The 288,358-nt window shown below is 44.0% G+C and overlaps 1 protein-coding gene across 2 annotated transcripts; it reads right to left on the reverse strand.

The window, feature by feature from the left end:
* Positions 1–18,796: 18,796 nt before the first annotated feature.
* On the reverse strand, positions 18,797–227,648 carry KCNC1 (potassium voltage-gated channel subfamily C member 1). 2 transcript variants are annotated; one of them, XM_069768184.1, is made up of 4 exons: positions 227,011–227,648; positions 83,075–84,008; positions 22,894–23,082; positions 18,797–20,170 (listed from the first exon to the last, which is right to left on the reverse strand). In XM_069768184.1, exons 1-4 carry the CDS (start codon positions 227,554–227,556, stop codon positions 20,136–20,138), a joined length of 1,704 nt encoding a protein of 567 aa, XP_069624285.1. In that variant the 5' UTR covers positions 227,557–227,648; the 3' UTR covers positions 18,797–20,135. The 2 variants fall into 2 exon arrangements, with proteins under 2 accessions (XP_069624285.1, XP_069624284.1); XM_069768183.1 differs by having other exon boundaries at positions 18,797–20,918.
* Positions 227,649–288,358: the final 60,710 nt, after the last annotated feature.

Raw genomic sequence — 288,358 nt, forward strand, 5'->3', positions numbered from 1 at the left:
CAGCTCATCTCCTCCCTGCTCCATAATATTCTACAATGTGACTGCGGCCAGTGATTGTCATCAGCTCCACTCCTCCCTGCTCCATAATATTCTGCAATGTGACTGTGGCCAGTGATTGGCAGCAGCTCCTCTCCTGCCTGCTCCACAATATTCTGCAATGTGACTGTGGCCAGTGATTGTCAGCAGCTCCACTCCTGCCTGCTCCATAATATTCTACAATGTGACTGTGGCCAGTGATTGTCAGCAGCTCCACTCCTGCCTGCTCCATAATATTCTACAATGTGACTTCGGCCAGTGATTGTCAGCAGCTCCACTCCTGCCTGCTCCACAATATGCTGCAATGTGACTGTGGCCAGTGATTGTCAGCAGCTCCACTCCTGTCTGCTCCATAATATTCTACAATGTGACTGCGGCCAGTGATTGTCATCAGCTCCTCTCCTGCCTGCTCTATAATATTCTACAATGTGACTGGGGCCAGTGATTGCCATCAGCTCATCTCCTGCCTGCTCCATAATATTCTACAATGTGACTGTGGCCAGTGATTGTCAGCAGCTCCACTCCTGCCTGCTCCATAATATTCTACAATGTGACTGCGGCCAGTGATTGTCATCAGCTCCTCTCCTGCCTGCTCTATAATATTCTACAATGTGACTGGGGCCAGTGATTGTCATCAGCTCATCTCCTGCCTGCTCCATAATATTCTACAATGTGACTGCGGCCAGTGATTGTCAGCAGCTCCACTCCTGCCTGCTCCATAATATTCTACAATGTGACTGCGGCCAGTGATTGTCAGTGGAGCGCCTCCAGACGCAAGGCCGCGGGTTACTCTGTACCGGTCCTCTCTGGCTCAGTTCTGGGGATGTCACGGTGGCTGGACCCGGTCCGTGACCCTGCTAAGGGGCGTCCAATAAAAGGTGATACAAGTCTGTCAAGGTTTCGTGACGGCACCTGTGGTATTCGGTCAGGGTGACCGACGCTGCTTGGGGTCCACTGGGGTGATGTGATGGCAGCTAGATGGTATACCTTCCCACAGGTGAAGTATATCCCCAGGGCTTCCCAGAAGTGTAGATGTTGAAGTGGTGGGTAGTGCAAGGCACGGTGAATAACGAGGACACAATGGGTGCAGTCTCTTTACCTTTACTGAAGGCTTCAACATCCACACTCCAGGGTGCCGAATGACAGGGTAAGTAGAGTCTGGCCAGTCTGATGACAATTCCAGAGTCCCCTTATCCAGGTGGAAATCAGTAGCCTTCCCCTTGCGCACAGTAACGTAGTAGTTCCCTACGTGCATTAGCTCCCATAGGGTCCTCACTCTTGTTACCCGGCCCAGCGCGAGCCCTCAGTGGAGGGAGAAAATCCAGGCCCATCTGGCCCACTGTCGCAACGAGAGAGAACGAGAACAGAAGTTGTGAGGACTATCCCGAATGCTCAGCAGGGAAGCACTACAACACACAGGTGGATCGCCCCCAGACACAGGGCCACGCGTTTTCGGTACCGGGCCTCTCTGGTTCGGTTCCAAGGCTGTCACGGTGGCTATGCCCGGTCCGTGACCCTGCTAAGGGGCCTCCAATAAAGGTGGTACAGTCTGTCAAGGGTTTGTGACGCCACCTGTGGTATTCGGTCAGGGTGACCGACGCTGCTATGGGGTCCGCTGGGGTGATGGAATGGCAGCTGGATGGTATACTTTCCCACAGGTGAAGTATGTCCCCAGGGCTTCCCAGTGGCGATGGTGTGCAGCGCAGGCAATAACGAGGACACAAGGTTGCAGTCTCTTTACCTCTTTACTGATGACTTCAGGATCCTCAATCCAGAGCACGTTTAACAGGGCTGAGACCGGCCGGTCTGATGCGCACTTCCAGAGTTTCCGTCGCAGATGAAAATCGTTGCCCACCACTAGCGCCTGTGTGTTGTAGTCCTACCCGGCTGAGCATTCGGTATAGTCCTCACAACTGCTGTTCTCGTTCGTTCTCTACAGCTCTCTCTTTCTCTTTTGTTCCAGATGTTACTAGTTTCTCGTTCCCCAGTATGTTTTGGCTAGGACGCACCCGTATGACGGAAAGGCTTGGAGGTCTTCCGGGACCCTAGAGACGCCCCTCTCCCAATGTTGCCCCCTATGTCTTCTTAGGAAATTTAAGGTACACAGCCAACCTATAATTAACTGTCCTGCGGAGTTCGAAATAAGGCCTGAAGTCAGTTACTCCCGCGGTGTTCCGGCCACCGGCTACGCGCCTCAGTAAGATGTTGCCTCAGTCTCACGGCACGACTCTTACTGGTACTCCTTTTTGCTTGATCTCGTTTACACTGTTCCACAATATCCTTTCTTGTCTCTTTCTTAGGATGCCGCCGCAAGAGGTGCAGGCGCGGCTCCGTAATGTTCTGTTCTGTTCGCTAGGCTCCTGCCAGGTTCCCATGCCTGACAGGGACCCCCCTGTGTCTTCTCCCCGCAACACCCCCTGCCACGGGATGTTGCCTGAATCCAACCCAGACATCTTCTGACTAACTTCCTCCTCAACCCCTAGTTTTACCAGTGTGAGGAGTGGCCCAATAAATAAAGCCTTTTTCTCCCCCTAGTGGCCGGAGTGTGAAGTGTAATGTGTTCTGGTGATACCTGGTCAGGAGAATTCCTTCAGTGCCATCAGACGTACCATCACTCCCCTTAGTGGCAGAGTGTCATACTGCAACGACCAGATCTCTAGGGCGCTGCACAGGCGCTAGAATTGACTGTTCTGCCGGTCTCTGAAGTAAAGCGTAGAGTCTATTACTCCCTCAGTGTTCCGGCTACCGGATCTGCGCTCAGTGGGAGGCAGCCTGCTTCTAGCTGGTCTCCCACTGGTGTTTTACTCCTGTTGCTATGACTTATGTGCTCACTCAGTACGGCACACTTCCTTTCTTGTCCTTTCTTAGGAGTCTGCCGCATGGGTTGCGGGGGCGCAGCTCCGTGTCCTTCTTTCCTTCCTGGGCCGAGCCCAGTCTGCTCCTCTCCTACTGACTATCTCCTTCTCCCTCCAGTCAGCTTCTCCTCCAACTCCAACTGACCTCACTTCCTAACCAAACCCCCAGTTTTACCCAAGTGTGAGGAGTGGCCTAATAGAACCCTTAGCTCCCCCTGGTGGACGGCGTGTGAAGTGTGTATGTGTGTGGCTGTGATACCTAGCAGGGTGAACTCCTTTGGTGCCATCAGACGTAACATCGCTCCCCCTGGTGGAAGAACGACATTACTGTAACGACCAGGACTCTGGGGCGCTGCATTACCTTCCGCAATAAGCAGTATACTTGGACTGTCCTACCACAAGGAGCCCAGAATTCTCCTACTATCTTCTCACAGTGCATGGCACAAGTCCTACAAGGCTGGTATGTTAAAGGAGTAGTTCTCATTCAGTATGTTGATGACCTATTGCTGTGTGCTCCTTCTCGTTCTCTTTGTAAAATGGCCACGATCTCTTTACTCTTTTTCTTCATGAACAGGGGTGCAAGCTATCCAAACAAAAATTACAGTTTTGCTTAAGTACTGTTGTGTTTCTAGGACATTGTCTCTCTGCAGGGAAAAAGCACCTCACCGCTGAGCAAAAACAGGTTATTATGGACATGCAGCCCCCAAAGAATTTGCAGGGTGTTTCTAGGACTAACTTCCTACTGTCGTCCATGGATTCGTTCTGCCTCCATCTTAATGTTACCTCTATATGACTGTATGCAACCTGTCCCCTTCTGCCTAACGAGGCACTTGACTGTTTTTACTCTCTGAAATTATGCATTGTTTCCTCTCCAGCTTTGGGCATCCCCAATTATGCCCTTCCCTTTACCCTCTTTCTTCATGAAAATGCAGGACATGCTATGGGTGTGCTAACTCAGCTTCATGGAGACAAACAGAGACCTGTTGCTTATTACAGCGGCCGCCTGGATACAGTGGCAAGAGAAAGCCCCTCTTGTGTTCGGGCTGTGTTGTCTGTCCAGCTGTTGCTACACAAGTCTTCAGAGATTGTTTTGGGTCACCCACTGACGGTCCATACCCCACATGATGTACATAGTATCCTTAACCAAGTACAACCTAGCCACCTGTCCATGGCTAGACAGTTGCGACTTCAGTGTGCTATTCTCATGCCTACTAATGTGACTTTGATAAGGTGCACTGTCCTAAACCCTGCTACTCTTCTTCAAGTTCCTATGGATCCATATGGGGAAGGGGTAGGTGACATGGAAAAGGACACTCTTTTTCTTTCTAGAATGGATCCAGAGGAACATGATCAGGTTTCTAAACCACATGATTGTCTGGAATTGATGTCTCAAGAAACGGCTGGTCTCCCTACTGTCTCTAGTGTGCCCATACCTAATGCTGATTTTGAGCCTTTTGTAGATGGATCCCGTCACCAATATGACCAAGGACGTTTCTATACCAGATATGCTGTGGTCTCAGAACATGAGGTAATCAAGGCAGAGTCAATGCCAGCTCATATGTCTGCACAAGAAGCAGAGCTCAAGGTGCTCACAGAAGCGTGCAAACTAGCAGAAGGTAAGACTGTAAATATCTACACTGATTCCAGGTATGCTTTTGGCATTGCACACGATTATGGGCCTATCTGGAGAGCCAAGGCTTTCCTGACAGCAAATGGCCACCCCATTAAACATGCTGAGGCAGTCCAGCAACTTATGAATGCACTACAGCTTCTCACCCAAGCAGGCATCATAAAGGTAAAGGCACATACCAAAGGCACTGATGGACAGATGAAAGGTAACGCACTGTCAGACCAGGCTGCCAAGAAAGCCGCAAGCTCTCCTGTAGCCTCTAAAGTACATCACCTGGACACCCCACCATCTCCATTTGTGTCAAAAGACATCTTAGCCCAGTTACAAGAACTGGCTGTAACGGGGTCTACCAAGCTGGGGTAACTCTTTCAGTACCACCCCGTGTTTCAGGAGGTCCACTCTGCTTTTGCTGGATTCTGAATGAAGGACGCTGGCTGGAATTCCTTGATTACGTGAGAGCATATAAAAGATGACTGCTACTCCAGGTATTTCCAGTCTAAAAGAACGCACTTTATTTTCAGCACACAGAATATATAACACAGATACACAGGGCAGGCCAATAAAAAAAGCAGGCCAGACATACATTACAATAGCCGCAGGGGGCCGGAGCCTGCTGATATTTACTGTGGGAATTACAAAGGTGGGGGAGGACAAAGTGGGATATTGTGTCCCCTCTGCCCAGGGGCGCAGCCTGTGGACTGATGCATTTCACATGGAACCTATTATACATAATATATACTGCATAACATCGCATGGGACAGTCTGAATTCTCCAACATCCTTGAACAATAAGTTTGTGCAACATCACAGAAAATTGATAGATGACTTGTTGAGAAATTCCCAGCCCTTATCAGACTGTTGGATCTGTACGCATTCACCGATTTCAGCCACAAGTATCCCCTTCCTGGCTATCCCTGTGTCACCTGAGGAATTGTTTGCCTGGACTACTTGTTCTGACACACTTGCCAATAACGCCACAAACAATGTTAAGTTGTGGAACACTACCGTCGGTAAACCGATTGTAGGATGGGTAGGATACCCTTGATGGCAAGGTAATCTCTCAGGAAGTAGTACACATCTACAATATTTGGCCTATAAGGTTGGGGCCTGGGTACCTAGGGATAAATTGGTTAGGGCCACAGACTATCTAGATGACCAAATTTGGGATATATTTGGATATACTAAATACCACCATTGCTGTCCAAAATCAACTCATTATAGTAACCAACCAGCATACTATAGTACTAGACTATCTAACAGCAGCACAAGGTGGTATGTGTCTGGTTATTGGACCTGCTTGCTGCCATTATATAGATCAAAATAGTACTATAAGGATGAAGCTAAAGTTAGATGTGCAAAGACTCAGAGACCAATATGACAAAGATAATGATCGCACTAAGGACAGCTGGCGGTCAGATAATTTCTCTTTCCTCAACCCAGCCAATTGGTTTAAGGGGATCAGGGGCTGGGTAGCTGGGATTTTACAAAGCTTATTGCATATTGTTGCGATTGTCCTTATTGCATATATAGTGTTCAAGATACCGTATATACTCGAGTATAAGCCGACCCGAGTATAAGCCGACCCCCCTAATTTTGCTACAAAAAACTGGGAAAACTTATTGACTCGAGTATAAGCCTAGGGTGGAAATGCAGCATTTACCGGTGAATTTCAAAAATAAAAATAGATCATTATTTCCCCATAGCTGTGCCATATAGTGCTCTGCACTGTTCATTATTTCCCCATAGCTGTGCCATATAGTGCTCTGCACCGTTCATACTGCCCCATATGCTCTGCGCCGTTCATATTGCCCCATATCTGTGCCCTATATGCTCTGCACCGTTCATATTGCCCCATATCTGTGCCCTATATGCTCTGCACCGTTCATATTGCCCCATATCTGTGCCCCATATAGTGCTCTGCACCGTTCATATTGCCCCATATCTGTGCCCTATATGCTCTGCACCGTTCATATTGCCCCATATCTGTGCCCTATATGCTCTGCACCGTTCATATTGCCCCATATCTGTGCCCCATATAGTGCTCTGCACCGTTCATTTTTGTCCCATAGCTGTGCCCCATATAGTGCTCTGCACCGTTCATACTGCCCCATACAGTGCTCTGCACCGTTCATACTGCCCCATACAGTGCTCTGCACCGTTCATACTGCCCCATATAGTGCTCTGCACCGTTCATACTGCCCCATACAGTGCTCTGCACCGTTCATATTTCCCTATAGATGCTCCACATAAATCTGTGCCGCTGCTGCAATAAAAAAAAAAAAGCCATACTCACCTCTCTTGATTGCAGCTCCCAGCGTCCGGTCCCGGCGTCTCTCTCCACTCTGACTGATCAGGCAGAGGGCGCTGCGCACACTATATGCGTCATCGCACCCTCTGACCTGATCAGTCAGAGCGGAGATAGACGCCGGGAAGATGGAGCCGTGCCCGGCGGCTGGAACGGGGACAGGTAAGTATGACATACTTACCTAGTCCCAGTGATCCTGGCGCTCCCCGCCTGTCACACGGTCTTCCTTGCCGCAGCCTCTTCCTCTATCAGCGGTCACCGTTACCGCTGATTAGAGAAATGAATAGGCGGCTCCACCCCTATGGGAGGTAGAGCCGCCTATTCATTTCTTTAATGAGCGGTCCCACGTGACCGCTGATAGAGGGGAAGAAGCTGCAGCACAGAAGACCGTGGGACGGCAGGGGGAGCATCAGGATCGCTAGGACTAGGTAAGTATACCTCAGCGCCCTCTCACCCGCCGACCCCACCGCTACCGTTACTCGAGTATAAGCCGAGAAGGACACTTTCAGCCCAAAAATTTGGGCTGAAAATCTCGGATTATACTCGAGTATATACGGTAGTTTTTAAGTGTATCTCTGTATGTACTGGGAAATTCTGCACTCACACAGCTGATGATGATATATACTAACAAATCCTACGGCCAGTACAGTTTATTAAGAATAGTGAATATGGGGGAATTTGTTATAGCAGGATCCATTTTATCTTGCTTGCCTCCATTTCGTGTAAGTGTTACTAAAGGTCAGATAAACAAGTTGTTATTCACTATTCTTCATTTTAGCTGTTATTGCAGATTGTAGCAGAGCATGGGGGTTGAAATGTCCTTGGTAAGATAACGAATAATGTTGTGTAAAAATATGTTTGCAAAACCATAGGGAGACAAGGGAGTAAACTCTCCGACGCTTAGCCCATATATGGTGAATCCGCCTCCGAAATAAGTATGCATAAAAAGTGTGTGTAAGCTCAATAAACTAGAGATATTTCAGATACATGCCTGGTGTACTATCTCTTATCTCTCCGTCCGTGACGTTATCTCTAAGGTGGACTCATCAGAGAACAAGTCGAGACCTGTGATAACACTGTATACTATATACTACTGTGTGGGCTGTGCTGTATACTATATGCTACTGTGTGGGCTGTGCTGTATACTACTGTGTGGGCTGTGCTGTATACTACTGTGTGGGCTGTGCTGTATACTACTGTGTGGGCTGTGCTGTATACTACTGTGTGGGCTGTGCTGTATACTACTGTGTGGGCAGTGCTGTATACTACTGTGTGGGCTGTGCTGTATACTACTGTGTGGGCAGTGCTGTATACTACTGTGTGGGCTGTGCTGTATACTATATACTGCTGTGTGGGCAGTGCTGTATACTATATACTGCTGTGTGGGCAGTGCTGTATACTATATACTACTGTGTGGGCTGTGCTGTATACTATATACTACTGTGTGGGCTGTGCTGTATACTACTGTGTGGGCTGTGCTGTATACTACTGTGTGGGAAGTGCTGTATACTACTGTGTGGGCAGTGCTGTATACTACTGTGTGGGCAGTGCTATATACTACTGTGTGGGCTGTTCTATATACTATTGTGTGGGCTGTGCTATATACTAAGTGGCTGTGCTATATATTATGGATGTATATTATATTCTATGGGGGAGTGTTGTGAATTCCGTTCTTAGTCTCCCTCCGGTGGTTGTAAGTGGCACTTTTGTGAGTTCTGCTCTTGGGCTCCCTCTTGTGGTTTCAAGTGGTATGGCTGCTCCTTGGATTTAGCTGTCAGCAGCTGCTTCTACTGATTGTCTTTTCTGGTCGGCTATTTATGCCTGGCTCTTCCCTTCAGCCAGTGCCACTTGTAAATGGCTCCTGGTTGGATTCACATCTCTTTGGATTTCCCTGTTATCCTGACCAGTTCAACAAAGCTAGAAAGGACTAGAAATAGGAAAAACCCAATGTGGCTAAACAAAGAAGTAAGACAGGCAATTAACAGTAAAAAGAAAGCATTTGCACTATTAAAGCAGGATGGCACCATTGAAGCTCTAAAAAACTATAGGGAGAAAAATACTTTATCTAAAAAACTAATTAAAGCTGCCAAAAAGGAAACAGAGAAGCACATTGCTAAGGAGAGTAAAACTAATCCCAAACTGTTCTTCAACTATATCAATAGTAAAAGAATAAAAACTGAAAATGTAGGCCCCTTAAAAAATAGTGAGGAAAGAATGGTTGTAGATGACGAGGAAAAAGCTAACATATTAAACACCTTCTTCTCCACGGTATTCACGGTGGAAAATGAAATGCTAGGTGAAATCCCAAGAAACAATGAAAACCCTATATTAAGGGTCACCAATCTAACCCAAGAAGAGGTGCGAAACCGGCTAAATAAGATTAAAATAGATAAATCTCCGGGTCCGGATGGCATACACCCACGAGTACTAAGAGAACTAAGTAATGTAATAGATAAACCATTATTTCTTATTTTTAGGGACTCTATAGAGACAGGGTCTGTTCCGCAGGATTGGCGCATAGCAAATGTGGTGCCAATATTCAAAAAGGGCTCTAAAAGTGAACCTGGAAATTATAGGCCAGTAAGTCTAACCTCTATTGTTGGTAAAATATTTGAAGGGTTTCTGAGGGATGTTATTCTGGATTATCTCAATGAGAATAACTGTTTAACTCCATATCAGCATGGGTTTATGAGAAATCGCTCCTGTCAAACCAATCTAATCAGTTTTTATGAAGAGGTAAGCTATAGGCTGGACCACGGTGAGTCATTGGACGTGGTATATCTCGATTTTTCCAAAGCGTTTGATACCGTGCCGCACAAGAGGTTGGTACACAAAATGAGAATGCTTGGTCTGGGGGAAAATGTGTGTAAATGGGTTAGTAACTGGCTTAGTGATAGAAAGCAGAGGGTGGTTATAAATGGTATAGTCTCTAACTGGGTCGCTGTGACCAGTGGGGTACCGCAGGGGTCAGTATTGGGACCTGTTCTCTTCAACATATTCATTAATGATCTGGTAGAAGGTTTACACAGTAAAATATCGATATTTGCAGATGATACAAAACTATGTAAAGCAGTTAATACAAGAGAAGATAGTATTCTGCTACAGATGGATCTGGATAAGTTGGAAACTTGGGCTGAAAGGTGGCAGATGAGGTTTAACAATGATAAATGTAAGGTTATACACATGGGAAGAGGGAATCAATATCACCATTACACACTGAACGGGAAACCACTGGGTAAATCTGACAGGGAGAAGGACTTGGGGATCCTAGTTAATGATAAACTTACCTGGAGCAGCCAGTGCCAGGCAGCAGCTGCCAAGGCAAACAGGATCATGGGGTGCATTAAAAGAGGTCTGGATACACATGATGAGAGCATTATACTGCCTCTGTACAAATCCCTAGTTAGACCGCACATGGAGTACTGTGTCCAGTTTTGGGCACCGGTGCTCAGGAAGGATATAATGGAACTAGAGAGAGTACAAAGGAGGGCAACAAAATTAATAAAGGGGATGGGAGAACTACAATACCCAGATAGATTAGCGAAATTAGGATTATTTAGTCTAGAAAAAAGACGACTGAGGGGCGATCTAATAACCATGTATAAGTATATAAGGGGACAATACAAATATCTCGCTGAGGATCTGTTTATACCAAGGAAGGTGACGGGCACAAGGGGGCATTCTTTGCGTCTGGAGGAGAGAAGGTTTTTCCACCAACATAGAAGAGGATTCTTTACTGTTAGGGCAGTGAGAATCTGGAATTGCTTGCCTGAGGAGGTGGTGATGGCGAACTCAGTCGAGGGGTTCAAGAGAGGCCTGGATGTCTTCCTGGAGCAGAACAATATTGTATCATACAATTATTAGGTTCTGTAGAAGGACGTAGATCTGGGTATTTATTATGATGGAATATAGGCTGAACTGGATGGACAAATGTCTTTTTTCGGCCTTACTAACTATGTTACTATGTTACTATGTAAAGCTAAGTTCTTGCTTGCTCTTTTCTGTCCACAGATTGTGGACTTATCCGTTCTGTGCTTTCTATGTTTGTCCAGCTTATCAGTATGAATTATCTCTGTGTTGCTGGAAGCTCTGGGAAGCAGATTTACCCTCCACACCTTTAGGGTACCGTCACACAGTGCAATTTTCATCGCTACGACGGTACGATCCGTGACGCTCCAGCGTCGTAACAATATCGCTCCAGCGTCGTAGACTGCTGTCACACTTTGCAATCTACGACGCTGGAGCGATAATTTCATGACGTATGTGCGATGTAGAAGCCGTTGGTTACTATGCACACATCGTATACGATATATGTTACACCATGCAATCATGCCGCCACAGCGGGACACTAGACGACGAAAGAAAGTTTCAAACGATCTGCTACGACGTACGATTCTCAGCGGGGTCCCTGATCGCAGGAGCGTGTCAGACATTGCGATATCGCTCGAACGTCACAGATATATCGCTCGAACGTCACGAATCGTGCCGTCGTAGCGATCAAAATTTCACTGTGTGACGGTACCCTAAGTCAGGTGTGGAGATTTTTGTAATCTCTGCGTGGATTTTTGTAGTGTTTTATACTGCTAACTAACAAAGCATAAGTGGAAAAATTAAAACCTAACTTTTATTATGACTAAAGTCACACACAAAAAAAACTCAAACCAAACACCCAAGTGAATAAAAACCTTGTCGCAATCACGAATACCGTGTAGGTTTAACTGCTCCAAGAGTGAGATGGAAGCAATAAATCGTCTCGAACGTGATGACTCTGTTGCCATTAAGCCCTCAGATAAGGGTGGCAACATAGTCATCCTAGACACAACATATTATCAGCAGATGTGTGAAAATATTCTTCTGGACAGAAGTTCTTATGAGATCCTTCAAAATGATCCTGGTAGCACATTTAGAGAAGAACTTCGTCTTATCTTACAGGATGGCTTGGAGAGTGGTGTCATAAGTAAGACCGAGTTTGACTTTATTCTACCGGACCATCCCGTCATGGCTACTTTCTACTGCCTCCCCAAGGTACACAAGGGCCTTAATCCCTTGAAAGGCAGGCCAATTGTGTCCGGGGTAGGCAGTTTGTGTCAAAACGCGGGCATTTATTTGGACCGCGTGCTGTGTCCTTTTGTGTCTGCATTGCAATCCTTTGTTAAGGATACTCCAGATCTCCTCCGTCATTTAGAGGGCCTTACCATCGAGCCAGATGCCTTCTTGGCAAATATTGATGTGGAGGCCCTCTACTCTTCTATCCCGCATGAAAAGGGTTTAGAGGCTGTAAATTTCTTTCTGCAAACAAGAGGTTGTCAATTTCGGGAACACAACCACTTTATTCCAAGACTCCTGAGGTTTTGTTTAACACACAAAGTTTTCACGTTCAACCGCAGGATCTACCACCAGCTGAGGGGGACGGCAATGGGGAGCCCTTGTGCCCCTACCTACGCCAATCTCTTCCTCGGCTGGTGGGAGGAGACTGTGGTTTGGAGTGAGGAGCCAGGTAGTCCTTTCTCTATGTATCGTGTCCCTGAGATTTGGACACGATAGATAGATGACGTCTTTTTGATTTGGTCTGATTCCACTGATGATTTTGAGGCTTTTGTAAACAAACTCAATCATAATGATGTTGGACTGTTCTTCACGTCGGTAATTGAGCCCTCCTCTTTGCCATTTTTGGACATCCTGATCACCAAGGGGGCCAATGGCAATTTGGAGACGTCCAATTACAAGAAACCTACGGCCACAAATGCGCTCCTCCATTCGAACAGCCATCATCCAGTCCATCTCAAAAGAGGGATCCCTAAGGGTCAATACCTTAGGGTCCGGAGAAATTGCTCGGATGACACAAATTTTGAGACCCATGCAAGGGAATTGAGGAACAACTTTCTAGACAGAGGGTATCCCCCCACCATCTTGAAAAAGGCTTACCATGAAGCGAGGAGTAGAGACAGAACAACACTTTTGAATCCCACAAATAAGACGCAGGATAATGATGCAGTACGTTTTGTCACTACTTATGATAAACGGGGCTATACAGGTAAGGGAGATTATCAAAAAACATTGGTCCATTTTACAAATGGACTCTGATATCTCCAATTATCTTAGTGATACACCCGCTATCATCTACAGAAAGGCCGGCTCGCTTAACGATAGACTGGTTCACAGCCCTAGCAATGAGAGTTGGCTAAAAAGCAATGTAACGGGCTGTTATAAATGTGGTCATTGTGTAGCCTGCCAATATATCGGCACAGGTACCAAGTTTGAGAGTAATGTCACAGGTAAGAGCTATAAAATACACCAGTTCATGAATTGTAGTACTAAGGGGGTAGTCTATAAGATCTCTTGTTCCTGTGGTATTGAATACGTGGGAAAGACCATTAGGGAGTTCAAAAGAAGAGTTCTGGAACATATTGGTGATGTGGAACATGGGAGAGACACCTCTGTCTCTAGGCATGTTAATGCCATTCACAATGGCCAGACCAGTCATCTGAAATTTACAGCAATTGAGAAAGTTTTGAAACCGGTACGGGGAGGTAACTGGGACCAACTGTTGTTGCAACGTGAGGCCAAATGGATCTTCTATCTGAACACAGTGAGTCCACAAGGCCTGAACGATCAAATTAATTTTAGTTGCTTTATCTGATTTTTTCCTTTATGCCTTTGATTTTATGTCCTTCCTTAGGTGTTACACAGTCAGTGTTATCTTAGTATGCCTAAGTCCTATTTATTTCCACCCAATTTTGTTATGGGATTTTCATGATCAACAATGGTTTTACTCATTTATAATATACCGTAATTCATTCTCGGTATGGGTTTTCATATGGCAGTTATCATTCTTTTTGCTATCTGGTTAATCATACAAATTATATCCATTACTGTAGTATATCACACCCACTCCTACTCACGAGGCGCCCCTTTTCTCTGGATGATTATTCCATTGCTTTTGGCGCTCTGTCTGATTGTGGGTTATCTATACAGCGTGGTGGCCACTTTTTCCGTGGCCGTAGGTGCCTAGATATGTGTCTAGTTTGCGTTTTACATTATGCGACCGCTGTCTTGGGGTTTTTTTTTCACCCGGGCATGCGGTGTACATATATATTTGTTCACGCAAGGGCACACAGTACGTAGCGTTGCATTCCCTTTCTTTTTTCGTACACTGGGCATGTGGTTTTATGTGGGAGCTGCCCATCGCTCTTATATAGGGGTATATCGTCATAATCCTTGGTGTATTTTTAGCACCGTGATATAATCTTGTGAAGCTTTTAGGGTTTGCCTAAACTACACCTATTGCTGTCAGTCCCTTTTATTGGGATACTGCTACTTGGTGCTATTATTCCGCTTAGTGTCCATCTGTTGCTTAGCAATTTTATCTATAGCCCCTAATGTGCGCCCTTTTGTTGCTTAGTAACCCCTCCTTCCGATGCGCGCACGTCGGTTATAGGAGCTATTGTTTGCTCTTTCTGGTGCGTGCGTACTCGTGGGGGTGGGCTGTCAGTGTGGCGCCTGTTCCTCTATGTGCCGCCCAGTCATGCCGCTTCATTCCGGCTGATAGGGGCTACGGCTGGCGTCTTCGTTGCCCGGCAACGCCTACTTCCGGCGCTTGAACACGCAGGGATTATTGGCCTTAGTCAGCGGCCAATCCCTGCGTTTAGCGTCTTGTGGGTTGCCGGGTAATTTTAACATCCGGGGCGCCCGCTGCATTCCGACTTACAGGGGCTGCGGCTTGCGTCTCCGTTGCTCGGCAACGCCTACTTCCGGCCCTCGGATACGCTAGGTAGAATGGCCTGATTCCTGCGCCCAGCGTCCTGTGGGTTGCCCGGCAACCTTCATATCCGGGGCGTTCCTTGCCACAGGATGTACTGGCAGCGCCACATTGTTTATGATGGTGTCTTACTTTTGAATTTACAGCGCGGTATCAGGCTTGCAGCACAAGCAGGGGCCCTCATGTATACAATATAGGGGCGCATTGTTAGGTACTCTTGCCGCATTCTAATTACACTTTGGTGGTCTGCAATGTACGTTTTTGGCACATTATATGATAACATTTAGTGGGTTCCCCTATTTGGTTTACCCAGTCGTCATGGTTACCTTTAGCTGCCATATGATTCCCTATGGGAAGTGGTCATATTAACACATGATATCCGCCTCCCCTTTTTGCTATATAAGCATTAGCCCATTGCCGTGTTCACTCTCTGCAAGACAGCATTGAGGGTGGCAGGACTTAGTGTCCCTCCTTTTTAGCACTCTATCTCCATGCACAAGAAAGTCCCCTGAGGATTCTGCTTGGATGAAACGCGTCGGGACGGAATATACAGGGAGAGTGCAGGGCATGTTTGGACAGGGGTAGCTGTCGACTGCCCTTGTAAGGGCAGGAGCTTCGGGGATAGTCTATCGATAGCCCCATAGGGACTGACATAGGGACTGTCGTCTCCATCACTTTTCCGGACTTTCTTCTGACCAGAAAATTATCCGGTGCTCCTGGGCCCTCATCTTGGAACCGGTGAGATTGTTCCTTTTTTATATTAGTTATAGCCATCAGTGGCACTGTCTATAGGCGACTATTTGATGGTTTTTATTGCTTGTTCATGTAACTAGCTTGACGTTGTGTGCTGTTGACGTTATTTTACTCCAGCTCCATATGTCAATTTCTAGTTCTTATGATATCTCCAATATGCTGTGGAGGATATCATTTTGTCCTTTCTGGGGATAATCAGTCTCTGTGGGCACCACACCAATTGCCTGAGACTCTGCCCCAGTATTTTTATTCACTTGGGTGTTTGGTTTGAGTTTTTTTTGTGTGTGACTTTAGTCATAATAAAAGTTACGTTTTAATTTTTCCACTTATGCTTTGTTAGTTATATGATTTATAGTGGTATAGTCTATGTGACCTGCAGTCAATATATAGACTTCGCTTTGTTTCTAGTGTTTTATACTGACCGCACAGTATTCCATCCTGTCCTATCTATCTAGCTAGACTGGCCTCCTGTGCTCATCCTGGTTTCATTCTGTGTATGTCTTTTCCCTCTCCACTCACAGTCATTATTTGTGGGGGGCTAATCTATCCTTTGGGGATTTTCTCTGAGGCAAGATAGTTTTCCTGCTTCTATCTCTAGGGGTAGTTAGCTCTTAGGCTGTGACGAGGTACCTAGGGAGAGTTAGGAGCATCCCACAGCTACTTCTATTGTTGTGTTGAGCTTAGGGACTGCGGTCAGTACAGATACCACTTCCTTCAGAGCTCGTTCCATGTTGCTCCTAAACCACCAGATCATAACAGGGGAGGTCGTGTTATTCTATGTAGGATGCTGTGTTATATACTATGGGGGTCTGCATTATATTCTGTGGGGGGCTTTGTTAGATTTTATGAGGGATGATTGCTTAATACTCTTTGATGGGGCTACATTATATTCTATGGGGAAGTGGGCTGTATTATATTTATATTCTATGAGAAGTGATTGCATCATACTCTATGAGAGAGTTACATTATACTATATGGGGGGCTGCATTATATTCTTTGGGGAGGTTGCATTATACTCTATGGGGGGTTACATTATACTCTGTGGAGTGGCTGCATTATACTCTGTAGGGTTGCTGCATTGTACTCTGTGGGGTGGTGGCTGCATTATACTATATGTGGGCTGAATTTACTGTATCAAGGACTATGGGGAATACCGGAATACATTATACTATATGAAGAACCATGGGGTGCATTATACTATGGGAAGTGAATTGTACTACATGGATGACTATGGAGGTGCATTATACTATATGGAGCACTTTGAGGAGTGTATTATACTATATGGAAGACTATGGGGCACATTATATTATAAGGAGGACCCGTAGAAGCGCAGTTGCGCGAAATGGCCATCGTCCTTCTGTTCCGCGTTCTCCCTCCAGTCACCTGCATATGTTCTGATTAAAGGATTTTGAATTTTAGGACCGGTGAGTGCACTGCTATTTTTTTCTTCTTTGTTTGGATTATCATGGACTTTGATTGTGCACCCGAGTGTCCTTTCTAGGCTTATACGGCATAGCAGGGATAATATGTAAACATGGTGGCATGGGTAGACATTAGTAGCAGTGCTGTGTATCTTTTTCTACTTGTACGCATTGTATAACATGATATTGTATGGTGATCTGTTAGTGATCTATTAGTGATGGTTCTGTCCCCTTCATTCTTTCTCAGATGGTGGAAAGAGGCCGGGAAACAAGCGTCCAACGACTTCAGTATTGTCGATCGCACTCGTTTAGCGGCCTGAGATCAGCGCATGTAAATACAACTGAAATGCTTCTGTTTGATGTGCAATATGTTAGCATTTGATGCCCCATTTTAAACTTTGCCTAGGGCCCCACTTTGCCTAAAACAGGCCCTGATCCCAGCCCCCATGTGTATAATTCCTCCTCTGCAGTAAAATGGCCACTAACATAGCAGCAGGTAGTCTCCTGTCTCTTGAAGGTCTGTGAAACCTGATATCACAGTTGGATTTCAGAGCTTCAGGGGAGAGGATATTGCTGCACAGATCTCTCAGGCTCATTGTATGTGAATACGTCACATTCAGTAAGGTTGGTATTTTATGTTTTTATTCATCACAATAGTTTATTTAGCTTGTTTTATGAATGTACAGCACAAAATGTGAGGATATTTCATAGAAATAAGGGAGATTTTATAAAAGAAAGTGTGCTGCTCAGGCATATACAGTAGTTCCCTAACATATTCCTTCTCTTGCTTCAGATTATCTGCTGAAATGGAGAGAAAAATGTACAATTTATCCAAACAACTTGATGTTGAGGAAGTAACAAACATGCTGTTAGATGATAGCGACCTCACACTGAATGAGGATTTAGGAGAGGAAAGTGAGATTGATTCTCATGATGAGGTGGAAGAATGTGTCCTGGATTCTGAAACAGAGCAAGATGGTGACAGTGGTGAGGATGGAAAGGCTTTAGTTTCCTATGTACCACATGCCAAAAAAATTGTACTTCTTCTATCAACACTTCATGATGATGCTGCCATCGATCCTGGGACTGGGGCAGAAAAAAACCCACCAATGCCACCAAAGGGGGTGTGGATACAGCAGATCAGATGTGCTCCACTTTCAACGTCAGCAGAAACATCAAACGCTGGCCAATGGTCATATTTTTTGCTATGTTGAATTTGGGTGGTATAAATTCACAAGTAATTTATCTTGAAAACAAGCTTGAAACACTCCGTAGACGATTGTATCTGAAAAAATTGGCCCATGAACTAGTACTTGGAGAGCTACGCAGGAGAAGCGTGAAAACAATCGGTATCCCCTCTCGCCTTCAAGTTCAGCACAAAAGGTTCCGCCCAGAAGATGATGGTGAAAAGTCACCATCTGCACCACCTCACAAAAGAAGGAGATGCACCACCTGCCAAACGGAAAGCGGAACCAGAAGGCTTTCAAATTATGAATGTCTCAAATGTCATAAAGCAATTTGCCTGACACATGCAAAAATGGTGTGTAATTCTTGCTATTTGCTCTGCAAGTGTGACTTTTCTGGGGAAACCTCAGCATCTACTTCTGATTGAATATGTTTTTAATAGTACTTAAGGTACCTTAAAATTAAGTTTGTGTTCAAAAATTTTCTTTGTACATATTTTTTGAGAGAGTCGAACTGGTGACTATTTGGCAGGAGTTTTGAAAAGTTTGTATTTCATAGTTATTAGTTTTATGTTAAGTAAATGTTTTTTTTTGCAACTGATTATGTGTAGTCTCTTTTATTACATCCTTACGAAGGTCACTGATCACTTTTAGAGCACTGAAATTGCAAACATTAGATATTATAGGTATTTTTCCAGCAGGCGCCTGACAGGCACATTGTATGTGAACTCGTTAGTCCGAATATTGTATGTGACGGAGGGTTAAAGAGAAACAGAGCCAGAATTCTCGCTGGTTGGTTGGTGATCAAATACATACAAGAAAATGCAATTTAATTATGTAAAAATCATACAATATGATTTTCTTGATTTTATTTTTAGATTCTGTCTTTCACAGATAAAGTGTATCTACCATACAAATTACAGACCTCTACATTCTTTGTAGGTGGGAAAACATACAGTCAGTGTATGAAATATTTATATCCTCATTGTATCACAGACATCATAGAATGGTGGAGTGGGAAGGGACACCCTGGGTCATCTGCTCCAACCCCCTGCACACACAGTGCATTCCTTAGTGATGGTCAGCTTATTGTTCATATTATAAGCAGTGTACTCATGTAACTGTAGAGCCAAAATACATATCTTATAGACATTACATATAGGGCAAGAAAGGTTATTCTGTTGCTCTTGAGACATCATAGTCCTAATGACGAGTACACTTACCCATGTGGACAGTTGATGAACACATTCCAGCCTCATCTCATCAGTTTTGCTATAATTCTTCTCACTTTAGATAATTTCATAGAATGAAACCTACATGTAATATGATATTAAAAAAACCACCTTGCTATATTGGGAAATTGAACATCATTAGTGTCTGTCTCCAACACACTTTTCAATACAACAGGCAGGTGAAATTGCAATAGAAAATTTATTTCATGCAAGTTTGTTTTTGCATAACCCATGCATGCATCTTTGCTGAAAATGTAGAATTTTGCACACAATGCAGGTCAGTTCATACTTTGACAAATGTTTCCTGATTTCGTACTGCAAGTCCCAGCATTGAAATACTTCATTCTATGTTTGATATCTATTTTGATGATTTAGTAAAACAGATCTTTAGAGTTTACCACCACGTTAGATATATATTGATAACATACAAGAGATCTCGTATGCACAGTCATTATAGGCCACATGTTATCAGATCAGATACAGGCTCCATTGTCACAAGCATGCCAATATAAAGAGAATAATCCAATCCGACTATACACAAGTCAAAGTGGTAGCTGCCCATGGAGCGATGTTATACAGTGCGTGGATCTCGCCAATGTGACCGATGGCTGGCAGTGCGCACTTCTCGTTACAAACTGGAAGTCACAAAAAGTCATCCCCGAGCAATAAATGTACAGATTCAAATGTTCACATTTTGCTACATGTTTGTAAGACAGATAAATGTATTTACCTCTGAACAGAGTCCAACACGTCTTCACATTTTATACATCATGCAATTCATGCTACATAAGTATATAGTTTGCTTTAGAGTTTTAGGTTTTGGCAGCAGACACTGTGGAGAGGAACCGTCGACTGATGTTGGTGTTTGTCCATGGGCAGAGGTTCTGTCCGAGTGAGCACAATGAGGCGCTGCTTTCCTGAGGGTCAGTCCAAGCCACCATAGCTGCCTCTATTTGTATGTCTAGCAATGACACGATGCTCTTTGCAAAAATATGCCTGTAAAGAATACAATGAAGACTTAAGACTTCCCCATGGTCTTTTAAAATTCAAGCTTGTCGATCATTTTAGAAAGAGCTACATGCAGAGGCAGCCATTTTCTTCTCCAATGGAACTTAGTATTTCCATGCAGATGAACATTGCTTTCTGCTTTAATAGGTGGCCATGCATCAAATCATCTTACTTGCACAGACGCTTGAAGGAATCTTATGGCTCAAATTATATCCTGAGAAAAAACGATTCTTCCTTTGTCTCCATGTTTTTTCCATAAAATGACAGCAGCCAATGAAATCCAATTTCAGCCAAGAGAAAAGCATCAAGTAGCAAGACTATTCTATGTGGTTGTCCTATAGCGAGACCATGCAGCATAACACTGGCAGAATAGTTTGCTGCCCACTTTCCTTCATCTTTTGGCCTACCAGTGGCACCGTGGCGCTACTGCTGGGAGCGGGATAGTAAAGGAAATGATTACAAAGCTTAGACCATTCTGTGCTACTGATCCATGCTACAAGATGAATGGGAGAGGCAGTGAGCGGCGATGAGCCCACTGGAGGACAATTTTCGTAGGGATGACAGCCACTACTTTTACAACCTTCATTGGGAAGATGAAATGTAAAGTGCAGCAGTGGATCATAAAGTTGAATGGACTAAGAATGAGGTCAACAGTGTAGCCAATTCAGCGGGATTCCCATGCACTGTTACATGCTGAGAGTTGTATCACTTGGCAACAAAATCCAGCAAAGCCAAACTATGGAGAGATGACAAGATAAGAGATCACAGAGGATACTGAACCATTGCACACACTACATTGTCTGTTCCTAGTTTAAGTGCTTCCTTTTCAATCTTACAGCTGTTTTTTTTCCTATGCATGCATTGTTATAATTTCCAGCATTTTTTAGGGAAACTATAGTTGAGCTCTGAAGATGTACTGGCATTATACATGTAGCAGGCAGCCTTCATGCTCCACTGTCATCTGCACAGCTCACACCACAAGATAGTTTGCTAAGAATTGGAATAATTGACAAATGCAGCTGTTACCCGTGGTCTACATAGCATGAGATGCATCAGAAATGTAATTTAGGGATGGAGTGCAGGATTTGCACTCTCGCACCAATTCCTCCTGTTGCCATAGTGATACCACCCACTTCTTGCAGCTGCAGACATAGCATGCATCCATTTTCAGTCTTTTACGCATGCAGAAGGAACAAGTCAGCAGACAATGAATTCAGATTATGATAACAATAACTATAACTTTACATATGTCTAATGGGCCAATAAGTAGCAGAAATCTTTTTTTACCAAGCGCACTTCCACTTTTTGACTTGATATGCTTGTTCCTACACATTGCATGTAATGCAGCAGACTCCAGAGAGGAGTACTGATAATGTAATTATTGTGTGGATGCGTACATGTAAGGGCAGCAGAGCTCTAACCTGAATATTATAAGACCCAATTAATACTAAGGAACAGTGTGAGGAGACAAAAGCCATAGATGTCATATATAACACTCATATGTCTACACTGAACCAGCATTTGGATCAGTCAGAAGCTTTCCAGTCACTGGAACTATAGAACTGTGCACAATGAAGCCACTGGATCTATAGAACTGGCCGCTGGAACTATTGAACTGGGCACTTTGGGGCCACTGGGACTATTGAACTGGGCACTTTGGGGCCACTGGGACTATTGAACTGAGCACTTTGGGGCCACTGGGACTATTGAACTGGGCACTTTGGGGCCACTGGGACTATTGAACTGAGCACTTTGGGGCCACTGGAACTATTGGACTGGGCACTTTGGGGCCACTGGGACTATTGAACTGAGCACTTTCGGGCCACTGGGACTATTGAACTGGGCACTTTGGGGTCACTGGAACTATTGAACTGAGCACTTTGGGGCCACTGGGACTATTGAACTGAGCACTTTGGGGCCACTGGGACTATTGAACTGAGCACTTTGGGGCCACTGGGACTATTGAACTGAGCACTTTGGGGCCACTGGGACTATTGAACTGAGCACTTTGGGGCCACTGGGACTATTGAACTGGGCACTTTGGGGCCACTGGGACTATTGAACTGAGCACTTTGGGGCCACTGGAACTATTGGACTGGGCACATTGGGGCCACTTGCACTATTGAACTGAGCACTCTTGAACCACTGGAATTATTGGATGGGGCACTCTGTGGCCACTGGAACTATTGGACTGGGCACATTGGGGCCACTGGGACTATTGGACTGGGCACATTGGGGCCACTGGATCTATCGAACTGGACACATTGGAACTACATTAAGTATTAGACTGGGCACATTGGGGCCACATGAAGTATCAGACTGTGGACACTGAAACCACATGAACTATTGCACTGGGCACACAGGGGCCTAATGGACTTTCTGACTGGGCACATTGGGGCCACGTGAAATATCGGACTGAGGAGATACATTAAATATTACACTGGGCACATTGGAGCCACATGATCTATTGAACTGTGTACAATGGGGTCACATGATGTATCAGTCTGGGCACAGCCACGTAGTGGGCTAGTTCTGGGCATATGAGTGCATCATTTTCAAGTCAGTCATGCATTGCTCACTAACATTTGGACAATGGAAGACTTAAAGTGATAGTATACAACATGAAGTGTCTATACCCTTTGTCTCAACTGACCGCATAGTCACTTGCTACTTCTGAATGCAAGTTTCTTTTATAAAACTCATCTACATACCCTTTCTTACTCCTCCATCAGGTGGGCTTGGATACTCCTCGGGTGAAAGGAGAAAGTAGGGTCCACCTTTCTCCCGAGTGCTAGACTGTGTAAAGGACAAGCCCTCATCGGGCGTTATTGTCTGGTCTATGTGAGGACAGTCTTCATTTGCCAACGCTGCTTTGGCCACGTCTCCATTCAGTTTGGAATCTTCAAATATAATAAAGAGGCCATTGGAGACAATATTAGGGTGTGGCGTTCATTGTAGCATGCAAGTGTAAAAAAATCATTCATAATGAAAAAAGTTTAGATACCACCAAACAGACCATTAAAACACATAGTTGATTTTGCATATTATGCGGTTTTGCTTTTTTTTTCGAGAAATGTAACTAACTTTGATTATCTCCCAGATCATAGATTTCTACTACGATCATCAGGATGTAGAGTATGAATATTTTAATGGGTCTTTTTTCAACCATAGGAAAAAAAAAGAAGTCCAGCTCACCATAGTAGTAATCCCAGAAGGCTCGGAGCACGGAGACGCTGTGTCAGGCGTGAGGAAACCAGAAATAAAGGAAGAAATTCCAGCTCGACGAGACGTGAAAAGTAAAAACTTGATACTTTATTCACTTCATATCAGAAGCAGAGGATGAGACATCAGCACAATACAATAAAAACACTATCTACGCGTTTCAGGTGGCGAGGCACCCTTAATCATGATATCATGATTAAGGGTGCCTCGCCACCTGAAACGCGTAGATAGTGTTTTTATTGTATTGTGCGCAGAGGATGAGACATCAGCACAATACAATAAAAACACTACGCGTTTCAGGTGGCGAGGCACCCTTAATCATGATATCATGATTAAGGGTGCCTCGCCACCTGAAATGCGTAGATAGTGTTTTTATTGTATTGTGCTGATGTCTCATCCTCTGCTTCTGATATGAAGTGAATAAAGTATCAAGTTTTTACTTTTCACATCTCGTCGAGCTGGAATTTCTTCCTTTATTTCTCTTTTTTCAACACAACCTTTCAGTTATCCATTATAACCTGTAAAATTGCCTTGTCTATGGTGTTGGTGTTACATTATGCCATTCACTATAAAGTTGCACACTCTATTTCAGTACAGTCAAAGAAAACTTGATTTGCTGCAGCTAAAGATATATATGGTATTGTGCAAAGATTTTTGGTAGGTGTGGGACAAACTGTTGTAAAGAAAAAACAATTTAACCCCTTTACCCCCGAGGGTGGTTTGCATGTTAATGACCAGGCCAATTTTTAGAATTCTGACCACTGTCCCTTTATGAGGTTATAACTCTGGAACGCTAACATGGATCCCTGTGAATCTGACATTGTTTTCTTGTGACATATTGTACTTCATGATAGTGGTAAAATTTATTTGATATTACTTGCGTTTATTTGTGAAAAAAAGAAAATTTGGCGAAAATTTTACGAATTTTGCAATTTTCCAACTGTGATTTTTCATGCCCTTAAATTACAGAGATATGTCACACAAAATACTTAATAAGTAACATTTCCCACATGTCTACTTTCATGAGCACAGTTTTCAAAACATTTTTTTGGTTAGGAAGTAATAAGGGTTAAAAGTTGATCAACGATTTCTCATTTTTACAACACCATTTTTTTTAAGCACCACCTCACATTTGAAGTGAGTTTGAGGGGTCTATATGATAGAGAATACCCAAAAGTGACACCATTCTAAAAACTGCACCCCTCAAGGTGCTCAAAACCACATTCAAGAAGTGTATTAATCCTTCAGATGCTTCACAAGAGTTTTTGGAATGTTTAAAAAAAAAAGAACATTTATCTTTTTTCACAAACAATTTACTTCAGATCCAATTTTTCTTATTTTACCAAGGGTAACAGGAGAAATTGGACCCCAAAAGTTGTTGTGTAATTTCTCCTGAGTACACTGATACACCATTGTAGTGGAATACTACTGCTTGGGCGCATGGCAGAGCTCGGAAGGGAAGGAGCGCTGTTTGACTTTTTCAACGTAAAATTGGCTGGAATTAAGATCGAATGCCATGTTGCGTTTGGAGAGCCCCTGGTGTGCCTAAACAGTGGAAATCCCCACAAGTTACACTATTTTGGAAACTAAACCCCCTAAGGAACTTATCAAGATGTGTGGTGAGCACCTTGACCCCCCCAAGTGCTTCACAGATGTTTAGAACTTAGAGCCATAAAAATAAAAAATCATAAAAATGATATTTTTGCCACAATTTTTTAATTTCCCAAGGGTAACAGGAGAAATTGGACCACAACAGTTGTTGTGTAATTTGTCCTCAGTATGCTGATACCCCATATGTGCAGGTAAACCACTGTTTGGCTACATGGCAGAGCTTGGAAGGGAAGGAGTGCCGTTTGACTTTTTCAACACAAAATTGTCTGGAATTAAGATCAGCTGCCATGTCGCATTCGGAGAGCCCCTGATGTGCCTAAACAATGAAAACTATGTAAAAGTTAAACCATTTTGGAAACTTGACCCCCTAAGAAACTTATCTAGATGTGTAGTAGGCACGTTGAACCTCCAAGTGCTTCACAGAAATTTATAACGTAGAGCCGTAAAAATAAAAAAATCATAATTTTTTATCAAAAATTATCTTTTCACCCCCATTTTTTTATTTTTCCAAGGGTAACAGAAGAAATTGGACTACAAGAACTATTGTGCAATTTGTTCTGAGTACGCTGATACCCCATATGTGCGAGTAAACAACTATTTGGGCACATGGCAGAGCTCAGAAGGGATGGAGTGCCATATTTTACTGTTATGGTTTGCAGGTGCCATGAGCCACTGTAAGAGCCCATGAGATGCCGAAACAGCAAAACGTCCCATAAGTGACCCCATTTTATGAACTACACCTCTCAATGAATTCATCTAGGGGTGAAGTGATCATATTGACCCCATGGGTGTCACAGAATTTTATACCATTGGGCAGCCATGCTGAGAGACTCAGGAGGAACAGAGCGCTATGTGCCTATTCAAGTGAATGGGTCTATGCATATGTTGGTGTTTCCACGGACCATGCTGACATATCCATTTTTTATGTTAGCACGGGCCACAAAACATCCAGGACACATGCATATACATAACACACATGGATGTCATCCATGTGACACGCATCGGTGCCGGGAAAGAAGCATTACAGTCGGCGCTGTTCCCTGGCACCTGGTGCTGAACACAGCTATCATCATTCTCCCCTGCTTGTGCCGATCGCCGGCAGAGCAGGGGAGAATGATGAGAGCCGTGTGCCAGGAAACAGTGCTTACTGTAACGCTTCTTCCCTGGCTCCAGTCCTTGTGGTACTGATGTGGTACATGCATGCCACACATGTGCCGCAAGTACTACACACATAGACACTAACATCTCCAGTACCAGAAATATCAGGCCGTGGGAAAGAGACCTTATAGCGTGATTTTATGTTTGGCTGCTGTCACACACTAAAAGACGCTTTTTATTGCAAGAAATTGTTTTTGCATCACCATATTTTGAGAGCTATAATTTTTCCATATTTTGGCCCACAGAGTAATGTGACTTCTTGTTTTTTGCAGGACGAGTTGTCGTTTTTATTGGTACCATTTTTGGGCACTTGACATTTTTTTTATCGCTTTTTATTCCGATTTTTGGGAGGCAGAATGAACAAAATCCAGCAATTCATGAATTTCTTTGAGGGCGGTGGGCATTTATACCGTTCCACATGTGGTAAAATTGATAAGGCAGTTTTATTCTTTGGGTTAGTACGATTACCGAGATACCTCATTTATATAATTTTTTTATGTTTTGGCACTTTTGTACAATAAAAACTATTTTATATAAAAAATAATTATTTTTGCATGGCTTTATTCTGAGAGCTATAACTTTTTTATTTTTCCGATGAAGGAGCTGTAAGGGGGCTTGTTTTTTGCGGGACATTATGACGTTTTCAGCATAACAATGCTTATTTATATCTATCTTTTTGATTGCGTGTTATTCCACTTTTTGTTCAGCGGCATGATGATAATTGTTTTTTGCCTTTTTTTATAGTGTTCACTAAAGGGGTTAACTAGTGGCAGAGTTTTATAGGTCAGGTCATGACCGCGTATGGCAAATACGGGTTTCTTCCCTTAACACACACACCCCATTCCGCAACCAACACCTTAAAATATTATACCCCTTGAAATAAAAACAATATTCATCGAGTCTTTGGATAATATCGGCCACAGCGGCCAGTTTATTAACAAACAATAACATATAACAAATAGATATCAATAATTGATATAATCCCTAACATGAGGAGGGTTCCTGGAGCTAAAAATCTGGCTTATATTTGGCAATAACCAACGAACTTCAACCACAATGTTACCCTCAGCCGTAAACCAGCAGCTCAAGGGCACCAAACAACCCATTCAAGGAAGACTAACCACCAAAAGCTCCCAGGGTAATACCCCGTCCAGAGCCCATAGCTGAATGCCAGATCAAACCCACCTCATTTAAACTGTATGGAATTTTCTCACAATTCCTTCCCCGACGAATCAGCGTCAACTCCAAAAACCCCACCAAACACAAACAGCCCTGACCACCTCAGGCTCGTAAGTGCCTCAACACCGCGAATGCTCTCTCAACACTTTCCTGTATTGCAAGTGCCCACAAATCAATCCCTATGTTGTTCAAATGCACCCCATCTTCCCTCCAAAAATTACCACCCCCGATTCCAATTTAAAATGTCTCACACTTATGCCGCAATTCCTGGATATAAAACTTGATACGGCCTTATTCAATTTAACCCTTTCTCTATTGATCACCTTAAACAATCTGGCCGCCCTCCCCTTCTTCCTAGGAACAATATCCGACCAAACTATCAATACTACCGAAAAAGACGTCCACAATCTTAAAAAATCAAAACGAATATTCCTGATCCATTCTCTGACCGGCTTAGTTCCCAAGTCATTACCGCCCATATGCACGACCCAAATGTCAGGAGCTCTATCAAACAAAAAGCTCTTGAAAATTCAACTGAAACCCTGCCCCAAACCATGCCTCTAAAACCTAACCAACGAATGACCACTTGATCTCTTCCAAAGCCTAATTGCCTACCGTCCGGCCTCACGTCGGCCCGTATGGCCCTCCAATGCACGAACGAATGTCCGAAAATCCAGGCTAAGAAAGGCACGTGACCTGAAAAAGACACAAGTCACCAAGTCACATGAAAAAACAACCCTCACTGCCCCATCTCCCCACCATAAGTCAAATAACAGAGCCATCTACCGATCCGCCGAATTGCTTTGACCCCCAAACCTCTACTATGAGCCTCTGACACAGCCCCAATCCTAAAGAAATGAGAACCGTACGTCTCTGGGGGCACTCCCAACTCTTGCAACCCTTTATTCAAAATGGCAATAAATTGAAATCGGGACAGGATTTGCCCCCTCTGCATGACACAGCAGTGGGCCCGCCCTACTTGACCACAAGCACCAGTACGATTCAAGACATCTTAGAGGACACATTAGGGCCCCATCCACGTTTCCAAGCACCACACACCTACCCTTTCATGATTGATCGGTCTTTGAACGTCGGATCTAAAACACAATGCCCCCTGCTCGAATTTCAACATCTTCTGCAATCAGACCCCCCACCCTAAACCTGCTGTGCGACATGAGTTCACCTATACGCAACGCTCAAAAAAATGCCAAAGAGAAAGCCAGGCTAAACAACACGACCTCGAAGGTAGAAGCACAAATCTTTTCCAACACACCACCTAAACATTCAAGCATGCTGAATGAAATTGGTCTGCGCCTATCAAAATTCTTATTGCTCCTTCGCAAACCTTTTAAAGCCTGTCTAACCCAAAAAATTTTTGTCACATCTATAGACCCCTCCAACTTAAAACCAAATGCCAAACCCACCACAAATTTGTTAACTTTAGAAACCGACCAGCCACTGTTAGCCGCACAACCCACTAACCATAACAAAGCCTATACTTTATCCCCTTCAGACTCAACCGCTCCCCACTGCAACAGCCAACCTTGCCAAACACTCCACGATTCCTCGTAAGATGCCCAGGTCTGGCGCGCAACAGAGTCACAAATCAGTCGTCCTGCTCATCAGTAATCACTTGCCACAAGCATAAAGTGCATTCTTCTCCCGAAGCCTCCGCTTCTGGCGCCAATTCCCGGAAACTGTTCCATTGAAAACGAGATAAAGCATCCGCTATAGAGTTTTTAACACCTGGGACATGCACCGCATAAATCCAAGCATTCAGTTCAAGGCACAGTACAACTAATTCCCACTTAATCACTGGGGGGATGATGCCGACAAGCTATTAATTATCGACACCACGCTCATATTATCGCAATGAAAGCAAACTTTCCGATTCACGAACAATTCGCCCCAAATGAAAACTGCCACCACAATCGGAAACAACTCCAATAAAGCTAAATTTTTTTGTCAAACCCTTCCGCTGCCACTCCTCTGCCCATCTTCCGACACTCCACCTCCCTTTACTATAAGCTCCGTAACCGACACCACCTGCTGCGTCCGTGTAGATTTCACAATCAAAATTACTCAAAATCTCATGCAGAATCAACGACCGTCCATAATAATTTTCCAGAAAGCGTTGCCACACAATCAAATCATCCCTGTGCTCCTTTTTCAAATATCCAAATTTTGTGCTGCATGCATTCCAGCTGTCGCACTAGCCAGCCTCCGGCAAAAAATTCTACCCATGGGTATGATCCTGCACGCGAAATTTAACCGACCTAGCAACGACTGCAATCCTTCAATGTCAATTTGCGCCGTTTTCTAACCCTATTCAATTCCTGTTTCAATAACAAGAATTTATCGTCCGGTAGCCGACATTACATTTTCTCTGAATCAATCAAAATTCCAAGGAAGCTTAACACCATGCCGGGGCCCTCCGTTTTTTCTCTAGCCAAAGGCACACCAAAAAGTGCCACCACCCATTCCATGGTGACCAAAGTATTCCTACACAAAACCGAATCTGATGGACCTATAAGTAAATTGTCATACAAATAGTAAATAATGGACTGGACGTCAGCAACATCCCTAAACACCCACTCTAAAAAGGTACTGAACGTTTCAAAGACACATGAAATTGTGCAACCCATTGGCAAACATCTATCCAAATAGTACCCGCCCTTACAAAAACAACCTAACAATGGAATAATGTCCTGGTGAACAGGAAGTAACCTAAAAGCCGATTCAATATGGGTTTTTGACAACAAAGCACCAGTCCCGTATTTTCAAACCAATTGAACTGCCGTACCAAACGATGTGTATTCCACTGAACATAACTCCTGTGCGATGCCATCATTAACCGACCGACCCTTCGGATACTACAAATGTTGAATCAATCTAAACTTATTTGGTTCTTTCTTTGGCACAACCCCTAATGGAGAAAAAATCATCCCTGCAACAGGCAAAGATAAAAACGGACCTGCCATCCTACCCAATTCAACCTCCTTTTTCAATTTCACAGTAACAATCTCCGAATGCAAATCTGCCGACCTCAAATTTTTTACAGAAAAAGGAACCATGTGGTTAGGGGGAGCAATTCGAAAACCTTCCACAAAACCACTACAAATGACCCTTGCCTTCTCCTGGTCCGGATACCTATTTAGAAAGGGGACCATCTCTGGAAGCCTCACTGGTGTCACCCCCATGACCGGCACCCAGAGAGGGCTTACCCTTTGTTTTTTTTAAAACATTTTGCAGCTCCGTGGGAGATCCCATTGCAAAAGGAGCACACATGCTTGAACTTACAGTTACTACCGTACTTGCACTGGCCATCATTGAATTGCCAGCACGTTCTGGACTTTTCTTTTGATCCTTGTGCCCCTTGACCACCACTTCCATGCCCTGCTTGCTGGCTGCCGCTACCACCGCTCCCGTGAAAGGACTGCCCATATCGGACTGGAGCCATAACCTTCAGCCAAAGCCCAATATCCTTTTGATCCCACTTGATCTCGGGTCTTACTACCTTCCTCTGCCTAAATTGCTTGTCGTAACGCAGCCACGCCACACCACCGTACGTACGGTGTGCCTCTCCAATCGCATCCAGATAGCAGAACAGACCTGAACAATTTTCAGGAAATTTTTCTCCAATAACACTAGCCAAAATCGCAAAAGCCTGCAACCAACTAACAAATGTCTGTGGAATCAGCCGCCACCGCCGCTTTTCTTCCTCCTCTTTTTAACTATCATCCTTCTTTCCTTTGTCTAAATTAAACTTCTCCAATGGAAGAAGGGAGAATATTTCCACATATTCATCCCGACAAATTTTCTCCTTTACCTCTTTCTTCAAATGGGCTCCCAAGGGGCCCTCAAAGCACACATATACTTTACTTTGCCCTTTGCTCGATCGTCCAACTTAATCACCTCCCCTTTGTCTTTTTCAGTTTGTACAAATACCGATATGCCAGAAACAGAGGCCCACTCTCCTACATCCGATACTGGCGGCTCGCTTGTGACCTGCGACCCACAAGTTACCCCCAGCAACCATGCCCCTACTGGGGTCGTCCCCGCAGTACCCTGTGCCACACTCTTCAATCTTTGCAAAACCTGTGCCATACTAAGCAAAATCTCGCGAAGGCCCCGTCCCCGCTAGAGCCAGCTAACTGCCGTCCCTCCGACCCTGAGGCCTGACTACCTAGAACATGTAACATAGCCCCTGTGGGCGACAAATCACACATAAAATCATGCTCACCAAGCTGTACAGGTGCTGTGTCCCCGCCAGCCGTTAATCCGGATTCCAGACGCCTTGTATCTTCCCGGTGGTCGCTGCCCGACTCGGATTCCACTTCTCCTTGAGGCCCCAGGCTCGTGCTACATGCTGAATTGCCCTCCGGTTTGCTGATGTGCCCGAAGCTGCAAAACAGTAGTTCTTCCTCCGCCGCCATGTTGCTAGGACCCCGCCGCAGATCAACGCCTCTGCTGCCACCGCTGCGGTCCCATGACGCCATCTGTGCAGGCCGCCGAGAAGGTGCGGAATGATCTTGCTGCCTCAGCTGCACATCCATTGCGGCCTGAGGCTCCAAGGTGGGACGCACTTCCGGTCCGGTGTACACTCCTCTGCGACTCCTCTGCCCCACGCCAACAGGCCGGCTTGGTGGATTCCTGCCAGGGCAAGCACGGCGGGAGGAAGCTGCCAGACCACGCCCACTTTTTGCAGGGTCCCCGGAGGGGCTCCGGAGCCTGCGCCTGCTGTGAGCCACAATATCTGGTGACAGTCTCTCCGGGGCCTTGTCCTTCTGCAAATCCTGCTCCGCTCCCGCGACCTGGAGGCACCCAGAATAGAAGATAATTGCTCCTCCAGCCAACCTCCCCGTCTGTAGCTAGCCGCATCCCAGAACCTATCCATGATATCCTCCACAGACTCCATGAGGAAAATCTCGGTGTTTCCTCTCAGCTTGCTTCCTCTCAGATTTCTTCAATGGAAGTGAGAATATTCCCACACTTTTCCACCAACTACCCCTAAACGGGCCCCTATAAATGCCCCTTCCACATCTCCACCAATCCCTCTCAATCATTTCAAAAACCTTTCTAGAAATCCTCCCCTAGCCAACAGCAGTCATGGGGCTTACATTTAGCTGTGCCTATTCCAGCCCCCATCTTTACAGATGCGGGGATACCAAATATGTGTACTTTAATAGTTTATATGTTTTTAATTCAAAGATTTAATGATAGAATAAATATTGATTTATTATTATTTTCAATAATTTTAAAATTATTACATTTTTTTTAACTTCATTCTATCTTTTACACTTTGTCCCACTATGGGACAATCATTTTTTGCAAGCTGATCGCTTCTAAAGTATGCAGATGAAACAGCCTCTGCATGCTATAGTAGCTGTCAGCGGTGAAATCCATGCACAGTGACCTGAAAAACATCCTGACATGCATTGCGCATGACAGGAAGTTTCTCAGCTCTGGTAAACCGGATGTAATCATGACGACATCGGGTAACCATAGCAGCGATCGGGACCCGGTGTCAAGCCGCGGGGTCTCCGAACCAAAGGCAGAGGGGCTGTCAGCCCTCAGCCTGCTCCCGGAATGCTGCGATCATGCTCAATCACATTATTCCGGGGATTAAAGTGTCGTTAGTGATCTGTGTCAGCTGACACCCAGCCGCGATCGGCTTCAAACCACCCATGTGCGCGGCCGTTTGCTATAACATACTATTCCATCCATGGGAAGTAAGTCCCAGGTCACATGGATGGAATAGTACGTCTAATGTCAGAGAGGGGTTAAAAACAGAGGTGTTAATAGTTTAATTAGATCAATTAACAAAATACAAATTAAGTAAACAAATGACAAATCTAAATAAAAATCAATGTTTGGTGTGACCATTAGTGATGATACTGGTTACTCACCCGAGTATCACGGTACTCGTCACCCTAGCTGCAGTTTTCTTTTTTTTTCAAAAATTCACCAAAACCGCCCCCCAAAAAATGTATACAGTCTGTTATGTCAGACTGAGGCCTGGTGTATCTGTTTAAAAATCATAGATTTTCAGGCATACGTAGCATAGTTCTGTGTGCTAGCCTTGTTCAATTTTTTATTTATTTTTTTTTTTTTTTATAAATTCACCCAAAAGCCAAAAAAAATTAATACAGTCTGTTATGTCAGGCTGAGGGCTGGTGTTTCTGTTTTTGAAAAATCATATTTCCGCAGGCATACGTAGCATTGTTCTGTCTGCTAGCTTTGCTACACTCTGTTTTTTTTATTTAAAAAATTCTACAAAACCCTAAAAAAAAATTAATACAATCTTTTATGTCAGGCTGAAGCCTGGTGTTTGTGTTTGAAAAATTGTAGCTTTGCAGGCATAATGATTAGATATAATTTAGCTCCAAATAAATACATTTCTGCTGAGCTTTTGAAATAGTGCAGTATTCCATTTAAAATGGGCAAGGCAAGGGGCAAGGGATGGGGAAGTGGACATGATGCTGATGGTGCATGCAGTGGACGAGGCCGTGGCCAAGGTGAAAGTGGGCCACAACAAAGACCCACATCTTCTCGCTCAACCTTCCTGTCCCAGTTTCTATGGGACCGCTGTACACCACTATTGAAGCCAGAGCAGTGTGAAACGGTTGTTGGTTGGATAGCGGATAATGCTTCCAGTCACTTAGCCATCACCACCACCACCATGTCTTCCACATGGTCAAGTCTGAAAAACACCAAAAAAGGAAAAATTCAAGAAAACACACCAAAAACAGGCAGAGATGCTTACCTGTCTGAATAGGCCTCAATACAATTGCACAGACAGGGTGCAGCAGACCCAAGTAAAATGGCAAATGCACAGGTGCAATACCTAATGAAACAGCCAGCCTTCAATCAGGGATTGGCTGTGTGGTACACTAATGCACTAAGATATATACTCTGTATGTGGTATGTTCACACAAGGAATGCAGAGCATCTGGCTCCAGCCTATTAATAATGCCCTATGGCGGGCTGCCCAGTGATACAATGCATCCTGTGTGAACAGAGGCCACAGTGTACAGAACCATTTGGGCCCAACTGCACCCTGCAAAAAATACAACATGCAAAACAAAACATATAAATATATGTAAGGTATTGGTTGTTATTCTGGCCATAATATGTAAGCCGGAAACCCGCGTCAAGGGTCCTAAGGGTTTGCCAGTACTACTCTAATATAAAAAACACCAAAAAAGGAAAAATTCAAGAAAACACACCGAAAACAAGCAGAGATGCTTACCTGTCTAAATAGACCTCAATGCACATGGTCAAGTCTGAGTAGCTGTGAGTGTGGCCCGGATATTCCTCACCCTGATCCTCCTTCCTCCCACCATGCCGAGTGCCCTGAGACAACTGATCCCACACTTGGACACTCTGAAGAGCTGTTCAGTTTTCCATTTCAAGATTCCGGACTCTCGGCCGGTCAACTTGAAGTGGGGACAGATGAGATAGCATGTAGCAATGCCCAAAGCTTTGAACAGCCCCGGTCACACGAAGGCGATGGTGGGAAAGTGTCACAAGAGGTGGACGATGATGAGACACAATTGCCAGAAAGTCAGGAGGAGGAGCAGGGTGCAGATGTGGAAGACGAGGTGGTGGATGACATAGTGACTGACCCAACCTAGGAGGACATGCAGAGCGAGGACAGCAGCACACATGGGGAAGGAGGCATATCACCCCAACAGACAGGAAGAAGCAGTGTAGTGGCCACAGACAAAGCGTGCATTCGTTCCCCATAATGCCAACATGAGGAAAGTTGCTATTCCAACTGTTAGATCTTCCCGTGTTTGGTTATTTTTTAAAGACTCTGCCGATAACCCCAAACAGGCCATTTGAAGCAACCGCCATGCCCGCATCAGCAGGGGTAGAAAAACTACCAGCCTGACCACCACCAGCATAATCAGACACATGGCACTGAAGCACCCAACTTTGTGGGCCAAACCACAGGCTTCAGGAACACTGTCTGCAGGTGACACCACTGCTTCTTCCACTGTTTTGCATAGAAGCCAATCCCCAGTCCACCATGCATGTGAACATGCCTCTAGCCCTGCACCTGTTGTTGCTCACAATCAGCACCATGATCAAGCCCGTCCACGTCCTTGTCCCAGCACAGCCTTCAGTTGTCTATACCCCAGTCATTGGAACGCAAGCGTAAATACCCAGCCAACGCCCCACAGGACACAGTCCTAAATTCTAACATTTCTCTTCTGCTTGCGCTCGAAATGTTGCCTCTTAGGCTCATTGAGACGGAGGCTTTCCGCAACCTGATGGCAGTGGCCATCCCAAGGTACTCGGTCCCGAGTCGCCACTATTTCTCCCGGTGTGCTGTACCAACATTACACCAGCATGTATACCACATTACCCGTACCCTCAACAATGCTGTTACAGGGAAAGTCCACCTAACCACAGACACGTTGACAAGTGCTTGTGGCCAGGGATGGTACATCTCACTGATGGCACACTGGGTTAACATAGTGGAAGCCGGGACCCAGTCAGACCTTGGGATGGAACACATCCTCCCCACGCCGAGGATTGCCGGCCCTATGTCAGTCAGGGCTGCCCCCACAGTCTACAGCTCCTGCACCGCCTCCTCTTCAGCCTCCATCTCTGAAATCAACACATCAGTCAGAAGCTGGAAACACTGCAGCACTGCCTCAGCCAAGCGGCAACAGGCTGTGCTGAAGCTGATCTACATAGGTGACAAACCGCACAATGCTTAAGAGTTGTGGACAGCGCTGAAAGAGCAGTCAGATATTTGGATGACACCGCTGAACCTACAGCCAGGCATGGTCGTGTGTGACAATGGCTGGAACCTGGTGGCGGCTCTGAGGCAAGGTGAGCTCACACACGTACCTTGCTTGGCCCATGTGCTTAACCTCGTGGTTCAACATTTTCTGAAAAGCTACCCAGAGCTGCCGGATCTGCTAGTGAAAGTATGCCGTCTGTCTACCCATTTTAGAAAGTCAGCTACAGCTTCAGCCGCCCTTGCCGTGCTTCAGCAGCATTTGCAGCTTCCGGCTCACCGACTGGTGTGTGATGTCTCCATGCACTGGAACTCTACGCTGCATATGTTGGAAAGATTTGTGAGCAGAAGAGGGCAGTTGTTGATTATCAACATCAACAAGGCCAGCAATATTCAGTACAGACTCCTCAGGAGTGGACATGGATGTCAGACATACTGTATGTACCATCCTACAAAACTTTGAGGACTGCACCAAGATGGTGAGCAGCGATGATGCCATAATTAGCATCACCATCCCGCTTCTCAGCATTCTGAAAACCTCTCTGCTCACAATTAAAGAAGAAGCATTGCAGGCAGAGCACGAGGGCATGGATCAAGGAACCATACAGGGGGATTACACTCAGCCCAGTCTCATGTCTTCCTAACTTGGATTGGTAAGCAATGAGGAGGAGAAGGAGGAATAACAGGAGCTACTTTCATGCGCTATGGACGGTACTACAAGCACAGCTGTCAAACCGTCTGTTCAGCGGGGATGGCCTGAGGACAGGGAGGAGGAGGATGAGGAGGACAGCATGGTCAATCGTCCTGTTGGTGAGGACACGGAAATCTTGCCTGTTAGCAGTCTGGCACGTATGGCTGACTTTATGTTGCGCTGCATTTCACGTGACCCTCGCATTATAAAAAATTTTGGTGACACTCATTACTGATTGGTGACACTTCTAGACCCACACTACAAGGAGAACTTTCAGTATCTTTTTTTGCCAGAGGCAGAGAGGTGTACTAAAATGCACCAGAGGGCCTTTGTAGCAGATTTACTTAGAAAATTTCCATGTGAGAACGCTGGCAGCAGACGCCACAGTATGTTGTACAACCAAGGAGTCCAAGTGAGAGGGACAGAAGTACAATCCAGCTCAGGCAGAGCCCTAAGGCACAGAGGCAAGGGGTGCTGTCACAAGAAGTGCAATGTTTGGTAAGATGCTGAGGGAGTACCTTGCAGATCGTACAAACGTCCTCCGGGATTCCTCTGTGCCTTTTAATTATTGGGTATCCAAGCTGGACATGTGGCATGAACTGGCTTTCTACGCCTTGCAGGTCCTGGCCTGCGCTGCTGCTAGCGTTCTGTCAGAGCGGGTTTTTAGCGCTGCTGGTGGAATTATAACAGATAAGTGCATCCGCCTGTCAACTGAAAATGCTGACAGGCTGACTCTTATAAAAATGAACAAGGGCTGGATTGGGAAATACTTCTGTAGACCACCAAGTGAAAACAGCGAAACATAACCTCTAATAAATTCTCTTTTCTGGGGAGATGTATTCTAATGCACCTCTTCACAACCACACATGGGTATACGCTTCCAGATTTGGTCTGCTTGTTGTTATCCTCCTCCTTATCCTCATCATCCACAACCAGTAGAACACCAGGGTGAACGGATTCCAGGATGCCAAAGTCACAATTTTTTTGTGCAAGGGTGTATTTATGATGCCCATTACTAATTGGAAACCAAAACAATTCTTACTCCCACAGGGGGAAATGTCATAAAAAAGAGATGCACGTCTATTATTCCTATTTATTCTTATATCTTCCATTTTCCCTATATCTGGACAGTCCTCTAATGAGGTAGTGTATACCTCTGCAATACAAAATAATTCAAAGACTTTTATATTATATTTTAATTTATAGCCGTCTCTGAGCTGTTGCTAGGGACAAATATATCTCGTTGGACACTTTCTAGCTTCAAATCTATGAACCTGTGTTTGCCCCTCTCTTTTGTTATTTACTTTCATCATGGATTCAAATTTTCTATGTATTTGTTTTATTTCATTATTATTTATCTTTGTCTCCTCATTCTCCACCATTAGATCACCAGGATTAACGTCTTCTGTGCTGCTATAGGCAGTCCAATTTTTGGGCAAGGGTGTCTATGATCCCCATGAAAAAAATGTAAATAAATTCTCCCCCCATGGGTAAATGCTTGTCAGGCCATGCACTCCATTACAAGTCTCAGAGAGCCACACCCCTACATTGGGCCTACTTCTTAACTCTGTTTCCTGCAATGTCTCTTCCTTACCTGATACTAAATGACCAGGGTTAACGTGCTCTGTACTGTTATAGGCCACTGAATTTTGGGCAAGGGGGTTGTGATGGCACTAGTTTATTTATTTAAAAAAAAAACCATTGGGGAATTGTTTGTCAGCTCATGCACTCCTTTACAAGTCTCAGAGATCCACACCCCTACATTGGGCCTACTTCTTATCTTATCTCAATGAGAATAACTGTTTAACTCCATATCAGCATGGGTTTATGAGAAATCGCTCCTGTCAAACCAATCTAATCAGTTTTTATGAAGAGGTAAGCTATAGGCTGGACCACGGTGAGTCATTGGACGTGGTATATCTAGATTTTTCCAAAGCGTTTGATACCGTGCCGCACAAGAGGTTGGTACACAAAATGAGAATGCTTGGTCTGGGGGAAAATGTGTGTAAATGGGTTAGTAACTGGCTTAGTGATAGAAAGCAGAGGGTGGTTATAAATGGTATAGTCTCTAACTGGGTCTCTGTGACCAGTGGGGTACCGCAGGGGTCAGTATTGGGACCTGTTCTCTTCAACATATTCATTAATGATCTGGTAGAAGGTTTACACAGTAAAATATCGATATTTACAGATGATACAAAACTATGTAAAGCAGTTAATACAAGAGAAGATAGTATTCTGCTACAGATGGATCTGGATAAGTTGGAAACTTGGGCTGAAAGGTGGCAGATGAGGTTTAACAATGATAAATGTAAGGTTATACACATGGGAAGAGGGAATCAATATCACCATTACACACTGAACGGGAAACCACTGGGTAAATCTGACAGGGAGAAGGACTTGGGGATCCTAGTTAATGATAAACTTACCTGGAGCAGCCAGTGCCAGGCAGCAGCTGCCAAGGCAAACAGGATCATGGGGTGCATTAAAAGAGGTCTGGATACACATGATGAGAGCATTATACTGCCTCTGTACAAATCCCTAGTTAGACCGCACATGGAGTACTGTGTCCAGTTTTGGGCACCAGTGCTCAGGAAGGATATAATGGAACTAGAGAGAGTACAAAGGAGGGCAACAAAATTAATAAAGGGGATGGGAGAACTACAATACCCAGATAGATTAGCGAAATTAGGATTATTTAGTCTAGAAAAAAGACGACTGAGGGGCGATCTAATAACCATGTATAAGTATATAAGGGGACAATACAAATATCTCGCTGAGGATCTGTTTATACCAAGGAAGGTGACGGGCACAAGGGGGCATTCTTTGCGTCTGGAGGAGAGAAGGTTTTTCCACCAACATAGAAGAGGATTCTTTACTGTTAGGGCAGTGAGAATCTGGAATTGCTTGCCTGAGGAGGTGGTGATGGCGAACTCAGTCGAGGGGTTCAAGAGAGGCCTGGATGTCTTCCTGGAGCAGAACAATATTGTATCATACAATTATTAGGTTCTGTAGAAGGACGTAGATCTGGGTATTTATTATGATGGAATATAGGCTGAACTGGATGGACAAATGTCTTTTTTCGGCCTTACTAACTATGTTACTATGTTCTTAACTCGGTTTCCTGCAATGTCTCTTCCTTACCTGCCACTAGATCACCAGGGTTAACATGCTCTGTACTGTTATAGGCCACTGAATTTTGGGCAAGGGGGTTGTGATGGCACTAGTTTATTAAAAAAGATACCCCCCATTGGGGAATTGTTTGTCAGCTCATGCTCCATTACAAGTCTCAGAGACCCACACCCCTACATTGGGTCTACTTCTTAACGCGGTTTCCTGCAATGTCTCTTCCTTATCTCCGACTACATGACCTGGGTAAACGGGTTCTGTACTGTTGGTGAAACCACAGTTAGTGAAACCACATCCTTGTTGGCAAAGACTTAATAACATTTGTGTACCTTAAAGAGCTCACCTGAAAGCTCCTTTTTGTGCAGCCTGGTGGCTCACATTGGACACAATACACTTCACATAAATTTGATAAAGCAATGCTGTTAGTTTGGCTCAGTAGTTCATTACAAATATTTCTTTGTCCACTATATTAGCTTCTCTCTTTGAGAGCCATAACTTTGGCTGCATCAAATGGTAGGAGTTCAATACAAAAAAGTGATGGGTGAATGCTTGTAGATGCAGAGGACTTTATCAATTTTGGCTGAGATAACTTGTATGAGGGAGACTGCATGTTCCTTCTTTCTGTCTAGGATAATAAACAGGAATAATAATAAATGCTCTTTTTATCTGTAAAGTAATTTTTTGAAAAGATGTCAGATCATCTATTGTGTCTCCAATATTTACTGCATAGCCGAACGGAACAGTTATGGAAAATTGAGCATGGTCACAGTTATTTTTTAGAACATCTTCACATTCTTGCAGTTCTCTCTTTTATTTCTGGAATTCAAAGTAGCAGCTATTTTTAACATTACTTACCTATAGATACTAGTCAAGAAGATTGTCATGATTATCCAAAGTACTCAATGGGTTAAGCTTAAGTTTTTCTAGAAAGTCTGATTATAGATATGATTGCTGTTAATAGTCTAGTGCAAATATACAAATGGCGATTTGGATTCCAGATTGTCAACTCCACTGTCATGTCAACAATGTAATTCCTTTATGATTTTTATGATTTAAGTTGTGCTGCTGTGATACCATAATTTCCCACGGGATCAATAAAGTGTATAGTATCGTATCGTATCGTAGATTGAAATATACTGAATGCATTCAGACAATTACATAGCTGCATTTCTTGTAAAACATTTCCAGATGTGATAGACAATGCTCATAGTGACATAATCTTGAGAAATGTTTGTTTATTCACTTCACAAACAGTTCTAAGCTTCTATGTGTCTGGCATTGTAAAACATTACGGTATACTGAACCTCTCCATGTGGTGGTTTTATCTAAATCCTTGCGGCCCATGCAGTGTAGGTAATCTCCCAGGGGTTCTCTGTCTTGGTGTTGCTTCTTTGATATTCCTGACGGATGATGTTTAAAAGCCTCTTGGTGATGATGTAAGTATATTGTAAGTAGTTAATCTTTATATATACTTAATCATTATATGTATTTAATCCAAATATGTACTTAACCTTTGTATAATAACATATACAAAAGTGTACGCACTCATACTATTCCTTGAATTTTGTACCTGGAAATAAAATTGCGTTGTATTGCAAGTATTAGCCTTCTTTAAAGCCGTATCTGAACCTTAGGGTTAAAAACTTGGCAAATAAAATTGCCAAATTCTCCTGTAAATCATTCTGCAAAAAGGGAACCATGATACCATTAAAAAGACAAAAAGTTGATCGTCCTTCATTGTAGTGCATCCTGCTCTCAACATATTGTCGGGATTCCATTACTATTTGAAAACCAAGAAAGTGTTTGACAGCTTGAGGTTTCATGGTACACAATTTTTTATTTAATTTTTTTCAAAGTAACAGTCTCCTGTCTCCAATCACGTCATTCAGACTGCATTGTTGGGGATTCTCAAAAGCTTAACTGAAAACAGACATCATTTTGTCACATTAGTAAACTTCATAGTCTTGCAAGGATTTAAAGCAATCTGCTTCACTCGCTTTTGGACTGATTGGTGATATTTTTATCAGCCACAACTCTGAAGTGTTAGCAAGTTTTGGTGGAAGAGAAAAAAAATCCTTTGTTTCCTTGAAGTCAGTTCTCCTTAACTCTGTGTGATTTTATTTGTAATTTTTTGTTTGAACATTGAGAAATGGATTTGGTAGGGGAAGAACGTACTTTTGACATTGGAAAAAAAAAGTTTGAAACCATGCCTTGTTTAACGTCCACCATCTTGCAATGTACGATCTTTACCTACAGTTTAACAGTTCACTGAATGCTTTTCTTTTTCATCAGAAGACGATTTCACGGAAGCAACATTATTTTCTTTATCTGATACAATAACAGTAGAAAAAAAAATCATGATCTTCAAGTGTTTCTGTGGAGAAAACGCACACATTGCATGGAGGTGTAATTAATTTTTTTGGTGTGGAAATGCCAGTTACTTTTGTATGTTGGAAATCTTGCACTGAAGCCCCATTAATAATCACTTGGGTAGATTAAGTTAGACCTTTTACGCCTATTATTGGCGACTTATGGATGTACAAAATGCATATTGTGAAGTGGATTTTCATGGGCCCATCCAGTATGTGGGTTCAAAGGCTTATAGGGGTGCATATGAATTGGTAGCTGGGCAGGCCTTGCATTCAATGTAACATTTTTTCAGGAGTCCTCCCTGGACATCTTATGAAAGGGGTATTGTGGTGCATCGTAATTCTTGGCAGCCCATCTACTCACAGCATAGGCTACAACAGCTTAGGAGGCCCACTGTTTAATAATGGCCCTTTAAGAAGATTAATGCCGCCTGATGCACCAGTACAAATAGGCTGTGACTTTAAGAGTCCCTCCTTCATAAATGAAACAAGATGTGTCTGCTTATGTGTCACACACCACATGGCCAGCTAGGGTTGTTAAATGTTACAATGACATTTCCCAGTGAATGCATCTGTAGTGGTTGAAAGCAATGTTAAAGTTGGAAAACGCTTCAAAAATGCTGCGTCTGAACTAAGCCCAAAAGGTGGAGGAAATTTTCTGTGTGGGGTTAATTATTTGGCCTTACAGGCAAGTCATTAACCTGCAAAGGATGTACCTTAACATATTTCCCAGCAAAATACCTTTTGGTTTCGTTTTAGTGTGTTTTTTTGTGGCACCGGGAAAAATGGCATGAATCTCGGAAAAAATTGTTTACAGCTGTGAACTAGGAATCAGGAATGCTTCCAGGGGCGTTCCCCATGATGTCGGTGTCATTTCAGCAGTGTTTCCATCATTTTCAGACGTTTTTAGACCTTAAAAGGACCCCCAGGGGGATCGCGGTAAAAATACTCGGGTCTCCCATAGACTTACATTGGGCTCGTTGCTCGGGTCAAGTATCCGAGTATTCCAATTTGCTCGACCCGAGCAACGAACACCCAAGCATTTTATTACTCGCTCATCACTAGTCTTAACAGAATGCTAATCTCAAAACAAGATCAATGGTAATTCCGTCATCGCTAGACGAGGTTGCATCCTGGAGCTACGGCGGATATGAATGTTCCATAACTCTGAGAAAGTAGGAGTGCATTCCATAACACAGCCCACTCAGTTATGTCACAACCAGGGGTATCAGACAGTGAGACCTAATTTTGCTTGAGCCCAATGAACTAGCTGAGAGACACTCTGTGATGCATTGGGATACATGCTCCCCTCCCTCCAGCCGCATAGTCAGCCATGATATGAGAGAGCTGTAAGTCTATTTTCTTCCTTTAATCCCTTTTTATATTATAATTGTCTGTATATACATAATTGTCTCATTTTATAATATATTATTACACTTTTGTAAACACTGCCTGCCTTTTGGAGCAAAATATATAAAATTACTCGCTTCGGTTTTCCATGCTCTATAACGTACTTTCACGTTCTCTGAAGTAAATTACGGTACAAATTGGGTTGGTTCCTGACCCAATATTAATTAGGCAACAGGAGCTGGTGGCAGCAGAAGTGTCCTGCGCTGGTGGGTAACGCTAGCAGTGAGGGAACAGGGTTTTTATAGTGTATTGCTTGGCTGCGGATGGGAATAATTATATCAACCTCACTGCAGTGTGTGCCCCACAGCTAGCACATAGCAGGCAGCCTTTCTGGTGACTACTTATTCTAGGTTGAGTTCCTTGACTGACCTGAGGGTAAGGGGGGCACCAGAGAGCTGTGAGTTACAAACTGGAACTGGGAAGTGGGAAATAAATAAATCCCCTTCAGAAAAAAACATGGGCCAACCGAATAACCCCGGGCAGTTTATTCTGTGATATGAGGACTGCTGCAATTTATTCTGTGATATGAGGAGTGCTGCAGATTATTCTGTGATATTAGGAGTGCTGCAGATTATTCTGTGATATTAGGAGTGCTGCAGATTATTCTGTGATATTAGGAGTGCTGCAGTTTATTCTGTGATGAGGACTGCTGCAATTTATTCTGTGATATGAGGAGTGCTGCAGTTTATTCTGTGATATGAGGACTGCTGCAGTTTATTCTATGATATGAGTTGTGCAGTTTATTCTGTGATATGAGGACTGCTGCAGTTTATTCTGTGATATGAGGAGTGCTGCAGTTTATTTTATGATATGAGTTGTGCAGTTTATTCTGTGATATGAGGAGTGTTGCAGTTTATTCTCTGATATGAGGAGTGCTGCAGTTTATCCTGTGATATGAGGAGTGCTGCAGAATATTCTGAAAAGAGAAGTGCTGCAGTTTATTATGTGATATGAGGAGTGCTGCAGAATATTCTGAAAAGAGAAGTGCTGCAGTTTATTCTGTGATATGAGAAGTGCTGCAATTTATTCTGTAACATGAGGAGTGCTGCAGTTCTTTCTGTGATATGAGGACTGTTGTAGTCTACCATATGATACTAGCTATTGAACCCGTTCTACGCCCGGGTGGCGAGCATTTATATTGGTATATGGTCTCCATCCTGGTATGTGCTGCTCCATCCTGCGTCCCCATCCTGTCATGTGCTGCACCCATCCTACACCCCCATTCTGACATGTGCTGCTCCCATCCTGCGTCCCCATCCTGTCATGTGCTGCACCCATCCTACGCCCCCATCCTGCCATGTGTTGCACCCATCTTGCGCCCCCATTATGTCATGCGCTGCTCCCATCCTGCGCCCCCATTGTGACATGTGCTGCCCCCATTCTGACATGTGCTGCACCCATCCTGCGCCTCCATTCTGTCATTTGCTGCTCCCATCCTGCGCCCCCATCCTGTCATGTGCTGCTCCCATCCTGTGCCACTGTTCTGTCATGTGCTGCTCCCATCCTGTGCACCTGTTCTGTCATGTGCTGCTCCCATCCTGCGCCCGTTCTGTCATGTGCTGCTCCCATCCTGTGCACCTGTTGTCATGTGCTGCTCCCATCCTGCGCCCGTTCTGTCATGTGCTGCTCCCATCCTGCGTCCCCATCATGTCATGTGCTGCTCCCATCCTGCGCCCCCATCTTGTCATGTGCTGCTCCCATCCTGCGCCCCCATCCTGTCATGTGCTGCTCCCATCCTGTGACCCTGTTCTGTCATGTGCTGCTCCCATCCTGTGCCCCTGTTCTGTCATGTGCTGCTCCCATCCTGTGCCCCTGTTCTGTCATGTGCTGCTCCCATCCTGCGCCCCCGTTCTGTCATGTGCTGCTCCCATCCTGCGCCCCCGTTCTGTCATGTGCTGCTCCCATCCTGCGCCCCCGTTCTGTCATGTGCTGCTCCCATCCTGCGCCCCCGTTCTGTCATGTGCTGCTCCCATCCTGCGCCTCCGTTCTGTCATGTGCTGCTCCCATCCTGCGCCCCCGTTCTGTCATGTGCTGCTCCCATCCTGCGCCCCCGTTCTGCCATGTGCTGCTCCCATCCTGCGCCATTCTTTAATTTGCTTCTCCCATCCATATGCCCCATACGCTGCTCCATTATGGTTGATGGCCCCCATACGATGCTCCATAGTGTATGCCCCCGTACACTGCTCCATAAAGGTTTATGGCCCCCATAAGACGCTCCAGTGTGTAAGCCCCCGTACACTGCTCCATAAAGGTTTATGGCTCCCATAAGACGCTCCAGTGTGTATGCCCCCATACACTGCTCCATAAAGGTTTATGGCCCCCATAAGACGCTCCAGTGTGTATGCCCCCGTACACTGCTCCATAAAGGTTTATGGCCCCCATAAGACGCTCCAGTGTGAAAGCCCCCGTACACTGCTCCATAAAGGTTTATGGCCCCCATAAGACGCTCCAGTGTGTATGCCCCCGTACACTGCTCCATAAAGGTTTATGGCCTCCATAAGACGCTCCAGTGTGTATGCCCCCGTACACTGCTCCATTATGGTTTATGGCCCCCATAAGATGCTCCATTGTATATGCCCCGTATGCTGCTGCGATATATAGAAAAAAAAATACCATACTCACCTATCGTCGCTGGGCGCCGAGTGCTGGGGGGCCTGAGCAGGCGGGGACACCGGCGCGCTGTGGGGGTCAGGTGCCGCTATCGCCACTAGCTCAGGCCCCCCAGCACTTGCTATATTCACCTGTCCCCGTTCCAGCGCTGCGCGCTGCCATCTTCCGGGTCCTCTGGCTGTGACTAGTCAGTCAGAGGGCGGCGCCGGCGCGCATTAAGCGCGTCATCGCGCCCTCTGAACTGTGAACGTCACAGCAGAGGACACGGGAGACGGAGCCACACGCAGCGCTGGAACGGGGGACAGGTGAATATACTCACCCTCCTGGCGCGTCCCTGACTCTCCGGTGGAGATCGCGGTGTGCGTTCAGTGTTTACGCATACCGCGATCTCGTGGGAGCGTCACTCTGTGGGGGCCAGACTGCGCCGGCGCTTGCGCAGTCTATAAAGGCTTCCAGCATTATATTATAGATGAGGAGTGCTGCAGTTTATTCTGTGATATGAGGAGCGCTGCAGTTTATTCTGTGATATGAGGAGTGCTGCAGTTTATTCTGTGATATGAGGAGTGCTGCAGTATATTCTATGATGAAACGTGCTGCAGTTTATTCTGTAATATGAGGAGTGCTGTATTTTATTCTGTCATATAAGCAGTTCTGGAGTTTATTCTATGATACGAGTGCTGCAGTTTATTCTGTGACATGAGGAGTACTGCAGCTTATTCTGTGACATGAGGAGTGCTGCAGTATATTCTGTGACATGAGGAGTACTGCAGTTTATTCTGTGACATGAGGAGTGCTGCAGTATATTCTGTGATATGAGGAGTACTGCGGTTTATTCTGTGATATGAGGAGCGCTGTGTTACACCTCGCTATACTTATCTGTCCGGCCGGCGCGCTCCCGACGCTCCTCCTCGCTCCTCTCCGTCTCGATTTTCCCCGGCGTTTGTCCCTTCGGCGGTCCGCGCATGTGCAGACGGGCTCATATTACCGCCGGGGCTTCTGGGAGGTCGTGACCCGCTGGCTCTGCCCCCAATATGGCGGCACCTATCGGGTATTTCTCCCCTGCATCTGCCTGGGTAAGACGCCTTTGCGTCTATCACATATGCTGGTTATTACCAGCATCTCTTTAGGTTCCTAGGCTCCGTGCATCTCTTGCTTTGTTTCCAGATTGGCTGTGCCCTCCTGTACCGTGTTCCTGCTGTGCCTAAGAGTACCGTGTTCCTGACGTATCCTCCAGTTCCATCTTCCTGCTGTGCCATCTAGTCCCGTGTTCCTGACGTGTGCTCCAGTTCCGTGTTCCTGCTGAGCCATCCAGTCCCGTGTTCTTGACGTGTCCTCCAGTTCCGTGCTCCTGCTGTGCCATCCAGTCTCGTGTTCCTGACGTGTCCTCCAGTTCCGTGCTCCTGCTGTGCCATCCAGTCCTGTGTTCCTGACGTGTCCTCCAGTTCCGTGTTCTTGTTATGCCTACCAGTACCGTGTTCCTGCTGTGCTTGCCAGTTCTAGTTCCCGTTGTTTTCGTCTACGTGTGCCTTCATCTTTCCGGTCAGTACTTTGTCTTTTACTACCTCCATTTGTCCAGTGCCTCTGCCATTCCAGTCTCCTCAGTAGCTCCTTCTCCCCTCCGTCCTCAGTTCTCTCAGCGCTAACCCTTCGCGCTTCGTCCCTTTGGCTCCGGCAGTTGCGGCTACACCCCCCTTGGGCCTGTCCCTAACACTCCCTGTACAGGGGGTGGCTTCATCTGGTTCACTCGCTCTCGGAGGCTCTGTAGTCGTGACCCAGAGGGTCCACTTCTTAGTTCTGACAGTACGCAAAGGCCATGGACCCCGCTGGAGCTGCGGCTGCTCAGAAAGAGCTTGTTTTCCTGCGGGAGAACCAGACGCGGATGATGTCCTTTATGAAGTCTATGGACTCCCGTCTCTCTGCTCTTCAGTCCTCTGATCCGGGGAATGCCTCGTTTGCAACAAGAACTGGCACAGCAGCGTGACGCTCAGTCCCATATTCTGGGGTATATGGCTTCTGTAGATAACTGTCTACTTTCTCTCCAGGCAGCTGTGTCCGGTTCTTCTCCAGCTCTAGCTCCCCATCCCACTCCTCGTTTGGCTAAACCTCCTCGCTTTAATGGAGATCCCAAACTATGTCGGGGGTTTCGCAATCAGTGCCGCCTTCATTTTGAACTCCTTCCTACGCAGTATCCTACGGATCGGGCCAAGGTAGCCTTTATTGTTTCTCTTTTGGAGGGAGATGCTTTTGCATGGGTTAATCCTCTTTGGGAGCGGGATGATCCAGTGGTTCTCCAGCTCAGTCGTTTGGCCTCAACCACTGAGGCATTGTTTAATTTACTGCAGGGGTCTTTAACTGTTGGGCAATACGCCATCCAGTTTCGGACCTATCTTCTGACCTAGGCTGGAATAATGAGGCGTTAGTAGGGGCTTTCTGGCGGGGGCTTTCTAGTCGTGTGAAAGATGAGTTAGCTGGTCGTAACACCCCGACTAATTTGGAGGACTTAATTGCTTTGGCAACACAAATTGATCTTCGCTTTCAGGAACGAGCTCGGGAGAGAAAATTTTCTCGTTCCTCTATGACTTCCCGTAGGCCTCCCAGCCCGCATCCCAGGGGCTCAACTTCTGTTTCCGCTCCTGAGCCTATGCGAGTCGATCGTGTTAAACTCTCCGAACAACGTCGCAGGGAGAGACGGTCCCAGGACCTCTGTTTTTACTGTGGAAGTTCCTCACATCCCCTCCAAGCCTGCCCCGACTGTCCAGAAAACTCCTCTGCCTAGGTCAGGTAAGAGAGGCCTCCCTAGGTGCATGTGAAACCTCTCAACCCCTCACTCTACCCGTTTTGTTACATATTTCTGGTAAACGTTTTTCTCTTGAGGCTTATTTGGACTCGGGTGCTGCCGGGAATTTCATTAGGTTGGAGGAGGTAATTAAATTCTCAGTTCCCATAAGGCCCATAGAGAATCCTCTTCTTCTCGCTTCTGTAGATGGAAGACCCTTGCAAGAAACCATAACTCAAGTTACGCACTCGGTGGAGCTCCAGGTGGGGGCTCTTCAGAGGGAGAAAATCTCGTTGTTTGTTTTACCCAACATTTCTCATCCTATTCTCCTCGGTCTTCCTTGGCTGCGACTCCACGAACCTTTTCTTGATTGGCATAAGGGCAACATTCTTCGTTGGGGAGATTCCTGTCGGTCTCGTTGTCTGCTGCCGATGCGTCCTGTGGGTGTTCCCAGTCCCTCTCCCATTCCCTCCGGGTTGCCTCCTGCTTTTTCTTCTTTTTTGGATGTTTTTGATATAAAGGAGGCAGAGTCTCTTCCTCCTCATCGACCCTACGACTGTCCTATATATCTCATTCCCGGTGCCACGCCTCCTAGGGGTAGAATCTATCCTCTCTCGCCTGCAGAGACTCAAGCTATGTCGGACTATGTTCAAGAGAATCTCACTAGAGGTTTTATTTGGAAATCTTCTTCTCCAGCTGGAGCAGGTTTCTTTTTTGTGAATAAGAAGGATGGTACTCTTCGCCCGTGTATTGATTACAGGGGAGTAAACTGCATCACTGTGAAGAACAAATACCATTTACCTCTAATCTCTGAACTTTTCGACCATCTGAGAGGAGCACGAATCTTCACCAAGCTTGATCTTCGGGGAGCCTACAACTTGGTTCGCATCCGTGCGGGAGACGAGTGGAAGACTGCGTTTAATACTCGGGATGGACACTACGAGTATTTGGTAATGCCTTTTGGGCTTTGTAATGCGCCTGCAGTGTTCCAAGAGTTCGTTAATGACATTTTTCAAGACTGTCTCTATACCAGTGTTGTGGTCTACTTGGATGACATCCTTGTCTTCTCCCCTGATCTATCCACCCATCGACGAGACGTTCGCCGAGTCTTACTTTGTCTAAGAGAAAATTATCTTTTTGATAAGATTGAAAAATGCATCTTCGAACAGTCTTCCGTGCCTTTCCTGGGTTATATCATGTCCGAGGATGGTCTGAGAATGGATCCTGAGAAGGTGTCTGCTGTTCTGAATTGGCCCCGTCCATCAGGAGTAAAAGCTACTCAGTGATTTCTTGGCTCTGCCAATTACTACAGGCAATTTATTTCTCACTTCTCTTCTCTGTCTAAGCAAATCTCTGCTTTGGTCCGTAAAGGGGTCGATTCCAATCTTTGGCCATCAGAGGCTGAGACTGCCTTTCAAACTCTGAAGCAAGAATTTGCTTCTGCATCTGTGCTTCATCGACCGGATTCCAATAGGCCATTCATTCTAGAGGTGGATGCATCCTCTATCAGAGCCGGAGCTGTACTTCTCCATAGGTCTAACTCGGGTCGGTTAGTTTCCTGTGGGTTTTTCTCCAAGGCTTTTTCTCCTCCAGAACGTAATTATTCCATCGGTGACAAAGAATTGCTTGCCATCAAATTGGCATTGGAGGAGTGGCGGTATCTTCTTGAGGGGGCTGTTCATCCTTTCATTATTTTTACCGACCACAAGAATCTAGCCTATCTCCAGTCAGCCCAAAGGCTGAATCCTCGACAAGCCAGGTGGTCTTTGTTCTTTGGACGTTTCGATTTCGAGTTACATTTCCGACCTGGAGATAAGAACATCAGAGCTGACGCCCTGTCTCGGTCTTTTCAACTGTCGGATGTAGAGGAGAGACCTATGCACATTCTTGATCCAGCTAAGATTGTTTCTTTGGCTCCACTAGATGTGATGACGCCGCCTCCGGGAAAGACCCTCATTTCTAATTGTGACAAGTTGAAGGTGTTACGTTATGGTCATTCCTCCCAGTTCGCTGGACATGTCGGAGGTAAGAAGACTCTATCCCTGATTTCCCATCATTATTGGTGGCTGTCTCTTCGCCAGGATGTGTTGGATTTCGTTGCTTCTTGTTCCTCATGTGATCGGAACAAGGTTTCTCGACAGCTGCCTTCTGGTTCTCTGCTTCCACTTCCTGCGCCATCTGTTCCCTGGACTCATATTGTTATGGACTTTGTCACCGATTTACCGAGGTCCTCTAATTGCACTGCAATTTTGGTGGTGGTAGACAGATTTTCCAAGATGGCCCACTTAATCTCTCTACCTGGACTTCCATGTGCTCCTGACCTAGCGAAGATCTTTTTACTTCAAGTTTTTCGACTCCATGGATTCCCTCAGCATATCGTCTCCGACCGAGGAGTCCAGTTTACCTCCCGTTTTTGGAGAGGGCTTTGTGGTCTCATAAAGGTATCGCTAGATTGTCCTTCTGCTTATCATCCCCAGTCCAACGGTCAGGTGGAGCGTGTTAATCAAATCCTCATATCTTATCTTCGTCACTTTACCAATGCTCACCATGATGACTGGGTATCTCTTCTTCCCTGGGCAGAATTTGCCTACAATAACCACACTAGCGAATCTTCATCTAGGTCTCCTTTTTTTATTGTTTTTGGGCAACATCCCAGCATTCCTCTTCCTGTTCTCCCCACCTCAGGCGTACAAGCGGCGGATTCCTTGTCCCAGGAATTTTCCAAAATTTGGCAGGAGACTAAAGAGGCCCTTAAAAAGGCTAGTAGCAGGATGAAAAAGTATGCTGACAAAAAGCGTTTGGATGTCCCTCCTTATCAACCTGGCGATAAGGTCTGGCTTTCCTCTCGTTACATCCGACTCAAAGTTCCCTCTTAGAAATTAGGTCCGCGTTACATAGGTCCTTTTGAGGTTTCTAGTCGAATTAATAACGTAGCATACAAATTGAAATTGCCAGCTTCCCTACGCATTACTAACACTTTTCATGTATCACTTCTCAAACCCGCAATTTTCAATCATTATCATTCTGTTTCGTCACGTTCTCACTAACCTCTTTCTTCCGATGCCTCTTTTGAAGTTAAGAATATTCTTGCTAAGAAATCTGTTAAGGGCAAAACGTTTTATTTGATTGATTGGAAGGGATTTGGATCCGAAGAAAGGTCTTGGGAGCCTCTTGAGAATATCAATGCCCCTTTAGTCTTAAAGAGGTTCCTTTCTAGTTCTAAAGGGAGGGGGGATAAGAGAGGGGGTACACTTACACCTCGCTATACCTACCTGTCCGGCCGGCGTGCTCGTGACGCTCCTCCTCGCTCCTCTCCGTCTGGATTCCCCAGCATTCATCCCTTCGGCGGTCCACGCATGCGCAGACGTCCTCCTCTCACTGCCGCGGCTTCTGGGAGGTTGTGACCCTCTGGCTCCGCCCCCAATATGGCGGCCCATCGGGTATTTCTCCCCTGCATCTGCCTGGGTAAGACGCCTGTGCGTCTATCGCGTTTGCTGGTTATTACCAGCATCTCTTTAGGTTCCTAGGCTCCGTGCATCTCTTGCTTTGTTTCCAGATTGGCTGTGCCCTCCTGCACAGTGTTCCTGCTGTGCCTACCAGTACCGTGTTCCTGACGTATCCTCCAGTTCTGTCTTCCTGCTGTGCCATCCAGTCCCGTGTTCCTGACGTGTCCTCCAGTTCAGTGTTCCTGCTGTGCCATCCAGTCCCGTGTTCCTGATGTGTCCTCCGGTTCCGTCTTCCTGCTGTGCCATGCAGTCCCGTGTTCCTGATGTGTCCTCCAGTTCCGTGTTCCTGTTGTGCCAGTACCATGTTCCTGCTGTGCTTGCCAGTTCTAGTTCCCGTTGTTTTCGTCTACGTGTGCCTTCATCTTTCCGGTCAGTGCTTTGTCTTTTACTACCTCCATTTGTCCAGTGCCTCAGTAGCTCCTTCTCCCCTCCGTCCTCAGTTCTCTCAGCGCTAACCTCAGTCGTCCCTTTGGCCCTGGCAGTTGCGGCTACACCCCACTTGGGCCTGTCCCTAACACTCCCTGTACAGGGGGTGGCTTCATCTGGTTCACTCGCTCTCGGGGGCTCTGTAGTCGTGACCCAGAGGGTCCACTTCTTAGTTCTGACATGCTGCAGTTTATTCTGTGATAAGAGGAGTGCTGCAATTTATTCTGTGATATGAGGAGTGCTGCAGTTTATTCTGTAATATGAGGAGTGCTGCAGTTTAATCTGTGATAAGAGGAGTGCTGCAATTTATTCTGTGATATGAGGAGTGCTGCAGTTTATTCTGTGGTATAAGAAGTGCTGCAGTTTATTCTGTGATATGAGGAGTGCTGCAGTATATTTTATGATGAAAAGTGCTGCAATTTATTCTGTGATATGAGGACTGCTGCAATATATTCTGTGATGAGCACTGCTGCAGTTTATTCTGTGGTATGAGGTGCGCTGCATTGTATTCTGTGATATGAAGAGTGCTGCAGTTTATTCTGTGATATGAGGAGTGTTGCAGTTTATTCTGTGATATGAGGAGTGCTGCAGTTTATTCTGTGATATGAGGAGTGCTGCAGTTTATTCTGTGATATGAGGACTGCTGCAGTATATTCTTAGAAAAAGAGTGCTGCAGTTTATTCTGTGATATGAGGAGTGCTGCAGTATATTCTGTGATAAGAGGAGTGCTGCAGTTTATTCTGTGATATGAGGAGTGCTGCAGTTTATTCTGTGATATGAGGAGTGCTGCAGTTTAATCTGTAATAAGAGGAGTGCTGCAATTTATTCTGTGATATGAAGAGTGCTGCAGTTTATTCTGTGGTATAAGAAGTGCTGCAGTTTATTCTGTGATATGAGGAGTGCTGCAGTATATTCTATGATGAAAAGTGCTGCAATTTATTCTGTGATATGAGGACTGCTGCAATATATTCTGTGATGAGGACTGCTGCAGTTTATTCTGTGGTATGAGGTGCGCTGCATTGTATTCTGTGATATGAAGAGTGCTGCAGTTTATTCTGTGATATGAGGAGTGTTGCAGTTTATTCTGTGATATGAGGAGTGCTGCAGTTTATTCTGCGATATGAGGAGTGCTGCAGTTTATTCTGTGATATGAGGATTGCTGCAGTTTATTCTGCGATATGAGGAGTGCTGCAGTTTATTCTGTGATATGAGGAGTGCTGCAGTATATTCTTAGAAAAGGAGTGCTGCAGTTTATTCTGTGATATGAGGAGTGCTGCAGTATATTCTGATGAGTGCTGCAGTTTATCCTTTGATATGAGGAGTGCTGCAGTTTATTATGTGATATGAGGAGTGCTGCAGTATATTCTGATGAGTGCTGCAGTTTATTATGTGATATGAGGAGTGCTACAGTATATTCTGATGAGTGCTGCAGTTTATTATGTGATATGTGGAGTGCTGCAGTATATTCTGATGAGTGCTGCAGTTTATCCTGTGATATGAGGAGTGCTGCAGTTTATTATGTGATATGAGGAGTGCTGCAGTATACTCTGATGAGTGCTGCAGTTTATTATGTGATATGAGGAGTGCTGCAGTATATTCTGATGAGTGCTGCAGTTTATTCTGTGACATGAAGAGCGCTGCAGTATATTCTGTGATATGAGGATTGCTGCAATTTATTCTGTGATATGAGGAGTGCTGCAGTTTATTCTGTGATATGAGGAGTGCTGCAGTATATTCTGATGAGTGCTGCAGTTTATTATGTGATATGAGGAGTGCTGCAGTATATTCTGATGAGTGCTGCAGTTTATTATGTGATATGAGGAGTGCTGCAGTATATTCTGATGACTGCTGCAGTTTATTCTGTGACATGAAGAGCGCTGCAGTATATTCTGTGATATGAGGATTGCTGCAATTTATTCTGTGATATTAGGAGTGCTGCAGTATATTCTGTGATATGAGGAGTACTGCAGTTTATTCTGTGATATGAGTGCTGCTATCTATTCTGTGATATGAGGAGTGCTGCAGTTTATTTTGTGATATGAGGATTGCTGCAATTTATTCTGTGATATGAAGAGTGCTGCAGTTTATTACACTACACAATGTAAGTGGCAGAACGTGGCTGGAAGATATATATATATATATATATATATATATATATATATATATATATATAGGGCTGTAGTAAAATTTCAATCTCCAGTTGGTTTGCACAGCGGCACACAAACAGCAATGCAGCTATCAGGGAGCCTTATAAGGAGCCTAATAAGCTACAGAGCTGATGAAGAAAAATATAAACTCCACTGTCCCTGCAAAGAAAAGGTGGTGTTGGACAGTGGAAATTGCTACAGCACAAGCAGTTTCGGGGTTAATCTTCCCTCCCTAACTATATCCCTGCTTCTGATGAAGCTGCGGCAAACTCTCCCTATGCTCAGATCAGCAGAAGTTGGCGGTCGGCGTGCACGCCCCTTTATAGCCCCTGTGACGCCGCAGACAGCAAGCCAATCACTGCAATGCCCTTCTCTAAGATGGTGGGGACCGAGAACTATGTCATCACGCTGCCCACACTCTGCGCCCTCCTTCATTGGCTGAAAAATGGCGATGAAAGCGTCATACGAAATGCGACTTTGGCGCAAAGATCGCCGACCTCATGGTCGATCCCACACTAAGATCGGGTTGGGTTTCACGAAACCCGACTTTGCCGAAAGTCGGCGATTTTTGAATTTGTCCGATCCGTTTCGCTCAACCCTAATGAGGAGTGCTGCAGTATATTCTGTGATATGAGGAGTGCTGCAGTTTATTCTGAGAAGAGGAGTGCTGCAGTTTATTCTGTGATATGAGGAGTGCTGCAGTTTATTCTGTGATATGAGGAGTGCTGCAGTTTATTCTGTGATATGAGGAGTGCTGCAGTTTATTCTGTGATATGAAGAGTGCTGCAGTTTATTCTGTGATATGAGGAGTGCTGCAGTTTATTCTGTGATATGAGGAGTGCTGCAATTTATCCTGTGATATGAGGATTGCTGCAGTATATTCTGAGAAGAGGAGTGCTGCAGTATATTCTGAGAAGAGGAGTGCTGCAGTTTATTCTGTGATATGAGGATTGCTGCAATTTACTCTGTGATATGAGGATTGCTGCAATTTATTCTGTTATATGAGGATTGCTGCAATTTATTCTGTGATATGAGGATTGCTGCAGTATATTCTGAGAAGAGGAGTGCTGCAGTTTATTCTGTGATATGAGGAGTGCTGCAGTTTATTCTGTGATATGAGGATTGCTGCAATTTATTCTGTGATATGAGGAGTGCTGCAGTTTATTCTGTGATATGAGGAGTGCTGCAGTTTATTCTGTGATATGAGGATTGCTGCAATTTATTCTGTGATATGAGGAGTGCTGCAGTTTATTCTGTGATATGAGGATTGCTGCAATTTATTCTGTGATATGAGGATTGCTGCAGTTTATTATGTGATATGAGAAGTGTTGCAGTTTATTCTGTGATATGAGGAGTGCTGCAGTTTATTCTGTGATATGAGGAGTGCTGCAGTTTATTCTGTGATATGAGGAGTGCTGCAGTTTATTCTGTGATATGAGGAGTGCTGCAGTTTATTCTGTGATATGAGGAGTGCTGCAGTTTATTCTGTGATATGAGGAGTGCTGCAGTATATTCTGAGAAGAGGAGTGCTGCAGTTTATTCTGTGATATGAGGAGTGCTGCAGTTTATTCTGTGATATGAGGAGTGCTGCAGTTTATTCTGTGATATGAGGAGTGCTGCAGTTTATTCTGTGATATGAAGAGTGCTGCAGTTTATTCTGTGATATGAGGAGTGCTGCAGTTTATTCTGTGATATGAAGAGTGCTGCAATTTATCCTGTGATATGAGGATTGCTGCAGTATATTCTGAGAAGAGGAGTGCTGCAGTATATTCTGAGAAGAGGAGTGCTGCAGTTTATTCTGTGATATGAGGAGTGCTGCAGTTTATTCTGTGATATGAGGATTGCTGCAATTTACTCTGTGATATGAGGATTGCTGCAATTTATTCTGTTATATGAGGATTGCTGCAATTTATTCTGTGATATGAGGATTGCTGCAGTATATTCTGAGAAGAGGATTGCTGCAGTTTATTCTGTGATATGAGGAGTGCTGCAGTTTATTCTGTGATATGAGGATTGCTGCAATTTATTCTGTGATATGAGGATTGCTGCAGTTTATTATGTGATATGAGGAGTGCTGCAGTTTATTCTGTGATATGAGGATTGCTGCAATTTATTCTGTGATATGAGGAGTGCTGCAGTTTATTCTGTGATATGAGGAGTGCTGCAGTTTATTCTGAGAAGAGGAGTGCTGCAATTTATTCTGTGATATGAGGATTGCTGCAGTTTATTCTGTGATATGAGGAGTGCTGCAGTTTATTCTGTGATATGAGGAGTGCTGCAGTTTATTCTGTGATATGAGGAGTGCTGCAGTTTATTCTGTGATATGAGGAGTGCTGCAGTTTATTCTGTGATATGAAGAGTGCTGCAGTTTATTCTGTGATATGAGGAGTGCTGCAGTTTATTCTGTGATATGAGGAGTGCTGCAATTTATCCTGTGATATGAGGATTGCTGCAGTATATTCTGAGAAGAGGAGTGCTGCAGTATATTCTGAGAAGAGGAGTGCTGCAGTTTATTCTGTGATATGAGGAGTGCTGCAGTTTATTCTGTGATATGAGGATTGCTGTAATTTACTCTGTGATATGAGGATTGCTGCAATTTATTCTGTTATATGAGGATTGCTGCAATTTATTCTGTGATATGAGGATTGCTGCAGTATATTCTGAGAAGAGGATTGCTGCAGTTTATTCTGTGATATGAGGAGTGCTGCAGTTTATTCTGTGATATGAGGATTGCTGCAATTTATTCTGTGATATGAGGATTGCTGCAGTTTATTATGTGATATGAGGAGTGCTGCAGTTTATTCTGTGATATGAGGATTGCTGCAATTTATTCTGTGATATGAGGAGTGCTGCAGTTTATTATGTGATATGAGGACTGCTGCAGTTTATTATGTGATATGAGGAGTGCTGCAGTTTATTCTGTGATATGAGGATTGCTGCAATTTATTCTGTGATATGAGGATTGCTGCAGTTTATTATGTGATATGAGGAGTGTTGCAGTTTATTCTGTGATATGAGGAGTGCTGCAGTTTATTCTGTGATATGAGGAGTGCTGCAGTTTATTCTGTGATATGAGGAGTGCTGCAGTTTATTCTGTGATATGAGGAGTGCTGCAGTTTATTCTGTGATATGAGGAGTGCTGCAGTTTATTCTGTGATATGAGGAGTGCTGCAGTATATTCTGAGAAGAGGAGTGCTGCAGTTTATTCTGTGATATGAGCAGTGCTGCAGTTTATTCTGTGATATGAGAAGTGCTGCAGTTTATTCTGTGATATGAGGAGTGCTGCAGTTTATTCTGTGATATGAGGATTGCTGCAGTTTATTATGTGATATGAGGAGTGCTGCAGTTTATTCTGTGATGAGGAGTGCTGCAGATTATTCTGTGATATGAGGAGTGCTGCAGTTTATTCTGTGATATGAGGATTGCTGCAGTTTATTCTGTGATATGAGGAGTGCTACAGTTTATTCTGTGATATGAGGAGTGCTGCAGTATATTCTGAGGAGTGCTGCAGTTCATTCTGTGATATGAGGAGTGCTGCAGTTTATTCTGTGATATGAGGAGTGCTGCAGTTTATTCTGTGATATGAGGAGTGCTGCGGTTTATTCTGTGATATGAGGAGTGCTGCAGTTTATTCTGTGATATGAGGAGTGCTGCAGTATATTCTGAGAAGAGGAGTGCTGCAGTTTATTCTATGATATAAGGAGTGCTGCAGTATATTCTGAGAAGAGGAGTGCTGCAGTTTATTCTGTGATATGAGGAGTGCTGCAGTATATTCTGAGAAGAGGAGTGCTGCAGTTTATTCTGTGATATGAGGAGTGCTGCAGTTTATTCTGTGATATGAGGAGTGCTGCAGTTTATTCTGTGATATGAGGAGTGCTGCAGTATATTCTGAGAAGAGGAGTGCTGCAGTTTATTCTGTGATATGAGGAGTGCTGCAGTTTATTCTGTGATATGAGGAGTGCTGCAGTTTATTCTGTGATATGAGGAGTGCTGCAATTTATTCTGTGATATGAGGAGTGCTGCAGTTTATTCTGTGATATGAGGAGTGCTGCAGTATATTCTGAGAAGAGGAGTGCTGCAGTTTATTCTGTGATATGAGGAGTGCTGCAGTATATTCTGAGAAGAGGAGTGCTGCAGTTTATTCTGTGATATGAGGAGTGCTGCAGTTTATTATGTGATATGAGGATTGCTGCAGTTTATTCTGTGATATGAGGAGTGCTGCAGTTTATTCTGTGATATGAGGAGTGCTGCAGTTTATTCTGTGATATGAGGAGTGCTGCAGTTTATTCAGTGATATGAGGAGTGCTGCAATTTATTCTGTGATATGAGGAGTGCTGCAGTTTATTCTGTGATATGAGGAGTGCTGCAGTTTATTCTGTGATATGAGGAGTGCTGCAGTTTATTCTGTGATATGAGGAGTGGTGCAATTTATTCTGTGATATGAGGAGTGCTGCAGTTTATTCTGTGATATGAGGAGTGCTGCAGTTTATTCTGTGATATGAGGAGTGCTGCAATTTATTCTGTGATATGAGGAGTGCTGCAGTTTATTCTGTGATATGAGGAGTGCTGCAGTTTATTCTGTGATATGAGTAGTGCTGCAGTTTATTCTGTGATATGAGGATTGCTGCAATTTATTCTGTGATATGAGGAGTGCTGCAATTTATTCTGTGATATGAGGAGTGCTGCAGTTTATTCTGTGATATGAGGACTGCTGCAGTTTATTATGTGATATGAGGAGTGTTGCAGTTTATTCTGTGATATGAGGAGTGCTGCAGTTTATTCTGTGATATGAGGAGTGCTGAAATTTATTCTGTGATATGAGGATTGCTGCAATTTATTCTGTGATATGAGGATTGCTGCAATTTATTCTGTGATATGAGGATTGCTGCAGTTTATTCTGTGATATGAGGATTGCTGCAGTTTATTCTGTGATATGAGGAGTGCTGCAGTTTATTCTGTGATATGAAGAGTGCTACAGTATATTCTGTGATATGAGGAGTGCTACAGTTTATTCTGTGATATGAGGACTGCTGCAGTTTATTCTGTGATATGAGGAGTGCTGCAGTTTATTCTGTGATATGAGGATTGCTGCAGTTCATTCTGTGATATGAGGAGTGCTGCAGTTTATTCTGTGATATGAGGAGTGCTGCAGTTTATTCTGTGATATGAAGAGTGCTGTGGTATATTCTGTGATATGAGGAGTGCTGCAGTTTATTCTGTGATATGAGGAGTGCTGCAATTTATTCTGTGATATGAGGATTGCTGCAGTTTATTCTGTGATATGAGGAGTGCTGCAGTTTATTCTGTGATATGAGGATTGCTGCAGTTTATTCTGTGATATGAGGATTGCTGCAGTTTATTCTGTGATATGAGGAGTGCTGCAGTTTATTCTGTGATATGAGGACTGCTGCAGTTTATTCTGTGATATGAAGAGTGCTGCAGTTTATTCTGTGATATGAGGATTGCTGCAGTTTATTCTGTGATATGAGGATTGCTGCAGTTTATTCTGTGATATGAGGAGTGCTGCAGTTTATTCTGTGATATGAGGACTGCTGCAGTTTATTCTGTGATATGAAGAGTGCTGCAGTTTATTCTGTGATATGAGGATTGCTGCAGTATATTCTGTGATATGAGGAGTGCTGCAGTTTATTCTGTGATATGAAGAGTGCTGCAGTATATTCTGTGATATGAGGAGTGCTGCAGTTTATTCTGTGATATGAGGAGTGCTGCAATTTATTCTGTGATATGAGGATTGCTGCAGTTTATTCTGTGATATGAGGAGTGCTGCAGTTTATTCTGTGATATGAGGATTGCTGCAGTTTATTCTGTGATATGAGGATTGCTGCAGTTTATTCTGTGATATGAGGAGTGCTGCAGTTTATTCTGTGATATGAGGACTGCTGCAGTTTATTCTGTGATATGAAGAGTGCTGCAGTTTATTCTGTGATATGAGGATTGCTGCAGTTTATTCTGTGATATGAGGATTGCTGCAATTTATTCTGTGATATGAGGAGTGCTGCAGTTTATTCTGTGATATGAGGACTGCTGCAGTTTATTCTGTGATATGAAGAGTGCTGCAGTTTATTCTGTGATATGAGGATTGCTGCAGTATATTCTGTGATATGAGGAGTGCTGCAGTTTATTCTGTGATATGAAGAGTGCTGCAGTATATTCTGTGATATGAGGAGTGCTGCAGTTTATTCTGTGATATGAGGAGTGCTGCAGTTTATTCTGTGATATGAGGATTGCTGCAGTTTATTCTGTGATATGAAGAGTGCTGCAGTTTATTCTGTGATATGAAGAGTGCTGCAGTTTATTCTGTGATATGAGGATTGCTGCAGTTTATTCTGTGATATGAGGAGTGCTGCAGTTTATTCTGTGATATGAGGATTGCTGCAGTTCATTCTGTGATATGAGGAGTGCTGCAGTTTATTCTGTGATATGAGGAGTGCTGCAGTTTATTCTGTGATATGAAGAGTGCTGCAGTATATTCTGTGATATGAGGAGTGCTGCAGTTTATTCTGTGATATGAGGAGTGCTGCAATTTATTCTGTGATATGAGGATTGCTGCAGTTTATTCTGTGATATGAGGAGTGCTGCAGTTTATTCTGTGATATGAGGATTGCTGCAGTTTATTCTGTGATATGAGGATTGCTGCAGTTTATTCTGTGATATGAGGAGTGCTGCAGTTTATTCTGTGATATGAGGACTGCTGCAGTTTATTCTGTGATATGAAGAGTGCTGCAGTTTATTCTGTGATATGAGGATTGCTGCAGTTTATTCTGTGATATGAGGATTGCTGCAGTTTATTCTGTGATATGAGGAGTGCTGCAGTTTATTCTGTGATATGAGGACTGCTGCAGTTTATTCTGTGATATGAGGAGTGCTGCAGTTTATTCTGTGATATGAGGATTGCTGCAGTTCATTCTGTGATATGAGGAGTGCTGCAGTTTATTCTGTGATATGAGGAGTGCTGCAGTTTATTCTGTGATATGAAGAGTGCTGCAGTATATTCTGTGATATGAGGAGTGCTGCAGTTTATTCTGTGATATGAGGAGTGCTGCAATTTATTCTGTGATATGAGGATTGCTGCAGTTTATTCTGTGATATGAGGAGTGCTGCAGTTTATTCTGTGATATGAGGATTGCTGCAGTTTATTCTGTGATATGAGGATTGCTGCAGTTTATTCTGTGATATGAGGAGTGCTGCAGTTTATTCTGTGATATGAGGACTGCTGCAGTTTATTCTGTGATATGAAGAGTGCTGCAGTTTATTCTGTGGTATGAGGATTGCTGCAGTTTATTCTGTGATATGAGGATTGCTGCAGTTTATTCTGTGATATGAGGAGTGCTGCAGTTTATTCTGTGATATGAGGACTGCTGCAGTTTATTCTGTGATATGAGGATTGCTGCAGTATATTCTGTGATATGAGGAGTGCTGCAGTTTATTCTGTGATATGAAGAGTGCTGCAGTATATTCTGTGATATGAGGAGTGCTGCAGTTTATTATGTGATATGAGGAGTGCTGCAGTTTATTCTGTAATATGAGGACTGCTGCAGTTTATTCTGTGATATGAGGAGTGCTGCAGTTCATTCTGTGATATGAGGACTGCTGCAGTTTATTCTATGATATGAGGAGTGCTGCAGTTTATTCTGTGATATGAGGACTGCTGCAGTTTATTTTGTGATATGAGGACTGCTGCAATTTATTCTCTGATATGAGGAGTGCTGCAGTTTATTCTGTGATATGAGGAGTGCTGCAATTTATTCTGTGATATGAGGACTGCTGCAATTTATTCTGTGATATGAGGAGTGCTGCAGTTTATTATGTGATATGAGGAGTGCTGCAGTTTATTCTGTGATATGAGGAGTGCTGCCGTTTATTCTGTGATATGAGGAGTGCTGCAGTTTATTCTATGATATGAGGAGTGCTGCAGTTTATTCTGTGATATGAGGAGTGCTGCAGTTTATTCTGTGATATGAGGAGTGCTGAAATTTATTCTGTGATATGAGGATTGCTGCAATTTTTTCTGTGATATGAGGATTGCTGCAATTTATTCTGTGATATGAGGACTGCTGCAGTTTATTTTGTGATATGAGGATTGCTGCAGTTTATTCTGTGATATGAAGAGTGCTGCAGTTTATTCTGTGATATGAGGATTGCTGCAGTTTATTCTGTGATATGAAGAGTGCTGCAGTATATTCTGTGATATGAGGAGTGCTGCAGTTTATTCTGTGATATGAGGACTGCTGCAGTTTATTATGTGATATGAGGACTGCTGCAGTTTATTCTGTGATATGAGGAGTGCTGCAGTTTATTCTGTGATATGAGGAGTGCTGCAGTTTATTATGTGATATGAGGAGTGCTGCAGTTTATTATGTGATATGAGGAGTGCTGCAGTTTATTCTGTGATATGAGGATTGCTGCAGTTTATTCTGTGATATGAGGAGTGCTGCAGTTTATTCTGTGATATGAGGAGTGTTGCAGTTTATTCTGTGATATGAGGAGTGCTGCAGTTTATTCTGTGATATGAGGAGTGCTGCAGTTTATTCTGTGATATGAGGAGTGCTGCAGTTTATTCTGTGATATGAGGAGTGCTGCAGTTTATTCTGTGATATGAGGATTGCTGCAGTTTATTCTGTGATGAGGAGTGCTGCAGTTTATTCTGTGATATGAGGAGTGCTGCAGTTTATTCTGTGATATGAAGAGTGCTGCAGTATATTCTGTGATATGAGGATTGCTGCAGTTTATTCTGTGATATGAGGATTGCTGCAGTTTATTCTGTGATATGAGGATTGCTGCAATTTATTCTGTGATATGAGGAGCGCTGCAGTTTATTCTGTGATATGAGGAGTGCTGCAATTTATTCTATGATATGAGGACTGCTGCAGTTTATTTTGTGATATGAAGAGTGCTGCAGTTTATTCTGTGATATGAGGAGTGCTGCAGTTTATTCTGTGATATGAGGATTGCTGCAGTTTATTCTGTGATACGAGGAGTGCTGCAGTTTATTCTGTGATATGAGGACTGCTGCAGTTTATTCTGTGATATGAAGAGTGCTGCAGTTTATTCTGTGATATGAGGATTGCTGCAGTTTATTCTGTGATATGAGGATTGCTGCAATTTATTCTGTGATATGAGGAGTGCTGCAGTTTATTCTGTGATATGAGGATTGCTGCAGTTTATTCTGTGATATGAGGAGTGCTGCAGTTTATTCTGTGATATGAGGAGTGCTGCAGTTTATTCTGTGATATGAGGAGTGCTGCAGTTTATTCTGTGATATGAGGATTGCTGCAATTTATTCTGTGATATGAGGATTGCTGCAATTTATTCTGTGATATGAGGAGTGCTGCAGTTTATTCTGTGATATGAGGAGTGCTGCAGTTTATTCTGTGATATGAGGAGTGCTGAAATTTATTCTGTGATATGAGGATTGCTGCAATTTATTCTGTGATATGAGGATTGCTGCAATTTATTCTGTGATATGAGGACTGCTGCAGTTTATTTTGTGATATGAAGAGTGCTGCAGTTTATTCTGTGATATGAGGAGTGCTGCAGTTTATTCTGTGATATGAGGATTGCTGCAGTTTATTCTGTGATACGAGGAGTGCTGCAGTTTATTCTGTGATATGAGGACTGCTGCAGTTTATTCTGTGATATGAAGAGTGCTGCAGTTTATTCTGTGATATGAGGATTGCTGCAGTTTATTCTGTGATATGAGGATTGCTGCAATTTATTCTGTGATATGAGGAGTGCTGCAGTTTATTCTGTGATATGAGGATTGCTGCAGTTTATTCTGTGATATGAGGAGTGCTGCAGTTTATTCTGTGATATGAGGAGTGCTGCAGTTTATTCTGTGATATGAGGAGTGCTGCAGTTTATTCTGTGATATGAGGAGTGCTGCAGTTTATTCTGTGATATGAGGAGTGCTGCAGTTTATTCTGTGATATGAGGAGTGCTGCAGTTTATTCTGTGATATGAAGAGTGCTGCAGTTTATTCTGTGATATGAGGATTGCTGCAGTTTATTCTGTGATATGAGAATTGCTGCAGTTTATTCTGTGATATGAGGAGTGCTGCAGTTTATTCTGTGATATGAGGATTGCTGCAGTTTATTCTGTGATATGAGGAGTGCTGCAGTTTATTCTGTGATATGAGGAGTGCTGCAGTTTATTCTGTGATATGAAGAGTGCTGCAGTATATTCTGTGATATGAGGATTGCTGCAGTTTATTATGTGATATGAGGACTGCTGCAGTTTATTCTGTGATATGAGGAGTGCTGAAATTTATTCTGTGATATGAGGATTGCTGCAGTTTATTATGTGATATGAGGACTGCTGCAGTTTATTCTGTGATATGAGGAGTGCTGAAATTTATTCTGTGATATGAGGATTGCTGCAATTTATTCTGTGATATGAGGACTGCTGCAGTTTATTCTGTGATATGAGGAGTGCTGCAATTTATTCTGTGATATGAGGATTGCTGCAGTTTATTATGTGATATGAGGGGTGCTGAAATTTATTCTGTGATATGAGGATTGCTGCAATTCATTCTGTGATATGAGGATTGCTGCAATTTATTCTGTGATATGAGGACTGCTGCAGTTTATTTTGTGATATGAAGAGTGCTGCAGTTTATTCTGTGATATGAGGAGTGCTGCAGTTTATTCTGTGATATGAGGATTGCTGCAGTTTATTCTGTGATACGAGGAGTGCTGCAGTTTATTCTGTGATATGAGGACTGCTGCAGTTTATTCTGTGATATGAAGAGTGCTGCAGTTTATTCTGTGATATGAGGATTGCTGCAGTTTATTCTGTGATATGAGGATTGCTGCAGTTTATTCTGTGATATGAGGAGTGCTGCAGTTTATTCTGTGATATGAGGACTGCTGCAGTTTATTCTGTGATATGAAGAGTGCTGCAGATTATTCTGTGATATGAGGAGTGCTGCAGTTTATTCTGTGATATGAGGAGTGCTGCAGTTTATTCTGTGATATGAAGAGTGCTGCAGTTTATTCTGTGATATGAGGACTGCTGCAGTTTATTCTGTGATATGAGGAGTGCTGCAGTTTGTTCTGTGATATGAGGAGTGCTGCAATTTATTCTATGATATGAGGAGTGCTGCAGTTTATTCTGTGATATGAGGAGTGCCGCAGTTTATTCTATGATATGAGGAGTGCTGCAGTTTATTCTGTGATATGAGGAGTGCTGCAGTTTATTCTGTGATATGAAGAGTGCTGCAGTTTATTCTGTGATATGAGGACTGCTGCAGTTTATTCTGTGATATGAGGAGTGCTGCAGTTTGTTCTGTGATATGAGGAGTGCTGCAATTTATTCTATGATATGAGGAGTGCTGCAGTTTATTCTGTGATATGAGGAGTGCTGCAATTTATTCTGTGATATGAGGAGTGCTGCAGATTATTTTGTGATATGAGGACTGCTGCAGTTTATTTTGTGATATGAGGAGTGCTGCAGTTTATTCTGTAATATTAGGATTGTTGCAGTTTATTTTGTGATATGAGGAGTGCTGCAGTTTATTCTGTGATATGAGGAGTGCTGCAGTTTATTCTGTGATATGAGGACTGCTGCAGATTATTTTGTGATATGAGGACTGCTGCAGTTTATTTTGTGATATGAGGACTGCTGCAGTTAATTCTGTGATATGAGGAGTGCTGCAGTTTCTTCTGTGATATGAGGACTGCTGCAGTTTATTTTGTGATATGAGGACTGCTGCAGTTTATTCTATGATATGAGGAGCGCTGCAGTTTATTCTATGATATGAGGACTGCTGCAGTTTATTCTGTGATATGAGGAGTGCTGCAATTTATTCTATGATATGAGGATTGCTGCAGTTAATTCTGTGATATGAGGAGTGCTGCAGTTTATTCTGTGATATGAGGACTGCTGCAGTTTATTTTGTGATATGAGGACTGCTGCAGTTTATTCTATGATATGAGGAGCGCTGCAGTTTATTCTGTGATATGAAGACTGCTGCAGTTTATTCTGTGATATGAGGAGTGTTGCAGTTTATTCTATGATATGAGGAGCGCTGCAGTTTATTCTATGATATGAGGACTGCTGCAGTTTATTTTGTGATATGAGGACTGCTGCAGTTTATTCTATGATATGAGGACTGCTGCAGTTTATTTTGTGATATGAGGACTGCTGCAGTTTATTCTATGATATGAGGACTGCTGCAGTTTATTCTGTGATATGAAGAGTGCTGCAGTATATTCTGTGATATGAGGAGTGCTGCAGTTTATTCTGAGATATGAGGACTGCTGCAATTTATTCTGTGATATGAGGATTGCTGCAGTTTATTATGTGATATGAGGACTGCTGCAGTTTATTCTGTGATATGAGGATTGCTGCAATTTTTTCTGTGATATGAGGATTGCTGCAATTTATTCTGTGATATGAGGAGTGCTGAAATTTATTCTGTGATATGAGGATTGCTGCAATTTATTCTGTGATATGAGGATTGCTGCAATTTATTCTGTGTTATGAGGAGTGCTGCAGTTTATTCTGTGATATGAGGAGTGCTGCAGTTTATTCTGTGATATGAGGAATGCTGCAGTTTATTCTGTGATATGAGGAATGCTGCAGTTTATTCTGTGATATGAGGAGTGCTGCAGTTTATTCTGTGATATGAGGAGTGCTGCAATTTATTCTATGATATGAGGAGTGCTGCAGTTTATTCTGTGATATGAGGAGTGCTGCAGTTTATTCTGTGATATGAGGAGTGCTGCAGTTTATTCTGTGATATGAGGAGTGCTGCAGTTTATTCTGTGATATGAGGAATGCTGCAGTTTATTCTATGATATGAGGAGTGCTGCAGTTTATTCTGTGATATGAGGAGTGCTGCAGTTTATTCTGTGATATGAGGAGTGCTGCAGTTTATTCTGTGATATGAGGAGTGCTGCAATTTATTCTATGATATGAGGAGTGCTGCAGTTTATTCTGTGATATGAGGAGTGCTGCAGTTTATTCTATGATATGAGGAGTGCTGCAGTTTATTCTGTGATATGAGGAGTGCTGCAGTTTATTCTGTGATATGAGGAGTGCTGCAATTTATTCTATGATATGAGGAGTGCTGCAGTTTATTCTGTGATATGAGGAGTGCTGCAATTTATTCTATGATATGAGGAGTGCTGCAGTTTATTCTGTAATATTAGGATTGTTGCAGTTTATTTTGTGATATGAGGACTGCTGCAGTTTATTCTGTGATATGAGGAGTGCTGCAGTTAATTCTGTGATATGAGGAGTGCTGCAGTTTATTCTGTGATATGAGGACTGCTGCAGTTTATTTTGTGATATGAAGACTGCTGCAGTTTATTCTATGATATGAGGAGCGCTGCAGTTTATTCTATGATATGAGGACTGCTGCAGTTTATTCTGTGATATGAGGAGTGCTGCAGTTTATTCTGTGATATGAGGATTGCTGCAGTTTATTCTGTGATATGAGGAGTGCTGCAGTTTATTCTGTGATATGAGGACTGCTGCAGTTTATTCTGTGATATGAAGAGTGCTGCAGATTATTCTGTGATATGAGGAGTGCTGCAGTTTATTCTGTGATATGAGGAGTGCTGCAGTTTATTCTGTGATATGAAGAGTGCTGCAGTTTATTCTGTGATATGAGGACTGCTGCAGTTTATTCTGTGATATGAGGAGTGCTGCAGTTTGTTCTGTGATATGAGGAGTGCTGCAATTTATTCTATGATATGAGGAGTGCTGCAGTTTATTCTGTGATATGAGGAGTGCCGCAGTTTATTCTATGATATGAGGAGTGCTGCAGTTTATTCTGTGATATGAGGAGTGCTGCAGTTTATTCTGTGATATGAAGAGTGCTGCAGTTTATTCTGTGATATGAGGACTGCTGCAGTTTATTCTGTGATATGAGGAGTGCTGCAGTTTGTTCTGTGATATGAGGAGTGCTGCAATTTATTCTATGATATGAGGAGTGCTGCAGTTTATTCTGTGATATGAGGAGTGCTGCAATTTATTCTATGATATGAGGACTGCTGCAGATTATTTTGTGATATGAGGACTGCTGCAGTTTATTTTGTGATATGAGGAGTGCTGCAGTTTATTCTGTAATATTAGGATTGTTGCAGTTTATTTTGTGATATGAGGAGTGCTGCAGTTTATTCTGTGATATGAGGAGTGCTGCAGTTTATTCTGTGATATGAGGACTGCTGCAGATTATTTTGTGATATGAGGACTGCTGCAGTTTATTTTGTGATATGAGGACTGCTGCAGTTAATTCTGTGATATGAGGAGTGCTGCAGTTTCTTCTGTGATATGAGGACTGCTGCAGTTTATTTTGTGATATGAGGACTGCTGCAGTTTATTCTATGATATGAGGAGCGCTGCAGTTTATTCTATGATATGAGGACTGCTGCAGTTTATTCTGTGATATGAGGAGTGCTGCAATTTATTCTATGATATGAGGATTGCTGCAGTTAATTCTGTGATATGAGGAGTGCTGCAGTTTATTCTGTGATATGAGGACTGCTGCAGTTTATTTTGTGATATGAGGACTGCTGCAGTTTATTCTATGATATGAGGAGCGCTGCAGTTTATTCTGTGATATGAAGACTGCTGCAGTTTATTCTGTGATATGAGGAGTGCTGCAGTTTATTCTGTGATATGAGGAGTGTTGCAGTTTATTCTATGATATGAGGAGCGCTGCAGTTTATTCTATGATATGAGGACTGCTGCAGTTTATTTTGTGATATGAGGACTGCTGCAGTTTATTCTATGATATGAGGACTGCTGCAGTTTATTTTGTGATATGAGGACTGCTGCAGTTTATTCTATGATATGAGGACTGCTGCAGTTTATTCTGTGATATGAAGAGTGCTGCAGTATATTCTGTGATATGAGGAGTGCTGCAGTTTATTCTGAGATATGAGGACTGCTGCAATTTATTCTGTGATATGAGGATTGCTGCAGTTTATTCTGTGATATGAGGATTGCTGCAATTTTTTCTGTGATATGAGGATTGCTGCAATTTATTCTGTGATATGAGGAGTGCTGAAATTTATTCTGTGATATGAGGATTGCTGCAATTTATTCTGTGATATGAGGATTGCTGCAATTTATTCTGTGTTATGAGGAGTGCTGCAGTTTATTCTGTGATATGAGGAGTGCTGCAGTTTATTCTGTGATATGAGGAATGCTGCAGTTTATTCTGTGATATGAGGAATGCTGCAGTTTATTCTGTGATATGAGGAGTGCTGCAGTTTATTCTGTGATATGAGGAGTGCTGCAATTTATTCTATGATATGAGGAGTGCTGCAGTTTATTCTGTGATATGAGGAGTGCTGCAGTTTATTCTGTGATATGAGGAGTGCTGCAGTTTATTCTGTGATATGAGGAGTGCTGCAGTTTATTCTGTGATATGAGGAATGCTGCAGTTTATTCTATGATATGAGGAGTGCTGCAGTTTATTCTGTGATATGAGGAGTGCTGCAGTTTATTCTGTGATATGAGGAGTGCTGCAATTTATTCTATGATATGAGGAGTGCTGCAGTTTATTCTGTGATATGAGGAGTGCTGCAGTTTATTCTATGATATGAGGAGTGCTGCAGTTTATTCTGTGATATGAGGAGTGCTGCAGTTTATTCTGTGATATGAGGAGTGCTGCAATTTATTCTATGATATGAGGAGTGCTGCAGTTTATTCTGTGATATGAGGAGTGCTGCAATTTATTCTATGATATGAGGAGTGCTGCAGTTTATTCTGTAATATTAGGATTGTTGCAGTTTATTTTGTGATATGAGGACTGCTGCAGTTTATTCTGTGATATGAGGAGTGCTGCAGTTAATTCTGTGATATGAGGAGTGCTGCAGTTTATTCTGTGATATGAGGACTGCTGCAGTTTATTTTGTGATATGAAGACTGCTGCAGTTTATTCTATGATATGAGGAGCGCTGCAGTTTATTCTATGATATGAGGACTGCTGCAGTTTATTCTGTGATATGAGGAGTGCTGCAGTTTATTCTGTGATATGAGGACTGCTGCAGTTTATTTTGTGATATGAGGACTGCTGCAGTTTATTCTATGATATGAGGAGCGCTGCAGTTTATTCTGTGATATGAGGATTGCTGCAGTTTATTCTGTGATATGAGGAGTGCTGCAGTTTATTCTGTGATATGAGGACTGCTGCAGTTTATTTTGTGATATGAAGACTGCTGCAGTTTATTCTATGATATGAGGAGCGCTGCAGTTTATTCTATGATATGAGGACTGCTGCAGTTTATTCTGTGATATGAGGAGTGCTGCAGTTTATTCTGTGATATGAGGACTGCTGCAGTTTATTTTGTGATATGAGGACTGCTGCAGTTTATTCTATGATACGAGGAGTGCTGCAGTTTATTCTGTGATATGAGGACTGCTGCAGTTTATTCTGTGATATGAGGAGTGCTGCAATTTATTCTATGATATGAGGATTGCTGCAGTTAATTCTGTGATATGAGGAGTGCTGCAGTTTATTCTGTGATATGAGGACTGCTGCAGTTTATTTTGTGATATGAGGACTGCTGCAGTTTATTCTATGATATGAGGAGCGCTGCAGTTTATTCTGTGATATGAGGACTGCTGCAGTTTATTCTGTGATATGAGGAGTGCTGCAGTTTATTCTGTGATATGAGGAGTGTTGCAGTTTATTCTATGATATGAGGAGCGCTGCAGTTTATTCTATGATATGAGGACTGCTGCAGTTTATTCTGTGATATGAGGACTGCTGCAGTTTATTTTGTGATATGAGGACTGCTGCAGTTTATTTTATGATATGAGGACTGCTGCAGTTTATTTTGTGATATGAGGACTGCTGCAGTTTATTCTATGATATGAGGACTGCTGCAGTTTATTCTGTGATATGAAGAGTGCTGCAGTATATTCTGTGATATGAAGAGTGCTGCAGTTTATTCTGTGATATGAGGAGTGCTGCAGTTTATTCTGAGATATGAGGACTGCTGCAATTTATTCTGTGATATGAGGATTGCTGCAGTTTATGTGATATGAGGAGTGCTGCAGTTTATTCTGTGATATGAGGATTGCTGCAATTTATTCTGTGATATGAGGATTGCTGCAATTTATTCTGTGATATGAGGATTGCTGCAATTTATTCTGTGTTATGAGGACTGCTGCAGTTTATTCTGTGATATGAGGATTGCTGCAATTTTTTCTGTGATATGAGGATTGCTGCAATTTATTCTGTGATATGAGGAGTGCTGAAATTTATTCTGTGATATGAGGATTGCTGCAATTTATTCTGTGATATGAGGATTGCTGCAATTTATTCTGTGATATGAGGAGTGCTGAAATTTATTCTGTTATATGAGGATTGCTGCAGTTTATTCTGTGATATGAGGAGTGCTGCAGTTTATTCTGTGATATGAGGAGTGCTGCAGTTTATTCTGTGATATGAGGAGTGCTGCAGTTTATTCTGTGATATGAGGAATGCTGCAGTTTATTCTGTGATATGAGGAATGCTGCAGTTTATTCTGTGATATGAGGAGTGCTGCAGTTTATTCTATGATATGAGGAGCGCTGCAGTTTATTCTATGATATGAGGACTGCTGCAGTTTATTCTGTGATATGAGGAGTGCTGCAATTTATTCTATGATATGAGGATTGCTGCAGTTAATTCTGTGATATGAGGAGTGCTGCAGTTTATTCTGTGATATGAGGACTGCTGCAGTTTATTTTGTGATATGAGGACTGCTGCAGTTTATTCTATGATATGAGGAGCGCTGCAGTTTATTCTGTGATATGAGGACTGCTGCAGTTTATTCTGTGATATGAGGAGTGCTGCAGTTTATTCTGTGATATGAGGAGTGTTGCAGTTTATTCTATGATATGAGGAGCGCTGCAGTTTATTCTATGATATGAGGACTGCTGCAGTTTATTTTGTGATATGAGGACTGCTGCAGTTTATTCTATGATATGAGGACTGCTGCAGTTTATTTTGTGATATGAGGACTGCTGCAGTTTATTCTATGATATGAGGACTGCTGCAGTTTATTCTGAGATATGAAGAGTGCTGCAGTATATTCTGTGATATGAGGAGTGCTGCAGTTTATTCTGAGATATGAGGACTGCTGCAATTTATTCTGTGATATGAGGATTGCTGCAGTTTATTATGTGATATGAGGACTGCTGCAGTTTATTCTGTGATATGAGGATTGCTGCAATTTTTTCTGTGATATGAGGATTGCTGCAATTTATTCTGTGATATGAGGAGTGCTGAAATTTATTCTGTGATATGAGGATTGCTGCAATTTATTCTGTGATATGAGGATTGCTGCAATTTATTCTGTGTTATGAGGAGTGCTGCAGTTTATTCTGTGATATGAGGAGTGCTGCAGTTTATTCTGTGATATGAGGAATGCTGCAGTTTATTCTGTGATATGAGGAATGCTGCAGTTTATTCTGTGATATGAGGAGTGCTGCAGTTTATTCTGTGATATGAGGAGTGCTGCAATTTATTCTATGATATGAGGAGTGCTGCAGTTTATTCTGTGATATGAGGAGTGCTGCAGTTTATTCTGTGATATGAGGAGTGCTGCAGTTTATTCTGTGATATGAGGAATGCTGCAGTTTATTCTATGATATGAGGAGTGCTGCAGTTTATTCTGTGATATGAGGAGTGCTGCAGTTTATTCTGTGATATGAGGAGTGCTGCAATTTATTCTATGATATGAGGAGTGCTGCAGTTTATTCTGTGATATGAGGAGTGCTGCAGTTTATTCTATGATATGAGGAGTGCTGCAGTTTATTCTGTGATATGAGGAGTGCTGCAGTTTATTCTGTGATATGAGGAGTGCTGCAATTTATTCTATGATATGAGGAGTGCTGCAGTTTATTCTGTGATATGAGGAGTGCTGCAATTTATTCTATGATATGAGGACTGCTGCAGTTTATTCTGTAATATTAGGATTGTTGCAGTTTATTTTGTGATATGAGGACTGCTGCAGTTTATTCTGTGATATGAGGAGTGCTGCAGTTTATTCTGTGATATGAGGAGTGCTGCAGTTTATTCTGTGATATGAGGAGTGCTGCAGTTTATTCTGTGATATGAGGACTGCTGCAGTTTATTTTGTGATATGAGGACTGCTGCAGTTTATTCTATGATATGAGGAGCGCTGCAGTTTATTCTATGATATGAGGACTGCTGCAGTTTATTCTGTGATATGAGGAGTGCTGCAATTTATTCTATGATATGAGGATTGCTGCAGTTAATTCTGTGATATGAGGAGTGCTGCAGTTTATTCTGTGATATGAGGACTGCTGCAGTTTATTCTATGATATGAGGAGCGCTGCAGTTTATTCTGTGATATGAGGACTGCTGCAGTTTATTCTGTGATATGAGGAGTGCTGCAGTTTATTCTGTGATATGAGGAGTGTTGCAGTTTATTCTATGATATGAGGAGCGCTGCAGTTTATTCTATGATATGAGGACTGCTGCAGTTTATTCTGTGATATGAGGACTGCTGCAGTTTATTTTGTGATATGAGGACTGCTGCAGTTTATTCTATGATATGAGGACTGCTGCAGTTTATTTTGTGATATGAGGACTGCTGCAGTTTATTCTATGATATGAGGAGTGCTGCAGTATATTCTGTGATATGAAGAGTGCTGCAGTTTATTCTGTGATATGAGGAGTGCTGCAGTTTATTCTGTGATATGAAGAGTGCTGCAGTATATTCTGTGATATGAAGAGTGCTGCAGTTTATTCTGTGATATGAGGAGTGCTGCAGTTTATTCTGAGATATGAGGACTGCTGCAATTTATTCTGTGATATGAGGATTGCTGCAGTTTATTATGTGATATGAGGACTGCTGCAGTTTATTCTGTGATATGAGGATTGCTGCAATTTTTTCTGTGATATGAGGATTGCTGCAATTTATTCTGTGATATGAGGAGTGCTGAAATTTATTCTGTGATATGAGGATTGCTGCAATTTATTCTGTGATATGAGGATTGCTGCAATTTATTCTGTGTTATGAGGAGTGCTGCAGTTTATTCTGTGATATGAGGAGTGCTGCAGTTTATTCTGTGATATGAGGAATGCTGCAGTTTATTCTGTGATATGAGGAATGCTGCAGTTTATTCTGTGATATGAGGAGTGCTGCAGTTTATTCTGTGATATGAGGAGTGCTGCAATTTATTCTATGATATGAGGAGTGCTGCAGTTTATTCTGTGATATGAGGAGTGCTGCAGTTTATTCTGTGATATGAGGAATGCTGCAGTTTTTTCTATGATATGAGGAGTGCTGCAGTTTATTCTGTGATATGAGGAGTGCTGCAGTTTATTCTGTGATATGAGGAGTGCTGCAATTTATTCTATGATATGAGGAGTGCTGCAGTTTATTCTGTGATATGAGGAGTGCTGCAGTTTATTCTGTGATATGAGGAGTGCTGCAATTTATTCTATGATATGAGGAGTGCTGCAGTTTATTCTATGATATGAGGAGTGCTGCAGTTTATTCTGTGATATGAGGAGTGCTGCAGTTTATTCTGTGATATGAGGAGTGCTGCAATTTATTCTATGATATGAGGAGTGCTGCAGTTTATTCTGTGATATGAGGAGTGCTGCAGTTTATTCTGTGATGAGGAGTGCTGCAATTTATTCTATGATATGAGGAGTGCTGCAGTTTATTCTGTGATATGAGGAGTGCTGCAGTTTATTCTGTGATATGAGGAATGCTGCAGTTTATTCTGTGATATGAGGAATGCTGCAGTTTATTCTGTGATATGAGGAGTGCTGCAGTTTATTCTGTGATATGAGGAGTGCTGCAATTTATTCTATGATATGAGGAGTGCTGCAGTTTATTCTGTGATATGAGGAGTGCTGCAGTTTTTTCTATGATATGAGGAGTGCTGCAGTTTATTCTGTGATATGAGGAGTGCTGCAGTTTATTCTGTGATATGAGGAGTGCTGCAGTTTATTCTATGATATGAGGAGTGCTGCAGTTTATTCTGTGATATGAGGAGTGCTGCAGTTTATTCTGTGATGAGGAGTGCTGCAATTTATTCTATGATATGAGGAGTGCTGCAGTTTATTCTGTGATATGAGGAGTGCTGCAATTTATTCTATGATATGGAGTGCTGCAGTTTATTCTGTAATATTAGGATTGTTGCAGTTTATTTTGTGATATGAGGACTGCTGCAGTTTATTCTGTGATATGAGGAGTGCTGCAGTTTATTCTGTAATATTAGGATTGTTGCAGTTTATTTTGTGATATGAGGATTGCTGCAGTTAATTCTGTGATATGAGGAGTGCTGCAGTTTATTCTGTGATATGAGGACTGCTGCAGTTTATTTTGTGATATGAGGACTGCTGCAATTTATTCTGTGATATGAGGAGTGCTGCAGTTTATTCTGTGATATGAGGAGTGCTGCAGTTTATTCTATGATATGAGGACTGCTGCAGTTTATTCTATGATATGAGGAGCGCTGCAGTTTATTCTATGATATGAGGACTGCTGCAGTTTATTCTGTGATATGAGGAGTGTTGCAGTTTATTCTATAATATGAGGAGCGCTGCAGTTTATTCTATGATATGAGGACTGCTGCAGTTTATTCTGTGATATGAGGACTGCTGCAGTTTATTTTGTGATATGAGGACTGCTGCAGTTTATTCTATATGAGGACTGCTGCAGTTTATTTTGTGATATGAGGACTGCTGCAGTTTATTCTATGATATGAGGACTGCTGCAGTTTATTCTGTGATATGAAGAGTGCTGCAGTTTATTCTGTAATATGAGCACTGCTGCAGTTTATTCTGTGATATGAGGACTGCTGCAGTTTATTCTATGATATGAGGAGTGCTGCAGTTTATTCTGTGATATGAGGAGTGCTGCAATTTATTCTATGATATGAGGAGTGCTGCAGTTTATTCTGTGATATGAGGACTGCTGCAGTTTATTTTGTGATATGAGGACTGCTGCAATTTATTCTGTGATATGAGGAGTGCTGCAGTTTATTCTGTGATATGAGGAGTGCTGCAATTTATTCTGTGATATGAGGACTGCTGCAATTTATTCTGTGATATGAGGAGTGCTGCAGTTTATTATGTGATATGAGGAGTGCTGCAGTTTATTTTGTGATATGAGGAGTGCTGCCGTTTATTCTATGATATGAGGACTGCTGCAATTTATTCTGTGATATGAGGAGTGCTGCAGTTTATTATGTGATATGAGGATTGCTGCAGTTTATTCTTTGATATGAGGAGTGCTGCCGTTTATTCTGTGATATGAGGAGTGCTGCCGTTTATTCTATGATATGAGGAGTGCTGCAGTTTATTCTGTGATATGAGGAGTGCTGCAGTTTATTCTGTGATATGAGGAGTGCTGCAGTTTATTCTGTGATATGAGGAGTGCTGCAGTTTATTCTGTGATATGAGGAGTGCTGCAGTTTATTCTGTGATATGAGGAGTGCTGCAGTTTATTCTGTGATATGAGGAGTGCTGCAGTTTATTCTGTGATATGAGGAGTGCTGCCGTTTATTCTGTGATATGAGGAGTGCTGCAGTTTATTCTATGATATGAGGAGTGCTGCAGTTTATTCTGTGATATGAGGAGTGCTGCAATTTATTCTGTGATATGAGGACTGCTGCAATTTATTCTGTGATATGAGGAGTGCTGCAGTTTATTTTGTGATATGAGGACTGCTGCAGTTTATTCTGTGATATGAGGAGTGCTGCAGTTTATTATGTGATATGAGGATTGCTGCAGTTTATTCTTTGATATGAGGAGTGCTGCCGTTTATTCTGTGATATGAGGAGTGCTGCCGTTTATTCTATGATATGAGGAGTGCTGCAGTTTATTCTGTGATATGAGGAGTGCTGCAGTTTATTCTGTGATATGAGGAGTGCTGCAGTTTATTCTGTGATATGAGGAGTGCTGCAGTTTATTCTGTGATATGAGGAGTGCTGCAGTTTATTCTGTGATATGAGGAGTGCTGCAGTTTATTCTGTGATATGAGGAGTGCTGCAGTTTATTCTGTGATATGAGGAGTGCTGCCGTTTATTCTGTGATATGAGGAGTGCTGCAGTTTATTCTATGATATGAGGAGTGCTGCAGTTTATTCTGTGATATGAGGAGTGCTGCAATTTATTCTGTGATATGAGGACTGCTGCAATTTATTCTGTGATATGAGGAGTGCTGCAGTTTATTTTGTGATATGAGGACTGCTGCAGTTTATTCTGTGATATGAGGAGTGCTGCAGTTTATTTTGTGATATGAGGACTGCTGCAGTTTATTCTGTGATATGAGGAGTGCTGCAGTTTATTCTTTGATATGAGGAGTGCTGCCGTTTATTCTGTGATATGAGGAGTGCTGCAATTTATTCTGTGATATGAGGACTGCTGCAATTTATTCTGTGATATGAGGAGTGCTGCAGTTTATTTTGTGATATGAGGACTGCTGCAGTTTATTCTGTGATATGAGGAGTGCTGCAGTTTATTCTGTGATATGAGGAGTGCTGCAGTTTATTCTGTGATATGAGGAGTGCTGCAATTTATTCTATGATATGAGGAGTGCTGCAATTTATTCTATGATATGATGAGTGCTGCAGTTTATTCTGTGATATGAGGAGTGCTGCAATTTATTCTATGATATGAGGAGTGCTGCAATTTATTCTATGATATGATGAGTGCTGCAGTTTATTCTGTGATATGAGGAGTGCTGCAATTTATTCTATGATATGAGGAGTGCTGCAGTTTATTCTGTGATATGAGGAGTGCTGCAATTTATTCTATGATATGAGGAGTGCTGCAATTTATTCTATGATATGATGAGTGCTGCAGTTTATTCTGTGATATGAGGAATGCTGCAGTTTATTCTGTGATGTGAGGAGTGCTGCAGTTTATTCTGTGATGAGGAGTGCTGCAGTTTATTCTGTGATATGAGGAGTGCTGCAATTTATTCTATGATATGAGGAGTGCTGCAGTTTATTCTGTGATATGAGGAGTGCTGCAATTTATTCTATGATATGAGGAGTGCTGCAATTTATTCTATGATATGAGGAATGCTGCAGTTTATTCTGTGATATGAGGAGTGCTGCAGTTTATTCTGTGATATGAGGAGTGCTGCAGTTTATTCTGTGATATGAGGAGTGCTGCAGTTTATTCTGTAATATTAGGATTGTTGCAGTTTATTTTGTGATATGAGGACTGCTGCAGTTTATTCTGTGATATGAGGAGTGCTGCAGTTTATTCTGTGATATGAGGAGTGCTGCAGTTTATTCTGTGATATGAGGACTGCTGCAGTTTATTCTGTGATATGAGGAGTGCTGCAGTTTATTCTGTGATATGAGAAGTGCTGCAGTTTATTCTGTGATATGAGGAGTGCTGCAATTTATTCTATGATATGAGGAGTGCTGCAGTTTATTCTGTGATATGAGGAGTGCTGCAATATATTCTATGATATGAGGAGTGCTGCAATTTATTCTATGATATGAGGAATGCTGCAGTTTATTCTGTGATATGAGGAGTGCTGCAGTTTATTCTGTGATATGAGGAGTGCTGCAGTTTATTCTATGATATGATGAGTGCTGCAGTTTATTCTGTGATATGAGGAGTGCTGCAGTTTATTCTGTGATATGAGGAGTGCTGCAGTTTATTCTGTGATATGAGGAGTGCTGCAGTTTATTCTGTGATATGAGGAGTGCTGCAATTTATTCTATGATATGAGGACTGCTGCAATTTATTCTATGATATGAGGAATGCTGCAGTTTATTCTGTGATATGAGGAGTGCTGCAGTTTATTCTGTGATATGAGGAGTGCTGCAGTTTATTCTGTGATATGAGCAGTGCTGCAGTTTATTCTGTAATATTAGGATTGTTGCAGTTTATTTTGTGATATGAGGACTGCTGCAGTTTATTCTGTGATATGAGGAGTGCTGCAGTTTATTCTGTGATATGAGGACTGCTGCAGTTTATTCTGTGATATGAGGAGTGCTGCAGTTTATTCTGTGATATGAGGAGCGCTGCAGTTTATTCTGTGATATGAGGACTGCTGCAGTTTATTCTGTGATATGAGGACTGCTGCAGTTTATTCTATGATATGAGGACTGCTGCAGTTTATTCTGTGATATGAGGAGTGCTGCAGTTTATTCTGTGATATGAGGAGTGTTGCAGTTTATTCTATGATATGAGGACTGCTGCAGTTTATTCTGTGATATGAGGAGTGCTGCAGTTTATTCTGTGAGAAGAGGAGCGCTGCAGTTTATTCTATGATATGAGGACTGCTGCAGTTTATTCTGTGATATGAGGAGTGCTGCAGTTTATTCTGTGAGAAGAGGAGTGCTGCAGTTTATTCTGAGAAGAGGAGTGCTGCAGTTTATTCTATGATATGAGGACTGCTGCAGTTTATTTTGTGATATGAGGAGTGCTGCAGTTTATTCTGTGATATGAGGAGTGCTGCAATTTATTCTGTGATATGAGGACTGCTGCAATTTATTCTGTGATATGAGGAGTGCTGCAGTTTATTCTGTGATATGAGGAGTGCTGCAGTTTATTCTATGATATGAGGACTGCTGCAGTTTATTTTGTGATATGAGGAGCGCTGCAGTTTATTCTATGATATGAGGAGTGCTGCAGTTTATTCTGTAATATGAGGAGTGCTGCAGTTTATTCTGTAATATGAGGAGTGCTGCAGTTTATTTTGTGATATGAGGACTGCTGCAGTTTATTCTGTAATATGAGGACTGCTGCAGTTTATTTTGTGATATGAGGACTGATGCAGTTTATTCTGTGATATGAGGAGTGTTGCAGTTTATTCTATGATATGAGGAGTGCTGCAGTTTATTTTGTGATATGTGGACTGCTGAAGTTTATTCTGTAATATGAGGACTGCTGCAGTTTATTTTGTGATATGAGGACTGATGCAGTTTATTCTATGATATGAGGACTGCTGCAGTTAATTCTGTGATATGAGGAGTGCTGCAGTTTATTCTATGATATGAGGACTGCTGCAGTATATTTTGTGATATGAGGACTGCTGCAGTTTATTCTATGATATGAGGACTGCTGCAGTTTATTCTGTGATATGAGGAGTGCTGCAGTTTATTCTGTAATATGAGGACTGCTGCAGTTTATTCTGTGATATGAGGAGTGCTGCAGTTTATTCTGTAATATGAGGACTGCTGCAGTTTATTTTGTGATATGAGGAGTGCTGCAGTTTATTCTGTGATATGAGGAGTGCTGCAGTTTATTTTGTGATATGAGGACTGCTGCAGTTTATTCTGTAATATGAGGAGTGGTGCAGTTTATTCTGTAATATGAGGACTGCTGCAGTTTATTTTGTGATATGAGGACTGCTGCAGTTTATTCTATGATATGAGGACTGCTGCAGTTTATTCTATGATATGAGGACTGCTGCAGTTTATTTTGTGATATGAGGACTGCTGCAGTTTATTCTATGATATGAGGAGTGCTGCAGTTTATTCTATGATATGAGGACTGCTGCAGTTCATTCTGTAATATGAGGACTCGTGCGGTTTAATGTCAGTAATACTGATTTCCTCCACCGTCTTGCAAAATGATTGCAGTGAGCCCAAAATTGTGATTAATGAACAGATCTGGAAACAACATGTTCACAGGGGTGACATTAAATTATGTTAGAAAAACAAAGATTTACCCAAAGTCCCCACAAGCCAGTTGCGCTTCTATCTGTGCTTCTGGTGTCCACCCAGGAGGTGCTGGAAACCATTCATAGAAGAACTAGAAGTTCTTCATGTTCTTTGTTTTTCTCACATTATGGGACAGCATGCAACTACGGGGTTCTACAGTGTGAATGACTGCACAATGACGCCTCACCCCAGGATTTTGGGCTTACTGTCTTGTCATCACTTACTGGCCATTCAAGCTTTGTTAAGGAAAGGGATTTTGCTGGTGAATTATTTAACACTGAAATGGTTTCAAGCCGTCAATATATAAACACCAAGATACAAATGATTATCATGAACAATGCAAAAATGTTTCTGGAATATTTCAAGACTGTATTGGTCACTATATAATTATCTGATCAATTTGTACCCTGGCACATTAATGGCACTAATATTCCATGGGTAGAGGTAGAGAAAGGGGTGAAATCATCAAAGCCCCAGTGTTAGATGCAGAAAACATCTCATAAAACTGAGAAATCCAAGAGGAACCACAAGCCATGGGATTCGGTCCTGTGTCCAGCGCACCCTAGGGATACTGTTGGCATGGTTCAGATTGTCACATAGTGATGCTTTGTCAACCAGTACTGCTCTACATATTCACCCTCCTCACGTAATCCAGAAAGTTTCTCCAATAAGTATAGTACTAAGACTGAGTGGAGAAGAGACGCTCTTACATACTGGCAGGTACAATTCCTAGAGCACTATCCCTTGATACTAATAAAAAGTTGTTCTGCTCAAGTAAATTCAGCTAAAAACTCCTTGACTTTAGCTCTCCCATCAACTTCACTTTAGGTTTTCTAACAGTTTCCTTTTTATCGCAAAACACTTTTGCGAGTTTTTTTTTATATCTATAGAACTGAAGACTAAATCAATCAGAATTAGATTCCTCAAAATTACAAACCAGCTAATCAGCTCTACCATACGAGCTGACTCCATTGCTGCCTTAGTGAGACATATAAGATTTATAGTCCAGGAAGCTCTTATGCAGCATTTCTGTTCTCATCCAAACGTTTAGTGATCTCCACCAAAGGATGGGAATCCCTCTTACTATAAGGGTTATCTGCCCTAATCTCACTTGTATCTTCCTCCTCATGCACCGCAGAATGTGCGCTATGGGACCATCAATGGATAAATGCCCTAAGCATTCTGTAGATAAGACATTTAGTTTAACAGAATTCTCTGCAAGGAACGGATGATGATCAGATAGACATTCCTCTAAGGGGTTTCCTACCTGCTCTGTTCATTTTTAAAATGTCTTCTTGTGCGAGTGGGCAAGTGTCGCTTTGAGTGCTGTGATGTGGAGAATTTACAGTAGATTTACAATAATTTGGTGATCCCACTTGTGGAGGGCGCGGAATATGCTTCTTTTTTTTCTTTGGTAGCTTCTGCTTAGCCATAGCTAAGGAATAATACATTCCAAAATTGTTCACAATGACAGGTACAGGCATAGCAATAGTCAGCACGCCAGCAAGAGCGCATAATGCTCCCACCAGCATGCCAGACCATGTCTGAGGATACATGTCTCCGTAGCCAAGTGTGGTCATGGTGACAACAGCCCACCAGAAGCCGATAGGGATATTTTTGAAGTGAGTATGTTCACTGGCACTAGGATCATTTGGATTAGCACCTATTCTCTCAGCATAATAGATCATTGTGGCAAAAATTAACACTCCCAATGCCAAGAATATTATGAGCAGCAGGAATTCATTTGTACTAGCACGAAGAGTATGCCCAAGAACCCTTAGACCAACAAAATGTCTGGTCAGCTTGAAGATTCGAAGAATTCGCACAAATCGTACAACTCTCAAGAAGCCCAAGACATCCTTAGCAGCTTTGGAAGACAGGCCGCTAAGTCCAACTTCAAGATAGAAAGGTAGAATGGCCACAAAGTCAATGATGTTTAAAGTGTTTCTTATAAATTCCACCTTATTAGGACAGAATGTGATCCTCATCAAGAACTCGAATGTAAACCACACCACGCAGACGCCTTCGATGTAAGTCAGGAAGGCTTCAGTCTCTGAAGCAACATAAAATCGCTGATGAGTTTCATTCCCAATTATTTCAGTCTCGGTCTTGTTCACGATGGGGTTAAATCGTTCATGAGTCTCGAGGCAGAAGGTGGAGATGGAAACCAGAATGAAGAACAGTGAGGCAAATGCAACATACTGTAAAACAAAAGCAGAAGAGTGTGAACATGAGTAGATCACTCGAGAATATTAGAGTTTATACAGTTCATGTTTTGTAACCCTGATAACTTCTTAGTAGGACTGCGCTCAACCATCTACAACAATCTCTAACTTACAATCCACTGAAAAAAATAAGCTTGCAACATCTGATCCCATGGATTAGCTCAGACTCAGAGCCTGGAGTAGGATCCTGAATACACATGACCTATTGAACGGATTGATATAGAAGTATGAAAAGAGAATAAACTATAAACAAGAGTCTCACTGGTGAAATACTTGACAACTACATCCGTGAGCCCCACTCCGGTGAGTTAACTAAGAAACTTCTTCTCCAATGCCCAGCCAGCCCTATATGTAAGCAATTACTTTACAATGCATACGGCTAACACCTACTGCACCCTCCTGCGCCCACTCCTGAGACAATTTTAGCTAATGAAGCATTTGCAGTCTTTCCATTTCTTAATTATAATTTTTCTTCTCAACCTCAGGAATTTAACTAAAACATTTCCTTCCCTTGTTTCTTATCCAACACAGATTGTGAGGAAAGCTGTAACAGTTTCCTGGGTTTTGAATCCAACATGCAGTTTGGAGATGGAATGTTTGGCTCTAACGCTACTTTCACACTAGCGTCGTACGACGCACGTCGCAATGCGTCGTTTTGGAGAAAAAACGCATCCTGCAAAATTGCTTGCAGGATGCGTTTTTTCTCCATAGACTAACATTAGCGACGCATTGCGTCGTGTTGTGGCGGACCGTCGGCACCAAAAAACGTTGCATGTAACTTTTTTTGTGCGTTGTGTCCGCCATTTCCGACCGCGCATGCGCGGCCAGAACTCCGCCCCCTCCTCCTCGCAGCTCAGAATGGGGCAGCAGATGCGTTATAAAAATGCATCCGCTGCCCCCGTTGTGCGGCGCTTCCACAGTATGTGTCGGTACGTCGGCCCGACGCACTGCGACGGGCCGAGTTCGACGCTAGTGTGAAAGTAGCCTTAGAGTCCATGCTGAATAGTAAGGGATTCAGAGCCACATGTTTGCTGCAGTACCTGTATTCTGCCTAAGGCTGTGTGCACACGATGCAGATTTAGATTTAGTGCAGATCTGCAGCGTTTTTTTCACAGTACAATGTACACTGTGCACATGGTGCAGAAAAATCCGCGCAAAAATGCTGCAGATTTCAAAGAAGTGCATGTCACTTCTTTTGTGCAGATCTGCAGTGTTTCTGCAACCCTCCATTAATAGAAATCCACAGTGGTAAAAACTGCAGAAAATCCGCACAAAATCCGCATCAATTCCGCACAAAAACCGCACTAAATCCGCATAAAAACCGTGGCAAATCCGCAGCCGCGGATTCTGCCAGGAGCTGCGGATTTTGTGCAGAAAATTCTGCACCTCTTTTCTTACGTGTGCACATAGCCTTATACACTTTCTTTCATTACCTGCTGCCAGAACATTCACATTACATTTAGGCTGTGTGCACATGTAGCAGATTTTTCCCATTTTTTTTCGCGGTTTTTCGCTATAAAACCGCGAAAAAAACACTCACATTAAGCATTCTATTTAATAAAATGCAATCCGCATTTTTTGTGCACATAGTTACATAGTTATTAAGGTTGAAGAAAGACTTTAAGTCCATCTAGTTCAACCCATAGCCTAACCTAACATGCCCTAACATGTTGATCCAGAGGAAGGCAAAAAAAACCCATGTGGCAAAGAGTAAAGGTACCGTCACACATAACGATATCATTAACGATATCGTTGCTTTTTGTGACGTAGCAACGATATCGTTAAGGAAATCGTTATGTGTGACAGCGACCAACGATCAGGCCCCTGCTGGGAAATCGTTGGTCGCAGAGGAAAGTCCAGCACTTTATTTTGTCGCTGGATCTCCCGCTGACATCGCTGGATCGGCGTGTGTGACACCGATCCAGCGATGTCTTCACTGGTAACCAGGGTAAATATCGGGTTACTAAGCGCAGGGCCGCGCTTAGTAACCCGATATTTACCCTGGTTACCAGCGTAAACATTAAAAAAACAAACACTACATACTTACCTTCAGCTGTCTGTCCCCAGCGCTGTGCTTCTCTGCACTCCTCCTGCATCCTGTGTCAGCGCCAGCCAGCCGGAAAGCAGAGCGGTGACGTCACCGCTCTGCTTTCCGGCTGACCGGCGCTGACAGTGCAGAGGAAAGCAGAGCGCCGGAGGACAGACAGCTGAAGGTAAGTATGTAGTGTTTGTTTTTTTAACGTTTACGATGGTAACCAGGGTAAACATCGGGTTACTAAGCGCGGCCCTGCGCTTAGTAACCCGATGTTTACCCTGGTTACCGGGGACCTCGGGATCGTTGGTCGCTGGAGAGCTGTCTATGTGACAGCTCTCCAGCGACCAAACAGCGAAGCTGCAGCGATCGACATCGTTGTCGGTATCGCTGGAGCGTCGCTTAGTGTGAAGGTACCTTAAGCTCCACATTGGGGAAAAAAATTCCTTCCCGACTCCACATACGGCAATCAGACTAGTTCCCTGGATCAACGCCCTATCAAGGAATCTAGTGTATATACCCTGTAACATTATACTTTTCCAGAAATGTATCCAGTCCCCTCTTAAATTTAAGTAATGAATCACTCATTACATCATACGGCAGAGAGTTCCATAGTCTCACTGCTCTTACAGTAAAGAATCCGCGTCTGTTATTATGCTTAAACCTTTTTTCCTCCAAACGCAGAGGATGCCCCCTTGTCCCGGTTTCAGGTCTATGATTAAAAAGATCATCAGAAAGGTCTTTGTACTGTCCCCTCATATATTTATACATTAAAATAAGATCACCCCTTAGTCTTCGTTTTTCCAAACTAAATAGCCCCAAGTGTAATAACCTATCTTGGTATTGCAGACCCCCCAGTCCTCTAATAACCTTGGTCGCTCTTCTCTGCACCCGCTCCAGTTCAGCTATGTCTTTCTTATACACCGGAGACCAGAACTGTGCACAGTATTCTAAGTGTGGTCGAACAAGTGACTTGTATAGAGGTAAAATTATGTTCTCCTCATGAGCATCTATGCCTCTTTTAATGCATCCCATTATTTTATTTGCCTTTGTAGCAGCTGCCTGACACTGGCCACTGAATATGAGTTTGTCATCCACCCATACACCCAGGTCTTTTTCATTGACGGTTTTGCCCAGAGTTTTAGAATTAAGCACATAATTATACATCTTATTACTTCTACCCAAGTGCATGACCTTACATTTATCCCCATTAAAGCTCATTTGCCATTTATCAGCCCAAGCTTCTAGTTTACATAAATCATCCTGTAATATAAAATTGTCCTCTTCTGTATTGATTACCCTGCAGAGTTTAGTATCATCTGCAAATATTGAAATTCTACTCTGAATGCCCCCTACAAGGTCATTAATAAATATGTTAAAAAGAAGAGGGCCCAATACTGACCCCTGTGGTACCCCACTGCTAACCGCTACCCAGTCCGAGTGTGCTCCATTAATAAACACCCTTTGTTTCCTATCCCTGAGCCAGCTCTCAACCCACTTGCACATATTTTCCCCTATCCCCATTTTTCTCATTTTATGTATCAACCTTTTGTGTGGCACCGTATCAAAAGCTTTTGAAAAGTCCATATACACTACATCCACTGGGTTCCCTTGGTCCAATCCGGAACTTACCTCTTCATAGAAACTGATCAAATTAGTCTGACATGAACGGTCCCTAGTAAACCCGTGCTGATACTGGGTCATGAGGTTATTCCTCTTCAGATACTCCAGTATAGCGTCCCTTAGAATGCCCTCCAGGATTTTACCCACAGTAGAGGTTAAGCTTACTGGCCTATAATTTCCGAGTTCAGTTTTTGTCCCCTTTTTGAATATTGGCACCACATTTGCTATACGCCAGTCCAGAAAAAACCTAGGAATGCATTGATCTGCTTACTTCCCGCATGGGGCTATGCCCACCATGCGGGAAGTAAGCAGATCATGTGCGGTTGGTACCCAGGGTGGAGGAGAGGAGACTTTCCTCCACGGACTGGGCACCATATAATTGGTAAAAAAAAAAAAAAGAATAAAATTAAAAATCGTGATATACTCACCTTCTGATGGCCCCAGAGTCCTCCCGCCTCTCAGCGGTGCACGCGGCCGCTTCCGTTCCTATAGATGGTGTGTGTGAAGGACATGCGATGACGTCACGGTCACGTGACCGCGACGTCATCGCAGGTCCTGCACACACACCATCTTTAGGAACAGAAGCCGCTGAGGGGATCGGGACGTCAGAAGGTGAGTATAACCATTTTTTTAATTATTTTTAACATTCTATCTTTTACTATTGATGCGGCATAGGCTGCATCAACAGTAAAAAGTTGGTCACACTAGTCAAACACTATGTTTGACAAGTGTGACCAACCTGTCAAATCAGTTTTCCAAGCGATGCTACAGATCGCTTGGAAAACGCTAGCATTCTGCAAGCTAATTATGCTTGTAAAACGCTAGTTTTCTGCGGGAATATGCATGCCAATTCCGCATGCGATATACCCGCGGCAGGAGTTGCAGAATTGCCGCGGAAATTTCCGCGGCAATTCTGCAACGTGTGCACTTAGCCTTACACTGTAATTTTGTGAACAAGAAATATGTCTCATAAGTACTTATCTATATTTGCCCCTTTCACATGTAAAGTGCCATGGAATAAATGGCACTATAAAATTGCATAATAATAATAAGTTCAGATAGTGTCATGTGCAACCTTGGCCAAAATTGCTGTTATTGTAAACAAGTTGAAAATGAAATGAAACATTTCCTTTGTATTTTGGGAAAAAAAATATTTTCATATTTTACATTTTAAAAATTAAAAAAAAAGAAAATAGACCCATGCAAAAGTTTGGTCACCCTGCACCTAGTAGCACACCCCTTTTGAAAGTATTGCAGCTTGTAAACGCTTTTTGTAGTCAGATAAGAGTCTTTCTATTCTTCTTTGAGGGATTTCCCTCTATTCTTCCTTGGAAAATTCCTCCACTTCTGTGAGATTCCCGGGTCGTCTTCCATCCTCTGCTATTTTGAGGTCTATCCACAGATTTTCAATGATTTTCAGATTGGGGGACTGTGAGGGCCATTGTAAAACCTTCAGCTTGCGCCTTTGGAGGTCATCTATTGTGGATTGTGATGTGTGTTTAGGATCATTATTCATTTGTAGAAGCCACCCTCTTCCACTTTTCACCTTGAACTTTTTTGCAGACTGTGTTATGTTTGCATCAAGAATTTGTTTAAATTTCAACGAATTCATTCTCCCCCTCCCCCCCGTAAATTGTTCCCTGAGCCATTGGCTGCAACACAATCTTAAAGCATGATTGATCCACCCCCATTCTTAATGGTTAGCGAGATGGTTTTTTTTTTAAAATTCTGTGCCCTTTTCCCCTATACATACCATTGGTCATTGTGGCCAAATAGACCTATTTTAAATGGAATTTGTCACCACACTTGACCTATGTAAACTATTAATATGGCCATACAGGCTATTGACAGCGTAAGCAGTCCTCCCTGTGTCTCATATTATTAGGATTCAGAAAGAACCCGAGAGTGGACACTCTGGGTCATGGCTCTAGAGCCCCCGAGGGCGAGCGGGCCAGATGGAACCACCCCCTATACAGGGAGCGTTAGGGGCAGGCCCAAGGGGGATGGAGACACAACTGCTAGAGCCAAAGGGGCGACTGCAAGTAGAAGTAAAGAGACTGAGGACTGAAGGGAAAGGACAGAGGCAGGGAAATCTGGGAATATGGAAGATGATGGGAATGCGGGAACCGGACCAAGGTGAATACGATGCTGCAAAAAAAGGAGACAAAAAATAATAGAAACAAGACTAGATGCCAGACAGGCACGGCTGAGACACAGGAGTGGCACCGCAGAGACAGGACAGGCACAGCAGAGACACAGGACTGGTGCGGCTGAGACACCAGGCAAGCACAACAGAGACACAGGGTAGGCACGGCAGAGACACAGGGGGCCTGAGGACTAAAGAGAGTGCTGGCAAGAAATGCAGTGTAAAACCATAAAAGCACAGGCGTCTTACCTAGGAAGATGCCAAGAAGAAATACCCGATGGGTGCTGCCATGTTGGGGCGGAGCCATCGGGTCGCGACCTCCCAGAGAACCCAGCAGCGGAGGAGGCATGGCCGCGCATGCGCGAAGTGACGACGCGCGGCGATCCAGACGAGGAGCGGTGAGGGACTGAGTCGGGAGTGTGCCGAGGGATGGGAGAAGAGAGGTAAGTATCCGAGGCTGTGACAGTACCCCCCTCTTACTCCCCCTCTTTTTAGTGCTAGAAAGGAATCTCATGATAAAAGGAGCATTGATGTTCTCTCGGGGCTCCCACGATCTCTCCTCAGGACCGAATCCCTCACAATCAATAAAAAAAAGGTTCTCCCCCTAATAGTCTTTTTGGCAAGAATATCTTGTACATTAAAGACACCATCAGAAGTGCTGGGTTGAGGAGAATAAGAGGGAGAAGAGTGACAACTGTCACATCACTGTCGCTGCTGCACTCCGCGCTCTGTCATACTTGCCTGTCCTCGGTGTCCTGGCGTGTGTCCTCCTCTACTGCGTCTTCCTCTCAGCGCTCACCACCGCCCTCTGCTGTCCATCGGGCGCACGCGCATGCCAGGTTCAGCTCTGCGCGTGCGCACTACTAAACTTACCTGTCGGCGCTTTTCTTCTTCCTCTCTTTCACCCTGGAGTACTGTCACCCGGAAGTGCTGCATTGTTACAATATATTAATCTGTTTCCGTCCTCTCTTCCTTGCCTGGTGATCATTTATGTCTTCAAATGCTCTTGGCCACACGCTTGTTTTGGTGATCTCCTGTGCCTTACCTTGCTTCTTTTTTGGTTTCTTCCAGCGTCAGTTCCTGTATTTCTGCAGCTTCGTGTCTCCTCGTAACCCTGCAGTCCCGGTAACTCTGCAGCCCTGTGTCTCACTCATCCCGCGGCTCCACAGTCTCCGTATCCTTACAGCTCTGTGTCTCAGCCTTCCAGTGTCTCCACAGTTCCAGTATCTCTGTGGTTCTGTGTCTCTACCCTTCTCGCCACTCCGGTGTCTCTTCCGTTTCCTCTGGTTCCTCGCCTCCATTTTGTCTCTTTGTTTGTCTTGGTCCTCCGGCTTCCGTGGCGATAGTCCTTCACAGGCCTGCCCCTAACTCTCCCTGTATAGGGGGCGGTCCATCAGGTCAGCTCATCTGTGAGGGGATCGTCGTCACGGTCCAGAGGGTCCGCTATTTCATTTTCTCTTGTAGAATAGTCACAAAAATGATTAAACACTGCGGGTTTGAGAAGTGACACATAGAAGATTCGCAGCGAGGCAGGTAATCTCAATATTTAGGATACGTCATTGATGCGACTTAAGATCTGAAAGGGACCAATAACGAGGACCGAACTTGTGAGAGGGAATCTTAAGTTTGATGTAACGTGAAGAGAGCCAAACCTTATCACCGGGACAATACAGAGGAGCGTCCAGGCGCTTCTTACTGGCATAACTCTTCATTCTGCAACTAGCCCTTTCAAGAGCCTCTTTAGTCTCCCTCCAGACTTTAGAGAATTCCAAGGACAAGAAATCCGCTGCCGGTACAGGAAGAGGAACACTAGGATGTTACCCAGACTACAAAGAAGGGAGACTTGGAAGAAGATTCACTGGGGCGATTGTCAGCGTATCCAGTTCAAATTACGAATACTAACCTACAAAGCCATCCACAACCTGTCTCCTCCATATATCTCTGAACTAATCTCCCGATATCTTCCCTCACGTGATCTCCGGTCCTCCCAAGACCTCCTTCTCTCCTCCACACTTATTCGCTCCTCATCCAACCGCCTCCAAGACTTCTCCCGAATATCCCAATCCTCTAGAATTCTTTGCCCCAACACGTCCGACTATCAACCACATTCGGATTTTTCAGACGGAACCTAAAAACCCATCTCTTCAGGAAAACCTACAGCCTGCACTGACCCCGCTGCCGCCTCATCACTACCGAAACTACCACCTCACCAACACCGGAGCTCCTGCAACCCTTAACCTACTGTCTCCTTTCCCATAATCATGTAGAATGTAAGCCCGCAAGGGCAGGGTCCTCGCCCCTCTGTATCAGTCTGTCATTGTTAGTTTGTTTACTGTAAGTGATATCTGTAACTTGTATGTAACCCCTTCTCATGTAAAGCACCATGGAATCAATGGTGCTATATAAATAAATAATAATAATAAAATTGTTATAAGCGAATTCAGCCCATGGGAGAAGAGAGCCAATCATCCTGGTGAGCATTGGAGAAATGCCGAAGGTAGGAAGTTAGAACTTGATTGACTCGTTCCACTTGGCCGGAAGAGAAATCCAGGTTGATCTTCATTAATTCGCAAAGAGCTCTCCAAAAAAGGGAAGTGAATTAGACCCCTCGGTCAGACACGATATGTTGTGGGAAGCGATGAAGCTGGAAGACATGATGTAGAAAGATTCTTGCCAACTCAGGAGTGGATGGCAGTCCTGGCAAAGCAACAAAGTGGGCCATCTTGGAGAACCGATCCACGATTACCAAGATGACAGCACAATTCGAAGAACGAGGCAAATCAGTAACGAGGTCCATAGCAATATGGCTCCAAGGGACAGAAGGCACAGGCAGAGGATGCAGAAGTCCGGATGGTAGTTGTCTGGGGACATTGTTTTTGGCACAAGATAGACAAGAATCAATGAACTCCGAGATGTCTAGATGAAGGGACGGCCACCAATAATGGCGAGAGATAAGAGAGAGTGTCTTTTTGACTCCAACATGTCCTGCAATCTTGGAGGAATGTCCCCAATGCAAAACTCTCTCTGTAATGATTCAAAACCAACGCCTTGCCAGGTGGTGGAGAGATCACCCTCAGGGGGGCTAGAGCGATGACCCTAGCTGGATCGATATGTGCCGGACTCTGCACAACATCCATGGGCAGAAAAGATCTGGAAAGAGCATCCGCCTTAACGTTCTTATTACCGGGTCGAAAATGAAGTTCAAAGTCAAACTGTCCGAAAAACAAAGACCACTTAGCTTGCCGTGGATTGAGCCTTTGAGCAGACTGAAGATAGGCTAAATTCTTGTGGTCCGTGTATATGATGAAAGGATGAACGACTCCTTCAAGAATATAACGCCACTCTTCTAAAGCTAACTCAATAGCTAGTAATTCCTTATCTCCAATGGAATAATTTCGTTCAGGAGAAGTGAAGGCTTTGGAGAAGAAGCCACAAGTAACTAAGTGGCTAGAGTTAGATCTCTGCAAAAGGACAGCACCAGCTCCAACGGATGATGCGTCAACCTCGAGGATAAATGGCCTATTCGCATCTGGGCGATGAAGCACAGGAGCAGCAGCAAACTTTTGCTTCAGAGTCTGGAAAGCGTCTTCAGCTTCAGAGGACCAACAATTGGACTTTACTCCTTTGCGAACAAGAGTAGAAATGGGCTTGGCAATCGAAGAAAAATGAGGAATGAACTGTCTATAGTAATTGGATTGCTTTTATTCCAAGAGGACGAAGCCAGTTAAGAACAGCAGATACCTTCTCGGGATCCATCTCCAGACCGGACTTCTGTTGTGAATTCCGCTCTTGGGCTCCCTCCGGTGGTTTTAAGTGGTATGGCTGCTCCTTGGATTTAGCAGTCTGCAGCTGCTTCCACTGATTGTCTTTCTGCTCGGCTATTTTTGCCTGGCTCTTCCCTTCAGCCAGTGCCACTTGTCAATGGTTCCTGGTTGGATTCACATCTCTTTTGGATTTCCCTGTTATCCTGACCAGTTCAGCAAAGTTAAGTCCTTGCTTGCTCTTTTCTGTCCACAGGTTGCGGACTTATCCGTTCTGTGCATTCTATGTTTTGTCCAGCTTGTCGGTATGAATTAATTCAGTGAATCTGGAAGCTCTGGGAAGCAGATTTACCCTCCACACCTTTAGTCAGGTGTGGAGATTTTTGTAAATTCTGTGTGGATTTTTTGTAGTGTTTTATACTGACCGCACAGTATTCCATCCTGTCCTTTCTATCTAGCTAGACTGGCCTCCTGTGCTACATCCTGGTTCCATTCTGTGTATGTCTTTTCCCTCTCCACTCACAGTCATTACTTGTGGGGGGCTATCTATCCTTTGGGGATTTTCTCTGAGGCAAGATAGTTTTCCTGTTTCTATCTTTAAGGGTAGTTAGTTCTCAGGCTGTGACGAGGTGCCTAGGGAGTGTCAGGGGCATCCCACGGCTACTTCTAGTGTTGTGTTGAGCTTAGGGACTGCGGTCAGTACAGGTACCACTTCCTTCAGAGCTCGTCCCATGTTGCTCCTAAACCACCAGTTCATAACAGACTTCGAGACAATGTAACCAAAGAAGGGCAGAGAAGACTGCTCGAAGACACGCTTCTCGATCTTAGCAAAAAGATGATTCTCCCTTAGTCGTTGCAAAACTTGACAAACGTCTCATCTATGGGTGGAAAGATTTGGAGAAAAGATGAGAATGTTGTCTAGACAAACCACGACACTGGAGGAGAGGAGATCCCGGAATACGTCATTTACGAACTCTTGGAATATCGCAGGAGCGTTGCAGAGGCCAAACGGCATAACTAAATACTCAGAGTGACCATCGCGAGTGTTGAATGTGGTCTTCCACTCATCTCCAGCACGAATTCAAACTAGATTATAAGCTCCACGCAGATCAAGCTTGGTAAATACCTGTGCTCCCCTCAAGCGATCGAAGAGCTCAGGAATAAGCGACAGCGGGTATTTGTTCTTCACAGTAATGTTGTTTAGGCCTCTGTAATCAATACAAGGACGAAGAGAGCCATCCTTTTTCTTTACGAAGAAGCCTGCTCCGGCAGGAGAAGAGGACTTCCAAATTAAATCCTTGGCAAGATTCTATTGAACATACTCCGACATGGCTTGTGTCTCTGAAGGCGAGAGGGGGTAAATCCTTCCTCTAGGAGTAGCTCCAGGAACGAGATCAATGGGGCAGTAGTAGAGTCGGTGCGGAGGAAGACTCTCTGCCTCCCTTTTGTCAAAAACATCCTAGAAATAACTGTAGACACAGGGCAATCCGGAGGAGAAAGAAGAAAGAGAAGGAGCACCTACTGGACGCACCGGCAGCAGACAGAGTTCCCGGCAGAACTCTCCCCAGCGCAAAATATTACCATTATGCCAATCTAAAGTGGGCTCGTGAATCCGCAATCAAGGAAGACCAAGAAGTATAGGATGAGAAAGACCGGCTAAACCATAAAATGCAATTTTCTCCCTAAGCAAAGCCCCAACTTGAAGTTCCACCTCATGTGTAACTTGAGTAATGGTCTCCAGTAAAGGTTTACCATCTACGGATGTGAGGATTCGAGGATTTTCCAAGGTCCTCACAGGAACAGAAAATGTAATGATGTCCTCGAGCCTAATAAAATTCCCCGCAGCGCCTGAATCTACATAAACGGCTAGTGAAAAATCTTTACCACAAATGTGCAATAAGACAGATAAAGTAAGAGTTAGAGAGGTATCACATACACCTAGGGAGGCCTCTCTTACCTGACCTATGCAAAGTTTTCCGGACATTCAGGACAAGCTTGCAGCAGATGGGAGGCACTCCTGCAATAAAAGCAAAGCCCTTGAGTGCGTCTTTCCTTACGTCATTGTTCAGACATCCTGAGATGGTCGACTTGCATCGGTTCAGGAGCAGACGCCGTGGAAGACGTTCCGGGTCTAGGACTGGGTGGTCTATGAGAGGAAGGTGAAGAGCGAAGAAGTCTCCTCTCCCCAGCACGCTCCTGGAAATGAAGTTCAATACGGGTAGCCAGGGAAATTAAATCCTCCAAGAAAGTTGAGTGTGTCACGACCTGCAAGCTCATCCTTGATACGTCTGGAGAGGCCCTGCCAGAAGGCACCCACCAAAGCCTCATTATTCCAGACTAAATCAGATGACAGAGTACGAAACTGGATAGCGTACTGGCCTACAGTTAGGGACCCTTGGTGGAGGTTAAAGAAAGCCTCAGTAGTAGAGGCTAGACATCCCGGTTCATCGAAAACACGACAAAAAGTCTCCAAAAATACAGACAACTGGGAGACCACGGGATTGTCTCGCACCCAGAGAGGATTAACTTATGCCAAGGCGTCCCCCTCCAGATGGGAAATCAAAAAGGCTACTTTTGCCTGATTAGTAGGGTATTGCTGGGGCAATAGTTCCAATTGGAGGCGACATTGATTCAGAATACCTCGACACAGTTTGGGATGACCATTGTACCGAGGTGGTTTAGCCAAACGGGGAGGAGGGTGGGGGGCAGAAACTGAGGCAGATATAGAAGCGGTCGACTGCAAAGAGAGCAACCGGTTGTCCACCGAAGCCACATAACTAAGAATATGAGCCTGGGTGTCACGCTGCTGAGCCAACTCCTGTAGGCCAGCTAGCTGAGAAGCATTCCCAGGATCCGAAGAATGAAGCGAGGCGAGTCGGGTGTCCATCGTTTTCATGAAGGACATGAAACGGGTCTGATTCTCCCATAAAAAGACTAGCTCTTTCTGGGCAGCAGAAGCTTCAGCGGGGTCCATGGCTCTAGAGACCCCGAGGGCAAGCGGGCCAGACGGAAACACCCCCTATACAGGGAGCGTTAGGGGCAGGCCCAAGGGGGATGGAGACACAACTGCTAGAGCCAAAGGGGCGACTGCAAGTAGGAGAAGAAGAGAGACTGAGGACTGAATGGAAAGGACAGAGGCAGGGAAATCTGGGAACATGGAAGATGATGGGAATCCGGGAACCGAACCAAGGTCAATACGATGCTGCAAAAAAGGAGACAAAAAATAATAGAGACTGGGAGACAAGACTAGATGCCAGACAGGCACGGCTGAGACACAGGAGTGGCACCGCAGAGACACAGGACAGGCACAGCAGAGACGCAGGACAGGCACGGCAGAGACACAGGACAGGCACAGCAGAGACACAGGACTGGTGCAGCTGAGACACCGGGCAAGCACAACAGAGACACAGGGCAGGCACGGACTAAAGAGAGCGCTGGCAAGAAATGCAGTGTAAAACCATAGAAGCACAGATGTCTTACCTAGGAAGATGCTGAGAAGAAATACCCAATGGTTGCCGCCATGTTGGGGTGGAGCCATCGAGTCGCGACCTCCCAGGGAACCCAGCAGTGGAGGAGGCATGGCCGCGCATGCGCGAAGTGACGACGCGCCGCGATCCAGACGAGGAGCGGTGAGGGACTGAGTCGGGAGTGTGCCGAGGGATGGGAGAAGGAAGCAAAGTATCCGAGGCCATGACACATATCAGCTGTGTTGTTGCTGAGAAAACATCTTTTATCACTTCATGTAAGTGACCTCTTTCGGGTTCTGGGGTGGATGGTGCATGGAGGTAACTCTGCCCCCAGAGATTATTTAACATATAAGGTGTAGTTACCAATGTGATGTGTAATGGTTCCCAGTGTGATGTGCCATGGTTCCCAGTGTTGCCAGTGTGATATGACATGGTTCCCAGTGTGATGTTACATGATTCTCAGTTTTGCCAATGTGATGGGACATGGTTGCCAGTGTGATGTGACATGGTTTCCAGTTTGATGTGACATGGATACCAGTGTTACTAGTGTGATGTGACATGGATACAAGTGTTACCAGTGTGATGTGACATGGTTTCCAGTGTGATGTGACATGGTTACCAGTGAGATGTGACATGGTTTCCAGTTTGATGTGACATGGATACCAGTGTTACTAGTGTGATGTGACATGGATACAAGTGTTACCAGTGTGATGTGACATGGTTTCCAGTGTGATGTGACATGGTTTCCAGTTTGATGTGACATGGTTACCAGTTTGATGTGACATGGTTACCAGTGTGATGTGACATGGATACCAGTGTCATTTTTTACCCATTTCCCAGTGGGAAAATGTAAAATCTGGGTCTAAAACTAAATTTTGCTGGTAAAAATGTAATTACTTTTTAATTCACTGCCCAATGGTGTCAATATGATCACTGCACCCCTAGATGAATTAATTGATAGGTGTAGCTTGTAAAATGGTGTCACTTATGGGAGTTCTGCTGTTCTGGCACCTCAGGAGCTCTACCAATGTGACATGGCAACCTCAAACTAGTCCAGCAAAATCTGAACTCCAATATGGCAAATAAATAAATAAATAATCTTTATTTTTATGTAGCGCTAACATATTCTGCAGCGCTTTACAGTTTTGCACACATCATCACTGTCCCCGATGGGGCTCACATTCTAGAATCCCTATCAGTAGGTCTTTGGAGTGTGGGAGAAAACCGGAGTGCCCGGAGGAAACCCACGCAAACAACATACAAACTCTTTGCAGATGTTGTCCTGGGTGGGATTAGAACCCAGGACCCCAGCGCTGCAAGGCTGCAGTGCTAACCACTGCGCCACCGTACCTTCTGAAGTTTGAAAAGTGACTCTAAAGTAATTTTCAACCACATATGGGATAACAGCATGCTCAGAAGAAATTACACAAAAAGTGGGTTCTATTATCTCCTATCCTTGTGAACATGAAAAAAAAAATTGGGGCTAAAATAACATTTTTGTAGGAAACACATTTTTTTCATTTTCGTAGATCAACGCTGTAACATTCTGTGAAGCACTTGTGGGTTCAAGCGGCTCATCACACATCTATTTAAATTCCTTGAGGAGTCTAATTTTCAAAATGCGGTCACTAATGAGGGTTTTCCACTATTTAGACACAGCAGGGACTCTCCAAATATGACATAACACCTGCAGACCATACCATCAAAATCTGAGCTGCCAAACATCACAACTTCCTTTCTGAGACCTGCTGTGTGCCCAAACAGTATTTTGTCCCCACATTTGGGGTATCTGTGTACTTTTGAGAAATTGCACAACAAATTTTGGCGTCCATTTTATCCTGTAACCCTTGTAAAAATATTAAAAAATGATGCTAAAAGAACATTTTTGTTGGGAAAATTTTGATTTTTTTTTTGTTTTCATGGCTTTATGTTATAAACTTCTGTGAAGGACCTGGGGGTTTAAGGTGCTCACCACACATCTAGATAAGGTCCCTGGGGGGGAGGGGAGGGGGGGAAGGGTTGTGTTTCCAAAATGGTGTCATTTGTGGTGGGTTTCCACTGTTTAGGCACATCAAGGGCTCTGCAAAGGTGACATGGCGTATGCTAATCCAGCAACTATGTTTATCAAAAAGTCAATTGGTGATCCTTTCCCTTCCAAGCCCTACTGTGCGCCCAAGCAGTAGTTTTCCTCCACATATTGGGTATCGGCATACTTAGGTGAAATTGCACAATAAATTATATGGTGCAATTTCTCCTGCTACCCTTATGAAAATGCACAATTTGGAGCTAAAAATCATTTTTGTGTGAAAATATGATTTTTTTTCACGGCTCAACGATGTAAACTTCTGTAAAGCACCTGGGGTTCAAGGTGCTCCATAAACATCTAGATAAGGATCCTGAGGGGTCTAGTTTCCAAAATAGTGTCACTTGTGTGCGGTTTCCAATGTTTAGGCACATAAGGGGCTCTCCAAATGCAACATGGCATTCACTAATTATTTCAGCAAATTTTACATTCAAAAAATCAAATTGCACCTTTTCCCTTCCAAGCCCTGCTGTGCATCTAAACAGTAGTTTTTGTCCACATATTAGGTATACTCAGGAGAATTTGCACAACAAATTTTGGAGTCAACTTTCTCCTGTTTCTTTGTAAAAATAAGAAAATTGGGTCTAAAGTAAAATTTTTGTGACAAAAAGTTAAATGTATATGTTTCTCCCTCCATATTCCATTAATTCCTGTGAAGCACCTGAAGGGTTAATAAATAGTGATGAGTGAATATACTCGTTACTCGAGATTTCCCGAGCATGCTCGGGTGTCCTTCGCGTATTTTTTAATGCTCGGAGATTTAGTTTTCATCACCGCAGCTAAATGATTTACATCTCTTAGCCATCTTGATTACATGTGGGGATTCCCTAGCAACCAGGCAACCCCCACACGTACTTATGCTGGCTAACAGATGTAAATCATTCAGCTGCGGTGATGAAAACTAAATCTCCGCGCACTAAAAAATACTCGGAGGAAACCCGAGCGTGTTCGGGAAATCTCGATTAACAAGTATATTTGCTCATCACTATTAATAAACTTCTTGTATGTGGTTTTGAACACCTTGAAGGGTGCAGTTTTTAGAAATGCTTAAAAAACGCTTACAAAACGCATCCCATTTATTTTTATTGGCATTTCGCAACAACTGTTGTGCTCAGGCTGCGTTTTTTTCCGCATCGTAAATGCATTGCGATAAAAAATGCAGCATGTTCATTAATTTTGCGGAATCATGGCGATTTTGCCACTATAGAATTGCATTGGGACACATGGAAAAAAAAGTATGAAAAACACGAGAAAAATGTGACAAATATGCAAAACAAACCCGAAAAAAAATGCTAGAAAAACGAGAGCGGATTTCCTGGCAAAGGAGTCCGGTTTTGATGAAGAAAATTATGCTTAGATTCTGCAATGTGGGTACATAGCCTTAGAGTCTCCCATTCCCATACAACCTCCGTTCTTTTCAATCCACACATTTTACCTGCGATAACTCAAAGCTGCATGGCTGGCCTTCCAGTTCCATCCTTATGCTGATGCCACTTAAATCTACTTCTCTTACCCAGATGTTTTCTCTCTGCTGTCCAGAATCCCAGAGTGTATATCATCCGCATCCTCCTCCTATCTATAATGATTTTAAAACTCAATCATCTTGCATACATACATACTCATCATCTTTACTTCATCTCACTCACCCCTGCCAGATTTCTCGAAATAAATGACAACACAATTTCCCCTGTACCACGAGTCCACTGTAAACCATGACTCTGTTCTGTCCTACGAACCTCTCATACAAGCCCTTAAAATTATCCTGACGTCCGCAACTCAAAAATATTTCCAGGCTCATTAAAATAGTTCCCTATCCCCAGCTCCTAGCACAGCCATCACGCGATGGTGGTGACGAAAATATACCCCACTCACTTCTGATCACTAGTGGGACTGTCACCAGCTCACTTTCACCCTTCCTGAAGGTGGCACACCAGAGCAGAATGTGGGACTGTCACCAGCTCACTTTCACCCTTCCTGAAGGTGGCACACCAGAGCAGAATGTGGGACTGTCACCAGCACACTTTCACCCTTCCTGAAGGTGGCACACCAGAGCAGAATGTGGGACTGTCACCAGCTCACTTTCACCCTTCCTGAAGGTGACACACCAGAGCAGAATGTGGGACTGTCACCAGCTCACTTTCACCCTTCCTGAAGGTGGCACACCTGAGCAGAATGTGGGACTGTCACCAGCTCACTTTCACCCTTCCTGAAGGTGGCACACCAGAGCAGAATGTGGGACTGTCACCAGCTCACTTTCACCCTTAGTGAAGGTGGCACACCAGAGCAGAATCTGTTCCTACGATCTTAGCAGAAGGTCTAGTTTGTACCAGAGATTCATATAAGGGCCCTCTTTTTGGCTAATATACCTTCAATATCCACAAAGTGGGTACAGCCCCTGGGTTAGCATTTTTCCTACCTCATTACTGCCCCTGCTGCCATTTGAAGTTTTCTTCATCTCTCTGAGGCTCCTTAACACCTTGAACCAACATCACTGCCTTCTGAGCCTGCTACTGATGGGAACTTTCTATCTGTTATTTCCGGAGGTCAACGCTATTCAGTGATTACTGCTTTTTTATAATGGTGCCTACCTACACGTACTTGGATAAATAACGGCTAAAGCCCCCCATTGGGGCTCGCCTTCCATGTGGTTAACCCCGGCCCTACCTGGAATGTATTTGTGCCTGTTTGATGCTGGGCCCTAATCAATTGTTCATATTTACTAAACAATTTGGATCTAATCCTACCTGGCTTTCTCTGTTGTCTAAACCTATTATATATTCGGGCAAACAACCGCACTCAGACAATTTTTTGCATCAGAGATGCGAAGTAAGTATTTATTTGAGTAACACCACAGTGGTCAACAGAGTTCTGAGGTAACGTTTCGACCCGAAAGGTCTTTCTCAAACCTCACTTAGTGAATAGTGATGGAGGAAAGAGGAGGAGGACGATACTTGTCCGGTAAATGGAGACAGAGGCTCCACAAATGGTCCAGAGAACAGGAGTACGAAGGTCCGGAACGGCACGGACAGGGCGCAGTGTCCCTAAAAGCACTGTGGGTCCTGCAAGGAGGAAGGAGGCGGTAGACCTTTCGGGTCGAAACGTTACCTCAGAACTCTGTTGACCACTGTGGTGTTACTCAAATAAATACTTCACATCTCTGATGCAAAAAATTGTCTGAGTGCGGTTGTTTGCCCAAATTTATGATTGAACTGGATCCAGTCCAGGTTCAGCCGGCACCAGCTCCACAGAGTGCACGCCTTTTTCCCTCTAAACCTATTATATAGACTACTAGATTGTGGCCCGATTCTAAAGCATCGGGTATTCTAGAATATGCATGTCCCCGTAGTATATGGACAATGATGATTCCAGAATTCGCGGCAGACTGTGCCCGTCGCTGATTGGTCGAGGCAACCTTTATGACATCATCGTCGCCATGGCAACCATTATGACATCTACGTCGATACTGTGCCCGTCGCTGAATCAGAAACGTGAGATGTCTACGTCCTTTATGACATCATCGTCGCTGTGCCCGTTGCTGATTGGTCGAGGCCTGGCGGCCTCGACCAATGAGAGATGCGGGATTTCTACGTCGATGCTGTGCCGGTCTCTGATTGGTCGAGGCCTGGCGGCCTCGACCAATCAGAGAGCCGGGATTTCCAGGACAGACAGACAGACAGAAAAATCCTTAGACAATTATATATATAGATGTAAGCTGCTTCAGCTGAATCTCGCGTGTAGTATCCCCCTCTTTTTACGTGCATACCTTGTGACTACATACTCCTCTCCATCTCCCATGGATAAATTTGTGAACTCTGGTAACTCTAAATCTGTTAAAACCAGAGCTCAGTTTGCCAAATCTCCTCCTAAAACACTAGACTCTAATACTGCCATGTCTGAGGAATCTCTGCAAGCCATTGACGCTTCTATTATGATCAAACTCATTATTATTATTTATATAGCACCATTAATTCCATGGTGCTGAACATGAGAAAGGGGTTACATACAGGGTTATAGATATCATTTACAGTGACGGACTGGTACAGAGGGGAGAGGACCCTGTCCTTGTGGACTTACATTCTATGGGAATCATGCGGGTGAATGATGCCAGACTTCAGTCTTTCCAATCATTGCTGGAAACAATCCCAGTTGACTGAACACACCAATAAAATTTCAGCGTCAGAGCAGCGGATTTCCGAATTGGAGGATACTATACAATCCCGCGCTGCTCAAGTAAAGGACAGAGACCATGCAATAGAGCAGCTCCAGGAAAAATTTGATGACTTGGAGAATCAGTCATCGAAACAATCTCCGGATCATTGGCGTACCTGAGTCAGTGAAAGACCTTCATCACTTTACTTCCACCTGGCTCCTGGGGGCACCTAAATTGTCTCACCTGCCTGGCACCATGGCAGTGGAATGAGTCCACAGGACTGGACCTGAGCGTTCCGATCCAAAAGCCCACCCATGCCCTGTTATTTTTAAGTTGCTCAACTACCAGGAACTAACCCTAACCCAAAATACAACTACTCCGGGCGTTTCAAGCCGCCTCCTTATTGAAGTATGAGGGTCACGCCCTTCTCAAGTTTCAGGACTTCTCCGCTTTGGTGGCAGCCAAGCGCCATGCTTTCTCATCAGTTTGTAGACTGTTACATGACAGGGGCACACGTTTTGCCCTTCTATATTCTGCACGCCTCCAGGTGGTGCTTCACGGAAAGTTGGTGTATATTGATGATCCTGATAAAGCCTTGGAGGAAATAGAGCGTTCCTCCCAGGCATCCTCTCTGGTTACTTGACTTTGGTTTGTGGTCATGTTTTATTACATTTAAGCACTGGCACCTGGGTGGTGATGTGGTCTAACTGCACACTTATTATCTAGGCTTTTTTTTAGTATTGCACAATAATTGTTCTTATCTTGTAAATTTCCTTTCTAAGGGATGCTATTTGTCAGGATAATTTAACCTGATGTTCAGTATTGTGGTATTTCAGTTTATTTGGGGATTAGGGGGGGGGGGAGGGAAGGTGGGTTCCCCTTCCTTGGTAACACTCTGTATTCAGTCTTTTTGGTTAATTTGGGTATTAAGGTTTGCTTGCTGGGAAGGACCTTTGACCATTTGTCTTTTTCTTTTAACTATTTCTACTTTTTGGCCTCCATGTGGGATAGGCTACCATGGCTACCTTTGATGATATAGCTTCTCATATTAATACTCTCTCAAACTTTTATCCTGGAATGTGGCTGGTTTTAATTCGCCGGTAAAGCGCAGAAAGGTGTTCGACCATATTATCCGCTTACACCCGCATATCGTCTTTTTACAAGAAACTCACTGGCTTTGCAGAGGTCACCCAGTGCTCCATAATAGACATTATTTGGAGTGCTTGGAAGAGTCGTGGGGTGGTCATTTTGTTTCATAAGGACCTCGAATACTGTATACAAGATGTAGTGAGAGATAAATCGGGATGATATTTACTAGTCAGAGTCCTTATCGAACAGCGGGAATGTTGGCTTATTAATGTTGCCAATCTTTCCTTTTTTTCTAGACTCTTGGAAGTTGTTCATGGCTGGCATCCTACTAATATATTATTGGGTGGAGGTTTAAATACCCTTCATGACATCTTCCTTGATAGATCTACACCTCTGCCTGCATCTCATTCTTCAACTGGAGCGATTTCTACCCTACGGAAAGAGAATACACCTTTTTTTCTAGAATAGATGACGTTCATACTCGTATTGATTATTGGTTAATCTCTGCCCCTCTTCTTTCCTTCTTAAAAACTGTTGATATCCTCCCATCGGTTATTTCGGACCACTATCCAGTTTTACGTACTTTGTAACGCCTCACTAGTAGAACTGTATCTTTTTGTTGGCATTTTCCTTCATATCTTTACACTTCGAATGACTTCAAACGCTATATATGACTGGTTGGTGGGAGACTTTCATGGAGGATAACCTGGAACACCTAGACGAAATCAACCTATTCTGGGCCCCTGTTAAAACGGTGCTTAGAGGACATATTATCTCCTTTGAATCCCATAAAAAATTGAAATTGTTGTCCTCCCTGCAGCCTCTCTTAGACTGGCATACTCAATCATATAGAAATTTTAAATTACATAATACTCCCTCCTTCTGAGACGCTTACCTCACGGCTAAACAAAAACACTCTATTGCATGAACAGGCACCCAATCAGTTAGCTCATCAACACAATTGATATTTTCGGTGGGGTAATAAACCAGGCCATGTTTTGGCATCTTTAATGAAGCCATTCAAAGCGGGTACTAGAGTCTCTAATATTGCGTTACCCGATGGCTCTATCACCCGTGACCTGACTCAAATCTGCGCGGTTTTAAAAGATTTTTACACAGACCTTTATGGCCCATCCCTAGACTCCGGAGAGGATGGATACAAATTTTTACATAAGGTTGATCCACCAAAACTTTCTACTTCCCAAATGGAAATTTTAAATCAGCCAATCTCTCTTGGGGAGGTGGGATCAGTCATCAAGCCTTCAAAGTTGCTTAAAGCACCTGGCCCGGATGGGTTTTTGGTTAAATTCTATAAAATGTTACAACCTTTACTCACTCCCCACCTTACTTCTCTTTTTAATCATATTATTGACTCGGGTTCTATGACTGATTCAACAAAGCTTGTCTACCTTTGTTGCTAAAGTCAGTCAGCAGGGACCCGCATCTCCCTGCCTCATACCGTCCAATCTGCCTCCTAAACGTTGATTTTAAATTGTCTACCAAAATGATGGCTAATAGACTTCAGTCTACACTTCCTGATATTCTCACCTCATCTCAAACAGGTTTTCTCCATGGTCGGTCTATCACTTATAATATTAGGATGGCATTGGCTGCCATTACATAGTCACCAGGCTAAAGCAAAGCAGCATATACTGGTCAGCCTTGATGCTGATAAAGCCTTTGATCGAGTGTCTTGGTCTCACCTCATATGAACCCTTAAGTATAGATTGTTTGGCTTTACCTTTTTCAACTTTGTAAGGACAATTTATACCAACTGCCAATCTTCGAATTAGCTTAATGGTATTCATTCAACCTCTTTTTCCATCTTCGTGGGTACGAGGGAGGGATGCCCCTCTCACTTCTGTTATTTAATATTGCCCTGGACCCTTTGCTGAGATGATCCCTTCCTTTGGGGGTATTGGGATCAGTCACCATATACTTAAAACATTGGCATTTGCTCATGATATTTTACTCATGACAGCCAACCCTAAGGAATCCATTCTTTCTATAATGGATGCCTTTAACGAGTTTTGAGCAGTTTTGGGATTTCGCATAAATTACGACAAAACTCATGCTTTGGCTATCTTCAAAACTGCTCAGAAATGGTGGCCATTCCCTTTCCCCTTTCAGTGAAGGAATGACTCTCTGCGTTATCTTAGGGTCTACCTACCCTCAAACCCCCATGATATTTATAAACTGAATGTCCGACCCCTCATTTCTGCAGTTATACAAGAAATACAATCCTGGAAATCCCTTAAACTGTCCTTTACAGGCAAGGCCCATCTGATTGAAAAGATCTCTTTCCCTAAAATATAAAATACTTTTTCTCTTACAGACGCTGCTGATTCTATTATTTAAAGCTGATGACAGGTTTTTAACAAAAGTATTCCGTCAATTTATTTGGGGCTTAAATTGGGGCTCTAGAGTTAATATTTTTAAGTTGCAACAAACTAAATCCTTAAGTGGCCTTAATCTCCCTAATATACATCTATACAGTATAGCGGCTGTCTTCTGCCACTCCCTGAACTGGATCTATGCCTTCACCTGCTTCACTAATACTCCAATAGATGAGGCGGTGTAGACCTTTTAGTCTCCCTGCTCTGCTCCACCTACGACAAGCCAAGGTCCCAGTGGAGGTTAGGGATAACCCCCTACTGTGGTCAGCAATCTTGGGATGGCACTATGCTAGACAAATTAGTGGACTTGACGCCCATATTTCGGCGTTTCTTTACTTCCGAGGCAATCCCTCCTTTCTATAAAGCAGGCCACCTCCCTTCGATCGTGTTTGGGAATAATGGATGTAGACTGGTTTGTGAGATGTTGGCGGACAATCAATGTCCTCTTACTTTGGAAGACACTGTCTTTAAATACCCAATCCTGGCGGGAGATAACTTTACTATTACTCAAGTTAGACATTATGTAGGCTCGATACTGCGGGATATACCGGACAATGTTAGAGTGCGCCCTCTAAACTTAATCCCCATTAAAGCCCACGTGAGGAATTACTCTTTGAGTTTTATATACAAGTCACTGAAACCTTCCATTCAGTGGTCAGACTCTTCATCGGGCCCGGAGAGATGGGTATCTCAACTGACTGTCCTGTAAAAGACCTCTTGAAAGCCACATTACGTATCAACTCTATGTTATCGTATGATAGTTACATAACCATGACTCATGATATTCCATAGAGCATATTTCTCCCCGGAGATTAAATCTAAAATGCCCCCCCTCAGGTGATTTTCCCTACCATAAATGCTTACATTCTCCAATTGATATTTTTCATTCTCTCTGGGACTGTCCAAAAATATGAGAGGTTTGGGATACACTCTTGCAACATCTTACTAATACCTTTGGTATATCTATTTCTCTTTCAACATTCTGTTAGGGCTGGCGGAATGCACCAAATAAATATAAAGATAATAAAAGGTGCGTTCGCAGCCCGGGGCCACCGTGCGGAGATGGAACCTGCTGCTAGGTAATGGCGACACTATATGGCGGTACTATGCCGGACTAAACTCGGGTTCCGTCACCCGGTATGAACTGATGTTAACGCTATTGCTTCACAGAGTCGCAGGGAAACTAAGAAAACGCTGTGCTTTGTTAGCAGTCACAGGGTGCAGCAGATGGACGCTAGTGGGATCCCTGAAATTCACCCCCACTATGCTTGTGATTCATCCCCCTCTGACCCTCGGTGGCTTTTGATCCCGCACCTGAGGACGCCCTGAGTCAGATGCTGAGATCAATCAGGAGTTCCCACCCTACACTGACCGGTTGTCAGGACTAAATAAAGATTACTGCACAGAGTGCGTACAGCGCCGCACTGGCGGACGCTGCTGGTTAGGCGCAGTAAGGATCGTGCTCTTGTGTTAAGGATAGCACTGTCAGGCACTAGGTAGCTCCAACATTCGCGAACATTCAGCAGCTCTAGGAATGGGAATGATTAAGGAGCAATCACCAGAACAGGCATACAACCACACACATGATTACAGGTTTATACTAGCACATGGCCGAGCGGCCATGTGAGCCTTTTATAAATGTAGCCTTCTTAGTGGTCCAATCAGCGCCGCTACAGGACCTGAGCATGTGACCTCCGACCTCCAATGAGAGGTCGTCCCACATGCTCAGTAGATGAAAAGCAGGACTTAGTCCCTGGAACGTCTGCTCGCCGCTGATTAATGCCAGCATTACAAAGGCTGAACCTGGGGCAGCAGCCGTAACCAGCCGCACAGTATTAGCTTGAGCCAGACGCTGGGACCGATGTCTCTGCTGAGCAGACTCCACTGTGGCTGGGGAAGAATGGGAGACCGCAGAGGACATGGTTCGAGATTCCCCTTGTGCAGCGGCGGGAACTCGACACCTAACATTACCCCCTCTCCTAGGGCCCCCCCTCCTTGGGCCTCGCTACGCTCAAAGGCAGCAATGAGCTGAGGAGCCCGAATGTGCTTAATAGGCTCCCAGGTCCTGTCCTCTGGGCCATAACCCTTCCAATCCACCAGATAATACTTTTTGCCATGTAGCACCTTACACTCAACAATAGCTTTCCCCAGTAATCGCCTGTGGACGAGCCCGATGTCCTGGCAGATGACTCAGAAAACCGGGACACGTGAACGGGTTTTAGGAGGGACATATGAAAGGTGTCGGTGATACCTAGGCGTGAAGGAAGGGCCAACCGATAGACCACAGGGTTGACTTGTTCCAGGACTTGAAGGGACCAATGTAGCAGGGCGCAAACTTAGTGGACTCAACTCGCAGCCTGATGTTATGGGCGGAGAGCCACAATAAGTTGCCAGGAGCAAAGGTCGGAGCGGGGCCCGATGTGCATCGGCGGAGACCCTCATTCTCTCCTTGTAGGCCCGGATGGCATCCTGTGTGCGGTCCCAAATGTCACGTGCCTCCACCACCCAATCTGCAACCCTAGAATCGGTGGACGACACGGGCATGGGCACACGCAGATGCTGGCCGTAGTTAAGAAGGAATGGGGTCTGACCAGTGGGGTCGGCTACAGCGTTGTTCAGTGCAGACTCTGCCCAGGGTAGCAAGGATGCCCAGTCATCCTGCCTGGCTGAAGCAAAATGTCGCAGGTATGTGACCAGAGTCTGGTTGGCCCTCTCTGCCAACCCATTCGTCTCGGGATGATACCCTGAAGAGAGATTCAGCTCAATGCTGAGTAGACGACAGAGCTCTCTCCAGAACCGAGACGCAAACTGGGGACCCCGGTCACTGACAATTTTGTCTGGCATACCATGTAGGCGGAAAACATGTTTAATAAACAACGCTGCCAAGGCCCGTACAGAAGGTAGCCGTGGAAGAGGCACCAAGTGCACAATTTTGGAAAAATGGTCGGTGACTACCCAGATAATGGTGCAGCTACGAGTCTTGGGTAAGCCCACCACAAAGTCCATCCCAACCATTTGCCAGGGCCTGTTTGCCACCGGCAGGGGGTAAAGTAGCCCAGCAGGCCGTTGCCAAGGAGACCGATTATTGGCACAGGAGACACCCGCCCGAATATAGTCTCCGACATCACGGGCCATATGCGGCCACCAGTACGTCCTCGCCAGGAGCTCAGATGTTCTCTTGGTCGCAAAATGTCCACCCACCCTGGAGGAGTGGGTCCAATAGAAAACCTCCGGTCACAAATTATTTGGAACAAAAGTCTTGCCTGGAGGCACAGACTCTAGCAAAACCGGGGCCACAGTTCTCAGGCTCCCTAAAGGGACAATAAGCCGAGGCTCCTCCTCCTCTGATGACACTAAGGAGCGGGAAAGAGTGTCAGCACGAGTGTTCTTCTCCCCGGAGAGAAAATGGAGGGTGAAGTGGAACCGGGAGAAGAACAGGGACCATCTGGCCTGGCGAGAGTTTATCCGCTGGGCGGTTTGTAAATATATCAAATTTTTGTGGTCGGTGAATACTTGGAAGTGATAGCGAGGAGGTGTCTCCACTCTGAAAGGGCCAACTTCATTATCCTGTAGATAAACCCCCAAGCTCCAACACCACGCTCCTTCACACTTCAAGCCAGGCAGCAGAACTGATCACTGACAACAGTTGTAGTCAAAGCTGAGTCTATATAGGAGAGGAGATAACAAAAACCAATTCAGCTGAGAGACCAAGCTCTCAGCAACGTCAGCAACTAGGTTTAACTCCTGCCCTGCTGGCACAAGACAGCCAGGTCAGAATTCAGGAGAAGAGCTTCTGTTCATCGTGTGTGAATGAGGCCCAGAGTGCTGCGGTTCTTTGGAACCTCTCTGTCGCGGTAGCCCCGTGATAATATCAGTACTCCAGTATTGCCTAAGCTGTTTTTTTATTATGCCCATATGCAGCACACTTTCCCAAAATGTCATCATCTCTGCTGCATTTACAGGGGTCCATCTGGAGTATGATGACGTGGGATTTTGGGTGAAAAATTGTTGGGCATACAGGTTCATCTGGGCCACCATAAGATTTATTATTTCATCACTGAAAAAGAATTTGAAGAAGTCAATTTCAGTGAGGCGAGTGGTGTCAAACTGGATTCCTGAGCTGCTGCTGAAATCCGGAATGACGGGCTCATAATTTTCAGGGGGTGCAATCCATATGGGATCAATTGCTGCAGGAATTGCCTGGGTCCTAGGGCGCCTTGTTGGGGATCCTTCCTCACTAGATGAGGAGGATGAGGAATAGAGGTATGTGGGATCTTCCTCACTGGCTGAATCTGTGTCAGACGCAATGATGGCGTAAGCCTCCTTTGATGAATAGCGCCTTACTGATGAATGGGTGCTTTTACACGTGTTATGTGTGGGGCTTGTGTAATAGGGTGCTCTTTATTATAACAAAACAGAGAGAAACAAAAAGTAAAGAGATAAAATGTAGAAGAAAAAATGGAAAGAAAAATCAGATGTAAAACAAAAAGTTTGCATAAAAAAATACAGACGTTCACTACACTAATGCCCTCCCTATAAATTTACCCGACGCAAATTATTTTTTACAAAAGAAAAGCGGACATCACCAACAATGTGACGTACGCTCCCATAATGCACTTTTTATGCAAGGAAAAAAAATATATACTAACACGCTACCACTACAACTACGCTGTACAATTTTTTTTCTCTAGAAGATCGGTCGTCACTAACGATGTGACACCAGTTACGCTATCTTGCTACGTCTAAAACTACTGTGTACTAACTACTATTATTCTTTCCTAAAAAAAATCGGGCGTCGCTTAGACTGCGAAGTCCGCTACACTAACTAGCTAAAAAAAGAAAAATTCCCGTGGCGTAGTCTCTAATCAGCAGCGAGACTGATCAAAGGATTCCGCGCACAAAAAAAACAACAAAAAATGTGCGATAAAAATTCAATTGGACGGGGGAGGGGGGTTAGTTACCAAACAATGACACCGGCTACGCTACTTTGCTATGTCTAAAACTACACTGTACTAATGATTATTTTTTTCTAAAAAAAAAAAAAAATCGGACGTCGCTTAGACTGCGAAGTCTGCTACACTAACTAGCTAAAAAAAGATAAATTTTTGTGGCGCAGTCTCTAATCAGGAGTGATACTGATCAGAGCGGGATGCCGCACATAGGAAAAATAAGCGCAAAAAGTGCGCTAAAAATTCAATTGGAGGGGGAGGGGAGAGGGGTACTGGAGCAGGGATGGGGGACTGGGAAAGGGATGGGGAGGTGCTGCTGCTGTGATCACAGGAGTCACACAGCAGGCAGATCACAGGAGTCACACAGCAGGCAGATCACAGGAGTCACACAGCAGGCAGATCGCATCACACAGCAGGCAGATCGCATCACACAGCAGGCAGATCACAGGAGTCACACAGCAGGCAGATCACAGGAGTCACACAGCAGGCAGATCACAGGAGTCACACAGCAGGCAGATCACAGGAGTCACACAGCAGGCAGATCGCATCACACAGCAGGCAGATCGCATCACACAGCAGGCAGATCACAGGAGTCACACAGCAGGCAGATCACAGGAGTCACACAGCAGGCAGATCACAGGAGTCACACAGCAGGCAGATCACAGGAGTCACACAACAGGCAGATCACAGGAGTCACACAACAGGCAGATCACAGGAGTCACACAGCAGGCAGATCGCATCACACAGCAGGCAGATCGCATCACACAGCAGGCAGATCACAGGAGTCACACAGCAGGCAGATCACAGGAGTCACACAACAGGCAGATCGCATCACACAGCAGGCAGATCGCATCACACAGCAGGCAGATCACAGGAGTCACACAGCAGGCAGATCACAGGAGTCACACGGCAGGCAGATCACAGGAGTCACACAGCAGGCAGATCACAGGAGTCACACAGCAGGCAGATCACAGGAGTCACACAACAGGCAGATCACAGGAGTCACACAGCAGGCAGATCGCATCACACAGCAGGCAGATCGCATCACACAGCAGGCAGATCACAGGAGTCACACAGCAGGCAGATCACAGGAGTCACACAGCAGGCAGATCACAGGAGTCACACAGCAGGCAGATCACAGGAGTCACACAGCAGGCAGATCGCATCACACAGCAGGCAGATCGCATCACACAGCAGGCAGATCACAGGAGTCACACAGCAGGCAGATCACAGGAGTCACACAGCAGGCAGATCGCATCACACAGCAGGCAGATCACAGGAGTCACACAGCAGGCAGATCGCATCACACAGCAGGCAGATCACAGGAGTCACACAGCAGGCAGATCACAGGAGTCACACAGCAGGCAGATCGCATCACACAGCAGGCAGATCGCAGCACACAGCAGGCAGATCGCAGCACACAGCAGGCAGATCGCAGCACACAGCAGGCAGATCCCATCACACAGCAGGCAGATCGCAGCACACAGCAGGCAGATCACAGGAGTCACACAGCAGGCAGATCGCAGCACACAGCAGGCAGATCGCAGCACCCAGCAGGCAGATCGCAGCACACAGCAGGCAGATCGCATCACACAGCAGGCAGATCACAGGAGTCACACAGCAGGCAGATCACAGGAGTCACACAGCAGGCAGATCGCAGCACCCAGCAGGCAGATCGCAGCACCCAGCAGGCAGATCGCAGCACCCAGCAGGCAGGTCGCAGCACCCAGCAGGCAGATCGCAGCACACAGCAGGCAGATCGCAGCACCCAGCAGGCAGATCGCAGCACACAGCAGGCAGATCGCAGCACACTGCAGGCAGATCACAGGAGTCACACAGCAGGCAGATCGCAGCACACAGCAGGCAGATCACAGGAGTCACACAGCAGGCAGATCACAGGAGTCACACAGCAGGCAGATCGCAGCACCCAGCAGGCAGATCGCAGCACCCAGCAGGCAGATCGCAGCACACAGCAGGCAGATCGCAGCACACAGCAGGCAGATCGCAGCACACAGCAGGCAGATCACAGCACACTGCAGGCAGATCACAGGAGTCACACAGCAGGCAGATCGCAGCACACAGCAGGCAGATCGCAGCACACTGCAGGCAGATCGCAGCACACTGCAGGCAGATCGCAGCACACAGCAGGCAGATCGCAGCACACAGCAGGCAGATCGCAGCACACAGCAGGCAGATCGCAGCACACAGCAGGCAGATCGCAGGAGTCACACAGAAGGCAGATCGCAGCACACAGCAGGCAGATCGCAGCACACAGCAGGCAGATCGCAGCACACAGCAGGCAGATCACAGGAGTCACACAGCAGGCAGATAGCAGCACCCAGCAGGCAGATCGCAGCACCCAGCAGGCAGATCGCAGCACCCAGCAGGCAGATCGCAGCACCCAGCAGGCAGATCGCAGCACCCAGCAGGCAGATTGCAGCACACAGCAGGCAGATCACAGCACATTGCAGGCAGATCACAGGAGTCACACAGCAGGCAGATCGCAGCACACAGCAGGCAGATCACAGCCCACAGCAGGCAGATCGCAGCACCCAGCAGGCAGATCACAGGAGGCACACAGCAGGCAGATCACAGGAGGCACACAGCAGGCAGATCGCAGCACACAGCAGGCAGATCAAAGGAGGCACACAGCAGGCAGATCACAGGAGGCACACAGCAGGCAGATCGCAGCACCCAGCAGGCAGATCGCAGCACACTGCAGGCAGATCGCAGCACACAGCAGGCAGATCGCAGCACACAGCAGGCAGATCGCAGCACACAGCAGGCAGATCGCAGCATACAGCAGGCAGATCGCAGCACACTGCAGGCAGATCGCAGCACACAGCAGGCAGATCGCAGCACACAGCAGGCAGATCGCAGCACACAGCAGGCAGATCGCAGGAGTCACACAGCAGGCAGATCGCAGCACACAGCAGGCAGATCGCAGGAGTCACACAGCAGGCAGATCGCAGCACACAGCAGGCAGATCGCAGCATACAGCAGGCAGATCGCAGCATACAGCAGGCAGATCGCAGCACACTGCAGGCAGATCGCAGCACACTGCAGGCAGATCGCAGCACACAGCAGGCAGATCGCAGCACACAGCAGGCAGATCGCAGCACACAGCAGGCAGATCGCAGCACACTGCAGGCAGATCGCAGCACACTGCAGGCAGATCGCAGCATACAGCAGGCAGATCGCATCACACAGCAGGCAGATCGCAGCACACAGCAGGCAGATCGCAGGAGTCACACAGCAGGCAGATCGCAGCACACAGCAGGCAGATCACAGGAGTCACACAGCAGGCAGATCGCAGCACACAGCAGGCAGATCGCAGCACACTGCAGGCAGATCGCAGCACACTGCAGGCAGATCGCAGCACACTGCAGGCAGATCGCAGCACACAGCAGGCAGATCGCAGCACACTGCAGGCAGATCGCAGCACACAGCAGGCAGATCGCAGCACACAGCAGGCAGATCACAGGAGTCACACAGCAGGCAGATCGCAGCACACTGCAGGCAGATCGCAGCATACAGCAGGCAGATCGCAGCACACTGCAGGCAGATCGCAGCACACTGCAGGCAGATCGCAGCACACTGCAGGCAGATCGCAGCATACAGCAGGCAGATCGCAGCACACTGCAGGCAGATCGCAGCACACTGCAGGCAGATCGCAGCACACTGCAGGCAGATCGCAGCACACTGCAGGCAGATCGCAGCACACAGCAGGCAGATCGCAGCACACAGCAGGCAGATCGCAGGAGTCACACAGCAGGCAGATCGCAGCACACTGCAGGCAGATCGCAGCATACAGCAGGCAGATCGCAGCACACAGCAGGCAGATCGCAGCACACTGCAGGCAGATCGCAGCACACAGCAGGAAGATCGCAGCACACTGCAGGCAGATCGCAGCACACAGCAGGCAGATCGCAGCACACTGCAGGCAGATCGCAGCACACAGCAGGCAGATCGCAGCACACAGCAGGCAGATCACAGGAGTCACACAGCAGGCAGATCGCAGCACACTGCAGGCAGATCGCAGCATACAGCAGGCAGATCGCAGCATACAGCAGGCAAATCGCAGCACACTGCAGGCAGATCGCAGCACACTGCAGGCAGATCGCAGCACACTGCAGGCAGATCGCAGCACACTGCAGGCAGATCGCAGCACACAGCAGGCAGATCGCAGCACACTGCAGGCAGATCGCAGCACACAGCAGGCAGATCGCAGCACACAGCAGGCAGATCGCAGCACACAGCAGGCAGATCGCAGCACACAGCAGGCAGATCGCAGGAGTCACACAGCAGGCAGATCGCAGCACACTGCAGGCAGATCGCAGCACACTGCAGGCAGATCGCAGCACACAGCAGGCAGATCGCAGCACACTGCAGGCAGATCGCAGCACACAGCAGGCAGATCGCAGCACACAGCAGGCAGATCGCAGGAGATTTCAATGAAGAAGTAGCACTCGGATGCAGGAGATCACGGGGTTGATCGCACTGGCCACCAATGGAGTCTCTCTCTCAGGTGACACAGAGGGGTTTAGACAACCACTCTGCATGCCAAATCTGAGGTAAAGATGGCGTGCAGGGCGGTGATCGCTATTTTAAATTAACCCCTTTGGCGCTGATTGGCTGAACAATAGCTTCTAGCCAATCAGCGCCATAGGGGTTAATCAGGTGAGGTGACGTGGTGATCACTCCACCCACTGTGACCGCTGTGATTGGTGCTACATCACAGATCACAGCCTGTCACATGCTTTTTTTTTCAACAACTTTATTGCTATCTTTGCTGTGATTGGCTGGTGAGAATTCAGATAAAAATAAGTGCAGATTTTATGCGCTTTTTAATGCGTATTTCTATGTGTTTTTTAGGCTAAATAAAGATTAAAAAAAAGAATTGTGTGTCATTTCTTGTCCAACCTCTTGATTTACATACTCCAATGAAAAATGTTTACACACACAGATAGATAGATAAAATCGATAGATATACCAATAGATAGATCTATAGACATGCACATCTTCTCCGCTCATACACTCTTCCTCCTCCCGATTTGCAGCGTTTCTCACACGCAAGTCCGCAGCAAAACCGCAGATCTTTTTAAACCTGCGGATATGCCTGACTCAATGGAATGGTTGCAGAAACACTACAGATCCACAAAGAGAATTGACATGCTGCGGGAAATAAAACGCTGCAAATCCACGCGTTTTTTCCGCAGCATGTGCACACCAATTGTCATTTTCCCATTGACTAACATTGCTTGTGTGTGAGGGATTGCCAGGACAGTAGTCGTGGCCACCAGCATCTGCAACAGTGTGCCCTGACCTCCCAACACATAAACACGCTGCCCATCACACAGCATACCTGCCTTGTCTTCTTCAGCTCCATCAGGGACCTCAGCACATTTCAGGAGGTCCTCTGGATCCACTTTGGAATAAACAGAATCACAGTCTATTCTAACTTTAACAAGAACTTCTTTACTAGGGCTTGTGCACAGCATGAGTATATTCTTCACAGTATCATCATCAGGGTATACAGCAATTAACTAGTCTTCTGTCCCTTTCCTTCTCTTTCTACCGCTAAGCTTGCTTCCGGGACAGATCATACCTTTCGATTCCTCAGTGTCCTCTCTGTTCAGATTTCTTGCCTTGTGTGGGGTTCCCTCAACAGCTGATTCGCCTCATCTCCGAGAGCATCAGCCCACGCAATCATCTGCCACATTATGAGCGACCTGCTCGTACTGTTTAGCCTTCTTCCACTAGCAACTGCAGACCCACTTAACTGCACTATTATCACTGCTGCTGTATCTCCCTCCTGAGACAATCCAGGTTCCAAATATCAGCTGGGTTCTGTGCCTTGTTAACGTTGCGTGGCACGGTGTTGTCCAGGGCTAGCCAGGCCTGCTGAGCTAATGGGCGCCCTCGCCCCTACTGACTGCTAACAGGAAGTCTCCTACAACTTAACACACCGTGCCCCTCCTATTTTTAACTATTGTCACGGATCCCTTCTCTGTGGTGTTAACTAATTTGTCACGTGCCCGCTCTCAGCATGTGACTTGGGTTGTGCCTGCAAGGGTTAATCTATCTCCCCACTCTCAGTCCAGCATCCAACCTCTGTCCTATGCTGTAATGGGAGCATAAATCACACACCGACCCAGGCCACACATCCGCTCATACACGCTGCCACCACTCACCGAATACACGGGCGATGAGTCCCGGAAATATTAATACTAATAATGTCTACCACTCATAAGGCTCACACACCTTAGACTATGGATTCTTTTAGAACATTCAAGGTTCAACTTGTTAAAGTTTTATACTTTAATACGAAAAGGTTCAGTGCTTATAGTAAGCAAAGGTATAAAAATTTGATAATAAAAAGACATACAACTATGCAAAACAGTATAAAATAACAGGAGAAAACTTACAGAAATCATCTAACTTGGTAGTCTGCTTTCTGCTCCCTGAGAGTAGGATGAATGTAGATTGGATCACTCCAGCACGGCCGCCCCCATTATGTGAACACGTTTCTCTATATACAGGTCTAATTTATAGCTTTGGTCTGGAGGTCAGGTTTTTACACCAGCCCCTCAGGTTAATATCCTAACTGCTTGGTTTTTGATTGGACCACGACAGCGACCCCCCAATGAATATATTATTTTCTCTTGGGATCCTTTGTGTAAAAGCTCCCACAGAGATACTATCAGGCCGTAATTAACATCTCTCATCCAAGAGCTAGGAGGTGTCAAATGTTACCTTTCTTCTTGGCTTCCAGCAGGACCCCCTGGTGAGATTGGAGACAGAATTCTGCTTGTCCCAGGAATATACATATTAACACCTGGGTGTGAACCTGCAGCCTTCAGGACAGATGTTCCTAGTCACACAATATCTATACATAAGGTCACTGCATGTACTGTGTGTATATATATATATATATATATATATATATATATATATATATATTGTAGCATGGCTAAAGCTTGTATAGTCGATGGGAGGTATGTATCACAGAGAAGGCTTGCCGCTGTGATGTAACCCGGAGTGTTTTGTTTAATACACATAAGGCAATAAGGAATTGTTTAGGATGTTTGGGTCCGGGTTACGGGTAGCTATGAGAGATGGGAGGGTCTGGCTACCCATATACCTCACCCCTGGGTAAGGGGCATAACCATGCCTATTTGTGTTTGTTTAAGGACCTGTGGTGATGTCATAGCCACATGTCTAATCATGTGACGTTACTTCACCAATGGGTGTGGTTTCAGGCTACTTAATGGAGATGTGTAGCACATGGTAAGAGAGTGTTTGGGAATCTGTCAGGGTGGACAGAGGTCCCTGTCTCCAGATGGGACACTACAGACAGGAGTCTGTGTGTGTGGAGGAGAAAGCCTCCAAAGTGTGTTAAGGCTGCAGGACTGAGCCTGAAGGACTGGACTTTTGTATTTTCCTTTCCTGAGCTAAAAGCTGTTTGTTTACCTGTTGTTCACACTGTTATGTGGTTTATGGAGCAATAAACCCACTTGAACGCAGAAGAGAACGTGGCTCCTGTTTCCTCCTACGCACCTGAGTGGGTACAACGTTACAATTGGTGTTTTAGACTGCGGGCAACGATCCAAGGAGCACGTGTTGCAGCGCTGGCTGGTCTGAGCCAGAGGAGTGGACGGTCTTGAAAACCGTGAGTAAATACTGATCGGGATCAGTGAGAACTGTTGTTTTGGGATACCTCTGAGGAGAAGAGGGATCCGGGAAACTGTGTGGCCGGCACCAACAGGTAACGGACAGGTGTCCGTGTGTACTGACCGGGGTCAGACTGGAAGAAAACAGAGACAGTGCGTCTGGGCATCTCTGAGGCTGAGGGGTGTTCAGGAGCCCGTGAAGTTGCCAACGGGTAACGGTCTAAAAACCGTGTGATACTGACTGGAGTCAGTGAAAATTGTGTTTGGGCTGTAAAGCCGGGTGTGAAACAGACCAGTGTCTGTGTTGTTCTGACCAGCGTCAGTGAAAGACTGTGAAGTTTTTTTTCCTGAAAGTCAGCTTGCTGTGGCTCGGTGAGGTCACGAAGTTTGTGTTGTAACTCGGAGGGGTTACGAAGGTGACAAGCGTCTTGCTGTAACTCGGCGGGGTTACGAAGGTGACAAGGGGCTTGCGGTGGATCGGCGGGTCCACGAAGTCTGCGGTGGAGCTGTACAGAGCATTGTGGAGTGCGGCTGCAGTTGCAGCAAGAGGTTCAGCAGAAGCGGCTTGTGATTGCCAGCAGGAGCTGGTGAAGTGTTGAGAGAGAAAAAAAAAAAATAAAAAAAAAAAAAATTTTTTTTTTCTCTTTGCAGACTCTTAAAGGGCCAGTACAGGCCCAGAGACTAAGTGGTGTACTGTGCGAACTGGGGCCTGAGTGCCGTGGGGAAGTCCACAGAGTGTACCCCAGGGAAGGGAGTGTCCCTAAAAGTGGGCGGGGACCCAAACGGGGATGGTAGCCCAAAAGGGGGTGGAGTCCCAAAAAGGGGCGGTAACCCAGATAGGGGTAGTAGCCCAAAAAGGGGTGGAATCCCAAATGGGGGCTGTAACCCGAACAGGGGTGGTGTCAAAAAATAGAGCACTTGCCCAAAAGGGGGCGGAACCAAAAAAAGGGGAGCCGATCAGTGACGAGTCACGACTGTGTCCTTTTTGGCTGGATGGAGAGCGTGTGCGGGGGTTGTTAGACCCGGGGAGGGAAGCGTCTTTGCTGAGGACCCTTCCAGGAAGTTCTGTGTCACCTGGGACAAAGGTGAAAATAAGTGGCATAAGTGGGGACGCTAAAGGTCTTCAGGTAGCCACTCTCTACATTGTCGCAGCTGATGTTTCCACATACCATGAGGTGGCTGTAGTCCCGAACTTGCCGTGTCCTATGGTAATAGGACAAGATTTGGAAGCACTGTGGGACTGGTGGGAAAAAGGTGAAGTGTTTGTGGAAATTATGTGTATGGGAGGTAGTAATGTTGTGAATGCGCCCCCTAGTGTGGACAGACCTAAGCTGGACATGCCCAAAGAAAATGGTGAACGGGCCCAACTTGGTGAGACAACATTGGCAGAAACACCTCCCAACACTGATGGGTCAGGTATAAGGGCGACCAGAGGAAACCGTGCGTCTGCCGAACTTACTGACCTGACGTCACCTGAAGTGTGCGACAGTGTGACTGGTAATGAACTGGTAGATAAGGATGTGGTGGTTAAACAGAGTGGAGCTGACACCCAGTTAGAGTGTGACTTGGGGGGTCGCCTTATTGTGGGGTGTGACACAGACTCCAAGGGTGACTGTGACATGACAAGGCCAGTAACAAGTGCTACAACTGAGTATGATGTACCGGTATCAGAAATACTGACACAGGGGAACGACAGGGCTCCACAGGGTGAAGACAGGATGGCAGTGACAGCCATGCCAGAAATTGTGACCTGTTTAAGTGGGGACTGTCGGTTCCAGGAAGACCAATTGGGTGGTGGTGACTTCCATTCAGATGATGACACCAGTGGAAAAGAGTGCAGTAAGGCTGACTCAGGTTCCGCTGGCAAGTCTTCCTCCCATCGCCGGAGACGTAGAAAAGGCAAAGGGGCTGAACCAGTTGCACCTTGTGAAGATGTGACGGAAGAGGGTGAAGGCTCCAGAAAATCTGGTGCTGAGGACTTGAATTGTCTGGAGTACTTTAAAGTCCCAGGGGAACGGGACGAACCTAAGGATGTCACCGCTAAGACACCAGAGAGGGTTGACGCTGACAGTGCAAAGTCTGAGGGTGCAGAAGTGGAGGTGGCCACCAAAGAAGTGGTGCCTGAATTAGATACCTCCTCAAGTGATGCATGCTCCACCAATCCGGAGGATGGGAGAAGCGAGATAGAGCTGCTCAAAGAGTCTCTCGAACAAGAAAAGGCCCTGAGACAAATGGCGGAGCACAGGTTGGATGAGATGGAGAAGGAGGTCTCTGAGCTCAGAGGTCACCTGACAGTGTGGCACAGTGAGAATAAGGCCTTAGGCGAAAATGTGGTAGTGCTCCGAGAAGCAGTAAGAAGTCTTCTGTCAAAGGAGAAGTTACGGGTCCGAGACGTACAGCAGTCATCCCCGAGTGATAACAAGGCGGAGCTGCCGATACCCATCTTGGCAAAGGTTGTTGAGAAGGGTAAAACTGAGGAAGAGCTCGCGGTAAAGGCAGAACAAGACAGTCACCCGGTCATGGCAGATGTCTTAATGGAAAGGTCCATAGAAGAACCGGAGCTGTCCGTCCATGAAGAGAGTGAGACCCCGCTCTTCAAGAGTGTGATAGATGTACCCGAGGATGTGCAAGAAGCCTGTACCGGTGAAGGTGTGCATGAGGCCTTTAGAAAAGCGGTGGAAGCATGTAGTGTGCACTGGGCACCAGAGACTAAACAGTTGGTGATACTGTCGACTATGGAAGTCACAGTGAAGCGGGTGGCTGTCCTGAGGGATATGCACCTACACTGCCTCCGTACAAAGCAGAAGATCATTTTGAAGAATGATGAAGCTATTCGACGTTTGGAGCGTGAAAGGAAAGCTATTAGTCGGCTGGGCTTAGTGGAAGACACAGTCCAAGTACCTAAAGGTCTGGTGGCGAAAGTCATTGGGAAACTTGGGAGAGTGATGCAGGAGATGGTGGATAAATCCGGTCTGAAGAGACTGAGGATACCCGCTGATGAAGAGGTCCAGGTCTTGGGTGAAGATGGGATGGTTCCGTTCCTGGTTGTCGGATCCAGAGAGAGTCTCAGGAATATCCGCATGCTCCTGGAATATCGCATGGCATACCTAAGGGAGGTAGAGCAGCTGAGACTTGAGAGATGGCAAGTTAATAGACAGCTGCCAGAGATGCGAAGAAGTTTGCGTAAGACCAGAAGTCCTCAAGCGGAAGCTAGCAGGGGACATAGAGAAAAGTGGATGGATTGCTCTCCAGGCAATAAAAACCATGGGAGAAGGTGGCCTGATGAAACGGGTAGAAGCAGTGATGCCTCAGTTAACTCAGGGTTAAGTGACCTAAGCAGGAGATCCTGTAGCAGACGAGATGACAAGGGGTCATCGTTATTAAGGGATCTGACCGAATGGGATGACGAATGCCGACGAAAGGGTTCAATGACAGGCCCTGACTTAAACGGACGGTTTGACTGTCAGGGACGACTGAGAGGGGTCTCTAGTCGGTTTAGGACAAGTGCCAAGCCCCACGGCTTTAGGCAGAGGGGGGAGGTATGTAGCATGGCTAAAGCTTGTATAGTCGATGGGAGGTATGTATCACAGAGAAGGCTTGCCGCTGTGATGTAACCCGGAGTGTTTTGTTTAATACACATAAGGCAATAAGGAATTGTTTAGGATGTTTGGGTCCGGGTTACGGGTAGCTATGAGAGATGGGAGGGTCTGGCTACCCATATACCTCACCCCTGGGTAAGGGGCATAACCATGCCTATTTGTGTTTGTTTAAGGACCTGTGGTGATGTCATAGCCACATGTCTAATCATGTGACGTTACTTCACCAATGGGTGTGGTTTCAGGCTACTTAATGGAGATGTGTAGCACATGGTAAGAGAGTGTTTGGGAATCTGTCAGGGTGGACAGAGGTCCCTGTGTCCAGATGGGACACTACAGACAGGAGTCTGTGTGTGTGGAGGAGAAAGCCTCCAAAGTGTGTTAAGGCTGCAGGACTGAGCCTGAAGGACTGGACTTTTGTATTTTCCTTTCCTGAGCTAAAAGCTGTTTGTTTACCTGTTGTTCACACTGTTATGTGGTTTATGGAGCAATAAACCCACTTGAACGCAGAAGAGAACGTGGCTCCTGTTTCCTCCTACGCACCTGAGTGGGTACAACGTTACAATATATATATATACACACACATATTTCACCACAACTACTTACTACAATTCCCTAATCTAGTGGCCCATCTGAGACAATGCTCCCCTTTTACATTGTGCCCCATCTAGTGACCGACCAGGGGTAGTACACTTTCCCTAATTATAACATGAATATTATATACGATAGCAGTAACGAAAAATTTAAACATCTTAGCAGCATGGCAACATACTTACAACTTACAACATAGAATGTAAGTCCGCAAGGACAGGGTCCTCTCCTCTCTGTGCCAGTCCGCCACTGTAAACCTGTTTACTGTAAACGATATCTATAACCCTGTATGTAACCCCTTTCTCATGTACAGCACCATGGAATTAATGATGCTATATAAATAAATATTAATAATAATAATTAAAGGGCTGGGGAAAGGGTACTACATATATTACAACCCCTTACATTCCCCCTTTCTAAAAACTTGGTCATCCCTGACCAATGTAACATATTATTTTTTATTTAAAAATTAAATACTCCACGGAGGGAGGAAAAAGAGGTAGAGTAATTTTGGACTCAACATGAGTCAAGTCTGTCCATTATGAATAATGTCCTTGTCACCAAGGGTACAGTTCCTTTTATAGGAGGGTATTCTCCTCCCCCTTTCTTTGAACTTGGCACTACCTGGGGCCACAGTGTCAGGGTAGCCCCTGGTCGCAGTCCCAAGATGATATCCTGCTTTTACAGCAGAAAGAGCACAACAGGTACAACAAAACAAAAAGAGTCCATAGACTCCAAATATAAAATACCCGGCTCGTAGTCCTCCAGGTCAAAACAAACATACAAGAAAACAAAGGAAATGTCCTTATGACCAGTTTTGGCCACATAACACTCCCATTCTTTGAGGAGAAACATAAAGATTTCTTCTTTACCCTGAAGGACGCGGAACAGTCCTTCCATAAATTGGGTGTAACGGCACAACAAAACATACTGGCAGGAAAACTTTATCTTCAGGGGCACGCATCCCGTGCCGCTCCAGTGATGGCGGAATCCCATACCTGGTTTCGGGACGGGGGTGACCCTGCAGCCGTAGAGGTCACAGGCTGCCATGATGAAGCAGCCACGGTGGGGGCTTGGGAGGAAGAAGCTGCGTTTGGGACCGACAGAGTGGGGCTCAGGCCCGAGTATCGCTCCATCTCCTCTGGGGTGCACAAGGTGACAGCCACCGCAAAATAGCCCCGAGGACAATTTTCTTTATAAAAGGATACCCAATCCCCTTCTTTCAGGGGTCTTTCAAATGTAACTGAGGCGGCATTGACGTAGACCGTCTCATTAGTTCCGACTTCAAGTATGAACCCGAAGCCACAGCCCACCTTGGTATACACAAGCTGGCCATAGGTGCGGTGACCAGCCATAGAGCCAACCCCTGGCTGATGCAACTTGGCCCATATCTCCTTTTCTCTCTGCTTCTTCTTCTCGACAATGTCAGCTATCCAAGCCAATTGGTACAGAAACAAGAAAGGGCCTTTAGTGGTGCGAGCAGAGTGGGAGTCCCCCTGGGACGCTCCGGTATTCTCGGCGGATCTCCCCTCCAACAACCGGAGAGCAGATGTAAGGACCGGGGCCCCCAACTCCTCATATAAGAGCCGATTATTCGAGATGGGAGCTTAGGACATGGACCGGACTTCAGGGACGAGGGGTGGAGGAGTACTCACCACCTCCAGCCGTTGCTTCCTGATGGCGCCCGTCTCGCGGTTGCTATCTCTCTCCACAGAGGTTGCGCAGATGGGTTTCACAAGAAGAAAGTCTGGTCCCAGCCTAGCTTCCAGTACGAGCTCCTCCGGGGCGGCCGTTGTTTCCGCTCCCCTGGCTCTTGGTTCCCGCTGCCAAGGTTCCAGCTCCCAGTGACATGAAGACTCCGGTTTCACAGGGGAAGAAGACGGTCCTGACAAAGGCTTTGGCGTAGAATCCTGGGCTCACCGTTGACGTGGTTCCCGCTCCGCTGAGCCCTGTCGCTTAGCGTGTTCCAGATGTCAGACTATCTCCAGCAGCTGCCGGAATCCCCTGTCTTCAGGTAAGAGCACTATTTCCAGCACCTCGTCGCTTTGTCGTCCAGGTCGGGCCCGCTTCTTCTCCTCCTGCCGCCATCTCCATTCTATGCGGCCCACTCCTCCGCAGTGCAATGTGCAGGAATGATGCATCGCCGCCGATGCCGGGTCGCATAATGACACCGCGCAGCTGCACCCATGATTTTCTTCTGGGCCCCACCGTTCCAGGGTTGAGTCGCTTATGGTCGCTCCACCCATTTTCTGGCAATCTGTTTTAGGAAGCAAGGTGCCAATTTTGCTCACTGCGCCCTCCGAGGCCGGTACCATGGACGTCGTCTGGCAGGTTTTCGCGCTATTACAGTGCTGTCACGCCCACGAAGGAAGAAGTCACAGTTGTTTTCTGTTGGCGCCGTTTTCCTCCATCTTCATGGCCGCCATTTTGGTCACAATCAAGGTGTCAGGCACCGTCATTTTTAAAGGGCCAGTCTCTCCTTACCTCGCAGTTTCTTTTCCTTGCAGAGTGTCAGCCGATTCAGAGGAGATACCAGTCCCTTGTCCCACATTCTCAGTCTCATCTTTTTTTGTCACAATCAGGTTATTTGTTATTTCCAGGGCATCCGTTCCTCCTGGGTCACAATCTTCAGACATATCCATAGCATCATCCACATCAGCATGGGTTACTTGCGATATGGCACACATTTCTTTCTCCATGGTTTCTCCGCATAGCACGGTGTCAGCATCCTGCCGACTATGCCAACTGTGAGGGACGGCCAGGGCAGTAGTCATGGCCACCAGCATCCCTGACTTCCCAACACATAAACACGCTGCCCATCACACAGCATACCTGCCTTGTCTTCTTCAGCTCCATCAGGGACCTCAGCACATTTCAGGAGGTCCTCTGGATCCACTTTGGAATAAACAGAATCACAGTCTATTCTAACTTTAACAAGAACTTCTTTACTAGGGCTTGTGCACAGCATGAGTATATTCTTCACAGTATCATCATCAGGGTATACAGCAATTAACTAGTCTTCTGTCCCTTTCCTTCTCTTTCTACCGCTAAGCTTGCTTCCGGGACGGACCGTACCATTCGATCCTTCAGCGTCCTCTCTGTTCAGATTTCTTGCCTTGTGTGGGGTTCCCTCAACAACTGCTTCACCTCAGCTCCGAGAGCATCAGCCCACGCAATCATCTGCCACATTATGAGCGACCTGCTCGTACTGTTTAGCCTTCTTCCACTAGCAACTGCAGACCCACTTAACTGCACTATTATCACTGCTGCTGTATCTCCCTCCTGAGACAATCCAGGTCCCGAATATCTGCTGGGTTCTGTGCCTTGTTAACGTTGCGTGGCACAGTGTTGCCCAGGGCTAGCCAGGCCTGCTGAGCTAATGGGCGCCCTCGCCCCTACTGACTGCTAACAGGAAGTCTCCTACAACTTATCCCACCATGCCCCTCCTATGTTTAACTCTTTACTACCATGTGAGACAATGCTCCTCTATTACATTGTGCCCCATCTAGTGACCGACCCGGGGTAGTACACTTTCCCTAATTATAACATGAATATTATACACGATAGCAGTAACAATAAATGTACATATCCTAGCAGCATGGCAAACATACTAAAGGGGTTGGGGAAAGGGTATTACATATATTACAACCCCTTACATGTGCACTACTCTGCGAATTTGATGCAATTCCGCGCGTCCAAAAGCGCGACGGAAAAGCATCAAAATCCGCAACATGTGCACATAGCCTTAATAAATTGCTCCATCCAGAACTTATCCTATCCTAAATGGATACTACCTATTAATAGCAGATTGCGTCTCGACCTCTGCAGCTTGGATATGTACGTAGTAATGAAGAGTCCCTCATATACAGTATGTTTCCAACATTAAATGTTATCTACGCCAGTGACTAGAAAATACCAAAATACCTGAACTAAGCTCTCTGAAGACTCACGAGTGCAACATATTTGGTCCCAGTAGAGTGATCACAGCCACGTGATGCAATATGCACACAACCTATGAAGAGCTCATGATGACACGCTCCCATCATGCTGTATATAAATGTATTCTGTAGTGCATCTTGGGTACTCACCCCTGGGGAGCAATAAGTAGCAGTTACTGCCCCTTCCCCGGTGCCGATGTCCTCTGTCATGTCCTCTGGACAGCTGTGACGGAGGGGAGAAGAGGAAGAAAAAGGAAACCCCAGACAAAGAGACAGACAGGTTACTGGTAATTATAGATCATCTGATTTCATGGAGACAGAAATTCCTGCTCCTGGGACGTGGCAACCATGCAGCATGGTAATAGTACCGAGAGCCATGCAGCATTGTTGTGGCACCACCAGCCATGCAGAGTGCTTCAGATATGCATGCAGTGTTATTCTGAGGCCGCCAGCTGCATCTCGAAAATTCCCCTCCGATTACAACATGACGCCTATGAGCTGCGATGCTGAGCGATACTTGGGGAAAGGTACAATGCACGGTTCAGGGAGCGACGTGACCGCAGTTCTATCAAATTCATACGATGAGAAGCGCTCAGGCGCCACTAAATGTCCCCCACCACTGAAGATGTAGAACCAAAGCAACATCAAGGAGGTAATGTAAGTGCCCCCCATAGCGCTCACCAGGACCCTCATCTCTCTGATCTTATTAATAGCAGGATATGGCAGAGCAGCACAAGGCATCCAGGACTATGGAGACCTGCGGAGCTCGGCCTGCTGCTAATGAAATATTCATCACCTCCTGTGACAGACGCAGGTCTACAATAGAGTGAAGGGACAAAGAGAAATCTCTGAGAAGCAACAAGTCGGAGCCTTCAGACTCAGGGAACACCAGGAAGTGGAGCCCCTCCATGTCTGAGACACATCCCAGAGCCCAGAAGTAATAGTGAGGGTCTTACACTTATTAGTGTCACTTATATATTGCCCCAATATGCCCCCTGCGATAACGTGCCTGGTGGAGGAGAATCATCATTGGGGTCATCACAACAGCCCCTCCATGTCTGAGACACATCTCCGGAGCCCAGAAACAATCCTGGCCTTGTGCTGTCACCGTGCAGAAATAGTGAGGGTCTTACCCTTATTACTGTCACTTATATATTGCCCCAATATGCCCCCTGCGATAACATGCCTGGTGGGAGGAGAATCATCATTGGGGTCATCACAACAGCCCCTCCATGTCTGAGACACATCTCCGGAGCCCAGAAGCAATCCTGGCCTTGTGCTGTCACCCTGCAGAAATAGTGAGGGTCTTACCCTAATTACTGTCACTTATATATTGCCCCAATATGCCCCCTGCGATAACGTGCCTGGTGGAGGAGAATCATCATTGGGGTCATCACAACAGCCCCTCCATGTCTGAGACACATCTCCGGAGCCCAGAAGCAATCCTGGCCTTGTGCTGTCACCCTGCAGAAATAGTGAGGGTCATACCCTTATTACTGTCACTTATATATTGCCCCAATATGCCCCCTGCGATAACGTGCCTGGTGGAGGAGAATCATCATTGGGGTCATCACAACAGCCCCTCCATGTCTGAGACACATCTCCGGAGCCCAGAAGTAATAGTGAGGGTCTTACACTTATTACTGTCACATATATTGCCCCAATATGCCCCCTGCGATAACGTGCCTGGTGGAGGAGAATCATCATTGGGGTCATCACAACAGCCCCTCCATGTCTGAGACACATCTCCGGAGCCCAGAAGTAATAGTGAGGGTCTTACACTTATTAGTGTCACTTATATATTGCCCCAATATGCCCCCTGCGATAACGTGCCTGGTGGAGGAGAATCATCATTGGGGTCATCACAACAGCCCCTCCATGTCTGAGACACATCCCAGAGCCCAGAAGTAATAGTGAGGGTCTTACACTTATTAGTGTCACTTATATATTGCCCCAATATGCCCCCTGCGATAACGTGCCTGGTGGAGGAGAATCATCATTGGGGACATCACAACAGCCCTTCCATGTCTGAGACACATCCCAGAGCCCAGAAGTAATAGTGAGGGTCTTACACTTATTAGTGTCACTTATATATTGCCCCAATATGCCCCCTGCGATAACGTGCCTGGTGGAGGAGAATCATCATTGGGGTCATCACAACAGCCCCTCCATGTCTGAGACACATCTCCGGAGCCCAGAAGCAATCCTGGCCTTGTGCTGTCACCTTGCAGAAATAGTGAGGGTCATACCCTTATTACTGTCACTTATATATTGCCCCAATATGCCCCCTGTGATAACGTGCCTGGTGGAGGAGAATCATCATTGGGGTCATCACAACAGCCCCTCCATGTATGAGACACATCTCCGGAGCCCAGAAGTAATAGTGAGGGTCTTACACTTATTAGTGTCGCTTATATATTGCCCCAATATGCCCCCTGCGCTAACGTGCCTGGTGGAGGAGAATCATCATTGGGGTCATCACAACAGCCCCTCCATGTCTGAGACACATCCCAGAGCCCAGAAGTAATAGTGAGGGTCTTACACTTATTAGTGTCACTTATATATTGCCCCAATATGCCCCCTGCGATAACGTGCCTGGTGGAGGAGAATCATCATTGGGGTCATCACAACAGCCCCTCCATGTCTGAGACACATCTCCGGAGCCCAGAAGCAATCCTGGCCTTGTGCTGTCACCCTGCAGAAATAATGAGGGTCTTACCCTTATTACTGTCACTTATATATTGCCCCAATATGCCCCCTGCGATAACGTGCCTGATGGAGGAGAATCATCATTGGGGTCATCACAACAGCCCCTCCATGTCTGAGACACATCTCCGGAGCCCAGAAGGAATCCTGGCCTGTCACCCTGCAGAAATAGTGAGGGTCTTACACTTATTACTGTCACTTATATATTGCCCCAATATACCCCCTGCGATAACGTGCCTGGTGGAGGAGAATCATCATTGGGGTCATCACAACAGCCCCTCCATGTCTGAGACACATCTCCGGAGCCCAGAAGGAATCCTGGCCTGTCACCCTGCAGAAATAGTGAGGGTCTTACACTTATTACTGTCACTTATATGTTGCCCCAATATGCCCCCTGCGATAACGTGTCTGGTGGAGGAGAATCATCATTGGGGTCATCACAACAGCCCCTCCATGTCTGAGACACATCTCCGGAGCCCAGAAGGAATCCTGGCCTGTCACCCTGCAGAAATAGTGAGGGTCTTACACTTATTACTGTCACTTATATATTGCCCCAATATGCCCCCTGCGATAACGTGCCTGGTGGAGGAGAATCATCATTGGGGTCATCACAACAGCCCCTCCATGTCTGAGACACATCTCCGGAGCCCAGAAGGAATCCTGGCCTGTCACCCTGCAGAAATAGTGAGGGTCTTACACTTATTACTGTCACTTATATGTTGCCCCAATATGCCCCCTGCGATAACGTGTCTGGTGGAGGAGAATCATCATTGGGGTCATCACAACAGCCCCTCCATGTCTGAGACACATCCAGGAGCCCAGAAGCAATCCTGGCCTTGTGCTGTCACCCTGCAGAAATAGTGAGGGTCTTACACTTATTAGTGTCACATATATTGCCCCAATATGCCCCCTGCGATAACGTGCCTGGTGGAGGAGAATCATCATTGGGGTCATCACAACAGCCCCTCCATGTCTGAGACACATCTCCGGAGCCCAGAAGCAATCCTGGCCTTGTGCTGTCAGCCTGCAGAAATAGTGAGGGTCTTACCCTTATTACTGTCACTTATATATTGCCCCAATATGCCCCCTGAGATAACGTGCCTGGTGGAGGAGAATCATCATTGGGGTCATCACAACAGCCCCTCCATGTCTGAGACACATCTCCGAAGCCCAGAAGTAATCCTGGCCTTGTGCTGTCACCCTGCAGAAAGAGTGAGGGTCTTACCCTTTCTACTGTCACTTATATATTGCCCCAATATGCCCCCTGCGATAACGTGCCTGGTGGAGGAGAATCATCATTGGCGTCATCACAACAGCCCCTCCATGTCTGAGACACATCTCCGGAGCCCAGAAGGAATCCTGGCCTGTCACCCTGCAGAAATAGTGAGGGTCTTACACTTATTACTGTCACTTATATATTGCCCCAATATGCCCCCTGCGATAACGTGCCTGGTGGAGGAGAATCATTATCGGGGTCATCACAACAGCCCCTCCATGTCTGAGACACATCTCCGGAGCCCAGAAGGAATCCTGGCCTGTCACCCTGCAGAAATAGTGAGGGTCGTACACTTATTACTGTCACTTATATGTTGCCCCAATATGCCCCCTGCGATAACGTGTCTGGTGGAGGAGAATCATCATTGGGGTCATCACAACAGCCCCTCCATGTCTGAGACACATCTCCGGAGCCCAGAAGGAATCCTGGCCTGTCACCCTGCAGAAATAGTGAGGGTCTTACACTTATTACTGTCACTTATATGTTGCCCCAATATGCCCCCTGCGATAACGTGTCTGGTGGAGGAGAATCATCATTGGGGTCATCACAACAGCCCCTCCATGTCTGAGACACATCCCGGAGCCCAGAAGCAATCCTGGCCTTGTGCTGTCACCCTGCAGAAATAGTGAGGGTCTTACACTTATTACTGTCACTTATATATTGCCCCAATATGCCCCCTGCGATAACGTGTCTGGTGGAGGAGAATCATCATTGGTCTCATCACAACAGCCCCTCCATGTCTGAGACACATCCCGGAGCCCAGAAGTAATAGTGAGGGTCTTACACTTATTAGTGTCACTTATATATTACCCCAATATGCCCCCTGCGATAACGTGCCTGGTGGAGGAGAATCATCATTGGGGTCATCACAACAGCCCCTCCATGTCTGAGACACATCTCCGGAGCCCAGAAGCAATCCTGGCCTTGTGCTGTCACCCTGCAGAAATAGTGAGGGTCTTACCCTTATTACTGTCACTTATATATTGCCCCAATATGCCCCCTGCGATAACGTGCCTGGTGGAGGAGAATCATCATTGGGGTCATCACAACAGCCCCTCCATGTCTGAGACACATCTCCGGAGCCCAGAAGCAATCCTGGCCTTGTGCTGTCACCCTGCAGAAATAGTGAGGGTCTTACCCTTATTACTGTCACTTATATATTGCCCCAATATGCCCCCTGCGATAATGTGCCTGGTGGAGAAGAATCATCATTGGGGTCATCACAACAGCCCGTCCATGTCCTGAGGCTGAAATATAGAAGAAGACCAATCTACAAGATGTATGGCACATTGGAACCATCATACCACAACCTGTCCAATCAGATATATGGGGGACACGTGTGATATCTCCATCATGTGACTCCATATTAACCCTCTGCAGTACTCGGATATATGGGGGACACGTGTGATATCTCCATCATGTGACCCATATTAACCCTCCGCAGTACTGTGATATATTGGGGGACACGTGTGATATCTCCATCATGTGACCCATATTAACCCTTCGCAGTACTGTGATATATGGGGGGCACGTGTGATATCTCATCATGTGACTCCATATTAACCCTCCGCAGTACTCTGATATATGGGGGACATGTGTGATATCTCATCATGTGACTCCATATTAACCCTCCGCAGTACTCTGATATATGGGGGACACGTGTGATATCTCATCATGTGACTCCATATTAACCCTCCGCAGTACTCGGATATATGGGGGACACGTGTGATATCTCATCATGTGACTCCATATTAACCCTTCGCAGTACTCTGATATATGGGGGGACGTGTGATATCTCCATCATGTGACTCCATATTAACCCTCCGCAGTACTCTGATATATGGGGGACATGTGTGATATCTCCATCATGTGACTCCATATTAACCCTTCGCAGTACTCTGATATATGGGGGACACGTGTGATATCTCCATCATGTCACTCCATGTTAACCCTCCGCAGTACTGTGATATATGGGGGGCACGTGTGATATCTCCATCATGTGACTCCATATTAACCCTTCGCAGTACTCTGATATATGGGGGACACGTGTGATATCTCCATCATGTGACTCCATATTAACCCTCCGCAGTACTCTGATATATGGGGGACACTTGTGATATCTCCATCATGTGACTCCATATTAACCCTCCGCAGTACTCTGATATATGGGGGACACTTGTGATATCTCCATCATGTGACTCCATATTAACCCTTCGCAGTACTCTGATATATGGGGGGGACGTGTGATATCTCATCATGTGACTCCATATTAACCCTCCGCAGTACTCGGATATATGGGGGACACGTGTGATATCTCATCATGTGACTCCATATTAACCCTTCGCAGTACTCTGATATATGGGGGGACGTGTGATATCTCCATCATGTGACTCCATATTAACCCTTCGCAGTACTCTGATATATGGGGGACACGTGTGATATCTCCATCATGTCACTCCATGTTAACCCTCCGCAGTACTGTGATATATGGGGGGCACGTGTGATATCTCCATCATGTGACTCCATATTAACCCTTCGCAGTACTCTGATATATGGGGACATGTGTGATATCTCCATCATGTGACTCCATATTAACCCTCCGCAGTACTCTGATATATGGGGACACGTGTGATATCTCCATGTGACTCCATATTAACCCTCCGCAGTACTCTGATATATGGGGGACACGTGTGATATCTCATCATGTGACTCCATATTAACCCTTCGCAGTACTCTGATATATGGGGGGACGTGTGATATCTCCATCATGTGACTCCATATTAACCCTCCGCAGTACTCGGATATATGGGGGACACGTGTGATATCTCATCATGTGACTCCATATTAACCCTTCGCAGTACTCTGATATATGGGGGGACGTGTGATATCTCCATCATGTGACTCCATATTAACCCTTCGCAGTACTCTGATATATGGGGGACACGTGTGATATCTCCATCATGTCACTCCATGTTAACCCTCCGCAGTACTGTGATATATGGGGGGCACGTGTGATATCTCCATCATGTGACTCCATATTAACCCTTCGCAGTACTCTGATATATGGGGACATGTGTGATATCTCCATCATGTGACTCCATATTAACCCTCCGCAGTACTCTGATATATGGGGACACGTGTGATATCTCCATGTGACTCCATATTAACCCTCCGCAGTACTCTGATATATGGGGGACACGTGTGATATCTCATCATGTGACTCCATATTAACCCTTCGCAGTACTCTGATATATGGGGGGACGTGTGATATCTGCATCATGTGACTCCATATTAACCCTCCGCAGTACTCTGATATATGGGGGACACGTGTGATATCTCCATCATGTCACTCCATGTTAACCCTCCGCAGTACTGTGATATATGGGGGGCACGTGTGATATCTCCATCATGTGACTCCATATTAACCCTCCGCAGTACTCTGATATATGGGGGGTGTGTGATATCTCATCATGTGACTCCATATTAACCCTCCGCAGTACTCTGATATATGGGGGACACGTGTGATATCTCATCATGTGACTCCATATTAACCCTCCGCAGTACTCTGATATATGGGGACATGTGTGATATCTCCATCATGTGACTCCATATTAACCCTCCGCAGTACTCTGATATATGGGGGACACGTGTGATATCTCATCATGTGACTCCATATTAACCCTCCGCAGTACTCTGATATATGGGGGACACGTGTGATATCTCCATCATGTGACTCCATATTAACCCTTCGCAGTACTCTGATATATGGGGGACACGTGTGATATCTCATCATGTGACTCCATATTAACCCTCCGCAGTACTCTGATATATGGGGGACACGTGTGATATCTCCATCATGTGACTCCATATTAACCCTTCGCAGTACTCTGATATATGGGGGGGCGTGTGATATCTCATCATGTGACTCCATATTAACCCTCCGCAGTACTCTGATATATGGGGGACACGTGTGATATCTCCATCATGTGACTCCATATTAACCCTTCGCAGTACTCTGATATATGGGGGGGCGTGTGATATCTCCATCATGTGACTCCATATTAACCCTTCGCAGTACTCGGATATATGGGGGGCATGTGTGATATCACATCATGTGACTCCATATTAACCCTTCGCAGTACTCTGATATATGGGGACACGTGTGATATCTCATCATGTGACTCCATATTAACCCTCCGCAGTACTCTGATATATGGGGACACGTGTGATATCTCATCATGTGACTCCATATTAACCCTCCGCAGTACTCTGATATATGGGGGGGCGTGTGATATATCATCATGTGACTCCATATTAACCCTTCGCAGTACTCTGATATATAGGGGGAGACGTGTGATATCTCATCATGTGACTCCATATTAACCCTCCGCAGTACTCTGATATATGGGGGACATGTGTGATATCTCATCATGTGACTCCATATTAACCCTCTGCAGTACTCTGATATATAGGGGGAGACGTGTGATATCTCATCATGTGACTCCATATTAACCCTCCGCAGTACTCGGATATATGGGGGACACGTGTGATATCTCATCATGTGACTCCATATTAACCCTCCGCAGTACTCGGATATATGGGGACACGTGTGATATCTCATCATGTGACTCCATATTAACCCTCCGCAGTACTCGGATATATGGGGGACACGTGTGATATCTCATCATGTGACTCCATATTAACCCTCTGCAGTACTCGGATATATGGGGGACACGTGTGATATCTCCATCATGTGACTCCATATTAACCCTCTGCAGTACTCGGATATATGGGGGACACGTGTGATATCTCCATCATGTGACTCCATATTAACCCTCTGCAGTACTCTGATATATGGGGGACACGTGTGATATCTCATCATGTGACTCCATATTAACCCTCCGCAGTACTCGGATATATGGGGGACACGTGTGATATCTCATCATGTGACTCCATATTAACCCTCCGCAGTACTCGGATATATGGGGGACACGTGTGATATCTCATCATGTGACTCCATATTAACCCTCCGCAGTACTCGGATATATGGGGGACACGTGTGATATCTCATCATGTGACTCCATATTAACCCTCTGCAGTACTCTGATATATGGGGGGACACGTGTGATATCTCATCATGTGACTCCATATTAACCCTCCGCAGTACTCGGATATATGGGGGACACGTGTGATATCTCATCATGTGACTCCATATTAACCCTCCGCAGTACTCGGATATATGGGGGACACGTGTGATATCTCCATCATGTGACTCCATATTAACCCTCCGCAGTACTCGGATATATGGGGGACATGTGTGATATCTCCATCATGTGACTCCATATTAACCCTTCGCAGTACTCTGATATATGGGGACATGTGTGATATCTCATCATGTGACTCCATATTAACCCTCCGCAGTACTCTGATATATGGGGGGACGTGTGATATCTCATCATGTGACTCCATATTAACCCTCCGCAGTACTCTGATATATGGGGACATGTGTGATATCTCATCATGTGACTCCATATTAACCCTCCGCAGTACTCTGATATATGGGGGGACGTGTGATATCTCATCATGTGACTCCATATTAACCCTCCGCAGTACTCTGATATATGGGGGCGTGTGATATTGTGATATCTCATCATGTGACTCCATATTAACCCTCCGCAGTACTCTGATATATGGGGGGACGTGTGATATCTCATCATGTGACTCCATATTAACCCTCCGCAGTACTCTGATATATGGGGGGACGTGTGATATCTCATCATGTGACTCCATATTAACCCTCCGCAGTACTCTGATATATGGGGGGACATGTGTGATATCTCATCATGTGACTCCATATTAACCCTCCGCAGTACTCTGATATATGGGGGGACGTGTGATATCTCATCATGTGACTCCATATTAACCCTTCGCAGTACTCTGATATATGGGGACACGTGTGATATCTCATCATGTGACTCCACATTAACCCTCCGCAGTACTCTGATATATGGGGGACACGTGTGATATCTCCATCATGTGACTCCATATTAACCCTCCGCAGTACTCTGATATATGGGGGGACGTGTGATATCTCATCATGTGACTCCATATTAACCCTCCGCAGTACTCGGATATATGGGGGGACACGTGTGATATCTCATCATGTGACTCCATATTAACCCTCCGCAGTACTCGGATATATGGGGGACACGTGTGATATCTCATCATGTGACTCCATATTAACCCTCCGCAGTACTCGGATATATGGGGGACACGTGTGATATCTCATCATGTGACTCCATATTAACCCTCCGCAGTACTCGGATATATGGGGGACACGTGTGATATCTCCATCATGTGACTCCATATTAACCCTCCGCAGTACTCGGATATATGGGGGACATGTGTGATATCTCCATCATGTGACTCAATATTAACCCTTCGCAGTAGTCTAATATATGGGGGGACACGTGTGATATCTCATCATGTGACTCCATATTAACCCTCCGCAGTACTCTGATATATGGGGACATGTGTGATATCTCATCATGTGACTCCATATTAACCCTCCGCAGTACTCTGATATATGGGGGGACGTGTGATATCTCATCATGTGACTCCATATTAACCCTCCGCAGTACTCTGATATATGGGGGGACACGTGTGATATCTCATCATGTGACTCCATATTAACCCTTCGCAGTACTCTGATATATGGGGGGCGTGTGATATTGTGATATCTCATCATGTGACTCCATATTAACCCTCCGCAGTACTCTGATATATGGGGGGACGTGTGATATCTCATCATGTGACTCCATATTAACCCTCCGCAGTACTCTGATATATGGGGGGACGTGTGATATCTCATCATGTGACTCCATATTAACCCTCCGCAGTACTCTGATATATGGGGGGACATGTGTGATATCTCATCATGTGACTCCATATTAACCCTCCGCAGTACTCTGATATATGGGGGGACGTGTGATATCTCATCATGTGACTCCATATTAACTCTTCGCAGTACTCTGATATATGGGGGACACGTGTGATATCTCATCATGTGACTCCATATTAACCCTCCGCAGTACTCTGATATATGGGGGCGTGTGATATTGTGATATCTCATCATGTGACTCCATATTAACCCTCCGCAGTACTCTGATATATGGGGGGACGTGTGATATCTCATCATGTGACTCCATATTAACCCTTCGCAGTACTCTGATATATGGGGGGACGTGTGATATCTCATCATGTGACTCCATATTAACCCTCCGCAGTACTCTGATATATGGGGGGACGTGTGATATCTCATCATGTGACTCCATATTAACCCTCCGCAGTACTCTGATATATGGGGGGCGTGTGATATCTCATCATGTGACTCCATATTAACCCTCCGCAGTACTCTGATATATGGGGGGACACGTGTGATATCTCATCATGTGACTCCATATTAACCCTCCGCAGTACTCTAATATATGGGGGACATGTGTGATATCTCCATCATGTGACTCCATATTAACCCTCCGCAGTACTCTGATATATGGGGGGACACGTGTGATATCTCATCATGTGACTCCATATTAACCCTCCGCAGTACTCTGATATATGGGGGACACGTGTGATATCTCCATCATGTGACTCCATATTAAACCTCCGCAGTACTCTGATATATGGGGGGCGTGTGATATCTTCATCATGTGACTCCATATTAACCCTCCGCAGTACTCTGATATATGGGGGGACGTGTGATATCTCCATCATGTGACTCCATATTAACCCTCCGCAGTACTCTGATATATAGGGGACATGTGTGATATCTCCATCATGTGACTCCATATTAACCCTCCGCAGTACTCTGATATATGGGGGGCGTGTGATATCTCCATCATGTGACTCCATATTAACCCTCCGCAGTACTCTGATATATGGGGGGACGTGTGATATCTCCATCATGTGACTCCATATTAACCCTCCGCAGTACTGTGATATATGGGGGACATGTGTGATATCTCCATCATGTGACTCCATATTAACCCTTCGCAGTACTCTGATATACGGGGGGACGTGTGATATCTCATCATGTGACTCCATATTAACCCTTCGCAGTACTCTGATATACGGGGGGACGTGTGATATCTCATCATGTGACTCCATATTAACCCTTCGCAGTAGTCTAATATATGGGGGACATGTGTGATATCTCCATCATGTGACTCCATATTAACCCTCCGCAGTACTCTAATATATGGGGGACATGTGTGATATCTCCATCATGTGACTCCATATTAACCCTCCGCAGTACTCTGATATATGGGGGGACACGTGTGATATCTCCATCATGTGACTCCATATTAACCCTCCGCAGTACTCTGATATATGGGGGGACACGTGTGATATCTCATCATGTGACTCCATATTAACCCTCCGCAGTACTCTGATATATGGGGGACACGTGTGATATCTCCATCATGTGACTCCATATTAAACCTCCGCAGTACTCTGATATATGGGGGGCGTGTGATATCTTCATCATGTGACTCCATATTAACCCTCCGCAGTACTCTGATATATGGGGGGACGTGTGATATCTCCATCATGTGACTCCATATTAACCCTCCGCAGTACTCTGATATATAGGGGACATGTGTGATATCTCCATCATGTGACTCCATATTAACCCTCCGCAGTACTCTGATATATGGGGGGCGTGTGATATCTCCATCATGTGACTCCATATTAACCCTCCGCAGTACTCTGATATATGGGGGGACGTGTGATATCTCCATCATGTGACTCCATATTAACCCTCCGCAGTACTCTGATATATGGGGGGACACGTGTGATATCTCATCATGTGACTCCATATTAACCCTCCGCAGTACTGTGATATATGGGGGACATGTGTGATATCTCCATCATGTGACTCCATATTAACCCTTCGCAGTACTCTGATATACGGGGGGACGTGTGATATCTCATCATGTGACTCCATATTAACCCTTCGCAGTACTCTGATATACGGGGGGACGTGTGATATCTCATCATGTGACTCCATATTAACCCTTCGCAGTAGTCTAATATATGGGGGGACACGTGTGATATCTCATCATGTGACTCCATATTAACCCTTCGCAGTACTCTGATATATGGGGACACGTGTGATATCTCATCATGTGACTCCATATTAACCCTCCGCAGTACTCTGATATATGGGGGGACGTGTGATATCTCATCATGTGACTCCATATTACCCTTCGCAGTACTCTGATATATGGGGGGACGTGTGATATCTCATCATGTGACTCCATATTAACCCTTCGCAGTACTCTGATATATGGGGACATGTGTGATATCTCATCATGTGACTCCATATTAACCCTCCGCAGTACTCTAATATATGGGGGACATGTGTGATATCTCATCATGTGACTCCATATTAACCCTTCGCAGTACTCTGATATATGGGGGGTGTGTGATATCTCATCATGTGACTCCATATTAACCCTTCGCAGTACTCTGATATATGGGGGGTGTGTGATATCTCATCATGTGACTCCATATTAACCCTTCGCAGTACTCTGATATATGGGGACATGTGTGATATCTCATCATGTGACTCCATATTAACCCTCCGCAGTACTCTGATATATGGGGGGACGTGTGATATCTCCATCATGTGACTCCATATTAACCCTCCGCAGTACTCTGATATATGGGGGGACGTGTGATATCTCATCATGTGACTCCATATTAACCCTTCGCAGTACTCTGATATATGGGGGGTGTGTGATATCTCATCATGTGACTCCATATTAACCCTTCGCAGTACTCTGATATATGGGGACATGTGTGATATCTCATCATGTGACTCCATATTAACCCTCCGCAGTACTCTGATATATGGGGGGACGTGTGATATCTCCATCATGTGACTCCATATTAACCCTCTGCAGTACTCTGATATATGGGGGGACGTGTGATATCTCCATCATGTGACTCCATATTAACCCTCCGCAGTACTCTGATATATGGGGGGACACGTGTGATATCTCCATCATGTGACTCCATATTAACCCTCCGCAGTACTCTGATATATGGGGGGACACGTGTGATATCTCATCATGTGACTCCATATTAACCCTCCGCAGTACTCTGATATATGGGGGACACGTGTGATATCTCCATCATGTGACTCCATATTAAACCTCCGCAGTACTCTGATATATAGGGGACATGTGTGATATCTCCATCATGTGACTCCATATTAACCCTCCGCAGTACTCTGATATATGGGGGGCGTGTGATATCTCCATCATGTGACTCCATATTAACCCTCCGCAGTACTCTGATATATGGGGGGACGTGTGATATCTCATCATGTGACTCCATATTAACCCTTCGCAGTACTCTGATATACGGGGGGACGTGTGATATCTCATCATGTGACTCCATATTAACCCTTCGCAGTAGTCTAATATATGGGGGGACACGTGTGATATCTCATCATGTGACTCCATATTAACCCTCCGCAGTACTCTGATATATGGGGGGACGTGTGATATCTCATCATGTGACTCCATATTAACCCTTCGCAGTACTCTGATATATGGGGGGACGTGTGATATCTCATCATGTGACTCCATATTAACTGTTGTGAATTCTGTGGCAGAGTTCACTCCTGTGGTCACAAGTGGTACTTCGGCTGATTCTCTCTTGGATCTTCCGTTTGTGGAGGAAAGTGGTACTGCAGCTTCTGAGTTTTCTCCCTCAGGTGATCTGGTGAGCTCGTTAGCTTCTTCTCTACTTAACTCCACCTGATGCTTTGATCTATGCTTCCTGTCAATGTTTCAGTGTGGGACTTGTTTTTTTCCCTGGATCATTCCTGTGGCCTGCTGCTCTGCAAAGCTAAGTTTTGCTTTTGTTATTTTGTTGCTATTTTTCAGTCCAGCTTGCTTTATTGGTTTTTTCTCGCCTGCTGGAAGCTCTGAGACGCAGAGGGACGACCTCCGTACCGTTAGTCGGTGCGGAGGGTCTTTTTGTCCCCTCTGCGTGGTTGTTTATAGGTTTTTGTGCTGACCGCAAAGTTATCTTCCCTATCCTCGTTCTATTCAGCTAGTCGGGCCTCACTTTGCTAAACCTGTTTCATCTCTATGTTTGTGTTTTCATCTTACTCACAGTCATTATATGTGGGGGGCTGCCTTTTCCTTTGGGGAATTTCTCTGAGGCAAGGTAGGCTTATTTTTCTATCTTCAGGATTAGCTAGTTTCTCAGGCTGTGACGAGGCGCCTAGGTTCTGGTCAGGAGCGCTCCACGGCTACCTTTAGTGTGGTTTGATAGGATCAGGGATTGCGGTCTGCAGAGTTCCCACGTCTCAGAGCTCGTTCTTTAATTTTGGGTGTTTGTCAGATCACTGTATGTGTTCTGACCGCTATGTCCATTGTGTTACTGAATTGGTTAACATAACAGTACAGGAAGCCAAAGGTGCTAATGATTCTCAATAGAGGGAAAAAATAAGTTCTGAGACCATTTTTTTTTCTTTGCACTGTGTTTTGCCTTTTTTTTCCCCTAGACATTTGGTTGGTTCAGGACACAGGTGTGGACATGGAGATTCAGGGTCTGTGCTCTTCAATGGATAATCTCGTTATAAATGTGCAAAAGATTCAAGATTTGGTGGTTCAGAAGCCTATGTTAGAACCGAGAATTCCTATTCCTGATTTGTTTTATGGTGATAGAGTCAAGTTTGTGAATTTCAAAAATAATTGCAAACTGTTTTTGGCCTTGAAACCTCACTCCTCTGGTGACCCAGCTCAACAAGTGAGAATTATTATTTCTTTTTTGCGTGGCGACCCTCAGGATTGGGCATTTTCTCTTGCGCCAGGAGATCCTGCATTAAGTAATATTGATGCGTTTTTCCTGGCGCTCGGATTGCTGTACGATGAGCCTAAGGCCGGGGACACACACAACGTATAAAAAAAGGTCCGTTTTTGACGGACGAGAATCGCACAAATGTTACCAAAACAATGATCCGTGTGCAGTGCGAGGATGCGATTTTCTCGCATTAAATGATCCGTGTGACATCCGTGTGACATCCGTATGGCATCCGTATGGTGAGATTTTCTCACACACTTGCAAAATGAGCAAATAATGGCTGAGCCTTTCCTGTCACCTGCCCAATGCCTGAGAATTTCTCGCAAGTCACACTGATGGTCCGTGTGCTGTGCTATTTTTTCTCACCCCCATAGACTTTCATTGGCGATTCTCGGCCGAGAAACGCTGACAATCGCAGCATGCTGCGATTTCACTCGGATCCTGAATACGGCCGAGAAAATATCGGATGATGGGAGCTGCCCCATTGATTAACATTGGGACGAGTGCTATGCGATTTTTTTATCGCCTTGCACTCGTCCGTATTACGGTCTAGTGTGACCCCGGCCTAATTCAGTGGATCAGGCAGAGAAAAATTTGCTGGCTCTTTGTCAGGGTCAGGATGAGATAGAGGTATACTGTCAAAAATTTAGAAAGTGGTCTGTACTCACTCAATGGAATGAAGCTGCGCTCGCAGCGATTTTCAGAAAGGGTCTCTCTGAAGCCCTTAAAGATGTCATGGTGGGATTTCCTATGCCTGATGGTCTGAATGAATCTATGTCTTTGGCCATTCAGATCGGTCGACGCTTGCGTGAGCGTAAATCTGTGCACCATTTGACGGTATTACCTGAGCTTAAACCTGAGCCTATGCAGTGCGATAGGACTTTGTCCAGAGTTGAACGGCAAGAACACAGACGTCTGAATGGGCTGTGTTTCTACTGTGGTGATTCCACTCATGCCGTCTCTGATTGTCCTAGGCGCACTAAGCGGTTCGCTAGGTCTGCCACCATTGGTACGGTACAGTCAAAATTTCTTCTGTCCGTTACCTTGATCTGCTCTTTGTCATCGTATTCTGTCATGGCATTTGTGGATTCAGGCGCTGCCCTGAATTTGATGGACTTAGAGTATGCTAAGCGTTGTGGGTTTTTCTTGGAGCCCTTGCAGTGTCCTATTCCATTGAGAGGAATTGATGCTACACCTTTGGCCAAGAATAAGCCTCAGTACTGGACCCAGCTGACCATGTGCATGGCTCCTGCACATCAGGAGGATATTCGCTTTCTGGTGTTGCATAATCTGCATGATGTGGTCGTTTTGGGGTTGCCATGGCTACAAGTCCATAATCCAGTATTAGATTGGAAATCCATGTCGGTGTCCAGCTGGGGTTGTCAGGGGGTACATGGTGATGTTCCATTTCTGTCAATTTCGTCATCCACTCCTTCTGAGGTTCCTGAGTTCTTGTCTGATTACCGGGATTTATTTGATGAGCCCAAGTCCAATACCCTACCTCCGCATAGGGATTGTGATTGTGCTATCAATTTGATTCCTGGTAGTAAATTCCCAAAAGGTCGATTGTTTAATTTGTCCGTGCCTGAGCACACCGCTATGCGCAGTTATGTGAAGGAATCCCTGGAGAAGGGGCATATTCGCCCGTCATCGTCGCCATTAGGAGCAGGGTTCTTTTTTGTAGCCAAGAAGGATGGTTCGCTGAGACCTTGTATAGATTACCGCCTTCTAAATAAGATCACGGTTAAATTTCAGTACCCCTTGCCATTGTTATCTGATTTGTTTGCTCGGATTAAGGGGGCTAGTTGGTTCACTAAGATAGATCTTCGTGGTGCGTATAATCTGGTGAGAATCAGGCAAGGAGATGAATGGAAAACAGCATTTAATACGCCCGAGGGTCATTTTGAGTATCTCGTGATGCCGTTCGGACTTGCCAATGCTCCATCAGTGTTTCAGTCCTTTATGCATGACATCTTCCGAGAGTACCTGGATAAATTCCTGATTGTGTACTTGGATGACATTTTGATCTTCTCGGATGATTGGGAGTCTCATGTGAAGCAGGTCAGAACGGTTTTTCGGGTCCTGCGTGCTAATTCTTTGTTTGTGAAGGGATCAAAGTGTCTCTTTGGTGTGCAGAAGGTTTCATTTTTGGGGTTCATCTTTTCTCCTTCTACTATCGAGATGGATCCTGTTAAGGTCCAAGCCATCCATGATTGGACTCAGCCGACATCTCTGAAAAGTCTGCAAAAGTTCCTGGGCTTTGTTAATTTTTATCGTCGCTTCATCTGCAATTTTTCTAGTATTGCTAAACCATTGACCGATTTGACCAAGAAGGGTGCTGATGTGGTCAGTTGGTCTTCTGCTGCTCTGGAGGCTTTTCAAGAGTTGAAGCGTCGTTTTTCTTCTGCCCCTGTGTTGTGTCAACCAGATGTTTCTCTTCCGTTCCAGGTCGAGGTTGATGCTTCTGAGATTGGAGCAGGGGCTGTTTTGTCACAGAGAGGTTCAGGTTGCTCAGTGATGAAACCATGCGCTTTTTTTTCCAGGAAGTTTTCGCCTGCTGAGCGAAATTATGATGTGGGCAACCGAGAGTTGCTGGCCATGAAGTGGGCATTCGAGGAGTGGCGTCATTGGCTTGAAGGAGCTAAGCATCGCGTGGTGGTATTGACTGATCATAAGAACTTGACTTATCTCGAGTCTGCCAAGCGCTTGAATCCTAGACAAGCTCGTTGGTCGTTGTTTTTTGCCCATTTTGACTTTGTGATTTCGTACCTTCCGGGCTCTAAAAATGTGAAGGCGGATGCTCTGTCTAGGAGTTTTGTACCCGACTCTCCGGGCTTATCTGAGCCGGCGGGTATCCTCAAGGAAGGAGTAATTGTGTCTGCCATCTCCCCTGATTTGCGGCGGGTGCTGCAAAAATTTCAGGCTAATAAACCTGATCGTTGCCCAGCGGAGAAACTGTTTGTCCCTGATAGGTGGACGAATAGAGTTATCTCTGAACTTCATTGTTCGGTGTTGGCTGGTCATCCTGGAATCTTTGGTACCAGAGAGTTAGTGGCTAGATCCTTTTGGTGGCCCTCTCTGTCGCGGGATGTGCGTACTTTTGTGCAGTCCTGTGGGATTTGTGCTCGGGCTAAGCCCTGCTGTTCTCGTGCCAGTGGGTTGCTTTTGCCCTTGCCGGTCCCGAAGAGGCCTTGGACACATATCTCTATGGATTTTATTTCTGACCTTCCCGTTTCTTAAAAGATGTCAGTCATTTGGGTGGTCTGTGATCGCTTTTCTAAGATGGTCCATCTGGTACCCTTGTCTAAATTGCCTTCCTCCTCTGATTTGGTGCCTTTGTTCTTCCAGCATGTGGTTCGTTTGCATGGCATTCCAGAGAATATTGTTTCTGACAGAGGTTCCCAGTTTGTTTCGAGGTTTTGGCGAGCCTTTTGTGGTAGGATGGGCATTGACTTGTCTTTTTCCTCGGCTTTCCTTCCTCAGACTAATGGCCAGACCGAGCGAACCAATCAGACCTTGGAAATGTGGCACCCCTAGGGGTATTTGCCACAAAAATAGTTACTGACAGTAAGTACAAATACTAAAATAGCAAGACTGCACTACCACCTCCGGCCAGAAGGGGGAGCTCCAGAGACTCCCCTTGATCCATTCTGGTCTGAGAGAAGAAATGGCAGTTGGGCCAAGGAGCTGATAGTGAGAGGTCATACAGTTAAATCTCTAACAGCCCTGTGACTGTTACCAGGCCTAAATCACCGGCCTGAGGAGAAGAGGGATAGAGAAAAAGGACATTGTGAGAACCGGGTAGCATTAATCACTACCCAGAACAGGCGCAAAGACGGATACCGGATCCGTGGCTGTATTCATTATATATAATACAGCAACCGGAAAAACGTGAGGTGATATCAGCTTCACTAGGGTCGGATGCAGCAACAGACACAGAGTTCAGCGGTACTCCCAGAGGGGGTAAACCGATAAAAGGACTCGGGTTGCCCGTCGAACCAGGACCCGGAGGGGACAGATTGGGCCGGCAGCCAGTTCACATACAGCAGCAGGGCCACACAGAAATTGCGCACAATAAGAGGCGAAGACCCCGGCAGGGTCAAAGTAACTCAGAGTTCCCATACAGACTCCGGTGACAGGACTGGTTGTAAATCCTTTTATGTTAAAGTAAACTGGTTAAACGTTTCAGTGCCTCAGTCTTTCATTTGGACAATAGCCATCTATCCAGGATCGAGATCGTCACCGCTGGGAGAACCTGCTGCTGATCAAGTAAGTGCCTGTCCCCTCATGATACCCCTTACACTGTGCATTGCCTGAGGCCACAGCACCGGGTTAAGCCACCCGTGACATCCCCCTCAAGAGACAGACTCCATTGGTCCGGTGCTGGGTATCCCGGTCTCCTGGGCGTCACAATTGGCGTCACGAACAGGATCTAGCCAGCCCGTATACCGGGTATTGTGTACCGTGATTGGAGCCCAAAACTGTGAAAACTGGGATGAAAAATCTTGAAAATTGACTTTATTAAAGAAAAATCCATTCCCCATTGAAAACTATTGAAAGTGACTTTTCCCCATTGGTTATAATGGAGTAAAGATGGCCGCCATCCCCTGAGGTAATCACTTCATAACCGTTAGGCACGAGACTGTTAATTGAGCTACGCCATCACCTGAGCCCCAGTCTAACTGAAAAACTTCAGAATCCGCCATTACAGAGCGCGGTGGGTGGGAGCAGCAGGGGGCGTGTCATTGTGGGCGGCACCAAGCTGAGCGCTCTGACATCAGAGCAAGGGGAAAATCGATCCTGCTGCACAGCGGAACGAATCTACACTATCCCGACGGAAGCGGAGGACCGGAAGGGTCCGGATTAACTAAGGGGGCACAGTATGTCGCAGCACGGAGACGCCGCAGCACCCGGCAACGCTAATGCAGCTGAAAGACAGAGTGTCAATAGAGAGTCCGGCAGCGCAGCGGTGCAAGGAGTGGCGCCCATCATGCCGGTGCTGATGCCATATACCCCGGGTGGCCCATGGCTTCCAATGTATGAAGGTGAGCCTAATACCCTTGACGATTTCAGAGAAAAGATGCTGGCCCATTTTGACATGTTCCCTGTGGGTGAAGTTCAGCGTGTTAGTCTCCTGATGATGCAGTTAAGTGGCCATGCTAAGCGAGAAGTCACAGCATGGGCAGCTGATCTAAAAGGCACTGTTGAACGCATATTTGCTGTATTATAAGCTACATTTGAAACCACGGCCAGCAGCAAAGCTAAAATACGATTCTTTAGTTGCAAACAAAAAGCTAATGAGGGCGTGAGAGACTTTGCCTTAAACCTGCAGGAAGCCCTTAAATCACTTACACTGGCTGAACCCATTTTTAACACCGGAGCGGATAAACTGCTAAGAGATCAATTTATTGAGGGACTCTACACCCCTTCTCACCGGGGGCATGTGAGCATGCTTGTTTTTAAGAACCCTGAATTGACATTTGCCCAATTAAAGGAGAGCGCTATACGTCTCCAGCTGGCAGAGGCACCTCGGGATCAGGATCCTGCGCAACCCATTGCAGAGGCACCTCAACAACAGGGAGTGCCAGTGACATCAGCTATGTCTGGGGCCATTGCTAAGCCCCTGGGGCCCAGTACTAATGAGGCTCTTCAACAAAAGCTTGACTCTTTAGCTGATGTTGTTGCTTCAATGGCTAAAACCATGCAGGAGATGAGAGGACACAAGATGGAGTTGGCAAACTGTAGAGAGGATGTTCCATGGATGAGACCCCGGAGATACCCGACATGGAGAGGACGACCCCGCGACCGCTACCAACCGGATGGACAGCCCATTTGCCGCCGTTGCCAGCAGCCGGGCCACTTTGCACGAGATTGTGATTTAAACGGGAATCCCCTGGGAATGCGGGCCGCTTCGCAGGAATGAACTTTCAAGGCCCAACACCCTGGCACGACAGGTACATCGGAGGACGACCCATTATCCCTATCGTGCTGGACGGAATTCCCCTCAACGCTTTGCTGGACACAGGTTCCCAGATTTCATCTATACCGTATATCCTTTATAAGAGGTACTGGGCTGATGCAGATATTGATAAAGGGCCCTCTGATGTTGAACTAGATATATGGGCCAGTAATGGTAAGTTGGTACCGAAACTAGGATTCAGGGAGATGACCATAAAGATTGGTAAAGTAGAACTGAAGAAACAGGGTATAATTGTTGTTGATGTTGACCGGCGGAACTGTGAACCAACTGTATTGATAGGAATGAATGTGTTAGAGAACTGCTTTTCCGAAGTCATTTCTGTCTTACAGCAAATTGCTGAAACTGCCCAATCCTGCCAGCAGAGAGTTCTCCGGAGGGAAATAAAAGTATTGATGTTAAGGCAACAGGTAGAAGTTGCAGGTGGAGAAATCGGCAGTGTGAGGGTAAGTGATCCAACGTCTATTGTAATCCCACCAAAAACAGAAATGCTGGTATGGTGTAGAGCAGCCATTGGTACTAAGGGACGAGATTATCAAGCCTTAATAGAACCAGTGTACACCGACAGCAGGCCCACTATACTCACAGCACGAGGGATAGTCGAGGTACACCGGGGACGAGTGCCGGTACGACTTTTGAACTGTGGAGAGGAAGAGGTCACTTTGCCAAGGTATGCTACAATGGCAAAGCTATATACTGTTGACAACAATGCCATCACAACCATTGAGCCCTTAGAACCAACCTGTCAGGTGGAAGGCAATGGCTCAGATGGAGAAATGGAGGATTGGTGCCAACAGCTACACGTGGGCATAAATTCAACACCTACCCATCAAAAACAAGGGGTGTATAGGCTAGTGAAGGAATATGAACAAGTCTTCAGTAAACACCCATTGGACTTCGGACGGATAGAAGGGGTAGAACACACAATCCCCACAGGTGACCATCCCCCAATAAAAGAAAGATATAGACCCATACCGCCCGCTCACTATCAATGTGCAAAAGATATGCTGAGGGAAATGAAACAGGCCGGGGTAATAAGAGACAGCTGTAGCCCCTGGGCGGCCCCTCTAGTGATTGTCAAAAAAAAGGACGGAACCATGAGAATGTGCGCAGACTACCGGAAGATTAATAACATCACCCATAAAGACGCCTACCCCTTGCCTAGGATAGAAGAGTCCTTAACTGCTTTGAAATCTGCTAATTATTTTTCCACCTTAGACTTAACAAGCGGGTATTGGCAAGTCCCTGTGGCTGAGAGAGATAAGGAAAAGACGGCATTCACCACACCAATGGGTCTATGTGAATTTAATCGCATGCCGTTCGGACTCTGCAACGCATCCGGTACCTTCCAGCGGCTGATGGAATGCTGCCTCGGACACAAGAACTTCGAGACCGTCCTCCTGTACCTAGATGATGTGATCGTCTACTCAAAGACTTACGAACAACACTTAATAGACCTGGCAGAAGTGTTCGAAGCCTTATCCAGGTATGGCATGAAAGTCAAGCCATCCAAATGTCACCTTCTCAAGCCAAAGGTACAGTACCTGGGACACATCGTGAGTTCGGAGGGAGTAGCACCAGATCCCGAGAAAATAAGCGCCATAAGGGATTGGCCAAGACCTACCAGCGCAAAAGAAGTGAGACAATTCCTGGGATTGGTGGGTTACTATCGCAGATTTATAAAAGGATTTACCAAGTTGGCAGCACCCTTGCAAGACACCTTGGTAGGGCAGACGAAGAAACCTTCAAACCGAAACCCTCCTTTTCAGTGGAACGACGAAAGGGAAGACTCCTTTGAACAACTAAAGAAGGCACTAACCGGAGAAGAGGTTCTGGCATACCCAGATTACCATAAACCTTTCATCCTCTACACCGATGCCAGTAATGTGGGACTAGGAGCGGTGCTGTCACAAAAGCAAGAAGGTCGGGAGAAAGTCATCGCCTTTGCAAGTAGAAAGCTCCGGCCTACTGAAAGAAATTCAGAAAATTACAGCTCCTTCAAATTGGAACTACTGGCAGTAGTTTGGGCTGTGACGGAGCGTTTCAAACACGATCTGGCCGCTGCAGAATTTATTGTCTATACTGACAACAATCCGTTGACCCACCTGGACACAGCCAAATTAGGTGCGTTAGAACAGCGATGGATAGCCCGGTTATCTAATTACAACTTCATAATCAAGTATCGAGCAGGTCGCAAGAATGGAAATGCCGATGCCCTATCCCGGATGCCACACTTGAGAGATGTAGAAGAGGAAACGGGGGAGCTTGAAGAAATTGAACTACCAGCCTTCCATCGTCCCAAGGCAAAACATCATCAGTCAAGTACCTATCAGAAACAACAAGAGGTGAATTTTAATCCGTTAGCACACCATAGATGGGCTGACACCCAAGACAGCAATCCGGCTGTGAAGTTGGTGAAGGAACTGTTGACTGAGCAAAGTGCATATCCCTATGAGGATGCCCCAGAAGAGACGCATCAACTCTGGAAAGAGAGAGGCAAAATGTTCCTGTATCAAGGGAAGCTCTGTAGAAGATACACCAATCCGAAAACACATGAATTGGTTTGGCAGATTATTGTGCCTAAACAAGATGTGAAGATGGTCCTCGAAGCTTACCATAATGGTGCTGGTCACTTCGGTTGGAAAAAGTTAGAAGTACTTCTAAGAGAAAGATTTTATTGGGTCGGGATGAGAAAATCAATCGAACAGTGGTGCAGAAATTGTGGCCCGTGTAACCTCAGAAGAAACGATCAAAAGAACCAAAGAGCACCACTGCAGCCCATAATCACCAAACAACCACTTGAACTTGTAGCCATGGACCACGTGAAGTTGACACCAAGCCAGTCCGGCTATGTCTATGCCTTGACCATCGTGGACCATTATTCACGTTTCTTGGTAGTAGTACCCGTAAAAGATCTGACAGCAAAAACAGCAGCCAAAGCGTTCCAAACGTACTTTTGTAGACCCCATGGATATCCGGAACAGGTTCTCACCGACCAAGGTACAGCCTTTGAATCAGAGATCTTCAGAGAATTCTGTAATATGTATGGTTGCAAAAAGATCCGGACGACGGCCTATCATCCACAAACAAACGGCTTATGCGAGAAGATGAACCATATTGTAATAGACCTACTAAAGACTTTACCTGAGACAGAAAGGAATCAATGGCCAGAGAAATTGCCTGACTTGGTGGATCTGTATAATCATGTCCCGGTGAGCTCCACCAACTGCACCCCAGCTTACCTTATGCGTGCAAGACCCGGCCAATTACCAATCGATCTAGAAATGGGAATTCTGAAACCAGACGCAGAAGTTCAAGACTCCAATTGGGATATCATACGGCAAAAGCAGTATCGCCAAGTGCAAGAGAGTGTGGAAAGAAGCCTTCAGCAAACTAGAGAAAGACAAGAGCGAACTTTCAACCAGAATGCTCTAGCGACCCCATTAAGACCGGGTGACCAAGTGCTCAAGAGAAATCGTCGAACCAATAAACTGGACAATCAGTGGGAAGCCGTACCCTACACAGTTTTACCAACAAGAGTGGATAATCCTAAAATGTGTCTCATTAGCAAAAACGGAGGCTTAACATCTGTACTAGTGTCAAGAGACAATCTTAAATTATGTCCGGAAGCATTGAAAGAGCCAGACGTTGTCCAGCCAGAACCAGAAGTTATTCAACCCATACAGGTTCAACCAGTAAAGGAAAAAGAAGAGGAAGTGTATCACACCTGTATAGGAGACTTTCCCAAAACCCTACTAACATACCATGGTGCAGTAGTGGTTCCCATGGTGGCCTTTTACCCAACACCGAACCCAATACCAGAAGTCCCAAGACAGGAAGAGGCTGACCCCGTACTACAGGAGGTTCCAGGCCAGGAAGAACAGATTCCTGGTCAGAGTAATCCCATTCACGGTGGACTTGCCAACTCCATAGTCGTGGAATTATCTTTAGCAGAGCGGGCAGATACTACATCCGCAGTAGACAGTAGTACACCACATGAAGAGACACCGCTATTACGTAGATCACAGCGTAGTACCCAGGGTCAATTACCGGCCAGGTATGCAGATTACCAACTATAAAGCTCATAATGTGAATTGTATATATGTTATGCCGTATATAGTTAAACAGAAAATGTAGTATAGTCATTGCTATCAGTCTGCAACGTTTAAGCCCAGTGCCTACAGAGACTTGTCTGTATGAACTTATTGCATATTCTTGAACTTTTTATCAGCCCGGAGGCACTAAATCAAAGCTCCGGAAAGACTGCTTTTTGAACTTTGCTTTTTGCTCTTTTTGAACTTTCTTTAGACTTTATATTGATAACTCCGTTGGAAAAATGGAACTAAATTCCTGGACACTAAGTACAGTGCCGTTCCTAATACCTTCAAGGATAGAACTGTATTAATGGACGCTATTTGAAGTGACTTTTTACAGAACTCTATTTTTGTTTCCTTGAGTGGTTTTTGTAACTTTTCATTTTTAAGACTCTGTACATATTAATTGTTATTTCAAAATGTTATTGTCCCACAGTCCCGGAGTACTGTTCTTAACTAAGGGGGAATGTGGCACCCCTAGGGGTATTTGCCACAAAAATAGTTACTGACAGTAAGTACAAATACTAAAATAGCAAGACTGCACTACCACCTCCGGCCAGAAGGGGGAGCTCCAGAGACTCCCCTTGATCCATTCTGGTCTGAGAGAAGAAATGGCAGTTGGGCCAAGGAGCTGATAGTGAGAGGTCATACAGTTAAATCTCTAACAGCCCTGTGACTGTTACCAGGCCTAAATCACCGGCCTGAGGAGAAGAGGGATAGAGAAAAAGGACATTGTGAGAACCGGGTAGCATTAATCACTACCCAGAACAGGCGCAAAGACGGATACCGGATCCGTGGCTGTATTCATTATATATAATACAGCAACCGGAAAAACGTGAGGTGATATCAGCTTCACTAGGGTCGGATGCAGCAACAGACACAGAGTTCAGCGGTACTCCCAGAGGGGGTAAACCGATAAAAGGACTCGGGTTGCCCGTCGAACCAGGACCCGGAGGGGACAGATTGGGCCGGCAGCCAGTTCACATACAGCAGCAGGGCCACACAGAAATTGCGCACAATAAGAGGCGAAGACCCCGGCAGGGTCAAAGTAACTCAGAGTTCCCATACAGACTCCGGTGACAGGACTGGTTGTAAATCCTTTTATGTTAAAGTAAACTGGTTAAACGTTTCAGTGCCTCAGTCTTTCATTTGGACAATAGCCATCTATCCAGGATCGAGATCGTCACCGCTGGGAGAACCTGCTGCTGATCAAGTAAGTGCCTGTCCCCTCATGATACCCCTTACACTGTGCATTGCCTGAGGCCACAGCACCGGGTCAAGCCACCTGTGACATCCCCCTCAAGAGACAGACTCCATTGGTCCGGTGCTGGGTATCCCGGTCTCCTGGGCGTCACAGAAACATATCTGAGGTGCTTTGTTTCTGCTGATCAGGATGACTGGGTGTCCTTTTTGCCTTTGGCTGAGTTCGCCCTTAATAATCGGGCCAGCTCGGCTACCTTGGTTTCACCGTTTTTCTGCAATTCTGGGTTCCATCCTCGTTTCTCTTCTGGACAGGTTGAGTCTTCGGACTGTCCTGGTGTGGATACTGTGGTGGACAGGTTGCAGCAGATTTGGACTCAGGTAGTGGACAATTTGACCTTGTCCCAGGAGAAGGCTCAACGTTTCGCTAATCGCAGACGCCGTGTGGGTCCCCGACTTCGTGTTGGGGATCTGGTTTGGTTATCTTCTCGTCATATTCCTATGAAGGTTTCCTCTCCTAAGTTTAAACCTCGTTTTATTGGTCCGTATAGGATTTCTGAGGTTCTTAATCCTGTGTCTTTTCGTCTGACCCTTCCAGATTCTTTTTCCATACATAACGTATTCCATAGGTCATTGTTGCGGAGATACGTGGCACCTATGGTTCCATCTGTTGAGCCTCCTGCCCCGGTTTTGGTGGAGGGGGAATTAGAGTATATTGTGGAGAAGATTTTGGATTCTCGTGTTTCAAGACGGAAACTCCAGTATCTGGTTAAATGGAAGGGTTATGCTCAGGAAGATAATTCCTGGGTTTTTGCCTCTGATGTCCATGCTCCCGATCTTGTTCGTGCCTTTCATGTGGCTCATCCTGGTCGGCCTGGGGGCTCTGGTGAGGGTTCGGTGACACCTCCTCAAGGAAGGGGGTACTGTTGTGAATTCTGTGGCAGAGTTCACTCCTGTGGTCACAAGTGGTACTTCGGCTGATTCTCTCTGGGATCTTCCATTTGTGGAGGAAAGTGGTACTGCAGCTTCTGAGTTTTCTCCCTCAGGTGATCTGGTGAGCTTGTTAGCTTCTTCTCTACTTAACTCCACCTGATGCTTTGATCCTTGCTTCCTGTCAATGTTCCAGTGTTGGACTGGTTTTTTCCCTGGATCATTCCTGTGGCCTGCTGCTCTGCAAAGCTAAGTTTTGCTTTTGTTATTTTGTTGCTATTTTTCAGTCCAGCTTGCTTTATTGGTTTTTTCTCGCCTGCTGGAAGCTCTGAGACGCAGAGGGACGACCTCCATACCGTTAGTCGGTGCGGAGGGTCTTTTTGTCCCCTCTGCGTGGTTATTTATAGGTTTTTGTGCTGACCGCAAAGTTATCTTCCCTATCCTCGTTCTGTTCAGTAAGTCGGGCCTCACTTTGCTAAATCTGTTTCATCTCTATGTTTGTGTTTTCATCTTACTCACAGTCATTATATGTGGGGGGCTGCCTTTTCCTTTGGGGAATTTCTCTGAGGCAAGGTAGGCTTATTTTTCTATCTTCAGGAATAGCTAGTTTCTCAGGCTGTGACGAGGCGCCTAGGTTCTGGTCAGGAGCGCTCCACGGCTACCTTTAGTGTGGTTTGATAGGATCAGGGATTGCGGTCTGCAGAGTTCCCACATCTCAGAGCTCGTTCTTTAATTTTGGGTGTTTGTCAAATCACTGTATGTGTTCTGACCGCTATGTCCATTGTGTTACTGAATTGGTTAACATAACAATTAACCTTCCGCAGTACTCTGATATATGGGGGACACGTGTGATATCTCCATCATGTGACTCCATATTAACCCTCCGCAGTACTCTGATATATGGGGGACATGTGTGATATCTCCATCATGTGACTCCATATTAACCCTCCGCAGTACTCTGATATATGGGGGACATGTGTGATATCTCCATCATGTGACTCCATATTAACCCTCCGCAGTACTCTGATATATGGGGGGCATGTGATATCTCATCATGTGACTCCATATTAACCCTCCGCAGTACTCTGATATATGGGGGACACGTGTGATATCTCATCATGTGACTCCATATTAACCCTTCGCAGTACTCTGATATATGGGGGGACGTGTGATATCTCATCATGTGACTCCATATTAACCCTTCGCAGTACTCTGATATATGGGGGGACATGTGATATCTCCATCATGTGACTCCATATTAACCCTTCGCAGTACTCTGATATATGGGGGACACGTGTGATATCTCCATCATGTGACTCCATATTAACCCTCCGCAGTACTCTGATATATGGGGGACACGTGTGATATCTCCATCATGTGACTCCATATTAACCCTCCGCAGTACTCTGATATATGGGGGACACGTGTGATATCTCATTATGTGACTCCATATTAACCCTTCGCAGTACTCTGATATATGGGGGACACGTGTGATATCTCATCATGTGACTCCATATTAACCCTCCGCAGTACTCTGATATATGGGGGGACGTGTGATATCTCATCATGTGACTCCATATTAACCCTTCGCAGTACTGTGATATATGGGGGGACACGTGTGATATCTCATCATGTGACTCCATATTAACCCTCCGCAGTACTCTGATATATGGGGACATGTGTGATATCTCATCATGTGACTCCATATTAACCCTCCGCAGTACTCTGATATATGGGGGGACGTGTGATATCTCATCATGTGACTCCATATTAACCCTTCGCAGCACTCTGATATATGGGGGGACACGTGTGATATCTCATCATGTGACTCCATATTAACCCTCCGCAGTACTCGGATATATGGGGGGACGTGTGATATCTCATTATGTGACTCCATATTAACCCTTCGCAGTACTCTGATATATGGGGGGACACGTGTGATATCTCATCATGTGACTCCATATTAACCCTCCGCAGTACTCTGATATATGGGGGGACACGTGTGATATCTCCATCATGTGACTCCATATTAACCCTTCGCAGTACTCTGATATATGGGGGGCGTGTGATATCTCCATCATGTGACTCCATATTAACCCTTCGCAGTACTCTGATATATGGGGGACACGTGTGATATCTCATCATGTGACTCCATATTAACCCTCCGCAGTACTGTGATATATGGGGGGACACGTGTAATATCTCATCATGTGACTCCATATTAACCCTCCGCAGTACTCTGATATATGGGGGGACGTGTGATATCTCATCATGTGACTCCATATTAACCCTTCGCAGTACTCTGATATATGGGGGGACACGTGTGATATCTCATCATGTGACTCCATATTAACCCTCCGCAGTACTCTGATATATGGGGGGACGTGTGATATCTCATCATGTGACTCCATATTAACCCTTCGCAGTACTCTGATATATGGGGGGACACGTGTGATATCTCATCATGTGACTCCATATTAACCCTCCGCAGTACTCTGATATATGGGGGGACACGTGTGATATCTCATCATGTGACTCCATATTAACCCTTCGCAGTACTCTGATATATGGAGGGCGTGTGATATCTCCATCATGTGACTCCATATTAACCCTCCGCAGTACTCTGATATATGGGGGACACGTGTGATATCTCCATCATGTGACTCCATATTAACCCTCCGCAGTACTCTGATATATGGGGGACACGTGTGATATCTCATCATGTGACTCCATATTAACCCTCCGCAGTACTCTGATATATGGGGGGACGTGTGATATCTCATCATGTGACTCCATATTAACCCTTCGCAGTACTGTGATATATGGGGGGACACGTGTGATATCTCATCATGTGACTCCATATTAACCCTTCGCAGTACTCTGATATATGGGGGACACGTGTGATATCTCCATCATGTGACTCCATATTAACCCTCCGCAGTACTCTGATATATGGGGGACACGTGTGATATCTCATCATGTGACTCCATATTAACCCTCCGCAGTACTCTGATATATGGGGGACACGTGTGATATCTCATCATGTGACTCCATATTAACCCATCGCAGTACTCTGATATATGGGGGGACGTGTGATATCTCCATCATGTGACTCCATATTAACCCTCCGCAGTACTCTGATATATGGGGGACACGTGTGATATCTCATCATGTGACTCCATATTAACCCATCGCAGTACTCTGATATATGGGGGGACGTGTGATATCTCCATCATGTGACTCCATATTAACCCTCCGCAGTACTCTGATATATGGGGGACACGTGTGATATCTCCATCATGTGACTCCATATTAACCCTTCGCAGTACTCTGATATATGGGGGGACGTGTGATATCTCATCATGTGACTCCATATTAACCCTTCGCAGTACTCTGATATATGGGGGACACGTGTGATATCTCCATCATGTGACTCCATATTAACCCTTCGCAGTACTCTGATATATGGGGGACACGTGTGATATCTCCATCATGTGACTCCATATTAACCCTCCGCAGTACTCTGATATATGGGGGACACGTGTGATATCTCATCATGTGACTCCATATTAACCCTCCGCAGTACTCTGATATATGGGGGACACGTGTGATATCTCCATCATGTGACTCCATATTAACCCTTCGCAGTACTCTGATATATGGGGGGACGTGTGATATCTCCATCATGTGACTCCATATTAACCCTCCGCAGTACTCTGATATATGGGGGACACGTGTGATATCTCCATCATGTGACTCCATATTAACCCTTCGCAGTACTCTGATATATGGGGGGACGTGTGATATCTCATCATGTGACTCCATATTAACCCTCCGCAGTACTCTGATATATGGGGGACACGTGTGATATCTCCATCATGTGACTCCATATTAACCCTTCGCAGTACTCTGATATATGGGGGACACGTGTGATATCTCCATCATGTGACTCCATATTAACCCTCCGCAGTACTGTGATATATAGGGGACATGTGTGATATCTCCATCATGTGACTCCATATTAACCCTTCGCAGTACTCTGATATATGGGGGACACGTGTGATATCTCCATCATGTGACTCCATATTAACCCTCCGCAGTACTGTGATATATAGGGGACATGTGTGATATCTCCATCATGTGACTCCATATTAACCCTTCGCAGTACTCTGATATATGGGGGACACGTGTGATATCTCCATCATGTGACTCCATATTAACCCTCCGCAGTACTCTGATATATGGGGGCGTGTGATATCTCCATCATGTGACTCCATATTAACCCTCCGCAGTACTCTGATATATGGGGGGACACGTGTGATATCTCCATCATGTGACTCCATATTAACCCTTCGCAGTACTCTGATATATGGGGGCGTGTGATATCTCCATCATGTGACTCCATATTAACCCTCCGCAGTACTCTGATATATGGGGGGACATGTGTGATATCTCCATCATGTGACTCCATATTAACCCTTCGCAGTACTCTGATATATGGGGGCGTGTGATATCTCCATCATGTGACTCCATATTAACCCTTCGCAGTACTGTGATATATGGGGGACACGTGTGATATCTCCATCATGTGACTCCATATTAACCCTTCGCAGTACTGTGATATATGGGGGGACACGTGTGATATCTCATCATGTGACTCCATATTAACCCTTCGCAGTACTCTGATATATGGGGGACGTGTGATATCTCATCATGTGACTCCATATTAACCCTTCGCAGTACTGTGATATATGGGGGGACACGTGTGATATCTCATCATGTGACTCCATATTAACCCTCCGCAGTACTCTGATATATGGGGGGACGTGTGATATCTCATCATGTGACTCCATATTAACCCTTCGCAGCACTCTGATATATGGGGGGACACGTGTGATATCTCATCATGTGACTCCATATTAACCCTCCGCAGTACTCGGATATATGGGGGGACGTGTGATATCTCATTATGTGACTCCATATTAACCCTTCGCAGTACTCTGATATATGGGGGGACACGTGTGATATCTCATCATGTGACTCCATATTAACCCTCCGCAGTACTCTGATATATGGGGGGACACGTGTGATATCTCCATCATGTGACTCCATATTAACCCTTCGCAGTACTCTGATATATGGGGGGCGTGTGATATCTCCATCATGTGACTCCATATTAACCCTTCGCAGTACTCTGATATATGGGGGACACGTGTGATATCTCATCATGTGACTCCATATTAACCCTCCGCAGTACTGTGATATATGGGGGGACACGTGTGATATCTCATCATGTGACTCCATATTAACCCTCCGCAGTACTCTGATATATGGGGGGACGTGTGATATCTCATCATGTGACTCCATATTAACCCTTCGCAGTACTCTGATATATGGGGGGACACGTGTGATATCTCATCATGTGACTCCATATTAACCCTCCGCAGTACTCTGATATATGGGGGGACGTGTGATATCTCATCATGTGACTCCATATTAACCCTTCGCAGTACTCTGATATATGGGGGGACACGTGTGATATCTCATCATGTGACTCCATATTAACCCTCCGCAGTACTCTGATATATGGGGGGACACGTGTGATATCTCATCATGTGACTCCATATTAACCCTTCGCAGTACTCTGATATATGGAGGGCGTGTGATATCTCCATCATGTGACTCCATATTAACCCTCCGCAGTACTCTGATATATGGGGGACACGTGTGATATCTCCATCATGTGACTCCATATTAACCCTCCGCAGTACTCTGATATATGGGGGACACGTGTGATATCTCATCATGTGACTCCATATTAACCCTCCGCAGTACTCTGATATATGGGGGGACGTGTGATATCTCATCATGTGACTCCATATTAACCCTTCGCAGTACTGTGATATATGGGGGGACACGTGTGATATCTCATCATGTGACTCCATATTAACCCTTCGCAGTACTCTGATATATGGGGGACACGTGTGATATCTCCATCATGTGACTCCATATTAACCCTCCGCAGTACTCTGATATATGGGGGACACGTGTGATATCTCATCATGTGACTCCATATTAACCCTCCGCAGTACTCTGATATATGGGGGACACGTGTGATATCTCATCATGTGACTCCATATTAACCCATCGCAGTACTCTGATATATGGGGGGACGTGTGATATCTCCATCATGTGACTCCATATTAACCCTCCGCAGTACTCTGATATATGGGGGACACGTGTGATATCTCATCATGTGACTCCATATTAACCCATCGCAGTACTCTGATATATGGGGGGACGTGTGATATCTCCATCATGTGACTCCATATTAACCCTCCGCAGTACTCTGATATATGGGGGACACGTGTGATATCTCCATCATGTGACTCCATATTAACCCTTCGCAGTACTCTGATATATGGGGGGACGTGTGATATCTCATCATGTGACTCCATATTAACCCTTCGCAGTACTCTGATATATGGGGGACACGTGTGATATCTCCATCATGTGACTCCATATTAACCCTTCGCAGTACTCTGATATATGGGGGACACGTGTGATATCTCCATCATGTGACTCCATATTAACCCTCCGCAGTACTCTGATATATGGGGGACACGTGTGATATCTCATCATGTGACTCCATATTAACCCTCCGCAGTACTCTGATATATGGGGGACACGTGTGATATCTCCATCATGTGACTCCATATTAACCCTTCGCAGTACTCTGATATATGGGGGGACGTGTGATATCTCCATCATGTGACTCCATATTAACCCTCCGCAGTACTCTGATATATGGGGGACACGTGTGATATCTCCATCATGTGACTCCATATTAACCCTTCGCAGTACTCTGATATATGGGGGGACGTGTGATATCTCATCATGTGACTCCATATTAACCCTCCGCAGTACTCTGATATATGGGGGACACGTGTGATATCTCCATCATGTGACTCCATATTAACCCTTCGCAGTACTCTGATATATGGGGGACACGTGTGATATCTCATCATGTGACTCCATATTAACCCTCCGCAGTACTCTGATATATGGGGGGACGTGTGATATCTCATCATGTGACTCCATATTAACCCTTCGCAGTACTGTGATATATGGGGGGACACGTGTGATATCTCATCATGTGACTCCATATTAACCCTTCGCAGTACTCTGATATATGGGGGACACGTGTGATATCTCCATCATGTGACTCCATATTAACCCTCCGCAGTACTCTGATATATGGGGGACACGTGTGATATCTCATCATGTGACTCCATATTAACCCTCCGCAGTACTCTGATATATGGGGGACACGTGTGATATCTCATCATGTGACTCCATATTAACCCATCGCAGTACTCTGATATATGGGGGACACGTGTGATATCTCATCATGTGACTCCATATTAACCCATCGCAGTACTCTGATATATGGGGGGACGTGTGATATCTCCATCATGTGACTCCATATTAACCCTCCGCAGTACTCTGATATATGGGGGACACGTGTGATATCTCCATCATGTGACTCCATATTAACCCTTCGCAGTACTCTGATATATGGGGGGACGTGTGATATCTCATCATGTGACTCCATATTAACCCTTCGCAGTACTCTGATATATGGGGGACACGTGTGATATCTCCATCATGTGACTCCATATTAACCCTTCGCAGTACTCTGATATATGGGGGACACGTGTGATATCTCCATCATGTGACTCCATATTAACCCTCCGCAGTACTCTGATATATGGGGGACACGTGTGATATCTCATCATGTGACTCCATATTAACCCTCCGCAGTACTCTGATATATGGGGGACACGTGTGATATCTCCATCATGTGACTCCATATTAACCCTTCGCAGTACTCTGATATATGGGGGGACGTGTGATATCTCCATCATGTGACTCCATATTAACCCTCCGCAGTACTCTGATATATGGGGGACACGTGTGATATCTCCATCATGTGACTCCATATTAACCCTTCGCAGTACTCTGATATATGGGGGGACGTGTGATATCTCATCATGTGACTCCATATTAACCCTCCGCAGTACTCTGATATATGGGGGACACGTGTGATATCTCCATCATGTGACTCCATATTAACCCTTCGCAGTACTCTGATATATGGGGGACACGTGTGATATCTCCATCATGTGACTCCATATTAACCCTCCGCAGTACTCGGATATATGGGGGGACGTGTGATATCTCATCATGTGACTCCATATTAACCCTTCGCAGTACTCTGATATATGGGGGACACGTGTGATATCTCCATCATGTGACTCCATATTAACCCTTCGCAGTACTCTGATATATGGGGGACACGTGTGATATCTCCATCATGTGACTCCATATTAACCCTCCGCAGTACTGTGATATATAGGGGACATGTGTGATATCTCCATCATGTGACTCCATATTAACCCTTCGCAGTACTCTGATATATGGGGGACACGTGTGATATCTCCATCATGTGACTCCATATTAACCCTCCGCAGTACTGTGATATATAGGGGACATGTGTGATATCTCCATCATGTGACTCCATATTAACCCTTCGCAGTACTCTGATATATGGGGGACACGTGTGATATCTCCATCATGTGACTCCATATTAACCCTCCGCAGTACTCTGATATATGGGGGCGTGTGATATCTCCATCATGTGACTCCATATTAACCCTCCGCAGTACTCTGATATATGGGGGGACACGTGTGATATCTCCATCATGTGACTCCATATTAACCCTTCGCAGTACTCTGATATATGGGGGACACGTGTGATATCTCCATCATGTGACTCCATATTAACCCTTCGCAGTACTCTGATATATGGGGGCGTGTGATATCTCCATCATGTGACTCCATATTAACCCTTCGCAGTACTGTGATATATGGGGGACACGTGTGATATCTCCATCATGTGACTCCATATTAACCCTTCGCAGTACTCTGATATATGGGGGGACATGTGTGATATCTCCATCATGTGACTCCATATTAACCCTTCGCAGTACTCTGATATATGGGGGCGTGTGATATCTCCATCATGTGACTCCATATTAACCCTTCGCAGTACTGTGATATATGGGGGACACGTGTGATATCTCCATCATGTGACTCCATATTAACCCTTCGCAGTACTGTGATATATGGGGGGACACGTGTGATATCTCATCATGTGACTCCATATTAACCCTTCGCAGTACTCTGATATATGGGGGACGTGTGATATCTCATCATGTGACTCCATATTAACCCTTCGCAGTACTCTGATATATGGGGGGACGTGTGATATCTCCATCATGTGACTCCATATTAACCCTTCGCAGTACTCTGATATATGGGGGACACGTGTGATATCTCCATCATGTGACTCCATATTAACCCTCCGCAGTACTGTGATATATAGGGGACATGTGTGATATCTCCATCATGTGACTCCATATTAACCCTTCGCAGTACTCTGATATATGGGGGACACGTGTGATATCTCCATCATGTGACTCCATATTAACCCTCCGCAGTACTCTGATATATGGGGGCGTGTGATATCTCCATCATGTGACTCCATATTAACCCTCCGCAGTACTCTGATATATGGGGGGACATGTGTGATATCTCCATCATGTGACTCCATATTAACCCTTCGCAGTACTCTGATATATGGGGGCGTGTGATATCTCCATCATGTGACTCCATATTAACCCTCCGCAGTACTCTGATATATGGGGGGACGTGTGATATCTCCATCATGTGACTCCATATTAACCCTTCGCAGTACTCTGATATATGGGGGCGTGTGATATCTCCATCATGTGACTCCATATTAACCCTCCGCAGTACTCTGATATATGGGGGGACGTGTGATATCTCCATCATGTGACTCCATATTAACCCTTCGCAGTACTCTGATATATGGGGGGACATGTGTGATATCTCATCATGTGACTCCATATTAACCCTCCGCAGTACTCTGATATATGGGGGGACATGTGTGATATCTCATCATGTGACTCCATATTAACCCTTCGCAGTACTGTGATATATGGGGGACATGTGTGATATCTCCATCATGTGACTCCATATTAACCCTTCGCAGTACTCTGATATATGGGGGACACGTGTGATATCTCATCATGTGACTCCATATTAACCCTCCGCAGTACTCTGATATATGGGGGACACGTGTGATATCTCCATCATGTGACTCCATATTAACCCTCCGCAGTACTCTGATATATGGGGGACACGTGTGATATCTCATCATGTGACTCCATATTAACCCTCCGCAGTACTCTGATATATGGGGGACACGTGTGATATCTCCATCATGTGACTCCATATTAACCCTCCGCAGTACTCTGATATATGGGGGACACGTGTGATATCTCATCATGTGACTCCATATTAACCCTCCGCAGTACTCTGATATATGGGGGACACGTGTGATATCTCCATCATGTGACTCCATATTAACCCTTCGCAGTACTCTGATATATGGGGGGACATGTGTGATATCTCATCATGTGACTCCATATTAACCCTTCGCAGTACTGTGATATATGGGGGACATGTGTGATATCTCCATCATGTGACTCCATATTAACCCTTCGCAGTACTCTGATATATGGGGGACACGTGTGATATCTCATCATGTGACTCCATATTAACCCTCCGCAGTACTCTGATATATGGGGGACACGTGTGATATCTCCATCATGTGACTCCATATTAACCCTCCGCAGTACTCTGATATATGGGGGACACGTGTGATATCTCATCATGTGACTCCATATTAACCCTCCGCAGTACTCTGATATATGGGGGACACGTGTGATATCTCCATCATGTGACTCCATATTAACCCTCCGCAGTACTCTGATATATGGGGGACATGTGTGATATCTCATCATGTGACTCCATATTAACCCTCCGCAGTACTCTGATATATGGGGGACATGTGTGATATCTCCATCATGTGACTCCATATTAACCCTCCGCAGTACTCTGATATATGGGGACATGTGTGATATCTCCATCATGTGACTCCATATTAACCCTCCGCAGTACTCTGATATATGGGGACACGTGTGATATCTCCATCATGTGACTCCATATTAACCCTCCGCAGTACTCTGATATATGGGGGACATGTGTGATATCTCCATCATGTGACTCCATATTAACCCTCCGCAGTACTCTGATATATGGGGGACACGTGTGATATCTCCATCATGTGACTCCATATTAACCCTCCGCAGTACTCTGATATATGGGGACACGTGTGATATCTCCATCATGTGACTCCATATTAACCCTCCGCAGTACTCTGATATATGGGGACATGTGTGATATCTCCATCATGTGACTCCATATTAACCCTCCGCAGTACTCTGATATATGGGGGACATGTGTGATATCTCCATCATGTGACTCCATATTAACCCTCCGCAGTACTCGGATATATGGGGGGACGTGTGATATCTCATCATGTGACTCCATATTAACCCTTCACAGTACTCTGATATATGGGGACATGTGTGATATCTCCATCATGTGACTCCATATTAACCCTCCGCAGTACTCGGATATATGGGGGGACGTGTGATATCTCATCATGTGACCCCATATTAACCCTCCGCAGTACTCTGATATATGGGGGACATGTGTGATATCTCCATCATGTGACTCCATATTAACCCTCCGCAGTACTCGGATATATGGGGGGACACGTGTGATATCTCCATCATGTGACTCCATATTAACCCTCCGCAGTACTCTGATATATGGGGACATGTGTGATATCTCCATCATGTCACTCCATATTAACCCTCCGCAGTACTCTGATATATGGGGGGACACGTGTGATATCTCATCATGTGACTCCATATTAACCCTTCGCAGTACTCTGATATATGGGGACACGTGTGATATCTCATCATGTGACTCCATATTAACCCTCCGCAGTACTCTGATATATGGGGGACACTTGTGATATCTCCATCATGTGGCTCCATATTAACCCTCCGCAGTACTCTGATATATGGGGGGACGTGTGATATCTCCATCATGTGACTCCATATTAACCCTCCGCAGTACTCCGATATATGGGGGACACGTGTGATATCTCATCATGTGACTCCATATTAACCCTTCGCAGTACTCTGATATATGGGGGGGACGTGTGATATCTCATCATGTGACTCCATATTAACCCTTCGCAGTACTCTGATATATGGGGGGACGTGTGATATCTCATCATGTGACTCCATATTAACCCTCCGCAGTACTCTGATATATAGGGGGAGACGTGTGATATCTCATCATGTGACTCCATATTAACCCTCCGCAGTACTCGGATATATGGGGGACACGTGTGATATCTCATCATGTGACTCCATATTAACCCTTCGCAGTACTCTGATATATGGGGGGGACGTGTGATATCTCATCATGTGACTCCATATTAACCCTTCGCAGTACTCTGATATATGGGGGGACGTGTGATATCTCATCATGTGACTCCATATTAACCCTCCGCAGTACTCTGATATATAGGGGGAGACGTGTGATATCTCATCATGTGACTCCATATTAACCCTCCGCAGTACTCTGATATATGGGGACACGTGTGATATCTCATCATGTGACTCCATATTAACCCTTCGCAGTACTCTGATATATGGGGGACACGTGTGATATCTCATCATGTGACTCCATATTAACCCTTCGCAGTACTCTGATATATGGGGGGGACGTGTGATATCTCATCATGTGACTCCATATTAACCCTTCGCAGTACTCTGATATATGGGGGGACGTGTGATATCTCATCATGTGACTCCATATTAACCCTCCGCAGTACTCTGATATATGGGGGACATGTGTGATATCTCCATCATGTCACTCCATGTTAACCCTCCGCAGTACTCTGATATATGGGGGACACGTGTGATATCTCCATCATGTCACTCCATATTAACCCTCCGCAGTACTCTGATATATGGGGGACACGTGTGATATCTCATCATGTGACTCCATATTAACCCTCCGCAGTACTCTGATATATGGGGACACGTGTGATATCTCATCATGTGACCCATATTAACCCTTCGCAGTACTCTGATATATGGGGGACGTGTGATATCTCCATCATGTGACTCCATATTAACCCTCCGCAGTACTCTGATATATGGGGGACACGTGTGATATCTCATCATGTGACTCCATATTAACCCTCCGCAGTACTCCGATATATGGGGGACACGTGTGATATCTCATCATGTGACTCCATATTAACCCTCCGCAGTACTCTGATATATGGGGGACATGTGATATCTCATCATGTGACTCCATATTAACCCTCCGCACTACTCTGATATATGGGGGGACACGTGATATCTCATCATGTGACTCCATATTAACCCTCCGCACTACTCTGATATATGGGGGACACGTGTGATATCTCATCATGTGACTCCATATTAACCCTCCGCAGTACTCTGATATATGGGGGGACACGTGATATCTCATCATGTGACTCCATATTAACCCTCCGCACTACTCTGATATATGGGGGGACACGTGATATCTCATCATGTGACTCCATATTAACCCTCCGCACTACTCTGATATATGGGGGGACACGTGATATCTCATCATGTGACTCCATATTAACCCTTCACAGTACTCTGATATATGGGGGACACGTGATATCTCATCATGTGACTCCATATTAACCCTTCACAGTACTCTGATATATGGGGGACACGTGATATCTCCATCATGTGACTCCATATTAACCCTCCGCACTACTCTGATATATGGGGGGACACGTGATATCTCATCATGTGACTCCATATTAACCCTTCACAGTACTCTGATATATGGGGGACACGTGATATCTCCATCATGTGACTCCATATTAACCCTTCGCAGTGACCTGGTAGCACAGTAGAAGGCTTCTTTCCGAGCACACCCAGCAGATTGTTGCCTGTTTCATGGGCAGATGGTCGCTCCCATCAGTTGCACAGGAGGAGTGGGTTGTGCTGTCAGGAAATGAATGACTTCCAGGAGGAAAACCTTCAGCAAGGACAGTTCAAGGTCCATGTCCCTGGCAGCGATTTTGTGGTTGAAGAAGAAAAAATTGCAGCATTCACCATGTGGAGATAAATTTCAAAGTTCTTTGATTACATCTGTCAGATAAAACTTTGGATAGGATGTGCAGCTGAGGAGCCGTGCGGAGAGTGCAGGACTGGACAAAACAATCTTATTTCTTATTCCTATTATTTGCAGTTCTTCTTTGCAATCACAGTCTGTCAAAAACTTTCTGCATCCTCTCGCCCTGCCATTAACCCTTCAGGATCAGCTGTTGATTCAGTAGGATCCATTGTATCATCTGTCTCCACTGATTTGGACAGTGAGAACCTTCTCTGTGCAAGTTCTCATAACAAGAGAAGCAATCCAAAAGATGGCAGCAAGTGAAGTGCAGCAGGGCGGTGTGTGACACGCTGGTATTCAGATGAGGGGTGTACTTATCTACTATATAATGGTCTAAGGGTCACTTCTGTCTGTCTGTCCTTCTGTCTGTCACAGATATTCATTGGTCGTGGCCTCTGTCTGTCATGGAATCCAAGTCGCTGATTAGTCTCGCCAGCTGCCTGTCATGGCTGCCGCGACCAATCAGCGACGGCCCCAGTCCGATTAGTCCCTCCCCTGCAGTCAGTGCCCGGCGCCGGCTCCATACTCCCCGCAGTCACCGCTCACACAGGGTTAATGCCAGCGGTAACGGACCGCGTTATGCCGTGGGTAACTCACTCCGTTACCGTCGCTATTAACCCTGTGTGACCAAGTTTTTACTATTGATGCTGCCTATGCAGCGTCAATAGTAAAAACATCTAATGTTAAAAATGATTAAAAAAAAAAATCATTATATACTCGCCTTTCGCGACGCTCCGGTGACCGCTCCATGCAAGCGGCAGGTTCCGGTGCCAAGGATAGTATGGGAGAAGAACCTGCCATGACGTCACGGTCATGTGACCAAACTACAAGGGGCCCTCGGAAAGTGAGTATATGTTTATTTTTTAACCTGTGACATACGTGGCTGGGCAATATACTATGTGGCTGGGCAATATACTACGTGACTGGGCAATATACTACGTGGCTGGGCACTATACTACGTGACTGGGCAATATACTACGTGGCTGGGCAATATACTACGTGGCTGGGCAATATACTACGTGGCTGGGCAATATACTACGTGGCTGGGCAATATACTATGTGGCTGGGCAATATACTACGTGGCTGGGCAATATACTACGTGGCTGGGCACTATACTATGTGGCTGGGCAATATACTACGTGGCTGGGCAATATACTACGTGACTGGGCAATATACTACGTGGCTGGGCAATATACTACGTGACTGGGCAATATACTACGTGGCTGGGCAATATACTACGTGGCTGGCCAATATACTACGTGGCTGGGCACTATACTACGTGACTGGGCAATATACTACGTGGCTGGGCAATATACTATGTGGCTGGGCAATATACTACGTGGCTGGGCAATATACTACGTGGCTGGCCAATATACTACGTGGCTGGGCAATATACTACGTGACTGGCCAATATACTACGTGGCTGGCCAATATACTACGTGGCTGGGCAATATACTACGTGGCTGGGCAATATACTATGTGGCTTGGTAATATACTACGTGACTGGGCAATATACTACGTGACTGGCCAATATACTACGTGACTGGGCAATATACTACGTGACTGGGCAATATACTACGTGACTGGGCAATATACTACGTGGCTGGGCAATATACTACGTGACTGGCCAATATACTACGTGACTGGCCAATATACTACGTGACTGGGCAATATACTACGTGACTGGCCAATATACTACGTGACTGGCCAATACACTACGTGGCTGGGCAATATACTACGTGACTGGCCAATATACTACGTGGCTGGGCAATATACTACGTGACTGGGCAATATACTACGTGGCTGGACAATATACTACGTGGCTGGGCAATATACTACGTGGCTGGGCAATATATATATTCAGTTTAAATAAGGGACCCTCATCTGAATACTAGTGTGTTAGATACCGCCCTGCTGCAGTGCACGTCGCTGCAATTTCATGGTTGTGCTAAGCTCCTGCAGTGGTCCGGATGGTGAGGACCACCAATTAGCCAGACTAATATGTGACCTCCAGAATATATGACTATGGCGGTCCATTCACCTGGAAGATCTCATCTAACCCTCTACACACCAGGACCACGAGAAACGCCCATCATTTACATGTAGAACCAGAGGTCAGGATCACTCTATCTGTAATATAGGGTTAACCCTCTAGTCGCCAGTAGTATGAGAACGGCTGATCACTTACACCTAGACCCGGAGAACCACTGGGCAATATACTACGTGGCTCTGTGCTGTATACTACGTCAATATGCCAATATACTACATTACTGGCAATATACTACGTGACTGGGCAATATACTACGTGGCTGGGCAATATACTACATGGCTGGGCAATATACTATGTGGCTGGGCAATATACTACGTGGCTGGGCAATATACTATGTGGCTGGGCAATATACTACGTGGCTGGGCAATATACTACGTGACTGGGCAATATACTACGTAGCTGGGCAATATACTACGTGACTGGCCAATATACTACGTGGCTGGGCAATATACTACGTGACTGGCCAATATACTTCGTGGCTGGCCAATATACTACATCACTGGCAATATACTACGTGACTGGGCAATATACTACGTGACTGGGCAATATACTACGTGGCTGGGCAATATACTACATGACTGGGCAATATACTACGTGGCTGGGCAATATACTACATGACTGGCCAATATACTACGTGGCTGGGCAATATACTACGTGGCTGGGCAATATTCTACGTGGCTGGGTAATATACTACGTGGCTGGGCAATATACTACGTGACTGGCCAATATACTACGTGGCTGGACAATATACTACGTGGCTGGGCAATATATATATTCAGTTTAAATAAGGGACCCTCATCTGAATACTAGTGTGTTAGATACCGCCCTGCTATATACTATGTGACTGGGCAATATACTACGTGGCTGGGCAATATACTATGTGGCTGGGCAATATACTACGTGGCTGGGCAATATACTACGTGACTGGGCAATATACTACGTGGCTGGGCAATATACTACGTGACTGGCCAATATACTACGTGGCTGGGCAATATACTACGTGACTGGCCAATATACTTCGTGGCTGGCCAATATACTACATCACTGGCAATATACTACGTGACTGGGCAATATACTACGTGACTGGGCAATATACTACGTGGCTGGGCAATATACTACGTGACTGGGCAATATACTACGTGGCTGGGCAATATACTACATGACTGGGCAATATACTACGTGGCTGGGCAATATACTACATGACTGGCCAATATACTACGTGGCTGGGCAATATACTACGTGGCTGGGCAATATTCTACGTGGCTGGGTAATATACTACGTGGCTGGGCAATATACTACGTGACTGGCCAATATACTACGTGGCTGGACAATATACTACGTGGCTGGGCAATATATATATTCAGTTTAAATAAGGGACCCTCATCTGAATACTAGTGTGTTAGATACCGCCCTGCTATATACTATGTGACTGGCCAATATACTACGTGGCTGGGCAATATACTACGTGACTGGCCAATATACTACGTGGCTGGGCAATATACTACGTGACTGGCCAATATACTACGTGGCTGGGCAATATACTACGTGGCTGGGCAATATTCTACGTGGCTGGGCAATATACTACGTGACTGGCCAATATACTACGTGGCTGGACAATATACTACATGACTGGCCAATATACTTCGTGGCTGGCCAATATACTACATCACTGGCAATATACTACGTGACTGGCCAATATACTACGTGGCTGGGCAATATACTACGTGACTGGCCAATATACTACGTGACTGGGCAATATACTACGTGGCTCTGTGCTGTATACTACGTCAATATGCCAATATACTACATTACTGGCAATATACTACGTGACTGGGCAATATACTACGTGGCTGGGCAATATACTACGTGACTGGGCAATATACTACGTGGCTGGGCAATATACTACGTGGCTGGGCAATATACTACGTGGCTGGGCAATATACTACGTGGCTGGGCAATATACTACGTGGCTGGGCAATATACTACGTGACTGGGCAATATACTACGTGGCTGGGCAATATACTACGTGGCTGGGCAATATATTACGTGACTGGCCAATATACTACGTGGCTGGGCAATATACTACGTGGCTGGGCAATATACTACGTGGCTGGGCAATATACTACGTGGCTGGGCAATATACTACGTGACTGGGCAATATACTACGTGACTGGGCAATATACTACGTGACTGGGCAATATACTACGTAACTGGCCAATATACTACGTGACTGGGCAATATACTACGTGGCTCTGTGCTGTATACTACGTCAATATGCCAATATACTACGTGACTGGGCAATATACTACGTGACTGGGCAATATACTACGTGACTGGGCAATACACTACGTGGCTGGGCAATATACTACGTGACTGGGCAATATACTACGTGACTGGGCAATATACTACGTGACTGGGCAATACACTACGTGACTGGCCAATATACTACGTGACTGGGCAATATACTACGTGGCTGGGCAATATACTACGTGACTGGCCAATATACTACGTGGCTGGGCAATATACTACGTGGCTCTGTGCTGTATACTACGTCAATATGCCAATATACTACGTGACTGGGCAATATACTACGTGACTGGGCAATATACTACGTGACTGGGCAATACACTACGTGGCTGGGCAATATACTACGTGACTGGGCAATATACTACGTGACTGGGCAATATACTACGTGACTGGGCAATACACTACGTGACTGGCCAATATACTACGTGACTGGGCAATATACTACGTGACTGGGCAATATACTACGTGGCTGGACAATATACTACGTGGCTGGACAATATACTACGTGGCTGGGCAATATATATATTCAGTTTAAATAAGGGACCCTCATCTGAATACTAGTGTGTTAGATACCGCCCTGCTGCAGTGCACGTCGCTGCAATTTCATGGTTGTGCTAAGCTCCTGCAGTGGTCCGGATGGTGAGGACCACCAATTAGCCAGACTAATATGTGACCTCCAGAATATATGACTATGGCGGTCCATTCACCTGGAAGATCTCATCTAACCCTCTACACACCAGGACCACGAGAAACGCCCATCATTTACATGTAGAACCAGAGGTCAGGATCACTCTATCTGTAATATAGGGTTAACCCTCTAGTCGCCAGTAGTATGAGAACGGCTGATCACTTACACCTAGACCCGGAGAACCACTGGTGGTTTATATGTGGTTAACCCTTCAGACGCCCGTCACGCCATGATCCTGCACTTACTGCTCGCTGCGACTTGAGCAGTGAAGTGGCGACAGATAAGAGTCGTTACAGAAGGAGAAAGCTGTAAGCTGATGAAAAGCGGCGCCATTGCAGTAGCGGTGTATTCTCAGACTCCTCATTCACATTACACATGGAGTCAGGCTTCTGTACGGACGCCATCATGCGCTTGTGTCGTCCGTGTCCTGATTTATGACATGCGGCATCGTGTTTGTGCTTTAGGTGATGTGATGAAAAGGATGTGGACACGTCTGGGGTATGACCAGGTATATGGTGCATCACATGGCAAAGTGGATTTCTTGACTTTACTGGTATAGCACCATTAATACCCCAGCACAAAATCATCACTGTCCCCATTGGGGCTCACAATCTACATTCCCCATCACTGGGTCTGGGAGGAAACCCATGAAGAACATGTGAACTCCCTGCAAATGTCGCCCTTAGTGGGAATTAAGCCCAGGAGCCGAGAGTTACAAAGCAACAGTGAGCCACTATATAAAGTGATAACCACTGAGCCACTATATAAAGTGAAAACCACTGAGCCACTATATAAAGTGAAAACCACTGAGCCACTATATAAAGTGATAACCACTGAGCCACTATATAAAGCCACTATATAAAGTGAAAACCACTGAGCCACTATATAAAGTGATAACCACTGAGCCACTATATAAAGTGAAAACCACTGAGCCACTATATAAAGTGAAAACCACTGAGCCACTATATAAAGTGATAACCACTGAGCCACTATATAAAGTGAAAACCACTGAGCCACTATATAAAGTGATAACCACTGAGCCACCATATAAAGTGATAACCACTGAGCCACTATATAAAGTGAAAACCACTGAGCCACTATATAAAGTGAAAACCACTGAGCCACTATATAAAGTGAAAACCACTGAGCCACTATATAAAGTGAAAACCACTGAGCCACTATATAAAGTGATAACCACTGAGCCACTATATAAAGTGATAACCACTGAGCCACTATATAAAGTGAAAACCACTGAGCCACTATATAAAGTGAAAACCACTGAGCCACTATATAAAGTGATAACCACTGAGCCACTATATAAAGTGAAAACCACTGAGCCACTATATAAAGTGAAAACCACTGAGCCACTATATAAAGTGATAACCACTGAGCCACTATATAAAGTGATAACCACTGAGCCACTATATAAAGGGAAAACCACTGAGCCACTATATAAAGTGATAACCACTGAGCCACTATATAAAGGGAAAACCACTGAGCCACTATATAAAGTGATAACCACTGAGCCACTATATAAAGTGATAACCACTGAGCCACTATATAAAGTGATAACCACTGAGCCACTATATAAAGTGAAAACCACTGAGCCACTATATAAAGTGAAAACCACTGAGCCACTATATAAAGTGATAACCACTGAGCCACTATATAAAGTGAAAACCACTGAGCCACTATATAAAGTGAAAACCACTGAGCCACTATATAAAGTGAAAACCACTGAGCCACTATATAAAGTGATAACCACTGAGCCACTATATAAAGTGAAAACCACTGAGCCACTATATAAAGTGATAACCACTGAGCCACTATATAAAGTGAAAACCACTGAGCCACTATATAAAGTGATAACCACTGAGCCACTATATAAAGTGATAACCACTGAGCCACTATATAAAGTGAAAACCACTGAGCCACTATATAAAGTGAAAACCACTGAGCCACTATATAAAGTGAAAACCACTGAGCCACTATATAAAGTGAAAACCACTGAGCCACTATATAAAGTGAAAACCACTGAGCCACTATATAAAGTGAAAACCACTGAGCCACTATATAAAGTGAAAACCACTGAGCCACTATATAAAGTGATAACCACTGAGCCACTATATAAAGTGATAACCACTGAGCCACTATATAAAGTGATAACCACTGAGCCACTATATAAAGTGAAAACCACTGAGCCACTATATAAAGTGAAAACCACTGAGCCACTATATAAAGTGAAAACCACTGAGCCACTATATAAAGTGAAAACCACTGAGCCACTATATAAAGTGAAAACCACTGAGCCACTATATAAAGTGAAAACCACTGAGCCACTATATAAAGTGAAAACCACTGAGCCACTATATAAAGTGAAAACCACTGAGCCACTATATAAAGTGATAACCACTGAGCCACTATATAAAGTGAAAACCACTGAGCCACTATATAAAGCGAAAACCACTGAGCCACTATATAAAGCGAAAACCACTGAGCCACTATATAAAGCGAAAACCACTGAGCCACTATATAAAGCGAAAACCACTGAGCCACCATATAAAGCGAAAACCACTGAGCCACCATATAAAGCGAAAACCACTGAGCCACCATATAAAGCGAAAACCACTGAGCCACCATATAAAGCGAAAACCACTGAGCCACCATATAAAGCGAAAACCACTGAGCCACCATATAAAGCGAAAACCACTGAGCCACCATATAAAGTGAAAACCACTGAGCCACCATATAAAGTGAAAACCACTGAGCCAATATATAAAGTGAAAACCACTGAGCCACTATATAAAGTGATAACCACTGAGCCACCATATAAAGTGAAAACCACTGAGCCACCATATAAAGTGAAAACCACTGAGCCACCATATAAAGTGAAAACCACTGAGCCACCATATAAAGTGATAACCACTGAGCCACTATATAAAGTGAAAACCACTGAGCCACTATATAAAGTGAAAACCACTGAGCCACTATATAAAGTGATAACCACTGAGCCACCGTGCTGCCCTGTGCAGGGTGTGATGCAGGTTACAGTGTAGAGTTTAGTGTGATGTATGTTGTGCTGTATGATGTATAGTGTATAATGTATAGTGTGGCATATCATGTATAGCAGGGGTCCCCAACTCCAGTCCTCAAGGCCCACCAACATGTCATGTTTTCAGGATTTCCTTAGTCTTGCCCAGGTAATAATTGCATCACCTGTGCAATGCAACACATCCTGAAAACATGACCTGTTGGTGGGCCTTGAGGACTGGAGTTGGGGACCCCTGATGTATAGAGTAGTGTATAATGTGCAGTGTATAATGTATGGTGTATAATGTATGGTGTATAATGTATAGTGTGGTGTATAATGTATAGTGTGGCATATAATGTATAATGTATAGAGTAGTGTATAATGTATGGTGTAGACAGTAGAGGATAATTTATAGTGTAGTATATAATGTGTAGTGTATATAATATATGATGTAGTATATAATGTATAGTGTAGTGTATAATGTGTAGTGTATATGATGTAGTGTATAATGCATTAGTGTAGTGTATATAATATATGATTTGGTGTATAATATATGATGTATTGTATAATGTATAATGTAGTGTATAATATATGATGTAGTGTATAATGTATAGTGTAGTATATAATGTTTAGTGTAGTGTATGATGTATGATGTAGTGTATAATGTATGATGTACTGTATGATGTATAGTGTATAATGTATGATGTATGGTGTAGTATATAATGTTTAGTGTAGTGTATGATGTAGAGTATAATGTATAATGTAGTGTATAATGTATGGTGTAGTATATAATGTTTAGTGTAGTGTATAATGTATGATGTAGTGTATAATGTATAGTGTAGTATATAATGTATGATGTACTGTATGATGTATAGTGTATAATGTATGATGTAGTGTATAATGTATGATGTATGGTGTAGTGTATAATGTTTAGTGTAGTGTATAATGTATGATGTAGTGTATAGTGTATGATGTAGTATATAATGTTTAGTGTAATGTATAATGTATAATGTGTAGTGTATAATGTATGATGTAGTGTATAATGTATGATGTAGTGTATAATGTATGATGTAGTGTATAATGTATGATGTAGTGTATAATGTATGATGTATAGTGTAGTGTATAATGTATTATGTAGTGTATAATGTATGATGTAGTGTATAATGTATGATGTACTGTATGATGTATAGTGTATAATGTATGGTGTAGTGTATAATGTATGATGTATGGTGTAGTATATAATGTATAGTGTAGTGTATGATGTATAGTGTAGTGTATAATGTATAATGTGTAGTGTATAATGTATGATGTAGTGTATAATGTATGATGTAGTGTATAATGTATAGTGTAGTGTATAATGTATGATGTATTGTATAATGTATGATGTACTGTATAATGTATGATGTACTGTATGATGTATAGTGTATAATGTATAGTGTAGTGTATAATGTATGATGTAGTGTATAATGTGTAGTGTAGTGTATAATGTATGATGTAGTGTATAATGTATAGTGCAGTGTATAATGTATAGTGTAGTGTATAATGTATTATGTAGTGTATAATGTATGATGTACTGTATAATGTATGATGTACTGTATGATGTATAGTGTATAATGTATGGTGTAGTGTATAATGTATGATGTAGTGTATAATGTATGATGTATGGTGTAGTATATAATGTTTAGTGTAGTGTATGATGTATAGTGTAGTGTAAAATGTATAATGTGTAGTGTATAATGTATGATGTAGTGTATAATGTATGATGTAGTGTATAATGTATAGTGTAGTGTATAATGTATGATGTAATGTATAATGTATGATGTAGTGTATAATGTATAGTGTAGTGTATAATGTATGATGTAATGTATAATGTATGATGTGCTGTATACTGTATGATGTACTGTATGATGTATAGTGTATAATGTATGATGTATGGTGTAGTATATAATGTTTAGTGTAGTGTATAATGTATGATGTAGTGTATAATGTATAGTGTAGTGTATAATGTATTATGTAGTGTATAATGTATGATGTACTGTATGATGTATAGTGTATAATGTATGGTGTAGTGTATAATGTATGATGTATGGTGTAGTATATAATGTTTAGTGTAGTGTATGATGTATAGTGTAGTGTATAATGTATAATGTGTAGTGTATAATGTATGATGTATGGTGTAGTATATAATGTTTAGTGTAGTGTATAATGTATGATGTAGTGTATAATGTATAGTGTAGTGTATAATGTATTATGTAGTGTATAATGTATGATGTACTGTATGATGTATAGTGTATAATGTATGGTGTAGTGTATAATGTATGATGTATGGTGTAGTATATAATGTTTAGTGTAGTGTATGATGTATAGTGTAGTGTATAATGTATAATGTGTAGTGTATAATGTATGATGTAGTGTATAATGTATGATGTAGTGTATAATGTATAGTGTAGTGTATAATGTATGATGTAATGTATAATGTATGATGTGCTGTATACTGTATGATGTACTGTATGATGTATAGTGTATAATGTATGATGTAGTGTATAATGTATGATGTATGGTGTAGTATATAATGTTTAGTGTAGTGTATAATGTATGATGTAGTGTATAATGTATAGTGTAGTGTATAATGTATTATGTAGTGTATAATGTATGATGTACTGTATGATGTATAGTGTATAATGTATGGTGTAGTGTATAATGTATGATGTATGGTGTAGTATATAATGTTTAGTGTAGTGTATGATGTATAGTGTAGTGTATAATGTATAATGTGTAGTGTATAATGTATGATGTAGTGTATAATGTATGATGTAGTGTATAATGTATAGTGTAGTGTATAATGTATGATGTATTGTATAATGTATGATGTACTGTATAATGTATGATGTACTGTATGATGTATAGTGTATAATGTATAGTGTAGTGTATAATGTATGATGTAGTGTATAATGTGTAGTGTAGTGTATAATGTATGATGTAGTGTATAATGTATAGTGCAGTGTATAATGTATAGTGTAGTGTATAATGTATTATGTAGTGTATAATGTATGATGTACTGTATAATGTATGATGTACTGTATGATGTATAGTGTATAATGTATGGTGTAGTGTATAATGTATGATGTAGTGTATAATGTATGATGTATGGTGTAGTATATAATGTTTAGTGTAGTGTATGATGTATAGTGTAGTGTATAATGTATAATGTGTAGTGTATAATGTATGATGTAGTGTATAATGTATGATGTAGTGTATAATGTATAGTGTAGTGTATAATGTATGATGTATTGTATAATGTATGATGTGCTGTATAATGTATGATGTACTGTATGATGTATAGTGTATAATGTATAGTGTAGTGTATAATGTATGATGTAGTGTATAATGTGTAGTGTAGTGTATAATGTATGATGTAGTGTATAATGTATAGTGCAGTGTATAATGTATGATGTAGTGTATAATGTATGATGTAGTGTATAATGTATGATGTAGTGTATAATGTATGATGTAGTGTATAATGTATGGTGTAGTGTATAATGTATGATGTAGTGTATAATGTATAGTGTATAATGTATGATGTAGTGTATAGTGTATGATGTAGTGTATAATGTATAGTGTATGATGTAATGTATAATGTATGATGTAGTGTATAATGTATGATGTAATGTATAATGTATGATGTAGTGTATAATGTATGGTGTATAATGTATGATGTAGTGTATAATGTATGATGTAGTGTATAATGTATGATGTAGTGTATGATGTAGTGTATACATCATACATTATACACTACACTAAACATTATATACTACACCATACATCATACATCATACACTACATCATACATTATACACTACATCATACATTATACACTACATCATACATTATACACTACATCATAAACTACACTAAACATTATATACTACACCATACATCATACATTATACATTACATCATACATTATACACTACATCATATATTATACCCTGCACTATATATATATTATACACCAAATCATATATTATATACACTACACTATACATTATACACTACATCATACATCATACACTACACTATACATTATACACTACACCATACATTATACACTACATCATACATTATACACTACACTATACATTATACACTACACCATACATTATACACTACATCATACATTATACACTACACTAAACATTATACACTACACCATACATTATACACTACACCATACATTATACACTACACTATACATTATACACTACATCATACATTATGCACTACATCATACATTATGCACTACATCATACATTATACACTGCATTATACACTACACCATACACTACATCATACATTATACACTACACTATACATTATACACTACACATTATACACTACATCATGCATTATACACTACATCATACATTATACACTACATTATACATTATACACTACACTACACATTATACACTACATCATGCATTATACACTACATCATACACTACACTAAACATTATATACTACATCATACATCATACATTATACACTACATCATACATCATACATTACATCATACATTATACACTACATCCTACATTATAATGTATAGTGTATGATGTAGTGTATAATGTATGATGTAGTGTATAATGTATGATGTAGTGTATATAATGTATAGTGTATTGTATAATGTATGTAGTGTATAATGTATGATGTAGTGTATAATGTATGATGTAGTGTATAATGTATGATGTAATGTATAATGTATGATGTAGTGTATAATGTATGATGTAATGTATAATGTATGATGTAGTGTATAATGTATGATGTAATGTATGATGTAGTGTATAATGTATGATGTAGTGTATAATGTATGATGTAGTGTATAATGTATAGTGTATGATGTAGTGTATACACTACACCATACATTATACACTACATCATACATTATACATTACATCATACATTATACACTACATCATACATTATACACTACATTATACATTATACACTATACATTATACACTACATCATACACTATACACTACATCATACATTATACACTATACATTACACACTACACTATACATTATACACTACACCATACATTATACACTACATACATTATACACTACACTATACATTATATACACTACATCATACATTATACACTACATCATACATTATACACTATATATTATACACTACATCATACATTATACACTACATCATACATTATACACTACATCATACATTATACACTACATACATTATACACTACACTATACATTATATACACTACATCATACATTATACACTACATCATACATTATACACTACATCATACACTATACATTATAATGTAGGATGTAGTGTATAATGTATGATGTAATGTATAATGTATGATGTAGTGTATGATGTAGTGTATAATGCATGATGTAGTGTATAATGTGTAGTGTAGTGTATAATGTATAATGTAGTGTATAATGTATGATGTAGTGTATAATGTATGATGTAGTGTATAATGTATGATGTAGTGTATAATGTATGATGTAGTGTATAATGTATGGTGTAGTGTATAATGTATGATGTAGTGTATAATGTGTAGTGTATAATGTATGATGTAGTGTATAATGTATGATGTAGTGTATGATGTAATGTATAATGTATGATGTAGTGTATAATGTATGATGTAGTGTATAATGTATAGTGTATGATGTAGTGTATACACTACACCATACATTATACACTACATCATACATTATACATTACATCATACATTATACACTACATCATACATTATACACTACATTATACATTATACACTATACATTATACACTACATCATACACTATACACTACATCATACATTATACACTATATATTATACACTACATCATACATTATACACTACATCATACATTATACACTACATCATACATTATACACTACACTATACATTATATACACTACATCATACATTATACACTACATCATACATTATACACTACATCATACACTATACATTATAATGTAGGATGTAGTGTATAATGTATGATGTAATGTATAATGTATGATGTAGTGTATGATGTATGATGTAGTATATAATGTTTAGTGTAGTGTATGATGTAGTGTATAATGCATGATGTAGTGTATAATGTGTAGTGTAGTGTATAATGTATAATGTAGTGTATAATGTGTAGTGTATAATGTATGATGTAGTGTATAATGTATGATGTAGTGTATAATGTATGATGTAATGTATAATGTATGATGTAGTGTATAATGTATGATGTAGTGTATAATGTATAGTGTAGTGTATGATGTAGTGTATAATGTATGATGTAGTGTATAATGTGTAGTGTAGTGTATAATGTATAATGTAGTGTATAATGTGTAGTGTATAATGTATGATGTAGTGTATAATGTATGATGTAGTGTATAATGTATGATGTAATGTATAATGTATGATGTAGTGTATAATGTATGATGTAGTGTATAATGTATAGTGTATGATGTAGTGTATACACTACACCATACATTATACACTACATCATACATTATACATTACATCATACATTATACACTACATCATACATTATACACTACATTATACATTATACACTATACATTATACACTACATCATACACTATACACTACATCATACATTATACACTATACATTATACACTACACTATACATTATACACTACATCATACATTATACACTATATATTATACACTACATCATACATTATACACTACATCATACATTATACACTACATCATACACTATACATTATAATGTAGGATGTAGTGTATAATGTATGATGTAATGTATAATGTATGATGTAGTATATAATGTTTAGTGTAGTGTATGATGTAGTGTATAATGTATGATGTAGTGTATAATGTATGATGTAGTGTATAATGTATGGTGTAGTATATAATGTTTAGTGTAGTGTATAATGCATGATGTAGTGTATAATGTGTAGTGTGGTGTATAATGTATGATGTAGTGTATAATGTATGATGTAGTGTATAATGTATAGTGTAGTGTATAATGTATGATGTAGTGTATAGTGTAGTGTATAATGTATGATGTAGTGTATAATGTATGATGTAGTGTATAATGTATGATGTAGTGCATAATGTATGATGTAGTGTATAATGTATGGTGTAGTGTATAATGTATAGTGTAGTGTATAATGTATGGTGTAGTGTATAATGTATGGTGTAGTGTATAATGTATAGTGTAGTGTATAATGTATGATGTAGTGTATAATGTATGATGTAGTGTATAATGTATAGTGTAGTGTATAATGTATGATGTAGTGTATAATGTATGATGTATGGTGTAGTGTATAATGTATAGTGTAGTGTATGATGTATGGTGTAGTGTATAATGTATAGTGTAGTGTATAATGTATGATGTAGTGTATAATGTATGGTGTAGTGTATAATGTATAGTGTAGTGTATAATGTATGATGTAGTGTATAATGTATGGTGTAGTGTATAATGTGTAGTGTATGATGTATGATGTAGTGTATAATGTATAGTGTAGTGTATATAATATATGATTTGGTGTATAATATATGATGTAGTGTATAATGTATGGTGTAGTGTATAATGTGTAGTGTATGATGTATGATGTAGTGTATAATGTATAGTGTAGTGTATATAATATATGATTTGGTGTATAATATATGATGTAGTGTATAATGTATGGTGTAGTGTATAATGTATAGTGTAGTGTATAATATATGATGTAGTGTATAATGTATGATGTAATGTATAATGTATGATGTAGTGTATAATGTATGATGTAGTGTATAATGTATGATGTATGGTGTAGTATATAATGTTTAGTGTAGTGTATGATGTAGTGTATAATGTATGATGTATGGTGTAGTATATAATGTATAGTGTAGTGTATAATGTATGATGTAGTGTATAATATATGATGTAGTGTATAATGTATAGTGTAGTGTATAATGTATGATGTAGTGTATAATGTATAGTGTAGTGTATAATGTATGATGTAGTGTATAATGTATGGTGTAGTGTATAATGTATGATGTAATGTATAATGTATGATGTAGTGTATAATGTATGATGTATGGTGTAGTATATAATGTTTAGTGTAGTGTATGATGTAGTGTATAATGTATAGTGTAGTGTATAATGTATGATGTAGTGTATAATGTATGATGTATGGTGTAGTATATAATGTGTAGTGTAGTGTATAATGTATAGTGTAGTGTATAATGTATGATGTAGTGTATAATGTATGATGTAGTGTATAATGTATGATGTAATGTATAATGTATGATGTAGTGTATAATGTATGATGTAGTGTATAATGTATGATGTATGGTGTAGTATATAATGTTTAGTGTATGATGTAGTGTATAATGTATGATGTATGGTGTAGTATATAATGTTTAGTGTATGATGTAGTGTATAATGTATAGTGTATAATGTATAGTGTAGTGTATAATGTGTAGTGTATAATGTATGATGTAGTGTATAATGTATAGTGTAGTGTATAATGTATGATGTATGGTGTAGTATATAATGTTTAGTGTAGTGTATGGTGTAGTGTATAATGTATAGTGTAGTGTATAATGTATGATGTAGTGTATAATGTATGGTGTAGTGTATAATGTGTAGTGTAGTGTATAATGTATGATGTAGTGTATAATGTGTAGTGTATAACGTATGATGTAGTGTATAATGTATGGTGTAGTATATAATGTTTAGTGTAGTGTATAATGCATGATGTAGTGTATAATGTGTAGTGTAGTGTATAATGTATGATGTAGTGTATAATGTATGATGTAGTGTATAATGTGTAGTGTATAATGTATAGTGTAGTGTATAATGTATGATGTAGTGTATGGTGTAGTGTATAATGCAGTGTATAATGTATAGTGTAGTGTATAATGTATAGTGTAGTGTATGATGTATGATGTAGTGTATAATGTATAGTGTATAATGTATAATGTAGTGTATAATGTATGATGTAGTGTATAATGTATGGTGTAGTGTATAATGTATAGTGTAGTGTATGATGTATGATGTAGTGTATAATGTGTAGTGTATATAATATATGATTTGGTGTATAATATATGATGTAGTGTATAATGTATAGTGTAGTATATAATGTTTAATGCAGTGTATAATATATGATGTAGTGTATAATGTATGATGTAGTGTATAATGTATGATGTATGGTGTAGTATATAATGTTTAGTGTAGTGTATGATGTAGTGTATAATGTATGATGTATGGTGTAGTATATAATGTTTAGTGTAGTTTATGATGTAGTGTATAATGTATGATGTAGTGTATAATGTATGATGTAGTGTATAATGTATGGTGTAGTATATAATGTTTAGTGTAGTGTATAATGTATGATGTAGTGTATAATGTATAGTGTAGTGTATAATGTATTATGTAGTGTATAATGTATAGTGTAGTGTATAATGTATGATGTAGTGTATAATGTATGATGTAGTGTATAATGTATAGTGTAGTGTATAATGTATAGTGTAGTGTAGTGTATAATGTATAATGTGTAGTGTATAATGTATAATGTATGATGTAGTGTATAATGTATGATGTAGTGTATAATGTATGATGTAGTGTAGAATGTATAGTGTAGTGTATAATGTATGATGTAGTGTATAATGTATGATGTAGTGTATAATGTATGATGTAGTGTATAATGTATAGTGTAGTGTATAATGTATGATGTAGTGTATAATGTATGATGTATGGTGTAGTATATAATGTTTAGTGTATGATGTAGTGTATAATGTATGATGTAGTGTATAATGTATAGTGTATAATGTATAGTGTAGTGTATAATGTATAATGTGTAGTGTATAATGTATGATGTAGTGTATAACGTATGATGTAGTGTATAATGTATGGTGTAGTATATAATGTTTAGTGTAGTGTATAATGCATGATGTAGTGTATAATGTGTAGTGTAGTGTATAATGTATGATGTAGTGTATAATGTGTAGTGTAGTGTATAATGTATGATGTAGTGTATAATGTATGATGTAGTGTATAATGTATGATGTAGTGTATAATGTATAGTGTATAATGTATAGTGTAGTGTATAATGTATAATGTGTAGTGTATAATGTATGATGTAGTGTATAACGTATGATGTAGTGTATAATGTATGGTGTAGTATATAATGTTTAGTGTAGTGTATAATGCATGATGTAGTGTATAATGTGTAGTGTAGTGTATAATGTATGATGTAGTGTATAATGTGTAGTGTAGTGAATAATGTATGATGTAGTGTATAATGTATGATGTAGTGTATAATGTATAGTGTAGTGTATAATGTATGGTGTAGTGTATAATGTGTAGTGTAGTGTATAATGTATGATGTAGTGTATAATGTATAATGCAGTGAATAATGTATGATGTAGTGTATAATGTATGATGTAGTGTATAATGTATAGTGTAGTGTATAATGTATGGTGTAGTGTATAATGTATGATGTAGTGTATAGTGTAGTGTATAATGTATGATGTAGTGTATGGTGTAGTGTATAATGCAGTGTATAATGTATGATGTAGTGTATAATGTATGATGTAGTGTATAATGTATGATGTAGTGTATAATGTATAGTGTAGTGTATAATGTATGATGTAGTGTATAATGCAGTGAATAATGTATGATGTAGTGTATAATGTATGATGTAGTGTATAATGTATAGTGTAGTGTATAATGTATGGTGTAGTGTATAATGTATGATGTAGTGTATAGTGTAGTGTATAATGTATGATGTAGTGTATGGTGTAGTGTATAATGCAGTGTATAATGTATGATGTAGTGTATAATGTATGATGTAGTGTATAATGTATGATGTAGTGTATAATGTATAGTGTAGTGTATAATGTATGATGTAGTGTATAATGTATGGTGTAGTGTATAATGTATAGTGTAGTGTATGATGTATGATGTAGTGTATAATGTATAGTGTAGTGTATATAATATATGATTTGGTGTATAATATATGATGTAGTGTATAATGTATAGTGTAGTATATAATGTTTAATGCAGTGTATAATATATGATGTAGTGTATAATGTATGATGTATGGTGTAGTATATAATGTTTAGTGTAGTTTATGATGTAGTGTATAATGTATGATGTAGTGTATAATGTATGATGTAGTGTATAATGTATGATGTAGTGTATAATGTATGGTGTAGTATATAATGTTTAGTGTATGTATGATGTAATGTATGATGTAGTGTATAATGTATAGTGTAGTGTATAATGTATTATGTAGTGTATAATGTATAGTGTAGTGTATAATGTATGATGTAGTGTATAATGTATGATGTAGTGTATAATGTATAGTGTAGTGTATAATGTATAGTGTAGTGTATAATGTATAATGTGTAGTGTATAATGTATGATGTAGTGTATAATGTATGATGTAGTGTATAATGTATAGTGTAGTGTATAATGTATGATGTAGTGTATAATGTATGATGTAGTGTATAATGTATGATGTAGTGTATAATGTATAGTGTAGTGTATAATGTATGATGTAGTGTATAATATATGATGTAGTGTATAATGTATGGTGTAGTGTATAATGTATTTTGTAGTGTATAATGTGTAGTGTATAATGTATGATGTAGTGTATAATGTATGATGTAGTGTATAATGTATGGTGTAGTGTATAATGTATGATGTAGTGTATAATGTGTAGTGTATAATGTATGATGTAGTGTATAATGTATGATGTATGGTGTAGAATATAATGTTTAGTGTAGTTTATGATGTAGTGTATAATGTATAGTGTAGTGTATAATGTATGATGTAGTGTATGATGTATGGTGTAGTATATAATGTTTAGTGTAGTGTATAATGTATGATGTAGTGTATAATGTATAGTGTAGTGTATAATGTATGATGTAGTGTATAATGTATGGTGTAGTGTATAATGTATAATGTATGGTGTAGTGTATGATGTATGGTGTAGTATATAATGTTTAGTGTAGTGTATAATGTATGATGTAGTGTATAATGTATAGTGTAGTGTATAATGTATGATGTAGTGTATAATGTATGATGTAGTGTATAATGTATGATGTAGTGTATAATGTATAGTGTAGTGTATAATGTATGGTGTAGTGTATAATGTATAGTGTAGTGTATAATGTATAATGTGTAGTGTATAATGTATTATGTAGTGTATAATGTATGATGTAGTGTATAATGTATGATGTAGTGTATAATGTATAATGTGTAGTGTATAATGTATTATGTAGTGTATAATGTATGATGTAGTGTATAATGTATGATGTAGTGTATAATGTATGATGTAGTGTATAATGTATGATGTATGGTGTAGTATATAATGGTTAGTGTAGTGTATGATGTAGTGTATAATGTATGGTGTAGTATATATTGTTTAGTGTAGTGTATGATGTAGTGTATAATGTATAGTGTAGTGTATAATGTATGATGTAGTGTATAATGTATGATGTATGGTGTAGTATATAATGTTTAGTGTATGATGTAGTGTATAATGTATGATGTAGTGTATAATGTATAGTGTATAATGTATAGTGTAGTGTATAATGTATAATGTGTAGTGTATAATGTATGATGTAGTGTATAATGTATGATGTAGTGTATAATGTATGATATAGTGTATAATGTATGATGTAGTGTATAATGTATAGTGTAGTGTATAATGTATGATGTATGGTGTAGTATATAATGTTTAGTGTAGTGTATGATGTAGTGTATAATGTATAGTGTATAATGTATGATGTAGTGTATAATGTATAGTGTAGTGTATAATGTATAGTGTAGTGTATAATGTATGATGTAGTGTATAATGTATGGTGTAGTGTATAATGTAGTGTATAATGTATGATGTAGTGTATAATGTATAGTGTAGTGTATAATGTATGATGTAGTGTATAATGTATAGAGTAGTGTATAATGTATGATGTAGTGTATAATGTATGGTGTAGTGTATAATGTATAGTGTAGTGTATAATGTATGATGTAGTGTATAATGTATGGTGTAGTGTATAATGTATGATGTAGTGTATAATGTGTAGTGTATAATGTATGATGTAGTGTATAATGTATGGTGTAGTGTATAATGTTTAGTGTAGTGTATAATGCATGATGTAGTGTATAATGTGTAGTGTATAATGTATGATGTAGTGTATAATGTATGATGTAGTGTATAATGTATGATGTAGTGTATAATGTATGATATAGTGTATAATGTATGATGTAGTGTATAATGTATAGTGTAGTGTATAATGTATGATGTATGGTGTAGTATATAATGTTTAGTGTAGTGTATGATGTAGTGTATAATGTATAGTGTATAATGTATGATGTAGTGTATAATGTATAGTGTAGTGTATAATGTATAGTGTAGTGTATAATGTATGATGTAGTGTATAATGTATGGTGTAGTGTATAATGTAGTGTATAATGTATGATGTAGTGTATAATGTATAGTGTAGTGTATAATGTATGATGTAGTGTATAATGTATAGAGTAGTGTATAATGTATGATGTAGTGTATAATGTATGGTGTAGTGTATAATGTATAGTGTAGTGTATAATGTATGATGTAGTGTATAATGTATGGTGTAGTGTATAATGTATGATGTAGTGTATAATGTGTAGTGTATAATGTATGATGTAGTGTATAATGTATGGTGTAGTGTATAATGTTTAGTGTAGTGTATAATGCATGATGTAGTGTATAATGTGTAGTGTATAATGTATGATGTAGTGTATAATGTATGATGTAGTGTATAATGTTTAGTGTAGTGTATAATGCATGATGTAGTGTATAATGTATGATGTAGTGTATAGTGTAGTGTATAATGTATGATGTAGTGTATAGTGTAGTGTATAATGTATGATGTAGTGTATAGTGTAGTGTATAATGTATGATGTAGTGTATAGTGTAGTGTATAATGTATGATGTAGTGTATAATGTATAGAGTAGTGTATAATGTATGATGTAGTGTATAATGTATGGTGTAGTGTATAATGTATAGTGTAGTGTATAATGTATGATGTAGTGTATAATGTATGGTGTAGTGTATAATGTATGATGTAGTGTATAATGTGTAGTGTATAATGTATGATGTAGTGTATAATGTATGGTGTAGTGTATAATGTTTAGTGTAGTGTATAATGCATGATGTAGTGTATAATGTGTAGTGTATAATGTATGATGTAGTGTATAATGTATGATGTAGTGTATAATGTTTAGTGTAGTGTATAATGCATGATGTAGTGTATAATGTATGATGTAGTGTATAGTGTAGTGTATAATGTATGATGTAGTGTATAGTGTAGTGTATAATGTATGATGTAGTGTATAGTGTAGTGTATAATGTATGATGTAGTGTATAGTGTAGTGTATAATGTATGATGTAGTGTATAATGTATAGTGTAGTGTAGGATATAATGGAACTAGAGAGAGTACAAAGGAGGGCAACAAAATTAATAAAGGGGATGGGAGAACTACAATACCCAGATAGATTAGCGAAATTAGGATTATTTAGTCTAGAAAAAAGACGACTGAGGGGCGATCTAATAACCATGTATAAGTATATAAGGGGACAATACAAATATCTCGCTGACGATCTGTTTATACCAAGGAAGGTGACGGGCACAAGGGGGCATTCTTTGCGTCTGGAGGAGAGAAGGTTTTTCCACCAACATAGAAGAGGATTCTTTACTGTTAGGGCAGTGAGAATCTGGAATTGCTTGCCTGAGGAGGTGGTGATGGCGAACTCAGTCGAGGGGTTCAAGAGAGGCCTGGATGTCTTCCTGGAGCAGAACAATATTGTATCATACAATTATTAGGTTCTGTAGAAGGACGTAGATCTGGGGATTTATTATGATGGAATATAGGCTGAACTGGATGGACAAATGTCTTTTTTCGGCCTTACTAACTATGTTACTATGTTACTATGTTACTATAATGTATGGTGTAGTATATAATGTTTAGTGTAGTGTATAATGTATAATGTGTAGTGTATAATGTATAGTGTAGTGTATAATGTATGATGTAGTGTATAATGTATGATGTAGTGTATAATGTATAGTGTAGTGTATAATGTGTAGTGTATAATGTATAGTGTAGTGTATAATGTGTAGTGTATAATGTATAGTGTAGTGTATAATGTATGATGTAGTGTATGGTGTAGTGTATAATGCAGTGTATAATGTATGATGTAGTGTATAATGTATGATGTAGTGCATAATGTATGATGTAGTGTATAATGTATGTTGTAGTGTATAATGTATAGTGTAGTGTATAATGTATGATGTAGTGTATAATGTATGATGTAATGTATAATGTATAGTGTAGTGTATAATGTATGATGTAGTGTATAATGTATGGTGTAGTGTATAATGTATGATGTAATGTATAATGTATGATGTATGGTGTAGTATATAATGTTTAGTGTAGTGTATGATGTAGTGTATAATGTATGATGTAGTGTATGATGTAGTGTATGATGTAGTGTATAATGTATAGTGTAGTGTATAATGTATGATGTATGGTGTAGTATATAATGTTTAGTGTAGTTTATGATGTAGTGTATAATGTATGATGTAGTGTATAATGTATGATGTAGTGTATAATGTATGATGTAATGTATAATGTATGATGTATGGTGTAGTATATAATGTTTAGTGTAGTGTATGATGTAGTGTATAATGTATGATGTAGTGTATGATGTAGTGTATGATGTAGTGTATAATGTATAGTGTAGTGTATAATGTATGATGTATGGTGTAGTATATAATGTTTAGTGTAGTTTATGATGTAGTGTATAATGTATGATGTAGTGTATAATGTATGATGTAGTGTATAATGTATGATGTAATGTATAATGTATGATGTATGGTGTAGTATATAATGTTTAGTGTAGTGTATGATGTAGTGTATAATGTATGATGTAGTGTATGATGTAGTGTATGATGTAGTGTATAATGTATAGTGTAGTGTATAATGTATGATGTATGGTGTAGTATATAATGTTTAGTGTAGTTTATGATGTAGTGTATAATGTATGATGTAGTGTATAATGTATGATGTAGTGTATGATGTAGTGTATAATGTATGATGTAGTGTATAATGTATAGTGTAGTGTATAATGTATAGTGTAGTGTATAATGTATAATGTGTAGTGTGTAATGTATGATGTAGTGTATAATGTATGATGTAGTGTATAATGTATAGTGTAGTGTATAATGTATGATGTAGTGTATAATGTATGGTGTAGTGTATAATGTATGATGTAATGTATAATGTATAGTGTAGTGTATAATGTATAGTGTAGTGTATAATGTATGATGTATGGTGTAGTATATAATGTTTAGTGTAGTTTATGATGTAGTGTATAATGTATGATGTAGTGTATAATGTATGATGTAGTGTATGATGTAGTGTATAATGTATGATGTAGTGTATAATGTATAGTGTAGTGTATAATGTATAGTGTAGTGTATAATGTATGATGTATGGTGTAGTATATAATGTTTAGTGTAGTTTATGATGTAGTGTATAATGTATGATGTAGTGTATAATGTATGATGTAGTGTATGATGTAGTGTATAATGTATGATGTAGTGTATAATGTATAATGTGTAGTGTGTAATGTATGATGTAGTGTATAATGTATGATGTAGTGTATAATGTATGATGTAGTGTATAATGTATAGTGTAGTGTATAATGTATGATGTAGTGTATAATGTATGGTGTAGTGTATAATGTATGATGTAGTGTATAATGTATAGTGTAGTGTATAATGTATGATGTAGTGTATAATGTATGATGTAGTGTATAATGTATGATGTATGGTGTAGTATATAATGTTTAGTGTAGTTTATGATGTAGTGTATAATGTATGATGTAGTGTATAATGTATGATGTAGTGTATAATGTATGATGTATGGTGTAGAATATAATGTTTAGTGTAGTTTATGATGTAGTGTATAATGTATAGTGTAGTGTATAATGTATGATGTAGTGTATGATGTATGGTGTAGTATATAATGTTTAGTGTAGTGTATAATGTATGATGTAGTGTATAATGTATAGTGTAGTGTATAATGTATGATGTAGTGTATAATGTATGGTGTAGTGTATAATGTATGATGTAGTGTATAATGTATGGTGTAGTGTATGATGTATGATGTATGGTGTAGTATATAATGTTTAGTGTAGTGTATAATGTATGATGTAGTGTATAATGTATAGTGTAGTGTATAATGTATGATGTAGTGTATAATGTATGATGTAGTGTATAATGTATGATGTAGTGTATAATGTATAGTGTAGTGTATAATGTATGGTGTAGTGTATAATGTATAGTGTAGTGTATAATGTATGATGTAGTGTATAATGTAGTGTATAATGTGTAGTGTATAATGTATAGTGTAGTGTATAATGTATAATGTGTAGTGTATAATGTATTATGTAGTGTATAATGTATGATGTAGTGTATAATGTATAATGTGTAGTGTATAATGTATTATGTAGTGTATAATGTATGATGTAGTGTATAATGTATGATGTAGTGTATGATGTAGTATATAATGTATGATGTAGTGTATAATGTATGATGTAGTGTATAATGTATGATGTATGGTGTAGTATATAATGGTTAGTGTAGTGTATGATGTAGTGTATAATGTATGGTGTAGTATATATTGTTTAGTGTAGTGTATGATGTAGTGTATAATGTATGATGTAGTGTATAATGTATGATGTATGGTGTAGTATATAATGTTTAGTGTATGATGTAGTGTATAATGTATGATGTAGTGTATAATGTATGATGTAGTGTATAATGTATAGTGTATAATGTATAGTGTAGTGTATAATGTATAATGTGTAGTGTATAATGTATGATGTAGTGTATAATGTATGATGTAGTGTATAATGTATGATATAGTGTATAATGTATGATGTAGTGTATAATGTATAGTGTAGTGTATAATGTATGATGTATGGTGTAGTATATAATGTTTAGTGTAGTGTATGATGTAGTGTATAATGTATGATGTAGTGTATAATGTATAGTGTATAATGTATGATGTAGTGTATAATGTATAGTGTAGTGTATAATGTATAGTGTAGTGTATAATGTATGATGTAGTGTATAATGTATGGTGTAGTGTATAATGTAGTGTATAATGTATGATGTAGTGTATAATGTATGATGTAGTGTATAATGTATAGTGTAGTGTATAATGTATGATGTAGTGTATAATGTATAGAGTAGTGTATAATGTATGATGTAGTGTATAATGTATGGTGTAGTGTATAATGTATAGTGTAGTGTATAATGTATGATGTAGTGTATAATGTATGGTGTAGTGTATAATGTATGATGTAGTGTATAATGTATGGTGTAGTATATAATGTTTAGTGTAGTGTATGATATATGATGTAGTGTATAATGTATAGTGTAGTGTATATAATATATGATTTGGTGTATAATGTATGATGTAGTGTATAATGTATGATGTAGTGTATAATGTATGATGTAGTGTATAATGTATGATGTAGTGTATAATGTATGATGTAGTGTATGATGTAATGTATAATGTATGATGTAGTGTATAATGTATGATGTAATGTATAATGTATGATGTATGGTGTAGTATATAATGTTCAGTGTAGTGTATGATGTAGTGTATAATGTATGATGTAGTGTATAATGTATGATGTATGGTGTAGTATATAATGTTTAGTGTAGTTTATGATGTAGTGTATAATGTATGATGTAGTGTATAATGTATGATGTAGTGTATGATGTAGTGTATAATGTATGATGTAGTGTATAATGTATAGTGTAGTGTATAATGTATAGTGTAGTGTATAATGTATAATGTGTAGTGTGTAATGTATGATGTAGTGTATAATGTATGATGTAGTGTATAATGTATGATGTAGTGTATAATGTATGATGTAGTGTATAATGTATGGTGTAGTGTATAATGTATGATGTAATGTATAATGTATGATGTAGTGTATAATGTATGATGTATGGTGTAGTATATAATGTTTAGTGTAGTGTATGATGTAGTGTATAATGTATGATGTAGTGTATAATGTATAGTGTAGTGTATAATGTATGATGTAGTGTATAATGTATGATGTATGGTGTAGTATATAATGTATAGTGTAGTGTATAATGTATAGTGTAGTGTATAATGTATGATGTAGTGTATAATGTATGATGTAGTGTATAATGTATGATGTATGGTGTAGTATATAATGTTTAGTGTAGTGTATGATGTAGTGTATAATGTATGATGTATGGTGTAGTATATAATGTTTAGTGTAGTGTATGATGTAGTGTATAATGTATGGTGTAGTGCAGGGGTCCCCAACTCCAGTCCTCAAGGCCCACCAACATGTCATGTTTTCAGGATTTCCTTAGTCTTGCCCAGGTAATAATTGCATCACCTGTGCAATGCAAAGGAAATCCTGAAAACATGACCTGTTGGTGGGCCTTGAGGACTGGAGTTGGGGACCCCTGGTGTAGTGTATAATGTATGATGTAGTGTATAATGTATAGTGTAGTGTATAATGTATAGTGTAGTGTATAATGTATAATGTGTAGTGTATAATGTATGATGTAGTGTATAATGTATGATATAGTGTATAATGTATGATGTAGTGTATAATGTATGATGTAGTGTATAATGTATGATATAGTGTATAATGTATGATGTAGTGTATAATGTATAGTGTAGTGTATAATGTATGATGTATGGTGTAGTATATAATGTTTAGTGTAGTGTATGATGTAGTGTATAATGTATGATGTAGTGTATAATGTATGATGTAGTGTATAATGTATGATGTAGTGTATAATGTATGATGTAGTGTATAATGTATGATGTAGTGTATAATGTATAGTGTATAATGTATGGTGTAGTGTATAATGTATGATGTAGTGTATAATGTATAGTGTATAATGTAGTGTATAATGTATGATGTAGTGTATAATGTATGGTGTAGTGTATAATGTATGGTGCAGTGTATAATGTATGATGTAGTGTATAATGTATAGTGTAGTGTATAATGTATGATGTAGTGTAAAAATGTATGGTGTAGTGTATAATGTATGATGTAGTGTATAATGTATGGTGTAGTGTATAATGTATGGTGTAGTGTATAATGTATAATGTATGGTGTAGTGTATAATGTATGGTGTAGTGTATGATGTAGTGTATAATGTATGATGTAGTGTATAATGTATGATGTAGTGTATAATGTATGGTGTAGTGTATAATGTATGATGCAGTGTATGATGTATGGTGTAGTATATAATGTTTAGTGTAGTGTATGATGTAGTGTATAATGTATAGTGTAGTGTATAATGTATAGTGTAGTGTATAATGTATAGTGTAGTGTATAATGTATGATGTAGTGTATAATGTATGATGTAGTGTATAATGTGTAGTGTATATAATGTATGGTGTAGTGTATAATGTATAATGTAGTGTATAATGTATGGTGTAGTGTATAATGTATAATCTAGTGTATAATGTATGATGTAGTGTATAATGTATAGTGTAGTGTACATAATGTAGTGTATAATGTATGATGTAGTGTATAATGTGTAGTGTATATATGATTTGGTGTATAATGTATGATGTAGTGTATAATGTATGATGTAGTATATAATGTATGATGTAGTGTATAATGTATGATGCATGGTGTAGTATATAATGCTTAGTGTAGTGTATATAATATATGATTTGGTGTATAGTGTAGTATATAATGTATGATGTGTAGTGTATAATGTATAGTGTAGTGTATAATGTAGTGTATGGTGTAGTGTATATAATATATGATTTGGTGTATAGTGTAGTGTATAATGTATGATGTAGTGTATAATGTATAGTGTAGTGTATAATGTAGTGTATGGTGTAGTGTATATAATATATGATTTGGTGTATAGTGTAGTGTATAATGTATGATGTAGTGTATAATGTATAGTGTAGTGTATAATGTATGATGTAGTGTATAATGTAGTGTATAATGTATAGTGTAGTGTATAATGTATGATGTAGTGTATAATGTATGATGTAGTGTATAATGTATGATGCATGGTGTAGTATATAATGCTTAGTGTAGTGTATATAATATATGATTTGGTGTATAGTGTAGTATATAATGTATGATGTAGTGTATAATGTATAGTGTAGTGTATAATGTATGATGTATGGTGTAGTGTATAATGTATGATGTAGTATATAATGTATGATGTAGTATATAATGTATGATGTATGGTGTAGTATATAATGTTTAGTGTATGATGTAGTGTATAATGTATGATGTAGTGTATAATGTATAGTGTAGTGTACATAATGTAGTGTATAATGTATGATGTAGTGTATAATGTGTAGTGTATATATGATTTGGTGTATAATGTATGATGTAGTGTATAATGTATGATGTAGTATATAATGTATGATGTAGTGTATAATGTATGATGCATGGTGTAGTATATAATGCTTAGTGTAGTGTATATAATATATGATTTGGTGTATAGTGTAGTATATAATGTATGATGTGTAGTGTATAATGTATAGTGTAGTGTATAATGTAGTGTATGGTGTAGTGTATATAATATATGATTTGGTGTATAGTGTAGTGTATAATGTATGATGTAGTGTATAATGTATAGTGTAGTGTATAATGTAGTGTATGGTGTAGTGTATATAATATATGATTTGGTGTATAGTGTAGTGTATAATGTATGATGTAGTGTATAATGTATAGTGTAGTGTATAATGTATGATGTAGTGTATAATGTAGTGTATAATGTATAGTGTAGTGTATAATGTATGATGTAGTGTATAATGTATGATGTAGTGTATAATGTATGATGCATGGTGTAGTATATAATGCTTAGTGTAGTGTATATAATATATGATTTGGTGTATAGTGTAGTATATAATGTATGATGTAGTGTATAATGTATAGTGTAGTGTATAATGTATGATGTATGGTGTAGTGTATAATGTATGATGTAGTATATAATGTATGATGTAGTATATAATGTATGATGTATGGTGTAGTATATAATGTTTAGTGTATGATGTAGTGTATAATGTATGATGTAGTGTATAATGTATAGTGTAGTGTATAATGTAGTGTATGGTGTAGTGTATATAATATATGATTTGGTGTATAATGTATGATGTAATGTATAATGTATGATGTAGTATATAATGTATGATGTAGTATATAATGTATGATGTAGTGTATAATGTATGATGCATGGTGTAGTATATAATGTTTAGTGTAGTGTATATAATATATGATTTGGTGTATAGTGTAGTATATAATGTATGATGTAGTGTATAATGTATAGTGTAGTGTATAATGTAGTGTATGGTGTAGTGTATATAATATATGATTTGGTGTATAGTTGTATATAATATATGATTTGGTGTATAGTGTAGTGTATAATGTATGATGTAGTGTATAATGTATAGTGTAGTGTATAATGTAGTGTATGGTGTAGTGTATATAATATATGATTTGGTGTATAATGTATGATGTAATGTATAATGTATGATGTAGTATATAATGTATGATGTAGTATATAATGTATGATGTAGTGTATAATGTATGATGCATGGTGTAGTATATAATGTTTAGTGTAGTGTATATAATATATGATTTGGTGTATAGTGTAGTGTATAATGTATGATGTAGTGTATAATGTATGGTGTAGTGTATAATGTATGATGTAGTGTATAATGTATAGTGTAGTATATAATGTATAATGTAGTGTATAATGTATGATGTAGTGTATAATGTATGGTGTAGTGTATAATGTAGTGTATAATGTATGATGTAGTGTATAATGTATGATGTAGTGTATAATGTATGGTGTAGTGTATAATGTATGATGTAGTGTATAATGTATGATGCATGGTGTAGTATATAATGTTTAGTGTAGTGTATATAATATATGATTTGGTGTATAGTGTAGTATATAATGTATGATGTGTAGTGTATAATGTATAGTGTAGTGTATAATGTAGTGTATGGTGTAGTGTATATAATATATGATTTGGTGTATAGTGTAGTATATAATGTATGATGTGTAGTGTATAATGTATAGTGTAGTGTATAATGTAGTGTATGGTGTAGTGTATATAATATATGATTTGGTGTATAGTGTAGTATATAATGTATGATGTGTAGTGTATAATGTATAGTGTAGTGTATAATGTAGTGTATGGTGTAGTGTATATAATATATGATTTGGTGTATAGTGTAGTATATAATGTATGATGTGTAGTGTATAATGTATAGTGTAGTGTATAATGTAGTGTATGGTGTAGTGTATATAATATATGATTTGGTGTATAGTGTAGTGTATAATGTATGATGTAGTGTATAATGTATAGTGTAGTGTATATAATATATGATTTGGTGTATAGTGTAGTGTATAATGTATGATGTGTAGTGTATAATGTATAGTGTAGTGTATAATGTAGTGTATGGTGTAGTGTATATAATATATGATTTGGTGTATAGTGTAGTGTATAATGTATGATGTAGTGTATAATGTATAGTGTAGTGTATAATGTAGTGTATGGTGTAGTGTATATAATATATGATTTGGTGTATAATGTATGGTGTAGTGTATATAATATATGATTTGGTGTATAATGTATGATGTAATGTATAATGTATGATGTAGTATATAATGTATGATGTATGGTGTAGTATATAATGTTTAGTGTAGTGTATATAATATATGATTTGGTGTATAGTGTAGTATATAATGTATGATGTAGTGTATAATGTATAGATGGTGTCCCATCACCATCACCCAACTTTCCTGATCTTCCTCACCGTGCTATTCCTTCCTGGTATGTCCGCTGGCTGCTATGTTTTTTTTTCCCCTGCTCGTTTTCTCATTTTAACTCCTTGATGCCAATACACAGTTGGCTCTATCTTTCCATTTGGATCTATTTCTTCTTGCATTTCCCCTTCTGACTTCTAATTCATCCCCTCCTGTGTCTGTGACCAGCCTCCCTGCTGCCCGTCCCTCCTGATCACACCTGGCCTATTTCATGTGCACTTAGGCCAGTTTCACACTAGCGTTTACCTGATCTGCGGAGGGCTGCGGACTTCCTCCGTGAAGCCCCACCCTGGGCCGCACCTGCACCGCTAGCTCCGCCTACTTCTGCATGCGGCCCGCATGCGGCCTGCGTACCTATCTTTAACATTAGGTACGCAGGTCGTGCGGGTGCTGCCGCATGCATCGTTTTGACGATGCGGAAAAAAAAAAAATGCTACAGGCTGCGTCCTACGCTGGTCACCGCATCGTCAAAACGACGCATGCGGCAGCATCCGCATACAGCCGCACGACCTGCGTACCTAATGCTAAAGATAGGTACGCAGGCCGCATGCAGAAGTAGGCGGAGCTAGCGGTGGGGGTGCGGCCGAGGGCGGGGCTTCACGGAGGAAGTCCGCAGATCAAGTAAACGCTAATGTGAAACCGGCCTTAGCCTGTTATAAATTCAGAGACACAGGTCTGTCTGAACCTTGGTCTGTCTCTAAAAGGATAACAGCAAATATCACAGCAGAAATATGCCAGAAAAGAGCCAGAAGTGAACAGAAGGTGAGACTAACCACTGTTAATAAATGTACTGAATTTCATTCCCTTTCCGCCACACTTATTCTCATCATGCTGACATACGCTCTGACAGTTTTGGCTCGCTTACTCCTCACTCTCCTTTGCTATCCTCAAACCCCAGCACCCTCTAACCAAGTAATAATCTCTCCTTCCCTCCTGCCTCCCTACCTGACCTCCTCTGCTGACCTGCTCCTCAACCTCAGATCTCTCCTAATAAAACACAAAACAAGCCGCCCACTCTCCTTCTCCCACCTGCTCTCTGTCTCTGCTTCTCCTCACTGCTGGCGACATATCTCCCAACCCTGGACCCCCACAGCTCATACCTCCCATTACTACCCCCTCCTATCGCTCCCAACCCAATATAAACACCCGAAATCTTGCCCACCTCAAATCCGTGCCCATGACGCCCACCCTTGTAATACTCTCACACCCCTCCAGTCCGTCCTTAACTCTGCTGCCTGAGTAATTAATCTCTCTCCTCGCTACACTCCTGCTTTCCCTCTTTGCAAATCCCTTCACTGGCTCCCAATTTCCCAGCGTATCCAGTTTAAATTACTAACACTGATCTACAAAGCCATCCATAACCTTCTCCTCCGTATATTCCCACACTAATCTCTCAATATCTTCCCTCACGTAATCTCCAGTCCTCCCAAGACCTCCTCCTTTCCTCCACACTTATTCGCTCCTCACACAATCGCCTCCGAGACTTCTCCGGAGTATCCCCCATCCTCTGGAATTCAGTGCCCAACACATCCGGTTATCCACTACATCTGGATCCTTCAAAAGAGACCGGAAAACTCATCTCTTCAAAGAAGCTACAGCCTGTAAAGACCACACGGCCACCTCAACACCATTGGAGCTACTGCAACCCCCGACCTCCTGTCTCCATCCCCACCATCCTGTAGAATGTAAGCCCCCAAGGGCAGGGTCCTCGCCCCTCTGTACCAGTCTGTCATTGTTATCTTACTGTAAGTGATATCTGTATTTTGATGTAACCACTTCTCATGTACAGCACCATGGAATTAATGGTACTATGTAAATAAATAATAATAATAGTAATATAATATATGATGTAGTGTATAATGTATAATGTATGGTGTAGTGTATAATGTATGATATAGTGTATAATGTATGATATAGTGTATAATGTATGATATAGTGTATAATATATGATGTAGTGTATAATGTATAGTGTATAATGTATGGTGTAGTGTATAATGTATGATGTAGTGTATAATGTATGATGTAGTGTATGATGTATAGTGTAGTGTATATAATGTATGATGTAATGTATAATGTATAGTGTAGTGTATAATGTATGATGTAGTGTATAATGCATGATGTAGTGTATAATGTATAGTGTAGTGTATAATGTATAGTGTATGATGTACTGTATAATGTATGATGTAGTGTATATAATGTATAGTGTATGATGTACTGTATAATGTATGGTGTAGTATATAATGTGTAGTGTAGTGTATAATGTATGATGTAGTGTATAATGTATGGTGTAGTGTATAATGTATAGTGTAGTGTAGAATGTATGATGTAGTGTATAATGTATAGTGTAGTGTATAATGTATAGTGTAGTGTATAATGTATAGTGTATGATGTAGTGTATAATGTATAGTGTATAATGTATGATGTAGTGTATAATGTATAGTGTATAATGTATGATGTAGTGTATAATGTATAGTGTATAATGTATGATGTAGTGTATAATGTATAGTGTATAATGTATGATGTAGTGTATAATGTATGATGTAGTGTATAATGTATAGTGTAGTGTATAATGTATAGTGTAGTGTATAATGTATGATGTAGTGTATAATGTATAGTGTAGTGTATAATGTATGATGTAGTGTATAATGTATAGTGTATAATGTATGATGTAGTGTATAATGTATGATGTAGTGTATAATGTATAGTGTAGTGTATAATGTATGATGTAGTGTATAATGTATAGTGTAGTGTATAATGTATGATGTAGTGTATAATATATAGTGTATAATGTATGATGTAGTGTATAATGTATAGTGTAGTGTATAATGTATGATGTAGTGTATAATGTATAGTGTAGTGTATAATGTATGATGTAGTGTATAATGTATGATGTAGTGTATAATGTATGATGTAGTGTATAGTGTATAATGTGTAGTGTATAATGTATAGTGTAGTGTATAATGTATGGTATAATGTATAGTGTAGTGTATAATGTATGATGTAGTGTATAATGTATAGTGTAGTGTATAATGTATGATGTAGTGTATAATGTATAGTGTAGTGTATAATGTATGATGTAGTGTATAATGTGTAGTGTATAATGTATAGTGTAGTGTATAATGTATGATGTAGTGTATAATGTATGATGTAGTGTATAATGTATAGTGTATGATGTAGTGTATAATGTATGATGTAGTGTATAATGTATGATGTATTGTATAATGTATGATGTAGTGTATAATATATAGTGTAGTGTATAATGTATGATGTAGTGTATAGTGTATGGTGTAGTGTATAATGTATGATGTAGTGTATAATATATAGTGTATAATGTATAGTGTAGTGTATAATGTATGATGTAGTGTATAATGTATAGTGTATAATGTATGATGTAGTGTATAATGTAGTGTGTAGTGTATAATGTATGATGTAGTGTATGATGTAGTGTATAATGTATAGTGTAGTGTATAATGTATAGTGTAGTGTATAATGTATAGTGTAGTGTATAATGTATAGTGTAGTGTATAATGTATAGTGTAGTGTATAATGTATGATGTAGGGTATAATGTGTAGTGTATAATGTATAGTGTAGTGTATAATGTATGATGTAGTGTATAATGTATGATGTAGTGTATAATGTATGATGTAGGGTATAATGTGTAGTGTATAATGTATAGTGTAGTGTATAATGTATAGTGTAGTGTATAATGTATAGTGTAGTGTATAATGTATGATGTAGGGTATAATGTGTAGTGTATAATGTATAGTGTAGTGTATAATGTATAGTGTAGTGTATAATGTAGGGTATAATGTGTAGTGTATAATGTATAGTGTAGTGTATAATGTATGATGTAGTGTATAATGTATGATGTAGTGTATAATGTATGATGTAGGGTATAATGTGTAGTGTATAATGTATGATGTAGTGTATAATGCATAGTGTAGTTATATAAACAGAACATCAGCAAAGGATAATCGACCAAAAATAACTATGGCGACTCAAATCATAATCATATATCCAAGGAGAACTAAGAGTCAAAAAAACTGCCAGAAATAGCATAATCAATCATAACCAATCTTTATTAAGAACAATACAAAATTATTAAAACTGGTACCACATATACAATGACATGTGAGAAATCCGTGAGTACATCAAAAAACAATAGACCCTGGATCAGGACCCCATCAAATAGACTTATATGTACCATGCAGCAAGTGTGCTATAATGATAGGTATAGATCCACTGACAGACCGTGGTATTGAGACTGTCCGTTAAAGTAAGCATACACAGTGCCAATAGTATACCACAGCAGTCAGATCGCCAGGCCGATCAGATGTTTGTAATGGCAAAATATATAAAATAAAGTAACGTTCAAAGCTCTATTTACCCATGATCGGTGTGGCAGGTCCTGTCCTGGTCTCTGTTGTTTACCCCAACGCGCGTTTCGCGTCTGGTGAATACCGCTTCCTCAGGGGGCGTGGCCTAATTCGGATCTCCGTCCGGTTTATATATAAGTCGCCGCCAATCAGGCGACGATTGTGCCGGTATTAGTGCGCATGAGTGAACCGCATCCCTGCGTTCCAGCCCTTCTACTACGTCAGCACCCTACCATCAAGTAATCGCCGGCGAGCAGGGGACCGAAACCCAGGAGCATATAAAGTGTCAAGTGCTAAAAAACAAAGTGACACGTGCCCAGTGTGAGTCGCTATTTATAGCCAGCCATAAAACATAGCTGGTTAACACATTATAATGAGTCTAATCCTCCATTGTGGGACACAGTCCACCTAATCCCTGGGCTGTAGTCTCACCCAAATAGAGGAAGAAACAAAAGACACAGTTCATATGCCAACGGTACAATGAACATAAAAGTGCAAATACCGCTTAAGAAGAAGGAAAAAGTGAAACAAAAGCTGTTAATGGTGAGTCATTGCATAATGTGGTAATTATATACTATATAAAATCATCAATCCACATGCTAATTCCGCAACACCAGAACAACACATGAACAGAAACAGGATCGATATTTATATATATGAAAAAATAATCTATATCCGTTTCTTGTCTACCCATCAGGTTATCTAGTAACTACCGTATATCAAAAAAGTACCGACTTAGTCCCTATGTATGGTCTATAACCTATAGATGACAGATGACACATATCTTTACATGACATTATATAGTCCATTATTTGTTCTTGTATCACGGTTTCTTCTGATTCCTTTAGAAATGTATATATTCTTGTGCCATATTCATGTGGAGATCCCCGATAGCGGAAGGCATGCGGAAAGAATCAGACTCACAACACTAAAAAATGAATAAAGACAGAGAAACAAATTAAAATCGATGTTTAACGGCAAATGACAAAAAGATATTCCCGGCATAGTCTATAGGAAGGATGAGAAGCCCTGAGTTTCATTAAGACCCATGGGAGCCATTGTACCTAATAGGGTAATCCAACGGCACTCCCGCTGTGCCAGAATGCGCTTCACATCACCCCCTCTTATGCCACAAAGGACATGATCAATACCTCGTGCTTGAAATGTTTTGGGACTACATCCATGAAATTGTCTAAAATGACGTGGTATCGTTTTCAACAGCGACATGTCAGTCACTGTCTTTGCGGCCATTATGTCGCGTACGTGCTCACGTATGCGAGTTCCCAAACGTCGGGACGTTAGGCCCACATAAATTTTCGGGCAGCCACATACCGCATAATAAACTACCTGGGTCGTATTGCAGTTTATATGATGGTTGATAGTATAAGTTCTACTACCGTCCACTGAGTCAAAAGTAGTGGTCCGGCAGATATTTGGGCATGTAATATAGTTTCCGCACGGGAAACACCCTTTAGGCGGTCCACCCGAGCCAAAGTCATATTTTGTTTTCTTAGGGGCATAGTGGCTGGAGACTAACAGATCTCTCAAATTTTTGCTCTTTCTGGCAGTCATTGCGGGGTAGTTAGTAAGGCATTTTGAGAGCGTAGGATCACTTCTGAGAATATCCCAGTATTTCTGGAGACATCCCCTCATTGTGGACCACTCGCTGTTATAGGTTGTAATATAACGTATGACATCCTGTTCCTTTCTTTTTTGATTTCTGCCACTTGAACACAATAGTTCATCTCCAGAAATACTGGGATATTCTCAGAAGTAACATAGTAACATAGTAACATAGTTAGTAAGGCCGAAAAAAGACATTTGTCCATCCAGTTCAGCCTATATTCCATCATAATAAATCCCCAGATCTACGTCCTTCTACAGAACCTAATAATTGTATGATACAATATTGTTCTGCTCCAGGAAGACATCCAGGCCTCTCTTGAACCCCTCGACTGAGTTCGCCATCACCACCTCCTCAGGCAAGCAATTCCAGATTCTCACTGCCCTAACAGTAAAGAATCCTCTTCTATGTTGGTGGAAAAACCTTCTCTCCTCCAGACGCAAAGAATGCCCCCTTGTGCCCGTCACCTTCCTTGGTATAAACAGATCCTCAGGGAGATATTTGTATTGTCCCCTTATATACTTATACATGGTTATTAGATCGCCCCTCAGTCGTCTTTTTTCTAGACTAAATAATCCTAATTTCGCTAATCTATCTGGGTATTGTAGTTCTCCCATCCCCTTTATTAATTTTGTTGCCCTCCTTTGTACTCTCTCTAGTTCCATTATATCCTTCCTGAGCACCGGTGCCCAAAACTGGACACAGTACTCCATGTGCGGTCTAACTAGGGATTTGTACAGAGGCAGTATAATGCTCTCATCATGTGTATCCAGACCTCTTTTAATGCACCCCATGATCCTGTTTGCCTTGGCAGCTGCTGCCTGGCACTGGCTGCTCCAGGTAAGTTTATCATTAACTAGGATCCCCAAGTCCTTCTCCCTGTCAGATTTACCCAGTGGTTTCCCATTCAGTGTGTAATGGTGATATTGATTCCTTCTTCCCATGTGTATAACCTTACATTTATCATTGTTAAACCTCATCTGCCACCTTTCAGCCCAAGTTTCCAACTTATCCAGATCCATCTGTAGCAGAATACTATCTTCTCTTGTATTAACTGCTTTACATAGTTTTGTATCATCTGCAAATATCGATATTTTACTGTGTAAACCTTCTACCAGATCATTAATGAATATGTTGAAGAGAACAGGTCCCAATACTGACCCCTGCGGTACCCCACTGGTCACAGCGACCCAGTTAGAGACTCTACCATTTATAACCACCCTCTGCTTTCTATCACTAAGCCAGTTACTAACCCATTTACACACATTTTCCCCCAGACCAAGCATTCTCATTTTGTGTACCAACCTCTTGTGCGGCACGGTATCAAACGCTTTGGAAAAATCGAGATATACCACGTCCAATGACTCACCGTGGTCCAGCCTATAGCTTACCTCTTCATAAAAACTGATTAGATTGGTTTGACAGGAGCGATTTCTCATAAACCCATGCTGATATGGAGTTAAACAGTTATTCTCATTGAGATAATCCAGAATAACATCCCTCAGAAACCCTTCAAATATTCTACCAACAATAGAGGTTAGACTTACTGGCCTATAATTTCCAGGTTCACTTTTAGAGCCCTTTTTGAATATTGGCACATTTGCTATGCGCCAGTCCTGCGGAACAGACCCTGTCGCTATAGAGTCACTAAAAATAAGAAATAATGGTTTATCTATTACATTACTTAGTTCTCTTAGTACTCGTGGGTGTATGCCATCCGGACCCGGAGATTTATCTATTTTAATCTTATTTAGCCGGTTTCGCACCTCTTCTTGGGTTAGATTGGTGACCCTTAATATAGGGTTTTCATTGTTTCTTGGGATTTCACCTAGCATTTCATTTTCCACCGTGAATACCGTGGAGAAGAAGGTGTTTAATATGTTAGCTTTTTCCTCGTCATCTACAACCATTCTTTCCTCACTATTTTTTAAGGGGCCTACATTTTCAGTTTTTATTCTTTTACTATTGATATAGTTGAAGAAGAGTTTGGGATTAGTTTTACTCTCCTTAGCAATGTGCTTCTCTGTTTCCTTTTTGGCAGCTTTAATTAGTTTTTTAGATAAAGTATTTTTCTCCCTATAGTTTTTTAGAGCTTCAATGGTGCCATCCTGCTTTAGTAGTGCAAATGCTTTCTTTTTACTGTTAATTGCCTGTCTTACTTCTTTGTTTAGCCACATTGGGTTTTTCCTATTTCTAGTCCTTTTATTCCCACAAGGAATAAACCGCTTACACTGCCTATTTAGGATGGTCTTAAACATTTCCCATTTATTATCTGTATTCTTATTTCTGAGGATATTGTCCCAGTCTACCAGATTAAGGGCATCTCTAAGCTGGTCAAACTTTGCCTTCCTAAAGTTCAGTGTTTTTGTGACTCCCTGACAAGTCCCCCTAGTGAAAGACAGGTGAAACTGCACAATATTGTGGTCGCTATTTCCTAAATGCCCAACCACCTGCAGATTTGTTATTCTGTCAGGTCTATTAGATAGTATTAGGTCTAAAAGTGCTGCTCCTCTGGTTGGATTCTGCACCAATTGTGAAAGATAATTTTTCTTGGTTATTAGCAGAAACCTGTTGCCTTTATGGGTTTCACAGGTTTCTGTTTCCCAGTTAATATCCGGGTAGTTAAAGTCCCCCATAACCAGGACCTCATTATGGGTTGCAGCTTCATCTATCTGCTTTAGAAGTAGACTTTCCATGGTTTCTGTTATATTTGGGGGTTTGTAACAGACCCCAATGAGAATTTTGTTACCATTTTTCCCTCCATGAATTTCGACCCATATGGACTCGACATCCTCATTTCCTTTGCTAATATCCTCCCTTAAAGTGGACTTTAGACAAGACTTTACATAGAGACAAACCCCTCCTCCTCTCCGATTTTTACGATCCTTTCTAAACAGACTGTAACCCTGTAAGTTAACTGCCCAGTCATAGCTTTCATCTAACCATGTCTCGGTTATTCCCACTATGTCAAAGTTACCTGTAGATATTTCTGATTCTAGTTCTTCCATCTTGTTTGTCAGGCTTCTGGCGTTTGCGAGCATGCAGTTTAGAGGATTTTGTTTTGTTCCAATCTCCTCGCTGTGGATTGTTTTAGAAATGTTCTTACCTCCCTTCTGAGTATGTTTTCCTGGATCTTCTTTGTTCAAGTCTAATGTTTTTCTTCCCGTCCCCTCTTCTTCTAGTTTAACGCCCTCCTGATGAGTGTAGCGAGTCTTCTGGCGAATGTGTGTTTCCCAGGTTTGTTGAGGTGTAGTCCGTCTCTGGCGAGGAGTCCATCGTACAAGTAATTCACACCGTGGTCCAGGAATCCGAATCCTTGTTGTCTGCACCATCGTCTTAGCCAGTTGTTTGCATCAAGGATCCTGTTCCATCTCCTGGTGCCATGCCCGTCTACTGGAAGGATAGAAGAAAAAACTACCTGTGCATCCAGTTCCTTTACTTTCTTCCCCAACTCTTCAAAGTCTTTGCAGATTGTCGGTAGGTCCTTCCTTGCCGTGTCATTGGTGCCAACATGTATCAGAAGAAATGGGTGGACGTCCTTGGAGTTGAAGAGTTTTGGTATCCTATCGGTCACATCCTTGATCATCGCACCTGGAAGGCAGCATACTTCTCTTGCAGTTATGTCCGGTCTGCAGATGGCTGCTTCTGTGCCTCTCAGTAGTGAGTCTCCCACCACCACCACTCTTCGTTGCTTCTTGGCTGTACTTTTTGCTGTCACTTGTTGCTGTGTGCCCTTTTCTTTTTTGCTTGCTGGTATTGCTTCATCCTTAGGTGTGCCATCTTCATCCTCTACAAAGATTTGATATCGGTTCTTCAGTTGTGTGGTTGGTGATTTCTCCATGGTCTTCTTGCTTCTTTTGGTCACATGCTTCCACTCATCTGCTTTTGGAGGTTCTCTGACACTTTTTTCACCTTCTGTGACCAGTAGAGATGCTTCTGTTCTGTCTAGAAAGTCTTCATTCTCTTTGATGAGTTTCAAAGTTGCTATTCTTTCTTCCAGACCCCGCACCTTTTCTTCTAAAAGGGCCACTAGTCTACACTTCTGACAGGTGAAATTGGATTCTTCTTCTGGTCGATCTGTCAACATGTAGCACATGCTGCAGCTCACCATGTAGGTTGTCACATCTGCCATGTTGCTCCTAGATCCTGCTGACTTGCTGTGTGTTTTCCTTCTTGTGTAATCTACTCAGCCAAGCTTTCTTGCATTAATGTCCTACAGGCAAAAATTCTAGCTTAGGGAGACTCTTCGCTTTTCCCAGAAGGCACCTGGAATATGCAAATTAGCCTCCTCAAGCTTGAATCCCTGGTTTGGTGATTCTTTCCAAGCAGCTGGTCCCGGCTGTACCCAACGATCTTCTAGCTTAGGGAGACTCTTCGCTTTTCCCAGAAGGCACCTGGAATATGCAAATTAGCCTCCTCAAGCTTGAATCCCTGGTTTGGTGATTCTTTCCAAGCAGCTGGTCCCGGCTGTACCCAACGATCTTCTAGCTTAGGGAGACTCTTCGCTTTTCCCAGAAGGCACCTGGAATATGCAAATTAGCCTCCTCAAGCTTGAATCATATGATTACCTTAGTGAGCAAACTAGACATTTCTTCAAGTTTCTCTTCGGGAAGTGGCAGATTTCTAGTTCTTACACATCTTTTACGCTCTCAAAATGCCTTACTAACTACCCCGCAATGACTGCCAGAAAGAGCAAAAATTTGAGAGATCTGTTAGTCTCCAGCCACTATGCCCCTAAGAAAACAAAATATGACTTTGGCTCGGGTGGACCGCCTAAAGGGTGTTTCCCGTGCGGAAACTGTATTACATGCCCAAATATCTGCCGGACCACTACTTTTGACTCAGTGGACGGTAGTAGAACTTATACTATCAACCATCATATAAACTGCAATACGACCCAGGTAGTTTATTATGCGGTATGTGGCTGCCCGAAAATTTATGTGGGCCTAACGTCCCGACGTTTGGGAACTCGCATACGTGAGCACGTACGCGACATAATGGCCGCAAAGACAGTGACTGACATGTCGCTGTTGAAAATGATACCACGTCATTTTAGACAATTTCATGGATGTAGTCCCAAAACATTTCAAGCACGAGGTATTGATCATGTCCTTTGTGGCATAAGAGGGGGTGATGTGAAGCGCATTCTGGCACAGCGGGAGTGCCGTTGGATTACCCTATTAGGTACAATGGCTCCCATGGGTCTTAATGAAACTCAGGGCTTCTCATCCTTCCTATAGACTATGCCGGGAATATCTTTTTGTCATTTGCCGTTAACCCCTTCCCGACCCATGACGCCACGTAGGCGTCATGAAAGTCGGTGCCATTCCGACCCATGACGCCTATGCGGCGTCATGGAAAGATCGCGTCCCTGCAGGCCGGGTGAAAGGGTTAACTCCCATTTCACCCGATCTGCAGGGACAGGGGGAGTGGTAGTTTAGCCCAGGGGGGGTGGCTTCACCCCCTCGTGGCTACGATCGCTCTGATTGGCTGTTGAAAGTGAAACTGCCAATCAGAGCGATTTGTAATATTTCACCCATTATAACGGGTGAAATATTACAATCCAGCCATGGCCGATGCTGAAATATCATCGGCCATGGCTGGAAATACTAGTGTGCCCCCACCCCACCCCTCCGATCGCCCCCCCACCCCCCCGATCTGGCCGGTACACTGCTCCGGCTCCCCTCCGCCCTGTGCTCCGCTCCCCCCCGTGCTCGTGTCCGCTCGCCCCGTGCTCCAATCACCCCCCCGTGCTCCAATCACCCCCCCTGCACTCCGATCCACCCCCCCCCGTGCTCCGTTCCACCCCCCCGTGCTCCGTTCCAGCCCCCCCGTGCTCCGTTCCACGCCCCCCGCGCTCCGTTCCACCCCTCCCGCGCTCCGATTCCCCCCCCCGTGCTCCGATCCCCCCCCCCCCGTGGTCCCCCCCCACCCTATCATACTTACCGATCCAGCCGTGGTCCCGTCCGTCTTCTCCCGGGCGCCGCCATCTTCCAAAATGGCGGGCGCATGCGCAGTGCGCCCGCCGAATCTGCCGGCCGGCAGATTCGTTCCAAAGTGCATTTTGATCACTGAGATATAATCTATCTCAGTGATCAAAATAAAAAAAATAATAAATGACCCCCCCCCTTTGTCACCCCCATAGGTAGGGACAATAAAAAAATAAAGAAATTTTTTTTTTTCCACTAATGTTAGAATAGGGTTAGGGTTAGGGTTAGGGTTAGGGGTAGGGTTAGGGGTAGGGTTAGGGTTAGGGGTAGGGCTAGGGGTAGGGTTAGGGTTAGGGGTAGGGTTAGGGGTAGGGTTAGGGTTAGGGGTAGGGCTAGGGTTAGGGCTAGGGTTAGGGTTAGGGTTAGGAATGTGCACACGTATTCTGGTCCTCTGCGGATTTTTCCGCTGCGGATTTGATAAATCCGCAGTGCTAAACCGCTGCGGATTTATGGCGGATTTACCGCGTTTTTTTCTGCGCATTTCACTGCGGTTTTACAATTGCGATTTTCTATTGGAGCAGTTGTAAAACCGCTGCGGAATCCGCACAAAGAAGTGACATGCTGCGGAATGTAAACCGCTGCGTTTCCGTGCAGTTTTTCCGCAGCATGTGTACAGCGATTTTTGTTTCCCGTAGGTTTACATTGAACTGTACACTCATGGGAAACTGCTGCGGATCCGCAGCGTTTTCCGCAGCGTGTGCACATACCTTTAGAATTAGGCTATGTGCACACGGTGCGGATTTGGCTGCGGATTCGCAGCAGTGTTCCATCAGGTTTACAGTACCATGTAAACATATGAAAAACCAAATCCGCTGTGCCCATGGTGCGGAAAATACCGCGCGGGAACGCTGCGTTGTATTTTCCGCAGCATGTCAATTCTTTGTGCGGATTCCGCAGCGTTTTACACCTGTTCCTCAATAGGAATCCGCAGGTGAAATCCGCACAAAAAACACTGGAAATCCGCGGAAAATCCGCAGGTAAAACGCAGTGCCTTTTACCCGCAGATTTTTCAAAAATGGTGCGGAAATATCTCACACGAATCCGCAACGTGGGCACATAGCCTTAGGGTTAGGGTTGGAATTAGGGTTGTGGTTAGGGTTAGGGGTGTGTTGGGGTTAGTGTTGTGGTTAGGGGTGTGTTGGGGTTAGGGTTGTGATTAGGGTTATGGCTACAGTTGGGATTAGGGTTAGGGGTGTGTTGGGGTTAGTGTTGGAGTTAGAATTGAGGGGTTACCACTGTTTAGGCACATCAGGGGTCTCCAAACGCAACATGGCGCCACCATTGATTCCAGCCAATCTCGTATTCAAAAAGTCAAATGGTGCTCCCTCACTTCCGAGCCCTGACGTGTGCCCAAACAGTGGTTTACCCCCACATATGGGGTACCAGCATACTCAGGACAAACTGCGCAACAATTACTGGGGTCCAATTTCTCCTGTTACCCTTGTGAAAATAAAAAAATGCTTGCTAAAACATAATTTTTGAGGAAAGAAAAATGATTTTTTATTTTCACGGCTCTGCGTTGTAAACGTCTGTGAAGCACTTGGAGGTTCAAAGTGCTCACCACATATCTAGATAAGTTCCTTGGGGGGTCTAGTTTCTAAAATGGGGTCACTTGTGGGGGGTTTCTACTGTTTAGGCACACCAGGGGCTCTGCAAACGCAACGTGACACCCGCAGACCATTCCATCAAAGTCTGCATTTCAAAAGTGACTACTTCCCTTCTGAGCCCCGACGTGTGCCCAAACAGTGGTTTACCCCCACATATGGGGTATCAGCGTACTCAGGAGAAACTGGACAACAACTTTTGGGGTCCAATTTCTCCTGTAACCCTTGGGAAAATAAAAAATTCTGGGCTAAATAATTATTTTTGAGGAAAGAAAACGTATTTATTATTTTCACGGCTCTGCATTATAAACTTCTATGAAGCACTTGGGGGTTCAAAGTGCTCATCACACATCTAGATAAGTTCCTTTCAGGGTCTAGTTTCCAAAATGGGGTCACTTGTGGGGGGTTTCTACTGTTTAGGCACATCAGGGGCTCTGCAAACGCAACGTGACGCCCGCAGAGCATTCCATCAAAGTCTGCATTTCAAAACGTCACTACTTCAATTCCAAGCCCCGGCATGTGCCCAAACAGTAGTTTACCCCCACATATGGGGTATCACCGTACTCAGGAGAAACTGGACAACAAATATTGGGGTCAAATTTCTCCTGTTACCCTTGGGAAAATTAAAAAATTCTGGGCTAAATAATTATTTTTGAGGAAAGAAAACGTATTTATTATTTTCACGGCTCTGCATTATAAACTTCTATGAAGCACTTGGGGGTTCAAAGTGCTCACCACACATCTAGATAAGTTCCTTTGGGGGTCTAGTTTCCAAAATGGGGTCACTTGTGGGGGGTTTCTACTGTTAAGCCACATCAGGGGCTCTGCAAACGCAACGTGACGCCCACAGAGCATTCCATCAAAGTCTGCATTTCAAAACGTCACTACTTCACTTCCGAGCCCCGGCATGTGCCCAAACAGTGATTTACCCCCACATATGGGGTATCAGCGTACTCAGGAGAAACTGGAAAACAACTTTTGGGGTCAAATTTCTCCTGTTACCCTTGGGAAAATAAAAAATTGCAGGCTAAAAGATCATTTTTGAGAAAATAATTTTTTTTTTTATTTTCATGGCTCTGCGTTATAAACTTCTGTGAAGCACTTGGGGGTTCAAAGTCCTCACCACACATCTAGATTAGTTCCTTTGGGGGTCTAGTTTCTAAAATGGTGTCATTTCTGGGGGATCTCCAATGTTTAGGCACACAGGGGCTCTCCAAACGTGACATGGTGTCCGCTAATGATTGGAGCTAATTTTCCATTTAAAAAGCCAAATGGCGTGCCATCCCTTCCGAGCCCTGCCGTGCGCCCAAACAGTGGTTTACCCCCACATATGGGGTATCAGCGTACTCAGGACAAACTGGACAACAATATTTGGGGTCCAATTTCTCCTATTATCCTTGGCAAAATAGGAAATTCCAGGCTAAAAAATCATTTTTGAGGAAAGAAAAATTATTTTTTATTTTCATGGCTCTGCGTTATAAACTTCTGTGAAGCACCTGGGGGTTTAAAGTGCTCAATATGCATCTAGATAAGTTCCTTGGGGGGTCTAGTTTCCAAAATGGGGTCACTTGTGCGGGAGCTCCAATGTTTAGGCACACAGGGGCTCTCCAAACGCGACATGGTGTCCGCTAACAATTGGAGCTAATTTTCCATTCAAAAAGTCAAAAGGCGCGCCTTCTCTTCCGAGCCCTGCCGAGTGCCCAAACAGTGGTTTACCCCCACATATGAGGTATCGGCGTACTCGGGAGAAATTGCCCAACAAATTTTATGATCCATTTTATCCTACTGCCCATGTGAAAATGAAAAAATTGAGGCGAAAAGAATTTTTTTGTGAAAAAAAATTACTTTTTCATTTTTACAGATCAATTTGTGAAGCACCTGAGGGTTTAAAGTGCTCACTAGGCATCTAAATTAGTTCCTTGGGGGGTCTAGTTTCCAAAATGGGGTCACTTGTGGGGGAGCGCCAATGTTTAGGCACACAGGAGCTATCCAAACGCGACATGGTGTCCGCTAACGATGGAAATAATTTTTCATTCAAAAAGTCAAATGGCGCTCCTTTCCTTCCGAGCCTTACCATGTGCCCAAACAGTGGTTTACCCCCACATGTGAGGTATTGGTGTACTCAGGAGAAATTGCCCAACACATTTTAGGATCCATTTTATCCTGTTGCCCATGTGAAAATGAAAAAATTGAGGCTAAAAGAATTTTTTTGTGAAAAAAAAGTACTTTTTCATTTTTACGGATCAATTTGTGAAGCAGCTGGGGGTTTAAAGTGCTCACTATGCATCTAGATAAGTTCCTTGGGGCGTCTAGTTTCCAAAATGGGGTCACTTGTGGGGGAGCTCCAATTTTTAGGCAAACGGGGGCTCTCCAAACGTGACATGGTGTCCGCTAAAGAGTGGAGCCAATTTTTGATTCAAAAAGTCAAATGGCGCTCCTTCCCTTCCAAGCCCTGCCGTGCGCCCAAACAGTGGTTTACCCCCACATATGAGGTATCAGCGTACTCAGGACAAATTGGACAACAACTTTCGTGGTTCAGTTTCTCCTTTTACCATTGGGAAAATAAAAAAATTGTTGCTAAAAGATAATTTTTGTGACTAAAAAGTTAAATGTTCATTTTTTCCTTCCATGTTGCTTCTGCTGCTGTGAAGCACCTGAAGGGTTAATAAACTTCTTGAATGTGGTTTTGAGTACCTTGAGGGGTGCAGTTTTTAGAATGGTGTCACTTTTGGGTATTTTCAGCCATATAGACCCCTCAAACTGACTTCAAATGTGAGGTGGTCCCTAAAAAAAATGGTTTTGTAAATTTCGTTGTAAAAATGACAAATCGCTGGTCGAATTTTAACCCTTATAACTTCCTAACAAAAAAAAATTTTGTTTCCAAAATTGTGCTGATGTAAAGTAAACATGTGGGAAATGTTATTTATTAACTATTTTGTGTCATATATCTCTCTGGTTTAACAGAATAAAAATTCAAAATGTGAAAATTGCGAAATTTTCAAAATTTTCGCCAAATTTCCGTGTTTATCACAAATAAATGCAGAATTTATTGACCTAAATTTACCACTAACATGAAGCCCAATATGTCACGAAAAAACAATCTCAGAACCGCTAGGATCCGTTGAAGCGTTCCTGAGTTATTACCTCATAAAGGGACACTGGTCAGAATTGCAAAAAACGGCAAGGCCTTTAAGGTCAAAATAGGCTGGGTCTTGAAGGGGTTAAACATCGATTTTAATTTGTTTCTCTGTCTTTATTCATTTTTTAGTGTTGTGAGTCTGATTCTTTCCGCATGCCTTCCGCTATCGGGGATCTCCACATGAATATGGCACAAGAATATATACATTTCTAAAGGAATCAGAAGAAACCGTGATACAAGAACAAATAATGGACTATATAATGTCATGTAAAGATATGTGTCATCTGTCATCTATAGGTTATAGACCATACATAGGGACTAAGTCGGTACTTTTTTGATATACGGTAGTTACTAGATAACCTGATGGGTAGACAAGAAACGGATATAGATTATTTTTTCATATATATAAATATCGATCCTGTTTCTGTTCATGTGTTGTTCTGGTGTTGCGGAATTAGCATGTGGATTGATGATTTTATATAGTATATAATTACCACATTATGCAATGACTCACCATTAACAGCTTTTGTTTCACTTTTTCCTTCTTCTTAAGCGGTATTTGCACTTTTATGTTCATTGTACCGTTGGCATATGAACTGTGTCTTTTGTTTCTTCCTCTATTTGGGTGAGACTACAGCCCAGGGATTAGGTGGACTGTGTCCCACAATGGAGGATTAGACTCATTATAATGTGTTAACCAGCTATGTTTTATGGCTGGCTATAAATAGCGACTCACACTGGGCACTTGTCACTTTGTTTTTTAGCACTTGACACTTTATATGCTCCTGGGTTTCGGTCCCCTGCTCGCCGGCGATTACTTGATGGTAGGGTGCTGACGTAGTAGAAGGGCTGGAACGCAGGGATGCGGTTCACTCATGCGCACTAATACCGGCACAATCGTCGCCTGATTGGCGGCGACTTATATATAAACCGGACGGAGATCCGAATTAGGCCACGCCCCCTGAGGAAGCGGTATTCACCAGACGCGAAACGCGCGTTGGGGTAAACAACAGAGACCAGGACAGGACCTGCCACACCGATCATGGGTAAATAGAGCTTTGAACGTTACTTTATTTTATATATTTTGCCATTACAAACATCTGATCGGCCTGGCGATCTGACTGCTGTGGTATACTATTGGCACTGTGTATGCTTACTTTAACGGACAGTCTCAATACCACGGTCTGTCAGTGGATCTATACCTATCATTATAGCACACTTGCTGCATGGTACATATAAGTCTATTTGATGGGGTCCTGATCCAGGGTCTATTGTTTTTTGATGTACTCACGGATTTCTCACATGTCATTGTATATGTGGTACCAGTTTTAATAATTTTGTATTGTTCTTAATAAAGATTGGTTATGATTGATTATGCTATTTCTGGCAGTTTTTTTGACTCTTAGTTCTCCTTGGATATATGTATAGTGTAGTGTATAATATATGATGTAGTGCATAATGTAGGGTGTGATGTATGATATATTATGTGCTTAGGGTTGTCGGGGTGACACAGGGTTGGCTGATTGTGTTGTATCATGGATGATGGATGCAGCGTTGTCTGATTGTGCTGCATGATGGATGATTGACACCGGGTTGGCTGATTGTGCTGTATGATGGATGATGATGATGATGGCCACCGCCGGGTTGGCTTATTGTGCTGTATGATGGATGATGGACACCTGATTGGCTTATTGTGATGTATGATGATGATGGCCACTGGGTTGGCTGATTGTGCTGTATGATGGCCACCTGGTTGGCTGATTGTGCTGTATGATGGATGATGATGATGGCCACCGGGTTGGCTGATTGTGCTGTATTATGGCCACCTGGTTGGCTGATTGTGCTGTATGATGGATGATGATGATGGACACCGGGTTGGCTTATTGTGCTGTATGATGGATGATGATGATGGCCACCTGGTTGGCTGATTATGTTGGATGATGGATGATGGACACCTGGTTGGCTGATTGTGCTGTATGATGGATGATGGACACCGGGTTGGCTGATTGTGCTGTATGATGGATGATGGACATCAGGTTGGCTGATTGTGCTGTATGATGGATGATGATGGACACCGGGTTTGGCTGATTGTACTGTATGATGGATGATGATGATGGACACCGGGTTGGCTGATTGTGCTGTATGATGGATGATGGACACCGGGTTGGCTGATTGTGCTGTATGATGGATGATGGACACCGGGTTGGCTGATTGTGCTGTATGATGGATGATGGACACCGGGTTGGCTGATTGTACTGTATGATGGATGATGATGATGGACACCGGGTTGGCTGATTGTGCTGTATGATGGATGATGATGGACACCGGGTTGGCTGATTGTGCTGTATGATGGCCACCTGGTTGGCTGATTGTACTGTATAATGGCCACCTGGTTGGCTGATTGTGCTGTATGATGGATGATGAACACCGGGTTGGCTGATTGTGCTGTATGATGGATGATGATGACGATGGACACCTGGTTGGCTTATTGTGCTGTATGATGGATGATGATGATGACCACCGAGTTGGCTGATTGTGCTGTATGATGGATGATGGACACCGGGTTGGCTGATTGTGCTGTATGATGGATGATGGACACCGGGTTGGCTGATTGTGCTGTATGATGGATGATGGACACCGGGTTGGCTGATTGTACTGTATGATGGATGATGATGATGGACACCGGGTTGGCTGATTGTGCTGTATGATGGATGATGGACACTGGGTTGGCTGATTGTGCTGTATGATGGACACCGGGTTGGCTGATTGTACTGTATGATGGATGATGATGATGATGGACACCGGGTTGGCTGATTGTGCTGTATGATGGATGATGGACACTGGGTTGGCTGATTGTGCTGTATGATGGATGATGGACACCGGGGTGGCTGATTGTGCTGTATGATGGATGATGGACACCGGGTTGGCTGATTGTACTGTATGATGGATAATGATGATGGACACCGGGTTGGCTGATTGTGCTGTATGATGGATGATGATGGACACCGGGTTGGCTGATTGTGCTGTATGATGACCACCTGGTTGGCTGATTGTACTGTATGATGGCCACCTGGTTGGCTGATTGTGTTGTATGATGGATGATGATGACGATGGACACCGGGTTGGCTTATTGTGCTGTATGATGGATGATGATGGCCACCGGGTTGGCTGATTGTGCTGTATTATGGCCACCTGGTTGGCTTATTGTGCTGTATGATGGATGATGGACACCGGGTTGGCTTATTGTGCTGTATGATGGACATTGGGTTGGCTGATTGTGCTGTATGATGGCCACCTGGTTGGCTGATTGTGCTGTATGATGGATGATGGACACCGGGTTGGCTGATTGTGCTGTATGATGGATGATGGACACCTGGTTGGCTGATTGTGCTGTATTATGGACAACGGGTTGGCTGATTGTGCTGTATGATGGCCACCTGGTTGGCTGATTGTGCTGTATGATGGATGATGATGATGGACACCGGGTTGGCTGATTGTGCTGTATGATGGATGATGGACACTGGGTTGGCTGATTGTGCTGTATGATGGACACCGGGTTGGCTGATTGTACTGTATGATGGATGATGATGATGATGGACACCGGGTTGGCTGATTGTGCTGTATGATGGATGATGGACACTGGGTTGGCTGATTGTGCTGTATGATGGATGATGGACACTGGGTTGGCTGATTGTGCTGTATGATGGACACCGGGTTGGCTGATTGTACTGTATGATGGATGATGATGATGATGGACACCGGGTTGGCTGATTGTGCTGTATGATGGATGATGGACACTGGGTTGGCTGATTGTGCTGTATGATGGATGATGGACACCGGGGTGGCTGATTGTGCTGTATGATGGATGATGGACACCGGGTTGGCTGATTGTACTGTATGATGGATAATGATGATGGACACCGGGTTGGCTGATTGTGCTGTATGATGGATGATGATGGACACCGGGTTGGCTGATTGTGCTGTATGATGACCACCTGGTTGGCTGATTGTACTGTATGATGGCCACCTGGTTGGCTGATTGTGTTGTATGATGGATGATGATGACGATGGACACCGGGTTGGCTTATTGTGCTGTATGATGGATGATGATGGCCACCGGGTTGGCTGATTGTGCTGTATTATGGCCACCTGGTTGGCTTATTGTGCTGTATGATGGATGATGGACACCGGGTTGGCTTATTGTGCTGTATGATGGACATTGGGTTGGCTGATTGTGCTGTATGATGGTCACCTGGTTGGCTGATTGTGCTGTATGATGGATGATGGACACCGGGTTGGCTGATTGTGCTGTATGATGGATGATGGGCACCTGGTTGGCTGATTGTGCTGTATTATGGACAACGGGTTGGCTGATTGTGCTGTATGATGGCCACCTGGTTGGCTGATTGTGCTGTATGATGGATGATGATGATGGACACCTGGTTGGCTGATTGTGCTGTATGATGGACACCGGGTTGGCTTATTGTGCTGTATGATGGACATTGGGTTGGCTGATTGTGCTGTATGATGGCCACCTGGTTAGCTGATTGTGCTGTATGATGGATGATGATGGACACCGGGTTGGCTGATTGTGCTGTATGATGAACAGCGGGTTGGCTTATTGTGCTGTATGATGGACATTGGGTTGGCTGATTGTGCTGTATGATGGCCACCTGGTTAGCTGATTGTGCTGTATGATGGATGATGATGATGGACACCGGGTTGGCTGATTGTGCTGTATGATGGACACCTGGTTGGCTGATTGTGCTGTATTATGGACATCGGGTTGGGTGATTGTGCTGTATGATGGTCACCTGGTTGGCTGATTGTGCTGTATGATGGATGATGGACACCTGGTTGGCTGATTGTGCTGTATGATGGACACCGGGTTGGCTTATTGTGCTGTATGATGGACATCGGGTTGGCTGATTGTGCTGTATGATGGCCACCTGGTTGGCTGATTGTGCTGTATGATGGATGATGATGATGGACACAGGGTTGGCTGACTGTGCTGTATTATGGACATCGGGTTGGCTGATTGTGCTGTATGATGGCCACCTGGTTGGCTGATTGTGCTGTATGATGGATGATGATAGACACAGGGTTGGCTGATTGTGCTGTATGATGGATGATGGACACCTGGTTGGCTGATTGTGCTGTATGATGGATGATGGCCACCGGGTTGGCTGATTGTGCTGTACGATGGCCACCTGGTTGGCTGATTGTGCTGTATGATGGATGATGATGATGGCCACCTGGTTGGCTGATTGTGCTGTATGATGGACATCAGGTTGGCTTATTGTGCTGTATGATGGATGATGATGATGGACACCTGGTTGGCTGATTGTGCTGTATGATGGACACGGGGTTGGCTGATTGTGCTGTATGATGGATGATGGTGATGGACACCGGGTTGGCTGATTGTGCTGTATGATGGATGATGGACGCCGGGTTGGCTGATTGTGCTGTATGATGGATGATGATGGACACCGGGTTGGCTGATTGTGCTGGATGATGGATGATGATGATGGACACCGGGTTGGCTGATTGTGCTGTATAATGGATGATTTATGATGGACACCGGGTTGGCTGATTGTGTTGTATGATGGATGATGATGATGGACTCCGGGTTGGCTGATTGTGCTGGATGATGGATGATGATGGACACCGGGTTGGCCGACTGTGCTGTATAATGGATGATGATGGACACCGGGTTGGCTGATTGTGCTGTATGATGGATGATGGACATCGGGTTGGCTGATTGTGCTGGATGATGGATGATGATGATGATGGACACCTGGTTGACTGATTGTGCTGGATGATGATGATGGGCACCGGGTTGGCTGATTGTGCTGTATGATGGATGATGATGGACACCGGGTTGGCTGATTGTGCTGTATTATGGACATCGGGTTGGCTGATTGTTCCGTATGATGGCCACCTGGTTGGCTGATTGTGCTGTATGATGGATGATGGACACCTGGTTGGCTGATTGTGCTGTATGATGGACACCTGGTTGGCTGATTGTGCTGTATGATGGATGATGGCCACCGGGTTGGCTGATTGTGCTGTATGATGGCCACCTGGTTGGCTGATTGTGCTGTATGATGGATGATGATGATGGCCACCTGGTTGGCTGATTGTGCTGTATGATGGACATCAGGTTGGCTTATTGTGCTGTATGATGGATGATGAACACCGGGTTGGCTTATTGTGCTGTATGATGGACATTGGGTTGGCTGATTGTGCTGTATGATGGCCACCTGGTTGGCTGATTGTGCTGTATGATGGATGATGATGGACACCGGGTTGGCTGATTGTGCTGTATGATGGACACCTGGTTGGCTGATTGTGCTGTATTATGGACATCGGGTTGGGTGATTGTGCTGTATGATGGTCACCTGGTTGGCTGATTGTGCTGTATGATGGATGATGGACACCTGGTTGGCTGATTGTGCTGTATGATGGATGATGGACACCGGGTTGGCTTATTGTGCTGTATGATGGATATCGGGTTGGCTGATTGTGCTGTATGATGGCCACCTGGTTGGCTGATTGTGCTGTATGATGGATGATGATGATGGACACAGGGTTGGCTGACTGTGCTGTATTATGGACATTGGGTTGGCTGATTGTGCTGTATGATGGCCACCTGGTTGGCTGATTGTGCTGTATGATGGATGATGATAGACACAGGGTTGGCTGATTGTGCTGTATGATGGATGATGGACACCTGGTTGGCTGATTGTGCTGTATGATGGATGATGGCCACCGGGTTGGCTGATTGTGCTGTACGATGGCCACCTGGTTGGCTGATTGTGCTGTATGATGGATGATGGCCACCTGGTTGGCTGATTGTGCTGTATGATGGACATCAGGTTGGCTTATTGTGCTGTATGATGGATGATGATGATGGCCACCGGGTTGGCTGATTGTGCTGTATGATGGATGATTGACACCTGGTTGGCTGATTGTGCTGTATGATGGATGATGGACACCGGGTTGGCTGATTGTGCTGTATGATGGATTATGAACACCGGGTTGGCTGATTGTGCTGTATGATGGATTATGGCCACCGGGTTGGCTGATTGTGTTGTATGATGGATGAGGGCCACCGGGTTGGCTGATTGTGCTGTATGATGGATTATGAACACCTGGTTGGCTGATTGTGCTGTATGATGGATGATGGCCACCGGGTTGGCTGATTGTGTTGTATGATGGATGATGGCCACCGGGTTGGCTGATTGTGCTGTATGATGGCCACCTGGTTGGCTGATTGTGCTGTATGATGGATGATGATGATGGACACCGGGTTGGCTGATTGTGCTGTATGATGGATGATGATGATGGACACCTGGTTGGCTGATTGTGCTGTATGATGGATGATGATGATGGATACCGGGTTGGCTGATTGTGCTGTATGATGATGATGGACACCAGTTTGGCTGATTGTGCTGTATGATGGATGATGATGATGGACACCTGGTTGGCTGATTGTGCTGTATGATGGACACGGGGTTGGCTGATTGTGCTGTATGATGGATGATGGTGATGGGCACCGGGTTGGCTGATTGTGCTGTATGATGGATGATGGACGCCGAGTTGGCTGATTGTGCTGTATGATGGATGATGATGGACACCGGGTTGGCTGATTGTGCTGTATGATGGATGATGGACGCCGGGTTGGCTGATTGTGCTGTATGATGGATGATGATGGACACCGGGTTGGCTGATTGTGCTGTATGATGGATGATGGACGCCGGGTTGGCTGATTGTGCTGTATGATGGATGATGATGGACACCGGGTTGGCTGATTGTGCTGTATAATGGATGATGGATGATGATGATGGACACCGGGTTGGCTGATTGTGCTGGATGATGGATGATGATGATGGACACCGGGTTGGCTGATTGTGCTGTATAATGGATGATTGATGATGGACACCGGGTTGGCTGATTGTGCTGTATGATGGATGATGATGATGGACTCCGGGTTGGCTGATTGTGCTGGATGATGGATGATGATGGACACCGGGTTGGCTGACTGTGCTGTATAATGGATGATGATGGACACCGGGTTGGCTGATTGTGCTGTATGATGGATGATGATGGACACCGGGTTTGGCTGACTGTGCTGTATGATGGATGATGATGATGGTCACCGGGTTGGCTGATTGTGCTGGATGATGATGATGGACACCGGGTTGGCTGACTGTGCTGTATGATGGATGATGATGATGGACACCGGGTTGGCTGACTGTGCTGCATTGTTGCTGCAGTGAACGCTGGAGCCCTTGCTGATTGTCTCCGTCTCTCTGTAGCTTATGTCGCACATCGTGTGTGTCGCATGCTCTGAGGACACATCGTCCATTATGTCGCATGCTGTCACGACTTACCCTCGCGAATCTGGAGGAGTAGGGGTCCTCGAACAGCGCCCAGATGCGCGGCTGCCACCTCCGCCAGCCGCCCGGGGCCCTCCCGTCCGGGGAGTCGCTGAGCGCCAGGCGCTTGCCGAGGTCCGGCTCTTCGTCGCCGCAGTCCCCGTCGTCGCCGCCCATGTCCGCGGGTCCTCCCCCGAAGCTGTCCAGGGCTTCCTCGGCGTCCCGGTGCTGGCGGTAGGTCATCCAGCAGCACGGCTCCACGTCCGTCTCGTCGATGCCCCAGAAGGCCAGCTCCTCCTCGTACAGCGGGCCGCACACGTCCGCCGGGCAGTGCAGCTTCCCGGTGCGGTAATAGTTCAGGATGTGCGCGAACACCCCGGGGTGGCGGTCGAAGAAGAACTCGTCCACCAGCGGGTCGTAGTCGAAGTGGCTGTGGGCGTCGGGCTCAGCCAGCCAGGCCAGCCGGGTCCCGGGCAAGGTGCGCAGGGTGCTGCGGTACGTCCGGTGCCGCGTCCCACCCACGTTGATCACGATGCGCTCTGTGTCGTCCCCTTGGCCCATGTCGCCCACCGAGGTCTATGGAGCCTGTCATGTGAGGCGCTGCATGCTGCGCACAAAGGACCGCGGCGCCGCGCAACAGCGTTCTGTGCCGCCCCCTGTGCCCGAGTCCGGGGTGCGCTCTGTGCCCGAGTCCGGGGTGCGCTCTGTGCCGCCCCCTGTGCCCGAGTCCGGGGTGCGCTCTGTGCCCGAGTCCGGGGTGCGCTCTGTGCCGCCCTCTGTGCCCGAGTCCGGGGTGCGCTCTGTGCCGCCCCCTGTGCCCGAGTCCGGGGTGCGCTCTGTGCCGCCCCCTGTGCCCGAGTCCGGGGTGCGCTCTGTGCCCGAGTCCGGGGTGCGCTCTGTGCCGCCCCCTGTGCCCGAGTCCGGGGTGCGCTCTGTGCCCGAGTCCGGGGTGCGCTCTGTGCCGCCCCCTGTGCCCGAGTCCGGGGTGCGCTCTGTGCCCGAGTCCGGGGTGCGCTCTGTGCCCGAGTCCGGGGTGCGCTCTGTGCCCGAGTCCGGGGTGCGCTCTGTGCCCGAGTCCGGGGTGCGCTCTGTGCCGCCCCCTGTGCCCGAGTCCGGGGTGCGCTCTGTGCCCGAGTCCGGGGTGCGCTCTGTGCCGCCCCCTGTGCCCGAGTCCGGGGTGCCCTCTGTGCCCGAGTCCGGGGTGCGCTCTGTGCCGCCCTCTGTGCCCGAGTCCGGGGTGCGCTCTGTGCCGCCCTCTGTGCCCGAGTCCGGGGTGCGCTCTGTGCCGCCCTCTGTGCCCGAGTCCGGGGTGCGCTCTGTGCCCGAGTCCGGGGTGCGCTCTGTGCCGCCCTCTGTGCCCGAGTCCGGGGTGCGCTCTGTGCCGCCCCCTGTGCCCGAGTCCGGGGTGCGCTCTGTGCCGCCCTCTGTGCCCGAGTCCGGGGTGCGCTCTGTGCCGCCCCCTGTGCCCGAGTCCGGGGTGCGCTGTGGTGCTGAAATGACAGCAACTCCCTGTAGAAAGGACGGCGGCTCCGTGCAGCTGTGCTCTCTGCCGCCCTCTATGCGGGGATACGGGTTGTGCTTTTGCCGGACTCCTGGGCTGCCCTAAGGCTACTTTCACACTGGCGTTCTTTGCAATACGTCGCAATGCGTCGTTTATGGAAAAAACCGCATCCTGCAAAGTTGTTTGCAGGATGCGTTTTTCCCCCATAGATTAACATTAGCGACGCATTGTCACACGTTGCAACCGTCTTGCGACGGTTGCGCCGTGTTGTGGCGGACCGCCAGGACCAAAAAACGTTACATGTAACGTTTTTTGCTGCCGACGGACCGCTTTTTCCGACCGCACATGCGCGGCCGGAACTCCGCCCGCACCTTACAATGGGGCAGCAGATGCGCAGGAAAAATGCATCCGCTGCCTCCGTTTCACTGCTAGCGTCGGAACCTCGGCCCGACGCACTGCGACGGGCCGAGTCCGACGCTAGTGTGAAAGCCTTTAGGCTGCTTTCACACATCAGGTTTTTTCCGTCAGGCTGGATCCAGCGTCGCAACGGATCTGGTGTAAATTGTGAAAAACTGATGAAACGGATCAATTTTTCCGACGAATCCGACTAGCGGAACCAGCAAAAAAACTTCCATTTAATCCGTTTTTGTATCCGTTTTACGACGGATCCGGTTTTTAGAAACTCCCCTGGGAGGCCCCCAGACGTGATTGGCTACTGAAAACCTTTCTATACAGTGTTCCTACAGCCAATCTGTGACAGGTTGTAGAGGAGCAAGTGGATGGAGAGCAAGTTGGAAGGCGTTATTGCGAATATTCTGAAGATCAACGTGGATTTTACTGTGGAGACGAATCGTTTGAGAGCGATTGTTCTGGAGAAGGAGCGAGAGAGACAGCGCATTATGAGTCAGCAGCGACGGCGTTTGTGGATCCACCCCATCACTGCGCAGAGAATGACGCCGGGTCTTCTCAACTTTATACATGGAGCTACCAGGAGACCCAGACAAGTTTTTCATCTATGTGCGGATGAAAGCGGAGAACTTTGACGTCTTGATGGACACCTCATCGCAAGACGTGACACGTATTGCCGTTTCTCCGTTTCGCCTGCAGCGCGTCTGATGGTGACTACGGTGAGCCATTTTTATTGTATCTCCTACTGTAAATGAACACTTATAACTGTAATGTTGTTGTTGGTAGTTTTTAAATATTATTTTTTTTGTATCTCCAACGGTTCTAGCTGACTAATAACTGTAATGTTATTACTGGTATTTTGTACTAATTTTTCCCTTTCTTCACAGATTCCTTGCAACTGGAGAATCCCTTTCGTCACTCCATTTCCAGCTCCGACTTGGGATTTCCACCATATCGGAGATTATGACGCACACGTGCCGTACATTGTGGGACTCTTTACATGGCGAGTTTATACCACATCCTACAACGGAGAGTTGGCTGGAGATCGCAGACAAATTCCTACAACTTTGTCAGTTTCCAAATTGCCTAGGAGCTGTGGTCGGGAAACATATCCGCATAGTCAAACCTGCTGGATCAGGATTGGAATATTTTAACTTCAAAAAATATTTCTCCATTGTGCTCATGGCCATCGCAGACGCGGAATACAAGTGTATTGCGGTCGATATTGGGGATATGGACGCTCAAATGATTCACAAGTGTTTAAAGTGTCTGCTATGGGGGCTCATCTGTATGGAAACACCTTTCAATTTCCACCTCTAGGACCGCTTCCTCAAACCTCTGGGCCACCAATGCCTTTTGTATGTGTAGGAGAAGAAGCCTTTCAACTATCAGAGCACCTGCTGAAACTATACTCCAGTAGTGGATTGACGGCAACTAAACGCATTTTTAATTACCGTCTCACACGCGCACGAAGAATGGTGGAGTGCGCTTTTGGGATTTTAACTGCAAAATGGAGAGTTCTCTTGACTGCTATCAGATACCTCATGGCTGACACTGTTGACGAGGTGGTAAAAGCGTGTGAGGTCCTGCACAATTTTGTTATATGCAAGGAACAGATTTCCATTGAAGAACACTCTGAAGAAACCACCTTGCATGACTATCAAGAACATTACTTTTAGAAGTTCTGTGGCAGTTTCAAGAGTGAGGGACAAATATGCTGAATATTTCGTGTCACATTAACGAAAAGTAGACTGGCAGGATGAAAGAGTTTGAAAATTGTGTTTTGGACCTTGCTACCAAAAGTATTTAACCTTTTTTACCCAAAGTATTCTATCTGGTTGGGATTTTCCCAAAGTTTATTACCTTTTTTTACCCAATAATACATTGTTTATTACCTGTTTTAACCAAAGTATTGTATATGATTTACCCCACGTATTGTAGCTGGTTGTGATTTTCCAAACATTTATTACCTTTTTAACCCAATGTATTGTACCTGATTGGGATTTTCCCAATGTTTATTACCTTTTCTTTTACCCAATATTACCTTTTTTAACCAATGTACTGTACATTATTGGGTTTTCCCAAACGTTTATTACCTTTTTAAAACCCAAAGTATTGTACCTGTTTTACCCAAACAAAACCTTTATCATATAATAAATGAGACAATTTTTTTTAACCAAAAAAAGTGCTTTATTTTATAAAACTTTTAACAAATCTTTCATAAATTTGAAAACTGTGGGGTGGAGATAATACTAGAGGGGCTGTCAGATGGGGAAACTTCGACAGTAGGAGTGTGGAGAGAGGATGATGGTGGTGAAGGATCAGGAGGAAAAAAAGAAGGTGAAGGTGTGGAGAAAGTAAGAGAACAGGTGGACATGAAACCGGGAGTAGTGTTTGGAATTTGGAAGGTTTGAGGGGTGGAGTGGAGGCATGGGGGGCAGAAGAAATGGAGAGTGGAGAAGAGGTATGTGTTTGGGGCATGATGGGTGGTGTAGGAGACTGGTGGTACAGGCCACAGAGTGCGGGTTGGGCAGGGAGTGGAGGCACAGATGTGGTAGGGAACTGGTATGGGGCAGGATGCTGGTACGGGGCAGGATGCTGGTACGGGGCAGGATGGTACTGGCCAGTTTGCTGGTATTGGAAAGGGGGTGGCGGAGGGAGAGTGGCTCGAGGGGGGGCAGGTGCAGTAGCAACTACCGGAGCGGGTGTTATGTGATGTGTGTACTGTGATGTCTGTGATGATGGGCTTCTGCGATGGATTTAGATACTTACTACACGCGCGTCTGCTCCCGGTATCTCTCCACCCCTTCCGTCTCCTTCTAGATGCACCTCTGATGCTGCAGGTTCCTGTTAAGAATTAAAGCATATTGTTACCCAAAAGAAAAAACAAAAAGATATATATTTACCTCACAGCGCTGACGATGCGAGGGAGGGCTCCCAGAAGAAGACTGCTGTGGCTGTAGCTGGCTGGCTTTATATATGTTTCCTAATTGGGGGCTGGCCAATTGTTTCTGAGCATGCTCAGTTAAAAAAACAGAATCCGGCGCCCATAGGCTTCCACTCTAGCAAAAAGCGGGAAGCGCTGGATCCAGCGCTTACGGCTTTTTAGCCAGAGACAAAAAACGTTACTGTGTACGTTTTTTCCAAACACCGGAAACTATATTTTTGCTGGATCTGGCGAAAACCGGACGAAACGTAAGGTCATCAGGCACAATCCGGCGCTAATACAAGTCTATGGGGAAAAACCGGATCCGGCGGCATCTTTTGCCGCATCCAGTTTTTCCAAAATTTGCCGTATTATGCCTGATGCCTAAAGACGGATGTTTGAAAGTAGCCTTAGCTGGAGTCCAGGGTTATGTCTCTGCCACCAGTTCAGCATTTTTCCGCTGTCTTAGGTTGAGTCTGGGGGTTATGTTTCTGCCGTCAAATAGACCATTTGCCGTTCTCTTAGCTGAAGTCCGGTCTTACGTCTCTGCCGGCAGATAGGTGCTTTGTCGAGGTCTTAGGTGGAATCCGGGATTATATCTCTGCCGCCAGATAGGCCCTTTGCCGCATTCTTAGTTAGATTCTGGGTTTTGTCTCTCCGCCAGATAGGCCCTTTTAATGCCGTCTTAGGTGTAGTCCGGTGATATGTCTCTGTCGCCACATAAGCACTTTGCCTCTGTCTTAGCTGGAGACCAGGGTTATGTTTCTGCCACGAAATTGGCCCTTTGTAGCTGTCTTAGGCGGGGTCCGGAGTAATGTCTCTCCCGCCAGATGAGCACTTTGCCACTTTGTTAGCTAGATCCCGGGGTTTTGTCTCCTCCTCCAGAAAGGTCCTTTGCCACTTTCATAGGTGCAGTCCATGGTTATGTCTCTGCTGCCAGATAGGCCTTTTGCCGCTGTCTAAGGTGAATTCCGGGGTTATGTCTTTACTGCCAGATAGGCCCTTTGCCGCATTTTGCCACGCTCCAGAGTTCACTGCAGTTCAGGCTGTGAGGGTGTGCAGCTTCAGTGACGTCACCGCTAGTCACTGAGGCTCCGCTCATTCCCCAGTAGTTTTCAGCTGGGGCGGTCGCATCTTGGCACCGTCCTGGTTGAAAACTGTACAGTATATTCCTCAGATATGGATTACAGCGTGGGACACAATGATGGACAGGTATGGTATACTGTTGGTTTGTTATTTTACTTTTATTACAGGAGCTCGAGGGCTTCACAGGAATTAGGTGTAGCAGTAAGTATGGTTTAATTAAGAATAATAAAGGAGTCTGTGTGTTTCTTTCAAATAAAGGACTTTCTTCTGGGTGTCTGTGTATTCTTGCAATATGACTATGGGGTTAGTAATGGGGGTGTCTTATTAATGGCTCTCTATTACTAACCTCGGTGCTTAATGTCATCTTACATTGACATCAACCCCCACAACTATTACCCCATATACCACCGCTACAGGGCACTGGGAATAGCGAGGCTAAGTGCCAGAATTGGCACATCTTAGAGAGGCGCCTTTTCTGGGGTGGCTGAGAGCTGATGTTTTTCACCAGGAAGGCCAATATCCATGGTCCTTTCCTAGGCTATTAATATCAGCCCGCAACTGTCTGCATAGCCTTTTCTGGTTCTTAATTATAGGAAGACCCAATGTCATTTTTGGGGGGCTCCCCTATTTTAACATCCAGTAAAGGCTAAGTATACAGCTGTGAGCTGCTATTAATAGCCTGGGAAGCTTCATAGGTATTACCCCCTTCCAAGGCTATAACCCTAACCCTAACCCTAACCCTATAAACATCAGCCCCCAGTCACTGACTTTCCCTCTGCTGGTAACGAAAATTGCGCAGGAGCCCTTGCCATTTTTTTTCCCAAAAATAATCTTTTATTAAGCACGTCCTGTAATTTCCACACACACTGTACTAATTGTATTTGTCACTGACATCTATATATCTACCTATTCTATATGTATTTACTCTATGTAATCCATCTCTTCTATCCTGTCGGCTCCTGCAGTGACTTTACAGAAGCCGACAAATGAATTACCGGCTTTTCTTATAGCTATCTCTCTATGCAATATAAATATATATATATATATATATATATATATATATATATATATATATATATATATATATATATATGTGTGTGTGTGTGCTACTGACATATATATATATATATATATATATATATATACAGTGGGGTAAAAAAGTATTTAGTCAGTCAGCAATAGTGCAAGTTCCACCACTTAACAAGATGAGAGGCGTCTGTAATTTACATCATAGGTAGACCTCAACTATGGGAGACAAACTGAGAAAAAAAAATCCAGAAAATCACATTGTCTGTTTTTTTAACAATTTATTTGCATATTATGGTGGAAAATAAGTATTTGGTCAGAAACAAACAATCAAGATTTCTGGCTCTCACAGACCTGTAACTTCTTTAAGAGTCTCCTCTTTCCTCCACTCATTACCTGTAGTAATGGCACCTGTTTAAACTTGTTATCAGTATAAAAAGACACCTGTGCACACCCTCAAACAGTCTGACTCCAAACTCCACTATGGTGAAGACCAAAGAGCTGTCAAAGGACACCAGAAACAAAATTGTAGCCCTGCACCAGGCTGGGAAGACTGAATCTGCAATAGCCAACCAGCTTGGAGTGAAGAAATCAACAGTGGGAGCAATAATTAGAAAATGGAAGACATACAAGACCACTGATAATCTCCCTCGATCTGGGGCTCCACGCAAAATCCCACCCCGTGGGGTCAGAATGATCACAAGAACGGTGAGCAAAAATCCCAGAACCACGCGGGGGGACCTAGTGAATGAACTGCAGAGAGCTGGGACCAATGTAACAAGGCCTACCATAAGTAACACACTACGCCACCATGGACTCAGATCCTGCAGTGCCAGACGTGTCCCACTGCTTAAGCCAGTACATGTCCGGGCCCGTCTGAAGTTTGCTAGAGAGCATTTGGATGATCCAGAGGAGTTTTGGGAGAATGTCCTATGGTCTGATGAAACCAAACTGGAACTGTTTGGTAGAAACACAACTTGTCGTGTTTGGAGGAAAAAGAATACTGAGTTGCATCCATCAAACACCATACCTACTGTAAAGCATGGTGGTGGAAACATCATGCTTTAGGGCTGTTTCTCTGCAAAGGGGCCAGGACGACTGATCCGGGTACATGAAAGAATGAATGGGGCCATGTATCGTGAGATTTTGAGTGCAAACCTCCTTCCATCAGCAAGGGCATTGAAGATGAAACGTGGCTGGGTCTTTCAACATGACAATGATCCAAAGCACACCGCCAGGGCAACGAAGGAGTGGCTTCGTAAGAAGCATTTCAAGGTCCTGGAGTGGTCTAGCCAGTCTCCAGATCTCAACCATATAGAAAACCTTTGGAGGGAGTTGAAAGTCCGTGTTGCCAAGCGAAAAGCCAAAAACATCACTGCTCTAGAGGAGATCTGCATGGAGGAATGGGCCAACATACCAACAACAGTGTGTGGCAACCTTGTGAAGACTTACAGAAAACGTTTGACCTCTGTCATTGCCAACAAAGGATATTTTACAAAGTATTGAGATGAAATTTTGTTTCTGACCAAATACTTATTTTCCACCATAATATGCAAATAAATTGTTAAAAAAACAGACAATGTGATTTTCTGGATTTTTTTTTGTCTCAGTTTGTCTCCCATAGTTGAGGTCTACCTATGATGTAAATTACAGACGCCTCTCATCTTTTTAAGTGGTGGAACTTGCACTATTGCTGACTGACTAAATTCTTTTTTGCCCCACTGTATATATATATATATGTGTATTCCATGTGTATATATCTATTCTATCCTATTGTAACCTGTCAGTGTGATTTTACCTCAAATATATATATATATATATATATATAGATATATGTATAGATATATATATAGATATATATATAGTAACATAGTTAGTAAGGCCGAAAAAAGACATTTGTCCATCCAGTTCAGCCTATATTCCATCATAATAAATCCCCAGATCTACGTCCTTCTACAGAACCTAATAATTGTATGATACAATATTGTTCTGCTCCAGGAAGACATCCAGGCCTCTCTTGAACCCCTCGACTGAGTTCGCCATCACCACCTCCTCAGGCAAGCAATTCCAGATTCTCACTGCCCTAACAGTAAAGAATCCTCTTCTATGTTGGTGGAAAAACCTTCTCTCCTCCAGACGCAAAGAATGCCCCCTTGTGCCCGTCACCTTCTTTGGTATAAACAGATCCTCAGTGAGATATTTGTATTGTCCCCTTATATACTTATACATGGTTATTAGATCGCCCCTCAGTCGTCTTTTTTCTAGACTAAATAATCCTAATTTCGCTAATCTATTTGGGTATTGTAGTTCTCCCATCCCCTTTATTAATTTTGTTGCCCTCCTTTGTACTCTCTCTAGTTCCATTATATCCTTCCTGAGCATCGGTGCCCAAAACTGGACACAGTACTCCATGTGCGGTCTAACTAGGGATTTGTACAGAGGCAGTATAATGCTCTCATCATGTGTATCCAGACCTCTTTTAATGCACCCCATGATCCTGTTTGCCTTGGCAGCTGCTGCCTGGCACTGGCTGCTCCAGGTAAGTTTATCATTAACTAGGATCCCCAAGTCCTTCTCCCTGTCAGATTTACCCAGTGGTTTCCCGTTCAGTGTGTAATGGTGATATTGATTCCTTCTTCCCATGTGTATAACCTTACATTTATCATTATTAAACCTCATCTGCCACCTTTCAGCCCAAGTTTCCAACTTATCCAGATCCATCTGAAGCAGAATACTATCTTCTCTTGTATTAACTGCTTTACATAGTTTTGTATCATCTGCAAATATCGATATTTTACTGTGTAAACCTTCTACCAGATCATTAATGAATATGTTGAAGAGAACAGGTCCCAATACTGACCCCTGCGGTACCCCACTGGTCACAGCGACCCAGTTAGAGACTATACCATTTATAACCACCCTCTGCTTTCTATCACTAAGCCAGTTACTAACCCATTTACACACATTTTCCCCCAGACCAAGCATTCTCATTTTGTGTACCAACCTCTTGTGCGGCACGGTATCAAACGCTTTGGAAAAATCGAGATATACCACGTCCAATGACTCACCGTGGTCCAGCCTATAGCTTACCTCCTCATAAAAACTGATTAGATTGGTTTGACAGGAGTGATTTCTCATAAACCCATGCTGATATGGAGTTAAACAGTAATTCTCATTGAGATAATCCAGAATAACATCCCTCAGAAACCCTTCAAATATTTTACCAACAATAGAGGTTAGACTTACTGGCCTATAATTTCCAGGTTCACTTTTAGAGCCCTTTTTGAATATTGGCACCACATTTGCTATGTGCCAGTCCTGCGGAACAGACCCCGTCGCTATAGAGTCCCTAAAAATAAGAAATAATGGTTTATCTATTACATTACTTAGTTCTCTTAGTACTCGTGGGTGTATGCCATCCGGACCCGGAGATTTATCTATTTTAATCTTATTTAGCCGGTTTCGCACCTCTTCTTGGGTTAGATTGGTGACCCTTAATATAGGGTTTTCATTGTTTCTTGGGATTTCACCTAGCATTTCATTTTCCACCGTGAATACCGTGGAGAAGGTGGTGTTTAATATGTTAGCTTTTTCCTCGTCATCTACAACCATTCTTTCCTCACTATTTTTAAGGGGCCTACATTTTCAGTTTTTATTCTTTTACTATTGATATAGTTGAAGAACAGTTTGGGATTAGTTTTACTCTCCTTAGCAATGTGCTTCTCTGTTTCCTTTTTGGCAGCTTTAATTAGTTTTTTAGATAAAGTATTTTTCTCCCTATAGTTTTTTAGAGCTTCAATGGTGCCATCCTGCTTTAGTAGTGCAAATGCTTTCTTTTTACTGTTAATTGCTTGTCTTCTTTGTTTAGCCACATTGGGTTTTTCCTATTTCTAGTCCTTTTATTCCCACAAGGTATAAACCGCTTACAGTGCCTATTTAGGATGTTCTTAAACATTTTCCATTTATTATCTGTATTCTTATTTCTGAGGATATTGTCCCAGTCTACCAGATTAAGGGCATCTCTAAGCTGGTCAAACTTTGCCTTCCTAAAGTTCAGTGTTTTTGTGACTCCCTGACAAGTCCCCCTAGTGAAAGATAGGTGAAACTGTACAATATTGTGGTCGCTATTTCCTAGATGCCCGACCACCTGCAGATTTGTTATTCTGTCAGGTCTATTAGATAGTATTAGGTCTAAAAGTGCTGCTCCTCTGGTTGGATTCTGCACCAATTGTGAAAGATAATTTGTCTTGGTTATTAGCAGAAACCTGTTGCCTTTATGGGTTTCACAGGTTTCTGTTTCCCAGTTAATATCCGGGTAGTTAAAGTCCCCCATAACCAGGACCTCATTATGGGTTGCAGCTTCATCTATCTGCTTTAGAAGTAGACTTTCCATGGTTTCTGTTATATTTGGGGGTTTGTAACAGACCCCAATGAGAATTTTGTTACCATTTTCCCTCCATGAATTTCGACCCATATGGACTCGACATCCTCATTCCCTTCGCTAATATCCTCCCTTAAAGTGGACTTTAGACAAGACTTTACATAGAGACAAACCCCTCCTCCTCTTCGATTTTTACGATCCTTTCTAAACAGACTGTAACCCTGTAAGTTAACTGCCCAGTCATAGCTTTCATCTAACCATGTCTCGGTTATTCCCACTATGTCAAAGTTACCTGTAGATATTTCTGCTTCTAGTTCTTCCATCTTGTTTGTCAGGCTTCTGGCGTTTGCGAGCATGCAGTTTAGAGGATTTTGTTTTGTTCCAATCTCCTCGCTGTGGATTGTTTTAGAAATGTTCTTACCTCCCATCTGAGTATGTTTTCCTGGGTCTTCTTTGTTCAAGTCTAATGTTTTTCTTCCCGTCCCCTCTTCTTCTAGTTTAACGCCCTCCTGATGAGTGTAGCGAGTCTTCTGGAGAATGTGTGTTTCCCAGGTTTGTTGAGGTGTAGTCCGTCTCTGGCGAGGAGTCCATCGTACAAGTAATTCACACCGTGGTCCAGGAATCCGAATCCTTGTTGTCTGCACCATCGTCTTAGCCAGTTGTTTGCATCAAGGATCCTGTTCCATCTCCTGGTGCCATGCCCGTCTACTGGAAGGATAGAAGAAAAAACTACCTGTGCATCCAGTTCCTTTACTTTCTTCCCCAACTCTTCAAAGTCCTTGCAGATTGTCGGTAGGTCCTTCCTTGCCGTGTCATTGGTGCCAACATGTATCAGAAGAAATGGGTGGACGTCCTTGGAGCTGAAGAGCTTTGGTATCCTATCGGTCACATCCTTGATCATCGCACCTGGAAGGCAGCATACTTCTCTTGCGGTTATGTCCGGTCTGCAGATGGCTGCTTCTGTGCCTCTCAGTAGTGAGTCTCCCACCACCACCACTCTTCGTTGCTTCTTGGCTGTACTTTTTGCTGTCTTGGCTGTACTTTTTGCTGTCACTTGTTGCTGTGTGCGATTTTCTTTTTTGCTTGCTGGTATTGCTTCATCCTTAGGTGTGCCATCTTCATCCTCTACAAAGATTTGATATCGGTTCTTCAGTTGTGTGGTTGGTGATTTCTCCATGGTCGTCTTGCTTCTTTTGGTCACATTCTTCCACTCATCTGCTTTTGGAGGTTCTCTGACACATATATATATATATATATATATATATATATATATATATATATATATGTGTGTGTTTTGACAAATATTTCCTTTGAAAACAATGTGTAAATGACAAACTGCTGTATGTAAAAGCTCATGTTAAAATTGCAATGCACTCGTATGTACATCGGATGCTAAGTGTGTAAATCGCATTGTACTCGCATGACACTCGTCTGTTTTTTCGTCCCTGATATCGGGACATTTTTTCTCACATATGGGTACGGACCCTAATTCGTAGTCTTCAGTGTCTCTCTGAAACTTGTTTCTTTTTTTGTTCTCAGTGTCACGTTGATGTTGATCAATATTTGTCTTTATCCTGGTCTTTAAGGAGCCGAGTTCTTCTGCTGGACTGGCATTTGTCAGTTGGGTTTCGATATTCGTAATTTGCTCCTCGCTGGATACGATGGCTTTTTGCAGATACTCTATGGTCAGGTACATAAGACGAAAAGAACATTTGTTAAGTATTTGTTCAAACTTTGAGCAATATTCTGGCTGATCACTGAATAAAGTGGGGCGTGTGGGAATCCTCAAACCTCTCGGGTTTCTCTGGACTCGGAGGTATTCTGTCAAAGTGGCACAATGGAGTTCGATATTGTTGTGATGGCGTAGTTCCCGTTCCAGGTCCCTGCCTCGGGTTTCCTTAGGGGGGGCTTTTAGAAATTCACTAGATATGTAAGATTGAGCGATAATGTTGAATGTTTCTTCTGCATTATAGGAAAATGTAAGAGAGGTCATGACCTAAGCAGTGTGCTCAACGTATTGGCTAAAGTATTTGGCTGCCGTCACACGAGCAGTATTTGGTCAGTATTTTACGTCAGTATTTGTAGCCAAAACCAGGAGTGGGTGATAAATGCAGAAGTGGTGCATATGTTTCTATTATACTTTTCCTCTAATTGTTCCACTCCTGGTTTTGGCTTACAAATACTGATGTGAAATACTGACCAAATACTGCTAGTGTGACGGCAGCCTTAAAGTAAGACCGTTAGCACAACTGTAGTCGGTGCACAAGTAGGTACGCAATATGCGTTCCACTAATGGTATCCATAGATGGTAAGTGCGGCTAGACTCTAGTCCTGCCCTCAACTGTTACTGTATATACCTGGCATTAGGGTTGTATCTTTCCCGACAGCAAGCAGTGGATACCGCGCTGTGGTGAGACCCTGCATCACTCCTCATACGGGTAGGCACTTTACATTTAGCGGACAGTTTCTATTGTACTGTATTCTTATATTAATATACCCTAGCCCTAACCTGTCTATAGGCATTCTTATGGGTCCAGAACTAGAGCTGATACTGCACCCATAGGGTCAGCAACCATATCGACAATTCCACAGGAAGGCATTAAGTAAACTAATACAACAGTAAGTGTCACAATACTCCTCACTTAAAGGGCCACTGTCACCCCCTCCAGCCGTTATAAACTAAAAGAGCCACCTTGTGCAGCAGTAATGCTGCATTCTAACAAGGTGGCTCTTTTAGTTTTGTGTTCATGTATTGCTAAAATAAATCGCATTGAAACTTTTCAAAAATACCTATCTTTGTCCACAGAGGCGGGTCTGAAGCCTCCTCTGTGAAGCGCCCAACTGCCGTCACTCATCTCTTCTGCGGCGATGGTCACTGCTCCCTGTGCGCTGTTCTTCTTAAATCCGGTGCCTGCGCTGTGCGTGCCTGCCTGGGGCAGGCGCAGTGTTCATTGGCCGTCATAGCTCAGATGCCGGGTTCCTGACTGCGCCTGTGCGGGCAGTGCGGCCACCCTGTTACTGAATCCCCGCCCCGCACTGTGTTATGCATTATGCACAGTGCGGGGCTGGGATTCCTGGGCAGATTCCTGCACAGACCGACGCTGGAAGGCGGGTAACCTGGGGGAGCGTCTGACCAGCGCAGTGCGCATGCCCAGGAATCCCAGCCCCGCACTGTGCATAATGCATAACACAGTGCGGGGCGGGGATTCAGTAACAGGGTGGCCGCACTGCCCGCACAGGCGCAGTCAGGAACCCGGCATCTGAGCTATGACTGCCAATTCTCAATGCGCCTGCCCCAGGCAGGCACGCACAGCGCAGGCGCCGGATTTAAGAAGAACAGCGCGCAGGGGGCGGCGACCATCGCCCCAGAAGAGATGAGTGACGGCAGTTGGGCGCTTCACAGAGGAGGATTCAGACCCGCCTCCGTGGACAAAGACAGGTATTTTTGAAAGTTTCAAAGCGCTTTATTTTAGTAATACATGAACACAAAACTAAAAGAGCCACCTTGTTAGAATGCAGCATTACTGCTGCACAAGGTGGCTCTAACGGCTGGAGGGGGTGACAGTGGCCCTTTAAGCATTTTGCATCTATCTAACAGGTCATAGTCCTGTTGGGCACTGTGTCCAAAAATACTTGCATCAATTATTCACACAGCAGTCAGGTAGGTCTCCTTCCTTACCTTTTTACCCCCATCCTCTCCACCATTAGAATGGTTTCGTTTTTTATATATATAATTTTTGCTCACCCTGTTTAAGGGGTTTGTTACCTTTGATCTATAATGTTGGAAAATCCACACAACTGTATGGAATATTGAATCATGAACATTTACTTGCTATGGATGTATTTACTTTGTTGTTCCCCTATGTATTTATTCTGTGTCTCTGTAGTAGTACACTGAGGAAGGTCATTCAGACCGAAACGTCTGTATTTTATACCAGTGTAAGAAGAGAAACCGGGCTGGGGGTGTGTCATGAATATACACAACTCTACTACACCCATTAGGTCTGTGTAAAGTACACACATTCAGGGCTGCTGCATCTTCCTGACTTTGTAAGTGACATGCCAGCCCAGACACAGGCAGCAGATTTGACCTCCCCTCTCTTTCCCCCAGATTTTCTCTTCACCCTGCTGACAATATAGCTGTAATGTGAGACTCCAGTGTGTGAGTTCCTTTCCCCCCTCCCTCAAGAATGTGAGCAGGTCTACTCAGCGGTGTGCAAAAAAAAGCACATGGTCGGGGGGCATGACCTTTGTTCTCTTAAACTGGTATATCATCGCACAGATTAGGTCTGGAAGCAGGACAAATTCATTTTTGGCCTCTGCATCAGCCAGGCCATCACACAGTGCTTTTTCTAAGCTTCAACAGTAGCAGAATTCGAGAAACGCATTACTGCTAACCCGAGGCACATAGCCAAGTCGTGTTTGGACTTAAAGGAACGCCAATGTCCTGCTGAGGAAAATGATAATTTGGTTGTCCGTCTACAAGCCTCGCAGACCGAGTTTTGATGGCTATGAGTTTTTAGAAGGTTTTCATAACTTCCAGAATGGGAGTGCATCCCATAGCTCCACCCACTCAGTGAGGTCATTAACAGAGGGTATAAGATATTGGACCTCATTTTAGGAGCAGCATTTTGCCCAGGAGGTCAGCTGTTGTGAGTTCCGTTCTGGAGCTCCCTCCTGTGGTTGCTTATGGTATTTTTGCAAGTTTTGCCCTTGGGCTTCCTCTGGTGGTTTCAAGTGGAACTGCTGCTCCGTTTGGTAGCTGTAGCAGCTGCCTTCACTAATCGCCTTGCCTGGGTTTGTTATTTAAACCTGCTCTGGGCTTTAGTCCGTGCCTGCTGTCAATGTTCTTGGTTGGATTTGATTATTCCCTTGGATTTCTCATATGGCCAGTCCTTGTCTGCAAAAGATAAGTTTTGCTAGTTTTGTTTGTCCATTTGTTTGGACTCTATTGCTTTGCATTTTGTCTCTTTTGTCCAGCTTGTCACTATGTCTTATTCAGGCTAGCTGGAAGCTCTGGGAAAGCAGATTTGCCCCTCCACACCGTGAGTCGGTGTGGAGTTCATTTTTGTAAACTCTGCGTGGGTTTTGTAGTTTTTTTATACTGACCGCACAGTATCCTTTGCTCTCTGTCTATCTAGTTTAGTTTTGGCCTCCCTTTGCTGAAATCTAATTTCATTTCTGTGTTCGTCATTTCCCTCTCCTTTCACAGTCAATATTTGTGGGGGGCTGTCTTTCCTTTTGGGGGTTTCTCTGAGGCAAGATAGCTTTCTATTTCCTTCTTTAGGGGTAGTTATATCTGAGGCTGTGACGAGGTGTCTAGGGAGTGTCAGGAACATCCCACGGCTATTTCTAGTTGTGTTGTTAGGATTAGGGACTGCGGTCAGTAGAGATACCACCTTCTCAGAGCTCGTTCCACGTTACGTTTTAGCCACCAGGTCATTTCAGTGTGGCCTCTTAACCACCAGGTCATAACAGTACAGCAGGCCCAGAATGAATTGAATGCATCTCAAAAGAAGGAAGAAAGAAGAGTTCTGAACCATTTTTTTTTCTCTGCTCTGTTCTGTCTTCTTTTTCCTCTTGATATCTGGGTGGTGTTGGATATATGCTCTGGTATGGAGGTTCAGGGTTTGTTTTCTCATGTGGATCAACTTGCTGCAAGAGTCCAGAGTATCCAAGATTATATTGTTCAGACTCCGGCTCTAGAGCCAAGAATTCCTACTCCTGATTTGTTTTTTGGGGACAGATCCAAGTTTTTGAACTTTAAAAATAGCTGCAAATTGTTTTTTGCTTTGAAACCCCGTTCTTCTGGTGATCCCATTCAGCAAGTGAAAATCATCATATCCTTGCTGTGTGGTGATCCTCAAGACTGGGCATTTGCTCTTGAAACAGGGAATCCGGCATTATTGAATGTAGATGCATTCTTTCAGGCGCTCGGATTGTTGTATGACGAACCTAACTCTGTAGAGCATGCTGAGAAAACACTGTTGGCCCTGTGTCAGGGTCAGGAAGCGGCAGAGTTATATTGCCAGAAATTTAGAAAATGGTCTGTGCTCACTAAATGGAATGAAGAGGCGCTGGCTGCTATTTTCAGAAAAGGTCTTTCTGAAACCCTTAAAGATGTTATGGTGGGCTTTCCTACGCCTACCGGTTTGAGCGAATCTATGTCTCTAGCTATTCAGATTGAGCGGTGTGAAGGATTACCCCTTCCTACCACGTCACCAATCCGTGACGTCACTACCCAGGCCCAGCTCTCCGGCGCCCCCTTTGTCTCTCAGGTCAGTAAAGGAACTGCACCTAGAGCAAATGGTCGCCGGGGAGACTGCCCTGTTACCCACACTGGGTATTCTAGGATTCGCAATCAGAGTAAAAGGATCAGCCCAAAATTAATTTATGATTTAATTGCCTTAAGGGCGCACTAGATAATTACAAGAAATATACAATCACAATATATCAAGAGTTACAGTCAGAGTACAATATAACAACAATAATACAAGGCTTAAAAGTATAAAGCTGGAGGTCAATTTACCAGGTTGAAGGTCGCTTGTGGAAGCCGGGGGGGCATAGCATTCCGCAGGTCCAAAAACTTAGTTGCCGGGCAGCCCCCAGAAAGCATGTGCTTGCTCCCCCCTCTGGCTGGCATACCCTGTTCCTTAAGAAATCATCATCGTCTTCTTCTGTGGAGTGAGAGTCTCCCAGTGACCTCAGCTCCTTCTTAAACCTGGCTGAGCCCCCTGCCTGCAGCTGGGTGGGCTTAGCAATCTCCACCCCCTCTGCCTCCCTGCAAGATTTATTCCAATATCTAATAAATGGGATAACTTCCCTCAGGATGAGCGGATCAGCACACGGGCAGTACCAGCGCCTGTGGTTTGTCCTGCCGGTCGTACTGGGATCAAACCTGGACCCATTCGGTCCCTGTGGGAGGGTGATCCCTATATCTCGGGTTTCAGACCTCCCACCGCCACGGGAGTCGCACTGTTAGATGCACAATTTCTTTAGGGCAAGGAGAATATTTTTTATGAGCCTGTACCTCGGACGATGCGTTCATAATTCACAATTCCATGTTGGAGACGGTTTGGCTGGGCTGCCATAATAGATGTGTATCCAGTGGCCACTTGGCATGCGTGTTTTAATTAAGCCCCCAAGCATTTCCAAGCCACCTGGTGGCGTGGTTTCCTCATGGAGCTTTGAAATACCGTCTACAGTTTACACTGAGCTCAGCCCGTTAGCATACTAATAGGAACCTTATTCATCAGAAAGGTGGGGGCCAGAAACACTCCTGCTGCCGACCTGTGACCAGGAGACAAAATGGAGTCACGCCAATCTGTAGTATGCCTGTCCCAAGATGGCGGCTGTTCCCTCATCACACCTCCCTGCTTTAGAGGGCGCTAGGGGGCATCACATTCCTGTGTTCCCCCATGCGCCCTTCCACACCTTCTCTGTGCCGGGGCAACCCATCAGCATTACTAGGGTCTCGGCCTCTCTCTCCCTGAGCCTGTCCCTGCCTCCTCCTCTCTGAGGCTGACTCTGTCCCTCCTCTCTCTCTCTCTGAGGCTGTCTCTGCCTCTCCCCTCTTTCTGAGGCTGTCTCTGCCTCCTCCTCCTTCTTTCTCTGAGGCTGTCTCTGCCCCCTCCTCTCTCTCTCTGAGGCTGTATCTGCCCCCTCCTCCTTTCTCTGAGGCTGTCTCTGCCCCCTCCTCTCTCTCTCTGAGGCTGTCTCTGCCCCCTCCTCCTTCTCTCTCTGAGGCTGTCCCTGCCTCCTCCTTTCTCTCTCTGAGGCTGTCTCTGCCCCCTCCTCCTCTCTCTGAGGCTGTCTCTGCCTCCTCCCCTCTCTTCCTGAGGCTGTTTCCGCCTCCTCCTCCTTCTCTCTCTGAGGCTGTCTCTGCCTCATCCTTTCTCTCTCTGAGGCTGTCTCTGCCTCCTCCCCTCTCTTCCAGAGGCTGTCTCCGCCTCCTCCTGTCTCTCTCTGAGGCTGTCTCCGCCCCCTCCTCTCTCTCTCTGAGGCTGTCTCTGCCCCCTCCTCCTTCTTTCTCTGAGGCTGTCTCTGCCCCCTCCTCTCTCTCTCTGAGGCTGTCTCTGCCCCCTCTTCCTTCTCTCTCTGAGGCTGTCCCGGCCTCCTCCTCTCTCTCTCTGAGGCTGTCTCGGCCTCCTCCTCTGTCTCTCTCTGAGGCTGTCTCGGCCTCCTCCTCTCTCTCTCTGAGGCTGTCCCTGCCTCCCCCTCTGTCTCTCTCTGAGGCTGTCTCCGCCCCCTCCTCCTTCTCTCTCTGAGGCTGTCTCTGCCCCCTCCTCCTTCTCTCTCTGAGGCTGTCTCTGCCCCCTCCTCCATCTCTCTCTGAGGCTGTCTCTGCCCCCTCCCCTCTCTCTCTGAGGCTGTCTCTGCCCCCTCCTCCTTCTCTCTCTGAGGCTGTCTCTGCCCCCTCCCCTCTCTCTCTGAGGCTGCCTCTGCCCCCTCCTCCTCTCTCTCTCTCAGAGGCTGCCTCTAACTGTCGGACCCTGGGCCACGCCTCCGGTGAACCCTGCTGGACCGTTACCCGGTACAGCCGTCCCTGGTCCCAGACCACCTGCTCGCGGTCTGATTTCCCGGGAGGCTGTGCCGCCTGCTCCTTAAGAGCTTTCAGGCTAGCGTCGGCTTCCAGCGCTGCCTGAAATCCCTGACTCGATGCGGCGAGAATGGACGACACTGCCACATCCACCGTCCGCTCCCCGGGATCTGTCTCCTGGCTGCTGTCTGACTCGGCAGCCGCTTGGTCAGAGAGGGGGAAGCCGTCGGACCTCTGCAAGGCTCCTTGGGCTCCGGCGCTCCCACTCCTGGTGACAGCGGCCACGACCGCTGTGCCCACGGGTAGCGCCTGCTTCCCCCCGACTCCTGACCAAGTCGCCGGGTCAGGCAGACTTCCCTGCCCTCCTGACATCCCGGGTGTGGGGAACTCCTGCCCTGGGGTCTTACCTGGTGGCTCCTCTCCCGGGACGCCTCCTTTCCCCATGGCCTGTTCCTCTTCCTGCAGGGGCCCTAGACTCAGCAGGCTGGATTCACTTAGGGGCCCTACACTGCCCATAGCAGCCCCTCCCTCCACCTCTGAGCTCTCCCCTACAGTCTCCTCACCTGTCCTCACTGTGAGCCCCGTGTGTGTGGTGTCAGTGCATGGAGTACCCTCAGGTTTCACTCCCTCCTCCACTCTTGGAGGCACATTCAACCCATCAACATTCACAGTAGAGACATGACATTCTTGGGAAGCCGAACTTGGGGGTTCAGTGGCCACATACTGAGACACTAGCCGCCCCAAATCAGTCCCAAGTAATACATTAGCAGGAATATTCGACGTTACTCCCACCTCCCGTACTCCCCTCCCGGCACCCCAGTCCAAAAACACCTTTGCAACAGGCAGCGCCGGTTCCACGCCTCCAATTCCGGAGACGGACAGGGTTCTCCCTGGCACCAAGTCTTGAGGGGACACCACCTCAGGACGTACCAGGGTTCGTTCAGCGCCTGTGTCCCGCAGTCCCATGACCGCTGAGCGGCCGATAGTGACGGGTTGGTAATTGTCCAGGGACCTCCCACCACGCCCTCCCACACATAAAACAGTGGACGGTTCCGGGGACAGGGATGGGGGCTTAAGACGCTGGGGACATGCAGCCTTGAAGTGTCCCAGCTGGTTGCAGTGATGACAACGTCTGGGTTCTGCGTCTGGCCTGGAGAGGGCAGCAGGGGGGTACACCCCTTGCACTCTGGGGGCTGGGGGAACAGGGGCAGGATTGGGCTTACCCCCTCTCCAGGTGCTGCTGGCAGGCTTCTTCGGCTCAAGCGCCCTGTTATTGGCATACTCATCTGCCAGGGCGGCTGTAGCAGAAGCCCCCTTCGGTTTCTGGTTACGGAGGAACTGCTGGAGGTCCTCTGGGCAGTTCCACAAGAACTGCTCCATGACGAACAGTTCCTGGACCTCCTGGCGGGTGGTGAGCGCTAGACCCGAGGTCCAGTGCTCTGCAGCTCTCAGCAACGCCCGCATGTGGTCGGTCCAGGTGTCCTTTGGGCCCCGCTGCAGGCTCCGGAACTTCTTGCGGTAAGACTCTGGGGTGAGGTTGTAGTGTTGGATCAGGGCCCGCTTGACGCTGCTGTAGTCCTGCTCCGCCCTGGCAGGTAAGTCCCCCAAAACTTCCAGGGACTTACCCCTCAAACGGGGGGTCAGGTATCTTGCCCACTGATCCGGGGCCAGATGGTGTTGAAGGCAGGTCCTTTCAAAGGCCAGCAAGAAGGAATCCAGGTCTCCATCCTTCTCAAGCAGAGGGAAGTCCTCGGCCCGGACTTTGGAAACCCTGGACTCTGGCGGTGCTGGGGCGTCCAGCGGGAGCCCGCGCTGAGCCATCTCCAGTCGGTGCTGGCGCTCCGCTGCTCTCTCTGCCGCTGCTTGCTCCGCTCCCTGCTCAGCAGCTCTCTCTGCTCGCTCTGCCGCCTCACGGCGTTCTGCCCGCTCTCGCTCCTCTGCTTCACGGCGTTCTGCCCGCTCGGCCTCCGCTGCTTTCTCTGCCGCTGCCATGAGTCTCATATAGGCGTCTTCATTACCCGCCTCGAGACGTGCCACTGCCGCTGCAACAAGGGCCTCTGAGGTGGACAGGCTGGGGCGGGTAGGTGGTGGGTAGTCCCTTGCCGGACTAAGCACGGGTGGCTGGCTCCTTGGGGAGTCTGGGCTGAGCTCCCCCTCGCCTTGAGCAGTACCGTCCACCACCACCTCCTCATAGGCCATAGCACTGGCCTGCGCCCTCACTGCACTCCTGGTGCCCTCCGCCATCTTTGGAACCTCTGGTTACTGACACAGCTGTACCCCTGACCTTGCACACAACTTATATCTACACTCTGACCGTCTAGTGCTGGGCTGACCTTAAGACCCCAGCAGCGAAAGTTACCACTGGTAGTCTTTAGTGTCTGGGAGTAGGGGTCCCACGCACACTATTACTCTGATCCCACGTACGCTGCCACCACTGTGAAGGATTACCCCTTCCTACCACGTCACCAATCCGTGACGTCACTACCCAGGCCCAGCTCTCCGGCGCCCCCTTTGTCTCTCAGGTCAGTAAAGGAACTGCACCTAGAGCAAATGGCCGCCGGGGAGACTGCCCTGTTACCCACACTGGGTATTCTAGGATTCGCAATCAGAGTAAAAGGATCAGCCCAAAATTAATTTATGATTTAATTGCCTTAAGGGCGCACTAGATAATTACAAGAAATATACAATCACAATATATCAAGAGTTACAGTCAGAGTACAATATAACTGTGGGAGGCTGATCCCTATATCTCGGGTTTCAGACCTCCCACCGCCACGGGAGTCGCACTGTTAGATGCACAATTTCTTTAGGGCAAGGAGAATATTTTTTATGAGCCTGTACCTCGGACGATGCGTTCATAATTCACAATTCCATGTTGGAGACGGTTCGGCTGGGCTGCCATAATAGATGTGTATCCAGTGGCCACTTGGCATGCGTGTTTTAATTAAGCCCCCAAGCATTTCCAAGCCCCCTGGTGGCGTGGTTTCCTCATGGAGCTTTGAAATACCGTCTACAGTTTACACTGAGCTCAGCCCGTTAGCATACTAATAGGAACCTTATTCATCAGAAAGGTGGGGGCCAGAAACACTCCTGCTGCCGACCTGTGACCAGGAGACAAAATGGAGTCACGCCAATCTGTAGTATGCCTGTCCCAAGATGGCGGCTGTTCCCTCATCACAAGCGGTGCTTGCGTGAGCGCAAGGCGGTGCACTATATGGCAGTGTCCTCTGAGCGAAGTCCTGAGCCTATGCAATGTGATAGGATTTTGACTAGAGCAGAAAGGCAGAAATTCAGACATCAGAATGGCCTGTGTTTTTACTGGGGTGATTCAGCTCATGCTATTTCTGATTGCCTTAAGCGTACTAGGAGGGTCCCTAGGTATGTTACCATCAGTACTGTGCAGCCTAAATTTCTCTTGTCTGTTACCCTGATTTGCTCATTGTCGTCCTTTTCTGTTATGGCATTTGTGGATTCTGGCGCTGCCCTGAACTTAATGGACTTAGAATTTGCCAGGCGCTGTGGTTTTTCCTTGGAACCTTTGCAGAGTCCTATTCCCTTAAGGGGGATTGATGCTACGCCATTGGCCAAGAATAAACCTCAGTACTGGACACAGTTAACCATGTGCATGGCTCCAGCACATCAGGAAAATATTCGTTTTTTGGTGTTGCATAATTTGCATGATGTTGTTGTGCTGGGTTTTCCATGGTTTACAGGTACATAATCCAGTGCTGGATTGGAGATCTATGTCTGTGACTGGTTGGGGTTGTCAGGGGATGCATAGTGATATTCTTTTGATGTCCATTTCCTCGTCCCCTCCTTCTGAAGTTCCTGAGTTTTTGTCGGATTTCCAGGATGTATTTGATGAGCCCAAGTCCAGTTCCCTACCTCCTCATAGGGACTGCGATTGTGCCATTAATTTGATTCCTGGCTGTAAGTTCCCTAAGGGCCGACTTTTCAATCTGTCTGTGCCAGAGCATGCCGCTATGCGGAGCTATGTAAAGGAGTCCTTGGAGAAAGGGCATATTCGCCCGTCTTCGTCACCGTTGGGAGCGGGATTTTTTTTTGTTGCCAAGAAGGATAGCTCCTTGAGACCCTGTATAGATTATCGCCTTCTCAATAAGATCACTGTCAAATTCCAGTATCCGTTACATTTGCTTTCTGATTTGTTTGCTCGGATTAAGGGTGCTAGTTGGTTTACTAAAATCGACCTCCGAGGGGCGTATAATCTTGAGCGTATTAAACAAGGTGATGAATGGAAAACAGCATTTAATACGCCTGAAGGCCATTTTGAATATCTTGTAATGCCATTCGGGCTCTCTAATGCTCCATCAGTATTTCAGTCCTTTATGCATGATATTTTCCGGAATTATCTGGATAAATTTATGATTGTGTATTTGGATGATATTTTGGTTTTCTCCGATGATTGGGAGTCTCATGTGAAGCAGGTTAGGATGGTGTTTCAGGTCCTTCGTGCTAATGCGTTGTTTGTGAAGGGGTCTAAGTGCCTCTTTGGAGTTCAGAGGGTTTCTTTTTTGGGTTTCATTTTTTCTCCCTCGGCTATTGAAATGGACCCTGTTAAAGTCCAGGCCATTCATGATTGGACTCAACCTACATCTGTAAAGAGCCTTCAGAAATTTTTGGGCTTTGCCAATTTTTATCGTCGCTTTATTGCTAATTTTTCTAGTGTGGTGAAGCCTCTGACCGATTTGACGAGGAAGGGCGCTGATGTGGTGAATTGGTCCTCTGTGACTGTTGAGGCCTTTCAGGAGCTTAAACGTCGTTTTACTTCTGCTCCTGTGTTGCGTCAGCCAGATGTTTCTCTCCCTTTTCAGGTTGAGGTTGATGCTTCTGAGATTGGGGCAGGGGCCGTTTTGTCTCAGAGAAATTCTGATGGCTCTTTGATGAAACCTTGTGCCTTCTTCTCCAGAAAATTTTCGTCTTCTGAGCGTAATTATGATGTCGGCAATCGGGAGTTGTTGGCTATGAAGTGGGCATTTGAAGAGTGGCGACATTGGCTTGAGGGAGCCAAGCATCGCGTGGTGGTCTTGACTGATCACAAGAATCTGATTTACCTTGAGTCTGCTAAGCGGTTGAATCCTAGACAGGCTCGGTGGTCTTTGTTTTTCTCACGTTTTGATTTTGTGGTCTCGGATATTCCTGGATCTAAGAATGTGAAGGCTGATGCCCTTTCTAGGAGTTTTTTGCCTGATTCTCCGGGAGTTCTTGAGCCGGCTGGGATCCTCAAGGAGGGGGTGATTCTTTCTGCCATCTCCCCTGATTTACGGCGGGTACTTCAGGAGTTTCAGGCTGATAAACCTGACCGCTGTCCTGTGGGGAAATTGTTTGTTCCTGATAGATGGACTAGTAGGGTAATTTCTGAGGTTCATTGTTCAGTGTTGGCTGGTCACCCTGGGATTTTCGGTACCAGAGATTTGGTGGCTAGGTCCTTTTAGTGGCCTTCCTTGTCGCGGGATGTGCGTTCGTTTGTGCAGTCCTGTGGGACCTGTGCTCGGGCTAAGCCTTGCTGTTCCCATGCCAGCGGGTTGCTTTTGCCTTTGCCTATTCCTGAGAGGCCCTGGACGCATATTTCCATGGATCCTCTCACCTTCCCCTTACTGTTGGGGTTCCTCAAGGATCAGTCCTAGGCCCCCTCCTCTTCTCGTTGTATACTGCCCCCATTGGACAAACAATCAGTAGATTTGGTTTCCAGTACCATCTCTATGCTGACGATACCCAATTATACACTTCTTCTCCTGATATCACACCTGCCTTTTTAGAAAACACCAGTGATTGTCTTACCGCTGTCTCTAACATCATGTCCTCCCTCTATCTGAAACTTAACCTGTCAAAAACTGAACTCCTCGTGTTCTCTCCCTCTACTAACCTACCTTTGCCTGACATTGCCATCTCCGTGTGCGGTTCCACCATTACTCCAAAGCAACATGCCCGCTGCCTTGGGGTCATCCTTGATTCTGACATTTCATTCACCCCCCACATCCGATCACTAGCTCGCTCTTCTTACCTGCATCTCAAAAACATTTCTAGAATTCGCCCTTTTCTTACTTTCGACTCTGCAAAAACTCTTACTGTTTCACTTATTCATTCTCGTCTGGACTATTGTAACTCTCTACTATTCGGCCTCCCTCTTACCAAACTTTCCCCGCTCCATTCTGTCCTGAATGCTGCTGCCAGGATCATATTCCTCACCAACCGTTACAAAGATGCCTCTACCTTGTGCCAGTCATTACACTGGCTACCCATCCACTCCAGAATCCAGTACAAAACTACTACCCTCATCCACAAAGCACTCCATGGCTCAGCACCACCCTACATCTCCTCCCTGGTATCAGTCTACCACCCTACCCGTGCCCTCCGCTCCGCTAATGACCTCAGGTTAGCATCCTCAATAATCAGAACCTCCCACTCCCATCTCCAAGACTTTACACGTGCTGCGCCGATTCTTTGGAATGCACTACCCAGGCTAATACGACTAATCCCCAATCCGCATAGTTTTAAGCGTACCCTAAAAACTCATTTGTTCAGACTGGCCTACCGCCTCAATGCATTAACCTAACGATCCCTGTGTGGCCTATTTATAAAAAAAAAAAAAAAAAAAAAAACAATCACGTTCCTCGCATCATGTTCTCATTCACTTTATGCAGTTAATAGCCCTCTGTGTCTGTACTGCTACATACTTAAGCAGTTAACTGGTTCATGCAGCTTTACATGAACACCCGAGCCTTACACTATGGCCGGTCTGAATAACTAAAGCAATTGTTACCATCCACCTCTCGTGTCTCCCCTTTTCCTCATAGTTTGTAAGCTTGCGAGCAGGGTCCTCATTCCTCCTGGTATCTGTTTTGAACTGTATTTCTGTTATGCTGTAATGTCTATTGTCTGTACAAGTCCCCTCTATAATTTGTAAAGCGCTGCGGAATATGTTGGCGCTATATAAATAAAAATTATTATTATTATTATTATTATGGATTTTATTTCTGATCTTCCTGTTTCTCAGAAGATGTCTGTCATCTGGGTGGTTTGTGACCGGTTTTCTAAGATGGTCCATTTGGTGCCGTTGCCTAAGTTGCCTTCCTCTTCTGATTTGGTTCCATTATTTTTTCAGCATGTGGTTCGTTTGCATGGTATTCCGGAGAATATTGTGTCTGACAGAGGTTCCCAGTTCGTTTCTAGGTTTTGGCGGTCCATTTGTGCTAGAATGGGCATTGATTTGTCCTTTTCTTCTGCATTCCATCCTCAGACAAATGGCCAAACGGAGTGAACCAATCAGACCTTGGAAACCTATTTGAGATGCTTCGTGTCTGCTGATCAGGATGATTGGGTGACCTTTTTGCCGTTGGCCGAGTTTGCCCTTAATAATCGGGCTAGTTCGGCTACCTTGGTTTCGCCTTTTTTTTGTAACTTTGGTTTTCATCCTCGTTTTTCTCCCACGCAGCAGGGAGATGATGATTTTAACCCGCTGAATGGAATCACCGGAGGATCGAGATCTCAAAGCAACAAACAGTTTACAGTTGTTTTTAAATTTCAAAAATTTGGACCTGTCACCAAAAAACAAATCAGGAGTAGGAATCTTCGGCTCTAAAACAGGAGTCTGAACAATATAATCCTAAATACCCTGTACTCTATGTTGTGAATTCTGCTCTTGGGCTCCCTCCGGTAGTTATGAGTGGTAGTGCTGCGGTAGTTGGATCGCAGCATTTATCAGGTGTATCTATGTTTTTTGCAATTTGGACTGGGCTATATAGTCTTGCTTGATCCTTCAGTCAGTGCCAGTTGTCCATTGTTTTTGGAGGATTCACATCCCTTCTGGTCTCTCCTGTTTGCTGTGCTTTTCTTCAAAGATAAGTCCTGGCTTTGTTTTTGCTGTCCACCTGCTGTGGACCTTATAGTTCTGTGCATTTTCATGTTTTTGTCTTGTCCAGCTTAGTCTGTGATGATTTTTTGCAGCCTAGCTATTTCTCTGGAGATGCAGATATATCCTCCATGTCTTTAGTCAGATGTGGTGTTTTGTGTTTTCTGTGGTGGATATTTTCTAGTGTTTTAATACTGACCGCATAGTACTCTGTTCTATTCTTTCTTTTTAGCTAGTATGGCCTCCTATGCTAAATCCTGATTTCATTTCTGCGTATGTTATTTCCCTCTCCTCTCACAGTCAATATTTGTGGGGGGTTGTCTTTCCTTTGGGGATTTTCTCTGAGGCAAGATAGGTTTCCTGTTTCTGTCTTTAGGGGTAGTTATTTCTTAGGCTGTGTCGAGGGGCCTAGGGAGTGTTAGGTACTCCCCACGGCTACTTCTAGTTGCGCTGTTAAGTTCAGGGTTTGCGGTCAGTACAGGTTCAACCTTCTCCAGAGTACGTCTCATGCTGCTCCAAGGCCACCAGATCATAACAGTATAACTGGCCAAAAATGAGTTAATTGCATCTCAGAAGAAGGGAGGAAAGATTTTGAGCCATTTTTTTTTTCCTTAGCCTGTTTGGTCTGTTCCTCCCTCTTAATCTCTGGGTGGCTGCGGAACCTAGTAATAACATGAGTGTTCAGGAGTAAGTTTCTCGTGTGGATCAGCTTGCTGCTAGGGTACAGGGTATTTCAGATTATATTATTCAGACTCCTGCCTTAGAACCTAGGATTCCCACTCCTGATTTATTCTTTGGTGACAGATCCAAATTTTTGAGTTTCAAAAATAACTGTAAACTGTTTTTTGCATTGAGACCCCGGTCTTCTGGTGATCCCATTCAGCAGGTTAAAATCATCATATCCCTGCTGCGTGGTGACCCACAGGATTGGGCATTTTCCCTGGAAACTGGCAATCCTGCTTTGCTTAATGTTGATTCTTTCTTTCAAGCATTGGGGTTATTGTATGATGAGTCTAATTCTGTGGATCAAGCTGAGAAAATCTTGCTGGACCTGTGTCAAGGTCAAGAAGCGGCAGAATCGTATTGCCAGAAATTTAGAAAATGGTCTGTACTGACTAAATGGAATGAGGATGCCTTGGCGGCAATTTTCAGAAAGGGTCTTTCTGAATCCGTTAAAGATGTTATGGTGGGGTTCCCCACGCCTGCTAGTCTGAGTGATTCTATGTCTCTGGCCATTCAGATTAATCGGCGCTTACGCGAGCGCAGAGTTGTGCACACTGTGGCGTTGTCCTCTGAGCAGAGCCCTGAGCCTATGCAGTGTGATAGGATTTTGTCTAAAGCTGAACGTCAAAGATTCAGGCGTCAGAATAGGTTGTGTTTTTACTGCGGCGATTCTGCTCATGTTATTTCTGATTGCCCTAAGCGTACAAAGAGAATCGCTAGTTCTGTTACCATCAGTACTGTACAACCTAAATTTCTGTTATCTGTGACCTTGATTTGCTCATTATCATCATTTTCTGTTATGGCATTTGTGGATTCAGGCGCCGCTCTGAACTTAATGGACTTAGAATTTGCCAGACGTTGTGGTTTCCCCTTGCAGCCTTTGCAGAACCCTATTCCTTTAAGGGGCATTGATGCTACACCGTTGGCTAAAAATAAACCTCAGTTTTGGACACAGCTGACCATGCGCATGGCGCCAGCCCATCAGGAAGATTGTCGTTTTCTGGTGTTGCATAATTTGCATGATGATATTGTGCTGGGTTTTCCATGGTTACAGCTACATAATCCAGTGTTAGATTGGAAATCTATGTCTGTGACTAGTTGGGGTTGTCAGGGGGTTCATGGTCACGTTCCTTTGATGTCAATTTCCTCTTCCCCCTCTTCTGAAATTCCTGAGTTTTTGTCAGATTTCCAGGATGTATTTGATGAGCCCAAATCCAGTTCTCTTCCACCACATAGGGACTGTGATTGTGCTATTGACTTGATTCCAGGTTGTAAGTTCCCTAAGGGCCGACTTTTCAACCTGTCTGTGCCAGAACATACCGCCATGCGGAGCTATATTAAGGAGTCTTTGGAGAAAGGGCATATTCGGCCATCTTCTTCACCATTGGGAGCCGTTTTTTTTTTTTTGTTGCCAAGAAGGATGGCTCCTTGAGACCCTGTATTGATTATCGCCTCTTGAATAAGATCACGGTCAAATTTCAATACCCGTTGCCTTTGCTTACTGATTTGTTTGCTAGGATTAAGGGGGCTAACTGGTTTACTAAGATTGACCTTCGAGGGGCATATAATCTTATTCGTATTAAGCAGGGTAACGAATGGAAAACTGCATTTAATATGCCCGAAGGCCATTTTGAATACCTTGTGATGCCATTCGGACTCTCTAATGCTCCATCTGTGTTCCAATCCTTCATGCATGATATCTTTCGGAGTTATCTTGATAAATTCATGGTTGTATATTTGGATGATATTTAGATTTTTTCCAATGATTGGGAGTCTCATGTGAAACAGGTCAGGACGGTATTTCAGATCCTCCGTAATAATGCTTTAGTTGTGAAGGGGTCAAAGTGCCTCTTTGGAGTGCAGAAGGTTTCTTTTTTGGGCTTCATTTTTTCTCCCGCATCTATAGAAATGGATCCGGTTAAGGTTCAGGCCATTCATAATTGGATTCAGCCCACATCTGTGAAGAGCCTTCAGAAATTCTTGGGCTTTGCTAATTTTTATCGTCGTTTCATTGCCAACTTCTCCAGTGTGGTTAAACCTCTGACCGATTTGACGAAGAAAGGCGCTGATGTGGCGAATTGGTCCTCTGCGGCTGTTTCTGCCTTTCAGGAGCTTAAACGCCGATTTACTTCTGCCCCTGTGTTGCGTCAGCCGGATGTTTCTCTTCCATTTCAGGTTGAGGTTGACGCGTCTGAGATTGGGGCAGGGGCCGTTTTGTCTCAGAGGAATTCTGATGGTTCCTTGATGAAACCGTGTGCCTTCTTTTCTTGGAAGTTTTCGCCTGCGGAACGCAATTATGATGTCGGCAATCGGGAGTTGTTGGCTATGAAGTGGGCATTTGAGGAGTGGCGACATTGGCTTGAGGGGGCCAAGCACCGTATTGTGGTCCTGACCGATCATAAGAATCTGATTTACCTCGAGTCTGCCAAACGGCTGAATCCTAGACAAGCTCGATGGTCCCTGTTTTTCTCCCGTTTTGATTTTGTGGTCTCTTACATTCCTGGTACTAAGAATGTTAAGGCGGATGCCCTCTCTAGGAGTTTTTTTTCCTGATTCCCCTGGGGTTCTTGAGCCGGTCGGCATTCTGAAGGAAGGGGTGATTCTTTCTGCCATCTCCCCTGATTTACGACGGGTTCTTCAGGAGTTTCAGGCTGATAAACCTGACCGCTGTCCAGTGGGGAAACTGTTTGTTCCTGATAGATGGACTAGTAAAGTGATTTCTGAGGTTCATTGTTCTGTGTTGGCTGGCCATCCTGGGATTTTTGGTACCAGAGATTTGGTTGGTAGGACCGTTTGGTGGCCTTCTTTGTCGCGGGATGTGCGTTCTTTTGTGCAGTCCTGTGGGATTTGTGCGCGGGCTAAGCCTTGCTGTTCCCGCGCTAGTGGGTTGCTTTTGCCTTTGCCGGTCCCTGAGAGACCTTGGACGCATATTTCTATGGATTTTATTTCAGATCTTCCGGTTTCCCAGAGGATGTCGGTTATCTGGGTGGTTTGTGACCGGTTTTCTAAGATGGTTCATTTGGTACCTTTGCCTTAATTGCCTTCCTCTTCTGATTTGGTTCCGTTGTTTTTTCAGCATGTGGTTCGTTTGCATGGCATTCCGGAGAATATTGTGTCCGATAGAGGTTCCCAGTTTGTTTCTAGGTTTTGGCGGGCTTTTTGTGCTAGGCTGGGCATTGATTTGTCTTTTTCTTCCGCATTTCATCCTCAAATGGCCAGACCGAGCGAACTAATCAGACTTTGGAAACTTATTTGAGATGCTTTGTGTCTGCTGATCAGGATGATTGGGTGGCTTTCTTGCCATTGGCAGAGTTTGCCCTTAATAATCGGGCTAGTTCTGCTACCTTGGTTTCGCCTTTTTTTTGTAATTTTGGTTTTCATCCTCGTTTTTCTTCAGGGCAGGTTGAGCCTTCTGATTGTCCTGGTGTGGATTCTGTGGTTGACAGGCTGCAGCAGATTTGGGCTCATGTGGTGGACAATTTGGTTTTGTCTCAGGAGGAGGCTCAACGTTTTGCTAACCGTCATCGGTGTGTTGGTTCCCGGCTTCGGGTTGGGGATTTGGTCTGGTTGTCATCCCGTCATGTTCCTATGAAGGTTTCTTCCCCTAAGTTCAAGCCTCGGTTTATTGGTCCTTATAGGATTTCTGAGATTATCAATCCAGTGTCTTTTCGTTTGGCCCTTCCAGCCTCTTTTTCCATCCATAATGTGTTCCATAGATCTTTGTTGCGGAAGTATGTAGTGCCCGTTGTTCCCTCTGTTGATCCTCCGGCCCCGGTGTTGATTGATGGGGAGTTGGAGTATGTGGTTGAGAAGATTTTGGATTCTCGTTTTTTGAGGCGGAGGCTTCAGTATCTGGTCAAATGGAAGGGTTATGGCCAGGAGGATAATTCTTGGGTTGTTGCCTCCGATGTTCATGCTGACGATTTCGTTCGTGCCTTTCATTTGGCTCGTCCTGATCGGCCTGGGGGCTCTGGTGAGGGTTCGGTGACCCCTCCTCAAGGGGGGGGGAGGTACTGTTGTGAATTCTGCTCTTGGGCTCCGTCTGGTGGTTATGAGTGGTAGTGCTGCGGTAGTTGGATCGCAGCATTTATCAGGTGTATCTATTTTTTGCAATTTGGGCTGGGCTATATAGCCTTGCTTGATCCTTTAGTCAGTGCCAGTTGTCCATTGTTTTTGGAGGATTCACATCCCTTCTGGTCTCTCCTGTTTGCTGTGCTTTTCTTCAAAGATAAGTCCTGGCTTTGTTTTTGCTGTCCACCTGCTGTGGACCTTATAGTTCTGTGCATTTTCTGTTCTGTGTTTTTATCTTGTCCAGCTTAGTCTGTGAAGGATTTTTTGCAGCCTAGCTATTTCTCTGGAGATGCAGATATACCCTCCATGTCTTTAGTCAGATGTGGTGTTTTGTATTTTCTGTGGTGGATATTTTCTAGTGTTTTAATACTGACCGCATAGTACTCTGTTCTATTCTTTCTTTTTAGCTAGTATGGCCTCCTATGCTAAATCCTGATTTCATTTCTGCGTATGTTATTTCCCTCTCCTCTCACAGTCAATATTGGTGGGGGGCTGTCTTTCCTTTGGGGATTTTCTCTGAGGCAAGATAGGTTTCCTGTTTCTGTCTTTAGGGGTAGTTATTTCTTAGGCTGTGTCGAGGGGTCTAGGAAGTGTTAGGTGTTGTGAATTCTGTTGGCGAGCTCCCTCCTGTGGTCATGAATGGTACTTCGGTGAGTTTGGTCCGTGGGCTCCCTCTGGTGGCTGTGAGTGGAGCTGCTGCTTCTGAGGTTCCTTACACAGGTGACGTGATTTATCCTTTGGTTGGCTTCTCTATGTAACTCCACTCAGATCGTTTCTCCATGCCAGCTGTCAATGTTTTAGCATTGGTTCAGTTCGCTCCTGGATCTGTCTGGTGTCCTGTCTTCTCCTGCAGAAGCTAAGTTCCTGATTGTTATTATTGTTCTTGTTTCTTTGTCCAGCTGGTTATCTTGATTTTGTCTTGCTAGCTGGAAGCTCTGGGATGCAGGGTGGCACCCCCGCACCGTGAGTCGGTGCGGAGGACCCTTTTGCACACTCTGCGTGGTCTTTTGTAGGTTTTTGTGCTGACCGCAAAGATTCCTTTCCTATCCTCTGTCTATTTAGTAAGTCGTGCCTCCCTTTGCTGAAACCTATCTCATTATTGTGTTTGTGACTTTCATCTTTACTCACAGTCATTACATGTGGGGGGCTGCCTATTCCTTTGGGGAATTTCTCTGAGGCAAGGTAGGCTTTATTTTCTTCTCTAGGGCTAGCTAGCTCTTAGGCTGTGACGAGGCGCATAGGGAGCGTCAGGAGCGCTCCACGGCTATTTCTAGTGTGTGCGATAGGATTCGGGCTTGCGGTCAGCAGAGCTCCCACATCCCAGAGCTCGTCCTGTATGAGTTTAACTATCAGGTCGGGTGCTCCTAACCACCAGGTCATAACAGTTAGGTACCCCCCACGGCTACTTCTAGTTGCGCTGTTAACATAGTAACATAGTAACATAGTTAGTAAGGCCGAAAAAAGACATTTGTCCATCCAGTTCAGCCTATATTCCATCATAATAAATCCCCAGATCTACGTCCTTCTACAGAACCTAATAATTGTATGATACAATATTGTTCTGCTCCAGGAAGACATCCAGGCCTCTCTTGAACCCCTCGACTGAGTTCGCCATCACCACCTCCTCAGGCAAGCAATTCCAGATTCTCACTGCCCTAACAGTAAAGAATCCTCTTCTATGTTGGTGGAAAAACCTTCTCTCCTCCAGACGCAAAGAATGCCCCCTTGTGCCCGTCACCTTCCTTGGTATAAACAGATCCTCAGCGAGATATTTGTATTGTCCCCTTATATACTTATACATGGTTATTAGATCGCCCCTCAGTCGTCTTTTTTCTAGACTAAATAATCCTAATTTCACTAATCTATCTGGGTATTGTAGTTCTCCCATCCCCTTTATTAAGTTAAGGGTTTGCGGTCAGTACAGGTTCCACCTTCTCCAGAGTACGTCTCATGCTGCTCCAAGGCCACCAGATCATAACAACTCTAGCAGCAAGCTGGTCTACACGAGAAGCTAATTCCTGAACATTCATGCTAGCACAAGGCTCTTCAGCCACCCAGAGATAAAGAGGGAGGAGAAGGCAAAGCAGACTGAAGAAAAAAAAAATGGCTCAAGACCTTTCTTCCCTTCTTCTGAGATGCATTTAACTCATTATAGGCCAGTTGTACTGTTATGATCAGGTGACCTTGGAGCAGCATGAAAACTTTCACTGGAGAGGTGGTAACTATACTGACCGCAAACCCTGATCTTAACATCGCAACTAGAAGTAGCCGTGGGGTGTGCCTAACAAATCCTAGACACCTCGACACAGCTGGAGGACTAAATTCCCCTATAGATGGAAATAGGAATTCTACCTTGCCTCAGAGCAGAACCCCAAAGGATAGGCAGCCCGCCACAAATAATGACTGTGAGTAGTAGAGGAAAAGACACACGCAGGCAGGAAACAAGATTTAGCAAAAGAGGCCACACTAGCTAAATAGGAGAGGATAGGACAGGATACTAAGTGGTCAGTATTAAAATCCTTCAAAAATATCCACAGCAGAAAATACAAGAAAAACTCCACCATCTAACTAAAGATGTGGAGCGTATATCTGCGACTCCAGAGAATCCAACAAGACTGAGAAAACACTGACACAGTCTAAGCTGGACAAGAGAAAACGAATAGCACAGAATATAAGCACACAGCAAGTGTGCCACAGAAAAAGAAACAGACACTTATCTTTGCTGAATTGGCAGCTAAGCAGGAGAAGCCAGACAAAGATCCAACACTTCCCAAGAAACATTGACAACTGGCAAGGACTAAAGAGTCCTGCAAACCTAAATACCCCAGTCAGAATTGCAATCAGCAGATACACCTGTCCAAGACTGCCGCCCAGGGACAACTGCATTACCACCTACAACCACCGGAGGGAGCCCAAAAGCAGAATTCACAACAGTGTCGCCCTTCCACCCAGCCGCATGGCCAGCCATGATATGAGAGAGCTGTAAGTGTTTTTTCAACTTTAAACCCTTTTTATTTGTAATCATTATATACATACTATAATTGTCTTGAAATATCGTTTTTTATACCTTTTGTAAACACTGCCTAATCTTTTTGGAGCAAAAATTATAATATTTACTGGCTTCGTTTTCCTTGCTGTAAAACGTACCTCCAACATGCTATGAAGTAAATTACGCCACTGATTGGGTTGGCTCCTGAACCGCTTTTAGTCATAGAAATAGGAGCTGAAAGCAGCAAAGCGTTCTGAGCTGGTCGCAAAACTGGCAACGAAAAACGATATTTGTAATTATAATTCCTGCCTGAGCGGAAGTAGTTATATCGCACTCGCTACAGTGGGCCCAATGGCCAGTACATAGCAAGGCAGCTTGTCTGGCAACTAATTACCCTAGGTGCAGTTCTCTGACTGACCTAAGGGTAAGGGGGCGCAAGAGAGCTGCAAGTTCCAAACCGGAACTGGGAAGTGCACTGTCGACCCCTTCAATGCTGCCCGGAGCCTGAACAGTCAGTGAGGTGAGCTAAAAGTCCCACAAGTTTAGTTTCCACGTGTCCCCTCATTTGGACTGAAATGGATGGTCGGGCCGTTTGCTGTTTAGTCGACATCAGCTCTAAAGTAACCATGATGCCGGAGTCATACTTTAGAAGACATTTCTCCAAGACGATGCAGCCTGAATGGGGCCCAGTGATCAAGTTAACCGCTGCTAATCAGTTGCCCATCCCAGTCGCAGGGGTAGTCTGGATGCTGATCTGTTATGATCTGGTGGTTTAGGAACAACATGAGACAAGCTCTGAAGGAGGTGGTATCTATACTGACCGCAAACCCTGAACCTAGCAGCGCAACTAAAAATAGCCGTGGGGGGTACCTGACGCTCCCTAGACCCCTCGGCACAGCATAAGATCTAACTTCCCCTAAAGATGGAAACAGGAAACCTATCTTGCCTCAGAGAAAATTCCCAAAGGAAAGATAGCCCCCCACAAATATTGACGGTGAGGAGGGGAAAATAACATACGCAGAAATGAAATCAGATTTTAGCATAGGAGGCCAGTCTAGCTTGATAGATAGGACAGGAAAGGATACTGTGCGGTCAGTATAAAAACTACAAAACAATCCACACAGAGTTTACAAAATCTCCACACCTGACTAAAGGTGTGGAGGGTAAATCTGCTTCCCAGAGCTTCCAGCTAACAGAAAAAATCCATACTGACAAGCTGGACAAATATAGAATGCACAGAACAATAAGTCCACAACATGTGGACAGAAATGAGTAAAGCCAGAACTTATCTTTGCAGAACTGGTCAGGAAACCAGGAGAATCCAAGCAGAGATGTGAATCCAGCCAGGAAACATTGACAAGTTGCACAGGCTGAAGAGCCAGACTTAAATAGCGGACGATAAGTGGAGGCAGCTGATGACAGCTAACTCCAAGGAGCAGCCATACCACTAGAAACCACAAGAGGGAGCCCAAGAGCAGAACTCACAAAAGTGCCACTTACAACCACCGGAGGGAGCCCAAGAGCGGAATTCACAACAGTACCCCCCCCTTGAGGAGGGGTCACCGAACCCTCACCAGAGCCCCCAGGCCGATCAGGACGAGCCAAGTGAAAAGCACAAACCAAATCGGTAGCATGGACATCGGAGGCAACAACCCAAGAATTATCCTCCTGGCCATAACCCTTCCACTTGACAAGATACTGAAGCCTCCGCCTCAAAAAACGAGAATCCAAAATCTTCTCAACCTCATATTCCAACTCTCCCTCAACCAACACCAGGGCAGGAGGGTCAACTGAGGGAACAACGGGCACCACATATCTCCGCAACAAAGATCTATGGAAAACATCATGAATGGCAAAAGAGGCAGGAAGAGCCAAACGAAAAGACACCGGATTAATAATTTCAGAAATTTTATAAGGACCAATAAACCGAGGCTTAAACTTAGGAGAAGAAACCTTCATAGGAACATGACGAGAAGACAACCAAACCAAATCCCCCACACAAAGCCGGGGACCAACACGCCGACGGCGGTTAGCAAAACGTTGAGCCCTTTCCTGAGACAACGTCAAATTGTCCACCACATGAGTTCAAATCTGCTGCAGCCTGTCCACCACAGAATTAACACCAGGACAATCAGAAGGCTCAACCTGCCCAGAAGAAAAACGAGGATGAAAACCAAAATTACAAAAGAAAGGGGAAACCAAAGTAGCCGAACTAGCCCGATTATTAAGGGCAAACTTGGCCAACGGCAAGAAAGACACCCAATCATCCTGATCAGTAGACACAAAGCATCTCAAATAGGTCTCCAAGGTCTGATTAGTTCGCTCAGTTTGGCCATTAGTCTGAGGATGAAACGCCGAAGAAAAAGATAAATGAATGCCCATCCTAGCACAAAAGGCCAGCCAAAATCTAGAGATAAACTGAGAACCTCTGTCAGACACAATATTCTCCGGAATGCCATGCAAACGAACCACATGCTGAAAAAACAATGGAACCAGATCTGAGGAGGAAGGCAACTTAGGCAAAGGTACCAGATGGACCATTTTAGAGAACCGGTCACAAACAACCCAGATAACAGACATCTTCTGGGAAACAGGAAGATCCGAAATAAAATATGGAAATATGCATCCAGGGCCTCTCAGGGACCGGCAAAGGCAACCCACTAGCGCGGGAACAGCAAGGCTTGGCCCGGGCGCAAGTCCCACAGGACTGCACAAAAGCACGCACATCGCGAGACAAGGAAGGCAACCAAAAGGACCTACCAACCAAATCTCTGGTACCAAAAATCCCAGGATGACCAGCCAACACTGAACAATGAACCTCAGAAATTACCTTACTTGTCCATCTATCAGGAACAAACAGCTTCCCCACTGGACAGCGGTCAGGCCTATCAACCTGAAATTCCTGAAGCACCCGCCGCAAATCGGGAGATGGCAGAAAGAATCACCCCCTCCTTAAGAATGCCAACCGGCTCCAGGACTCCAGGAGAATCAGGCGAAAACCTCCTAGAGAGGGCATCAGCCTTAACATTCTTAGATCCCGGAAGGTACGAGACCACAAAATCAAAATGGGAGAAAAACAGGGACCATCGAGCCTGTCTAGGATTCAGCCGCTTGGCCGCCTCGAGGTAAATCAGATTCTTATGATCGGTCAGGACCACAACACGGTGTTTAGCTCCCTCAAGCCAATGTCGCCACTCCTCAAACGCCCACTTCATAGCCAACAACTCCCGATTGCCGACATCATAATTGCGTTCCGCAGGCGAAAACTTTCTGGAAAAAAAAGCACACGGTTTCATCAAAGAACCATCAGACTCCCTCTGAGACAAAACGGCCCCTGCCCCAATCTCAGAAGCGTCGACCTCAACCTGAAAAGGAAGAGAAACATCCGGTTGACGCAACACAGGGGCAGAAGTAAATCGGCGTTTAAGCTCCTGAAAGGCCTCAACAGCCTCAGAGGACCAATTCGTCACATCAGCGCCTTTCTTCGTCAAATCAGTAAGGGGCTTTACCACACTGGAAAAGTTGGCAATGAAACGGCGATAGAAATTAGCAAAGCCCAAAAATTTTTGAAGTCCCTTCACAGATGTGGGTTGGATCCAGTCATGAATAGCTTGGACCTTAACAGGATCCATTTCTATAGACGAGGGAGAAAAAATAAAACCCCAAAAAGAGACCTTCTGAACTCCGAATAGGCACTTAGACCCCTTCACAAATAAAGCATTATCACAAAGGATCTGGAACACCATCCTGACCTGCTTCACATGAGACTCCCAATCATTGGAAAAAATCAAAATATCATCCAAATATACGACCATGAATTTATCAAGATAATTGCAGAAAATATCATGCATGAAAGACTGGAACACAGATGGAGCATTAGAGAGCCCAAATGGCATCACAAGGTATTCAAAATGGCCTTCGGGCGTATTAAATGCAGTTTTCCATTCGTCACCCTGTTTAATACGAACAAGATTATATGCCCCTCGGAGGTCAATCTTAGTAAACCAACTAGCCCTCTTAATCTGAGCAAACAAATCAGTAAGCAAAGGCAAGGGGTATTGGAATTTGACCGTGATCTTATTAAGAAGACGATAATCAATACAGGGTCTCAAGGAGCCATCCTTCTTAGCAACAAAAAAGAAACCCGCTCCCAATGGTGAAGAAGAGGGCCGAATATGCCCTTTCTCCAAAGATTCCTTAACATAGCTCCGCATGGCGGCATGCTCTGGCACAGACAGATTGAAAAGTCGGCCCTTAGGGAACTTACAACCAGGAATCAAGTTAATAGCACAATCACAGTCCCTATGTGGAGGAAGGGAACTGGACTTGGGCTCATCAAATACATCCTGGAAATCCGACAAAAACTCAGGGACCTCAGAAGAGGGGGAAGAGGAAATTGACATCAAAGGAACGTCACTATGTACTCCTTGACAACCCCAACTAGTCACCGACATAGTTTTCCAATCCAGCACCGGATTATGTTCCTGTAACCATGGAAATCCCAGCACAACAACATCATGCAGGTTATGCAACACCAGAAAACGGCAATCTTCTTGATGTGCAGGAGCCATGTACATAGTCATCTGTGTCCAGTACTGAGGTTTATCCTTGGCCAAGGGTGTAGCATCAATGCCCCTCAAAGGAATAGGGCTCTGCAAAGGCTGCAAGGAAAAAACACAGCGCCTGGCGAATTCTAAGTCCATTAAGTTCAGGGCAGCGCCTGAATCCACAAATGCCATGACAGAAAAGGACGACAATGAGCAAATCAGGGTCACAGATAAGAGAAATTTAGGCTGTATAGTACTAATGGTAACAGACCTAGCGACTCTCTTAGTGCTCTTAGGGCAATCAGAGATAACATGAGCCGAATCACCACAGTAAAAACACAGCCTATTCTGACGTCTGAATTCCTGCCGTTCTGTTCTAGTCAAAATCCTATCACATTGCATAGGTTCAGGACTATGCTCAGAGGATACTGCCATATGGTGCACAGCTTTGCGCTCGCGCAGACGCCGATCAATCTGAATGGCTAGAGACATAGATTCGCTCAAACCGGCAGGCGTAGGAAAGCCCACCATAACATCTTTAAGGGTTTCAGAAAGACCTTTTCTGAAAATAACAGCCAGAGCCTCTTCATTCCATTTAGTGAGCACAGACCATTTTCTAAATTTCTGGCAGTAAAATTATGCTGCTTCCTGACCTTGACACAAGGCCAACAGGGTTTTCTCTGCATGATCCACAGAATTAGGTTCGTCATACAATAATCCGAGCGCTTGAAAAAATGCATCTACATTCAATAATGCCGGATCCCCTGTTTCAAGAGAAAAAGCCCAGTCTTGAAGGTCACCACGCAGCAAGGATATGATGATTTTCACCTGCTGAATGGGATCACCAGAAGAACGGGATTTCAAAGCAAAAAACAATTTGCAGTTATTTTTAAAGTTCAAAAACTTGGATCTGTCCCCAAAAAACAAATCAGGAGTAGGAATTCTGGGCTCTAAAGCCGGAGTCTGGACAACCTAGTCCTGGATACTCTGTACTCTTGCAGCAAGTTGATCCACACGAGAAAACAAACCCTGAACATCCATGCCAAAACATATATCCTGCACCACCCAGATATCAACAGGAAAAAAGAGGCAAACCAGAGCACAGAAAAAAAATGGTTCAGAACTTTTTTTCCTTCTTTTGAGATACATTTAATTCATTTTTGGCCACTTGTACTGTTATGAGCTGGTGGTTTAGGAACAACATGAGACAAGCTCTGAAGGAGGTGGTATCTGTACTGACCGCAAACCCTGAACCTAGCAGCGCAACTAAAAATAGCCGTGGGGGGTACCTGACGCTCCCTAGACCCCTCGGCACAGCATAAGATCTAACTTCCCCTAAAGATGGAAACAGGAAACCTATCTTGCCTCAGAGAAAATTCCCAAAGGAAAGATAGCCCCCCACAAATATTGATGGTGAGAGGAGGGGAAAATAACATACGCAGAAATGAAATCAGATTTTAGCATAGGAGGCCAGTCTAGCTTGATAGATAGGACAGGAAAGGATACTGTGCGGTCAGTATAAAAACTACAAAACAATCCACACAGAGTTTACAAAATCTCCACACCTGACTAAAGGTGTGGAGGGTAAATCTGCTTCCCAGAGCTTCCAGCTAACAGAAAAAATCCATACTGACAAGCTGGACAAATATAGAATGCACAGAACAATAAGTCCACAACATGTGGACAGAAATGAGCAAAGCCAGAACTTATCTTTGCAGAACTGGTCAGGAAACCAGGAGAATCCAAGCAGAGATGTGAATCCAGCCAGGAAACATTGACAAGTAGCACAGGCTGAAGAAAGAGCCAGACTTAAATAGCGGACGATAAGTGGAGGCAGCTGATGACAGCTAACTCCAAGGACCAGCCATACCACTAGAAACCACAAGAGGGAGCCCAAGAGCAGAACTCACAAAAGTGCCACTTACAACCACCGGAGGGAGCCCAAGAGCGGAATTCACAACACTGATCACCGTGTGCGGTAAGAATGTGGATCGGAAAGGAGTCATGTTGACCACAGGAGACTCTGGCCATGGCCCAACTGTGACTCTAGGAATGAATGTGCTAAAAGAACTCTCAAATCTTCTGATTAACGAGCCAACAGACTTGTTTTTGAATCAGTGGAGCCCTCGCACTCCCCAAAGGAGTGTGTTTCAACAATTGATCAGGGTGGCGCAGGCCCAAGAGACCTCAAGGAAATTCTTTAGGAAAAGTGATCGTCCCAGCCGCAGCCAACATTATCTTACCACCAGGTCAAACCATGCTCGTTCTGCCCATCCGAGGCTGTACCCCCCTGGAAGGGGTCAACGTTCAGATAGAACCAGCTTTTATGGAACAGCTACCTCCAGGGCTCCTCGTTGCATGGGCGCTAGACACTGTCCAGGACGGAAATGTTCCAGTGTGATGTATTAATCTCGGAGATGCTTCCACCCAAAAGTGAAGTAGCGCAGATCCTGGGCATGCCCGAAGAACTGATACCAGCAAAGGCCGTACATCTGCCGGTGAAGCAAGAAGATCCCTGGACAGTGGCCGTGAAGGTGTCTTCTGAGCCGGAGCCCCAATGTCTCCAGGAGGGACGCCGTACAGATGCGAGCTGAACTTACGGAACTCACCTCACAACAGGTGCATCATGTGGAAGCTTTGCTCGGCTGATATCAGGATGTTTTTGCCCTCCATGATCATGATTTCGGGTGTACCACTGCAATTACTCATGAAATCCCGACCAGGAATGCTACACCCATCCGAGAACACTAAGACAGATTCCTCCACAAATGTATCAAGAAGTGAAGGGAATGCTGACACAAATGTTGCAGAGTGGAGTGATAAGAGAAAGCCAAAGCCCATTGGCAGCCCCCATTGTACTTGTGCGAAAGAAGGACGGGACTCTGCGTTTCTGTGTAGACTATCGGAAATTGAACGCCTGTGTGAGATTCGTATCCTCTACCCAGAATTGAAGAATTCTTGTCTGCTCTAGGAAACGCAAAATACTTCTCCTCATTGGATTTAGCCAGCGGATACTGGCAAGTTCCCATGGCTGATAAAGATCGAGCAAAGACAGCCTTCATATTGCCTATGGGGTTGTTTGAATTCAACCGGATGCCGTTCGGCCTGGCTAATGCCCCTGGGACCTTCCAACGATTGATGGAGAGATGTGTGGGAGATTTAAACTTCGAAGCCACCCTTATATATCTGGATGACATCATTGTGTACGCAGCCAAGTTCAAAGAATATCTACAGAGGCTGAAACAGATATTGAGTCGTCTACAAAAACATGGTCTGAAGGTGACGCCTCGAAAGTGTCAACTTTTTCGCACTCAAATTCAATATCTAGGACATGTCGTCTCCGCAGAAGGAGTGAGGCCGTCTTGTGAAAAAAATTGAAGCAGTACAGGATTGGCCCACTCCAAAGACTGTAAAAGACGTTCAGGCTTTCTTAGGGCTCACAGGATACTACTGACGATTTGTCAAACATTTCACTCGCATTGTCAATCCCCTATTAGAATTGTTGAAAGGAATACAGTCAGGTGCAAAGAACAGGACCATTCCATGGGGAGAACGTCAGGAGGAGGCATTTTGAGCCCTAAAGATGGCGCTAACTGAGGCACCTGTACTAGCCTACGCAGATTTTTCCAAACCATTTATCTTCCACACTGATGGACGTCTGTAAGGACTAGGAGCTGTGCTGTCTCAAATACAGGGTGGAAAAGAGCGAGTGATCGGTTACGCGAGTCGGTCTCTCCACGACTCTGAACAAAATCTGGACAATTTCAGTTCTTTTAAACTATAATTGCTGGAGTATATGTGGGCCATGACTGAAGTGTGCTGAATATCTGCCTGGGTCCGAAGTTCTAGTGCGCACTGACAATAATCCTTTATCCCACCTGGAGAATTCGAAATTAGGGGCTCTGGAGCAGTGGTGGGTGACTCAGATGGCAAAATATCGGTATAAAATTGTCTATCGGAAAGGAGTTGAACACCCACGCAGACGCTTTATGCAGAGTGACACATGAGCGACCTGGCCCCAACAGGAATGAAGACCTGGAGGCTGAAGAAATCCGACACTCCACCAGGACGAGGGCTGCGAGAATGCACCTTGCGGCGATCCTGTAGTGAATGGGTACGACTCAACTCAAAGAAGACAGTGGGTGGGGGGCGTGGTTATGGAGTGAGAGGAAGAAGACGTGCTTTGGGAGAGCTCCCTAATATCCTTCTACCATCCTGCCTTTTAGACCCCTTACACTATTAAAATCCTGTGGCTGCCGAGACCCCTGGAGACGCAGAGGCTGCTAGCCTCTGGAGAAGACTAGAGCGGTGACAGAGAGGTGCCGGTGAGGGAGGAAGATCGGCGACGCGGAGGGCCCTGCATGTGACGGCGGCCATCTTCCAGGGGGACGCCTTGCCCACAAGAGACGCGGTGCTGCGGATACCTGCAGCTGGAATCTCTCCCTGATTTTCGGGAGGCACCGGGCGCCGGCAGGTGAGGACTGCGGGACTCCGAGGAGAGGAGAGCACATCGGCGGTGGGGGCGGCTGTGAGCTGCGGCCATTACTAAAGCGCGCGCTCCTACAGCAGAGGATGTGGCGCGGCCCCTCATTACTGCAGCGCGGCTGAGCAACACATACTGGTGCTCCATAGTTTAAGGGCCAGCGCGGAGTGAGCTCTGAAAGATTGAGCCCCGCGCTCCCGAATCAGCCACAACTCGGCCAGCTGTGTCTCCAATTGGAGATTACATAGGCCCCCCTTGCTGATACCGCCACTGCCCTGGACATTCCCTATTGCAGGGACTACCATTAAACCCTCAGCCTACACCTCCTGGCAGTACATTGGTGTACCCCCTGGACATAGAGGCCCTCAATAAAAACACCGTTAATCATATACGGCAGCCCTGTGCCTGCAGGACACTGCTGCAGACCTGATTTGGACCACCTTGCTGTATCATTTGCCTGCCAGACATGCAGCATACAAAAAGCACATCTGTAGCTGACAAGCTCAAAGAATTTGCTAGGAGTGATACTCAGGACAGTGCAAGATCTCTTAGAAATAATTCCTCACAGGCACAACAGGGGAAAAACCGCCTCTCTGATAATAATGATGAAGCTGAGCAAGATGAACTAACTCTTAAACAAGCATCTGCACAATTAATGCAAGCTATATCTCTGACTAGAACATCCCTCTCTGAACAAATAGAGGACGTACACACTGAAGTGGGACGTCTGAGGCAAGATATGCAAGCCATGAAGGGACGTATGACGGAAGTGGAGACAAGGGTGTCTCAGGTGGAGGACACGATTAAACCTATGGAGGCCAAGTTGGCAAAAGTTGCTGGCTCTACAAATGCCTGGAAACAAAAGGCTGATGACCTTGAAAACAGAATGCGCCGAAATAATATTCGCATTATAGGCCTACCGGAACGTACAGAAGGCCAGCAGCCTGAAAAATTCCTGGAGGATTGGCTTAAGTCGTCGCTGGGAGATGCGTTTTCTCCGATGTTCTCGGTGGAAAGAGCCCATAGAGTCCCCACCAAGTCTCTTCCTCCTGGGGCACCACCCAGACCTTTCCTGGCACGTATTCTCAATTGCAAAGACAGAGATACTATCCTACGATTGGCGCGACAAAAGAGTCCCATCAAGCTCAACGATGCTACAATCTCGATATTTCCAGACTTCTCCGTTGAACTCCAGAAACAACGGGCAAGATTTGTGGATGTTAAGAAGCAGCTCAGAGATAAAAACATTATCTACTCCATGATATACCCGGCGCGTCTCCGGGTTGTCAGCAACGGTTCCTCCCTGTTTTTCACTGACCCGTCAGAGGCAGCTGATTGGCTGCGTTCCCGTGGAATGTCTAGTGGAATAGAATCCTGATGTGTTTTCGGCTGATCAACGGTTATTTAATTGCTGAATTGGAGCTCTCCCTTTGAGCGCTCAACGTACCAACAATACCGGACGCTGGAATCAGCGGGGGTATCCCCAGGTTTATTTGAAGACGGGAGTGTTATTCTATGCTCCTGGATTATTCGTTTTTTGTTAAGTTGTTGTTTTTCTATCTTGTTAGATTTAATCAGTTTTAGTAGGTATTTGGGTAAGAGCCGCCACCAAAGCCTTTATGACCTCCCATGCATAATAAGTGGTTTTCTCTCACCATCAGTGCACACCATTTTTTTTAATGACTGGGTATGGGGTCTGAGTTGATATGTATGACGTGGAACATACGGGGCATTAAGACACCCCGGAAGAAAATTAAGGTGTTCTCTCAAATCAGGCGATGCCATCCCCATATTGTGGTCCTGGTGGAGACACATCTGACCAGAGATACAGCCAGAGGTGTACAGAAACCTTGGGTACAATGGTATGCTCACTCATTTCACACTAGCTACTCAAGAGGGGTATCATTATTAGTACACAAAGATGTCCGATGGGAGGCCCGAGTGACTCGGCGGGATATAGAGGGACGATTTGTCTTTGTCCATGCACTAATTAACTCCCGTGAATATGTCATATTATGCATATATAACCCCCCTCCGGCCAACACCTCAATACTTAAGATGGCAATGAGCTTTGCGTTAAACTACCCTGACGCGCATGTTATGTGTATGGGTGATTTCAACCTAGTTATGAACAGTAGTCTTGATAGAATACGTTTGGGAGATGGGTCGTCCGGGGAACCCTTGTCTTCCTCTCCTTCCTCAGCCCCGACTCAGTTGGCACAGTTCATGGAGGGTAGCGGCTGGATAGACCTATGGAGGATCCATCGCCCTGGGGAGAGGGGATATACCTGCCACTCATCCACTAAAAGTTCCCTCTCTCGCATAGATTATATCTTCGGGTCTGGCGATTTGGTGCGGTGGGTGGATAGAGTGGAACATGGTAATAGAGGAATCTCAGACCATAGTCCGGTCACACTTAGACTCGTGTTCGGGACATTGAATAACGGTAGAATATGGAAATTGAATCCCTTTTGGTGTAAATTAATGGGTTCAGATGATAGGACAGTTGACCAGTTAAACTGCTTCATTCAGTCCCACTCAGAACTCCAGAATATTAATTTATTTTGGGACACACTTAAGGCATATTTAAGGGGCTGTCTGTCTTCAACAATTTCATATATCAAGAGGGTAACATCGAGAGAGGATGATGAAATTGAGCAACGCTTGAGAAATGCTGAGACAACATATACAGCTGACCTGACCAACGATCATAGGGTTGAGTGGTTGACTTTGCAAAGATTATACACATAGACACTAAGTCTAAGCGAAAACTATTTTTCACACGACAATCGTACTTTGAAATGGGGAACCAGGCGGGGAAATTCCTGGCCTACTTGGTGCGTCAACACAACACATCTAATATGATATTACAAATTCGCTCACCAGACGGCTCACTGAATTCCACTACTGAGGGAATACTCCAATGTTTTTATGACTATTATAAGGGGCTGTATGAATCTAAGAGCGGTTTTGATGTTTCCGACTGTTTAAGATATTTATCCGATATAACATTCCCTGCACTGAGCTCTGCCCAGCAGGCCTTTATGGACGCTGAATTTACTTTGGAGGAAGTGGAACAAGCTATAACGGATATGGCCTCCGGGAAGGCCCCTGGACCAGATGGCTTTCCTATAGAGCTATATAGGAGATACCGGGAGATACTGGCTCCGCTTTTATTGAAAGTATTTAAAGAGATATGGAGGGCAGGGTGTCTACCTGATACTTTTTATGAGGCGCATATTATTGTACTTAAAAAGGAGGGGAAAGATCCTTTGGAATGTGGATCATACCGCCCCATATCCCTGGTAAACGTGGATTATAAGATTTTTGCTAAAATACTGGCTACCAGGTTGAACTCCATCATATTAGATATTGTACACCCAGATCAAACTGGCTTTATGCCCGGTAAGAGCACCTCTATAAATATTAGGCGGGTCCAGTCGGTGATTCAGTATAGCTCTTTGTTGCCAGATAATAGCTGGGCACTGGCATCGTTAGACGCAGCCAAGGCGTTCGACTCTCTTGAATGGCCCTTTTTGTCCGCCTGTCTACAAAAATATGGCTTTGGGGAGAAATTTTTGAAGTGGGTTGGTGTGCTATATCTGAAACCCAAGGCCCGTATAGTTGTTAACGGCTCCATCTCTGAACCATTCTCACTATATAGGGGAACTCGTCAAGGGTGCCCCCTTTCCCCAGCCCTATTTGCTTTAGCAATAGAAGCATTAGCTATACGTCTGCGCTCAACCCCCGGTATTGATGGTATTAAAATAGCGGACCGCACGGATATCGTTGGCTTATATGCTGACGACATGATAATATTCATGGATAAGACAGAAGAAACATTACCAAGGGTAATTGCTACCATAGATAAATTTAGTGGGTTCTCAGGTCTATATATTAATTGGGATAAATCTGCCCTACTACCTCTATCTCAACTCCCAGCACCTAATCTTAGTACTCTCTCTTTATTGCCGATAGTGTCTAAATTTAAGTACTTGGGTATTTACATGTCCCAGCACAGTGGGTTGGACTTACAGCTTAACGTTTTCCCCCTGTTGGAATATACTAAATTGAAATTTGCATCTTGGAGTAAGCTTCCGCTGTCTGTAGCAGGCCGCATTAATCTCATTAAAATGATTTTGCTTCCTAAATTCAATTATTGTCTCCAACATAGTGCAGTAACTATACCAAAATTTTTCTTCACCAGTTTAAATTCTCATGTTACCTCATTCGTATGGGGGAAGGGTAGGCCCAAGCTTAAACTGGCCACTTTACAAAGACCTAAACGGGAGGGAGGTGCGGCATTGCCAGATTTTTTGCTATACTATCTAGCGGGACAGGCTAAAGCACTATGTAAATGGATGCCTCATAACTATCTCCCCAATTCTGAAAGCCACTTGGTTAGCTCTGTCGGTGCTGGATGCCCGCTGGGTCTTCTAGAATCGGAGAGGATAGGCGCTCCCTGTCTGTTGCCCATGATTCGTTTGGCACGGTCCACTTGGAAGAAAATTAAAAAAATTACTGGATTTGGGGACATTGTAGCAGAGATGCCTCTATGGGATAATGGTTATTTCCCGACACTGATGAATCACCCATCTACAAAATTTTGGGTTTCTCGTGGGGTTCTTTTGATCGGAGACTTATATGATTAGGGTTTTTTTGTGTCCTTTGAACAACTACAAAATAAGTGTGATCTTCCAAGGTCTCAATTTTTTCGATACCTGCAGCTCAGATCTGCCGTTCAGTCATTTGTCAGGAATGAGGGGATGAACCATAACATTTCATCTTTACCTTTGATAGGTATTCTTAAGTCGCAGGGACCTCAGGGTCTTATTTCGTCCCTATACACATATCTGCTATCAGCGGGGACGAACTCTGTTGTGGATTCGGTAAGGGGCAAATGGGAGGGACTCATTCCTGACATGCAAAACGAGGAATGGGAGGATATTTTGGAATCCCTTCTCAGAGTATCCCCATCAGTCAACAATCAGATGACCCAATTATACATAATCCACCAGTCATACTTGACTCCGTTGAGACTCTGTCGGATGGGTCGATACCCGACATCGGAATGTTTGCGTTGCCACTCTCCTGACGCGGATTTTATACATATGATATGGCAGTGCCCCATAGTTTCTCATTACTGGAGGGAGGTGGCGTCACTATTAACTTCAGTATTGTCAATTCCAATTCCTCCTGAACCCTTAATTTGCTTATTTGGAGTGTGGGACGAAGGGGCCTGGGAACATTATACTGGGATTTTTTTACGTGAAACACTCTTTCTGGCAAGGAAGTTACTAGCTCTGAGGTGGATGGGAGGCTCGCCACCCTCCGTTAGGTCCTGGATTGAGTTGGTAAATGCAGTTATCCCCTATGAGCGTACTCTTTATCAAAATAGAGGTTGTCCGCGTAAGTTTAGTAAAATCTGGGATAAATGGAATGCCTCACATCTTACTTTATGACCTGACTGATTGAGAGAAATGTGGTATACATTGTTCTTTGATCCGTAAATATTGCGTAATGGGAAAGGGAAAAAGTCAAATAATAGTGTATTCAACTTTTGTTAAGTGGCGGCTTAGTAGTTTTGGAGGCTTAGTTTGGTTATAGTTTAGGAACCTCATGTTCTGACTGTTGTATAACTTAACGCATATGTTTTCTTTATGTAAAATGATTGGCATATGTATATTTTGTCTTTCTCAATCCCTGTAAATGCAACTATACAAATTAACGACAAGGACAAATATGTATGCTGTAATTTTATTCTGTGTTTAATAAATAAACGAATTAAAAAAAAAAAAAAGAAGACAGTGGGTGGCCCTGAAACAGCTTCCCCATAAAAAAGAGAGACACCCTGTCTACAGGAACTCTGCAGATCCTTCGACAGTGTTAAAGGGAACCTGTCACCCCGTTTTTTGAGATTGAGCTATAAATACTGTTAAATAGGGCCTGCGCTGTGTGTTCCTATAGTGTATGTAGTGTACCCCGATTCCCCATGTATGCTGAGAAATAACTTACCAAAGTCGCCGTTTTTGCCTGTCAATCAGGCTGGTCAGGTCGGGAGGGCGTGGTGACATCGCTGGTTCTTCCTCAGCTTTACGTTGGTGGCGTAGTGGCGTAGTGGTGAACAAGCAGCGCACGATCTGCGCTGTCATCCCTTTCGTCGGTGGGGGCGGCCATCTTCCTGGGGCCGTGCGAGCGCAGATCGAGTGCTCTGCTGCACGGGGCTTCAGGAAAATGGCCGCGGGATGCCGCGCGTGCGCATTAGAGATCGCGGCGGCCATTTTTCCAAAGCCGAGATGCAAACTCGGCTTTGGGAAAATGGCCGCCGCGATCTCTAATGCGCACGCGCGGCATCCCGCGGCCATTTTCCTGAAGCCCCGTGCAGCAGAGCACTCGATCTGCGCACGCGCGGCCCCAGGAAGATGGCCGCCCCCACCGACGAAAGGGATGACAGCGCAGATCGCGCGCTGCTTGTTCCCCACTACGCCACTACGCCACCAACGTAAAGCTGAGGAAGAACCAGCCATGTCACCACGCCCTCCCGACCTGACCAGCCTGATTGACAGGCGAAAACGGCGACTTTGGTAAGTTATTTCTCAGCATACATGGGGAATCGGGGTACACTACATACACTATAGGAACACACAGCGCAGGCCCTATTTAACAGTATTTATAGCTCAATCTCAAAAAACGGGGTGACAGGTTCCCTTTAAAGACTCCAACTGCTTAATAGCAGATTCGGCTAAGTCGAGAGCTGGAGATCACTTGGCAAGTGGTGCTCCCCGAAATATTGCTCCACAAGGTAGCCATGGAGGCCCATGAAAAAGGGGCTCACTTTGGACAAGAGAAGACATTTCAGTGGCTACAAAAGGTAGTTTATCATCCTCGATTGAAAGCCGCTGTAGAGGAAGCCTGTCGGCAGTGTAGGAGCTGTGAGTTAGCAAAACCTCCTGAACAGAGAGCTCCCATGCAAACCATCATAACTTCTGTTCCCCTGGAGGTACTGATGATAGATTAACTATAGGCCCAGCCTATCGTGGATACGAACATTGTCTGGTGATGATGGACGACTTCACTAAATTTGCCGTGGTAACTCCAACCCGGGATCAGACTGCTGAATCAGCGGCTCAGGCCATTTGTAGGGATTTCATCCAAGTTTATGGCTGTCCGAAGAGAATTCACTCGGATCAAGGTGCTTGCTCTCAGTGGCGAGTGATGGAAGAACTATATCACATCTACCAAATTGAGAAATCCCGGATGATGCCTTATAACCCCCAGGGAAATGGAGCCTGTGAACATTTCAATAAAGCCTTGATCCAGATGTTGAAGACGTTAGAGGAAGACAGAAAAGTATGCTGGCCTGAGCTTGTGGCTGAACAGGTTTGGGTGTACAATAATCAAGTACATCGTACCACTGGGTACACACCCTATTTGGCCGACCAGGACCAGAGATCGCTGAGCTGGAGTTGGACCCATGGACCGAGACTATTGTCACTACATCAACTTTTGCAGGCAAAGTTTCGGGAGCTGGAACACTTGGAGATAGCTCCTCTATGGGGGAAAGATCTCAAGGTCGGAGATCGTGTGCTAGTCCGAGATAAACGTCCCAAGGCAAGTTGGAGTATCGGTGGGAGAAGACACCGTACTGGTTGAAGCAAAGGATCAGCTCTGAGGGTCCAGTTTATGAGATTCAGCTTGAAGGTAAAGAAGACGCCCCCACGCGGGTGGTACATCGGAACATTCTACGTCCATACCTCTCAATGGATCCTGACCAAGTAAAAGAATCCCCAAGTACCCCTGAACCGATTCCGCCTGTAGTTGTCGATTCTGATGAAGAATTTCTAGATTTACCCTATGGCTGACCCAGAAGAGAACAGGGGGCCGAAGCTCCTGAATTGGCTGTTCCACTAGATTTGGACGCATCCCCATGTTAGCCCGTTCTACCTGACTCCACCACCCAAGATTCTTCTACTCATTCTGACTTACAACTCACTGAACGCGCAACAGCCGGAATACCCCCAACCGATACAATCAAGGTCAATTTATTTGGCAGGAGGTCAGCCAGGAAATGGAAGAATGCCAACGCTTATTACAAGAACTCTCACCTGTGGAATGGCGAGTGAAAGGAGAGGGGGAGTGTAAGTAGAGAAACCGGGCTGGGGTGCGTTTCTTATGCTGGGTCCGGAACTGTCGGGGCTGTTTCCTCTGTTGTCCAGAGGAAAATTTAGGCATCCGGACCGATCTTTGCACTGGCTGACAGGGGACCTGGTTAAGCGTTACCAGGGGCAGCGCAGGAAGCAGGAACAGACTGAGTTGATGGCAAGGTGCAGTGCGCTGCTAAGGAGAGTGAGCTCCTGCTTCAGGGAGGTTAGCAGCGGAGATGCACGCCCGGCCGTGAGAGTAGTCTACCGTAGAGACTCTGACGAGACTCTTACTAACTATGTTACTGTGAGAAGCCCGCCATTTGCAGGTTGGCTCCCAGACATCGAGGTGCCAATCGCTCTATAATGGTCAGTGCTGCACGTGTGCTGTTGTGAATTCTGTGGCCAAGCTCCCTCCTGTGGTCGTGAGTGGTACTGCGGCTGGTTCTGTCTATGAGCTTCCTTTGGTGGATGAGAGTGGTACTGCGGCTTCTGAGTTTCCTTCCTCAGGTGATGAGGTTAAGTCGTTAGGTGCTGCTCTATTTAACTCCACCTGGTGCTTTGATCCTGGCCTCCAGTCAATGTTCTAGTATTGGTATCCAAAAAGATTTCGTCTGGCCGCACCCTACAACAGTACCGTCTCTATGGACAACAGGGCGCACGTCCTCACCAGGGGGTCCATCCCAGAAAGAGAATCCAAATATAAATGAAGAAGAGGACAGCGCCACACCAGGAAGTGAAAAAGCAGCTCACATTTAATTCTGCCTTCTGCGGCAACGTTTCGGTCAGAAGACCTTTGTCAAGCTTGACAAAGGTCTTCTGACCGAAACGTTGCCGCAGAAGGCAGAATTAAATGTGAGCTGCTTTTTCACTTCCTGGTGTGGCGCTGTCCTCTTCTTCATTTATATTTGAATGTTCTAGTATTGGTCTTGCTTCCTCCTGGATCATAGTAACATAGTAACATAGTTAGTAAGGCCGAAAAAAGACATTTGTCCATCCAGTTCAGCCTATATTCCATCATAATAAATCCCCAGATCTACGTCCTTCAACAGAACCTAATAATTGTATGATACAATATTGTTCTGCTCCAGGAAGACATCCAGGCCTCTCTTGAACCCCTCGACTGAGTTTGCCATCACCACCTCCTCAGGCAAGCAATTCCAGATTCTCACTGCCCTAACTGTAAAGAATCCTCTTCTATGTTGGTGGAAAAACCTTCTCTCCTCCAGACGCAAAGAATGCCCCCTTGTGCCCGTCACCTTCTTTGGTATAAACAGATCCTCAGCGAGATATTTGTATTGTCCCCTTATATACTTATACATGGTTATTAGATCGCCCCTCAGTCTTCTTTTTTCTAGACTAAATAATCCTAATTTTGCTAATCTATCTGGGTATTGTAGTTCTCCCATCCCCTTTATTAATTTTGTTGCCCTCCTTTGTACTCTCTCTAGTTCCATTATATCCTTCCTGAGCACCGGTGCCCAAAACTGGACACAGTACTCCATGTGTGGTCTAACTAGGGATTTGTACAGAGGCAGTATAATGCTCTCATCATGTGTATCCAGACCTCTTTTAATGCACCCCATGATCCTGTTTGCCTTGGCAGCTGCTGCCTGGCACTGGCTGCTCCAGGTAAGTTTATCATTAACTAGGATCCCCAAGTCCTTCTCCCTGTCAGATTTACCCAGTGGTTTCCCGTTCAGTGTGTAATGGTGATATTGATTCCTTCTTCCCATGTGTATAACCTTACATTTATCATTGTTAAACCTCATCTGCCACCTTTCAGCCCAAGTTTCCAACTTATCCAGATCCATCTGTAGCAGAATACTATCTTCTCTTGTATTAACTGCTTTACATAGTTTTGTATCATCTGCAAATATCGATATTTTACTGTGTAAACCTTCTACCAGATCATTAATGAATATATTGAAGAGAACAGGTCCCAATACTGACCCCTGCGGTCCCCACTGGTCACAGCGACCCAGTTAGAGACTATACCATTTATAACCACCCTCTGCTTTCTATCACTAAGCCAGTTACTAACCCATTTACACACAATTTCCCCCAGACCAAGCATTCTCATTTTGTGTACCAACCTCTTGTGCGGCACGGTATCAAACGCTTTGGAAAAATCGAGATATACCACGTCCAATGACTCACCGTGGTCCAGCCTATAGCTTACCTCTTCATAAAAACTGATTAGATTGGTTTGACAGGAGCGATTTCTCATAAACCCATGCTGATATGGAGTTAAACAGTTATTTTCATTGAGATAATCCAGAATAACATCCCTCAGAAACCCTTCAAAAATTTTACCAACAATAGAGGTTAGACTTACTGGCCTATAATTTCCAGGTTCACTTTTAGAGCCCTTTTTGAATATTGGCACCACATTTGCTATGCGCCAGTCCTGCGGAACAGACCCCGTCGCTATAGAGTCTCTAAAAATAAGAAATAATGGTTTATCTATTACATTACTTAGTTCTCTTAGTACTCGTGGGTGTATGCCATCCGGACCCGGAGATTTATCTATTTTAATCTTATTTAGCCGGTTTGCACCTCTTCTTGGGTTAGATTGGTGACCCTTAATATAGGGTTTTCATTGTTTCTTGGTATTTCACCTAGCATTTCATTTTCCACCGTGAATACCATGGAGAAGAAGGTGTTTAATATGTTAGCTTTTTCCTCGTCATCTACAACCATTCTTTCCTCACTATTTTTTAAGGGGCCTACATTTTCAGTTTTTATTCTTTTACTATTGATATAGTTGAAGAACAGTTTGGGATTAGTTTTACTCTCCTTAGCAATGTGCTTCTCTGTTTCCTTTTTGGCAGCTTTAATTAGTTTTTTAGATAAAGTATTTTTCTCCCTATAGTTTTTTAGAGCTTCAATGGTGCCATCCTGCTTTAGTAGTGCAAATGCTTTCTTTTTACTGTTAATTGCCTGTCTTACTTCTTTGTTTAGCCACATTGGGTTTTTCCTATTTCTAGTCATTTTATTCCCACAAGGTATTAACTGCTTCAGTGCCTATTTAGGATGTTCTTAAACATTTTCCATTTATTATCTGTATTCTTAATTCTGAGGATATTGTCCCAGTCTACCAGATTAAGGGCATCTCTAAGCTGGTCAAACTTTGCCTTCCTAAAGTTCAGTGTTTTTGTGACTCCCTGACAAGTCCCCCTAGTGAAAGACAGGTGAAACTGTACAATATTGTGGTCGCTATTTCCTAGATGCCCGACCACCTGCAGATTTGTTATTCTGTCAGGTCTATTAGATAGTATTAGGTCTAAAAGTGCTGCTCCTCTGGTTGGATTCTGCACCAATTGTGAAAGATAATTTTTCTTGGTTATTAGCAGAAACCTGTTGCCTTTATGGGTTTCACAGGTTTCTGTTTCCCAGTTAATATCCGGGTAGTTAAAGTCCCCCATAACCAGGACCTCATTATGGGTTGCAGCTTCATCTATCTGCTTTAGAAGTAGACTTTCCATGGTTTCTGTTATATTTGGGGGTTTGTAACAGACCCCAATGAGAATTTTGTTACCATTTTTCCCTCCATGAATTTCGACCCATATGGACTCGACATCCTCATTCCCTTCGCTAATATCCTCCCTTAAAATGGACTTTAGACAAGACTTTACATAGAGACAAACCCCTCCTCCTCTCCGATTTTTACGATCCTTTCTAAACAGACTGTAACCCTGTAAGTTAACTGCCCAGTCATAGCTATCATCTAACCATGTCTCGGTTATTCCCACTATGTCAAAGCTACCTGTAGATATTTCTGCTTCTAGTTCTTCCATCTTGTTTGTCAGGCTTCTGGCGTTTGCGAGCATGCAGTTTAGAGGATTTTGTTTTGTTCCAATCTCCTCGCTGTGGATTGTTTTAGAAATGTTCTTACCTCCCTTCTGAGTATGTTTTCCTGGATCTTCTTCGTTCAAGTCTAATGTTTTTCTTCCCGTCCCCTCTTCTTCTAGTTTAACGCCCTCCTGATGAGTGTAGCGAGTCTTCTGGCGAATGTGTGTTTCCCAGGTTTGTTGAGGTGTAGTCCGTCTCTGGCGAGGAGTCCATCGTACAAGTAATTCACACCGTGGTCCAGGAATCCGAATCCTTGTTGTCTGCACCATCGTCTTAGCCATTTGTTCGCATCAAGGATCCTGTTCCATCTCCTGGTGCCATGCCCGTCTGCTGGAAGGATAGAAGAAAAAACTACCTGTGCATCCAGTTCCTTTACTTTCTTCCCCAACTCTTCAAAGTCCTTGCAGATTGTCGGTAGGTCTTTCCTTGCCGTGTCATTGGTGCTAACATGTATCAGAAGAAATGGGTGGACGTCCTTGGAGCTGAAGAGCTTTGGTATCCTATCGGTCACATCCTTGATCATCGCACCTGGAAGGCAGCATACTTCTCTTGCGGTTATGTCCGGTCTGCAGATGGCTGCTTCTGTGCCTCTCAGTAGTGAGTCTCCCACCACCACCACTCTTCGTTGCTTCTTGGCTGTACTTTTTGCTGTCTTGGCTGTACTTTTTGCTGTCACTTGTTGCTGTGTGCCCTTTTCTTTTTTGCTTGCTGGTATTGCTTCATCCTTAGGTGTGCCATCTTCATCCTCTACAAAGATTTGATATCGGTTCTTCAGTTGTGTGGTTGGTGATTTCTCCATGGTCTTCTTGCTTCTTTTGGTCACATTCTTCCACTCATCTGCTTTTGGAGGTTCTCTGACACTTTTTTCACCTTCTGTGACCAGTAGAGATGCTTCTGTTCTCTCTAGGAAGTCTTCATTCTCTTTGATGAGTTTCAAAGTTGCTATTCTTTCTTCCAGACCCCGCACCTTTTCTTCTAAAAGGGCCACTAGTCTACACTTCTGACAGGTGAAATTCGATTCTTCTTCTGGTCGATCTGTGAACATGTAGCACATGCTGTAGCTCACCATGTAGGTTGTCACATCTGCCATGTTGCTCCTAGATCCTGCTGACTTGCTGTGTGTTTTCCTTCTTATGTAATCTACTCAGCCAAGCTTTCTTGCAATAATGTCCTACAGGCAATAATTTGCGCGCCTTACGGCGCGCGGTTTGGTGATGCTTTCCAAGCAGCTGGTCCCGGCTGTACCCAACGATCGTCTAGCTGAGGGAGACTCTTTGCTTTTCCCAGAAGGCCCCTGCAATATGCAAATTATCCTCCTCAAGCTTGAATCCCTGGTTTGGTGATGCTTTCCAAGCAGCTGGTCCCGGCTGTACCCAACAATCGTCTAGCTGAGGGAGACTCTTCGCTTTTCCCAGAAGGCCCCTGGAATATGCAAATTATCCTCCTCAAGCTTGAATCCCTGGTTTGGTGATGCTTTCCAAGCAGCTGGTCCCGGCTGTACCCAACAATCGTCTAGCTGAGGGAGACTCTTCGCTTTTCCCAGAAGGCCCCTGGAATATGCAATTTATCCTCCTCAAGCTTGAGTCCCTGTGGCCCTGTGGTTCCTGTGGCTCTCTATCCTGCATAAGCTAAGTTCTGCTTGTGTTATTTTTGTTTGCTATATTTTCTGTCCAGCTTGCTATATTGGTTTTTTCTTGCTTGCTGGAAGCTCTGAGACGCAGAGGGAGCACCTCCGTACCGTTAGTTGGTGCGGAGGGTCTTTTTGCCCCTCTGCGTGGTTGTTTGTAGGTTTTTGTGTTGACCGCAAAGCTATCTTTCCTATCCTCGGTCTATTCAGTAAGTCGGGCCTCACTTTGCTAAATCTTTTTCATCTCTGTGTTTGTATTTCATCTTTACTCACAGTCATTATATGTGGGGGGCTGCCTTTTCCTTTGGGGAATTTCTCTGAGGCAAGGTAGGCTTATTTTTTCTATCTTCAGGGCTAGTTAGTTTCTCAGGCTGTGCCGAGTTGCATAGGGAGCGTTAGGCGCAATCCACGGCTACCTCTAGTGTGGTGTGTTAGGATTAGGGATTGCGGTCAGCAGAGTTTCCACGTCTCAGAGCTTGTCCTTTGTTTTTGGTAAATGTCAGGTCACCTTGTGTGCTCTGAACTTCAAGGTCCACTGTGGTTCTGAATTACCTGTTCATAACAGTGTGCCGCCTGATAGGGACTTAGACGTGGACTGGGTACCGCTTCCTGAAACCCTGATGCTTATTCGTCGAGCTTCGCTTAATTTTGAAAGTACTGTGGCCTATACATTGCTGGCCACCGGAGTCCACTGAGGACTCTACGGGACGTTTCAAAGACTCAACGATGCCGGCCGGGAACTTATCAGCGCCTTCTTCAGTACCACACTGGATCCACGTCGTGCCGTCGGCTGTTGGCTCCATTATCTACTTCGGGATCGTTTCCGTCAGGAAGACACCCGATGGATAAGTGACTTCTTTGAGAATTACTTTCTTTGTTATTCCTGCATTGATTTTGCTCTAACCAAACCCCTTTATTCCCTATTCTGCCTGCATTTTACCTCACATTTTTCCTATCTCCCTGCGTGGAGTAACTTCCTGTTTTATTAAAACCTGTTAGGGTATGTTCACACGTTCCTGATTTCCATACTTTTTTTTTCAGGACTGTTTTTTAAAAAACTGCAGCTCTTGGCAGAAAACGCAGGTCCTTTTTTTGTCCTTTTTTGATGCGTTTTTTGATGCGTTTTTTGATCCTTTTTTTGATCCTTTTTTTATGCAGTTTTCTATGCAGAGTCTGTGTGTTTTCTAGGAAGTTTTTTAGGGTTAAAATGGCTGAAAATACCCTAACCCTACCCCTAACCCTAACCCTACCCCTACCCCTACCCCTACCCCTAACCCTATTCTAACCTTAGTGGAAAAAAAAAATTCTTAATTTTTTTTTATTGTCCCTACCTATGGGGGTGACAAAGGGGGGGGGGGGTGTCATTTACTATTTTTTTTTATTTTGATCACTGAGATATAATCTATCTCAGTGATCAAAATGCACTTTGGAACGAATCTGCCGGCCGGCAGATTCGGCGGGCGCACTGCGCATGCGCCCGCCATTTTGCAAGATGGCGGCGCCCAGGGAGAAGACGGCCGGACGGACACCGGGACGCTGGGTAAGTATAAGGGGGGAGATTAGGGCACGGGGGGGGCATCGGAGCACTGGGGGGAGCATCGGAGCACGGGGCGGTGGGATTGGAGCACGGGGGGGCGGGATCGGAGCACGGGGGGGCAGCCACACTCCGCCCACGCACTTCCACCCGCTTCCCCGCACTTCCTGCTGCAGCGGTTCTGCACCACAAACCGCAGTAAAACCCGCAGATATTTTTTTCATCTGCGGGTTTTACTGCGGGTTTGACCTCACAATGGAGGTCAATGGGTGCAGAACCGCTGCGGCTCCGAAAAAAGAAGTGACATGGTACTTCTTTTTTCCCGCAGCTATTCAGCGCGGCTTTTTTTTTGATTTTCCGCATTGTGGGCACAGCAGTTCCTGTTTTCCATAGGGTACAATGTAATGTACCCTGCATGGAAAACAGCTGCGGACCCGCAGCGGGAAAATCGCGGCAATTCCGCATGAAAAAAAGGATCGTGTGAACATGGCCTTAACCCTTGATCTGTCTCCCATCTGTCACTGCATCTGCCAGCCTGCTCACACTACCTTTATGTGGACTGCATTAAAAAATATTTGGCATCATCTCTTGAGTGCCAATTCTGTTTACTACTATATTACGGTTTGGGAACCTACTTGTAGTGCTAACTACAGTAGTGCTAACGCTCTCACTTTAATATTTGTGTCGCTAGATAGGCCCTTTGCCGCTGTCTTAGCTGGAGTCCGGGGATATGTCTTTGCCGCGAGATAGGCCCTTTGCCGCTGTCTTAGGTGGAGTCCGGGGTTATGTCTCTACCGCTAGATAGGCCCCTTGCCGCTCTTTTAGCTAGAGTCCGGGGTTATGTCTTTGCCGTCACATAGTCCCTTTGCCATTGTGTTAGGTGGAGTCCGGTATTATGTCTCTGCCACCAGATAGGCCCTTTACAAATGTCTTAGGTGGAGTCCAGTCTTATGACTCTGCCACCAGATAGGCCCTTTGCCTTTCTCTTAGCTGGAGTCTGGGGTTATGTTTGCCGCCACATAGGTCCTTTGCCACTGTATTAGTTGGTGTCCGGAGTTATGTCTCTGTCGCCAGGTAGGCCATTTGCTAATGTCTTAGCTGGAGTCTGGGTTTATGTCTCTGCTGCCAGATAGGTCCTTTGCCACTGTGTTAGGTGGTGTCCGGGGCTATGTCTTTGCCGCCACATAGGCCCTTTGCAACTGTGTTACGTGGTGTCTGGGGTTATGCCTTTGACACCAGATTGGCCCTTTGCAGCTGTCTTAGTTGGAGTCTGGGAATATGTCTTTGCCACCCTCTATGGTTGAGTCCGGGGTGCAGGGCAGATTTCAGACAAAGTGGGGCCCTGGGCAAAAGTTTAAATTAGGATCAATAATTTACATAGGGACTCTCACCCTTCTACATATATTATACAGTGTGCAGTGGACTATGTATATATGTATATTTATTGTCGCTCACAATAATGTAACATCTGTCTTGAAAAGCTGCAGGTCGCACCAGGTGTTAATATGTATTTTCCTGGGACAAGTAGACTTCTGTCTCCAATCTCACCAGGGGGTCCCGCTGGAAGCCAAGAAGAAAGGTAACATTTGACACCTCCTAGCTCTTGGAAGAGAGATGTTAATTACGGCCTGATAGTATCTCTGTAAGAACTTTTAC

This window comes from Ranitomeya imitator, chromosome 5 (assembly GCF_032444005.1).
Source record: "Ranitomeya imitator isolate aRanImi1 chromosome 5, aRanImi1.pri, whole genome shotgun sequence".
Lineage (NCBI taxonomy): Eukaryota > Metazoa > Chordata > Amphibia > Anura > Dendrobatidae > Ranitomeya > Ranitomeya imitator.

Coding starts and splice junctions, on each gene's coding strand:
- KCNC1 (XM_069768183.1), bottom strand. CDS start 227,556: ATGGGCCAAGGGGACGACACAGAGCGCATCGTGATCAACGTGGGTGGG. Junction 23,083..83,074: donor TTTAAAAATGAACAGAGCAG/GTAGGAAACCCC, acceptor TTATATTTGAAG/ATTCCAAACTGAATGGAGAC. Junction 20,919..22,893: donor TGATGGAGGAGTAAGAAAGG/GTATGTAGATGA, acceptor ATCTCTCCATAG/TTTGGCTTTGCTGGATTTTG.